At 41.1% G+C, this 288,358-nt stretch overlaps 1 protein-coding gene and 1 pseudogene across 3 annotated transcripts; both read left to right on the plus strand.

The window, feature by feature from the left end:
• The first annotated feature begins 40,716 nt into the window (after window positions 1–40,716).
• On the plus strand, window positions 40,717–170,824 carry wech (tripartite motif containing 71 protein wech). 3 transcript variants are annotated; one of them, XR_010859927.2, is made up of 3 exons: window positions 40,717–40,895; window positions 130,655–130,790; window positions 133,433–133,700. XR_010859927.2 is itself a non-coding variant. In XM_067146296.2 (3 exons), exon 3 carries the CDS (start codon window positions 167,912–167,914, stop codon window positions 170,204–170,206), a length of 2,295 nt encoding a protein of 764 aa, XP_067002397.1. In that variant the 5' UTR covers window positions 40,717–40,895; window positions 130,655–130,790; window position 167,911; the 3' UTR covers window positions 170,207–170,824. The 3 variants fall into 3 exon arrangements, 1 of the variants encoding a protein (XP_067002397.1); XR_011018079.1 differs by having other exon boundaries at window positions 133,436–133,700; XM_067146296.2 differs by lacking the exon at window positions 133,433–133,700 and adding an exon at window positions 167,911–170,824.
• A 43,828-nt stretch (window positions 170,825–214,652) lies between these two features.
• Window positions 214,653–217,359, plus strand: LOC137500465 (endoplasmic reticulum-Golgi intermediate compartment protein 2-like; annotated as a pseudogene).
• The last annotated feature ends 70,999 nt before the right edge of the window (window positions 217,360–288,358 follow it).

A 288,358-nucleotide genomic window follows, 5' to 3' on the forward strand; every position in this document is an offset into this window, starting at 1 on the left:
TTGTTTGTTTTGTTTTCGATTGGACCAATAACATGGGTAATTCGAAATTAAATTTTATGCGCCTCACCCTAAACTACCATTTCAACCAGGGGGAATAAAATAATTTATGGCGTATACTATAGTACCTTATTGCCTGACTTTACATAGCGATTTTCATTAAATTCTGTTTACCCATTTTCACGAGGTTTGGCGTTGATATTGACTTAGCAACAAAAATCGAAATTCATGAATATCTCTGTCACCATAGCCGGTACGGTAAAAATGTATAACACATAAATGATCGGAAGTTAAATTTTATATAATTCTAATTATGCAGTATTTATCGATAGGGCCACTAATAACATAAATATTTGAGAATTACATTTTAGGCCTTCCCCTAAACTACCATTTCATTCAGCGTGAAAAAAAAAATATTTATGGCCTAGATTGTAGTGACTTATTCCCCGACTTTACATACCGATTTTCATTAAATTCTCTTCAGCCGTTTTCTCGTGATGCGCGTACAGACAGACAGACATTACGGAAAATTAAAAAGTGCATTTCCTTGTTGCTGTGGACACGACCATTCTTTTTAAATTCTGAGCAATGTGCAGACAAAACTCTTATTTTGTATAGATTTAGGAGGCTCGACTGCGGTGGTATTGATCACATCATGTACAGCTGTATAAAAATCAGCCCTCTGACTAGATCTAGAAGGACGTCGGTTACAAGGGAGACCTCCGGAGCGATGGATGGAAATCCTGGAAGAGGTGCAGGATGTATTCCTCAACAATCAAGATGTCCAACACTGGACCAACTGGCGAATATTTAGGCAGACAGCGGACCTCGTTTTCGAGATAATAGCTAGAGAGAGAGAGAGAGAGAGAGAGAGAGAGAGAGAGAGTGTGTGTGGGGGGGGGGGAAGTTACTTTTTTTTTAAGATTGAGGGCCGAATTCATAGTCCGCACTTATACATAAGTGGAACCCGAAAGTAATAAGGGATCACATATAATAAATATTCACTTATGAGTTTACATTTCATAGACAGCACTTAAAGAGCACACTCATTGATACAGTAAGTATCACTGGAGATGTGGCAATGCTTTATATTATGCCCATGCTTCCTGGATCATGTAGTTCTGGCTTGGGATGATCTATTGTGTTTTGTTTATTGAAGGACATAGCGCAACCACACGCGATTTTTCGAGGTTAAAAGATCGTCTATATTGTATTTGGTTGTCAGAATGGATAACAAAACAGCGAGCTGAGACGGTACCTGCAAGAACTTGTGTCCAAGTTACATGCACATAGTATAGAACAAGTAGACCGACGCAGTTTCCCATCAGAGTATGAATGACGTGGGAAAAACTTTTTGTGGACAATGCAAACTACGAAAATGCGCAGAGTCTAATTTTCTTCTTAATATAATATGTTTATAGTTATCCAAGTACTCGAAACTATATAAATATTCATCCAAATGTAGAATATCTACCCTTACAACGCTTTTAATGTTTTGACAAATATATTCGTAGCCGTTACGTTGTAATAGGCCTAATTACTTCCCCAATAAAATGTAAATAGTATGTTTTGATGTGCAATTCCATAATTTCAGAAACTTCTGATATAATCCGGCAAACGATTGGTTGACTAACCAGATATAATTAGCACAAATCAACCTTAAAATAAATGGTAGTAGTGCAACACGTCCATTTTTCTTATAACTCAGTATAGTTTTTTACTTTTCCATAGGCCTACAGTCTTGATAACTTATCAACTTGTAACACGTTTCCAGTTAATTAAGCGAAATACCGGTAATGATGATGGTGATGATAATAATAACAATAATAACCTGAAATGAAGAGGTGGCATAAAATCTCAAAACAATATCTTCATAAATGGTGAGATAGCGAGTCCTCTAGAGATTATATGTTCACTCTCCCAGTCAAAGGAACAAGAATATTCATAACTCTCACTTTACTAAGAACGAAACCTTCTTTAAACTGTTGATCACATTACATTTCGACAGGATTTTCCATCTCTACTGTGTGCACGGAAAGTATTCCATGATTGAAATGCAACATATTCAGCAAAATCATCCTCCATCTTGCTGCAACATAAGTGAGTCACTTAAGTGCGTGTGGGAGGTCCACTTATAGCAATAAGTGGGACACTTAAGTAGGTAATATGAAACTAAACCTGGCTTATAAAGGGCATTTATGTGTAAGTGTTGTCTATGAATTCGGCCCTGAATGATGTTTGGGTCCTCCGTCCATAGACTGATTTGATGCAGCGCTGTATGCCCACCATCCCTTTGATTTCTACACAATGACTGCATCCTAAATCTACTCGGATGTATATTTTTTTCTGTAGTCTAACTCTACCATTCTTACGCCTGCATTTCTCTCAGAAACCAGCTGAACAAGACCCAGGTGCCTGAAGATGTGTCAAATCAGTCTTTCTGTTCTTCTGGACAAATTTCGCCCGATCGCACTCCTCTCACCAACGAACACGATTCAGTATTTCCCAGCTCATCTTCAGTATTCCTCTATCACACCAAACTTCTCCATTCTCTATCTGCACTAGTCATTGTCCATGTTTCACTTGTATACAATGCCATACTTCCGTCTTCAGAAACGTTTTTTCTAATATGCATGAAGTGAGAAAGCTTAAGTAAGGTCTTCCTCGCATATGCTAGTCGGAATTTGATGTCCTCCTTACTTCTGCTATCATTAATTGCTCTACTACGTCATCTTCCTGAGCTTCTCCTCAAGTACAGTAACAATATTCACTTACTTACCTTAAGACTTAATTTTCAAATTTAAATTTTCCTGCATCACCTACTTCATTCGAATTCTGACTGTTTCCAACTGAGAAATGCCACTTTAGATATTTGTATTAATCTTTTCCCCTTCCTTATTTGTACAAGACATATTACCCCTTCTTGCCAAAATCTTAAGATTTTCCTACCATCAAAAATGTAAAATATTTTAATTATTATTCCCAGCATCTGACTGTTGTTGCCTAACTCTTCCAAATCCATAAGTAATTCCTCTAAAGCACCTGATTTGCCCACCGCCTCCCCTTTCCTTTTTTCCATTGTCTCTAATACTTCAGCCGTAGTTATTGGATCGTCTAGTACGGGCAGTGTTCCCCATATGTCTCAGTATACCAGTCTCATTTTATTCACTTTCTATTTATCATTACCTTCTATTAGTCCCTTGAAATACTCTACCCTCTCATTCTCCTTACGTTTGGGCTTGGTTACTACTTTTGTTTTCTTCACAAATTTTTGTTCCATACTTTCTTTATGCAAAGTCGAGAAATGTCGCTACAATCTAAACCATAAATAATTTTATTCACACTGAGTGGAATGGTATTTTAGGGAAAGGCCTAAAATTTAATTCTCAAATGTTTGTGTTATTAGTGGTCCTATCGACAAATACTACATTACTAAAGTTATATAGTATTATAAATTTCCGATCATTTATGTCTTATATAATACATTTTTACCGTACCGGCTATGGTAACAAAGATATTCATGAATTTGGATTTTTGTTGCTAAGTCCCTATCAGCACCAAGTCACGAGAAAATGGGTAAACAGAATTTAATGAAAATCGTTATGTAAAGTCGGGGAATAAGGAACTACAGTCTAGGCTATAAATAATTTCGTAAGACGCCCTAATGTCACAGTAGAGTCGAAAGAAAACTACTGTGAATGTGAAGGCCTACAATACAGAAACCTTATTAACGTTGAACAACAATAACATTACATTGACCATTGTTTGTTGTGATGTGCTTTGTGTCTTCTGTTGCTAGTCTTGTCCGATAGATGGGATTACTGCTGTATACGCAGAAATCGAGTATTTTTTTTAAGTTTGCTTTACGTCGCACCGACACAGATAGGCATTATGGCGACGATGGGATTGGAAACGGGTAGGTGTGGAAAGGAAGCGGCCCTGGCGTTAATTACGGTACAGCTCCAGCATTTGCCTGGTGTGAAAACGGAAAACCATCTTCAGGACTGCCGACAGTGGTTTTCGAACCCACTACCTCCCGGATGCAAACTCACAGCTGCGCGCCCCTAACCGCACAGCCAACTCGCCCGGTCGTTCCGAGTATAACAGCCTGCCTGAATATTGGCGGGAATAGCTGGGGAGTTAGATACTTTCTTCTTAAGCATTCGATTCCTCTGGTTCATAAATTTTCTGATACTACTGGTACATAACAAACTGGTTCATCATAGCATTCGAGCTATTCAGTCCCTACCCTGAGGCACTGATGGTGGTGGTGGTGATTATTGTTTTAAGAGGAAGTACAACTAGGCAACCATCCTCTATATAACACTAATCAGAGGAAAAAATGGAAGGGATCCGACACTTCGAAAAATGAAGATATCGGCCAAAGGAAGACAAGGGCCACGAAGGGCGTGAAAATGAAAGACTCCCTAGCCCTCGCAAACCTAATAGCGTCGGGGTCGGAAAAGAACAAGAGTTGACCAAGAGAGGTCGGATAGGATAGGTGAAAGTGAGGAGCCTGGCACAAGTAAGTGGAAGCAATGCCAGGGCTCAGCTGAGGGCCCCGTGGTCGCCAACCCACGCTCCAAATTTCAGAGCCCCTGGGGCCCCTTTTAGTCGCCTCTTACGACAGGCAGGGGATACCGTGGGTGTTATTCTGCTGCCCCCACCCACAGGGGAACCTGAGGCACTGATTGGAATAAGCAGCGTGTATATTTAATAGGACAATGACAAAGGAATGGTCACGGCGCGGCTGTCTGTGGCCCGGTCATTCCAGCACTGGAACTTTGGGCTGTTAGATCGGCATCGTAGTGCCGGTACTGTTCGTTAAAAGTGAGAAAATGTGCGGTGTTTCATTTGAGCGAGTATTTTATAAGATAACATTGCTTTTAATCCCTACATTCCTACTGACGTTTTTGTAATGGCCTAAGTTAACTGTAGTGAGGAAAACCACGAAGACAGTCTTTCTGAGAATCCTGTAGCGAAGCACGGGCACATCAGCTAGTTTGGAATAAAATGAATGTAGAATATATTAAAAGTGAAGAGGAAGAAGATTTTCTTAAGAAACGGCTCTTTTCGGGGTTGAATTTTGAGTTATTTAGTGAATTGTGGTGCTATAATTTGGAATAGGCCTAAATTATAATTCTAGACCGGGTCATACTACTATTACTACTACTAAGTGGGCCTCTGCCTTAGGCCTAAGTATGCACACTGCTCACTCAAAACAGCGCGTCAGAGTAGGGATCGAATAGCTGGAATACTATGATGAACCAGTTGTGTTACGTACCAGCAGTATCAGAAAATGTATGAACCAGAGGAATGGCATGCTAAAGAAGAAAGTTTTCTAACTCCCCAGCTATTTTCCGCCAATATTCAGTCAGGCTGTTATACTCGGTACGCAGCGGTAGTCCCATCTATCGGAGGTGAGTGGCAGAATAAGAGACAAAGAACATCATAACAAACAATGGTCATAGTAATGTTATTGTTGATCAATTTTATGATTTTTCGATATTGTAGGCCTTCACATTTAGTTTTCTTCCGACTCTGAAATACCACTGTTATCCTAGTGCTAGTCGGTACGATAAAACTGAATAGAACATAACTGATCGGAAATTGTATTCTCTATAATTTTTGTTATGTAGTAATTTTCGCTAGGACCAATGCGATAGGTAATTAAAAAATACATTTTAAGCCATGTAGGAATAAGCCTAAGACTTGAATACTATCGATTATTTTCAACTCTGCGTGTGTAGAATATATTTAGATTGAATGTTTTTGTTGTTGTTGTTCGCAAGATAACTTCCATGTGTGTGTGTGTTAAAATAAATGTGTTCGATTATTGAGGAATTGTACCCGTGTTTTATCGTTTTTGAAGTGCATTCACAACATTTGACGACCGCGACAGGACATTAGACAGTTATACAACCATAGAAACAGTTTCATAAGTAGTATCTCAAGCATGGAAGTGAATATAGCTGTGACAAGGAAATCAAGAGCGTTATTACGGCGATCAGTAACCAAGATCTACAATGAGCTCGACGCGTTACTACAGATGCCGGAGAAAGATACGGAAAGTATTAGTCCACATATGGATGTAATAGAAAAGAAATATCATCAATTAACAGGTATGGATACTCTTATCTTCTCAAATATGATTGGGAACGTGGAGGTTAGGGATGACGAGTTAGACAAAGAAGTCGGTATGGCTGACGAGTATAAGTTCAAATGTTATAAGGTTAAGACTGTTGTTACGAAATTATTAAATGAAGATCGAAACTCAGAAGCTACTGCAGTATCAGTTAATTCTAACTCGTCACTCAAAGTTAAGCGTTCATAAAAACTGCCTTTGATGGAATTGAAGTAGTTCGGAGGTGAACTAAAAGATTGGCTTCCGTTCTGGTCACAATTCAAGAAAATTGACGAGGACCCTCTTCTACCTCCTAGTGATAAATTCCAGTACCTCACACAGGCCACCATTTCTGGATCCAGAGCAAGAGATTTAGTTGAGAGCTATCCTGCTACCGGAGAAAATTATTGTAAAGCAATATCAAGTCTCAGAGCACGGTATGGGAAGGACGATTTCCTTGTATAAGTGGACATTAGGGAGTTGTTAAGTTTAATCTTACAGAATACTGTGAGCCCTAATAAGGTGTGTTTATCATCCCTCTATGACAAGCTTCAGAGCCACATAGGAGCCCTGAGAACTTTAGGTGTCACAACGGACAAGTGTAATTCCATGCTTTTACCACTAGTAGAGTCATGTTTGCCCGAGGACATTCTAAGAACTTGGGAGAAAACTTCTTCAATCGCACTCATTGGCCAGGCTTCTTCATGTTGTTCAGCTGTTGAACCAGGGGGCGCTGGTGTCAGTGACCAGAGTGTGAATTCCAAGAATCGTTTAGATAGCTTTGTTGCAATTTCTTAGATGTAAAGTAGAACAGGAACAGAAGATTACTTTAGCTATGTCAGGGTTTGGTGTTTTGCCTTCGGTACCTGTCAAGGGAGGTCTAAAGAAGAAGGAAAAGAGCTTGAATTACACCACTAATCCGAATGAGAACATTCGTACAGCGGCAGATCTCCTTACTGCATCCAACAGAGAAGCAACAGGGTTTGTATTTTGTTCGTCTAATCACAAGTCTCAAGACTGTATTAAGGCCCAGAAGATGACTTTGCAAGAACGTCGTCTTGCACTTGAGACTAAAAGCTGCTGTTTTTCTTGTCTCAGCGAAGAAATGTAGATATAGGCCTAATCATTTATGGTCGAGGACATTTTGTGGTTATGTATGATAAGTTGCCATAAACCCAGGTAGACTCAGCCGTAGAGAGACCGAACTCAACAGGAGACAAAATGGCTTCTACTAGGCAAGTCCAGAAAGATGAGGCTTTAGCTAGTTTGTCGAACCATTGTGGGGTGTTGATGCAAACACTAGTTGTCAAGGTTTGGGGCCAAAGGAGTTGAGCGAACTGTAAGACCATGAATTTATTCAGCATCGCGACGTTCCTACATTTTGAAGAGTACAGCCACGGAAATGGGATATCAAACTGGCAGACAGGAAAATATCCAACACTCGCTATTTGGAGGTACAACCACTGGAGTATACCATCATTGTGTGTACACTATTTATCTCTCTGGTCTGGATGGTAGCTACAACTGTCACTTTGAAGCATTAGACCAAACAAGAATTTGTGGTGCCATACCTTTAGTACATCAAGGTCCTTGAATTGAGGAACTAAGTAGTCAGGACATTGTTTTGAGTGACAGCGAATCTTATAGACCAATAGAAATACTAATTGTAGCTTTTATTGCAGGCAAATTGTTTACAGGAGGCCACAAGATACTAAGTACTAGACTAGTGGCCATAGAAACTCATTTGGGATGGATTTTAATGGGCAAAGTACCTTCAGAACGCAGTAATGGAGAAAGTATGGCTATTGTGGTGACCGCTATGCTAACAAGAGAAGCCCGTGTATCAGATTTGTGGACTCTGGATGCCCTTGGCATAATTGACCCTGCTGAGAAGAAGAGTAAATTAGAACTTCAAGAGGATGCTCATCAACATTTATTGGATACAGTAAGGATCAATGAGGACGGTAGATTTGAGTGCTGCCTACCCTGGATAGAAAATCTTCCTCCACTACCTAACAACTACAATATGGCTGTAAAGAGAGTCCACTCCACAGTTAAAAGATTCAAATCTGAAAGCTACTATGATGGATATCAGTCTGTACTGGATGAGTGGATACAGAAAGGTGTAACAGAAGAGGTACCTGAAGAAACAATGGATTCTCCCTGTCATTATTTGCCGCATCGTCACGTCGTGAAGCAGAATAGTACCACGCCTGTTCGTCCAGTGTTTGATGCATCTGCATGTGAAAATAAGAATCCGAGTGTTAACAGTTGTGTTGAAAAGGGACCGAATCTCATAGAACTACTTCCTTCAGTATTGGCTCGTTTCCGGTTGAAAAGAATTGGAGTAATGGCCGACATCCGGCGTGCTTTCCTGCAGATCAGCATCTCTAAAGGGGACCGGCCATTTTTGAGATTCTTGTGGATCGACCGTCAGGGTACCTTGAAGATCTACCAGCACTGTCGTGTAGTGTTTGGAGTGACATGTAGCCCACATCTTCTTGGAGCAGTAACCAAGTACTACCTGCAGACTGTACTAGACCAGTGTAAAAAAGGTACATCATCTTATTCTTAAGATTTGGTAGAACTGTTAGCTCAGAGTTTTATGTTGACAATTGTTTGACCAGTGTAGATGATATAAACCAGTTGCAGCAGTTCATTGACGAAGCAACTTCCATCATGAGTGAAAGAAAGTTCGAGCTTCGAGGGTGGGAGTGCACAAACCCTTCTCTGCCATCAGCAAAGCCTACTAATATCTTAGGATTGCTCTGGGATAAATCGGAAGAAACCCTATACATAAATGTGGAAAAGGTAAATTCCCTTTGCCTGGAGAAAATCACCAAGAAAATTATTATTCTCTCAGCACATCGAATTTTTTACCCCATTGGAGTAGCTTGTAGCGTCACCTTACTTCCCGAATTTCTCTTGCAGCAGACATGGGAATCAGGTATAGGTTGGGACCAGGAAGTGAATGAGGATCTTAAATCACAATTCTTGACCTGTATGAGGGATTTGCCATACTTAGAAGAAATCAAAATTCCCAGAAGACTACCGGGATCAGATTCGCAAGAAAACTGGGCAAATCATATCTTCTGCGACGCAAATCAACCCTCGTATGCAGCTGTGGCTTACCTACGTGTTGAACATCAGGATCAGGTTGATGTCCAGCTCATCCTCGCTAAAGCAAGAGTCTCTCCAATTAGTAAGCCTAACAAGAAAATGACAATCCCGAGGTTGGAGTTGTTAGCGGCAACAATAGCTTCTAGGATGTACTCTGACATTGTTCATGATTTCAACATCCCTGGTGTTAAGACAATATTTTGGAGTGATGCAACTGCGGTCTTAGCGTGGATTCAAAGAGAAGATCAATGGGATGTGTTCATATACAACCGAGTTAATTAAATCGGGGAACTGACTGAAGGACAGGAAGGGAGGCACGTTCCAGGCACCATGAATCCTGCAGGCCTGCCGTCCCGTGACGCTACTGCTAAGAAGTTGTTAGGATCAAGATGGTGGGAGAAACCTAACTGGCTACGAGAACATCCGAGTACATGGCCCAAGGTAGACGTACAGTTTGACGAAGAAGAGATTACCCGCGGCAAGAAGAAAAGTCTTGTTTCCTCCACGCTCACAGCTACAGTTGGATCTGATTGGTTTTTCCCGCTTCTCTATTTTTAGGCAAAGCATACGTTTAATTGGATGGTTATATCGCTTTGTGAAGAATTGTCGAAGAAAAGAACATGACAGATTCCATGGTAACTTGACAACAGAATAATTAGTGGTGGCTGAGCTTAAAATTATAAATATGGTTCAGAAACAAGCTTTCTCTGAAGTGAATGACGCTAAGTTGTCTAATTTGATCCCATTCATTGACAATAATGGAATCTACGCCTAATGACAAAAGTATCGCAGAGGAAGGATCTAAACAATTTTTGCCAACCAGCTGTTCTGCCTAGTTCTAGGCATCCTGTTGTATTTCGCCTGATAATGGATTTACATAAAGAATCATGTCACGCAGGTACACAGATGATGATGAAGCTCCTTAGAGAAAATTTTTCGATCCTTCGTGGAAGACTAACTGATCGATCAGTTCTGGATAAATGTCTTAAATGTAAGAACAAACAGTCAAGCAATTAGAAGTTAATCCTGCACCTCTTCCTGAAGATAGAGTGCGAAATGTTAAGATATTTGAAGTTACTGGAGAAGGGCAGTAATAAAAAGGCATGGGGTGTTTGTGTACTTGTGGAGTGTGTCGAGCAGTACATTTGGAGCTTATATCTTCCCTCTCAACGAACAGCTTCATTCAGAGTTTTAGGAGATTCATTAGTAGAAGAGGTCGACCATCTCTTGTCTATAGTGACAATGGTACTAACTTTTCTGGCACTGATAATGCGTGTAAGAAATTGGACTTGAATGCTATTAGCCTTTACAGCACTGCCAGAAGAATAAAATGGAAGTTTAATCCTCCGACTGCATCCTGGTGGGGTGGTTGGTGGGAACGGCTTATCGGAATATTGAAGAGACTACTGCGTCGTATGCTAGGACGAACATCAGTTGACTACGAGGATATGCAGACAATTTTGTGCGACTGTGAGGCCGTCATCAATGTACGTCCCCTAACGCATGTGTCTCAAAATCCCAGTGATTTGACTCCTCTAACGCCCAGTATGTTTCTATAGGAACTTGAAGAGACAGGTGTTCCAGATTTTGATTTAGTTGAATCCACTGTTCTAAATAAAACACTTCTCTACCGGCAAAAGCTGCGAGAAGACCTCCGACGGAGATTTCGTTCTGAATACTTGGGACAGTTGATGTTGTTAGCCAATAAACAGCACCATCAACGAACTAGAATAACATAGAGAGGCGAAAGCGCTGCCTGGGTGAAGCTAATAGAACGAACGTCCGCCATGTTTCCTGTGCTCACACAAGCAAGGGAGCATGGCTCTTGAATGGAGAAAAGTGTAGAAAATACGCATTTTAGAATCACTTGGGCTGAATTAAAGAACTTTAGCCGAAAGTTTTAAAGCAATAAAAATCATAGACTGCGAATACCGCCAATTTATCACATTGCGGCACGAGGCCAACATCACGATCAGCTGATTGTAGGGTAGTTCGAAATCGTTGCACTTTGATATACGAATAGGCCTCGAAATCGGAACAAGAGCGTTACCCTGCTTGGTTGTTGTAGTTAAGCGTAAGTTACAATAAAAACCGTGGACATAAATACACTGACTGACAGAGCAAATGCAACACGAAGAAGGAGTGGTCAGAACTTTATGCCAATTGCAGGGTAGACTGACGTCACTGAGGTATGCTCATGATGTGAAATGCGCCGCTGTGCTGCGCACGTAGCGAACGATAAATGGGACACGGCGTTGGCGAATGGCCCACTTCAGACAGTGATTTCTCAGCCGACAGTCATTGTAGAACGTGTTGTCGTGTGCCACAGGACACGTGTATAGCTAAGAATGCCAGGCCGCCGTCAACGGAGGCATTTCCAGCAGACAGACGACTTTACGAGGGGTATGGTGATCGGGCTGAGAAGGGCAGGTTGGTCGCTTCGTCAAATCGCAGCCGATACCCATAGGGATGTGTCCACGGTGCAGCGCCTGTGGCGAAGATGGTTGGCGCAGGGACATGTGGCACGTGCGAGGGGTCCAGGCGCAGCCCGAGTGACGTCAGCACGCGAGGATCGGCGCATCCGCCGCCAAGCGGTGGCAACCCCGCACGCCACGTCAACCGCCATTCTTCAGCATGTGCAAGACACCCTGGCTGTTCCAATATCGACCAGAACAATTTCCCGTCGATTGGTTGAAGGAGGCCTGCACTCCTGGCGTCCGCTCAGAAGACTACCATTGACTCCACAGCATAGATGTGCACGCCTGGCATGGTGCCGGGCTAGAGCGACTTGGATGAGGGAATGGCGGAACGTCGTGTTCTCCGATGAGTCACGCTTCTGTTCTGTCAGTGATAGTCACCGCAGACGAGTGTGGCGTCGGCGTGGAGAAAGGTCAAATCCGGCAGTAACTGTGGAGCGCCCTACCGCTAGACAACGCGGCATCATGGTTTGGGGCGCTATTGCGTATGATTCCACGTCACCTCTAGTGCGTATTCAAGGCACGTTAAATGCCCACCGCTACGTGCAGCATGTGCTGCGGCCTGTGGCACTCCCGTACCTTCAGGGGCTGCCCAATGCTCTGTTTCAGCAGGATAATGCCCGCCCACACACTGCTCGCATCTCCCAACAGGCTCTACGAGGTGTACAGATGCTTCCGTGGCCAGCGTACTCTCCGGATCTCTCACCAATCGAACACGTGTGGGATCTCATTGGACGCCGTTTGCAAACTCTGCCCCAGCCTCGTACGGACGACCAACTGTGGCAAATGGTTGACAGAGAATGGAGAACCATCCCTCAGGACACCATCCGCACTCTTATTGACTCTGTACCTCGACGTGTTTCTGCGTGCATCGCCGCTCGCGGTGGTCCTACATCCTACTGAGTCGATGCCGTGCGCATTGTGTAACCTGCATATCGGTTTGAAATAAACATCAATTATTCGTCCGTGCCGTCTCTGTTTTTTTCCCCAACTTTCATCCCTTTCGAACCACTCCTTCTTGGTGTTGCATTTGCTCTGTCAGTCAGTGTATTTATGACAGAAATCCTTAAAATGAAAGGGACCTACAATAGTTTACAACCTCATTCTGATCACATTTTAAAAGGTATTGCTTCCCCATGAGTACTGTATTTATATATATAATTCGTTGGGGCCATCAAGGACCACGTTAAGTCTTGTTGCATTTGACACTGAACTTGGCCTTCTTTAGAGCCCAAATTTCCCTCATTCTTTGCGAGTGGGCCAGCTTACGCTCCTCTATCCAAGGGGCACCGTGTCTTCTCTTCGGCTGCTCGTCTCGGTTTAGCCCGTTCGTCAATATTTTCTTGCGGAAGAGATCTCTGTTAAGGGCGTCTTCAGCTGAGATATGTAGCATTTGCAGGTCTTCTTTGGTATTTCTAAACCAGGGAATTGTGGTTTTGGGGTTTGAATAAAAAAAGTGAAAGATTTCTTTAGTTAACTTTCTTCCGTCCATTCTTTTCAGATGACCGTAAAATCGTGCCCGTCTTTTTCTGATTGTGTCGGTAATTTTCTCCATTTTGCTGTAGACTTCCTTGTTGGATCTCTTTTGATGGATTCCACTTCTGTACTTTGATCCCAAGATTCCTCTCACAATTTTGCGTTCTCTTTTCTCCAGTTCTTCAAGGAGTCCTTTGTTGGCATTTAGAGACAGGGTTTCGGCTGCATATAGAACTACTGGCTTCAGAACTGTTTCATAGTGACGTATCTTGGTGTTTTGGGAAAGGCATTTTTTGTTGTAGATTGTGCGGGATGTTTGGTAGGCTATTTCCAGTTTGCGTACTCGCTCCTGAAGTGCTTCTTTGTCCAGTCCATTTTTCATGATGATCTCACCCAGGTATTTGAATTTGTCTACTCGGGTGATGTCCCCGTATTTTCTATGGAGTTTTGGTGGAGCCTCTTTGATGTTAGTCATTACTTCTGTTTTCTCAAACGATATCTGCAAACCAGTTTGTTCGGCAATTTCCTTTAAAATTTCAACTTGAGCTCTAGCGGTTTCTATGTCGTTTGAGAGAACAGCAATATCATCGGCAAATGCTAAGCAGTCTGTTGCGATCCCCTTGGATTTGGTTCCTATTCTCAATGGACTGTAGTTGGTTTCCTGTAATCTCACCCGCCAGGTTCTGATGATCTTTTCAAGAATACAGTTGAAGAGTATCGGGGATAGCCCATCACCTTGTCGGATTCCTGTTTTGATGTCAAAGGATTGCGAGAGACATCCGTGGAACTTCACCTTGGATTTTGTATCGGTCAGGGTGGCTCTAATTAATGCCAGCAGTTTCAAATCAACTCCAAATTCATTTAAGATGTTTAACAGGACTTCCCGGTCAATGGAGTCGTACGCTTTCTTAAAGTCCACAAAGACAGACACATACTGCTTGGACCTTAGTGTACAATATCTGATGATCGTTTTGAGATTTTGGATCTGTTCAGCTGTTGAGCGACCTTTTCTGAACCCTCCTTGGTATTCACCTATTTGATGTTCGACTTGTGCTTCCAAACGCTCCAGGATGGCAAGTGATAGAATTTTGTAAGTCACGGGTAGCAAAGATATTCCTCTGTAGTTGTTGATGTTCTTCATGCTGCCTTTTTTGTGTAATGGATGGATCAAAGCTATTTTCCAATCTTCGGGTAGGGTCTCCTTGTTCCAAATTTCTTCTATTTGCTTTTGCAAGATATCAAGTGATTCCCCATGGGCATATTTCCATAGTTCTGCTACTACTGAGTCTTCCCCCGGCGCTTCGTTACTTTTGAGACGGGCAATGTGACGCTTGATTTCATCTCTGTCGGGTGGTCTGGAATCTGGGTACCTGAGTAAGGGTTCCTCGGTCTCAATGGCGCTTTGAGGTTTAGAGCATTTAAGTAAATTCTTGAAGTAATCTGCCAGAATGTTGCAATTTTCTTCATTTGACGTCGCCAGTGTGTCATCCTTTCGCTCAAAGCATAGAGATGGTGGTTTATAGCCAGTGAGTTTGCATTTGAAGGCTCTATAGTACTCTCTGCTTACATTCCTCCCAAAGTTTTGTTCTATCTTTTCAATGAGAGATTTTTCGTATTTACGTTTCTCAGTTCTGAACACCCTAGCTGCTTGGGCACATTGGGTTTTGTAGGTTTCCCAATCATTTTCTGATTTCGTAGAGTAGTACTGTTTCCACGCATTGAGTCTTTCTTGGAGGACTGATTTGCAGGTACCATTCCACCAGGCATGCTTTTTGCTTCTCTTGATTTCTGCGACGTCTTTGGCAGCCTTAACCAGCAGAATTTTGGCGTTGTTAAAGTCACAGTCATTTGGTCTAGCCTTCTCCTGAACTCCTCGACCCTTTGCAGAAGTGTATCATTGTCGAAGCGTGTGATCTGTTTGGTTGTCTTCCTTGTGTTTGCGGGAATTGGTTTGAATTTGATAAGAGACGTATAATGATCTGGGGCCACATTGATGCCTTTCTTTACCTTGACATTCATAATCTCAGGGCTGTTTCTCCTGGAGATTGCAACATGATCAATTTGGAACTCTCCGAGAGCTTGGACGGGAGAACGCCAAGTCATTTGCTTTCTGAGTAGATGGCGAAAGTGGGTCGACATTACCAGCAGGTTGTGATTTTCGCAAATTGACACCAGTCTTTTGCCGTTGGGATTGGTTCTTTTGTGAGCAGGGTAATTTCCTATAACTCTCTTGTACTTCTGTTCACGACCAAGTTGGGCATTGAAGTTATCCAAAAGAAGCTTGTCATGGTGTTTGGGGATTTTGTTTAATTTTTCATCCAGTAGGTGGTGATTATTGTTTTAAGAGGAAGTACAACTAGGCAACCATCCTCTATATAACACTAATCAGAGGGGAAAATGGAAGGGGTCCGACACTTCGAAAAATGAAAATATCGGCCAAAGGAAGGCAAGGGCCACGAAGGGCGTGAAAATGAAAGACTCCCTAGCCCTCGCAAACCTAATAGCGTCGGGGTCGGAAAAGAACAAGAGTTGACCAAGGAAGGTCGGATAGGATAGATGAAAGTGAGGAGCCTGACACAAGTAAGTGGAAGCAATGCCAGGACTCAGCTTAGGGCCCCGTGGTCGCCAACCCACGCTCCAATGTTCAGAGCCCGTGAGGTTTTCATCCAGTAGGTCCCAGAAATTATCAACTTCGTCTGGATCAGACTTGTTCTTATCGTTTGTAGGAGCATGTGCGTTAACTAGGGCGTAGGTTTTGTTCGCGCATTTAATTGTGAGTATAGACAATCTGTCATTCACAGGTTCGAAATTTGCAACCGATTTAAGGATCTTGGTTCTAACAGCAAACGCGGTTCCAAGCATCACAGCTGTATTGTACTGTATTTATTTATTTATTTATTTACCCTCCAGAGTTGGTTTTTCCCTCGGACTCAGCGAGGGATTCCACTTCTACAGTGCCCTGGAGCGTGGGACTTTGGGTCGTGGGATACAACTTGGGAGGGGGGGGGGGGACCACTAACTCGGCCAGCCGGCCGCACCTGCTATGCTGAACAGGGGCCTTGTTGGGGGATGGGAAGTTTGGAAGGGACAGGCAAGGAAGAGGCAAGGAAGCAGCCTTGGCCTTAAGTTAGGTACCATCCCGGCATTTGCCTGGAGGAGCAGTGGTAAACCACGGAAAACCATTTTGAGGACGGCTGAGGTGGGAGTCGAACCCACCTCTACTCAGTTGACCTCTCGAAGCTGAATGGAGCCCGTTCCAGCCTTTGTACCACATTTCAAATTTCGTGGCAGAGCCGGGAATCGAACCTAGGCCTCCGGAGGTGGCAGCTATACTCACGCTAATCACTACACTACAGAGGCGGTCCATGAGTACTGTACCACTACAATTGTTTTATGTAATTGTTTATTACAATATAGGGGGCATATCTTTTTTTCCGGTTACCATATCATACTGGGATTACTAGCTGAAAGCTAACCTTGAAAGTTGTCCATTATGAAGTGTAGCCTAGATTTAAATACCAATGCAACTGACATCTACAATAAAGGCTGCATACATTTCACAAATAGCAGTAAAATGCTGTATTTACCATACTTGGTGTACGTTTGACCGAAATAGGTGACTTTTCGTGGTTACGTTTCCTTGGCGGTAGGCGCTCAATTTTCTTAGTTTGTAAATGTCAAGGAAAATTGAATAAGGTTGGAACGGCATTTGCCAGTAACCGCCGTCGATCATTTGTTTCATACATGTACTTATCTTCGAAATGTACCGAGCCTAAGCGACTGTATTTGTTGGAATACCATTTATATATTTTCGTCCTCACAACCCATTGTTCCGTCAATCCCTTGTTCTTTAAAGGAAATCTGAAATATAATTGGATAAATAATTACCGTGGCTATCAGTACTTCCGCTGTGTAAGCATTAAAATGGATTTAATTAGAAACAGAAATTACAAAAAGTGATCTCGGCTATCATTCAGTAATATTTAAAATACGATATATCCTTGGTTTTATTACTCCGATTAGTACAACCGTACACTGAGCATACGGTTGGCATTCTTGAAAGCGAGAATTTATCTTTTCACTTCTTCAAAACTTACGAAAACTTACGAAATTAAATTGCCATGCACAATTTCCCTGTCATCTCAACAAAGTCATGTTCTCGCGCCAACTCGCTTTGTTCTGTCAACCGTTAACATGGCTGCCCTTTATCAACTTGCTTCCGCAGGGAGCGCTGATGTCGGGCATACAGCCCCTCTATGTTATTCCACTGCCTTCGTGATGTACAGGCCGTACTGTACCTCCGATGACGTCACACAAAGAGGCGAACTATTTCCTCCGTCCGACCCGTGTAATGCAGGGAGATGAAGCGTCTGTACCTTTTGTAATTATGAAATATTTACAGATGTTGTATTAATATAACAGGTGAGATCACTAAAACCTGTAATCGCATCATAACTCGTAAGTCAGGTCTATGTAATTTTAGGAGAAGTAGTTTTGAAGTGCGATCTACGCGGTCAAAGGTTCGGTGTTTTCAGTGCTTTACTCGTCAGTGTACCCGACAAATAATTAGTATGCATTAATACAAATATGGAGACAACAAACGTGCAATAATAAACTTTACTTCCATACCTCTATATGGCCATAAAGGCAGTAGTTTTATTGGCTTTTTTTGTTGTTGTTGACACTTCTAGCACTATCCTTCGAAGACTTTCTTGAGACTCTTTCTTCTATGCAAATATTTGTATCATTTTTTGTTTAGGAATAGCCCATATTTTCCCAAATATTAATGCACTGATCAGCCAGATCTAGTAGTTACTTCCCACATTCACGGAAACTGCCGAGGAATCGTTTTTACTAGCATTAATTTTGGGGAGAAAATGCAGCGCGTGCTCAACATTACGAACCCAAGAAATAACCATATGCAGGTTCCATTGGCTACTGTCCACTTTTATACTTGTTCTGTATCAACAATAGAACGCTCTGCTGTAAATGTGTGTAACAAGAAAGTCAAAAGCAGAACTCATCATCAGCTCTGGAAAATGAGTGAAACATACCTTTAGTCTTCGTAACAGGTATTTTTTCGGTTGGGATTTTCGTTTTTCCTAAAGGTAACCTGCCCCCATACTAAGAAAATGAAAACTTTTAATGTATTTACTTGTACAGTTCTATTTTTGCCGTGGTACGCACAAGATCTTAGCATTGTGGCCAATGCGAACTTTCACACACTGTATTTCAATTTGTAGCACATTATATTTCCACAAAAACGTGTTATGCCATAACAGTTAAATGAATAAATTACACGAAAAGTATTACGTCCCTTGAATTTACATTACTCACCACGTGATGATTACCATGCCTAACCTAAACTATGAGGTCTCATTATCTTAATAACAGCTGTTTACGTAAATCCTGATGTGATAAATTTAACGAAAAAACATGCAATATACTTAAATATAAATTTTTGTCTCTCAACGTTCACAATTATCCTAAGAATTCTCCCAGTCCTTATGACTTACATTCACAAGTACAATTTGTAACATTCGCTTAGCTCGCCTCATTGATCAGCTGATGGGCTTGGCGCGCTTTCTACAGTACGGCCTGTATATTACGAAGGCAGTGGTTATTCTAGCTCGTTGAGCACCATAGACCAATTTCAGTTGGTGAAGTAGTGTTGGTAGGAAATGATAACACAAAACGTATAGAGTGGCCTTTGGCAAGAGTTTTTGAACTATTAAAAGGAACTGATGGTGGAACCAGACTGGTCAGAGTGAAGACCTCAAGTGGCTTGCTTCTGAGACCAGTGCAGAGAATCTACCCATTGGAACTGGAACTTGGCCAACAGAGGGAAAGCGCAGTCATCGGCAGAAGACTTCGAGAGGAAGTTGCTGAACTACCCCAAGAGGAAACCGTAACCATCACCGAAGAGACCCCCAGTGAACTGGTTGAAACAAGATCTGGAAGGGCGTTTCGTAAACCTCTAACACTGAACCTTTGATTGTGTGGTGTAAGTTATCGTTGGATTGACCACCGTTAACTTAGGTGGGAGAAAATGTAGGAATAAGCCTAAGACTTGAATAATAGCGATTATTTTCAACTGTGTGTGTGTAGAATATCTTTTGAGTGTTTTGTTGTTGTTGTTGTTGCTGTTGTTCGCAAGATGTCTTCCATGTGTGTGTGTGTTAAAATAAATGTGTTCGATTATTGAGGAAGTGTACTCGTGTTTTATCGTTTTTGAAGTGCATTCCCAACAAGCCCCTTCCCCTAAACTATAATTTCAACGAGGATGAATAAAACTGATTTATAGCGTAGTTCCTTATTCCCCGACTTTTCATACAGATTTTCATTAAATTGTGTTAATTAATTTTAATGACGTGTGGCCTCTGAAGAGACCTGGTGCAGGTCTTTCAATTTGACGCTGTATAGGCGACATGCGCGTCTGTGAGAATGGTGCCCTACCCATGATGAGCTTGAGCCATTGGAATTAACCAACTAAGGTTAAAATCCCCGAGCCGGCCGGGAATCGAACCCGGGACCGTCTGGAACAAAGGCCAGCACGCTAACCATTTAGCCACGGAGCCGGAAATTAAATTATGTTAACCCATTTTCTCGTGGTTCGGCGCTGATATGGACTTAGGAACAAAAATACAAATTCATCAATAACTGCCTTATCATAGCCGGTACGGTAAAAATGTATAGACCGAGCTCGATAGCTGCAGTCGCTTAAGTGTGGCCAGTATCCAGTATTCGGGAGATCGTGGGTTCGAACCCCACTGTCGGCAGCCCTGAAGATGGTTTTCCGTGGTTTCCCATTTTCACACCAGGCAAATGCTGGGGCTGTACCTTAATTATGGCCACGGCCGCTTCCTTCCCACTCCTAGCCCCTTCCTCCCTCATCGTCGCCAAAAGACCTATCCGTGTCGGTGCGACGTAAAGCAAATAACAAAAAAAAAAAAAAAAAAAAATGTATAGGACATAAATGATCGGAAATTTAATTCTATATAACTTTAGTTACGTAGTGTTTATCGATAGGATCACTAATAATATAAATATAAATATTTGAGAATTAAATTTTAGGCCTTCTCCTAAACTACCATATCACCGAGCTCGATAGCTGCAGTCGCTTAAGTGCGGCCAGTATCCAGTATTCGGGAGATAGTAGGTTCGAACCCCACTGTCGGCAGCCCTGAAGATGGTTTTCCGTGGTTTCCCATTTTCACACCAGGCAAATGCTGGGGCTGTACCTTAATTAAGGCCACGGCCGCTTCCTTCCCAGTCCTAGCCCTTTCCTGTCCCATTGTCGCCATAAGACCTATCTGTGTCAGTGCGACGTAAAACAACTAGAAAAAAAACTACCATTTTACTCAGCGGGGACAAAATTATTTATAGCCTAGATTGTAGTGGCCCGTCCTTCGACTTTACATACCAATTTTCATTAAATTCTCTTCATCCGTTTTCTCGTGATGCGTGTACAGACAGACAGACAGACAGACAGAAATTACGGAAAAGTAAAAATTGCATTTCCTTGTTACTGTGGACATGACCGATGCATAAATAACTTACCATTCTTTTCAAGTTCTGAGCAATGTACAGACAACGCTCTTATTTTATATGTATAGATTATACCGTTGAAGAACGGATTGTCACAAGCACTTGAGTTCACGAGAGGCCAAGAATAGGCAAACAGGTGCGTACGGACTTCCAGGTACCATTCGGACAAGAACCGCCACCAAAGAGAACACTTCTGTGTTTGGAACAGAAACTGTTTTCTACCGGCAGTGTTAAGGATAAACCACGAAGTGGCAGACCATCAACAAGGGAGAAACAATACAGCGACGTCGCGAAGTCAGTTGAAAGATCAACAATGAAGTCAACTCGCAAACGATCCGCGAAACTGCGCATACCCCAGTCAACTCTGCGCAAGCACATGAAAGATTTAAAATTACGTCCTTATCGACCGAAACATGTTCAAGAATTAAGTGACAATAATTTAAATCGAAGGAAGATGGCATGTGACGGACTTCTCAGGTGTTTGACACTATCCCGAAACGTGGCAAAGTGATTTTCAGTGATGAATGTGCGATATATATATATAAGCTCGCGATCAAGAAATGATGTTTTCTGGTCGAAGGACAACCCTTATTTTTATGATGAGATTAAGAATAACCTTCCCCACGGGCTGGTATGGACAGTAAACAATGAAAACCATAACGGTATAAGTGACATTAAAAAAAAAAAAGAGTTAAGTGCAGGATGTAACTCCGAGAGGATGTATCCTTTCACCAGCAAAGAGATACAAGTGATAACGGTAATATTCTGCGCTCTAGTGATGGGTGGTATAACTACAAATAGCATGCTTTATATGAGTGTTGAAGATGTTTAAATGCCTTTTTCTCTGAATGACCAAAATGCTACTTATACCGTTATGGTTTTCACCCATTCATTTACGTTCCGTATTTTTTTGAACGATCTGTTGACCGACATGAATATCTTGATATGCTAAGAACATAGTTCATACTCCTTTTAGAAACCCGAGGGTTCAAAGAGACATGTTAGTTTCAGAAAAAGGGAGTGCCTCCTATTTTTCCCGTTTCGGTTTCCAGAACGCTGGATTGGCTGATGATCGCCAAACGTTGAAACAGGTGCGTACGGACTTCCAGCTACGATTCGGATGAGAACCGCCACCAAAGAGAACACTTCTGCTTTGACTGGCCGCCTCGAACCCCTGACCTAACGACATGTGATAATGCATCTGGGGATTCATCAAGAACATTGTTGCAGCACAACGTTATGATACGATTGATGAATTGAAAATGGAAATGGCGTATGGCTTTTAGTGCCGGGAGTGTCCAAGGATATGTTCGGCTCGCCAGCTGCAGGTCTTTTGATTTGACTCCCGTAGGTGACTTGCGCGTCGTTATGAGGATGAAATTATGATGAAGACGAGAGTTTAAATTCCCGACCCTGCTGGGAATCGAACCTGGGACTCCTATGACCAAAGGCCAGCACGCTAACCATTTAGCCATGGAGCCGGACTGATGAATTGAAAGAAGCTGTGAGACTTGCTTTCAGACAGATTACTCCAGCAATGATGAAAATAATGTCCCACAGAACCTGACGATGAATTATTTTGTGTTCTGAGCATGATGATGCCTATACCGATGTTTTAGACATTTAGACATGAAAGATATAGTAAAACACTATGTACAGCGTGTGCATGTACATTTAATTGGCGGATGACGGGATTTTTGATGTAACAAGACAAATCTTTTGAAAAATATAGCACTATGCTCATTCGTCAAAGAAACTTTATAAAAGGACATTTTATAAAATATTCCTTCATTACACTGTCATGTAGTTTACAAAATATATTTTACAAAAGATCTTTGACAAATTTCTTTGATAGTGTAAACCAGCCTAAAGGAAGTCGGATAGGAAACCCGTCGCATATCTGCTTTTCCTTTACCTGTTACCAACGGCGATATTAACGGTGTTAAATTATACATTTTATTACAATGTATTTTTGACCAGAGTAGAGTGAATACTTAGCTGTCAGAAGAAAGTGAAGCAACATGTTCCATACCTAGCGCGAATCGAACAGGGCAGTCCCCAGCTGGCAAATGAAGCACGTTAGAACACATTACACTTACTCGAGAAGTACTAGTCCGATTTTCAAAATAATCACGGCGCTGAATTCGTAATATTTTTTAAAGTTATAGTCCAGGTATAGAAAACAGCAAAGTTCTATTAAAAAAAAAAAAAAAAGTTAGTACCGTTACCTCAGCAGTTTTTTTTTTTTTTTGTTTTTTTGTTTTTTTTTTTTTGCTAGGGGCTTTACGTCGCACCGACACAGATAGGTCTTATGGCGACGAAACTCAGCAGATTCTGACACCCTGGAAAAGTATTGCAAGTTCAATTATAAGCTCCTTGGTAACATTACTCAAAATGAAGACAGGATGTTGATATCTTGAACGTTTCACGAGTTATTTGAAGTGGACATCTTAAACCCGAACGAAGAAAGTAATGGCAGAATAACACATTATGCACAATTAAAAATTTAAGTACCGAGCTCGATAGCTGCAGTCGCTTAAGTGCGGCCAGTATCCAGTAATCGGGAGAAAGTGGGTTCGAGCCCCACTGTCGGCAGCCCTGAAGATGGTTTTCCGTGGTTTCCCATTTTCACACCAGGTAAATGCCGGGGCTGTACCTTAATTAAGGCCACGGCCGCTTCCTTCCACTTCCTAGCCCTTTCCTATCCCATCGTCGCCATAAGATCTATCTGTGTCGGTGCGACGTAAAGCAAATAGAAAAAAATCCAAGTAGATATGCATTTTATTTCATCTCTCTCTCTCTCTCTCTCTTAATCTGTTTACCCTCCAGGGTTGGTTTTTCCCTCGGACTCAGCGAGGTATCCTACCTCTACCGCCTCAAAGGCAATGTCCTGGAGCGTGTGACATTGGGTCGGGAATACAACTGGGGAGGATGACCAGTACCTCGCCCAGGTGGCCTCACCTTCTATGCTGAACAGGGGCCTTGGTGGGGGATGGGAAGATTGGAAGGGATAGACAAGGAAGAGGGAAGGAAGCGGCCGTGGCCTTAGGTACCATCCCGATATTTGCCTGGAGAAGTGAGAAACCACGGAAAACCACTTGGAGGATGGCTGAGGAGGGAATCGAATCCCCCTCTACTCAGTTGTCCTTCCGAGGCTGGGCGGACACCGTTCCAGCCCTCGTACCGGGAATCGAACCCGGGCCTCCGGGGGTGGCAGCTAATCAGACCAATCGCTACACCACAGAGGCGGACGAATACATATTTTATAATTTTATTGTTATACATTTACACATGTAGGCATATTATATTCATTTTGGGGTGAGAGAGTAGGCCTAGGTGCAGAAAATATTTGGTAGCCAGCCGCCCTCCCAGGCCCAACCTAGACGTTAAAACACTTACAATTTGTATCTGTAAAATAACAGTACCATATTTGTTTACACGAAGAATCTCTTTGTTTCACTTTACGCTCCCTGGTTACCTGGCAATAGGCAGTTCTAATTTTATCTGAATGCTGCAGGTATTACACTTCTTGGAAAAAAGGCTCACTATTGTAGGATTATCCTCATCAGTAGGTAGAAAGTACTGTCTGGCGACCAGTTAGTGTCCTCGACTCTGTGGAACAAAGACGCAGATAACGTCTGTAGTATGCTCCTTTCTCTCGAAGCAACCTTCAGGTTTTCTCAGAAAGCAATTTACTGTAGGCCTATGTGCTATTTCAAGAAGCCACCTTCGATGTCTTAACAGTTTAACCCGTGCCTTAACAGAAATAAAGATACAAAATTCGAGTCAATTCCCTGGCAGTGACTCCTGAATAACAGAGTACCTGAATTTATTTATTTATTTATTTATTTATTTATTTATTTATTTATTTATTTATTTGTTTATTTATTTATTTGTCCGACTAATTGGCTGAATGGTCAGCATTCAGGCCTTCGGTTCAGAGAGTCCCGGGTTCAATTTCCGGCCGGGTTGGAGATTTTAATCACGTCTGATTAATTCTTCTGGTTCGGGGACTGGGTATATGTGTTTACTCCAACACTCTCTTCTTCATATTTACACAACACACCTCGCTACCAACCACCACAGTAACACGCAATAGTGGATACATCCCTGCAGATGGGGTTGGCGTCAGGAAGGGCATCTGGTCGTAAAACAGGGTCATATCCATGTTTGCTATACATTACGTACCCGTGACCTCACAGCTGTCGGAAAAGTGGTAGAAGAATTATTTATTTATTTATTTATTTATTTATTTATTTATTTATTTATTTATTTATTTATTTATTTATTTATTTATTTATTTATTTATTTATTTATTTATTTATTTATTTATTTATTTATTTATTTATTGCCCCCGTGAGTGAGGGACGCAGACGAAGACTACAACCACGGTATCCCATGCCTGTTGTAAGAGACGACTAGAAGGGGCGACCAAGGAATGATGACATTAGAACCATGAGACTACTTGTGAATATTGTACCATTACGTGCGGAACACCATGGGTCTACTACGACATTACTTGCGAACAGGACCACCTTGCGAGGAAAACCATGGGTCTACGACGTTACTTGCGAATAGGACCACCTTGCGAGGAAAACCATGGGTCTACGTTATATAGCAGCAGTACCATTATGTGAGGAACACCACAGGTCTGGGCGTTGCTTGTGATAAGCGCCATCATATGTATTCCACTGGTCGATTCTACTGTGTTCAGGATGGGTCTGCGTTACCTATGAGTAGTACCACTTTATGAGAAACACCATGGGCTTACGTTGCCTGTGATTAGTACCACTATGTGAGGAAATACATTGGTCTGCGTTGCCTTAGAGTAGTACGAATATGTGAGGAACACCATGGGTTCGTGTTACCTGTGATATAGGAGGAACACCATGGTTCTGCTTTACCAGCGATTAGTACCATTGTGAAGGACCAGTGATCTGGATTTTGGATTCCTTTAGATAATACGTCTCATGTCAGTAATTGAGACATTGTGAATTGGATCTACTGATTGGTTTTTTTTTTTCACGATCATTTTCTCATCACCATTCGTTTTAGATTCTAGTCAGTGGATACATTTTGACGTTTTAATTTGCATATCGTTGCACCTCGTACCACTAGGGGCGGATGACCTGGCTGTTAGCCCCTTTAAACAACAAACATCATCATCATCATCATCATTTATTTATTTATTTATTTATTTATTTATTTATTTATTTACAAAACAGTGACAGGAAGAGGACCGAAAAAAAAGTAATGGCGATGAATTAAAGTTACCTGAGAAATATTTTACTCAATTACAATTGGAAATTACTTTTTCAACAAGGAATCAGAAAAATTACAATTACTTTAGGGAACGCTAGTGTTAAGGAAATCATTGACATTTTTCCGCATAATACGAACTATGAAAGAAAAATATATTACTTTATTTTATCCGTAGAGACATTAAGTAGCTATCATCACTAGGTGACATTAAGCATGTTACTTGGAACTCCCAAAATGATTGTTTTAGCGTTTTAAATAATAAGCCATTTACTTTGCAACTAAATTAATTGGTTCTTAAAATTTTCATAACCAGGTGAGTTGGCCGTGCGCTCAGCTGTGATCTTGCATCCGGGAGATAGTGGGTTTGAACTCCACTGTCTGCAGCCCTGACGATGGTTTCCCATGGTTTCCTATTTTCTCACCAGGCAAATGATAGGGCTGTACCTTAATTAAACCCACGGCCTCTTCCTTCCCATTCTTATTTCCTCACCAGGCAAATGCTAGGGCTGTACCTTAATTAAGCCCACGGCCTCTTCCTTCCCATTCCTACGCCTTTCCTAAAAAGAAAGAAAAAAGACTGCATCGTCACTTATTTTTCCTCGTGTCTGCTTCCGTACGATGTATATCTATTATTTGAAGGTAATGCTTACAATTTTATTTCATCAAGTAAATTCCAAATAAAAATTACGTTTTGTAAAATGTAGCGGATGCATGAAGTCAGTTATTTAATTGCTTCCATCGGGCAAGTGGCTGCGGGGTTTGGATCACGTACTTATCAGCTTGCATTCGGGAGATTGTGTGTTCGAGCACAACTGGCAGCAGCCCTGAAGGTGGTGTTCCGTGGTTTCTGATTTTCACACCAGGAAAATGCTGGGGCTGTACCTTAATTAAGGCGACGGCCACTTCCTTCCCATCGTCGCTGTCGGTGCGACGTAAAGTAAATTAATAATAATAATAATAATAATAATAATAATAATAATAATAATAATAATAATAATAATAATAATAATAATAATAATAATGTCCATCTCTGTGGTGTAGTGGTTAATGTGATTAGCTGCCACTCCCAGAGGCACGGGTTCGATTCCCAGCTCTGCCACGAAATTTAAAAAGTGGTACGAGGACAGAAACGGGATCCACTCAGCCTCGAGAGGTCTACTCGGTGGTAGAGGCGAGTTCGATTCCCTCCTGAGCCATTCTCGAAGTGGTTTTGCGTGGTTTCCCACTTCTCCTCCAGGCGAGTGCCGGGATGGTATCTAACTTATGCCACGGACACTTCCTCGCTCCTGCTTGTCTATCCCTTACAATTTTTCTATCCCCCCACAAGGCCCTGTTCAGCATAGCAGGTGAGGCCGCCTGGACGAGGTACTGGTTATCATACCCAGTAGTATCCCCCATCCAAAGTCACACGCTCCAGGACACTGCCGTTGAGGTGATAGAGGTGTGATCTCTTGCTGAGTCCGAGGGAAAACCCAACCCTGGACGGTAAACGAATAAATAATAAATAAATAAATAAATAAATAAATAAATAAATAAATAAATAAATAAATAAATAAAATAATAATAATAATAATAATAATAATAATAATAATAATAATAATAATAATAATAATAATAATCCACAAACCTACTACGATGACGTAGAAGGGGGAGAGGTGATACTCCCACGTGGCGCATCCCAGGTGGTAAATAGGGGGGTCGAATAAATAATCAATAAATAATAAATAAATAAATAAATAAATAAATAAATAAATAAATAAAGTAATAATAATAATAATAATAATAATAATAATAATAATAATAATAATAATAATCCACGAACCTACTACGATGACGTAGAAGGGGGAGAGGTGATACTCCCACGTGGCGCATCCCAGGTGGTAAATAGGGGGGTCGAATAAATAATCAATAAATAATAAATAAATAAATAAATAAATAAATAAATAAATAAATAAATAAATAAATAAATAAATAAATAAATAAAGTAATGATAATAATAATAATAATAATAATAATAATAATAATAATAATAATAATAATAATAATAATCCACGAACCTACTACGATGACGTAGAAGGGGGAGAGGTGATACTCCCACGTGGCGCATCCCAGGTGGTAAATAGGGGGGTCCTCACCGGCTTACCGGCGGACTTGAGCGAAATAAAATAGCTCTCGCGGACCAAACACACTTTAAACAGCTGCAGAACATCAAGAGGCACTTCTCGATCTAAAAAATCGAGTTATAATTATGTGATCATCTAAAGTGATCACTCCAGCTACTAACTTTCAACTTGTGAATCTGGCATGATGGATCGTAGTCGATCAAAGCAACTTTCCCAGGCCTCCGGACGTACACAGTTCGGGTTCTCCCGATTACCGGATTCTGCGGGATCGGGACCGTCATGCTGAGAAGAGTTGGATTTTCTCAAAATATCTTCGTCCCAAGAAAATGTATACTTCATAGGTACAGTCAACGTAAACGCCCTTCTGAAAACTGGGAAACTCAAACAACTAATTGACATCCTGAATAAATTTGATATTCATTCAAATTGCAGCAGTACTGGGAGCACACTTCCAAGACGAAAACCATTTTTATTCAGAAAACTAGGATATATAATGGTAAATTAGCCATAAAATTTGGATAGAATCTACCGCAATTTGGAACAGCCTTATTGATAAGAAAATCAATAGCAAATTCAGTGCTCAATTTTCAAATATATCTCTAAAAAGATCTCTGTGCTCACAGTCAAATCGAGTAACAAAACATATTCTTTGATTAATGCTCATGCACCCATAAACAGTGACAATAAGAAAAATCCTTAGAAAGTTGAAGGCTTCTGGGAACTCCTTGGAAACCATCAGCAGCATCCCTAAACATCATGTGAAGATCTTCCTAGGTGATTTAACGCATAGATTGGTGGAGAAAGATAGTATAGATGGATCGAAGGCCATCATCTAGCACATCAGAGGACGAATAAGAATGGTGAGCACCTAATCGATTGCTGTAAATCCTTTAATGTCTACATATTTCTCCAGGCCTCAACACAAAAAGAAAACATAGAAATCGCCAAATCCCTTATTAGGGGAATTCCAGCTCGACCATGTAACAGCCTCCAATCAGAACATGTGTGAAATCCAAAAAATGTCAGAGTACGTAAAGGAGTGATTGATTCTGATCACTACCTAACCCAAGTCAAAGTGAAATTACAACAGTGGATCCTGAATACCTTAAACAAAACTCAAATGCATTTCTTCAGGGCATAAAAGAACAAGATCCCAAGGATTGGCCTGACTTGCGATATACAATTTTAACATCAGCACAAAATTTAGAACAGCTCCCGAGGAAACGAAAACACAGTAGGTGGAATACAGCCTGTGATAAAGCAATTGAAGACAGAATCAAAGCCTGGAAAAAATGGAACGGACACCAGACGACTGAACGACGGGAGGCATTTATTAAGACTCAGAAATTGATAGCCAACATAATTCGCAGGGGAAAGCGCGCATACGAGAGGAACAAACTCATAGACATAGAACAGGATTTCATCAAAAACTACTGTAGGACTTTCTACAAGACATTCCGCGAGAGTCTATCCAGTTATCAGCCTCCAAACATACATGTATCCGTAGATCAGATGTCACACTAGAGACAAACACCAAAGAAATCTGCAAGATCCTAGCAAATTACTTCCAAGACCTACTCAATTGTGACTTACCAAAGGAGAAATTGCACTTTGAAAAGATCACGCCAAACCCAGATTCACATCCACCGACACTGGAAGAAACAGTAGAGATCATTCGATCTCTTAAAAATAACAAAGCACAGCGAGAAGATGGCATTACCTCAGAAATGTTAAAACTTGGAGGAGAAGAACTTACTAGAAGAATCCATGCAATCCTAACAGAAATCTGGAAAACAGAAGCGATCCCGCAGGACTGGAAGTGCGCGTTGAATCATCCTTTGCATAAAAGAGTTGGCAAAGCAGATCCGAATTATTACAGAAGTCGATTCCTACTACCCGTTTCTTATAAAGTTCTATCTAAAGCCCTCCTAAACTGACTAGAGAAACAAACAGATCATCTGATTGGGGAATGTCAAGCAGGTTTTAGGAAAGGACGTTCGTGTGCTGAACAGATTTGGAATCTGGAAATGATTCTGAAGATCCGTAGAAGCAACAACACGATAGTCACCTTCGTGGACCTGAAGAAGGCGTATGACTCTGTGGACAGACATACCTTTTTCGACACTCTAGAAGAACTTCCGAGTGGATAAGAAGACCAGAGAACTGATACGTGAGACCCGCACAAACATAACATCTAAGGTGAAAATTTTGGGGGAAATTTCTGACCCTTTTGAAGTACACACAGGTATTCGTCAAGGAGATGGACTCTCTCCTCTTCTGTTTAACTAAATTTTAGGTAAGTCATCAGAAAGTGGGAAAATGATATTACAGGCATAACCACCGGGACTGGTGGGAACAAAATTAAAGTGAAATGCTTGGCTTTCGCAGATGACCTAGCTGTCATCACTAACTACAAGGAGGAAATTAGGTATGCTATCGAGACATTACACAGAATAGCATGGAAGGCAGGCCTTCATATTCGAGAAAACCAGCTATATGCAGAATTTTCAGCAAAAGTGCAAGAAAGTTAAATTGAAACGGCATATGGAACAATTTCACAGGTATCTAATTTTAAATACCTTCTTTCGGGATTAGGCAGTTTGGCCAATACAGAAAGGGCTTCAAAACTTCAGAGGGCATTTCGACTGACATGGGATCACTACAATAAACGAGTAATGTCACATAATGTTAAATTGAAACATTACAAAACAGTTATTCTACCGGAAGCTCTATATGCTTCAGAAACCTTAACTTTAGGAGGTCATTCTAAAATTGCAGATATTGAAAAACAAGAACGTAAAATTCTTAGAAAAATTTTCGGCCCCATAAAGGAAAATGGAATTTGGATCAAAAGGCAAACTGCAGACCTTTATAATTACACGATAGTTTCATCAATATTGTACGGAGGAGGCGTTCGAAATTTTTGTACACATTTTTAGGATGGATAATAATAGACTCACAAAAAGGTTATTCAATGTAAATAATTCCCAGAAACAGGAGAATAATCTGCCTGGAGGAACCAAGAGGAGACCTAAATGAATTGAACATCGGGCAAGACATCATGAAAAATCGCCAAGTCTTCAGGGCCTCGGTAAATAAACACCCATTTGTGGTCAAAACTAGCAGCAGGACTGGTACAAAGTGGTCAGAAGAACAAAAGAGACAACACAGTGAGTTCATAAAGTGATTTTGGAAGAATAGGAAGGCGAAAGTCATAAAGTCAATGAACAAGTTCCAACGCGCTCTATGAATGGGCATAACGAAACAACAACAACAACAACAACAACAATAATAATAATAATAATAATAATAATAATAATAATAATAATAATAATAATAATAATAATAATAATAATTGCTTCCCAATGTATGGGTTGCCATTATGGCAAAGCACACCATAAAGGTCTTTGCGCCCATATGTTTATATATAAATTTGCATATTAAAATGAAAATAAATTGACATTCACATCAAGATTGATCCACAACTAATTTAGATTAATACGGATTGTATAAACGATTTCTTATATATTGGAATGAAATCCTGACTTAACTGTTTCTTCAGGCCGAAACGTGAGCCGAAGTCAGAGAACATCTTTGAAATGGTGCCTCCAGACCCTACCAACAGCTTTGTAACCGTGACATTGTTGAGGTCATACAGGGTCTTAAAATAGTTTGCTGCTGGCTCGTACATATCCTTCTTCTCTCCATCGACTGCCGTTGGCCGATCTTTGTCAGGTTCAAAGTGTGCGGTGGGATCAATAATAAACTCCTGATTTAGTTTTCCTGTCGACCGCTATAATATCAATGTGGTGAATACTTTGATTTATCTGTAACACAGCGGACTTCCTCATACTCTTCATAGTTATTCCATGACGGTTATACTCACCCAACTGTCCAATGGATCTCCATGATCAAGTTGTCGAGCCAGCCTGATGGACATGATTTTTAAGGCGTCAAGTCTATAACAGTCTGACACCGTGGTTAGCCGGTTCGAGACTCCTGGGTGGAAAATAATTCACTGTCAGATTGTTGGCCGGCAGGATAGAAGAGGTAAAGGTAAGGGTGTACTCTGCCCGAAGGCAGGTCCGAACCTCTGCAGAGGTGTGCCTGAGCCGCAGTTTACGTACGGTAGGGTGGCCAGTTCCTTTCCGCTCCTCCATTCCCTTACCCCCACCAACAGCGCGTGGCAACCCACCCAAATCTTGACCATGCCCAATGTTGCTTAACTTCAGAGATTTCACGACCGTTTGCATAGAAGAGGTGCTAGTACATAATTTATAAATGCTAGATTGCGTGCCAAAAGCCTAAACTAAAGAAGTAGAATCAGAGATAAGGCTTTATGCGGATGATGTTATTCTGTGCAGAGTAATAAGTTACAAGATTGTGAGCAACTGCAAACTGACCTCGATAATGTTATGAGATGAATAGCAGGCAATGGTATGGTGATGAACGGGGTTAAAATTCAGGTTGTGAGTTTCACAAATAGGAAAAGTCCTCTCGGTTTTAATTTCTGCGTTGATAGGGTGAAAGCCCCTTATGGGGATCACTGTAAGTAAATGAAAATCCACAGCCTGTTTCCCTGTACGTACCTAGGTGTTAATATGAGGAAAGATCTTCATTGGGGCAATCACATAAATGGGATTATAAATAAAGAATGCAGTTCTCTGCACATGGTTATGAGGGTGTTTAGGGATTGTCGTAAGGATGTAAATGAAAAATGAAATGGCGTATGGCTTTTAGTGCCGGGAGTGCCCGAGCACAAGTTCGGCTCACCAGATGCAGGTCTTTTGATTTGACGCCCGTAGGCGACCTACACGTCGTGATGAGGATGAAATGATGATGAATGAGGACGACACATACACCCAGCACCCGTGCCAGCGAAATTAACCAATTAAGGTTAAAATTCCCGATCCTGCCGGGAATCGAACCCGGGACCCCTGTGACAAAAGGCCAGCATGCTAACCATTTAGCCATGGAGCCGGACGTAAGGATGTAAAGGAGAGGGAATACAAGACCCCCAATAGAGTATGGTTCCAGTGTATGGGGCCCTCACCAATTACTTTATTTTAAAACCGGAAAAAATCAAAAGAAAGAAAAGCTGCTCGATTTCTTCTGGGTGATTTCCGACAAAAGAGTAGCGTTACAAAAATGTTGCAAAGTTTTGGCTGGGAAGAATTGGTAGAAAGAAGACGAGCTGCTCGTCTGAGTGGTATGTTCCAAGCTGTCAGTGGAGAGATGGTGTGGAATGACTTTTGTGTGGTGTCTTTAAAAGTAGGAAAGATCACAATATGAAGATGAAGTTAGAAATTCAGAGGACAAATTGGTGCAAATATTCGTTTATAGGAAGGGGAGTTAGGGCTTGGAATAACTTACCAAGGGAGATGTTCAATAAATTTCCAATGTCTGTGAAATCATTCAAGAAAAGGCTAGGAATCTGCCACTTCGGCGCCTGCCCTAAATGGAGATTGGTAGTGACTGATTGATCCAAACCTCTCTGCAATGTTCAAATGGTGTGAGGGCATGTGACGCTGTTGATGGTGATTCGTCCATCGGATGGAGATGTTAGGCCGTGAGAAGACCCCTTGATGTTGTTCGACAAGCGTAAGCTACTGTATGTGCCGACACCAGGTTTCACCTTCTTCCTGTCTTATTATCATCCCACACTCTGACGCGCATATCACCCTTTTTTCCCAAATTCTTAAAGTCGACAAGTGTGTATATAGCCCCGTTTTAGGGTCAAGTGCCCTTCCTGACGCCAACTCTATGTGAAGGAATATAATCACTACTGTTTGTTTCCGTGGTGCAGGTCGCCTTCAGACGTCAAATCAAAAGACCTGCAACTGGCGAGCCGAACATGTCCTCCGACACTCCCGGCACTAATAGCCGTACGTCATTTCATTTCATTTCATTTCTGCGGTGGTTAGTAATGTGGTGTGTGATGTTTAGATAAAGATGTATATTGAGACGAACACAGACACCCGTTCCTCAAGCGATAGAAATTCATCATACATAGTTAATAATCCGGTCGGAAATCGAACCCGGGGCCCTCTGAATCGAAGGTCACTACGCTGACAATTCAGGCAAGGAATCGGCCCAGCTCTTTCTATAAGTTACTGAGACCCCGAGGCACATATTCTACTCCGAGGTAGGCCTACAGGTACACACTATCACCAGCTGTATAGCGTAGTTGGTTAAGGCGCTCGCCTTCTGTGCGCAACAATGGGGAGTTGAATCTTGGCTACAGAAGGAAGGAGTTAACGAATACCATCACCTTTGTCCTTTCCGGTTCCATGGCGCACTGGCTTTTGGCCCAGGGGGTCCCGAGTTCGATTATAACTGCAATCTAAAACATTATGTAGTATGAAATTTTGGTTATCTACGTATATACAAAATATTTCACTTCTTTTTCTTCTTCTATCTTCTTCTTTATCTGTTTACCCTCCAGGGTCGGTTTTTCCAGTACTTCGCCCAGGCGGCCTCACCTGCTATGCTGAACAGGGGCCTTGTGGGGGGAATGTGAAGATCGGAAAGGATAGACAAGGAAGAGGGAAGGAAGCGGCCGTGGACTTACGTTAGGTACCATACCGGCATTTGCCTCGAGGAGAAGTGGGAAACCACGGAAAACCACTTCCAGGATGGCTGAGGTGGGAATCAAACCGACCTCTACTCAGTCGACCTCCCGGGGCTGAGTGGACCCCGTTCCAGCCCTCGTACCACTTTTCAAATTTCGTGGCAGAGCTGGGAATCGAACCCGGGCCTCCGCGGGTGGAAGCTAATCACACTAACCACTACTCCATAGAGGCGGACTCGAAATGAATCAAAATGTGAAAAATCTAGTTACGTAGGAATGTACCCATGTCAGGGACCATTGGGTCACGTAGCAGTGAGTTTGCATTAGGGAGATTGTGAGTTCGAACCCCACTGTCGGCAGACCTGAATATGGTATTCCGTGGTTTCCCATTTTCACACCGGGCAATCGCTGGGGCCGTACCGCTCCTTCACACTCCTAGCCCTTTCTTATCCCATCGTCGCCATAAGACCTTTCTAAGTCGGTGTGACACAAAGCAGATTAAGTATATAAATTTCATTATTCGTCCGTATTGAACCAAGATTACAATTTATTAAAATTCGTATCCACCTTATTCAATACCAAAAATGTTGTTAAGATGAAATTACAACATGTATATTTATTTTATCAGGACTAGTTTCGACGCTTTATATTGCGTCATCATCAGCTGATATACACTGGAAACATTGGCAAACATATATAAGTTTATCTACGTCACACACATTATAAAAACTACGATAAAGATTTAAAAACCATATTATAATTATACTATTTCCGAGTCCATATTGTCCAAGACTTGCAATTATTAAACTTTGGATTGCTAAAATCTGATGCAATTTGGTTTAAATAATCATTAAAATTAAACAAAACTAATAATAAAATCACGATCTTCTTAAAAACATTCACTTTGTTTGACGTTTGGCTAGGTCATTAGAATGGTTTTAATATGTTTCTACAAAAACATTTTTTAGAAAACGTCAAAGTGAATGTTTTTAAGAAGATCGTGATTTTATTATTAGTTTTGTTTAATTTTAATGATTATTTAAACCAAATTGCATCAGATTTTAGCAATCCAAAGTTTAATAATTGCAAGTCTTGGACAATATGGACTCGGAAATAGTATAATTATAATATGGTTTTTAAATCTTTATCATAGTTTTTATAATGTGTGTGACGTAGATAAACTTATATATGTTTGCCAATGTTTCCAGTGTATATCAGCTGATGATGACGCAATATAAAGCGTCGAAACTAGTCCTGATAAAATAAATATACATGTTGTAATTTCATCTTAACAACATTTTTGGTATTGAATAAGGTGGATACGAATTTTAATAAATTGTAACAAAGCAGATTGTAAAAAAGAAAACAAATACCGTATCATTTGCAACACAAAGTTATCTTTTCTTAAATGGGGCATGCACATGATGTTGTTTCTAGCGAACTGAAAACCAGAGATACAATAAAATTAGTGATAACAGACTTAGTTTTATTTTTTGTAAACCTCATACCCTGGATGTTATTCTACCACCCCTACCCACAAGGGGGAACCTTATTTGGAGGATAATCTTCATTATTGCGTATGCCTGTGGTGATGTGTTGTATTTATTTTGTAGATGTGTATTAAAATGAATACAGACTCGACTAAAATCTTTGGCTCGGCCGAGAATCGAAGGCCAATACGCTGATCATTTGGCCAAAGCGCCGGACTATACATAAAATACCCGGGCTGATTAGCACAGATGTTAAGGCTTTGGCTAGGTCATTATAATTAGTTTCCTTATTCCCCCTCGACGTTCCTTCCTGTAGTACCAGAATGAAGACTTCCATATTCCCTACTCCCGCTTTTCTCTTATCCAAAGGTCTATCCCTTTGTACGTACGTATTTCAACCATGTTTAATATATATCTCACAGGAGCCTAGATCTCCCTATCATTTCCTTCTTTCTGTCATTATATTTCTCACATGACATAATTTTCTTTGTGGTTCTTTCCTGTCTCTTCTCTTGTATTTACGTGAATTTTACTTTGTTTATGTCGTTGTTTATATAGTTAAGATAACTGCAGCCAAAGGGCAGGTAATAATAAACAAGAGTTGCGCAGGAAGTGCTATTCTCAGCAGAATTTTGATAGCAAGTCTGCTGTTTGTTTACAGACCATCGCTCTGTACTTATCACAATCTTTCTTGCACAGATTACAGATACAGTCGGGCACAGTTGGTAAAATCGCTTGTTTGAGCATATTTTGAAATTATATCCGTGGACTACGAAGTGTGCTACAAGGTGTCAAAAATTAGCTTATTTCCAGTCTATAGTCATAATGGCATCTGTACAGTAGAAATCGCACCATATCTTCCCTCTCTTTCGTCGCCTCTCGTTCAGCACCTTCGTCGATTTATCAGCAGATGGCAGAAAATACCTTTTCATGAGATCTTCAGTAAGAAATATCTCACTTGTCAATTCATACACCAATCTTCAGGGACTGAATTTAGACAAGCCAAGAGTAGCTTTGCGGAATCGAACCTTTACCTCTCTATGGTGTGGATGTTGTTCGGTTAGTTTAGGTCAGATGATTCCAATACCATATGTCAAGGTTGGCATATTTTGGCGGAGAACAAGGTCATAGCTGTTTCAATTAATAGTTGCTGTATAATCTTTATGTCATATATTGTCTTTATTGTTGCCGTGACTATTTTACGTGGGCTTTGAAGGAGGAAGGTGTTGACAATTTCCAGTGGCTGCTCCTTGCAGGTAATCAGATCCTGGGCAGTTATTCTTCTCCACTTCCTGAAGATCATCTGAACTGTTTTTCTCTCTTTTTTTTGGAAGTTGTTGTCATCTGCCCAGTTTGATACGGCGGCAAGTGTGTTCTGTAGGTCACCTCTATTTGTCGATACAAGAACCATGTCATCTGCATACACACGGAGCAATGTACGCCCCTTTTCTTTTACAAAACATGTCGTTTATGTAAATATGTAAAAATATAGAATTGTACAGTTTATCTTCTTCTTCTTTTTCTGTTTACTTTCCAGGGACGGTTTTTCCCTCGGACTCAGCGAGGATCCTACCTCTACCGCATCAAGGGCAGTGTCCTGGAGCTTCAGACTCTGGGTCGGGGGATACAACTAGGGAGGATGACCAGTACCTCGCCCAGAGGGGCTCACCTGCTATGCTGAACAGGGGCCTTGCGGAGGATGGGAAGATTGGAAAGGATAGACAAGGAAGAGGGAAGGAAGCGGCCGTGGCCTTAAGTTAGGTACCATCCCGGCATTTGCCTGGAGAAGAAGTGGCAAACCACGGAAAACCACTTCCAGGATGGCTGAGGTGGGAAACGAACCCACCTCTACTCAGTTGACCTCCCTATGCTGAGTGGACCTCGTTCCAGCCCTCGTATCACTTTTCAAATTTTGTGACAGAGCCAGGAATCGAACCCGGGCCTCCGGGGGTGGCAGCTAATCATACTAACCACTACACTACAGAGGCGGACTTGTACAGTTTATGTGCATATTTGTGTCCTTTGTAGATGTTTGTGCCGGCCCCATGGTGTAGGGGTAGTGTGTCTGCCTCTTACCCGGAGGCCCCGGGTTCGATTCCCGGCCAGGTCAGGGATTTTTACCTGGACGTAAGGGCTGGTTCGAGGTCTACTCAGCCGACGTGATTAGAATTCAGGAGCTATCTGACGGTGAGACAGCGGCCCCGGTCTAGAAAGCCAAGAATAACAGCCGAGATGATTTGTCGTGCTGACCACACGACACCTCGTAATCTGCAGCCTTTCAGGCTAAGCAGCGGTCGCTTGGTAGGCCAAGGTCCTTCAAGGGCTGTAGTGCCATGGGGTTGGGTTGGGTTGGGTTGGTTGTAGATGTTTGTATATTTTTCATTTTAGATTAAGAAGTATTGTGGTCTACCTATTACTGATCTTTGTAATTTGGGTTTTTGCTGCTGCTGATCCTAAATAAATAAATAAATAAATAAATAAATAAATAAATAAATAAATAAATGTCTTATTTCAATCTTCATATCAGTCATCTTCACAAATTGGGCAAGTGCGAGCTAAATGTTATTGTCAGTTCATCTTAATAAACTGTCGGCAGCCCTGAAGATGGTTTTCCGTGGTTTCCCATTTTCACATCAGGCGGCTGGGGCTGTACCTTAATTAATGCCAGAGCCGCTTCCTTTCCACTCCTAGCCCTTTCCAATCCCATCGTCGCCATAAGACCTATCTGTGTCAGTGCGACGTAAAACAACTAGCAAAAAAAAAAAAAAAAAAAAAAAGAAGGAAGATCCACGTGCAGTGCTGACCCCAAATGATGATGATGATAATAATAATAATAATAATAATAATAATAATAATAATAATAATAATAATAATAATAATACATAGAACGAATGAGAAACGTGCAAGAAGTGGAGATTACGTGTAAAGATATCCGGGAGAGTAACCCACTTAAGGTGAAAAACAAACAACAGCAGATTTTCCAAGAAAATAAAGCAGCAACATCGAGGAGGAATGAGACGTTACAGAGTAAATGTTGAAGCTCGAAGAAGAAAACAGTTGAATTAACGTTGTCTATAGCTGATCAAAATGATAAGGAGAAGAAGAACGCACCTTCAACTCCTGCTGGAGTTAATGGCTGTAGAAAAAACTATTCTTTATCGTATACCTCTAAATCCAATGCCATGAATTTGCACTCTTAAATATCCAACGAATACGCCAGAATTCTAGGAGCCGGGCTCAGTGGCTCAGACGGTTGAAGCGCTGGCCTTCTGACCCCAACTTGGCAGGTTCGATCCTGGCTCAGTCCTGTGGTATGTGAAGGTGCTCAAATACGTCAGCCTTGTGTCGGTAGATTTACTGGTACGTAAAGGAACTCCTGCGGGACTAAATTGTGGCACCTCGGCGTCTCCGAACACCGTCAAAAAGTAGTTAGTGGGACGTTAAAAACAATAACATTATTACTATAATTGTAGGAGCACAGGAAAAGCTATACAGCCGATCTGTAATTTCTTCTCTCCTGGCCTTCTCACCGTTACCTTGGATAGACATTTACGTGGGTTTAGTCTATTTGCCGGTAAATGTATCGAAACGAGGTTGTCGTATTTGAGCCCATTAAATTCCACCGGAGTGAGCCGGGGATCTATCAAATAAGGAGGATTTTTTTTAATGCTATTTGTTCAGGGCGTCGACCTAGAAAGATCTTTTGCCCCTACTTGCACCATATGTGAGGAACCTGCGCGTATTCTGTAAATGGCGGAAGTGTAAAGTGTGAATGTGAGGAAAGGAACGTTAAGGACGACACAAACACCCAGTCCCCAGGCCAGGGATATTAATCATTTACAATTTAAAAAACCTGACCCGGCCGGGAATCGAACCCGGGGCCGCCGAATGAGAGGCTGACGCGTTGCCCCCGACATCACGGGGTCGGACATAAATGAGGATTACACTTAACAGTGTTCGATTATACCTGTATCTTGGTCGGTGATGTTGAATTATAAGTATGATTAATGGATATGGTAGGCATATTGTTATTTATTCATATTTGTTTACATTGCCAATAGTCCACTTCGGAAGCATTGAGACAGCGAATGTTCTATATAGGTCAGTTAGTGGGAGTAAAGCAGGGGCTTGAACCAGGTTTAATGGGTCTCGCATGGCCGTTCCCCCACCCCAAGTGTCATCCCACTGACTTGTTGTTAACTTCAAATGCGCTTGTTATCCTCAAGATGAGTGGAAAAGTTTGTGAACTTCCTCATACAGTATGTCGCAACGTATTCCTGGCTGAACACATCTCAACTCCAAGCATGTATTGATCAATGTTTGGTCACACATGATTTGTTTTCTGTAATTATGTATACAAAATGCACGGTCCACGTGACATTTGATCTTAAATGCTGTATCTTGTTGCAAGTTGGCAACCATGAATGCGCACTTGGGTTTGGGAAGGGACAGAGAAATCTCTCTCCGCTAGGGTAGTGGAGGGGGCTGCGAGTTGGCGGGGAGGAAGGGTGCGGAGCTGTGAGGGGTAGTTGTTGTTCTGAGTCAGACTGGTCGAAACCTCTGCGCTGCTTTCCGTGGGAGTCAGCGCTGGGTTTTGTGTTAGTGAAGGAAGATGTTCGTTCTTAACATGAAACTGGCGTGTGTTAAAATTAGTGATAGCGCGACGACTGCTAGCAGCAACTTCTGGAACATGTGAGGCCACACAAGGTAGGTGTTTGTTCACTACAAAGATTCTCTACAGCCAACATTCTGTTTATGGATTGGGGTAGGTTGTGATATGTAATTCCCCTGCTCTTACGCTGTATTGATTATTATTCTCTGGGGGATGTATTTCTTAAATATTCAGAGTCAGAATTGGTGGAGGGCCGATGCTAGGACGGGTTAACAGTTCTAAAACAGGACTTTTTCGATGTAGCACTGCTTTCTAAGATTGAATGTGTGTCCGTGAATGTTTGTTGGTCAGGGAGGAAGGGCACGAAGAGTCTAGCGTTCGGCCATGACCTAGCCCAATCCCCCGCGCCCTGTGGAAGGGCAGGGCCAACCGAGGCAGCGTAGCGAGTGACGACAGAATCTCAACATGCCTGCCTGACGCTGTGCCGTGATGGAGAAGATCGATAAGCTCGCATCCCAAAAGGGGCGATACCACAGACCGAGATAACTGAAAGTGAAGACACTAGCTCCAGGGATCTTACTTCTCATATTCATATACGGTCTCCTACGCGAGATCTTGTTTCCGGCAACAGATGATAGTACTTAACTCTCTTATCGACTTTTGTGGTTAATCGGGCGGGGACATTCCAGTAGAATGAGGACAGACCTACACCAAATGAAATGCAGCAGTTGTGTATAATGTCTAGTTTATTTTATAAAAAGAATTACAGTTTACTTCCGATTATAAAAATCTAGTTTTCATGCCTCGAGGCTTCGGGATTCCATTTTTGAGAGGTTAGATTGCTTGCATGCCATTCATTGAGTAGTATATTAGTTTTAAAAATAGAAGAAAATTTGTGTGCAGTCATATTTCATCATATGATGCTTTAGTTGGTAGCGAGAGAGGTTTTTAGCTCAGTGCTGTTTCAAAATGCATCACTGGTTTCCGTAAAATGATTTCATTGAAGGGAAGCATTTGTATGTGAATTGATTCGGTTTTGACATTTGTTTGTAATTACTAAGTTGTCAAAACCCGCGATACTTGGGTATCTCGATTAGCACTGTAATATTCGTATAGACAGATTCAACTGTAGGCCTATTATTGATTGCAACACGTGGAATATATTGAAGTTGGAAATTGTTATGATCATGCATCTTTTCCGACACATTTCCACTTGTTTCTCTTTTTGTTTACACACATTAGTTCGAGTCTTTGCTTATTATCCCTCTACGAACAGACTCGCAGGTTTGGATGAGTGTCCTGTTCATCGAGGGCAAAACCATAGAAAATTATAAAGTGCGTTACAGAAATCAGAGTATCATGACATGATTGATCTTCACAAATCCAATTTTGAGTAATTGGTCCGACTATAGTTGTGATTAGATTCCAGATTTAATGCGTAGGATAAAAGCTATGATTCTCTACATACATTTTGGCACAGATGTTGTATAAATAGTATTTTTCGTTTGTTTCAATATCAGAATGATGCAAGTTATCTTACACGCATCCTTGTGCCTTAAATAATTGAATCATCTTAGGGACATTGATGCATAATCTTTTAAAGATTTGGTACAGCTTTGCAGGACTCTTATGGTTTTCATGTGTAACTGAACGTACTTGGTTATAGGATTAAGTTAGATGCTCGGAAAATAATAGAAATAGTTAGCAAGGAGAGAAACCGCGGGTAAGAATAGCTGATATTTCCCAAGAAACTCTGATAGACGTTATATATCCTTCAGTGAGCTATCAAGTTGCTTATCGCCTATAATAACTTTCGTAATTTAATGTCATAGAAGAGAGATTTGTATTTTTGTCTTTGTATTATTTTGCTTGGAAATGAAGGAAACTTAACATAATCTTGCTGAGATTGCCCTCTAGTTATCGTCCTAGCAGGTCCCATTATTGACGTAAATAAATGCCACCCTTCAGCAGTCCTTTTTGGCGTTTCCCGTATGTTGTTGCTTAGCCTATAAATGTGTATAAATCTTGGCTCCGTCTCTCTCTCAGATGCAACTTAAAACAGGTTTCTGACCTATGCCAGACATAAAACATAGACACATTTATAAATGACCACTACAGGCAAGAAGTTAAATACTGCCCGGGAAAATTGTTTTATTTCGAGGAAATCTGAATGATGTTCCTGCGGGAGGTGGGTAATGTGTTCATAATTACGAAGCTTCGATCCAAGTGTATTGCTGGTTTTCATTTTAAACTTGGCACCTTAACTGAACTAACTCCTTTCTTTGTCACCCTTATCTTTGTGAAGTACTGTACATTGTCTGCTGCGACCTGTTGTAAACAATACGTTTGCAGGTAGGCAGTAGTAGCAGTAAAATCGGCCTCTTGTAAAGCTGGACTTGCATGTCCTCCCCTCCACCTTCATCTGCCATCAATCAGTCGCTACTGATCTGCATTTAGGGCAGTCGTCCAGGTGGCAGATTCCCTATCTGCTGTTTTTCTAGCCCTTTCTTAAATGTTGGCAAAGAAATTGGAAATTTATTGAACATCTCCATTGGTAAGAAATTGCAATCCCTAACTCCGCTTCCTATAAACGAATATTTGCTCGAATTTGTCCTTTTGAATTCAAACTTTTTCGTCTATTAATGTCATTCCACGCAATCTCTCCACTGACAGCTCGGAACATACCACTTAGTGGAGTATTCCGGTTATTCACGTATTAAGAGTACCATTTGCGCATATTTTAAAGCAGGAATATTTATTTCTGTAGCTGCGGAACTCACGAGCTTGGGCTCAAATTTCTGCTGTCACGAACTTTTGGTGATGCTATCGGCTTCCGGGTCACAACTGGAAAGAAAAACGGGTTTTCCTAGGGCTTTTCCCACTTCACCTACTGACGTTTAGGTCACGGCCGAATAAATAACTATTCTTGGTTGTACGTCCCACTAAATGTTTGGGTTCAGAAGAAATGTAAGAACACGTGAAGCAATCCTGACTTTACGTCTTGTCTTAGAGGATCGAATCAAGAAGAACAAGCCCACGTACATGGCATTCGTAGATCTAGAAAAGGCATTCGATAATGCTGATTGGACCAAGCTATTTATGATTCTGAAGATGACAGGAATCAGATACCAAGAACGAAAAATTGTCTACAATCTGTATAAAAATCAGTCTGCAGTGATAAGAATCGAGGGCTTTAAAAAAGAAGCAGCAATCCAGAAAGGAGTGAGGCACGGCTGCAGTTTGTCCCCTCTCCTTTTCAATGTTTACATAGAACAGGCAGTAAAGGAAATCAAAGAGAAAATTGGAAAGGGAATTACAGTCCAAGGAGAGGAAATCAAAACCTTGAGATTTGCCGATGATATTGTTATTTTATCTGAGACTGCAGAAGATCTCGAGAAGTTGCTGAATGGTATGGATGAAGTCTTGGGTAAGGAGTACAAGATGAAAATAAATAAGTCCAAAACAAAAGTAATGGAGTGCAGTCGAACGAAGGCAGGTGATGCAGGAAATATTAGATTAGGAAGTGGTCTTAAAAGGAAGTAGATGAATATTGTTACTTGCGTAGTAAAATAACTAACGATGGCAGAAGTAAGGACATAAAATGCAGACTAGCACAAGCAAGGAAGAGCTTTCTTAAGAAAAGAAATTTGCTCACTTCAAACATTGATATCGGAATTAGAAAGATGTTTTTGAAGACTTTCGTGTGGAGCGTGGCATTGTATGGAAGTGAAACATGGACGATAACTAGCTCAGAAAGAAAGAAAATAGAAGCTTTTGAAATGGGGTGTTACAGAAGAATGCTGAAGGTGAGATGGATAGATCGAATCACGAATGAAGAGATACTGAATCGAATTGGTGAGAGGACATCGATTTGGCTAAATTTGACAAGAAGAAGAGATAGAATGATAGGACACATCTTAAGACACCCAGGACTTGTTCAGTTGGTTTTTGAAGGAAGTGTAGGTGGTAAGAACGGTAGGGGTAGACCAAGGTATGAATATGACAAGCAGATTAGAGCAGATGTAGGATGCAATAGTTACGTAGAAATGAAAAGGTTAGCACAGGATAGGGTGGCATGGAGAGCTGCATCAAACCAGTCTATGGACTGATGACTCAAACAACAACAAATGTTTGGGTAATCAGTCCAGAGACTGGTTTTATTAATCTCTTCTTGCCATCCAAACCTGTCCTAACCTTTTTCATTTCTACGCGCCGGGCTGAGTGGCTCAGACGGTTGAGGCGCTGGCCTTCTGATCCCAACTTGGCAGGTTCGATCCTGGCTCAATCCGGTGGTATTTGAAGGTGCTCAAATACGTCAGCCTCGTGTCGGTAGATTTACTGGGACGTAAGAGAGCTCCCGCGGGACAAAATGCCGGCACCTAGGTGTCCCAGAAAGCCGAAAAAGTAGTTAGTGGGACGTAAAGCCAATAACATGCTATTTCTACGTAACTACTACATCTATTCTAATATGTTTGTCATATTCATGCCTTGGTTTACCTTTATCATTTTCACTCCCGATACTTGTCTCAAAAACGCAAGTTCTGAGTGTCTTAAGATGTGTCCTATCATTCTATCTCTATTTCTGGGCAATTTAGCCAAATCGTTCTTACCAGTTCATTCCAGGATCTCTTCATTCATGACTCGATCTACCCATTTCACCCTCAGCATTCTTCTGTAACACCATATTTCAAAAGCATATATTCTTTCATTCTGAGCTAATTGTCCATTATTTCACTCCCGTACACAGGCATACTCCACACGAAAGTGGTCAAAACATCCCTATATCGATGCTCGAAGTGGGCACATTTCTTAAGAAAAAGGGCCTCCCTTGCTTGTGCTAGTCTCTTTTTCATGCCATCCTTACATTTGCCATCGCTATTCTAAAACACGTTTACGATTTGCGGAGACACCTAGGTGTCGGAAATGTTCCACAGTTCGTTCACGAGTCTGTGACCCACAAAGGCGAGGCTGGTGTGTTTAGCGGTTACCGGATATTTGCAGTCAAGAAGATTAACGCATCGTTGACACACGTTTAAAGGACGGGCACGTTTTTGCATTCCACCAGCGATAAAAATTATTAAAATATAAATTACACATTCCAAACCTACATGACCTAACGTGAAATGAAACTACGAAAATGGTATTGAATTTTCTGTAAGCCTATTGCTTATTTCTTAAACAACCTCCAAACTCGAGTACACACAAAATTTTGGTCGACTAGTGATGACTGCAGTTACTGTTGCCGGGCTGAGTGGCTCAGACGGTTAAGGCGTTGGCCTTCTAACCCCAACTTGGCAGGTTCGATCCTGGCTCAGTCCGGTGGTATTTGAAGGTGCTCAAATACGACAGCCTCGTGTCGGTAGATTTACTGGCACGTAAAAGTAGTTAGTGGGACGTAAAGCAAATAGCATTATTATTATTATTATTATTATTATTATTATTATGCAGTTAAGTTACTGTACCTCTCACATCTTGGCCGACATAACCTTGCCACAATCACATCTCAGTGAGCGCAAATCTCTCGCGCCTCGACAGATTTACAGGGGCACATGGCAAGGCAGGTCTAAATTTCTTGTCCATTCTACGAATGCAGGTGTTGTCTAGGAAATCGGACCGATTTTCCGAACTGATATCAGCATTTGACAGCCAGACTATCTTCTGTAGATCTGGCAAAATACAATACAGCATGCAACATCATAGCAGTCTATGACGAAGATGGCTGTCTTATTCTCAGTAGACATTCTGTGTTTGATAGTTAATTCAAGGTGAGTTACTTATTCCTTGATGGACTGATCACATCGATATTAAATGCCCTTTTAACTCAGCGTTGCCAACCTCTGAGATGGTCAGCATTGTACAATAACCCCAAGATTGTATTTTTTAAAGAGTATCGTACAACTTAAAATAACCATTAAAATGTTCGCTATGAAAGTAATTAACCTATTCCTGTTTTGGAGTTCAGTGAGATTAATTTTGCTGAAAATTCTTTTACAATCAGCATTCGAGTGAGGGGGTAACAAAACAGAGTGAAAATTCTGGAAGTGCGGGAAACTCAAAAAATATGTTTTTCACCTCCTGTAACTTAGCCCAAAATCAATTCACTTCAGAGCAGGCTTTAATATAATCGTTCATACCGACAAAGGATAATTTCCTCGCATCCAGGAGATAGTGGGTTCGAATCCCACTGTCGGCAGCCCTGAATGTGGTTTTCCGTGGTTTCCCATTTTCACACCATGCAAATGCTCGGGCTGTACCTTAATTAAGGCTACGGCTGCTTCCTTCCAAATCCTAGCCCTTTCCTATCCCATCGTCGCCATAAGACCTATCTGTGTCGGTGCGGCGTAAAGCCAATAGCAAAAAAAAAAAATTAAAAAAATAATTTCCTCCAGTCATTGTCAATCTGCTGAAGGGGAATACTATGATCTACAGGCGCAAGACCGAACAGTTAACTCAGAAAGGAATAAATTCCCTTTGGGAATCTCCTTATTCAAAAAGCCTCTCCCTTTCCAGCTTGTCATCTATGGCAGAACATAACTAGCATGAATAAAAGAAGGAACAGAAACTACACATTTTTAAAGAGAAAACAACACCAACATATACGACACGTCCTAGGATCGTACAGTAGAAATACGATCTGTGGGTTGGATCGTACGATAGTACACTGCATCGAGTTATCGTACATGTACGCTCCAGATCGTATGGTTGGCAACGCTGTTTTAACTCGGTCATTATTAAGGCTGGTTGCGACTGAATACTGCTCCTAGATACCTCTAGTACATCATCCGAATGAATCAGTGCCGTGTCGTAGTTGAGTCATATAAAGTGAATGTCGTTGATATTGTGTAAGAATGTTGCGGCCCCGAGGTCCAATAGTCACCCGTGGAGACGTAAAGCTTTGATCAGACCCTCTTAGTGTTATTCGACAGGAGTATGCTATGCGCCGGCGCCGGGTTTCATGCTCCAGGCGCGCAGGTCGCCCATCGGTGTAAAATAGAAAGACCTGCGCCAGGCGAGCCGAACGTCTCCTCGGGACACTTCCAGCATTGTCATACGATAAGTAAGCAAGCTCATTGGTCTTATACTTGACATAGAAGTAATACCAAACAATTGAGGATAATCTGAACACACTTCCAACTACCCTAAATTTCAAAATAAATATCAGTGAAAGTAAAATTAAAAGACAAAACAAGTACTAATATCAAGATTGGAAATAACATAATTCAACAGATTAAGTTTCTGTTACGTACGTACTGTCATTAGAGGATAACAGATGCAGCACAGTGATTTTTAAGAATAGCATACAGCGTATTTCATGAGAAAAGACAGCTGCTCATTAATAAATCACTCAACATCGAAATACGAAAGCACTTGGGCTAAGACTTTCATCTGGAATGTGCTTCTGTACACCTGCGAGAGCTGGATGTTGTTAAAGACCAAACGCATTTGGAGGCAGGAGATGTGAATTTGTAGAAAAATAACCAGAATTTCTTGGAAAGAAATGAAAAATAATGAAAATGTCCTAAACCTGGTCAGAACGCAGACATCTAATAGATACAGTCCAGAGGAAGAACACAACACTTTTTAGTTAATTGGTACCACCATGCTTTTATCACGGCAAGATGTATGTATGTTGGGTATTCAGCCCGAAGGCTGGTTTGATCCTCCACAGCTTTGCCAACAGTTGTCATAGATGGCCTGGGCATCACTGAAGAGGCGTACTGTGGAAATGAGGAGTGAGATAGTTTACCGTTGCTTTCCTCACGGAGCCAGAAGTTGCTCACATATCAGTCTGCCATGCCCACTGAAATGCACGCACCAACCGACCCTATGAGTGATATTTTCATACCATTCATAATAGGGACTGGCTGCATAAGAAATGATATTACTAGCATCGCTCATACCTGTCACTTTCATATTGTCAAAGCCAAGGATGAGACTGAAACAAGTCAATGAAAGTACCAAATTTATTCTAGCTCATACCAGAACACATAGTGCAATGTAAACACTACATCTCGCCAGCAAAGGCATCACGGCAAGATATTGGGGAAGAAATCTAGAGGAAGACCAAGAAAAATGGATGGAATAACACGCATAACAGGATGCGGTAGCTATCGAGAACTGACGTAAAAAGCAGAAAGAACAAAAACTTCGTTGCATCGCCTTTAGGAGATCATCATAGTCTTTTATTCTGAAACCTGTTAAAGGCGCCGAACGCGGGATGAATTCGCAAACTTTGTATTTTATGCAATAATTATTTTTCCGTTTCCAGCTAATCAGTTTCTTGTAATACAAATTTACTTTTTTTTTTTTCGAATGCATTTTTGTCTGTGGTTCGCTGTGAATCTAACAGTGTATTTAGTTAACTGTTCTACAAAAGTGAGAGTGCTTGGTTCTCTCAACCCTCTCCTGGAACTGTGATGACATTTCCACCCGTTATACTGCACTCTGAAACTTTTGCGTAATCCTAATGGCCAGCTAGTCTAACCCTTATTTCCAGTAGAAAGCGAGTGGTGGCCAGACCCGGCAAGGTCATTGCGATACAAATATATTTATTCGGAATCTGAAACACCAACATGCCGAATTAAATAAATTCGTAATACATCTCTTGCGTATAATGTTCGTGATCTTAAACTGGAAATACACCAGCTTTTAGATAAGGCACAAGTATAACTAAAATAAATTGAACAAGCGTAATGCATCTCTATTTTACATAAACATTGACTTAAAGAAAGGAAAAATCGCGTAAATACAACACAGTGGAAGTTCAGAGGAACCCGAAGGACTATGATACGAAGCTACGTTATGTAAGAAATATCGTATTGTCAATATGCTGATATTTAGATTTTTTATATTACATACACATTCGTTATAGACTGTTATGCCTTCCAGCGTTCAGTCTGAAAGTCTCGCTGAATTTACTAAACGCCGCCACAATTTTCAATTTGAAACTGTATGGATTCCTTTAGTTCTATACCACTTATCTTAAAATGTAAGAAACTGAGTCTAACCATCGTCGTCTTGGTCTCCCTCTACATTTCTTACCCTCCATGACAGTTAATATTAATTTCCTAGGTAACCTATCCTCCATTCGCCTCACATGATCCCACCACCGAAGCCGGTTTATGAGTATGGCTTCATCAGTAGAGTTCATTCATAACTTAGCCTTTATATCCTCATTCCGGGTACCCTCGTGCCATTGTTCCCACCTGTTTGTACCAGCGATCATTCTCGCTACTTCGTGCTTGTTATTTCTATATGCAGAGTCCACACACTTCTCACTCCCATAAAGCAAAGTTCGTCTCTAAACAGACCGGTGTAAAGATAGTTTCGTCGCAGAGCTGACTTCTTTTTACAGAATACTGTTGATCGCAACTGGATCCAGGGATCGATTCCTGGCCTAGTCGAGGATTTTAATCGCGTCTGATTAATTCTTCTGGCTCGGGGACTGGGTCTTAGCGTTTGTGTCAACACCTTCCTCTTCATATTCAGACAACATAGTACACTACCACAAAAACACGCTACAGTGAATACATCCCTCCATGTAGGGTTGGCATCAGGAAGGGAATCCGGCTGTGAAACAGGGTCAAATCCACATGTGCGAAACCATTTGCACCCGCGACCCCACGAGTGTAGGAAAAGCGGTAGAAAACTGTTGATCTCAACTGCAAGCTCACTGCATTAGCTTTGCTGACCTTGACTTAAGTCTCTCTTATTACCATTTTTATATTTGTTACATGCAATAAACTTCAAGGAATTCGGCATACTGTGCGAGGTGGCTACACGGTTCGGGTCGCGTTGGTTTGAGCTTGCATTCGGGAGATAAAAAAGGAAGGCGTATGGCTTTTAGTGCCGGGAGTGTTCGAGGACGTGTTCGGCTCGCCAGGTGCAGGTCTTTATATTTGATTCACGTGGGCGACCTGCGCGTCGTGATGAGGATGACATGATGATAAAGACGACACATACACCCAGTCCCTGCGCCAGCGAAATTAACCAATGATGGTTAAAATTCCCGACCCTGCCGGGAATCGAACCCGGGACCCCTGTGACCAAAGGCCAGCACGGTAACCATTTAGCCATGGAGCCGGACATTCGGGAGATGATGGGCTCGAATCCCACTGTCAGCGTGCTTTCCCATTTGCACACCAGGCAAAATACTGGGGCTGTACCTTAGTCACATCCGCTACTCTTCGCAATCCAACCCTTTTCCATCCTGTGAATGTTCACATAATTAAACATCTGAAGAACTGTTTAAGTTTGTAACTATGAGTAAATCTTCAATTAAATGCTTTGCAAAACATCATTAATATTTTAAAAACATTTGAAATGCATCCGTATAAATATAAAAAGTGCTGCTTTTCTAAATGTCAGTCTTTGTAAGTTGTGATGACCTGATAAGCCCATAGGTAATAATTTCGTGTGGCTATTTCTACCCGGGTGCAGTCTTTGTAAGGCAGACCCTCCGATGAGGGTGGGCGGCATCTGCAATGTGTAGGCAACTGCATGTTATTGTGGTGGAGGATAGTGTTATGTGTGGTGTGTGAGTTGCAGGGATGTTGGGGACAGCACAAATACCCAGTCCCCCGAGCCAAGGAAATTAACCTTTTCAGGTTAAAATCTCTGACCCGGCCGGGAATTAAACCCGGGGTCCTCTGATTCGAAGAGCACTGCGCAGACCATTCAGCAAAGGAGCCGGACACAATGCAAACTCGTGTCCTCATCCCGAGGTGGTGCAGCTTTTTTCAGACACACCCCCAATCCGGGAGCTGCATGTACCGTTTCAGCCACATACCAGCACTCCTGTAATTCTTAAATCTCTGGCAGTACTGGGAATCGAACCCGGGCCCCCGAGGACTAACCGTTACGCTGCGGAGGCGGACAGCCCATAGGTATCATTAGCATATCATTCATATTGATACATATATACATAATATGAAGGCTACAGTTATTTCATAGCAATCGCGTATATAATATAGTAATTAACTAGCTGCTTTGGCTGTCGTTAATGGGACAGTCATTTAATATGTGCATGATATTTTTGGCGACCATTCAAGTTGTTCCTGAGTTTCTGGGGGACAAAGATGGACATACGGCTGTCACCAGCCTGGTGCCCATGGTCGGTCAGGTTTTAAGGCGTCAAGTATAATTAATAATAATGTTACTGGTTTTTACGTCCCACTATCACTGTTTTCGGAGACGCCAAGGTGCCGGAATTTAGTCCCGCGGGAGCTGTCTTACGTGTCAGTTCTATCGACACGAAGCTGACGTATTTGAGCACCTTCAAATACCCCTGGACAGAGCCAGGATTGACCCTGCCATGTTGGGGTCAGAAAGCCATCGCCTCAATCGTCTGAGCCACTCAGCCCGGCCGTCAAGTGTCGATGGTCTGACACCGTGGTTCGAGTCCCGTTGGTATACAATTTGTATGGTAATCACTAGATTTTGAATCAAAAGCCTGGCTTCAATTCCGTGTGGTGTGGGAGAGCATATGACGCTGTTGATGGTGGTTCGTCCGTCGGATGGCAACATTAAGCCTTGAGCAGACCCCTTGGTGTTATTCGCCAGGAGCAGGCTGTGTCGACGCCGGCTTTCACCCTCTCCCTAACTTATTATAACCTCGTTCAGACGCGCAGTTCTCCCATCGGCGTTAGATTAGCCGAGCATGTGCCTGGACACTCCAGGTATTAAAAGCCATACGTTAAATCAACACTCACTCTTCAGTCCCCTTCTGCTTATTCTTCTTCTTCGTCTTCTTATTATTTGCAGGTATTATAGCTAAGAACCTGCTCCCCCTTATCCTAAACTAGGATACAGAGTTTCAGGGAAATCCACCGATCCATTTTCCCCATGATGTAACAGATAAGCTGACCCCAGTATAGGGATCTGTCATGTTCGGCATGATCAAGTATCAAGTTCATATTCAGAGTACTGACAAAAAGACTACGTTATATATACATTTGTAACATCCATGCAATAATGCCGTATAGTAATTTATAGTATACCGAAGTTCAGAAGCTTAGTATGTAGCAATGTCTAGGAAGTAGCCACGCCGTTAAGAGTATGTTAGTGATAGAATTTAATAGTGCAAGGTAGTTGGAATGTACAGATATTCAGACTTCTGAGGAATGGACTAACCTGTACCAGGATGGTATGTGTCTGTGTGTTTAGAACTTGTGCGGCGTCTCAAAATAGACGACATTTCAGTGGTCAGTTTGAAACATGTAGGGAGACCTTCCATACCTCTGTTCAGGATTGTGGGGAAATAAATGACATTGACCTATTAATCTTCACAATGAACCACGTTGAGTGGCTCAGATGGCAGAACTTAGTATGTAGATTTACTGGCATGTGAAAATCTCTTAAGGGTCTCATTTATGGCACCCTGGCTCCTCCGGAAAGCGTAAAACTAATAACATTAGTATAATTCTCTTCTGGAGTGTCCGCCTCTGTAGCGTAACGGTTAGCATCATTAGCTGCCGTCCTCGGGGGCCCGGGTTCGATTCCCGGCAGTGGCAGAAATTTAAGAATGGCAGGAGGGCTGGTATGTGGTTGAAATGGTACATGCAGCTCACCTCCAACGGGGGTGTGCCTGAAAAGAGCTGCATCACCTCGGGATGGGGACACGAGTTTACTTTTTCTTCTGGAGTAGTCTTTACTGGGCCGGGCTGAGTGGCTCAGACGGTTGAGGAGCTGGCCTTCTGACCCGAATTTGGCAGGTTCGATCCTGGCTCAGTCCGGTGGTATTTGAATACGTCAGACTCGTGTCGGTAGATTTACTGGCACATAAAAGAACTGCGGGACTAACTTCCGGCACCTCGGCGTGTCCGAATACCGAAAAAAGTAGTTAGTGGGACGTTAAGCAAATAACATTGTTGTTGTGTTTACCGACAGGTATAAAATGAAGAGGTTCTGGAAAGAGAAGAAAGAAACCTTAAGTTCTAATGATGGAATGGAATGGACGGGTGAATGTATCCAATCCAATGGACAGGATAGAGGCAAGCAATGCAAGAGCCAGAAAATTACGTCTGGCTTACAAGCTAACACAGAAAAGGTATAACAAGCAATATCCTACAAGGCCAAAATTCGATATTATAACTTAGTAGTAATAAAACTCAGTCCGCCTCTGTTGTGTAGTGGTTAGTGTGATTAGCTGCCACCCCCGGAGGCCCGGGTTCGATTCCCGGCTCTGCCACGAAATTTAGAAAGTGGTACGAGGGCTGGAACGGGGTCCACTGAGCCTCGGGAGGTCAACTGAGTAGAGGTGGGTGTGGTTTTCCGTGGTTTCCCACTTCTCTGGGCAAATGCCGAGATGGTACCTAATTTAAGGCCACGGCCGCTTCCTTCGCTCTTCCTTGTCTATCCCTTCCAATCTTCCCATCCCCCCACCAAGGCCCCTGTTCAGCATAGCAGGTGAGACCACCTGGGCGAGGTACTGGTCATCCTCCCCAGTTGTATCCCCGATCCAGAGTCTGAAGCTCCAAGACTCTGCTCTTGAGGCGGTAGAGGTGGGATCCCTCGCAGATTCCGAGGGGGAAAAAGCCAACCCTGGAGGGTACACATTAAGCAAGAAGGAAGAAATAAAACCGAAAGAACTGTACGCTTCAGAGTGACTATTTTAAATTTAGAAACCGGGAGTTGCAAGAACTCGAGAAGGAAAGGAAGGTACTGAGAAAAAATCAGGGGCCTAACATGACTTCTGATGGGACTTGGAAGAAAAAGAGAAGTGAGAAGCTCTGCAGGTGCACTGAAAGGATCACGGACACAATGCGGAAACGAAGGCTGAAATTCTATGCACATGTAGTAAGTATTGATGACAAACGACTGATCAAAAAGATCAGATACATCATTAAAGCCACCTCCATGTGGATAGAAGGCCAAGCACGATGCGGAAGAAGTTGGAATTACACTAGTGATAATCCACTATAGAAAATAGTTCAGAAGAAGATTGGACAGCCTGAAATCATTTGAAGAGAAACCACTAAAATGAAGACACGAATGGATCATTTCTGAAGAGAGAAAGATGAGAAGCGGAAGAATGAACAGGTTCTGAGAAGAGAAGAAAGGCCAAGAAGCCTAGAGTTCTATGCGGTCCATACTTAGCCAAATTCGGAAACAAAGTACAACCACACCGAGCTCGATCGCTGCCAGTCGCTTAAGTGCGGCCAGTATCCAGAATTCGGGAGGTAATGGGTTTGAACTGAGTATGGTTTTCCGTGGTTTCCCATTTTCACCGCACGAAAATACCGGGGCTGTACCTTAATTAAGGCCACGGCCGCTTCCTTCCCACTCCTAGCCCTTTCCTGTCCCATCTTCGTCGTAAAGATCTATCTGTGGCGGTGCGACGTAAAGCAACTTGTAAAAAAAAAAAAAAAAATCTTCAATAATGTTGAATGTCGAGCCGTTCATGACTTCATATTCTGGTATGTACTCAGCCGTACACAATTTGGCCGGCACAGAAATATATCTTTTACATTCTTGAAACGCGAGGACTTTCGTAAGCTGTGGACAGCCGGTGGTGGAAGAGATTATACGTGGAATCGTTCATACTACTGTATTTCAAACAAGAGAAATTTGAACTCTTCTGCGTCGACTAAATTTTGTACGGTTGTGTGGACGTCCTCAACTTCGGCAGTGGAACTTCGAGTTTGTGATAATGCTAAGGATTACCATCAGCACTCCTTTCCGATGCATAAGTCTATTCTTACCCTTACATTAATTTGCAAGCCCATCCACAGTACGTCCTTAATCTCTGCATCGTACTAGTTTCCCATAGTAGTGCAACGGAGAAAATCTGGCGCCAACACCAACCAAAATTAGCTTGTCGATGTAATGGTTACGAGCGATCACGAGACATCGAACGCTCATATCGATTAAAGTCAATGTTCAGGTGTAACATTTGCTTTTAACCGCTTCTAAACCATATAATCTCCGTATTTAGTTACGCTAGAGATACGGCCGTAACAGCGCCTTGGGAACGAATTTTACCTGTCGAGTTTAAATGCCACCAAATTAACATTTTATACGTCATTTCCAGAGTTGAAGTAAATTCCGAAAATAATCTTTTCCCTCAGACTGGAATTTACTAGTTACAATTTAAAAATTTGTAGGCGCCTACACATTTCTTCTCGTCACCTTGGTGATCGGGCGCCTGAGATTTGTCGAGCCATGACCTAGACTAAGGTGATACTTTTCAGTTTAAGGCGTAATTTTCATATCACTATACTCGATCTACTTAGAAACTGTACCTGAACAAGACAGTTGAGGTGTTACAAAGAGTAGCCAGATCTCTTCACCCTTCGATCAGCTTGTGTATGCATCTTGATGGTACGGAACAGCGAAAATCTGTAGCGCGATCATTATTATTGTCAACCCCTAGTACAAGTTATAGCACATAGTTTATTCTGTCATTAAGTATTTGGTTGTTAGGTAATCGGTTAAATTAACTGTTCTAACAATCTTACTGGAAAATATATGACGGCAGTTGCATTGTAAATGCACGAAGTCCTTTGTAGGCTGACACTTCACAAGGAGTCCGTTGTATGTTACGCAACATTTCTGGGGACCATGAGCTGTCAGCTTTATTTTGTCATCAAATAAACATCCTACTGACACACAGCTCTTATCATGAAGAGAGGTCGTTATGGCTATACACTCTCTACCCGCCGCACAATTCCCTGGTCCCTGCTGGAGTGGAACCAATCTCCAAACTTTTCGTCGAGGAAACTTCAGTTCTGTTCCAGGATTTTGTGTAATGTAGGTACGATATTTCTCCATGTTACTGTTAAGTCTTCACTTCAGATCCGAATTTGTGTGTGCTGTACAGAAATGTACAGTTTTATCAGAATGTTCTATAGAATGCTATAAAGTAATTGTTTTCTGAGAAAGTGACCTGGAAAATACAAAGTTTTTGGTACCATGTAACATTGTATATTTCAGTTGTACAGGAAAGATACCACAAAATGTTACTATCTGTAGCAGTAACGCCAAATTACATGGTTTTATATGTATTTATAGCTGACGTACCCGTGCTTCGCTACGGAATCCTTCACCGTTTACGTAACTCTGTGCGTACACGTTAAGATTTTATTACATTATATAGCTCTGTTTTACCGGAGAAATACAATGGGAAGGTCGCCATACATGTTTCTCATGCGAAGACAATTTTAGGGAGATTTCATTTTATTGGCAGGCCCTCCTGCCCGCTGCCAGTCAAATTTGAGTTGGACATTTTTCATTATAACGGCGTGAAGATAATACAAAGTCAAGAGGATCGAAGAAGAGAACAAAAGACAATATACCAAGGCTAATTCCAACTAAAGACTGACATCAGTATTCTTGTTAGCATACAGCATTAACCGACTGGAATCAATATTCTAAAGGCTAATGCTTTGTCGATGCAGCACACTCTTCTTTCATTGGCTGTTCGTTTCAGTTCCATGTAATTGACACAACCTAACCTCTTCTTGATGTCCAAATACTTCATCCTAGGTCTTCCTCTCCCTTTCTTTCCCATCACTTTCCCTTCAAGTATGTTAGCAATTGAAAGTATTGTCTGAAGACATGTCCAATAAATTTTATTTTCCTGTTTTCAGTTTTCTTTAAGAATCTTCTCTCTTCTTTAACTTCTCTTAAGACTTCCAGGTTGGTTTTTCTTTCCGTTCAGCTCGTTCTGGTCATTTCCGCCATTTCAGCAGCTTCAAGTCGATTCCTTTCTAATTTACCCAGAGTCCAACTTTCACTTCCATACTGAAGTGTACTCCATACATATGATTTTGCAAAGGATTTTCTGACATCTATATTCATGTGTGTGCTGGTTAAAATGTTTTTGTTAGTCATAAATGCCTGTTTTGCCAATGCTATTCTTCTCTTTACTTCCAGGGAGCATCTATTATACTCTTGTTATCATACTACCAAGATAACAATTGTTTCACCTGATCAATTCTGATTTTTATATTGGTTTTAATTTCCTCCATATTTTTCCGTGGTCGTGGTTAAAAGCAATGCTGTCATACGGAATGCTCGAAGACACTTTCTTAATATTCAGGAACAGCACTGTACTACGCTGCCGTTCAAACCGGGCAAACCATGCCAAGTTTGAGAACTGGAATGATTCAGCCACAAACAGCACCGAACCCTGCTCTACTGCTGTCCGTTATTATACCATAGCAGGGATAGAATAGTTGGAATACTGTGACGAACCAGCGTGTCGCATACCAGCAGTTATCAGACCCTATATGCAGCAGAGGAATGGCATGCTAAAAAAAAAGAAAGTTGCCTGATTCCCCAGTTACTTCCCGCCAATATTTAGGCAGGTCGTTCTACTCAGCTAGCTAACTCCCTTCGCTCACGCAGCCCGCAGCAATAATGTCATCTATCGGACATGAGCGACAGCAGAAGAGGCAAAGCCTAATACAACAAACAATAGCCAAATTATTAATATTGTTGATAGATTTCATGGGCTTTCGATATTGTAGACTTTCATATTTAGTTTTCTTCCGACTCTCTGATATCAGGACATTCAATATAAAGGGAGTCCTTCATCCCTTCATGAATTCCTCTTGTGTACTTCAAGCAATCATTCTTTCACGACCTTTTTTCCCATTTTGATAGTCATCTTCATAATTGCTCTTGTTGATACGGGCTGATGACCACGCGGCTTTTAACCTTAAGACAATTACGCCAAAAACCACCACCATCGCCAGTACACGATTGGACACATTTCCATGTTAACTGTGTTCGGGGTTGGTGTGGACTAAGCAACAAAGATCCAAGTTCACTTGAGAATTAAATGTTAGGCCTTCCCCTAAACTACCATTTCAGTCATTTATAGCCTAGACCAGGGATGGCGAACCTATGCCACGCGTGTCACTAGGTGACACGCGAACACGATTTCGGTGGCACACCACATGAACATAATAATATTTGATATATACGTCTTGCACTGCAGACAATACATATAAAGTTTCACGCGTAAGACATAAATATCGAAAATCTAAATACACTGACTGACAGAGCAAATGCAACACCAAGAAGGAGTGGTCAGAACTTTATGCCAATTACAGGGTAGACTGACGTCACTGAGGTATGCTCATGATGTGAAATGCGCCGCTGTGCTGCGCACGTAGCGAACGATAAATGGGACACGGCGTTGGCGAATGGCCCACTTCGTACCGTGATTTCTCAGCCGACAGTCATTGTAGAACGTGTTGTCATGTGCCACAGGACACGTGTATAGCTAAGAATGCCAGGCCGCCGTCAACGGAGGCATTTCCAGCAGACAGACGACTTTACGAGGGGTATGGTGATCGGGCTGAGAAGGGCAGGTTGGTCGCTTCGTCAAATCGCAGCCGATACCCATAGGGATGTGTCCACGGTGCAGCGCCTGTGGCGAAGATGGTTGGCGCAGGGACATGTGGCACGTGCGAGGGGTCCAGGCGCAGCCCGAGTGACGTCAGCACGCGAGGATCGGCGCATCCGCCGCCAAGCGGTGGCAGCCCCGCACGCCACGTCAATCGCCATTCTTCAGCATGTGCAAGACACCCTGGCTGTTCCAATATCGACCAGAACAATTTCCCGTCGATTGGTTGAAGGAGGCCTGCACTCCCGGTGTCCGCTCAGAAGACTACCATTGACTCCACAGCATAGACGTGCACGCCTGGCATGGTGCCGGGCTAGAGCGACTTGGATGAGGGAATGGCGGAACGTCGTGTTCTCCGATGAGTCACGCTTCTGTTCTGTCAGTGATAGTCACCGCAGACGAGTGTGGCGTCGGCGTGGAGAAAGGTCAAATCCGGCAGTAACTGTGGAGCGCCCTACCGCTAGACAACGCGGCATCATGGTTTGGGGCGCTATTGCGTATGATTCCACGTCACCTCTAGTGCGTATTCAAGGCACGTTAAATGCCCATCGCTACGTGGTGCTGCGGCCGGTGGCACTCCCGTACCTTCAGGGGCTGCCCAATGCTCTGTTTCAGCAGGATAATGCCCGCCCACACACTGCTCGCATCTCCCAACAGGCTCTACGAGGTGTACAGATGCTTCCGTGGCCAGCGTACTCTCCGGATCTCTCACCAATCGAACACGTGTGGGATCTCATTGGACGCCGTTTGCAAACTCTGCCCCAGCCTCGTACGGACGACCAACTGTGGCAAATGGTTGACAGAGAATGGAGAACCATCCCTCAGGACACCATCCGCACTCTTATTGACTCTGTACCTCGACGTGTTTCTGCGTGCATCGCCGCTCGCGGTGGTCCTACATCCTACTGAGTCGATGCCGTGCGCATTGTGTAACCTGCATATCGGTTTGAAATAAACATCAATTATTCTTCCGTGCCGACTCTGTTTTTTCCCCAACTTTCATCCCTTTCGAACCACTCCTCCTTGGTGTTGCATTTGCTCTGTCAGTCAGTGTACTAGTTCCATTCGGACGTGCAATATGGCAACACTGCTACACTGATAGGTCCGAAAGTCAAGTGAAATGGTGTCATTTTCTGATGGTTTTGTATACGGACATCGCAAACATGTTTTCGGTGCCGAAAATAACAGAAACTTAACAAAGGTAGTGACCGTATTTTTCAAGAACTCTGGCCAAGGGAATTCGGACTGATAAAAAGATGTGTTGCCTGTGTTCGAAAACAATTGTATCCCCCATATTTAATGTAAAGCGCAACTTCGAGACTGATCATTCGAACATTTGTTCCATTTCAAATGAAGAAAGAAGAGAGTTCGTTTAACTAAATATCGAACATTGCACAAAACAAACTAATTCTTTTGTATCATCTTTCCGGCCAAGGAATAATATCAGTGCGGCTGTTTCCATCTGTCTCACTGCATAGTACACCATGCATGGGAAACCGATTTCTGACGGTGAGTTGTTAAAACAAAGTTTCTTATTGACGTCCGACACATTATTTGAAAACTTCCCTAACAAACAACTAATAATTAACAGAATTAAAGGAATGCCAGCCAGCTGAACTGCTGTCAAGGATAGAATATTAAAAATGAGTGAAGAAGTTTCGGAGCAGTTGAAAGCTAATTTGGATAATTCCCACATGTATGCAGTATGTTTTGATGAAAGCAGAATGTGACCTTACATAAAAGGATACCTGTTTTTTTTTAAATTTTAGATTTCGTTATGGAAATGTGATGAGGGAGAAATTAGTTTAATTGTTGATCATACAAACTACAACATGGAATGATAATGAAGCTAATGGAGGAAGTTAAGTCCATTCGCAATATTAGTACTTTTGAATTTTGTATCTAATAACTATTTTTTTTTACAATTTGTTTTACGTCGCACCGACATAGATAGGTCTTGTGGCGAAAATGGGATTGGCGTACAAGTGGGAAGGAAACCGCCGTGGCCATAATTGAGGCACAGCCCCACGGAACATGCAATCAAATGTATTTACCAGATATATGTATAATAAATAAATAAATGAATCTGTAAATGAATAAATAAATGACATATTATGAAACATAATCGGGAATTTATAAAGGAAGTCCGGGGGGGGGGGGAGAGTTGTAGACATCCCCTAATGGAAAATAACAAGTGGCACAGTAAACAGATGATAGTAATAAACCAGACTTAAAATGGCACACTAGTTGGAAAAGGTTCGCCATCCCTGGCCTAGACTGTAGTGCCTTATTCCCGACTGTATTTTTATACCGATTTTCATTAAATTCTACCGAGCCATTTTCTCGTCGGCGGTGATATGAACTACGCAACAAAAGTGTAAATCATCATAAATATCTTGGTTATCATAGCCGGTATGGCAAAACTGGCCTAAATGATCGGAAATTTAATACTATATAACTTTAGATACGTAGTATTTATCGATAGGACCACTAATAACATAAATATATGATCATTAAGTTTTAAGACTTCCTCTAAACTACCATTTCACTCAACGTGAATATGGCCTAGTTTATAGCGACTGATTCCCAGACTTCACATACCGATTTTCATTAAATTTTCTTTAGCCGTTTTCTCGTGATGTGCGTGCATACAGACAGACAGAAATGACGGACAATTGAATAGTGCATTTCCTTGTTAATGTGAACACGACCGATACAGAAATACCATTCTTTTTAAATTCTGAGCAGTGTACAGACAAAACTATATATAACAACATTTGTACCTTATCTCGGAAAGCTCGAGATAACCAGCGGTGATTTCTTCTACGCGTTGTAGCTCTGGAAGGACACAGTCTAGATCAGGCAGGGTTCAGGGTTGTCAAACATAACGGCTCGCGATATTCTTCCAAATGGCCCACAGCAAAATATGAAGTTTCTATAGAGTTTGGCCCTAATTTATTCTGACCCAAGTTCGCACTTTACGAGTTGATTAATGACATGTATATGATAAGTATTTCAGAAGACTAACGGACAATATTTCTATTCCAAAAAAGAGGGGCATGACTATGTGAAGAACACACAATGTTAAGCCTCACATCTCAAAAATCCTAACAAGATTATCTACCATCCCATGGATAGGAAACGCGAAGAAAATCTTTCAGACGATCGGTTGGGATTTTGCAGAGGTAGAGGACCTCGAAAGGCCATTCTCAGTCTCAGGCTAATCTTCGAGAAAGCTCTGCAAGTAGATAAATCCTTAATGATAGCATTCGTGGAAACGGCGTTCGATCACGTCGACTGGGATGTTTCGTACAAAATAGACTACAGGGATCGCAGAATTATATTCCAGCTATACAAGAACCAGATGGTACGGATATAAATTGGAAGCAAAGTTATCTAAAGAGTGAGGCAGGGATGGATGTAGTCTTATCACCAATGCTGTTTAACATTTATATTGAAGCAGCAGTAAAAGAATACCGGGTAAGGAATACATATGGGGTTAACATCAGTGGAAGGCTGTACAGCACCGTACGCTTTGCAGACGATATTGCAGTGGTTACAGAAACCGAACGCAATATGGAGATCAGTTTAGAACTATTGAAGAACTTGTTCAACGAAAAATGTAAACTGGAAATAAATAATAGAACAAAAGTAATGAAATGTACCACAGACGGAGACGGAAAGGTAGTAATCATTTTAGGTTGGGAAAAGCTGCCAGTGGTGAAAAATTTCCCAGGCCTTTGAAATGTGGTGTTGGCGCTGCATGCTAAAAATACCCTGGACCAGTAGAAATGAAGAAGTGCTGAAAAGTTTGAATTAAAAATACCAGCTGGTAAAAAGATAAGAAAGTAGAAGGAATAGATTCATAGGTCACGTGTTCAGATTTTCATCCTGGTGCACCAGTCTGATCAAGGAAAGGATATAGGCCAAAAGGAGAAGAGAAGACCAAGAAAAGATTATTTGTTGGACATGAAGAATGGACGACCCATACAACTGTAAATAAGTTCGCACTTGAGATAATACTATCTGCGCACCTTTTCTGGATAGATTTACACCCTAGTGCTGAATTGGTCGACCTCGGCAATCTTCGAGATTCGTACTGGCAACATTAGAAACACAAACTATGAATCGCTTATGGATCGCTGTGCGACATCTGGCGTACACTTTACGTACTAGTACTGTTGTTATTTACACAGCAAAGCCAAACTATAGAATTCACTCTAGGAATAAGATTCGCATCGATAAATGTTACATAATATGAACTACGCAACAAAAGTGTAAATCATCATAAATATCTTGGTTATCATAACTGTGTGTGTGACACAGTTGTTGGCTTAAGATTAAAGATGGTTTAGCAAAATTAATATCGATCGATCATATTATCGATTCAATTCAGATTTCATTTCCATTCAGTTGGCAGTACTACTGGAACCGGAATTGCTCCCTTCTTACTCCTCAAACCCGTACACAAATCTATCGATAAACAAGTGCGCAGATAGTACCTCTATTGTGAGGATGACAGTGCTGTAACCATGTAAGGTTGAGGAGATGGCAATGTCTTAATAGGCGACGTCACGATGATAATTGAAGTTTGAGAAATCTTTGCGATAAATACGTAAATAGGTTGATCCGCTGAGCTGATGCAATCAAGGCCATTCATAGCCAGGCATGATATTTTTACTTTGCGATATTTCAACACTTCGTCAGTCATTATGATCTTTGGAATGGAAACACATTACTACACGATTTCTTTGAGCTTGATAGAAACTTCATCAGATAATTTACGATATTCTAAGAAACGCCTACAGGATACTTTCTAACTGAGGATTTTGACAAATATGTCTTGAGCTAGGGGTCATCCGAAAATGTGTCTAACGAATTAGTGCCAGTTCAATATAATTGGTCCGGTATTGGAAATAGTGTCATGTGACAAAATATATATACATTGGATTCTACGTTTCGATAATGAATGTGGTGTAGTTCACGAAACGACACTCCAGGAGCGGTTACTTCGAATCGGTCTGTCAATCCCATAACCATATCCTTTGCAGAAATAGGGATTTTTCCACATCTTGGGCGCACATAATTTACAACCGAATTTGAGGTACATACCGATGTTGAGGATGACCTTTTATATCCGGGTAAGATAGATCAATTGGGAATGCCTACACTGTTAACGTTTCTTTTTTTGTGAAAGGAACAGAAAAAAAAATCCCAACAGACTCGTTGAAAATTTGGATTCGTCCCATGGCCGTCTACCTTTAATCCTAAAACTTACCATAGGAATGCAACACTAGGTTCTCAGTGGTTACGTGCCCAATAAAGACCATAACAGCAACATTTCTTTACACTGTACCAATAAAACAAGTCAAGCGGCAACTTAATGGCTCCTTTGGACATATCGCATTTGAGAGCCTGGGGTGGATGAGTTAGCAATTATGATGCAATCATTGGAACAACACTTACATTATTGACATATTTTGTTTCTTATTTGTAAATACATTTGTAATTTTACATACTTTTGTAATAAACTTTTCTACAGTCATTTCTTTATTTTTACCTTCATATCTATACAGAACAGAAGTCATACGGTCTGGGATCACAAGAAGTTTCTTGTCGATATAAAGAGAGAGAGCTGGAGGGCCGTAGATCTGCATGCAATGGCCATCCATCAATAGGTCACATCACAGCATGCAAGGTTACTAGGTAACATAGTATCACATTTTATTGAAAGACATATTTATGATCATTTGATTTTCGCAGAAGGAAATGGCATAACATTTTTAAATTTTGTGAGACTTTTGCTAGCTAGGCAACTGTTATTGCTCACTGCTGTCTTGACTGACTGACTGATTCATCATCGCCGAACCAAAACTACTGGACATAACAAAATGAAATTTTGGGGATACATTTATATTATTGTGTAGGTGCTCACTAAGGGAAGATTTTTGGATATGCAGTCGCTAAGGGGGTGAAAATGGGGGTGAATTTTTAAAATGAGGATATCTATACCTCAAAAACTTAAAAGTTAACAGACATAGAAATTGGTATTTGGAATCTCCTTTAAAAATAAGGAAACACGTACGTATTCGTTTGTTTTAAGAAACAACCCTTAATGGAGGAGGGGGGGAAAGAATTGAAAATTTAGTTGAATTATTTGTATGATAATATATATACCAAAAATCTAAAGATGTTACAATTTACTTTAAAAATAAAGAAACACGCATTTTGGGGAGGGAATCAACTTGGTGGGGGGGGGGGGTGAAAACGGAGATGAATTCCTTTTACGAGGATACATACATCTCAAAAACTGAAGATGTTACAGGTGGTGGTGGTGGTGATTATTGTTTTAAGAGGAAGTACAACTGGGCAGCCATCCTCTATATAACACTAATCAGAGAGAAAAATGGAAGGGGTCCAACACTTCGAAAAATGAAGATATCGGCCAAAGGAAGACAAGGGCCACGAAGGGCGTGAAAATGAAAGACGCCCTAGCCCTCGCAAACCTAATAGCGTCGGGGTCGGAAAAGAACAAGAGTTGACCAAGAGAGGTCTGATAGGATAGACGAAGGTGAGGAGCCTGGCACAAGTAAGTGGAAGCAATGCCAGGACTCAGCTAAGGACCCCGTGGTTGCCAACCCACGCTCCAAAGTTCAGGGCCCCTGGGGCCCCTTTTAGTCGCCTCTTACGACAGGCAGGGGATACTGTGGGTGTTATTCTACCGCCCCCACCCACAGGGGGAGAAGATGTTATAGTCGTGATAATTCGTATTTGGAAGCTCTTAAAGAAACGGGTACTGTTTGTTTTTGGAAAGATCACTTATGTGGAGAGTGTAAAAGGAAGTGAAAATAATTGAATTAATTTTCTAGAGAAACTTATATCTCGAAACTGAAGATTACAGACGCGGAAATTGGTATTTGGATCTGCTTTAAAAATAAAGAAACACGCATTCTTTGGAAGGGGGAGGGGGATCAACTTAACGGGCTGGGGTGAGAAAGGAGGTGAATTCTTTTTGTGAGGATACTTATATCTCAAAACTTAAGATGTTAGAGGCATGAACATTAGTATTTGGAATCTTCTTTCAAAGTAAAGAAAAACGTGTTACTTTGTCTTCGGAAAATCCACTTAATTCTTTGTATGAGGATACTTACATCTCAAAAACCAAAGATGTTAAAGACGTGAAAATTTGTATTTGGAATCTCCTTTAAAAATAAAGACGCGTTTTTTTCGGAAAATCGACGAAAGGGGTGTGGGTTGAAAATAAGTAAATAAGGAGTTGAAATATGTTTGAGGATACTTTATCTTAAAAGCTGAAGATGTTACAGACATTAAAACTGGTATTTGGAATCTCCTTTCAAAATAATGAAACGTAATTTTTGTTGTCGGAAAATCCAATTAAGGGATTGAAGATAATTGGAAAAGCGGGTGAATTTTTAAAATGAGTACCGGTATATCTACATTACATATCAAAATATTAACATGTTAGAGACAAGAAACTTGGTATTTTGGAAAGTCCTTTAAAAATACAGGAACATGTAGGCCTACCGGGTCTTTTTTTTTTTTTTCGGAGAAGGCATTTAACGGGGGGTGAAAAGAAGTAGACGTGAAAATTGGTATTTGAAATCCTCTTTAAAAATAAAGGAACATGTATTTTTGTTTTCGGAAAATACACTTAGATGAGGATGGGGGAAGGACTGGTCAAGGTGTTGAATTATTTTTATGGGAATCGTTATGTATATCTTAAAAACTGAAGATGTTACAGATGTGTGAATAGGTATTTGGAATCTCCTTTAAAAATAAAGAAACATGTATTTATTTTTTCCACTTGAGAGAAGACCGTTTCTCACATGTACAGTTCTATGTCGCATGGTCGTCTTAGTCCCAAAAGGTAATACCACAAACATGTTTACAGAGAATTTCTGGGGTAAATCAATCTCAATTTTTGGTTGTTTTTATACTTTAGGAATTTTCAGATAATGTCTTAGTGCAATGCCGAGGAACGATTACTTTGATGAAATTACGAAATCCACGCGAGCGAAGCCGCGGGTAATTGCTGGTGTATATATATAAAACTAGCAAGATACCCGTGCTTCGCTACGGTATTATACTGAAATTTATAATTGAATTCTTATTGTTTTAGATATATAATCTGCCGAAATTCGCGATCTGACTCGTTTTTTGCGAGAATCCACCAAAATTCCCGATCTGACTCGTTTTCTATTAGATTACGGCACGTTTCCCCCCATTTTTCAATCTTCCTTTCCAGCAATCGATTTCGTACTTCCCGGGCTAGGCTCAGGTATTCCTCCTGGTCAGTTGGGTCCGTAAATCTTTGCCATCTCTTCCTATAATAATTTTTAATATGGAAAAATCCTTCAGAAGATACGGCGTGGTGTCATATTGGGTGCCTTGGCGGCACTGTACCCGCGGCTGGACTGCATTCTTAGTCATTACCCAACCAGGAGCCGTTTCTAGCGCGGTCCGCACATTTGACGACGGTTCGGAACATTATTATTATTATTATGTGTTGCTGGAATGAATGATTACAGGGAAAACGGGAGTATCCGAAGAAAAACCTGTCCCGCCTCCGTTTGTCCAGCACGAATGTCACATGGAGTGACCGGGATTTGAACCACGGAACCCAGCTGTGAGAGGCCGGCGCGCTGCCGCCTGAGCAACGGAGGATCCTTATAAGTACATTAAGGACAGTAAAATCAATTGGTTTCACCTCCTTTTATACCCCACCGCCGTTAAGTTTACTTACAGCCAATCCCCCCCCCCCCCAAAAAAAAATTAAAAGAAGGCGTGTTTCTTTAAGTTTAAAGGAGATTCCAAACACCAATGTTCACGTCTATTACCTCCAGTTTTGAGATATATGTATCCCCATAAAAATAATTCACTTTCTTCACTTCATTTCAGACTGCTCCCCCCTCCCCCTAAGTGAATTTTCCCGCAAAAAATACTTGTTTGTTTAATAGTAAAGGATCTTCTAAATACCAATTATCGCGACTCTAACTTCTTCAGTTTTTGATTTGTGTGTCCACGTGAAAGGAATTAAACTCCTTTACACTCCCGCCCCCAAAAATGGTTTCCCACCAAAACACGTTTTTCTTTGTTTTTAAAGGAGATCCAAATACGAATTTTCACGTCTGCAACAACTTTAGTTTTTATTAGATGTATGTATTCTCATACAATTAAGTCAATTAATTTTTCAATTCTTTCACCCCCCCCCCCCACTTCATTGGATTTTCCGAGAACACGTGTTTCTTTACTTTTAAAGCAGATTGCAAATATCAAATTTCACGTCTATAACATCTTCATTTTTGAGATATCAGTAGCCCAATTAAAAGGATTCAACACCATTTTCAGTCAATTTAACCCCCCCCCCCCCCTCCACCCAAGTGGTATTTCCGAAAATTAAAAATACACGTTTCTTTATGTTTAATAGAGATAAAAAAATACTATTTTTCACTTCTGTAACATGTTAAGTTTTTTAGATTTACCGTAAAAGTTCTCATTTAAAAATCTCACCCCTTTTGAGTTCCCCTTAAGTGGAGTTTCCAAAAACAAATCACCTATGTTTCTTTACATTTACAGGAGATTCCAAACACCCACTTTTTACGTCTGTAACATTTCAAGTTTCCAAGATATTCTGTAGATATAGTCTTTCAAAAAATTCACCCCAATTTGTCACTCCTACTTAACCGCCATTAATTAGATTTTCCAAAAACTAAAAAAATACGTGTTTCTTTATTTTTAAAGGAGATCCCTTATACAAATTTTCAGTTCTGTAATATCTTTCGTTTCTGAGATATATGTATCCTCATTAAAAGCTTTCAACCCATTTTTCACCCTCTTACATCCCTCCTATTGGGATTTACAGGAAACAAAAAAATACGCGTTTATTTATTTTTAGAGGAGATTCTAACTACCAATTGTTACATCTGTAAATTTTAAAGTTTTAAGATGTAGACACACTCATTTTAAAAATTCACCCCCCTTTTCACTCCCCAATATTTGGATTTTCCAAAAACGAAAAAATATGTGTTGCTTTACTTTTAAAGTAGATCCCAAATACCAATTTTCAGGTCTAATATCTTCAGGTTCTGAAATATAAGTAGCCTCATTAAAGGCATTCAACCAATTATTCACCCTTTTCCACCCTTCCTATTGGGATTTTCCGAAAAGAAAAATATACGTGTTTCTTTATTTTTAAAGGAGATTCTAAGTACTAATTTTTACATTTATAAACTTTGAAAGTTTCGTGATATATATAGATACACTAATTTTAGAAATTCACCCCCTTCTCACTCCCCATTAATTGGATTTTCCAAAAACAAAAAAATACGTGGTTCTTTATTATTAAAGGAGATACAAAACACCAATTTTCAGGTCTGTGACATCTTCAGTTTCTGAGATATAAGTATCCTCATTAAATGCATTCAACCCCTTTTTCACCCCTTTCCTCCTTTCCTATTAGGATTTTCTGAAAACAAAAAAATAAGTGTTTCTTTATTTTTAATGAAGATTCTAAATGCCAATTTTTACATCTGTAAACTTTCAACGTTTTGAGATATAGATACACTGATTTTAAAAATTCACCCCCCTTTTCACCCTCCCATTAACTGGATTTACCAAAAACAAAAAATACATGTTTCTTTATTTTTAAAAGAGATCAAAAGTACCAATTTTCAGGTCTGTAAAACCTTTAGTTTCTGAGACATAAGTACCGGTATCCTGATTAAAGGCATTCAACCCCTTTTCACCCTTTTTCGTCCCTCCTATTGGGATTTTCTGAAAACAAAAAAATACGTGTTTCCTTATTTTTAATGAAGAGTCTAAATACCAATTTTTACATTTGTAAACTTAAAAAGTTTTGAGATATAGATACACTCATTTTAAAATTTCATCCCATTAGCGACGGAATATCCAAAAATCCTCTCTTAGCGAGCACCTACATCTTAATATGAATGTATATCCAAAATTTCATTTCATTATGTCCAGTAGTTTTGGCTCGGCGATGATGAATCAGTCAGTCAGGACAAGCTATTTTATATATATAGCTAACCTGTCCTGGCTGACTGATTCATCATCGCTGAGCCAAAACTGCTGGACATACAGAAACGAAATTTTGGGGACACATTCATATTAGATTGTAGGTGTTCACTAAGGGAGGATTGTTTGAAATTCCGTCCATAAGGGGGTGAAAAGTGTGTGTGTGTGTGTGTGTGTGTGTGTGTGTGTGTGTGAATTGTTTAAATGAGTATATCTATATCTCAAAAACTTAAAAAGTTTACAGACGTGAAAATTGGTGTTAGGAATCTCCTTTAAAAATAAAGAAACACGTATTATATTGTTTTCGGAAAATCCACTTAAGTGTGTTGAAAGAATTGAAACATTAGTTGAATTATTTCTATGAGGATACTTGTATCTAAAAAACTAAGGATGTTACAGACGTGAAAATTGGCATTTCCTTTAAAAATTAAGAACACGCATTTGAGAGAAAATCAACTGGGTGGGTGTGGGGGAGTGAAATAGGAGTTCTTTCAATTCTTTTCATGAGGATACACCTCAAAAACTGCCGGCGTTACAGTCGTGATCATTTGGTATTTGAGGTCTCCTTTAAAAATAAAGAAACGTGTATGTTTTTGTTTTCAGAAAGTCCGCTGAAGGGGAAAGGGGGGTGGAAAGAAGTGAAGAAGTTGAATTCTTTTTATGAGTGTACTTGTATCTCAAACTGTAGATGTTACTGACGTGAAAACTGGTATTTGGAATCTTATTTAAAAATAAATAAACGCGTATTCTTTTGTTGTTGGAAAAACCACTTAAGGGGCTGAAACAGATTTGAAAAAGCGGCCGAATTTTTAAAATGAGTACCAGTATATCTACAGTATATGTAAAACATTGACCATGTCACAGACATGAAACTTGGTATTCGGAAAATCCTTTAAAAACTCTGGAAATGTTTTGTTTTTGTTTTCGAAAGCGTAATTTATCGAGGGGGTTAAAATAAGTGAAAAAATGAGTTATTTTTTATGAGGATACTTGTATCTGCAAAACTGAAGATGTTACAGACGTGGAAATAAATATTCGGAATCTCCTTTAAAAGTAAAGAAACATGGTTTTTTTTTTCTACTTGAGAGAAAACTGTTTCTCACGTGTACAGTTCTGTGTCGCATGTCATCTTAGCCCCAAACCACGAACGTGGTTTACAGAGTTTCTGGAATAAATGAAATACTTTTTCGGTGTGGTTGTATACTTTACGAATTTGGAGATAATGTCTTAGTACAGTACTGAGGAACGATTTCTTCGTATCAAATTACGAAATCCACGCGAGTGAATCCGCGGGTAACTGCTAGTATCTAATAAGAAATCATGCTGGAATTTAACTTATGGTGCTTATTGACAGCAGAAGAAAAGATACTATCCAAAATCTCTTACAGAAGAAATGTACCCATTTTAAGTTTAGTAAGATGATGACTTTCCTACGTTTAAACAATCCCGTAGTGCCTGGGATACCACTCCATTCCCTTGTTTCTCTTTTATACCCCTTATTCTCCTTGTAATGTTAAAATTATTTTGATATACAGGTGTCCTTGAAAAGGGTTCCAGTATTTACAGAAGAGGTAGCACGCAACAAACGAAGGGGAAAAAAGGTCATATACGGTTTGCGACCGATGTTTGTATCTTAAAATGTTCTATAAACATTGGTCGCAAACCATATATCTTCGGAGTTACAGTCCGCTACCACTCCTATCAAATATCAGATGTTCCAATAATTTAAGGAGGGTCCAATGCAACAAAAGACGTTCCTCTGTGCTGGAGAAAGTGCCACTATAGGAGCGGCAGCAAATGTTGTACATGCGTGATGTCGCACAGGCCCATCTTCATCGTAGGGTTAGGCGACACCTAACACACTTCTTCCAAGAGCGATGGATTGGTCGGAAAGGGCCTTACCAGTCACAGAAGACCATGGTGTATGCGGTCTCCATAAATAACGTGGATACAGTAGGAGAACGCGTGTTCATCCAGGGGTGTTCAACGAATGCGTGTTTCCATCGACGTCGGGTGGAAGGCTGCATTGCAATAGATGGCGGTCACATCGAGCACTTGTGAAGAGTAGATCGAAGACGTGGTCGTCATTGATGGTAGTGATAGCGAACCATAACTCGGAAGATATTGGGTTTGCGACCAATGTTTCCTTCTTTCGTTGTACGCTGCTTCCTGTCTAAATATTGGAACCTTTTTGAAGGACACCTTGTATTTACCTGGTTTAAACATTCTTGTTATAGTGTGATATTCTCGTTTACTGTACATACAATTCTGTGTTTATTCTCTTCATTGAAAAGTTACGTTCTGCTTGACTGTTTCATTGCAGTCATTTAATTCTTTGCGTTGCTTCCATGTATTCCCCTCATCCTTGCCAATGGCATTCTTTATATTAAGAGACTAGCGAGATACCCGTGCTTCGCTACGGTATTATACTGAAATTTATAATTGAATGCTTATTGTTTTAGATATATAATCCGCCGAAATTCGCGGTCTGACTCGTTTTCTGCGAGAACCCACCAAAATTCCCGATCTGACTCGTTTTCTATTAGATTACGGCATGTTTCCTCCCACTTTTCAATCTTCTTTTCCAGCAATCGATTTCGTACTTCCCGGGCTAGGCTCAGGTATTCCTCCCGGTCAGTTGGGTCCGTAAATCTTTGCCATCTTTTCCTATAATCATTTTTAATATGGATAAAATCCTTCAGGAGATCCGGCGTGGTGTCATATTGGGTGCCTAGAAGGCACTGAACCCGCGGCCGGACTGCATTCTTAGTCATTACCCGTCCAGGAGCCGTTTCCAGCGCGGTCCGCACATTTGACGACGGTCCGGAACATTATTATTATTATTATTAGTATTATTATTATTATTATTATTATTATTATTATTATTATTATTATGTGTTGCTGGAATGGATGATGACAGGAAAACCGGAGTATCCGGAGAAAAACCTGTCCCGCCTCCGTTTTGTCCAGCAAGAATGTCACATGGAGTGAACGGGATTTGAACCACGGAACCCAGCTGTGAGAGGCCGGCGCGCTGCCGAGGATCCTTATAAGTACATTAAGAACAGTAAAATCAATTGGTCTCACCTCCTTCTACACCCCACCGCCGTTAAGTTTATTTACCGGCACCCCCCCCCCCCAAAAAAAAATTAAAAGAAGGCTTGTTTCTTATGTTTAAAGAAGATTTCAAACACCAATGTTCACGTCTATTACCTTCAGTTTTGAGATATAAGTATCCCCATAAAAATAATTTACTTTTTTCACTTCATTTCACACTACTCCCCCCCCCCCCTAAGTGAATTTTCCCGCAAAAAATACTTGTTTCTTTAATAGTAAAGGATCTTCTAAATACCAATTTTCACGACTCTAACTTCTTCAGTTTTTGATTTATGTGTCCTCATGAAAGGAATTCAACTCCTTTACACTCCCGCCCTCCAAGATGGTTTCCCCCCAAAACGCGTTTTTCTTTGTTTTTAAAGGAGATCCAAATACGAATTTTCACGTCTGTAACTACTTTAGTTTTTATTAGATGTATGTATTCTCATTCAATTAATTCAATTAATTTTTTGAATTCTTTCACCCCCCCCCTTCATTGGATTTTCCGAGAATACGTGTTTCTTTATTTTTTAAGCAGATTGCAAATATCAAATTTCACGTCTATAACATCTTCATTTTTGAGATATCAGTAGCCTAATTAAAAGAATTCAACACCGTTTTCAGTCATTTACCCCCCCCCTCCACCCAAGTGGTATTTCCGAAAGCTAAAAATACACGTTTCTTTATGTTTAATAGAGATAAAAAACCATTTTTCACTTCTGTAACATGTTAAGTTTTTTGAGATAAACTGTAAAAATTCTCATTTTAAAATTTGACCTCTTTTGAGTTCCCCTTAAGTGGAGTTTCCAAACACAAATCACCTATGTTTCTTTAGATTTACAGGAGATTACAAACACCCACTTTTTACGTCTGTAACATTTAACGTTTCCAAGATATTCTGTAGATATAGTCTTTCAAAAATTCACCCAATTTGTCACTCCTGTTTAACCGCCATTAATTGGATTTTCCAAAACTAAAAAATACGTGTTTCTTTATTTTTAAAGGAGATCCCATATACAAATTTTCAGTTCTGTAATATCTTTCGTTTCTGAGATATATGTATCCTCATTAAAGGCATTCAACCCATTTTTCACCCTTTTACACCCCTCCTATTGGGATTTACAGGAAACAAAAAATACACTTTCCTTTATTTTTAGAGGACATTCTAACTACCAATTTTTACATCTGAAAATTTTGAAGTTTTAAGATGTATACACACTCATTTTAAAAAATTTACCCTCCCCCTTTTTACCCCCCAATATTTGGATTTTCCAAAAACGAAAAAATACGTGTGTTTATTTATTTTTAAAGGAGATTCTAAATACCAATTTTCACATATATAACCTTTAAACATTTTGAGATAGATACACTCATTTAAAAATATTACTCCCTTTTCACCCCCCCCCCTAAATTGGATTTTCCAGAAACAAAAAAATACGTGTTTCTTTATTTTTAACGGAGATCCCAAACACCAATTTTCAGGTCTGTAATATCTTCAGTTTCTGATATATAAGTAGCCTCATTAAAGGCATTCAACCACTTTTTAGCCCCTTTTCACTCCTCCTATTGCGATTTTCCAAAAACAAAAAAATACGTGTTCCTTTATTTTTAATGAAGGTTCTAAATACCAATTTTTACATCTGCAAACTTTAAAGGTTTGGAGATATAGATCACTCATTTTAAAAATTCACCCCCTTTTCACCCTCCCATTAATTGGATTTTCCAAAAACAAAAAAAATACGTGTTTCTTTATTTTTAAAAGAGATCTAAAGTACCAATTTTCAGGTCTGTAATATCTTCAGTTTCTGAGATATAGGTACCGGTATCCTGATTAAAGGCATTCAACCCGTTTTTCCCCATTTTCACCCTTTTTCACCCCTCCTATTGGGATTTTCTGAAAACAAAAAAATACGTGTTTCCTTATTTTTAAAGAAGATTCTAAATACCAATTTTTACATCTGTAAACTTTTAAAGTTTTGAGATATAGAGCAACTCATTTTAAAATTTCACCCCCGTTTTCACCCCCTTAGCGAAGGAATATCCAAAAATCCTCTCTTAGCGAGCACCTACGTCATAATATGAATATATCCCCAAAATTTCATCTCTTTATGTCCAGTAGTTTAAGCTCGACGATGATGAATCAGTCAGTCAGTCAGGACAAGCTACTTTATATATATATAGATAAAGATGTTATCCATATAATTTTGATGTATCCATGATAGGCCAGACTGAATACCTCAAGTTCCAAATACCAATTTTCATGTCTGTAACATCAGTTTCAGATATACGTATCCCCATAAAATGTATTCAACCACTTTTTCACCTTTCCCCCCCCCCCCCCCAATGGTATTTCCGAAAACAAAAAATTACGTGCTTATTTATTTTTAAAGGAGATCCCAAATACCAATTTTTACGTTTGTTAACTTTTAAGTTTTTGAGATATATCTATACTCAAACAATTCACCCCCCCCCCCTTTTACACCCTTTAGTGGTGGTGGTGGTGGTGATTATTGTTTTAAGAGGAAGTACAACTGGGCAACCATCCTCTATATAACACTAATCAGAAAGAAAAATGGAAGGGATCCGACACTTCGAAAAATGAAGATATCGGCCAAAGAAAGACAAGGGCCACGAAGGGCGTGAAAATGAAAGACTCCCTAGCCCTCGCAAACCTAATAGCGCCGGGGTCGGAAAAGAACAAGAGTTGACCAAGGAAGGCCGGATAGGATAGATGAAAGAGGAGCCTAGCACAAGTAAGTGGAAGCAATGCCAGGACTCAGCTGAGGGCCCCGTGGTCGCCAACCCACGCTCCAAAGTTCAGAGCCCCTGAGGCCCCTTTTAGTCGCCTCTTACGACAGGCAGGGGTACCGTGGGTGTTATTCTACCGCCCCCACCCACAGGGGGATTACACCCTTTAGCTACGGAATATCAAAAAATCCTCCCTTAGTGAGCACCTACATTCTAATATAAATGTATCCCCAAAATTTCGTTTCTTTATGTCCAGCAGGTTTGGCTTGGCGATGATGAATGTCAGCCAGGACATGTTATTATAGATATATAGAAAGACATCAGTGAGCAATAACAGTTGCCTAGCTAGCAAAAGTCACACGAAATTGAAAAATGTTATGTAATTTCCTTCTGGGGAAATCAAATGATCGTAAATATGTCTTTCAATAAAATGTGTGATACTATGTTACCTAGTAACCATGCAGGCTGTGATGTGACCTATTGATGAATGGTCATTGTATGCAGAACTCCTGTCTTCTGACTCCTACTTGGCAGGTTCGATTCTGGCTCAGTTCAATAATATTTGAATGTGCTCAAATACATTAGCACCGTGTCGGTAATTTATTGGCATGTTAAAGAATTCCTACGGGACAACATTCCGGTACCTCGGCGTCTCTGAAAACCGTAAAAAAAGTAGTTAGTGGGACGTACAATCAGTAACATCCATGATAGGCAGCGTATTCCAACGGCGTAATATGAAGATGCTTAAATCATTATCCGAATATTTAAAAATCTCAGTTCTGTGTAAAATGCTCGATAAGTAGTCGACGAAAATGTAATCGTGCACATGTCGGCAGGTACATCAGCTTGTAATTTAAGTCGCTGCCTCATCGCTGCTCTCCCACCCCCCTCTCTGCTAGCTTTTCCATTCTCTCAGTATGATTCTAATCACTTTGAATGCGTTTAATTTAATATTGTGAAAAGGTCTTTGCGTCAGAAACGTGGAATGGTCTTTTTGAATGCCTCTCTTATAGAATATAGTGTTTTATGACGCACGGCCCCCTGCGGAGAATCGGGCGTAGGAAACTGTAACAATGTGGGACTTTGAAATGAAAGTACTGTAGATTGCCCACTCCAGATTTGATTTATAATTGGATACTGTTGAATAATAGCATGGGAGAACAGTAGGCACACAAAAGACGGCGAGCTGTTGCAGGGTTGGGTGGGGGAATCAATCAAAGTTATCGGAATGTGCCAACCGTTGAACATTAATTAACTGCAGAATTTAGGCAGTATATCAGTATTTACCATCTCGGTAAGCTGGGAAATTTGAGGGTAGCTGACGAGAATCCCATCCCACTTCAGAGGTTGTAAAAGCGCATTTCTGTGGTTGGCTTTCGAAGCGCCACATCTTAACCACGTGCTACTGACTTCAAACATTTGCAAACTCTCGCTGCACAACACATTAGAGACGGGCGAAGTAGCACTGCTGACTATTTCGAAACATTCGGTACGGCACTGCGAATAGCTTCAAAGCAGTGTGTTGACACACGGCGCACTTCCGTCTCGGATTGCAAGAGAAGCAGTGTATCGAGATGGCGTGGTGAAACATGAACCACTCTTCATAGCTAATGCCTGTTGCTCACCGTAAAATTTTCTGTCAAATTTATTGTACAATAATTTAATTTTATAAAATTTCTGTTGCTCACGGTCAAATTAAAGTTTTATAAAACATTTGATAAAACTTTTCATAAAATAAAATAGGATATGTTCTATTCCGTAAAATTAATTTTACGAAACGAACCAATCAGCGAAACTGACATGACGATGATGTTGGCGCAACGTCGTGAGAAGATTGTGAAGCTCGATTGTAAACAAACACTTCTTTCTAAAATGGCAGGATCCGGGTGGACTAAGGAAGCTGTTAGTGTTTTACTGACGAATACCAGAAATATCCTTGCTTGTGCGAAGTTAAAACACCACTTTACCACAACAGAAATGCAAGAAGAGAGGCAGAAAAAACAATCGCCGAATCCCTATATGAATGTTGGTCTTCTAACCTCAAGTAAATTTCGACCAAGGACAGCAATCCTCTACCTTCTTCTCTTCTTTCGATCCAATCCCGAGTCCGGCATTTCCTGGCATTTCATTTCTTCCTTTTTACCACTGTACAAAATAAGTGCAGCTAAAGCAGCAAGTTTCGCTTTGTTTGTTGGAGCCATACCCTCAAAAGCAATGTAAGTTAACAGCTGATTCTTGATTTAAAAGTGTATCGATAGATGGCAGCACATACACGTCTTAGTTCAGAAGTGAGTTCATAGATGGCCATCCTGATGCTTCCACGGATTTTATAAAATAATTTTACTATGAGCAACACAACTTGTTTTCACCAAATTTTTATAAAATTAATTGTACAACAAATTTTACGAAACATTTTACCGTGAGCAATAGGCATAAGTTCAGTTCACTGAATGAACTGTTCGACGTTCTGATAACGAAAAATGAGGGAGGTTCATGAAAGTGGTGGTGGTGGTGATGATTATTTTTAGAGGAAGTACAACTAGGCAACCATCTTCTATATTACACTAATCAGGGAGAAAATTAATGAGCTAATGTAGAAAGTACAGTATGATAGATGCTGCCCAGCATATATAAAAAGCGCACTAAAATAGGAATAGGAACTAACTTGAATAATTATAAAATGAGTAAAGAAATCTAGAGTCCGAAATCGGAATTTACATACATTAATCAGCAACCTAGCCTCCGTGGCTCAGACGGCAGCGCGCCTCTCACCACTGGATACTATGGTTCAAATCCCGGTCACTCCATGTGAGATTTGTGCTGGACAAAGCGGGTACTCCGGTTTTCCCTATCATCTTTCATTCCAGCAACACTCTCCATTCTCATTTCATAACATCTATCAGTCATTAATAAATCACCTTCGGAGTGGCGACCCCATTGTACTAATAGCCTATAGGCCTATATGGTACATTCATTACATCCTTGACCCGATCAAAGAACGGAAAACAGGTTGAAGGTTTTCATTCTTACAATCAGCAACCTGAATTATTTAGGTAAGCATAGTATAATAGTTGAACTAAATGGACTAATTTGAAGGTTTATAAAATCTATATATTAAAAAATGTAAAAACTAAAGTCAGTCCGGTCATTCTATCCAATTTCCTTCATTTTTTAAAACTGAAAGGTATTCATGCACAGATTTGTCATCCTGTAATATAAACCAATTAACTTCCGCCTTCCTGAAATTATTTGATTTTTCAATTTTTGTCTCTTTGAAGCAATCATATCTTTGGTTCTAATTGAGGTACGCAGTTCATTTTGGTCTAAAAACACTGAGTGGATCAAGCCCTTTCTTTTGAGGCAATAACTACTTAAATTGTTAGATTCTGAGAAAAATTATGAGTACATTTGTTTCCATGTTTCCATGACGAAGATCTTTGAAGGACTTCTTAACAGTTCGGCGCGTAGTGTCGTTCCAAGAAACGTTTAATTCAATTTTTGTGTGTGATGTATTTTCAAGTGTTTTGATGACATAATATAACATTCTTTTACCACAGCTGATCATGTGCTTTATTTCATTAACTCGAAACTTTGCAAATACATCCGTGAGGATAATAACGAACAACACCATATGTTGTACATTGCGGGCGGAGCCAGCAGGAAACTGCTAGTGAGTAATTAAGAGTCCAAGATCGGTATTATACAGTAGCAGACTTGACCTTATTCAGTTTAAAAAGCTACTTCAAATTGAAGTTTAAAAGCATAATTTTCGTAACATTTCACTTGATAAACGGAAGCGTCTTCCTGTTATCGTATGACCCTGCTTTGAGAACAATGCCATTTTTTCGTGTAAAACAAAGACGTAACATTGCGGAGCACATTGTTCTTTTAGTAACGTGACTCGCGATTCGGTGTGTGAAGTCTATCTTCAGGGCAATGTCACGAGGGGATAAACAAAGCATCGTCACTGTTTCAAAGCTTTGCTGTTTCGAAGCATCGATGTAGCTTACATGAATGGAACGACTGGAGTTTCTTTTCACGCGACACAACACACGAAACAATCTCACTACTTCGAAACAGCGAAGCGTTGATATGTTGAGGCATCCAGACAGCGGATTCCTCCGCCTCGGTGTTTCGATGCATATCAGTGTTCTCCGCAGAAATTTTCGGCAGCCGGGCGGCAGGAATAAGTAACCAGGTAGGGAATACTATGCAAAAAATGAATATGATAAAATTTTAATTTACTCCCCCTCAGGGCATTGAAAATAATATCAGAACATCAACCGCAAAATTGAACTATTTTAGTGTTATGAACTGATCACGAATCAGGACCAAGACAGTATTTTGAACTTCCAGTGTTCTACTGAGACTGGGACTTACCACTCGGTTGCTGTGGAAAGTCGTACGGGTTCGTGATGTCATGCAGAATCGAGTACTCACATGCGATTCCACACGAATCGAGACACCGCTCACGCACGATATTGTATACATGATAGTCAAGCTAAACATTTGAAGTCCGATGTCATGGATGCACTTTTGCTGACAATAATGAAGGTTCATCATTTAAATAAAAAGTGTTACAGTATTTTCATTTAGAATACCCAATGACTCAAATATGTATTAATATTATGTGACTAGCACATATCTAGCTTATGTTAGCAGGGCGGCCTGTAAAAACAGCTGGGTGGTGCGCCCACTAAAAAGGTCCTGGGGAGAACACTGCATATACACACTAGCCAGCTCTACAACACATTAACGGTAACATAATGTTGACATATGGCATAGCAGCACTTCGGGCACTAAAGATATAACAGATAACCACAGCAGAATCGGAAGGTGTTAGTAGTGTAACACCCTGCGTTAGAAACCCAGCGAGTCTCTCCCAAGTCACTATTTCTTCTGTGTAGCAGTATACAGATTGCGCCATCTGTCACACTTTCAAGTTTTGTTATACTAGAAGAACCAGCCAAACATTTCCGCAGGCAAGCACAGATTATTGTAAAATACCTTGTAGTAATTGATGATGATTATGTACACTGACTGACAGAGCAAATGCAACACCAAGAAGGAGTGGTTCGAAAGGGATGAAAGTTGGGGAAAAAACAGACGGCACGGACGAATAATTGATGTTTATTTCAAACCGATATGCAGGTTACACAATGCGCACGGCATCGACTCAGTAGGATGTAGGACCACCGCGAGCGGTGATGCACGCAGAAACACGTCGAGGTACAGAGTCAATAAGAGTGCGGATGATGTCCTGAGGGATGGTTCTCCATTCTCTGTCAACCATTTGCCACAGTTGGTCGTCCGTACGAGGCTGGGGCAGAGTTTGCAAACGGCGTCCAATGAGATCCCACACGTGTTCGATTGGTGAGAGATCCGGAGAGTACGCTGGCCACGGAAGCATCTGTACACCTCGTAGAGCCTGTTGGGAGATGCGAGCAGTGTGTGGGCGGGCATTATCCTGCTGAAACAGAGCATTGAGCAGCCCCTGAAGGTACGGGAGTGCCACCGGCCGCAGCACATGCTGCACGTAGCGGTGGGCATTTAACGTGCCTTGAATACGCACTAGAGGTGACGTGGAATCATACGCAATAGCGCCCCAAACCATGATGCCGCGTTGTCTAGCGGTAGGGCGCTCCACAGTTACTGCCGGATTTGACCTTTCTCCACGCCGACGCCACACTCGTCTGCGGTGACTATCACTGACAGAACAGAAGCGTGACTCATCGGAGAACACGACGTTCCGCCATTCCCTCATCCAAGTCGCTCTAGCCCGGCACCATGCCAGGCGTGCACGTCTATGCTGTGGAGTCAATGGTAGTCTTCTGAGCGGACGCCGGGAGTGCAGGCCTCCTTCAACCAATCGACGGGAAATTGTTCTGGTCGATATTGGAACAGCCAGGGTGTCTTGCACATGCTGAAGAATGGCGGTTGACGTGGCGTGCGGGGTTGCCACCGCTTGGCGGCGGATGCGCCGATCCTCGCGTGCTGACGTCACTCGGGCTGCGCCTGGACCCCTCGCACGTGCCACATGTCCCTGCGCCAACCATCTTCGCCACAGGCGCTGCACCGTGGACACATCCCTATGGGTATCGGCTGCGATTTGACGAAGCGACCAACCTGCCCTTCTCAGCCCGATCACCATACCCCTCGTAAAGTCGTCTGTCTGCTGGAAATGCCTCCGTTGACGGCGGCCTGGCATTCTTAGCTATACACGTGTCCTGTGGCACACGACAACACGTTCTACAATGACTGTCGGCTGAGAAATCACGGTACGAAGTGGGCCATTCGCCAACGCCGTGTCCCATTTATCGTTCGCTACGTGCGCGGCACAGCGGCGCATTTCACATCATGAGCATACCTCAGTGACGTCAGTCTACCCTGCAATTGGCATAAAGTTCTGACCACTTCTTCTTGGTGTTGCATTTGCTGTGTCAGTCAGTGTACTTGAATAATAGAACAGGGATGGTGTATTAATGTGTTTAATTAACACTCCAACTATCGTGGAGACGAAAGAACAACATGAATGATAATCAGAGAGAATAAAGATAATATTAGAAGCACAGAACATCAATATATAAAAGTCTTCGAAACATAAACAAAGTTCAAGGAGTTTATAAACATATGAGTTTATACACATATTAATACTAGAAGCCGCCACAACCTAACCTCAGACTTGTTCTCAAAATGATACATGCACAGTACAGTTTTGTCAAAATAATCACGAAATATATTCCTAATCCATTTCACTCTTAATGTTTTATTCCGTAGAAAACTTAATATTTGTATGAGAGGCATCGGCAATAATCACCACCACCACGAATTGCCATAGACATAGATCTGGTTCACTACACGATCAAAACACACATTCTCACATTACTGCGTATAATTACAGAACCTAAGTGTCCACTGGCTCATATACATTCGCACACCTATATTCTACAAAGAAACTAATAGCTATCATAAAATGTAATGAAATTACACAGACTACGCACGATAACAACAAACCAACACAAACCCACATTTCCAACAATTCCAGCTACTCGAATCGCCATCTTTAAACGTTCGAGAGTAGCATCACGGCTGAATGGATCCCTGCTCCGCTCCTTGGAGCTAGCTAGAGCGACGCATCACGTCTTCCGTGGTAGCATTTTTAAGGTCTGAGGATTGGAGTCGGTCTTGCTTGAGGCACGTTACCGCAATCGTATTAGGTTCCTCAGATACCTTCCACTTACATTTCCAGTACTCTGGCATCTACTTACTAGAAGGCATACGCCTTCTAATTTCTTGCGTATACCTTCTACATTTTCTTTTTAATTTCGCCTGTCTGTCGGTGAGTTTTAACTCTCCAGCCACGCTCGTAATCCTGAACGTTCAGCTTGATGAACAACATTATCCTTTATCATCACTGTCCGTTGCTTACGTATAACCTTATGTTCACCAGTCGACCGATTTAAGCCTAAGAAATATATGAAGACGTGGCTATAAAAGCACCGTACACCGATTAGATTGTTCCGCTGAAAAAAAAAGTGATCGCAAATCAAAATAGGCACCTTGGATTGTGTTTTAATGAATAGCTGGAAGTAGGTTCAGTAGAAAACTGCTGTAAGGAGATTAAAGATTTTCAAGCTAGTGCATTAAAATATGGATTCTTCTTTGGCGTCATAAAATGTGTTCTATATGCCTGATTTATGCAAAATTGGGGGATGTTTGTTATAACTAGCTGTAACTCCTTAATTTTAAACGCCAGGGTGGTGTGGCATCCGGGATTTGTCACCTTGTCAAAATTTTGGGACCGAGCTCGGTAGCTGCAGTCGCTAAACTGCGGCCAGTACCCAGTATTCGGGAGATAGTGGTTTCGAGCCCCACTGTCGGCAGCCCTGAAAATGGTTTTCCGTGGTTTCACAGTTTCACACCAGGTAAATGCCGGGGCTGTACCTTAATGAAGGCCGCGGCTGCTTCCTTCCCACTCATAGCCATTCCCTATCCCATCATCGCCATAAGACCTATCTGTCAGTGCGACGTAAAGCGCCTTGTAAAAAAAGAAGTTTGGGACTACAGCACTGTCAACAGTAATCATAATGGTCAACAATGGGTGGTAGGGTTACAAACACAAATTTTCCCAGAGCCAATGATATTATTAAACTAAATTTTGCTGGGCTGAGAGGCTCAGACGGTTGAGGAGCTGGCGTTCTGGCCCCAACTTGGCAGGTTCGATCTTGGGTCAGTCCGGTGGTATTTGAAGGTGCTCAAATACGCCAGCCTCATGTCGGTAGATTTACTGGCATGTATAAGAACTCCAGCGGGACAAAATTCTGGCACCTCGACGTCTCTAAAACCCGCCAAAAGTAGTTAGTGGGACGTAAACAAATAAAATTATAACAATTTCAAATTTACACTAGCTTCCAAAGGGAAATGATAACTCATTGTAAAGGTTTATGCTAATCGCTCTTATGTAGTATGCAATCTTGGTCATATAAATATCAGTTTTAATGTTATTAATATAAGATTTTAATTGCAAAAACGAGAAGGGCGGTGGGTTCTTGTTGAGAATCGCTCATTTTCTCATGCTGGAGACAGACAGCCCATGCAGCAACGGCAGACGTGCAGCTATCTTTAGATTGAGAGTCGAAGTTGTTACTGAATAATAAGAACTTTGCCTGTGTTAAGGACGCAGTGGTTGTTTTCTGTTAGATGAACTCAGGAAGATGTTCTTGGTTTCAAACGTAGATACCCTTCGTCTGTTTACGGTTTTACCAAATTCAAGTCTGAAGCAGAATTTTCAGTGTTCTTCGTCGCTTAGAAACTCCCTGTGACTCTTAGGGTTTACAACAAAAATGACTACGATTTTTGTTTCAAACAATTCTAGAATGACACAGCTTGGTATAGGCTATTAAAACACGTGCATTGATAACATAGATTACTGCCGGCTGGTGTATAGAGATCCTCTTCTGGTGAAGGAATTTATTTTTTCAGTCACTTTTGTATAAAAGTAAAGTGAACTCGTATCCTGGTCCGGAGGCGGTGCCGGTTTTTTGACGCATACCCTCAATGGAGATGAGCTGTATGTACAATTTTAGCCACATTCCAACCCTCCCGCCATTCTTAAATCTCCTGCAGTACCGGGAATCGAACCGTGGCCACCGAGGATGAAAGCTAATAGTGCTAACCATTATGCTACGTAGTTTATATTATGTTGAATATATTGCATTTTTCTGTGGTATAGTGGTTAGCGTGATTAGCTGCCACCCCCGGAGGCCCAGGTTCGATTCCCGGCTCTGCCACGAAATTTGAAAAGTGATACGAGGGCTGGAACGGGTTCCACTCAGCCTCGGGAGATCAACTGAGTAGAGGTGGGTTCCATTGCCACCTCAGCCATCCTGGAAGTGGTTTTCCGTGGTTTCTCACTTCTCCAAGCAACTAGCCAGGCATTTCTAATTTATTTAATTTAATTGGTCATCAGTGTATTTAAGACTAAAATACATACACTAAAACATCCTGTTTCCGAGTTATAAGGCGGAAATAACTGTGGCATTGATCAAAGTCAGTGATGAGGGGATCGAAGTGAAACAAGATATTATGAAATTGTCCATATTCGGTGAGATACAATGTTTATAGGGTTAAACCCCATGGTATGGGCTAGATCGAGTTTTTTTATTCACACGTATCAGTTACAATTCCCCCCCCCCCCCCCCGTGGGTGGCGGAGGCAGACGAATACACCCATGGTATCTCCTGCCTGTCGTAAGAGGCGACTAAGAGGAGCGGCCACGGGATAATGGAATTGGAACTATGAGATTACTTGTAATTGGTATCATTAAGTGAGGAACACCATGGGTCTGGGCGTTGCCTGTGATTAGTACCATCATGTGCGTTTCACAGAGCCGGGGGAGCGGACGCGCGTCATCACGGACAAATGTCCGTGCGGGAGGGGCTGCCGTCCGCCGCGTTAAATTGCGTTGGTTCTGCTGTATTCAGATTCAGAACGGGCCTGCGTTATCTATGAGTTGTACCATTTTATGAGGAGCACTATGGGTATGCGTCGCCTGTGATTGGTACCATTATGCGAGAAACACCACGCTATTGTGCATTTACTTGTGATTAGCACCTCTATGTATGGACCACCCTGGATCTGCGTTGCCTGTGAGTGGTGCCGTTTTGTAACACCATGGGTGTGTGTTACCTGTGGGTGGTACCATAATGTGTGATACACCGTGGGTCTACATTAGCTATGATCAATACCACTGTGTGAACAACACCATGAGTATATGTGGCGTGTTCTTAGTTCCACTACGTCAGGAACACTACGGGAATATCGGCGCCCGTCATTAGTCTCGCTAAGTGAGGAACACCATGGGGTCTGCGTTACCTGCCAGTGGTGTGCCATTGTGTGTGACATACCATGAGTCGGCATTGCCTGTGATTAGTACAGCCATGCGAGGAACACCATGAGGACATTACCTGTGATTAGTACCACAATAGGAGGAACACCAGGGTTCTGCTTTACCCGTGATTAGTACAGTTATGAGGGGCCGGTGACCTGGGTTTTGGACACCTTTGGACAAGTATTATCTCAGAATATGAGGCATTGTGAATTGGATCCCCTGATTGTTTTGGATTCATGGTCATTTTTTCATTAGTTTTAGATTTACTGGGCGAGTTGTCCATGCGGTTAGGGGCGCGCAGCTGTGAGCTTGCATCCGGGAGATAATGGGGTTCGAATCCCACTGTCGGTAGCCCTGAAAATGGTTTTCCGTGGTTTCCCATTTTCACACAAGGCAAATGCTGGGGCTGCACGCTAAGGCCACGGCCGCTTCCTTCCGCCTCCTAGCCCTTTCCTATCCCATCGTCGCCATAAGACCTGTCTGTGTCGGTGCGACGTAACGCTACTAGCTTTGTCAGTGGATACATTTTGAAGTTTTAATTATAGTTTCATTTCGTTGCACCTCATACCATTAGGGACCGATGACCTAGCTGTTAGTCCCCCTTAAAAAAAACTCAGTTACGGCCTTGAAAGTTGTAGCCAGAGGTACGATTGAAGCTAGTAATGCCAAATCCTTCGTGAAACTATCACTTCGAGGTTCAGTTGGTATACATCACGAGTGGCCTTGGCAGAATGTTTAATAGCAGTTTCTGGCTTCGTTAGAAAACGAATTGGGGGGAAGTCACAGGGCTTATTACCCCAGTACGCCTTTGGTGGCATTTTCTGCAACAGCTGCGGGAGGAACTGTTGGGGATTAAACCAACCTTCTGACTGAAGATTCACCATGTTCATTCTTCCTTCGCAGAACGAAGCACTATGATACGATACCTGAAAAAATATTTTTCCTTTATCCCTCCAAGCAAAAAATGAGACCCGGCGATTAAGAGTAACTTATTTCATCTTTCGTAATAGTAAAGAAACTGGGAATTCGTTGCATCATATTGTGGATAATATTACTATTGATATTACTACGTCATTCCATCTTTTGATAATTCACGGGTAATTGAAATGCGTAGGTTGTGTATGAAGTATACCCAGTGGCATATGGCATTATAGTATTGTTGAAATGAGGCAGAATATTGATAGCTCTCGGATGATGTCACTAGCGCACAGTAATGCTTCCTGAATTCATAAATAGATTTCTCCTAGTATTATTTTAATACCTTGTAAAAGTAATGTTCTCCTTTTGTACCAATCATTTGAGTTTGCCGCTCAGCTGTAGTGGCAGAGGCGGCAGACGTCTTGCAGTATGATGTAAGAGTTTGATACATTATTCTCCTTGACAGCAAACACAGGCATGTATTTATCAGTACACCAGTGCCTTGTGCTTGTTGACTGCAGGAAGAAATCTGTCGAGGATAGCTTTGGTTGCGCAGTACTGAACAAATCGTCCTTCCGTGACCTTCGCACAGCGCTGCTACGAAGCAAGGTGCACTGAATTCGGGGTCTGTTGTGGAGAACACGAATTACAACATTAGGCAACGAATACAAACATTCAAGCAAGGAGCCTAAGATCATGGTGTAACTAACTGCAGTAGTTATATCGGCTAAACCTGTTGAGATTTCCTTAGAACAAGCACCACGGGCGGTTTCCTGGCCAGTTTATACACTGAGATTTATCTACCACTTTGCGAAGTAAAGAGTGCATTTTTAAGTTTTCACAACGAGTTTAAAATATAATGATTCGCAACAAATAGACCTAAACAGGGCTGTAATTGTCTATCGCTAATAATGCACCCGTATTTCCATTTCATTTTATTCTGTCTGTAGGGAGGGAAGGGTTCTTGAAGATGTGTCTAAAATTACCTTTTTTTCAAGTTGCTTTACGTCGCACCGACACAGATAGGTCTTATGGCGACGATGGGATAGGAAAGGCCTGGGAGTGGGAAGGAAGCGACCGTGGCCTTAATTAAGGTACAACCCCAGCATTTGCCTGCTGTGAAAATGGGAAACCACGGAAAACCATTTTCAGGGCTGCCGACAGTGGGGTTCGAACCTACTATCTCCCGTATACTGGATACTGGCCGCACTTAAGCGGCTGCAGCTATCGAGCTCGGTAATTACGCTGTTGATAAGGTTAGTATAGGTATAGCTACAAATAGGTTGTAATAGTAAACATTGCACCCTGTTTTCTAAGATATGTAATACGCCTTGCAGTTATAGAACATCTGAATCTGTAGCAGCTGTTCCCATACTGGACGGAAAAACCTTTGAAAGGGTGTCACAATTAAAAGTCCGTAAGACGAGGAATGGGATCCAGGTATACAGATTGATCTCGCTGATTATAGAAGGTAAGATAAAAGGGAAGCTGGGACGTGCGCGGCGCTAATCCTGGACACAATCTCCGGCATTGGTTCAACCGCTGCTCAAGGGAAACACAAAATCCACGGTAATCGCCAACCTTCTACGAGAGGTGGTGTGGTGGTGATTATTATTTTAAGATGAAGTACAACTAGGCAACCATTCCCTTAACAATCAGAGAGAAAAATGAAAGGGATCCGACGCTTCGAAAAATGAAGGTATCGGCCAAAGAATGACAAGGGCCACGAAGGGCGTGAAATTATGACTCCCTATGGACGTAATACTGTCGGGGTCGGAAAAAAGCAAAAGTTGACAAAGGGAGATCGGATAGGATAGATGAAAGTGAGGAGCTTGACATAAGCAATTGGAAGCAATGCCAGGATTCATCTGAAGCGCCCCGTGGTCGCCAACCCACGCTCCCAAGTTAAGAGGCCCTGGGGCCCCTTTTAATAGCTTCTTACGATGGCCAGGAGTTACAGCGGGTGTTAATTCTACCGCCCCCACCCACAGGGGGGGCCTTCTACGAGACGGCAGAAAATGAACTGAACTTTCGATGGCTGTGAACTTTCTGCATATCCTGCAAGGAATTATATGAAAGCGTAAGCAAGGACTAAAAACTAAGTTACAAATATCCAGCAAAATTCAGTTATTATCCTTTATGCATTAGAATGCTTTGTTTGCAACAATAGTTCTATTGAGTTATTTGTAACTGCTAATTCCTCTATATAAATATGTACAAGACTTTATCTGTTGTAAATCTGGCAACCCTGTTAAAGAACGAAGGACAGAAAGGCATCATGCGGTCGTCATGGTGGTAAACGCTCTATCTCGAGTCTTCACCCACAGTTCCATAAGAACATGGGAGTAAGAGAATCGTGTATCTGTTGTTGAGAACCTTAGTCATAACGTGAGTGTATTGTCATTGGTAATGTTCGGTGTGAATGGAAATTAATTGAAGTATGCATCTCCCTATTTCAATGAAGAGATCTCTACATTTTGTATTCGTTCTCTCGACAAAATTCAATTTTTTCATGCTATGATCCAAGCATGGAAATAAATGGTAAAACTGTTATTTTCCTTGTACATCTACAGTTACGTCTAAGATAAAACGCACAATGTTGTTTTTCTGCTTCTTAGTATTGTTTCTTGGTACAGGGTTTAGAATAAGGGGTGATGAATTTCTGTGGCATGTTTTATGGCCGGCCACCCTTCCTGACGACACCTTCAGTTGAACTAAGGATGAATGTAGGTAAATGAAATTGAGTTAGGAGGTGGAAGGAATCTGCTGTGGCCTATGAATTGGAACTGTCCCGGCATTTATTTGCCCGGAAGTGAAAAATGGGAAACTGCGGGGGGGGGGGGGGGCAGGGGGAAGCATTTGCAGGATAGCCGGCGATGGACTTCGAACCCAGTTGTCTCCCGATTGTAGAACTTGGCTCCATATCAGTGACGTGCGCGGCCCCTCCGCTCGGTAAACAAAGACACAATACCGCAGCGAATTTTACTTCGGTGTAGATAAATGCAGAAACCTGTTATAATCTCACAAGTTGACATTGCTAGGATCTTACAAGTTTCCGAAATGAAGATGAGAAGAATGTATTCCTTTAAGGGGAGTTACGACTGAAAAGTTACGATTTTTGACCAAGAAAGTAGAATTTTCAAGTTTAACCTTAAAAATCCCGAATCCTTCTTTCAAATTCTGTTATCAGTTTTGCCCTGGCCGATTTAAAGGGCAATGGCACGGCGTATAAACGGTAGAGCCCGTGCCGTTTTCGCACGCTGTCGAGTAGTATTGGGTTCAAAATTCTTTCGGACTACCATTTCAATAATCTCGCTGGAATATGTTTACCTTGTAGTTGGGCTACGTTGTGCAGAAGAGGAAAAAGAAGTCTGAGTGAGTAACTTACAGCCCAGAGCAGTTTTAAAGCAATTATGTTCCTTAAAACATTCAATTACAATTTTCTATATTAAACATTTTCAACTCTTGCGACAGAGCTCTTATCAGATTCACCTGAAATTTTCTGATAAGGTTTCAGTATGTACAGAAATTTAGTCGCTCTGACTGTTATTCTGTTTCTTTTAACCTAAAATAACACCAAACTAGATTTTCGCCTATTGTATGAATAATGCAAAACTTCCCCAGCTACCTATTCTGGATCGGTCAAAACTGGTTAAAAACTGCCAGGAGCTGAATTCGGACTTCTTAGACTAGAGAACCAAGAAAGTAGAATTTTCAAGTTTAACCTTAAAAATCCCCAATCCTTCTTTCAAATTCTGTTATCTGTTTTGCCCTGGCCGATTTAAAGGGCAATGGCACGGCGTATAAACGGTAGAGCCCGTGCCGTTTTCGGACGCTGTCCAGAGGTCAGTTTAAATGGATTTATTAACATAGACTAGAGAGAAAAGGTTTGAAGATAGGCATAAAACAAATAAATGGGGAATACAGGGGTCAAATACTCGCTTGGTTTGTGAAGATTCTCCAATCACAACCAGATCGCTTCACTTACCAATCTGTATCTTATAGAATCTTACACCGTCGCAACAGAGGTATCATGAACTGTGATACAATTGTTTGTCCAACCCTTGTCCCGTTTCTCTACGGGGTCGGCTATGAGGTGAGATGAATCTGTCGTGGCGGGTTTTTATGACCAGATGCCCTTCCTGACGTCAACCTCATCAGAGGAGTTAATGAGTTGAAAGAAATAACGTGATATGAGAGTAGGGACAGGGTGAAACCAAGTGCCAGGACATAGCCTACTCCTGTCGAATAGCACCAAGGGGTTGACTCACGGTTTAACGTCTCCATCCGACGGACGAATCACCATCAACGGCGTCACTCCATATGAGCACTGCGAAGAGGTTTGGAATTTAAATCAGGCTTTTGGCACGCAATCTAGTGATTAGTTATTGTATACCACCACCACCTCCTCTACCCTTCCGGCCAACATTCTGATCGTGAAAAGTTTTTGACCAACGGGACTCGAACCGGCTAACCTCGGTGTCAGACCGTTTAGACTTCAGCGCCTTAACGATCACGGCCACCAGGCGGGCTATGAACTGATACAATAATTTTTATTTATTACCAGAAAGTGGCAATTAAAACGTGATCAAAAGCATTTCTCTCTTAGGACCATTTGCAATCGTGAGGTGAAAGAAATAGCTCTCGCACAATAACATTATCACGGCTCCCCAGACAAAGTCAAGGCTTTTTGTAAAACAAAAAAAAAAGAAACCCAAAAAGGAGGTTCTCAACTATCTCCATAGAGACTGCATCCCCAGAAATCAGACGCCAGTGAACCAAGGTTGGCAGAAAAGTAAACAAATATGGAACACAATGAGAGCAAAATCCCGAAATGAACATATTAATTGGCTGAGGAACCCGTAAACAATAACGAGATAATATAAGAATGATGCCAAGAGCAAATATCCATAAGATACTGAAAAGAAACACATGTCCGATAACCACAACCACACATACATACACATACAGAGACCAAGCATGGGAAGCAGAGTGTATAAAAAACCCTATCAAGACACGTTACGAGAAGAATTGTAACATGACATCAGTCAACGCCTCATGAGTTTGATCTGGGAACACAGATCAGATACGTGGATCACCGCAAAGATGCCTAGCTCACCCAGTCAAAACACATAACGTAAATAACATAACACAACACGCCGCATGACACGTATTCATATCGCACACACCAAGGCGAATATGAATTGTACAGTATCAACGTTAAACCATAATGCAGAACATAAGCTCGAGCCAACGTAGCATAGCATATACGGGGAGTTCGTCAATTTGAATCGCGCGCCCGGAAGTCACTATGGGACCTTTCGAAAAGCAAAATTTTCTCCGCCAATTCGATTGCACCATCGTTCTTAACATAACACATCCCTTTTTTTTTTGTCGTTATAGTTCTGCTACACCCTGTATAGACAATAGGCATGCAATAAATGGGTCTAATTTAAAAGGTGAATTTTTTTTTGGTTCTAGTTCTGTACACTAATCCATATGGGAGAGTATTTATGAAATGCATGGCCAGTTACATCTAGCTAGTTGATTATGCGGTTCGTATTTTTTTAAAATAAAGGTATCCCTTGTATAGTAACTAACGCATTTCACATCCCCCCCCCTCTCTCTCTCTCAAATAAGCATGTAGGTGGTTGCAAGGTGGATACTAGTGACATTTTGAAAGACATGCTTTACAGATTACTTTATTGGACCAAACATCAGGTCACTGTTAATGCTGCTGCTATAGTTTGTAAAGTAGGAAGCTTACAATACACTCGGGTACAGCAAGTTCTTTGTATGAAGCGAGCTATTTGCATAAGTAGGGGAGTAAAACTGGCCCCTTTACTGCAGTAGTGTCTCATAAAACCGGTACATACAAATAGGGTTGGGAGGGATTAGACTGTCCAGTCCATAGAGGTTTCAAGCCTATGAAGATTTTCTTTCAAGTTAGGTTTTTTTTTTTTCTTTCAAGTTTACGTTTGTAACATAATGAGCAGGTGCATAGAACGTCTTTAACAGGTGGTGCATTGAATATTTTATGGCAGTGTTATATCTCACAGCTAAACCGTACTGGTATGGGTATTGCATTTGTATACAAGTGATTAAACCAAGTAAGCGTCGCCCACGTCTTTATCCTCCTTGTTTCCTCTGCAAATGAATAAATTTAGCCTATGGGATCATGATCTGCATTGAATTCACCTGTTTCTATGTTGTAACTTGAATCCTTTTCAGTCTGTCGTTCATTCTGATTGGCTCCGCCATGTTTTAACCAGATGTCCCGTCAGCTGATTTAAACGTATGTATTCCGCACAGGGTAAGATAACTCTTTATGCAATTTCAGCGAAGTACAGGCTATCTGTTTTAACCTTAATAGACCGAAAATATGTTTTTATTAAGCATAGAAGATAATTTAGTATTATCAATTTCGAAATGTGTGTGAATTTACGTAATTGTGAGGTTTGAGTTTTGAGGAAAATTATGTCAGGCTGTTTATGGATGCAGAAACAGAGCCGGAAAGTATTTTAAAATGAAATTGGACACTTGCTTGTTTTTAGCTCTGGAAATAGCACGTTGTGAGACGCTCCCAGCAACGAGTAGATGATAATGTTATTCGCTTTACGTCCCACTAACTACTTTTACGGTTTTCGGAGACGCCGACGTGCCGGAATTTAGTCCCGCAACGAATAGAATTATCTCATGCGTTATAATGGTAATAACAAAATGGGTTAGTAATTTTATGGAGGCCAAGGCAGTAAAGGTCAGATTTCTCCGTTAATATTCGCCGTATCGAAAACCTGTACATAACGATCTTTTATTACGTTTTGTGCGATTTTACCGTGTAAGGAAAAATACCAGAGATTTTCACGATTACTGTATATTATTTTTCACAAATTTCCAAATATCTCCGAAAATATGTTATCTAAAACTTTTCGTAATAAAAGTTCACATTCAGACAACATACCACACTACAAATTACCATATGGGATTTGCGTCAGGAAGGGCATCCGGCCGTTAAACAGGACCAAATCCACATGTGTAACGCAGTTCCCACCCACAACCTCACAGTTGTGGGAAGAGCGGTAGAACAAGGAGGTAATGATTAGGGCTCGGATGTTTAAGGCTTAAAAATAGCCCAAATAAGCAAGCAAATATGACCTCAAAAGTGACCTAATATGACCTCAAAAGTGACCTAATATGACCTTAAAAGTGATGAAATATGACGTAAAAATTACAAAATATTCTAAACGAGTAATTGCGCTCGATATAATTCCAAAGTTCGACTAATACACCGTATATATGCCAGACTTTCTAACAAGCTGTTAGAAAACAATTCCTGTCCAATCTTGATAGAAGAGGCGGAGTATTCTACTTGTATTAACTGCAGATGTGATACCGAGAAGCAGTTTCGTGAACACTAGTTCGCATTCGGTAAGTTGAAGATGATTTTGCACAGCTACAGCTGTCGTCAAGCCGCCAAAATATGACCGAAATATGACGCTTCTACGAAAATAGCTCAAACTATGACCTTATGACAATAAATAGCCAAAATATGCATTTATATGACAAATAAAAATCACTTAATTGTGACGATAACCATCTGATTTGCACCAACATCCAGTCAGGCAAGAAAATAGAGACAAAGGACTTTTCCTAAACATCCGAGCCCTAGCAATGATAATAGTAATAATAATGTATTAGCAAAACCGGTAGTAGCAAATAGAGAGAATGTTTAAAATAGAGCAGTGCTAACCGAACCGGGCCACAGAATTAGTCGCACATCACGGAGATCGAACCGCGGGTGGTCGATGATTGAGACCTGAATACAAGTACTCCGGGACCAGGATAACTACTTGTTTTCACCGAGCAACACGTAGTATTTTCTCAAACAATAGGCCTGTTGTGTAGTGATACCAATATTTAATTCCTCATTGCGGGGATCAAACCGTAGCCATCATTAGAGGAGCACTATACATAACCCGGGGACCATGGCAGTTGCTTGTTTTCACCACTAAAGAGTATCAGGTTTTCGTTACTAGTATCACGAGTATATTACGTTAACGTATCTATATATATATATATATATATATATATATATATATATATAAAATAAGAGTTTTGTCTGTACATTGCTCAGAATTTGAAAAGAATGGTATTTCTGTATCGGTCATGTCCATAGTAACAAGAAAATGCACTTTTTACTTTTCCGTAATGTCTGTCTGTCTGTCTGTCTGTATGTATGTATGTATGTATGTACACATCACGAGAAAACGGTTGAAGATAATTTAATGAAAATCGGTATGTGAAGTCAGGGGATGAGCCTCTACAATCTAGGCTATAAATCATTTTACTCACGCTGGTGGTGGTGGTGATGATTGTTGTTTTAAGAGGAAGTACAACTAGGCAACCATCCTCTATTAAACACTAACCAGAGGGAAAAGTAGAAGGGATCCGACACATCGAAAAATGAAGATATCGGTCAAAGAAAGACAAGGGCCACGAAGGGCGTGAAAATGAAAGACTCCCTAGCCTTCGTAAACCTAATAGCGTCGGGGTCGGAAAGAACAAGAGTTGACCAAGGGAGGTCGGATAGGATAGATGAAAGTGAGGAGCCTGGCACAAGTAAGTGGAAGCAATGACAGGACTCACCTAAGGGCCCCGTGGTCGCCAACCCACGCTCCAAAGTTCATAGCCCCTGAGGCCCCTTTTAGTCGCCTCTTACGACAGGCAGGGGATACCGTGGGTGTTATTCTACCGCCCCCACCCACAGGGGGTTTACTCACGCTGAGTGAAATGGTAGTTTAGGGGAAGGCCTAAAATTGAATTCTCAACTATTTATGTTATTAGTGGTCGTATATTAAAGAAAATGGGTGTGCAAAGTTGGGGAATAAGTTGCTACAATCTAAGCTATCAATAATTGTATTCACGCTGAGAAAAATGGTAGTTTAGGGGAAGGCCTAAAATATAATTCTCAAATATTGTTGTTATTAGTAGTCCTATCTTGATGAAAATCGGTATGCAAAGTCAGGAAATAAGTCGCTATAGTCTAGGCTGTAAATTATTTTATTCACGCTGAGTGAAATGGTAGTTTAGGGGAAGGCCTAAAGTGTAATTCTCAAATATTTCTTATTAAAGGTGTAATCGATGAATGCTACATAACTAGGGTTATATAGTATTAAATTTTCTATTATTCATGTCTTATACATTGTTACCGTACTGGCTATGATCACAAAGATATTCATGATTTTGGATTTTTGTTACTAAGTCCATATCAGCGCCGAGTAACGAGAAAATGGGTAAACAGTATTTAAGGAAAATCGGTATGTAAAATCGGAGAATAAGAAACTACAGTTTATGATATAAAATATTTCACAAATCACAAGGCGAAAGAAAACTAAATGTGAAGGCCTACAATATAGAAAGCTCATAACATTGATCAACAATAACATTACATTGACCATTGTTTGTCGTGATGTGCTTTGTGTCATCTGTTGCCCTTCATCTCCGGTAGATAGGATTACTGCTGCGTACAGAGTATGTTTTATTTGATTTACGTCGCACCGACATAGATAGGTTTTATGGCGACGATGGGATAGGAAAGGGCTAGGAGTGCCTTAGGCCTTAATTAAGGTACAGGCCCAGCATTTGACTGGTGTGAAAGTGGGAAACCACGGAATAGCATCATCAGTGCTGCCGACAATGGGGTTCGAATTCACTATCTCTCGGATGCAAGCTCACAGCTGCTCACCGCTAACCACACGGTCAACTCGCCCAGTCGTACAGAGTGTAACAGCCTGCCTTGAATATTGATGGGAAGTAGCTGGGGAGTTAGATAACTTTCTTCTTTAGCATGCCATTCCCCTGGTTTATAAATTTTCTGATACTACTGGTACGTAACACACTGGATCATCATAGCATTCGGGCTATTCAATCCCTACTCTGAGGCACTGATTGGAATGAAGAGTGTGCATATTTAGCGGAATGGCAGATGATTGTTCATGGCAATTTGCGGCCTGGTCATCCCAGCTCTGGAACTTTGGACTATTAGATTGGCACCGCAATCTAACCGCAGCACTGATCGTTAAAAGTGATAAAACGTGCGGCTTTCCATTTGATAGAGTATTTTATATGATAGCATGCTTTTAATCGCTACATTCATACTTACGTTTTTGTAATGACCTATGTTGATTTCAGGTTAAGAAAACCACAAAGTCAGTCTTTCTGAGAATCCCGTAGCGAAGCACGGGTACATCAGCTAGTATTAACATAAATATGGAACTAATACAAATCTGTCTACCTATCGGTTAGCTAATCATCATACTTTCTATTTTCTGCGTGTGTTAAGATTATATACATACCGGAAGTCAGTCATATATAAAAAGTACATTTCTGTGTATAGTTTGTGATACTGCGTTGTATATTCTGATATGTAAAACTACATAATCTGGAATATGGTAATGCTATTTTTAAAAATTTAAATGTAGGTTAACTTTACAGCCATCGCATACATTATTCAAGGCAATGACTACTATTTGATGCCACATGTATTATAATAAGAAGCCTTTCTCGTGGACAGTCAAGATTTTCTTCTGATGACGGAGAGCACAGTTCTCTGCGAAACGTTAAGAATTTCACCTTATTTTCTTGACACGGCATAAGTCCAAAAAGGCTATACAGTATCATGTCTATAAGTACTGGCCGTGAAAGCATCAATGGCAACATTATACATGTTATTATAAGCCTAGCTACCAACACAGAATTTCTAACCTTCAATAATTGTGACTTGTAGGCCTATAAAAACCAAACCAAACCCCATGGCACTGCAGCCCTTGAAGGGCCTTGGCCTACCAAGCGACCGCTGCTCAGCCCGAAGGCCTGCAGATTACGAGGTGTCGTGTAGTCAGCACAACGAATCCTCTCGGCCGTTATTCTTGGCTTTCTAGACCGGGGCCGCTATGTCTCCGTTAGATAGCTCCTCAATAGGGATGTAGGCAGAGAAAGTTCGCGCCAGATAGCGCTGGTGTAGTACTTGGTAAGCGCAAGGGGATCGTCTTATGTTTCTCCCAGTCAGCTGCGAGTAATGTATAGAATGTTACCGAGTTTTCTGAGCTAAAGACGATTGTATCTTCTCTAATTTTACTCCAAGACTATATTAATTAATTGTATAGGTATACCCCCTAGTATATTACGGACGATTTTCAGCGTTTAAGCGTTAAACAGTTGCAAAATAAGCTACGGACCAGAGACGCTAAAACTAGCGGGAGGAAGGAAGAATTACTACAGCAGTAATTAGAAAATTACAGTATAACACGCGTTATTATCCAAATAATGAATAGGAGTCAGCATGCTTTTTCCTAAAGATTACAATTACTTGAGTATTGTACATTGATAAATATATAAATAAACCTTCACAAGACTTAAATCATAATTAGAGATTTAAATACGAAATTGCTCCCCTAGCTTTGATTCATGTATTTCTTTAAGGTTGATGGCTTACGAAACTGCAGATACTGTCTTGTCCACCACCAAAGGCATGTGAATTTCTTGAGTTTCCCCAGTGCCTGTTCCTTTTGAAGATTTGACTATCAGCCATAAGGTGAACATCACTATCACATATTTGCATTTGATGGATTACTTCGTATTTAGAAAATTGGAAATAGATGGTGCACCTATTTCCAACTACAAATCATTGTGTTATGCTAGATACAGACTTTTCAGTGAAAAGTTTGTTTTGTTTATAAAAGATTAATTTCAATCAGGTGAAATTCTAAAAATGCAGTGCTGTGAAATCCGAGTACACAAAATATAAGACCTATAATGTGAAGGTTATTTTAGGAGTACCGGGTGATATTATAGGAGAGGAATGTGAATGATTTGCTGGAGCAGGCCCCAAGGCATGTTGTAAGCATATTGCAGCAGTAAGCTATGTATTAGAGCACTACCCCAAGACTGGTATGGTATTATTCACTGTTCAGAAATATGCATCCAAAATTTATAAAATTTTCAGCATCCCCCTACCAAACGCTTGAGGCCAGTTAGCCCTATGAAAGTGGAATGTTTGCCCTTGGAACAAGTTTTGCTATTATAATCTCAGTTGCACCTGTTAGTACTCTAGTCTAGGGGTATTTCTCTCTAAAAGCAAGGGGGCTGTTTTAAAGAACATTTTCTCTATCAGGCCAAATGTTCAACTCTTTAAATTGGCAGTACATGAAATTAATCCAAATATTAAATAATATCCCAACAGTAGTTTTGTGGATTCCGAATTTAAGGCCTAGTTCCTTGTCAGATTTGTTGCTGCTTAGCTTCATAACTGCCAAGGAGAAACACAGTCTGGGTTCAAGAGGGAATATCTGTAAACACCAAATTACGATGTTGGACATCTATAAGCCCTGTATAAAGCAATATGGCATCACGATTACGCATTGTTTGCTCAACAACCAAATTACCTGTAGTATTTGTTTGAGTGCTGATGTCTTTGAAAATGGGAGTCACAAATGTTGCATTCACTTCCTCGGGTATATTCACGATTTCTTCCCGTACTTCAATGGAGGTGATTTCTGCATATTCCGATATTGTAGGCTTATCGTGGTAATCCGGCAATTTTCTGGTGTATGGCCTCCTCCTCGTTTTTTGTTCGTGGTCTAGAGAATAAGCGATGGAACAGCGCCCGGTTTTAATCTTACTCTCTCACCTTTAAATACAAACGCATACATTCGGTGGTTGTTATCGAAATGCCTAATCAGTTTAAAGGTAGAAAATAGGAATTATTTTCCCTTCGTAAATCGCATTTACCCAACTAAGTTCTCGTGAAGTCACCGGCTTGGAAATAATGGGAACACACTTTAATATTTTCTGTCAGATTCTTCTCACCGAAATTTTTCCTTCTAATAGCATGTAACAATTTTTTCCTCATTTCTTTATTTTGTGGAAACTGATGAAACGAAAACGAGCTTCCCTGATTTTTTACAAAGAGGAACACTGCAATAGCTCGGCATAGTCACGAAAATAACAATTTAAACAACTTAAATTCTTAGATATTTAGTGGCGTGAGTACACAGGAGACAAATGAAGAGCGCATTGCGCTTACCCAGTACAACAGCAGTGCGCTCTGTCGGTGCTAGTTCTATACATCCCTATTCTAACCACGTAGGCTGAGTGGACCTCGAACCAGCCCTCAGGTCCAGGTAAAAATCCCTGACCTGGCCGGGAATCGAGCCCGGGGCCTCCGGATAAGAGGCAGGCACTCTGCCCCTACACCACGGGGCCGGCCTTGTAGGCCTATACCACGTATAAATCTAAATTCTGAAGTCGTACGTCAGGTAGCAAGACTCTGGGTATAAAAAATACTGATAGACCTATATACACACAAGCAAAATAAAATACTGACCACCGAGCTCGATAGCTGCAGTCGCTTAAGTGCGGCCAGTATCCAGTATTCGGGAGATAGTAGGTTCGAACCCCACTGTCGGCAGCCCTGAAAATGGTTTTCCGTGGTTTCCCATTTTCACACCAGGCAAATGCTGGGGCTGTACCTTAATTAAGGCCACGGCCGCTTCCTTCCCACTCCTAGGCCTTTCCTGTTCCATCGTCGCCATAAGACCTATCTGTGTCGGTGCGACGTGAAGCAAGTAGCAAAAAATAAATAAAAAAATACTGACCTAGTCTATTCATTGAGACAATAATAATATCACTCTCCTTCATCAATCAGCCGATTGAATACTTGGCTAAAACATGGCGGCTGGACTGGACTTGGCCACACTGTACACATAGAGCCACTGTAGGCTACCCTATTTTACAGCGCCGCAGCAACTAGTGGAGAGCCGCGGAGCAATGTGTAGCATGCCATGGGTGTCATGGGTATATTTTCGCCAAGGTCACCCGCTTCCCGAGCGCATTCGTCTCATTCAGTCAATATGATGTCTGTTCAGTTCTGTCTAGTGTCTGTTACTGTGTAGTCAAACACTAAATTATTTTTAAATTCTATAATCACGCCGTACTTATATTTAATTGTAATACATGTGGATGTATTGTTCCTTTGAAAGTTTTATTGTATAGTATTATTGTTATCGCACGTAAGTTGGTAGACTGTCATCCTTTACGCCTCTATCGAAATTCGCTCAGAGAGCATAAAAACTTACTATTTTATGGCTATTTTTTCAATTTTGATGTCTAACCCCCTCCCCACCGCCATATCCCCCAGACCCGGTTACGTTTTGTTGTCTATACATTTTTGCCCCCCCCCCCCAACTGCTTATTCCCAATAGCCGCTACTGCGTGCTACTAACTACTTTTACGGTTTTCGGAGACACCGAGGTGCCGGAATTGGGTCCCACAGGAGTTCTTTTACGTGCCAGTAAATCTAGCGATAGGAGGCTGACGTGTTTGAGCACCTTCAAATACCCCGGACTGAGTCAGGATCCAACCTGCCGAGTTCTAGTCAGAAGGCTAGCGCCTCAACTGTCTGAGCTACTCAGACCGGCAACACTAATGTATAACACATATAACAACACTATAACACACTCGCAAAAAATTACAACTATGTTCTTTTTTATTGAGCTGTGTAGGCTGATAACGTTCGATGTCTGATAGCAAAAGGGCTACTATTTTAAAAGAAAAGAAAAAAAGAGAGAGAGAGAGAGAGAGAGAGAGAGAGAGAGAGAGAGAGAGAGCGAGCGAGCTTGAGTTGGCGGGGGGGGGGGGGGGTGTTGGGGGAAGGGGAGTTCTAACAGTTGTGGTAGGTTCTAACATGAGTACCGTAAACTGGGTATACTTCGAATACACAGTATGCCTTTCTTCTAAACGCTGTAAGACGTTAAATTACAAATGTAGCCTATAAAAACTACAAATGTACAAATCAAAATGCTGAATTTGTGATTTTAAAAATCATTACCTCCAGAGTATCATTTTGAAGAACAGCTTCATCTGTGGCCTGTAAGATCATATCGCAGTCAACGGAAACTTCAGTGCAGTAGTAACTGGATCTGTCTCCCGCAAGTAGTTACTAGGACTTATTATTATTATTATTATTATTATTATTATTATTATTATTATTATTATTATTATTATTATTATTATTATTATTATTATCAGCAGTTTCCAGCTGGCTCCGCCCGCAATGTACAAAGTATGGTGGTGTTAGTTACTACCCTCACTGATGTATTTGCGAAATTTCGAGTTAATGAAATAAAGCACATGATCTGCTGTGGTAATAGAATGTAATATTATGTCAACAAAACACTTGAAAATACACCACACAAAGAAATTGAATTAAACGTTCCTTGGAACAACAGTAAGCGCCGAACTGTTAAAAAGTCCTTCAAAGATCTTCGTCATGGTGCAAATGTACTCATAACTTTTCTCAGAATCTAACAATTTAAGTAGTTATTACTTCAAAAGAAAACGAACTGCGTACCTCAATTAGAACAAAAGATATGATCGCTTCAATGAGAAAAAAATTATACGTCAAATTGAATGTGCACTCATAACTTTCCTCAGAATCAACCAATTTAAATAGTGAAGAGCTGAAATGAAGGAGCTTGATCCACTGAGTGTTCTTAAGCCAAAACGAACTCCGTACCTCAGTTAGAACCAAACATATGATTGCTTCAAAGATACAAAAATTGAAAAAGTGAAATAATTTGAGGAAGGGGAAGTTAAGTGATTTATAGTACCCGATGAAAAATCTGTGCATGAATACCTTTCAGTTAAAAAAAATGAAGGAAATCGACCGGATAGAATGGCCGAACTGACTGACTTTAGTTTTCATAAGAAATTTATAGATTATTATTATTATTATTATTATTATTATTATTATTATATCGTCAACAACGGACATTGTTCAGCGAAACGAGTAATGTGATCGTCAGAGTTTAAGCTTGCACGATGTAATGGAACTACAGTTACTTTAGACTGATTACCTCGGATCGAGTAAGGGTAAATTAGTTGCATAAAACGATACAGTCCAACGCAGTCCAAGGTAATATCGGTGATGTCATGTTCATTTCAGTCAGGTTTAACAGTTGTAAACACAATTACGAGAGATCTACAGAGTTTCTAAGAAAGTTTTCCTGGAAATTCCCCGGCACAATATTTGGGAGAATGCAAATAATCTTCCCTGGTATTTGAAGAACTAGTTTGGGAGCTTACACTCTAACCTGTGTTCTAATATTATAGCTCATTAGTAAGTATTTACTTTGTTAGATCAGTACAGCATATGGCAACTGGCTAAACAGGTCCTTAGGGTTCCTAGAAACGACCACCTGTAGTCCGCTCAGGAAGTCGGCTCTGTGTCGTGATCAGGGAAGTATTGGCTATTTTAGGTGTAATCTATATTCTAGAAGTTTGGTGTCGACAGCAGAGTCGGACGTGTTCCTAACGAGGATTTCTTTTCGGAGGGGGTCCGAAAATAGTTGTATTGTTTAGCGTATGTCTAGCATTTCAAGGTATGATAATTTTCATTCTCCTGTTATCGGCCTATTTAAGAAAGAAATTGGAAATTTATATTTATTGACAAGATATATTTTTTGTTCAAACATGCAAATATTGTAAAAAATATTACTTTGAATTCTAATATTCGTAAAATTATAAATAATCACAAATTGTAATATGTAATAACTGTAATATTTAAACGCATTTTGCTCGAACTGACTGCTTCAGAAAATGAGCAAGTTAACGTTTACACTTTCGAAAAAATTGTATATCCTGCACTTTCCTTTTGGCTGCATGCCTGGAATCACTGGAAACTTATTGTTACATGAAGGTACGTTTTAAACTTTTTACCAAAACCCTCGTTCTAACTACTAAAAATCAGTCTGTTAGACGTAGTTCATATGATACATGTAATATCACAATATGCACACATGTGACGATATGTGTTAAACCTTAATAGTTTGATATTTATTATTGGTATACAGATAATTACTAGAAAGTGCGGGCGATTTCCAAACGAGTCGCCTCATAAAGATTTTCGGCGACGGAAGGATGGTTAAGGACTGGGAAGATAGCGGCCGTCGGCTTAATTATATCACAACCCCGCATTTGCCTGGTGTGAAAATGGGAAACCACGGAAAACCACCTTCAGGGCCGACGACGGTGGGATTTGAACACACTGACTTCCGAATGAAACTTCAGTTAGGCGACTCTAACTGCGCGGCCAACTCGCTCGGTTTAGGCGAAACTGATCGCTGATCAAGCCATTATTATTATTATTATTATTATTATTATTGTTAATGTTTGGTTTTCGTGCTTACTGCATGTGTCACTCCTGACTTAATGTATCACATTTGGTCATAATTTTACCCACGAAATGGCTGTTCCCTCAGACATTCTAGCACAGTTTCGAAATCAGGAGCGTTTGAAGATCTTGTAACACAAATGAAATCTCATCTCATTTTTTTTACAATGTGGATTCCTAATAATAATAATAATAATAATAATAATAATTTAAACATGAATTGCATGAAATAATCATATGTTTGGCAGGTTAACAGATAAACTTTCACCACCAGTCATGTAGCAGTTCAAAAATTCCATTCAGCATTCAGGCCGAACAACGCCTGATGGGCTACGCTTACACTGGGTATCGACACATGCGATATTTTTCTCTTTCCGGTTCGTATTGCCCTGTCAAACCAAACCATATTCCATGGCACAACAGCCCCGAAGGGCCATGGCGTACCAAGAGACCGCTGCGCGGCCCGAATGCCTGTAGATTACGAGGTGTCATGTGGTCGGCAAGACGAATCATATCGACCGTTATTCTTGGCTTCCTACACCGGGGCCGCTATCTCAGATGGCTCCTCAGTTGTAATTAGCAGAGCCCGTATTTTCATGTACTATCAATCTCAAAATATGCACCAATTCATGCACTATCATATGGAAAAACATGCACAATAAACCGGGAAATGTGCACTATCAAAATTCAGTTTCTCCAGTTTCTAATTTCTCCAACGTTAAGTTCACCCGTTTGTCCGGACATTCTTAAGCACACAAAATGGTCTTTCTACGTCACAAGAAGTGACAGGTACATCCTTACAGTAAATGAGAACATTTTGGACAAAGGTAAAATTGTACGTCTTTGCATTTTCACCACACTGCGTCTTTTATAAGCTTGACGAATTCAAAATCAGGATTTGAAGGGATCATTCTGTTCAGTTTATCTCTAGCTGCTGCAGTTACTTCCCGTGCGATGATCGCACATGATGAATTAACTGCTAAAGATTGAAACTCCGATAACAAATACGTGTGATGATTGATTATTCCGGGTAGGAAATTCCAGGATAAAACGGAAGGTTCAGTACCAAACCAAGGTTTGTAAGCTGCTATCTCACAATCTTAGTAACGCGGCGTCACAGAAGTGATAGAACTTTTGTTTTGTTCGTCTAACATAGAAGGAAGAATGGGCCGTCACTTAGTAATGCACAATTTACGGTTCGATTTATAGCAATTTATAATTTGGACACCTTATTCCTAAGAATTATTGGGATCGACCTACGCGTCTGTCACACGAGGAATTTTTGTTCCCCGACATAGCCCTATACTGTACACTCCAGTGCAAAACATAAGTTCCCGAATTCATTCTCACTCAGTTTCTCGCTGGTCGTGAAAAGTTTAAGTGCTACTTTGAACGCTTCAAAATTAACATTGTAGGCGATTACTTGTGCTTTTGTGGATCTTCACAAACGGTGGACCATTTGCTGTTCGACTGTGCCTTGTTAGGAAGGACAAGATTCGAACTTGAGTGCCACCTAAACTTTCAAAGCCATTATACCATCTGTTGAGGAAATCCTGCTGCTATAAACAGTTCCGTAAGTTCATTCACCACATCTTCAATAATGTAGTTTCCTAATTTTGTGTCAAGGACCAATAATTAAAAAAAACTGATCAAAACTATAACCCTGCACTAATATACAATAGGGTTCAAACTGTCGGGATATTTACTAAATAAATAAAATAAATAAATGCAGAGGTTTGGGATTGAAACCAGGCGTTTAGCACGCAATCTAGCGATTATAAATTTTTTTACCACCATTTCTCCTACCCTGCCGCCTAACATTCAACTTTTTCGACCAACGGGACTCGAACCGGCTAACCTCGGTGTCAGACCGTATGGAGCTAATGCCGTAATGATTATGGCCACCAGGCAGGCTTGGTAAAGAGATAAATGTACTTGTCGCGGCTAAAATCCCTAACCTAGCCGAAAACCGAACTCGGGACCCTGTGAATTGAAGCCACTACTCTGACAATTCAGCAAAGGAGCTGGACTTTGCAGTTTCATTCAGTGTAAAATAATAATACACTATAACTCCATAGATGAAACTGCAGTTCTTGGGTGTGAGGCTATTTTTTTCAACCACAAGTTCCTACCTCCCAGGCAGAACGATTATCTCATACTAGGCTACCTGCGTTACAGATATGTAGCACGAGTTGCCTGCCATTAAGGAATTATAATCGTCCATAAAATAGCGACGTACAAAGACTACCCTCCGTATATTCTAACCTGCAACATAATTTCGTTAAACTTTTCGATACGACTGGCCAGGCGTCTTCCTTCACCGCCGAAGATTACGAGGTCGGCATTAACAGGTCTTCAAATGCAAAAATTTCGTATCTTAGAATTTCTGCCACGTAGCCTATTTATATAGCCTACTACGGTTCCAGTTAAACCTCCCATGTCAAAATCGCACCTCTGAATAACGGAAAGTTACTCCTGGTAATTTTAACAAGAATTAGGGATTTTGTCAGCCATTCTAAATACTTTCGCACAGATGTGCGCACACCGTCCGGAATTAGTGACTAATGCCTGAAACACAATGCACAGACTTTAAAAAAGTATGTATATTTCTTAGACATTTGATCAGAAAATTGATACCGAGCGAGCGAGTTGGCCATGCGGTTAGGGGCGCGCTACTGTGAGCTTGCATTCGATGTATAGTCGGTTCGAACCCCACTGTTGTCGGCCCTGAAGATATTTTTCCGTGGATTTCCATGTTCACACCAGGCAAATGCTGGAACTGTACCTTAATTAAGGCCACGGCCATTTCCTTTCCACTACTAGTCCTTTCCTATCTCATCGTTGCCATAAGAGGTGCGAGGTGAAGCCAAGTGTAAAATAAAAATTGATACCTTTAGAGACTGAAAATGCAAATCGTTTAGACACTGAAAATGGAAATGTGGATTAGCTTGAAAATAAGTCCCAAGTGAAAGTAGAACATGGATGTGTGTACGGTCGCTGAAAAAACAAAAGAATAAGCGTATGGCATTGTAGACGTTCCTCGCAGGTGGGTTTTTCTCAGAAACAATGAAAGCTTGTAGATATGGTCGTGGGTATCTGCAAGGGTTCTATCTATACGTTAGATGAATAAGATTTTGATGATAGTCAAATAGTAAGTGTAAGGAACATGACAATACTATACATCCAGTTATATTTTTGAGCGACAGTATGTTTGTGTAATATAAATATTGCTAGCGAACTTGGGCACTTTTGTGTTATTTATGTCAACTGCCAAGATAATTCAAAGTGCTTACCGTTCGGCTCTTCCTAACTTACCGATACGCTTTGTTAATTAAGGTAATGTGTTTATTATATGCAGTCACACCTCAGAGTGCACAGTGTGTTGTGTTCATCATTCCTCACGTTAGTAACCTCTTCTAGCCGATCACATGAAGGGAATGTTCCAGAGGTCTTCGAGGAATGTTGTGATTATCAAGGAGCTGCGAGGCCCACTCCAAGGGATCCTCATTTAATTAACTCGGGCTCAGGTAGTAGTGTGCGTGGTTCAGTTTCTGTAAGCTAGATATACTCCATGTGGACCTGTGTATTCATCTCCATGAACATGGAACTCCATGATGAATTAATAATTTTAATACGGCCTGTAAGAGTACAGAGGTTTAATGGAGGGGTGTGTGTTTTTTAAGAGAGGCAGGTACAACGTTATTTGTCGAAGATACGTCATTTATCAACGTTTTCCTCTTTATAGAATACACTTTCCCCTTAAATATCAGGAGAAAATAGTTGTATCACCTTCTACGTTACACTTTGTCATGTTTGTTCATTATCTACTGTAGAACTTACTTTTTTTACACATGGTTATAAGCGTTTAAAACTATTGATGATATCTGCACTAAATTGTGTATGGCAGTGTATTACAGTACATATAAACGTGCTGTAGTCTCATTTCTTCGACACAAGACATTTTACTTTAAAATTAATTAGTAATGAAAAACTGCAAGCGATGCATGGAAGGTAGTGACTAAGAAAAAATTCTGGATCTATAGATTTCAGCAAAAGAATAATGAAAGTATTCCACGAATTGTAGCATTTATTGTGCAAACTCCACTTAGTTGAAAACGATAAAACTAAGAAAAATAAATCAGCAACTGACAGTTACTTGAAATTAGAAAGGTGTACGTACCTCCTCCTTAAGCTAGATGATTCCCTTTCTCAAGATTTTACGAAATTCCGAATCAGTACGTTCACGAAGTATTTATTGCCGCTGTAATCAGCAAGATGATGAATGGTATGGACGTGTTTTACAACGCGTCGACAACAGTGTGCGACAGCAATGAGTGCCATCGAACCATGTGTGCCATGTATCCGAAGGTAGGACCAAAAACGGCCTAGCATGACCGACTGAAGTATGAAGTGCAGAGTGCATGACTTGTCTCTTGATCTTCCAGTCCAATTTCTTGTTACTGTAGGATATTTCGGTCAACACAGCGTCACGATAGTGATGTCAGGGAGTGAATTAGTACTTTATGTTGAACCGAAATATCATAATTACTGTAACAAGCTAATTTAACAACCATTAACAAAGTTTTGAAAGTCTCGCAAAATATTTTGCCTTACCATTTGTATGGCACCGTTTGCATCTGTTGTTTCCGTTTCTTCAGGACACTTGTGGTCATCCGGAATGCCGGACAGGCGTCCTTGTTTTTCAGAAATATTTATATAGAGTAATTAATATACTTTATGCCATCTTACTTAGTCATGCAGCGATTAATTAATTTTAATTTCGTGTGGCTATCTCTAGCCGAGTGCAGCCCTTTTAAGGCAGACCCTCCGATGAGGGTGGCCGGCATCTGCCATGTGTAGGTAACTGCGTGTTATTGTGGTGGAGGATAGTGTTGTGTGTGGTGTGAGAGTTGCAGGGATGTTGGGGACAGCACAAACACCCAGCCTCCGGGCCATTGGAATTAACCAATGAAGGTTAAAATCCCCGACCCGGCCGGGAATCGAACCCGGGACCCTCTGAACCGAAGGCCAGTGCGCTGACCATTCAGCCAACGAGTCGGACATGCAGCGATCAAAGCAATAAATACGAACGTGTGACCATGCCCATAGTTTGGGACTTTATGGCTGAAATCCTGTTTTTTGAGGAAAATCGCGTTTGAAGATCAGGCCAATTGCCCCATTCCTATCCTCAACGTCTGAAGAAGCCAGCATTACCTACAGTTCTTCGAGAGCCTGTGAAGGTGGTGGTGATTATTGTTTTATGAGGAAGTACAACTAGGCAACCATCCTCTATATAACACTAATCAGAGGGAAAAAATGGAAGGGGTCCGACACTTCGAAAAATGAAGATATCGACCAAAGTAAGACAAGGGCCAGGAAGGGCGTGAAAATGAAAGACTCCCTAGCCCTCGCAAACCTAATAGCGTCGGGGTCGGAAAAGAACAAGAGTTGACCAAGGGAGGTCGGAAAGGATAGATGAAAGTGAGGAGCCTGGCATAAGTAAGTGGAAGGAATGCCAGGACTCAGCTAAGGGCCCCGTGGTCGCCAACCCACGCTCCAAAGTTCAGAGCCCCTGGGGCCGAGAGCCTGTGAAGAAAAACAGGGTGACCATCTAAACGGCTGTGGACAGAATTCACGAATTAGCCGATGAAGAGAGTAAAATAATATGATTAATTATTATACCTACGAACAATGTTTTCTTTTATATACTTACATAATTACTTTATTTTTCTTCGTATTTGTCAGTTATTTGAGATGACAATGCGCGGTAAATTCAGTTTGAAAGAGGAAGTTCTCCACATTAAGAAACTGCAGGAACCCCAGAATGTGTTCTTTGGTTACGGTCGCATATGAAGTGAGAAGAAATTATTGTAATAATTCAAAAATATAGAAATGAATTTTTCTTTCTCGAAAGAAATTTAAAAGCCTTGCTTGTTGGAAGCTGAGGTACAGCATTAAGAATACGGAGAGGTTAAGAAAAGTTGGCATGATGGGAAATCTAAGCAAGTTTTCGTGATATAATTTTATCAATTCTTGGCTTAACTGCACTAATAGCTACAATTATTAGATTTCATATAGGGGGTTTAAGGGTTTCGGACCTTACACTTATTTATTTCAGTTAGATATGAACAGTTGGACTCCAACAAATATATCGACGCAAGGAGTTATTTTTTGTCAAAGCGGTGTCCGGAGCTGCCAGTATTGATTTTTAATGTTGTGCCCCAGGAGGTGGGCAAGTTTTTGAACACAGTATCGCCATGGCATTATTAACAATATCAGAGGGAAAGAAACTGCACCCGGTCAGTTCTCTCCAAGTACCCCCACTTGAGAAACTCTGCTTTACATTACGCCTGACTAACAAAATGTTCAATCAGTTTACCCTTGGAAGTGCCTATCTGAGCAGCTACATCGCCCATGTTTCTCACGTCATGGACTGGATGGCCAATAAAAACTCCCTTCAGTACACCGCCCTGTCCTACCCTAACTTGTTTCCTCGTGGTCCGGAGATCTGAAGTCTGGCCGGCAAGCGCTCCACACCCAACATTTCTGTGCTGGAGTTTGGAACTACTTCGTGGAGATGCTCCCTTCTGGAATGGTCGTGCGTACGCTGGGTGGGAGTGGCAAATGCGCACTATTCAGATTTCGATTTCCTTTCATCCGCTGTCTTCCCTCCCTCTCCTCCTCCTTCTCCTCCTCACCCCCCCCCCGCACCTCCCTCAGCCGGCGCAGTTGAGGCGCCGTGCCAGGAGAATGGCTATGGCTGGACCGATACTGCAGGAGTCGTGATAGTGAGCAATCCAAGACAAATCTTCACAAGACGAGTTATTCTAGTCTAGCACAGATTTATTTTCATAATACTGCCCTGAGACACGTGTTTGGCGTCAAGAAGGAACACCTTTCATTATTTTAGCCCACGGGAACAAAAGAATGTGGAGGCACGGTTCTGGCGAAGGCTATTGGGATGCTAATCCCTCCACTCGAGAAAGTCTGTATCTAACGTATACAGGGTGGTCGAAAACAACGTGAACCGGGGTATATGAACGTTTAGAGGATTGATCATACAGATAATTTGTGAAAAATTAATTCGGTATCTTGCACCGCTGAGTCATTTTATCAGCTACTGAAGTTAGCCAATCAGATAGCTTCGTGAGCGGTGTTGTTTAATTTGCACGCGGCTTAAGACCGGCTTGAGAGCGCCAGTAGAATAGACATTTCTAGGGGAGGGATTTGAATTTGTACCTTCGTGCTGATAGGGAGGCCCCGTAGCGAGTTCACTATGGTGACAGACTGAATCCGGCGGTGTGTTTGTTTGCTGATTTCTCGGCATGGCTTTCATAATAATAGAACAATTCCATAGCCTATACCTGATTGACATAAATACCAACTCTCTGTTCGCATGAATACATAACTCTCTGAAAGTTTAATTTCGGAAAATGTTGTCTGGAGAGGAAGGTTTAAGATGGTCCTTCATAAAAAGAACATATCTGAAACTCAATTTATAAGGACGTTACAGATAAAAATGTGGTGTAGGACTGACTGACTTAGTAATGTGACAAACATCTCTGAAATTGTATATTTCGTACCGAGTTAGTTTACCGATTATAATTCTGTACTCACATTATTTTACTGTCACTTTAAAATAAAAACGAAAATATGAATAAATAACATAGAATAATATTTTAAATATCAACACATCATGAAGCAGGCTAGTGGTAAGCTACATTGACAGCCAGACGAGCATAATGCTGTGTTTTATTTGTAGTTTGTAATTGAAGTTCTAACCTTCGCTATCTGCGCATGTTGAAACACATAACGCAACGCCCGAGCATAATTATGTCACTCGCACTGCTGCGACGAACGCTGCCAGCCCTGTCTTTCAACGCATCACTTTATTGTCCGATGGTTCTTGTTTTAATTGCGAAACTTATGAACCCTTTTCACTCATTCTTCACGCAAAACATGTTCGTCCAGTACTCCTACTTAATAAACGTTGTCTGGCCGGAATAACTGAAATATATTGAAATCATTTTTCAGGATATCTCTTTTACCTCTTCCATTTCGAACTGTGGTACCTTCTGAATAGCAATTTGCTTGGTGTTATTGCTCAAAAGGTTAACAAAATCTTAAGTACTCGGTACCTTCTTTTTAGATTTTACACCCACCCACGCCATTCGTTTTACTTTGCCTCCAGTTGAATCTACTACCCCTTTTCCATGGTATGATTCTAAAACGTTCAATGAATCTCAAATCCAAATATGGCAGAAAGTAACGTCAAATTGCTCGCTGCTCCATCAGAAGGCAATTTTACTATTTCAAATTTCAGGAAAATCTCAAACACTTCTGAAAAACATGTTCTTACTTAAACATCGACTGCATATTTGTCATGTACCGCATAATCTGTCACGAGAACAAATGACTTCTGAAGCTCGTTGTTACCCTTTCTTCTAAGCAAGTGACTGGTCTGTGAGGTGTGCATAGTATTGTGCGCGCAGTGTCAGTCACTGTGTGCCGCAACGGGAAATTGATTTCACCGTATAATTTTTTTTGCTACTGGCTTTACGTCGCACCGACCGACACAGATAGTTCTTATAGCGACGATGGGAGAGGAAAGGCCTAGGAGGTGGATGGAAGCGACCGTGGCCTTAAGGTACAGTTTGCGAGAATGTACAGTCGTTCAAAAAGAACACATTTAGGGCCGATTGTATAAACCGTTTGATCTTAGATCAGAGACGAAATTGATCTCGGTTCACGCAAAACTCGGACATTTGTTTTGTATAAACGTTTATCTGAGATCAATTCGCACTGAACTAGGATCAACTTTGGAGAAATTTCTCCGATCAAACTCTTTGATCTTAGTTCAAGGAGTTGTTTTCTACTTGAGATACAAAAACAGCTGATTGTTAATAAAATATTGCCCGGGCTTTTACGATAAATGGTAAAAAATACACTGAAGTCTAACCTCATACATTGCTATCTATAGTTGTCCGTATATAGGCAATATTACATTCTTTTATTTCTGCAGTGTAATGTAATAATAATGTAACATAACCTCGATAAATTGCTTACGTTATTATCTTATCTCGTTCGAATTTTACAGATGTCCGATTACTCTGATTTCTCGGATATACCTTCTGATGATGAAAATGATGAATTTCGTCTCGGGCATCCCGTGTGTTCTGTGGAAGAGGAAATTCGATGGGAGGTTTTATGCTACAGGAAGTCTTCAAATGGTTGTTGGAGATCTCTTTAAATTGACAAGTCAACGGCTTTCTCTTTCAACTTTGATGTTACCATATCGGTTCTTTTATTTTCTATTATATGCCTGTACCTTGATAGTACAATGTCCACCAGATCATCCTTTTATTTCGATGTGAAATTCGCAGAACGCTTCTTTGAAGTTCCTTCCGTGTTTACTTCGCGAGATTACAATATTATCTTCTCCTTCCACAGTCACGGCAATTTCGTATTTCATTTGTTGACAGTCACGGCCAGGTCAATCCCACCATTTAAGTATTATCCAACGGGCTGAGCTATTTCGTATTTCATTTGTTTTGCGGTATTGCCACGTCCTCTTTTTTGAACTCCGATTACATTTGAACTACACATGTGTAAACAGAGTTCAGTTTTATATAACGCGATGAAGTCGTAATCTCAGTTCATTTTCAGAACTACAGTCACTCCCATAAATATTCCGCCACCAATAAAATCCGCGAAAAAATGATGGCAGTAACGCCACCATGAGCAGAATGTGAAACCACATGTGTCTAAGTAATGGAATAATATGTGGTTGCTTATGCCGAAGAGGAATCACTGAGCATTGATGTACAGTATGCTGTAAAAGAAAGGACATTGCGCACATGGGTGAAATGACGCGCCTCAAATATATTCGGTCACCCGGAAAGGCCGGGATTGCCGTTGTGTTCATTGATGGAGACAGAGCAGATAGTATTGCAAAACGTTTAGTTCAGTAGTCACATCGTGCCGAAGTAATTTTCTGCAGTGTTGCAGACTGGTATCAAATGGGGAGCAAAATAACACAATACCACGTTTGAAGAACTCCAGCTCGTGATATTCCATCATGCTCGAGGTAAATCGCATAGAAAGATATCGCAGATGCTTAACATAAGCAGAATAATAGTTGGAGATATAATCAGACTATTCAGAAATGAAGACAGAATTCAGTTCACCAGACAGGCAAACCAAGAAGGCTGACAGAATGAAAGGAGCGGTTTATGCTTCGGAATGTGAAACGAAATCCAAAAATTAGTGCTCTGAAACTGGCTGCAGCTGTTTTAGAGGAGTGTGGAAAGAAAATGGGTACTGAAATCCTGCGAAGAGCACTGCGAAGGAATGAGTTCTTTGGAAGAAGAGCTAGGAGGAAACCATACATCCGTGCAGTAAATAAGTAGAAGCGGCTAGAGTTCGCAAAAACCTACGTAAGCAAACCCAGTGCTTGGTGGGAGGATGTGTTATTTGTTGATGAGTCCAAGTACAACGTCTTCGGGTCCGATGGAAAGCACTTGGTGTGGCGAAAATATCACAAGGAACTGAAAACAAACAATTTTCAAGCACCGGTAAAACATGGTGAAGGAAGTCCAATGGTGTGGGGATGTGTTGCATCGAACGTGATTGGTGCACCGAGTATCAGTGAACATATTTTGACAAAAGAGGGCTATTTGGCTATCCTCAAAAATAATATGCAACAATCTGCGGAACAACTTCGTATACAGCGTACTTTTAAGTTCTACCAAAATAAGACCCCAAGCACAAGTCGTAACTTGTCAGGAAGTGGCTGCTTTAAAACTGCCCGATAGTTTTGGAGACTCCACCACAGTCACCTGACCTGAACCCCATTGGGAATGTGTGGAGTCTTATGAAGGCATCTCTACAATTGCGGCTGCCAAGTTCCCTCATAGTCTTTAAGAGGAGACTTCTACAAGAATGGGCGGCATTAAGTCCCGATTATATCAAGAAAGTTACTGCCAGAATGCCGAATTGACTGGAAGATGTTATAAAACATCAAGGTGGACCTACAAAGTACCATATGTGTAACAGGGTTGTGAATTATGCGAGTTTATGTTGCTTTTTGTATAGTGACCGAATATTTTTGAGGTGGCACTGAAATTATTGCTTTTATTTAATGTACGACAGATGGTGTACTAATGACTGTCGGGAAGAGTTTGACTTGCATCACAATATTTGTAGAACGTGTTATGTTTTCCTACATGTTTTGTTGCATTATACATTATTATAGTGTAAGAATAACTACCCAATAAATGTGTGTCAAGTGACCGAATATTTATGGGAGTATCTGTAAGTTCTTAATTGATCTCCAGTCAGAGTGGTGGTGGTGATTATTGTTTTAAGAGGAAGTACAACTAGGCAACCATCCTCTATATAACACTAATCAGAGGGAAAACATGGAAGGGATCCGACACTTCGAAAAATGAAGATGTCGGCCAAAGGAAGACAAGGGCCACGAAGGGCGTGAAAATGAAAGACTCCCTAGCCCCCGCAAACCTAATAGCGTCGGGGTCGGAAAAGAACAAGAGTTGACCAAGGGAGGTCAGATAGGATAGATGAAAGTGAGGAGCCTGGCACAAGTAAGTGGAAGCAATGCCAGGACTCAGCTAAGGGCCCCGTGGTCGCCAACCCACGCTCCAAAGTTCAGAGCCCCTGGGGCCCCTTTTAGTCGCCTCTTACGACAGGTAGGGGTTACCGCGGGTGTTATTCTACCGCCCCCACCCACAGGGGGTCTCCAGTCAGATACAATCGAGCCTGAGTGCATGGTATTATCAGTTTCTTGCAGGTGAAACAGTACAACCTAAAGATATGCTTTTAGTGAGTATCCACAGGATTTGGATCTACGTGGAAGGTGAATGACTATATTTCGATAATTAACTTACGCGAGACCTGTGGTCATTACCCTTACGGCATCAAATCTATATACTGTAGTCTGATATCGTGATTATCTGGTTCGAGGCCCGTTGGTCGGAAAAAATGTTACCATCAGAATGTTGACTGGCAGGGTAGGAGAGGTGGTGTTATACAATTTATAATTACTAGATTGTGTACCAATAGCCTGGATTCAATTCCAAACCTCTCCTAATTGTTGGTGTGGAGTAAAGGCATACGACGCTGTTGATGTTGATTCATCTGTCGGATGGCGACGTTAAGCTTTGAGCAGACCCCTTGGTTCTATTCGACAGGAGTAGGCTATGTGCCGTCACCAGGTTTCACAATCTCCCTTCGTACTACCATGTAACATCATTCACTTCGTCTCATTAACTTCTGATGAGGTCAATCAATCAATCAATCAATCACTACTGATCTGCATTTCGGCCAGTTGTCCAGGATTCCGTATGTCTTGTTTTCCGAGCCTTTTCTTAAATGATTGCACAGAAATTGGAAATTTATTGAACATCTCCCTTGGTAAGTTATTCCAATCCCTGACTCCCTTTCCTATAAACGAATATTTGCCCCAATTTGTCCTCTTGAATTCCAACTTTATCTCCATATTGTCATCATTCCTACTTTTAGAGACACCACTCACATATTCGTCTACTGATGTCATTCCACCCCATCTCTCCACTCACAGCTCGGAACACACCACTTAGTCGAGCTGCTCGTCTCCTTTCCCCCAAGTCTTCCCGGCCCAAACTTTGCAACATTTTTGTAACGCTACTCTTTTGTCGGAAATCACCCAGAACAAATTGAGCTGCTCTTCTTTGGATTTTTTCTAGTTCTTGAATCAAGTAATTCTCGTGAGGGTCCCATATTCTGGAACCATACTCTAGTTGGGGTCTTACTAGAGACTTGAATGCCCTCTCCTTTACAGCCTTACTACAATCCCTATACACCGCCATAACCATGTGCAGAGATCAGTACCCTTTATTTATAATCCCATTTATGTGATAACCCCAATGAAGATCTTATATTAACACCTAGGTACTTACAGTGATCCCCATAAGGAACTTCCACCCTATCAACGCAGTAATTACAACTGAGAGGATTTTTCTATTTGTGAAACACACATAACCTAGTTTCTCATCGTACCATTGTCTACTGTTCATCTCACATTATCGAGGTCATTTTACAGTTGCTCACAATCATGTAACTTATTTATTACTCTGATGACGGGTAGGGCATTCGATCGTACAGTATGTTCTCGCTACGAAGGCTTATCTCCCTTTATACATGACCCAGTTGAGAAGCAGGGCAGTGTTAAGGCCACCACACACAGAACGCTAAGCTATTGTAATGTTGTGCTATGTCACGAATAAAACGTTCAGCTAAACTATGCTAGGCAACCGTTGAAAGATGGTGGATTAATTGAAGTAAAGGCTTTTTTTATTGGCTTCTGTCGTGGAAGATTCTGTATACGTGAAATTGTGCATGGTGAATTCCATCATTTGATTAATTAAAATTTTTCATATAGATCAGGAATAGTTTCATGAATTTACATTTATTACGGATCAGTCTTTCTTCATTTCGTCTGCTTACCGTAATAATTAACAAAGATAGAAACAATTAAGCAATATAATAGCTACTGCATTGAGGTAATTCACGAAAGCCACACGCATGAAACGGCTGTTTGCTTAATGCTGGGCAAAAATGTGATCGTGCGCTACGGCTATGAAAATCGCCTCTTTGGTGATCTGTAAAATTTAGCTAGGCATTGCTTAGGTTAGTGTAGCTTAGCGTAGCAGTCTGTGTGTGCCATTCCATGTAACCTCATTGGAGCGATTTTCTCTTTGGGTTGCCTAGCATAGCGTAGCTTAACTTACTGTGTCTGGTGGCCTTGATGGTGTGGAGAATGTTTTCGTTGTATTCTGTAGGTCCCATCATCCGTGTGGAAGACACTTTTGATCGATTTGTTTGCGAATTCATCCTCGGTGTGCACCGTTCCTCGGGAGCGTGGGATCTTCTGGCACGATAATATGCCTTGCCCTTCCCACACGGCTAGAATTGGACACACACTCTCTCTCTCTCTCTCTCCTCTCTCTCTCTCTCTCTCTCTCTCTCTCATTCTGGATACAGAACATACAGTACGGCTCCTTTCACACTACACGGTTTCGACCGTACGGTTAAAAAACCGTACGGCTCTTTGCCGAGGAGATGTTTCTTTCACACTACAACGGTTATTTTGCCGTACGGTTTTTTTTTTGCCGTGGAAAGCTCAGTGCATGTCTTGATGCTAGTCATACAAGAGAGTATTTTAATAATAGGATGATTTCTTAATATTAGTAGTTTGTGGCTGAACATTAAACTGTGAAATTGTATCATAAGTATATATTTGTGAATCTGTATTATGTAATAATATACACTATATATATAATATACTGAAAATACACTTAAATTTCCAAACAATTTTTTTTGTCTTAAATTAGATCAAATTGTTCCTTTGAAAGTTTTATTGTGTGGTATTGAATCAATATCTAAAAAAACTATTACCGCGCTTAAGTTGGTAGTCTGACAACCTTTACCTCTCTGTCGAAATTAGCCTACCACTTTGAGCTTTATTAAAAGTTTTGGTGTATATAACTCCTCCCCCCCACCCCCACCCTATAAACTACAAACCCGGGTACGTTTTGTTTGTAAATTTCGCCCCTCTCCCCCAACACACACGTCCAATACCCAATCGCCACTATTGTATAAATGTCTAGAGTTATGTCCCAGTATGGACCAGAGTAATAAGAATTTCAGAATCTACGTCAGCCATTTCACAAAACCAACGATAAATCCTACAAAGCAATGCACTGAACATTTTAACAACAAAGTAAAACAATAAAACGCAACGATACTAATGCGTATAAGTTGTCTAGATACCCTCGCGTTATCTTCTCTACAGCTGTTCGAGAGCTGCCGTACGATTATAAAAAACCGTACAGTGTGAAAGCACGCATTTAGTTGTGTGCGCCACTGAGTCAACCGCAGCCGTCCATTCCAGTGGCAAGACACGGCTGCTACACGGCACGGCATGCCGTGCCGTCTAAAGGGCCCCATAGACGGTCCGTCTTAGCGTCCATCTTACCTGCGCAGTTCTAAGACGACAGGTAAGACGGACCGTGTATGGTAGAATTTTCATCCCTGTACCGTCTTATGCTTGGCTGGAAGTGAATCTGGCAGCGCCTGATTTTTCTGTGCGTGTACAGGTAAGTCGGCGAGCACGTTGGAGCGTGTGTGGGGTCTTCAGACATAGCATCAGTTTTAACCAATTGCTCCTACAGTGCAGTTCGCTCGTAGGACATAATGTCGGATTTAAGAATCATGCCTCGAGCGTTTCTAATGGAATTCATACAGCTATACCGTTGTAATCCGTGCTTGTGGAAAATCAAAAGTAAAGAGTACACGGTACAGGGTTATTTTTACATGTTATCCATCAACCGCACCCAGACAATTTGGAAAATTCCATTTTCTTTCGAACTGCTGTCCAATACATATCCATTCATCTTTTGTTGGAAACTGAAACAAAATAAAATTATTATTATTGTTGTTATTATTATTAAATCATGCAACTAAACTATAATTTAACCCAATGTAATTAATTATATTTTTTGTTTTTAGGTTGGTTGGACGAAGACTTAATTTTCACACCCCGTTATATAATTCTTTCTTATTGTACTCTAAGCATACATTATACCTTGTTTTATATTAAATGAACATGAAATACATTTCCTTTTACCTTGTACAAGAAACGTATAAATAAATTTTACTTACTTTGAGAAACTGATTCTTGCGCACCTTATATATTGCAGCGCAAGTCTCAGGAATTATTACTCCCAAAGACTGGACTGAAATTCCAGCGGAAAATTTCAGATCTTCGTAACTTCTTCCGGTTGCTAGGAAACGAAGTGTGACGTTGAGTCGTTCATGCGGTGTTATTGCCCGTCTCATTGCACTGTCACTCTTTCTGATATGGGCCGCTACCAAGTGAAGAAGGTATAAATAATTTTCACTGTCCATCCTCAAATAATTGCACCAGTCACCTGGTTCAAGAGTTAAATCTTTCATTAAATTTATATGCGACAGTGTATCTCGTTTAAGTAACCAAGCTTTTGCCCATTTTGATCAAGCCCTTTTCTTTTTAGCTTTTGATCTCAAAGCTAATGCTAGAGCGGTGTAAATTAGAAGTTCCTCTAGCATGTTATCCGTCCACGACTAGCGAAAACTGATCGCAAGTCTGACAGCAAAACGGAGCGTCTGTGTCCTCTTCCGTGTTCCGTACGGTGGTTTTTTTTTTCCGTACGGTCGAAACCGTGTAGTGTGAAAGGAGCCTACCAGTCGTTCGTTTTTGTTTTGTTTTTTTTAGCGACTTTGAACTTTCAACTTCGCTGTAGCGAGCATTTTTAGTAACGATAGTGCGCGCCTCACTGCGCCTCTTCACCCATTCTGTCACTCCGCTGATCGCAATTCGAACACGACTTTGCAGGTGGCTTCCCAAGCATATAGGGAGTAGCGGAGTACCGAGGTATAGGAGCGCAGAGAAGCGGTGGCAGCGAGCGCAGTAGGGATGGGCGCGACTGAAGCCTGGAATCGAGAACGTCGACTCCATCGACTCCGAACACCGGTCTCGGTTCGCATGAAGCCTCTCGACTCCAAGTTAACCTGATACGCATTGCGGGGCCGCACGGTCGCTTCGCATGAAGCCTTGCGACTCCAGGCGAACTTGACTCTCATTGCGAGGCCGCTAGCGTGTCGAGGCGCGAAAAATAACATGAAATATTATACATATTGCTGCTCATTTGCCCATTGGGATGTTTAAGGGTATTGTAGAATGAAGTATGGTATCGTAAACGAAGACAACGAGCATAATGGTGTAGTTGAAATATAATTAAACGTGTCAAGTCAGAAAGTATCGGCATAGCAGACCACGGACATATAATTTCACGTCTTTATTTGTCGTGATCAGGAAATTGATAAACAGATATCGATGGTAAATTATTATGAATTGCACATGAACGATGAATAAAAATCAAATATGAGTAAATCCACTAACATAATTCGAACATAAAAAGTAAACTATCAAAAGCCTCCTTGGCTCAGGCGGCAGCGCGTTGGCCTCTCACCAGTGAGAGATTTGTTTTTCTCCGGGTACTCCAGTTTTCTCTGTCAGCTTTCATTCTAGCAACACTCTACAACATCATTTCATTTCATCTGTCAGTCATTCATCATTGCCCCAGAGGAGTGCGACAGGCCTCGGCAGCCGGTATAATTCCTATCCTCGCCGCAGGATGGGGGCTTCATTCATTCCATTCCTGACCCGGTCACTGACTGGAAAACATGTAGGTTTTCATTATAATTCAAGGACCACGTTTTCTTGTAGCATTATTATTATTATTATTATTATTATTATAAGCAATAACTGATAAGAAATTGTTGTCATACGTAATACGCTCGCCGGTGTTTTGTTATTAAGTAATTGAATTTCATATTGGCGATTACTTACGATTCTCCATAATACATTATTAATATTATAAAAAACAATTGGTGAAACATATGTTGTAATATTCCATTAGTACATGAAAGTTGTTTGTATTATGTACTTCAAGTTCACGTTGGCGATTATTGAAGATTATTCTGTCAGAATATATTATTATTATTATTATTATTATTATACACAAAAGCCCCTCTTCACGACAGCCCTGGTAGGCCTTGGCCTACCAAGTGACCTCTGCCCAGCTCGAAGGCCAGTAGATTACGAGGTGACGTGTGTTCAGCACGACGAATCCTCTCGACCGTTATTCTTGGCTTTCTAGATCCGGTCTGTACCTCACCGTCATCACGAAACCTGAGATATAGGTAAAAATTCCAGACCTGGCCGGAATCGATCCCGGGGCCTCCCTAGACTGCGGAGGCGGCTTTTATGACGTAAAATATTTGTTGTAAAATCATACTCTAAGCACTCGCTTCGTTTTTTCTGTTTTATGCCCCAGGCCCCGGTATTTATCATTTACAATTTAAAAAATCTAACCCGACCGAGAATCGAACCCGAGGCCGCCGGGTGACAGGTGGACGCGTTGCCCCCTATACCGCGGTGCTGAACGCATGGAACTTCATATTGGCGATTTTGTAAACGTATACTCTCAGATTATTATTACCACTACTATTATCGTCATGATCTTCATCTTCGCCAAAATAGACCTACAACATTTAACACTAACGATGATGAAATCCCGAAACAATATTTAATGTTTGCTGGCTAATAATCATCTTGTATTCATCGTATCACAAGTTACCAAGGGAGAAACGTGGAACTATAATTCCAAGCAGTTCCCACAATAGTTGCTAGATGGCGTTAGTGCATCAGTGGAGCCGACACTGGAGTCGAGAGTGTTGGTTCCAGAGGTAGCAGTCTCGACTCTTCGCGACTCCGTTCGCAGCCCATCCCTAGAGCGCAGTGCCCGCAATGGCGAGCGGACGTAGTCGTCTCAAAAGACTAAGAAGACCAAATGAAACTGAACTCGCCAGCTATGTACATGTTCAGGACAAGTAATTAAATAAATAAAGGAAACAAATAAACTAGTAAATGAAACTGAACTCACCACAGAACGAGTCCGGTAAGATCATAAATGTAAAAATTTTGTTGCATTACGTGATGAATGCGAAATAGCAGTTTCCTGAGCTACTCTACGAAGCGTGGACTGACTTGCAGTCTTGCCTGTATATCTTCTAACTTCTCCTATGTGAGAGTTGTTCTCTTGTTTCTTCTTATTAGTTGTGAGCAAGTTGTTGCATGTAATGTTTTGATGATACTGTAGAACAGGGAAACTGTCTACGGAATTTTCTAAGACATCTTTAATTGACCTTTTCTTCTTATTGTGCAAATAACACTCGACCAGAAATATTCTCTTCGTTCGTTGTGGTGTACTTAACCATCGCTACAGTTACCCCACAACACACCTTAAAAGTCCAATAGTTACTAATTTAGCTGTTGAGACTTTTCACGCCAAGCTTGCCTAAAGCCATATGGTGCTCGCTTGGAGATTACCGCGGCCTGTGAACAGAAGTGCGCAGTCTTAAATTATACTCCCTGTATATCTTTATTCACTAGTGTTTGACGGTGAAGAAACAAAGAAAGGCGATGGTGGCAGACGCAATTGTGCCACAATAGAGATGTATTGTATATAGTGGTTCGTGGGTTTTTTCCTGTTTATTTTACGTCCCGCTGACACGGGCAGGTCTTATGGCGACGATGGGACAGGAACGTCCTAGGATTGAGAAGGATTAGACATTGGTCTTAAGTACAGCCCCAGGATTTGCCTTTTGTGGAAATTGGAAACCAGAAAAGCATCTTCAGGGTTGCAATCAGTGGGGTTCGAACCTACCATCTCCAATTGGGAATAACCGTCGTGGAAAATGCGGATCGTCACGCCTCATTGATGTTGGACTACGACGGTCCGTGAAGGCCAACAGACTGACTACAGTGGAAAATCTCACCGTCCAATCAACAAAGGGGCATCCAGACAAGTTTCTACCGCAGCACCTCAATGGGGGTGACTTCACTCATGCTAATATAGGTGCAATGACGAGAATTACAGAGGTTTGCTCGACAGTATAGCGATTGGATCGCTGCTGATTAGCAACAGGTAGCCTTCTCCAACGAGTCACGTTTTCAGCTGCAGAGAACAGGTAGTCGTCATCGTGTCCGACGAGAAATGTCGGAGAACGAACGGCTTACAACCATTGCTGAACGAACAAAATGCGATGGGGGCAGTGTTATTGTCTGGGGAATGTTCTCGTTGTATTCTCTAGGTCCAGTCATCGGTGTGGAAGGCACTTTTATCGGTGTGGTTATAAATCCATCGTCGGCTATCACGTACACCTTTCCTCGGGAAAATGGGATCTTCCAGCACGATAATGTGCCTTGCCGCTTGGCTGCAAGAGCACGATGAAGACTTCAGCATTCTTCCCTGGTCCCCTAATAGTCCCTGTTTCAATCCATTTGAACATCCTGTGAGATAATCTCGATCATCGTGTTCGCCGTTCGCACCCTTCAACAGTTGTGGCCGGGCTAAGTGACTCAGGTGGTTGAGGCGCTTGTCGTTCTGGTCCCAACTTGGCAGGCTCGATCCTGGCTCAGTCCAGTGGTATTTGAAGGTGCTCAAATACGTCAGCCTCGTGTCGGTAGATTTACTGGCACGTAGAAAACTCTTCAGGGAAAATTTTTCCGGCACCTCGACATCCTCGAAAATAGTCGAAAGTAGTTAGCGGGACGTGAAACCGATAACAAGTATTCAACGGTTGTTGGACGCACTGCAGACAGCATGGCTCCTCCAGATGAACGTGGAGACCCATCAGCACCTGAATGACTCAATGTCAGCACTTCTTAGACCTTGCTTCTAGCTGATGTCCGTACTTGCCTTTAGGAAAGTGAGGGCAGTGTTTGGGGCTAGTTATAGTGAATGTTGCCATTTAAACTCGTTCTAAGAACGTGAGAAATGCACCCCTTTTATTTTATTTATGTATTTATCGCGTGACTTTTATTGCACAGGCTGTCTGAGGACATGTTCGGCTCGCCTAGTGCCTGTTTGACTCTCATAGGCGACCTACGCAGCTGGATGTGAGATGTTTGAGGCTGGGAGAGGGTGACAATCAGTGCCGGAACGTAGGCTACTCCTGTCGAATTACACCGAGGAGTTTCCTTAAACCTTTGCGTCCCCATCCGGCGGAGGACTCGCTATCGGCAGCGTCATATGCCTTCACTCCATATGAGTGGTGGTGGTGGTGATTATTGTTTTAAGAGGAAGTACAACTAGGCAACCATCCTCTATATAACGCTAATCAGAGGGAAAAATAGAAGGGATCCGACACTTCGAAAAATGAAGATATCGGCCAAAGGAAGACAAGGGCCACGAAGGGCGTGAAAATGAAAGACTCCCTAGCCCTCGCAAACCTAATAGCGTCGGGGTCGGAAAAGAACAAGAGTTGACCAAGGGAGGTCGGATAGGATAGATGAAAGTGAGGAGCATGGCACAAGTAAGTGGAAGCAATGTCAGGACTCAGCTGAGGGCCCCGTGGTTGCCAACCCACGCTCCAAAGTTCAGAGCCCCTGGAGCCCCCTCTAGTCGCCTCTTACGACAACACTCCATATGAAGTCCGACTCGTTGGCTGAACGGTCAGCGTACTGGCCTTCGGTTCAGAGGGTCCCGGGTTCGATTCCCGGCCGGGCCGGGGATTTTAACCTTAATTGGTTAATTCCAATGGCACGGGGGCTGGGTGTATGTGTTGTCTTCATCATCATTTCATCCCCATCATGACGCGCAGGTCGCCTACGGGAGTCAAATAGAAAGACCTGCACCTGGCGAGCCGAACCCGTCCTGGGATATCCCGGCACTAAAAGCCATACATTTCATTTTCACTCCATATGAACACCGCGTAGAGGTTTGGAGTTGAATTCAGGCTTTGCACGCCTACCCTGCCGACCAACATTCCGATGGTGTTAAGTTTTTCGAGCAACGGGGCTCGAACAGGCCAACCACGGTGTCAGACTTGGCCCACCAGGCGGGCTACCCCTTCTATTGACAGTGTAGATATACCTCCGTATTAGGCAAGAAACAATGCGCACCGAACGAGTTGGCCGTGCGGTTAGGGTCGCGTAGCTGTGATGTTGCATTTGGGGAATGGTATTCCACCCTCGGCAACCCTGAAGATGGTTTCTTCTTGGATTCCCATTTTCACACGAGGCAAATGCTGGGGCTGTACGTCAGGGCTACGGTCGCTACCTTCGATGTGTTAGTGCGACGTTAAACCATTACAAGACAAAAAATGTGCCACTTCCTTTATATCAGGGGTTTCCAAATGGCGACTCGCGGCCCACGGTAGCTTTTAAAAATACTTTAAGAAGTTTGAAGAAGAAAATGTACTCATTTTATAGCTCGTTCAAAAATGTATCAATTCGTATACCCTTTATAGGCAAGTCAGAACTAATTCATTCTTTAATATTATGTCCTGGTTTAAGTATTCACTTGGTCTGAACATATTTTTGATTTTAAAAATATTAAAATACAAACTTCAGCGGAAAATGAGCCTTAACAACTGCCAGTGCTGGGTCTTTACCGAGCTCGATAACTGCAGTCGCTTAAGTGCGGCCAGTATCCAATATTCGGGAGATAGTTGGTTCGAACCCCACTGTCGGCGGCCCTGAAGATGGTTTTCCTTGGTTTCCCCCATTTTCACACCAAGCAAATGCTGGGGTTGTATCTTAAGCCCACGGCCGTTGCATTCCCACTCCTAGCCCTTTCCTGTCCCATCGTCGCCATAAGACCTGTCTGTGTCGGTGCGACGTAAAGTATTATAACCATTATAAAAATGGCTATGGGATCCATACCAATTCTTGAACTTCATGCCAACCGCACTGTGGACATTTTATTCAATGAATACCAAGAAATACTTGAATTGCCATTGGTGTAAGAAGCCGATTCAATTTTTCTCTCATAGGCAGAATTGGCTGGTACACAGTGCTATACACTCCAAGAAATTTTCAGAGAAGTACTCCTAGGTGGTGGTGGTGGTGGTGATTATTGTTTTAAGAGGAAGTACAACTTGGCAACCATCCTCTATGTAACACTAATCGGAGAGAAAAAATGGAAGGGGTCCGACACTTCGAAAAATGAAGGTATCGGCTAAAGGAAGACAAGGGCCACGAAGGGCGTGAAAATGAAAGACTCCCTAGCCCTCGCAAACCTAATAGCGTCAGGGTCGGAAAAGAACAAGAGTTGACCAAAAGAGGTCAGACAGAATAGATGAAAGTGAGGAGCCTGGCACAAGTAAGTGGAAGCAATGCCAGGACTCAGCTGAGGGCCCCGTGGTCGCCAACCCGCGCTCCTAAGTTCAGAGCCCCTGAGGCCCCTTTTAGTCGCCTCTTACGACAGGCAGGGGAGTACTCCTAGGCTCTTACAACTCTATATCATTGTTCCCTTCACAATACTTCACTAAATTGTCCTTTTTAAGTTTTGTTTTGAATATACTGTTAATTTCACTTTGTCTTTAGATATATGTTTTACCTTTTTCATTTGTAAAATAATTCAAATGAACTGGCATTGTCGGGCGCCCTTCTTCCAATTTCAATCCACCTTCATTTCAATTGAACTGTGTATATTATTTCAATGTCAAATATATACGAGTAAAGTTAGATTTTCCCAGACACTTCCAACTTGTGCCTCACACTTAGTTTCTATCTGGGGGTGGGGTCTAGGTAGCATATACAAAATTTGAAGGTCATTTTGTTCCTTGATTTTTCATACATCACGGTAAAACGGCTCGGCAGAATTCAGCGAGAGCCGGGTTGTGCATTAGTCAGAACTATTATTCTACTGGGAAATCTGTTTACAACGAAACTTCTACATGGCAGAAGCCTGGTATTAACGGAAATACACTGACTGGCAAAAAGAAAAAGCATGTTAAATTTTGTTTAGATAACATTACTTCGATCGGTTTTTCATGAAAATAATCAATGTAAATAATAAACGGCAAATTTCTTGGAAATGTGTAAAGTGAGATTTTGAGGTAACTGATGGACCGTCACTCCCCAAAGACAAGGAGTGAAACATTTTAATGAACAGGAAGTTGAAAATTAACTGTATTGAGTAACCTACTGTGGAGTTTTAGACTAATAAATATAAAAATTGACTTCCGGGCGTAACTTGCACGATTGCCAATATCCTTGCTTTCCTTTTAGATTCAAAGAAATACAAAAACGTAGAAACAATTTCAGCTTTCGTCATGAATGGAAAAAAATACACATCAGAAGAAAATAGTGTAACTACTCACCAGGACTTATTCTAATCCTGCGGAAAGGAAACATGACTTATGTTTCTGTGATATGATTCCAAAATCTATTGCTATATTCGTCGAATGTGTCTGTCCGTAACTGCGCAGTTTATACCGCACCCTGTTTCTCTGACGAGGGTTGGTCGGCCGCGGTATGCCAAGATAGAGCGCCAGGCATCGTAAAATGGCGACTGAATGTCTGAAATAGCTGCACATTTGCAGTATAACGAATTTGAGCATTTTCTTTGTAAAACTGACACTATCTAAACAATAGACTTGTAATTCCATGTACCAGATTATATATATTTTTGATATTTATACGTAATTTCTTTTCTATAAGTTTCCTTTATAAAGTTGTCTATGTATTAAGGAATTGTTTTATAAATTAAGCTTTCAAAAGGAACTCTTTGACGATTGCGGACGTATATGCAAAAAATATCCTTTCTACCTAAACTGAAACAGTACGGGCAAAGGCCTACTGGTCAGCAGATTACTTGCCATTTCTTGTCTTGAGCAAGAATTGATCGAATCTTTGGTTTGGGGAGCCCATCGTTGCGTATCCGACATTTTTATTTAACATTTCTGATTTTTTAATATATGGACTTGCCAACTTGTGGAGGAACATCGTATCCATTGATATGCGGCTTTAACTAATTCTAAAAGGAAGATGAACTAGACGGGCAGGGCTCTGGAAGCTTGGGACCTCTGAGGATGGAGAAAAGATGCCAGGGATCGATCGTAATGGCGAACCTTTGTCGAGAGGACCAAGGCCTTTAAAGAGGTCATAGCGAGGATTGTGTACTGTGTGGCGAGGCAGCTTGGTAGGTGTGTTATATGAGACTAGCGGAAATTCAGAATTGAATAGTTCATGTTTTCAAGTACTTTACTTTCAAAGCTCGGAATCCTACCCATACACGTTTTTTGAAACATGTTTCTCACATAAATAGGTAAAAGACGGATGTTCTTTGGTATTCAAATGAGCGACAACGACCTGCTTGTCGAAAAATTTTACATGGCAGTGCTCGAGGGCGGTTGTTTGTTGTCCTCTAAACTGAGAAGACTGAATCCTACCACTGTCAGTGGGAACGTCTAAAGCAGGGCCTCTCAAACGCCCAATATATCACGCGTGGAAACTGGGGCGCCGAGTTCCTGTGCACAGTGCATCGGTCCCATTCGGCTCGGATGTGGAGCGCTACGGAGCAAGTGAGGAAGTGGGAGACAAGCGGAGCGAGCGAGACAGGCGTGGGGAAAAAGAGAGACAGCGCTATTACTCCAAATCGAGGAGTGGGGGTTTGCACTCTGGTCAACCAAGCGAAATCGTCTTTTGCACAGTGCCCTCGGAAATCTAATAGCATCGGGGTCGGAAAAGAACAAGAGTTGACCACGAGAGGTCGGATAGAGTAGCTTAAAGTGATGAGCCTGGCAAAAGTAAGTCGCCAACCCACGCTCCAAAGTTCAGAGCCTTTGGGGTTCCTTTTAGTCGCCTCTTACGACAGGCAGGGGATACCAAGGGTGTTACTCTATCATCCCCACTCACAGAGAGTCAAAAATTTGATTTAACAGCAGTGTTGCCAAGAAATAAGGCTGAAAGAGAAACTTTGGTATATTTTTGGGGCGAAATGTTTATGCAAATTCTGTCGCCAGGAGCTGATAATCAGGTAAGTCATGGTTATAAAATAACCTGCAAGTTCGCAGTTCTAGTCTAAATTACGTTGGGGGGGGGGGGGATTTAGGGCTTCGGACCCCTCAGTTGCCCAGGGGCCCGAATATCCTGTCACCGCGTCAGCGAGGAACATTAGCTGCCTGGGGGACTGTATTTTGTCCGCTCGGCTCCTTGGGCGAATGGTAGCGTATTGGCCTGTTATTCAGAGAGCCCCAGGGTAGATTCCCGGCCAGATCGAGAAGACTTTTTAACTGCGTACGGTTAATTCCTCTGGTTGGAAGTCAAGGTATTTGTGTTCGTCACAGTGCAATTTGAATCTGCAGTACATAGAGTACATCACAGTACCAGTCACCTCGCAGTCACTCAATAGTGTTGGTAGTAGGCTTGGCATCGGGCTGTAAAACTGAGTCAGTTCCATACCCGGTGCCGGCCCCCAATACATAGAAGGCAAAATACCAGGAAGATGTATTTTCTGTTCGTGTGTAAAGTGTATAATTTTTAGTAACATTTAATTATTGCTATTGCCACTGTTAGGAAGAAAAAGCACTAATATATAAAGTAATTTTTGTTAGTCTTTCAACTTCAATTTTACACTCATTGTATGTTTTTTTTTCTCCTTTCTTCCAGTCATTGGGACTGTAGTCGAACTGAGAATGCAGAGTTTAAGTCGGATGCAGCTTCCGTATGATTCAACGGAGCAATATGATGTCTACTTTTACCACTGATTTGGAGATGATCTCCAACTTCCACTTTCAAAGAAAAGGTAAATACTGTTGTTTTTGTTTTTCCTCTTTTTAGTCCCACTAAATATGTTGAATGTCCACGAGTGGCAGAGAAATGGACTGTCACAAGAATGTTGCGTTGTTAATCAGAATTTACAAATCTGGGAAATGACGATTGAAGTTATATTGAGATGTTCTGTATTTAACTGGTACCTTGCAGAGCAGGATTATAGTGATCCTTATTTGACAAATGGGCTCTGATTTATGTCTCTGCCCTTCACAAAAAATCTGTACTCCTTATTTTTCAGCAATAATAATAATAATAATAATAATAATAATAATAATAATAATAATAATAATAATAATAATAATGCAAATGAGGGTTGAGCCTGGACAAAATAAAATACATTAAGGCAACACAATTTAACTAGACAGAAATTTTGGAAGGAATCCTGGTCTTGGTGCTTCATTCAATCATTGAATTTCAATGTTCAAAATATTTGAAAAATAGTGACCAGGCAATCAAATCTAATAATATATTATTATTGTTTTAATAATAATGATTATTATTCTCATGTATAAATTATTCCCTTGCTTACACAAAATTTCGAGAGTACTATAGTACCGGTACCTTAATTAAAACAACTGCCACCGAGCTCGATAGCTGCAGTCGCTTAAGTGCGGCCAGTATCCAGTATTTGGGATATAGTAGGTTCGAACCCCACTGTCGGCAGCCCTGAAAATGGTTTTCCGTGGTTTCCCATTTTCACACCAGGCAAATGCTGGGGCTGTACCTAAAGGACACGGCCGCTTCCTTTGCACTCATAGCCCTTCCCTGTCCCATCGTCGCCATAAGAACTATCTGTGTCGGTGCGACGTAAAGCAAAAAAAAAAAAAAAAAAAAAAGTGACTCATCACCATATCTCTGACACTGCCTAATGTTGGAAGTTCATAATTCGCACAGTAGTTGTCCTGATAGCTTAAGTGCTTACAAAGAAAGGGTTAAAAACACATTTATAAGGATTGAAATGAGGGTTGAACCCCAAAAATTGGAACTATTCATTCAATTTGTCATATGAAGTTGAAATTTCACATAATGGTTCTTTTATTCCTAGATTTTAAATGGCAGATGACTTAAGACTTTTCACTGCTAAGAGGTTTAAATGCAAGTTCACTCCAGAAGCAAAAATATTAATTCCAACAATATTAAATTTCAAGTTAAAATGTCATGTAATGGTTGCTCTTTTATGTATTGGATATTAAATAAGGAAAGATTTTAGGGGGTTGAATAACAGAAAAATGCATGCTAATGCCAGTGAACGTACATTCTATAAATGGCTACTGGTTACCTACCTAGAGACAAATGATTTGTAAATGCAATAGGGAATGCCTCTGGTGTATGGTTTAGACCCTGAAATGTTGTTACATTTTTTGACTTTGATTTCCCACTGTTACTTTATTCTTGTCTAGACTTACAATCTTCAACTTCATTACTCTCTTTGAAAAGTTGTTGGAAGAGGAGGGGGGTGGGGACACGCGGGAATAGCTGTGGAAGATACACATCTGTGCCCTAATTTTGTTTTTATTCCATGAGACAAGCTACTGAATTGTAGTTTTTACATTTTGCCGAAAATATTTATTTAAAAAATATACTTTAACATTATGTATGTAACAATGATTATCTTGATTTAGTGAATATGCTAGGTTTCACATTTGTACAAGTTGTCAGATTAGTTCATTTGCATTTTATACTTGCAAAAGTATTTCTATACAGAACTTTTCACATGGTTATGAGGGTGTTTAAGGGTTGTGGTAAGAATGTAAAGCAGAGGACGTACACGTTTCTGGTAAGACCCCAATTAGAGTATGGTTCCAGTGTATGGGACCCACACCAGGATTACTTGATAAGAAAACTAAAAATGAAAACCAGCATAATTTGTTTGTGATTTCCGACATAAGAGTAGGGTTACGAAAATGTTGCTAGCTTTAGGCTGGGAAGATTTTGGAGTAAGGAGAGTGCTAACTCGACCAAGCAGTATACTCCGACCTGTCAGTGGAAGGATGACGTGAACTGACATTAGTAGACGAATAAACGTGAGTGGAGCTCTTAAAGATAAGGAAAGATCTTCATATGAAGATAAAGTTGGAATTCAGGAGGACAAAAATTAATATATAGGACGAGAAATAAGGGATTGGAATAATTTATCAAGGGAAATTTTCGATGAATTTCAAAGTTCTTTGAAAACATTCAAGAAAAGGCTAGGTAAACATTTGATGGGGAATCTCCTATCTGCACAACAGCCCTAAATGCAGATCATTGATTGATTGATCAAATGCGGAGACAAAGCTATTTTTTGTTCTGTGCTGGACGACACCACAACAACAAAAAAATGAATAAATTGGACTAGAACTCCTTAATTCACTTGCGGCATACACAACAAAAATATATATGTAACTTACGTAATCTAATAATACCGGAAATAGTGTATAATATCGTTTTGCTGAAAGGAAATAAGTTTTGATGACTAGAATAAAAATGTTGTAGGGACACGACTTACGAGTCGGCAACACTGACGTGCAAGGTGGTCACGTAACCAGTTTAAATTATATATATATAAAACCTGCTTATCTAAATATATTGTTCTGTATGTGCCACCACTATTATAGTTTTCTTCGTTTCCAGTAGAGCACCCTCAGTCCTTCCTCTCTACGAGGTCAGTCTACTCCCTCAAGTATCGATCAACACTGATTGATGAGGGTCTTAAAAGCCTGCAGCTCCCGGCAACACCATCCACGAAAACCCATATTGAAGAACTGGTGTACAAAAGACGTGCAAATGTCTCATCATGAACTAAGCTTTTGTTTCCTGTTATGTTATTTAATTTGTAGGTATTTATAAATATATTACTTTTTGGATGATAATTTGAGGCAGATGCACTTTTCATCTATCTTCTGTATACATAAAGCAGAATGTATGTGTCTGTTCTTTATACAAATTCACACCGTCCATCAGTCTAAACCAAATTTTGTACACACCCTACCTTTTAGGTCACCATGTCTACAAAAAACTTGAACACCTCTCTCAATTGGCTAGATTTACGCCCGTTGGCACATTAGAATACGCTAATATAGGCGAAATATATACAAGGGTGGGACAAAGCCTCATGCTAGTGGTGGTGGTGCTGATTTTTGTTTTAAGAGGAAGTACAACTGGGAAACCATAACACTAATTAGAGAGAAAAAATGGAAGGGGTCCGACACTTCGAAAAATGAAGGTATCGGCCAAAGGAAGACAAGGGCCGCGAAGGGCGTGAAAATGAAAGACTCCCTAGGCCTTCATACGTAATACCGTCGGGGTCGGAAAAGGGCAAGAGTTGACGAAGGGAGGTCGGATAGGATAGATGAAAGTGAGGAGTCTGGCACAAGTAAGTGGAAGCAATGCGAGGACTCAGCTAAGGGCCCCGTTGTCGCCAACCCACGCCCCAAAGTTAAGAGCCGTGAGGCCCCTTTTAGTCGCCTCTTACGACCACAGGCCGGGGGGGGGGGGGCAAAGCCTCACGTCGCGAAGAACAAAACTGCTTGTCCCAAGGGACACCGGAAACCATGTTTTAAGGTCCTAAAACTAACAGTTTTCGAGATATTGGCACCTCCCTACGCCCGTTGTAGGAACGGCCGTGACGATGGCAACGTCAACTCGAGGATTCTACAGTAGAATAGGCTCCTGGCCTGGTGTTCGAAATAGGTACGTGCGTGCGTGTAGGCAACGCCGAGGAAAGATACTATTTCATAGACATTTTAAACCCCTACTGGGATATTCGTCTGAACAGAAGTCCCAGTTTCCTGACCACCTTGTTTCACATATTCCTAAAATATCAAGTGCTGTTTCTTGCATTGCGATTTTGATTTCTTCTAGTTTTCCTAGAAGAAATTAAAAAATTGTACTAGTCTTCCTATGCCTTTGCTGGCGGACCTAGCGTTTTCAGTGCACTATGTCTTCTGGTATGGGCTAGAGCAATTTTGTTACTTTCATTAATCTGTCTCAGCTTTATCCTTGGCTTTGACAAAATGAAGGTGACTGAGGTATGAGTAATGTTAGTAATGCCATTCCTTCTGCAGCCAGTCCCTGCTATGAATGGCGTGAAAATATTGCTCATAGGGTTGGTTGGTGCTTGCATTTCAGTGGGCTTGGCAGACTGATATGTAATAGCAACTTCTGGCTCGGTGAGGAAAGCAACGGGAAACTACCTCACTCATTTCCCTAGTATGCCTCTTCAGTGATGCCTAAGCCATCTATGACAGCTGATAGCAGAGCTGTTGAGGATCCAACCAGCCTTCGGGCTGAGGACTAAACAAACAACTAGTTGTCCTATACTTAGCAACGTTTTCACATTCCAAGTCCCTACATTGAATTAATTACGCACTTTCCTGCAAGGATTTCGTTGGATGACGACCTGAGAGGTCTTGCAGCCGTTCTCTCTCCTGCCGGATCTTGGGTTCCGAAGCCCATGATCAGTATTTACAGTTTCGCTCAAGCTTCTATCCACGACTACTAATTTTGGGATTTTGCTTGTGCAGTGGTTTCCCGTTGCCTTCTGCACATCAGGTTAACAGCCGCCCCTAACCTGGAGATCAGATGCTGCCCACAAGCCGCCCACTAGGGATCAGACGCTTGCAGTTATGAATTCCAGTGACATTGCCTCCACTGAGGGGTCATCGCCCTACTAAGAGGGCTCCTCCGCCCGAAGCCGTTGGTCCCCTCATTTGGCTGGGTTATTTCCCGCCGCCCAACACTCGGCGTTGAGACGCTGGATGTATGGCCTACTCAATTACCATAGCAGGATATACCTGGCCAGACGAATTTAGAATAATTTACAGTGGAAGTGAAAAGTCGGAATGAATGGAGTGGCTATTATCTTGCGAAGAAAATGGTCCAGTCACGTGATCAACACATATCATGTGACAGATTGATGATGATCAAAGTGAAAGCCATTCCAGTTGATCTAGTGATCATTCAGGTATACTGCCCAACTTCAAACAGTTCCGATGAAGAGGTAGAGATAGTCTACGAGCAAATTGAAAGCTTGTTGAACTCATAGGAAATAAAGATAATGTGGTCATAATGGGCGATTTCAATGCCTCTGGTTCACATAGCAACTTGAAATATGCTGGTAAATTCGGACTAGGGAACATGAACAAACGAGGTCAGAAACTTCTAGAATTTTGTGAACAGCATGACATGGTCATAATAAACACATTCTTTGAAGTACCTGTCCAAAGAAAATACACATGGAAAGCACATGAATATAATGCACGATATCAGATTTATTATAATGTTAGTAAGACAGCGATATCGAAACCAGATTAAATACAGCCACAGTTATCCAGGACCTGATCTGGACAGCGACCACAATCTTGCAATAGCCAAGTGTGACATTAAGCTAAAGAATACGAAATTGACCCAGCACAAATGGAATAACCAAAGTTTAAAGAACAATGGCATACAAAAGGCATGCAAAATGAAAACTAATCAGTTAGCAGAGAATTTTCATGACAGTGCAAAATAGGAGGAAATAAGGAATGGTATAACTGAAGCTGCTGAGGAAGTGCTGGGAAGAAAACAGTTACAGCCGAGGAAGCCATGGATGACTGATGAAATCATAAACCTTATTCGCGAAAGGAATTAAGGAAAGGAGAGTAGGGAATAAAGAACGGTACAAAGAAATTAGAAATCAGATCACAACAAAGTGTCGCGAAGCAAAGGGGAACTGGATGGAGACAAGCGAGATTATAAAAAAGGACATGATCAGAGGACAGGTGGAAAAGGCATATTTCAGTATCAGAACCCTACAACACAAACCAAAAACCAGAAGCTCCTTAGTCAGAGATAAAATGGGAAACCTCTTGTTCAACACCGAATAAATCTGTGAACGTTGGAAAGAATACATTGAAGACCTGTACTAAGGAAATGATGTAAATAATACAACCATGTACATTGAAAAAGAACACGAGATAGACGAATGCAGAAAGGGTCCCTCAATCACATCTTCAGAGTTTAATGCAGCAATACACAGTCTCCAGGAAAAGCAAGCACCCGGTCCAGATAACATTCCAGCAGAACTTCTGAAACACTTGGCTGACGATATGAAACGTTACCTTTCTCAGCTGGTGTCAGATTGCTTTGAGAATGGCATAGTTCCACCTGACTTTAGTAAAACCAGAACTGGTGCAATACCAAAAAAGAGGAATGCCACGGACTCTTCAGATTATCGAACTGTCACTCTCCTGTCTCATGCTTCAAAAATATTGCTCATCATCATCAAGAATAGAATTAAAGGGAAGTTAGAATACTATATTGATAATGGCCAGTTTGGATTTCGATCAGGGAGGGGTACTAGGGAAGCAATTCTGGCAATACGTTTAATTCTGGAGAGAAGAATTGAGATGAATAGGAAAGTATACGTGACCTTTGTCGACTTAGAGAAAGCTTTTGATCGAGTAGACTGGAAACAACCTTTCCTTAGCATGAAAAATGCAGGAATTGATTGGAAGGATAGACGCCTCATACTAAATTTATACAGAATGCAGAACACTGATTTAGAAATCAGTGGGACAAAGAAAAATGCCAAAATAAGAAGAGGATTTAGGCAAGGATGTCCACTGTCTCCTTATCTCTTCAATATGTTCGTCGAAGAAGCCATCAGTCATGAAGGAGAAAACAACGGGCATCAAAATTAATGACAAACAAGTACACACTATAAGATTTGCTGATGATATTGCCATACTAGCAGAAACAGGTAAAAGTATGCAGAGAATGATCAACATATTAGCAGAAACTTTAGGCAAATGGAACCTCAAAATTAATACAAGGAAAACAAAAACCATGACAATATGTAAAGACAAGAAAACACCTATAACACACTTCAAAATTGGCCCTGATAAAATAGAACAAGTGAAACAATTTTGCTACCTAGGAACCCTGATCACGAGTGATAATCGGAAAAAATCAGAGGATAGCCATGACAAAGAGAGCATTCCAAGATAAAAAGCATCTGCTGCCCAACAAACATACAGATATTAAAACTCGGAAGGCCTTTGCAAAAACCTTTGTATGGAATGTGCTTCTGTATGGTTGCGAAAGCTGGACATCAGGAATGCCAGAAAAGAAAAAACTAGAGGCAATTGAAATGTGGATCTGGAGAACAATGCAGAAGATAAGTTGGACTGAAATGAAGAGCAATACCGAAGTCTTTAGAGAGATAGGAGAAGAACGGAATCTGATAACTGAACTTGAAAACGGAAAATAAAATTTATTGGTCACATTCTGCGCCATGAGAAGTTCCTTTGTAATGTCATTGAAGGAAGAATTGCTGGAAAAAGAGGAAGAGGACGACCCAGAGTGTCTTACTTCAAGAACCTGCTCCTGAGGATGAAGTGCAAGACCTACGCTGGCTCAAGATAGACAACTGTGGCTGCAGCGACAAGGCTTAGCCTTTAGAATATGATGATGACTGGGATATTGCGTATTGTTGATGTCAGTACGGAACAAACTGTGGAATTCATGTTGTAATAACATGAATAATCAATTTAGTGTTAGTTTTGATCCAAATATAAAATTCTTACAAACTGATAAACAGTACTGCATCAGGATATGTTAGTAAAACATGCAATGTGACGACAGTAACACACATGCTACAGCATGTGTTCAAAATGTGCACGCTCACGTCTCCGCATTGTTCATAACGGTCCTGTAGATTATCCAACATGTTGAACATAGTTCGCCGCGAAGACACAAAAATGACCATCTTCTCTCGTAATTCGGGGCCATTTAGCCGACACGAAAAGTGATTGTTTCAGCATGTCCCGTATGTAGGCATCTGGTGGCGTGAGATACAGGATAGTGGGGAGCCGAAGGGCACGGCAATTTTGTGCCCTGGGGAAGAAGATGTGGGCTGTTGTTCATCCATTGTCATATGATAGATTTTTTTAAGATATTCGCTGTTGTAATTTTAGTAGTTTGTCGTGATTTCCCATTGTCACATTAGGCAAATACTGGGTCTCTACCTTAAGGCCACGGTCGCTGCCTTTTCGCTCCTGTCCCTTTCCTATCCCACCGTCGCCTATGTATGTCGGTGCGACTTAAAGTAAAACAGAAAAAAAACTGTTTTGCTGCATACTAAATTTTTAATTTTACAGAAATAATTAGAAACTCACACTATTAGGCAACGTTTTTTTTAGCATAATTGGCAGGAGGGGCAGAGGTGTTAAGATAAGGTAGAATGGTGCATACTAGACTGAACATAACATTTGAAATTGTGTGGCCAGCCCAGTTGATAGGTCTTATGGCGCGATGGGAGAGGTAAGGGCTAGGAGTGGGAAGGAATCGGCCGTGGCCTTAATTAAGGTACCGCCCCAGCATTTGCCTGGTGTGAAAATGGGAAACCACGGAAAAACCATTTTCAGGGCTGCCGACAGTGGGGTTCGAACGCACTCTCTCTCGAATACTGGATATTGACCGCACTGCAGCTATCGAGCTCGGCCTGTTAAATTTTATTACACGTTATGACACTGCGGTGGTGGTGGTGATTATTGTTTTAAGAGGAAGTACAACTAGGCAACCATCCTCTATATAACACTACTCAGAGAGAAAAGAAATGGAAGGGGTCCGACACTTCGAAAAATGAAGGTATCGGCCAAAGAAAGGCAAGGGCCACGAAGGGCGTGAAAATGAGACTCCCTAGCCCTCGCAAACTAATAGCGTCGGGGTCGGAAAAGAACAAGAGTTGACCAAGAGAGGTCGGATAGGATAGATGAACGTGAGGAGCCTGGCACAAGTAAGTGGATGCAATGCCAGGACTCAGCTGAGGGTCCCGTGGTCGCCAACTCACGCTCCAAAGTTCAGAGCCCCTGGGGCCCCTTTTAGTCGCCTCTTACGACAGGCAGGTGATACCGTGGGTGTTATTCTACCGCCCCCACCCACTGGGGGATTATAGCACTGCCTTCGAAAGTCCAGCAGCTCAGCAGGCGTATGAGTCGTGCGGTGTTTGTTAACGCGAAACATTCATGTTTCTTAATTCTTGGATGCAACAACATGAAATTCGTTATCATTGTTATTATTGACTTTGACTATGGAGTAAACAGATCCAGTGGCCAAAGTGCAGAAAAACCTCAGCGTATACAGTTTAGATATAAGTTAATACATTTGAATGCCACGCCAGTCGAATGTGACACACACTATTGTATTCCTGCTATATTAATATATGAGCGTCAGTTGCGTCAGGCGGACAAGACATCGTATTATTAATGTTGCATGGCCAGACTTCATCAACGACTGAAAATAAAATCAGAGATTGCATCCGGGAGATAGTAGGTTCGAATCCCACTATCGGCAGCCCTGAAAATGGTTTTTCGTGGTTTTCCATTTTCACACCAGGCAAATGCTGGGGCTGTACCTTAATTAAGTCCACGGCCACTTCCTTCCAACTCCTAGGCCTTTCCTATCCCATCGTCGCCATAAGACCTATCTGTGTCGGTGCGACGTAAAAAACCCCTAGCAAAAAAAAAAAATCAGAAATATCACAAAACTAGTTTCATATGCTACGAGGTCTAAATCATCATCCGCGAAAAGTATAAGTACATCCAGTTGTGAGATGTCTTTCGAAATTCATTTTTGTAACCTCGATTTGCCTGTAAAGTAAGACTTGTGACGTCCCTCCATATTACATAGATTTCACATTTTCGTTAGAGGCATCAGGTGGTGGTGATTATTGTTTTAAGAGGAAGTACAACTAGGCAACCATCCTCTATTTAACACTAATCAGAGGGAAAAGTGGAAGGGATCCGACACTTCGAAAAATGAAGATATCAGTCAAAGAAAGACAAGGGCCACGAAGGGCGTGAAAATGAGACTCCCTACCCCTCGCAAACTTACAGCGTCGGGGTCGGAAAAGAACAAGAGTTGACCAAGAGAGGTCGGATAGGATAGATGAAAGTGAGGAGCCTGGCACAAGTAAGTGGAAGTAATGCTAGGACTCGGCTAAGGGCCCCGTGGTCGCCAACTCACGCTCCAAAATTCAGATCCCCTGGGGCCCCTTTTAGTCGCCTCTTACGACAGGCAGGGGATAACGGGAGTGTTATTCTACCACCCCCACCCACAGCGGGTTAGAGGCATCATCTTTAGTTTGTGCAACATCGAGGTCCGTCATATCTTGTGTCCTGTTTCCACTAGCTGACGTAAAACAGTAATGTTGTACACCTTGGAACTTCCTTTCTATTCAGACTGCATCCACATAATATCGCCAGAAGGCAAATCCTCAACTACTGTCTCCTTTACGTGCTACGCACGTTTTCCGCGTCAGATTTCACAAGCCATCTTACAGATAACTTGAAAACATCTGAAGTTGCAATCTGTAACCAATATGAATGAGGCTGAGAGAGCAGTCATATCATCAGCTATACTAGGTGACGAATTAGGTTCAGAATTTACTTCAATGCATTTTTCGATGTCATTATGTCTGACATGACTGCGATATAGCCTTTCCTGAAATGAGACCGTCAGTCGCATTTGTTTGAGAAAATAAACATGCGGAATACAGATAGGATCGTCTCATTCGATACTATCCACGATTTTCTGTGAAAAAGTTCCTTTGGACCGTAGGGCGGTTACAGTCAATGTGTTAATACTGAGTATCTTTTACGATATTATATATCAACGAATTTAACCCAAACTGTAGGCTCAAATGAAATGGAAAACAAATTGGAAAAGTTTCATTGTAAGATCTAAATCTGGAAAACCTTGTATTGATTTTTACTGGTAGTGTATCCTCAGCAAAGTCTCATCCTTTCTTTGTGAGTGTTTGAAATGAAGTTTTTCCATCCATCCTTCTCTTTGTTGTATGCATTGTATCAAATAAATGTTTTGAAGTACTGTAATATGTTTTGAGCAGTGTTGTGACTGCTTACCAGGTTAGCATGTTTGATCGACATGTCGATTCGCTTGAACAAGTTATCTATTATAACCTCGGAGGATTCTTGGTAAGTGTATGCTCGAAAGTTATGTATAACAGGCTTACTACATTATCTTACTGACAAAGATATTGGAACACCTTCGGCTGATGCCTCAGTTGATACACCTTGGCTTGTTAGAGTGTAAGTCAGTGACTACAGGATGCCATGCATTGATTTGTGGATTTAGTAACTTGGAAGTGTTAAAGTTTGATCTAAGATTCAAGCAGCTCCCAGCTGATCTTACAGCTAGTGATGTGAAGAATAAAACATCTTCAACTTATGTTCTACAACTGTCAGGATGTTTAATCTTTGGAATTCCTGAGTCAACAACGTTTAAGGGTGTGTTGACGTGGTATAGCTTTGTAGTTTCAGGGTGTGTCTTCAAGAGTATTGTACTTGTTGTTCTTGTAAAACCATATTGCCATCCCTGCAGCCCTAGGTGTTACTCTCGACAGGAGTAGGCTATGTACAGACACTGCCCCTACCTCATCATCCTACATGCAAACGCGCAGGTCGCCCATGGGTTTCAAATTGTAAGATATAAACCAGGCGTGCCGAACATGTCCTGACACAGTCCCGCCGACACTAAAAGCCGCAAGACACAGATGAATAGACTTGCTCTTTGAAGCTTTTGGCGTTGTCACCACTTCCAGGGTGACATTCAGCTCACTCGACAAATTTCGTTGAAGATCAGTTGCAGTTGCATTTTGTTGTTGAGTTTTGTGCAGTGGCACAGACTTCGAAGGGGGGGGGGTGTGTGTGCAAGGCCTTTTCTGCCCCCTCCCCCCCCATTCAAGTCCCCATAAACGCGGAGTTCGGTACTTCGGAGCCCCGAGTGAGAACTACAGCGTAAAAAGATTTCTCAGGTTTGCTGCGGGAAGGGTTGAACTGCGCTGATGGGGTTATACCCAGGGAGATGTGGTGGTGATTGTTTTAAGAGGAAGTACAACTGGGCAACCATCCACTATATAACACTAATCAGAGGAAAAAAATGAAGGTATCGGCCAAAGGAAGACAAGGGCCACTAAGGGCATGAAAATGAAAGACTCCCTAGGCCTCCATACGTAATACCGTCGGGGTCGGAAAAGAACAAGAATTGACCAAGGGAGGTCGGATAGGATAGATGAAAGTAAGGCGCCTGGCACAAGTAAGTGGAAGCAATGCCAGTACTCAGCCGAGGGCCCTGTGGTCGCCAACCCATGCTCCAGAGTTCAGAGCCCTTGGGGCCCATTTTAGTAGCCTCTTACGACAGGCAGGGGATACCGTGGGTGTTATTCTACCGCCCCCACCCACAGGGGGAATAATTATACATAGGGAGTCCGGTGAGCTCTCCCCAATGGATTCGGTAGATGATTTTATATCGAGGAATGAAATTAGTTAACCGGGTATCCCTTCAAAGAACTAATTTCCCATTGGAGACTTTTCACGTGCTACATCTGGTGGTAAAGCTATTATCATGAAATGAACAATATACAGTTATGTATTTATGAAGCAAGTTCTACCTTTTTTGACTTGATTATTTTCGATAGCTTCGTACATAAGACATTCCTTCAAAATATTCATGAATAAAGTTCTATTTTTCTCTTTACTTGTGAATATTATTGAAAACTGTGTGCATTAGACTTGTTCAAAAATGTATTTGAGAAACAAGCTTTATTGTTTTGGTTTTTCTGTTTGTGAATATTGTTTTTATGTTTGCATTAATAGTTATTCCTCATTTCAAATATATGTGTTCATGTTAATCACGCCCCCCCCCCCACTCCCCCACATTAACCCGAAGTCGGCGCGCCTGGTTTTGTACCAGGACAAGCAAAGGTTCCTGTTTCTCACATAGAGAAAGAAAGAGAAAACTGTATAGTGTACGTGCCCTACGGTCGATCGTTTCCGAGTTGCAGGCTTTTCGACTTTGTGCAGGAAGTATTGTTAATAGCCGTACCTGGCATTTGGAATACCTTTCGCCATGTTGGTGTACCAGCAGGGATACTACATTCTAATACAAGTGCTCACAATGTTCACCATGTGTCGAATACATGCCGGATTGTCTCGTACAGTCGAACGCTTCAGTCATCGCACGTATCCGATGGCAGCCTAGTTCCTCATGCTGGCTGCAGTAACTATATTCATAGTGAGGCAAATTCCGTGCGGCCGCCATATTCCTCCCAACAACTAGCGGTGATTGGGAATAATAAGAATGGGGGGAGGGGGGTACAATGTATAGGCAACAGAAAATTCCCGGGTCTGTGGATAAAGCGGGGGAGGGTGGTAAATGTGGTAGACATGATTAATTTAAATTTTTAAAAAGGCCATAAAATGGTAAGTTTTGATGCTTTCTAAAGCGAATTTTGATATAGACATAAAGGTTAAGTTTGCCAACTTAAATGCGATAGTAATAATAGTTATAAACAATAAAACTTTCACCAAAGGAACAATAATTACGCATCTATTGAAATTAAATGTAAGTACGGCGTGATTATACAATTTAAAAGTAATTTGGTGTTCGACTACACGGAAAGTAACACACACTAGATAGAACTGAACAGGCACATGGCTGAGTGAGACTGCCAGACTGACGAATGCGCGCGGCAATTGGGTAACCTGGGCAAAATGTACTCCTGCTACCCTTCGTCGCAGAACATGCTAACGATGGGACATTCGATTCATTTTGCTGAATCGATTCATTTGGTTCCGTTCACGTTACTGAATCGATAGTGATCCGATTCACAGCACATTAGTCACTGCTCCTACTGCAGCTGTGTATGTGCTGGTAAGACAGCAGCAACAGCATTCAGTGCTCGCAGCTGCCATCTGGTCTTCATACTATGAACTCCTTTCTTAGGAAAAAAAAAATGCTAGTCACTCTAATACATCGAAGGTTTCCGACGACGCACGGTGGGAAAGGTTAGGATTAGGAAGGTAGCAGCCATGGCCTGAATTAAGGTACAGTTCCAACATTTCCTGTTGTGAAAATGGGGAAACTACGGAAAACCATCTTAACGGTTGCCGACGATGGGATTCGAATCCACCATCCCCCGAATGCAAGCGCATAGCTACGCGATACTAACCGCACGACAACTCGCTCAGTCATTTTTGAAAATATGTATTTTTCTATCAGCTGAGGATTTTTTTAAATCGTCATATTTTGTACAGGCTACCCGAGATGCACAGTAGCCCGCTGGTTTTCTGATTCAACATACTGTTGGTTAAGTTATTGCGTCTGTCCACATATGATTGAAGTCTTGTGCGACGATGTGACATATGAACTGAGAATACTGAGCCGTTCTTCCCAATATAAAACAGGTACTTTTGAGTGGTCATGAGCATGACTGTCATAGGGCAAGCTAGAGTCGAGTTAGTCATATGTCAACTAAGTTATAATACTAAGATTCATTAAACTAATAAATACATCTATTATTTTAACCTCCCTGTGGGCCGATGACCTTCGATGTTAGGCCCCTTAAAACAACAAGCATCATCAAACCTCCCTGTAAGAAGAGGACATTGAATGCAAATGGGTATTATTTTCAAATGAGCTGAGCTCGAGGGTCCATTATAGCATGCGATTCTTTCACTGTATGTCTCGCTGCAGCGGAAGCTCGGCTCTCCGCCAATGTCCAGTGAGCCGATAAGGAGCCCTGCTCGTTCACGATTCTTTCGGTGTGCCATGGCTCACGGTATGTCTCGCTGCAGCGGAAGCTCGGCGGCTCCCCGTCAACGTCCATCGAGTGTGGCACTCAGCACTGTCCGCTGGGAGCTCGCCGTTCCTGTGAATCGATTCACTCGGACACTTGAATGAATCGATACACTGCTTCGAATCATGCATTCAGTAGCCAACACTAGAACATGCTACACATTGTTCCGTGGGTCTCCAGTACTTGCTCTGGCGTTGTACAATTCGGTTAGCCGTGACGAACGACTTTTTGTGCGTATTTCTGCTAAGTGTTTTTCTTAATAATTAATGAAACTAAGGGAAAGAATTAGCTGAAAAGACAACAGGGTTTGCACATTCTTTTTATAATTCCTAGTTTCGGGCGGCTAAAATAGAATAAAACATGATTTCTTTTCTCTGCAAAGTGGGTTGGCGAGACACCCCCTCTCCCCCCCCCCCCAATCGCCGCTACTGCTCCCAACCACTCCAACAGCTGATGTACCACGGCAAGTTTAGGATCAAGGAAAGCGAAGAAAATTAAAAAGAAACACACTGAATCTCAAATTAGAATTTCTGTTACATACTAGCAGACACACATTATAACATCCAAGTTCTCTATTAGTATACATTGCCAGCATGTTGTTTACACAGATTGCATGAGCTTGTAACTGATTCCACTGTAGGCTACGTACTGTATTTACATAAGTAATATCAGAAAATGTTCTATTTTTCTGTATAGATGACACAAGTTATTAGATGCCAGATAAATGCTGAATTGAAAGATGTCTCTCGGACATCTGCCTTTCCTAATCATGAGGCGATGACATGGAAGATTCAGGTGGTGGTGATTATTCTTTTAAGAGGAAGTAGAACTAGGCAACCATCCTCTATAACACTAATCATAAAGAAAAAATGGAAGGGATCCGACACTTCGAGAAATGAAGGTACCGGCCAAAGGAAGACGATGACAATGAAGGGCATGAAAATGAAGGACTCCATACGTAGTACCGTCGGGGTCTGAAAAGAACAAGAGTTGACCAAGGGAGGTCAGATAGAATAGATGAAAGTGAGGAGCCTGGCACAAGTAAGTGGAAGCAATGCAAGGACTCAGCTGAGGGCCCCGCTGTCGCCAACCCACGCTCCAATGTTCAGATCCCCTGGGGCCCCTCTTAGTCGCCTCGTACGACAGGCAGGGGATACCGTGGGTGTTATCCTACCGCCCCCACCCACAGGTGGGGCGGGTGGAAGATTCACACCGAATGAAATCGGTCATCTTTTTCTCTTATTGCACAAGCGTTTTTTGTGTAAAAATTTCGTCAGTATATGTCGCATAATTCCGTGAAACAGGCGATTTCAACATACGGTGACGAGATGGATTATCTTTAAGATAATTTTTTCTGTATATCTGTTCAAACCTTTTACACTATTTTACCTACTGTACAGCAGTAGTGGAATGTTTGTAATCGACAGTGAGGCCTGTGATTAAAGCTAAATTTAAGATAAAACTAATCTATGAAGTGATTTTCTACCTTATTTTGTGTCTTCCACATTGGTGGTGGTGGTGATAACTGTTTTAAGAGGAAGTACAACTAGGCAACCATCCTCTATATAACACTAATCAGAGAGAAAAAATGGAAGGGATCCGGCACTTCGAAAAATGAAGGTACCGGCCAAGAAAGACAAGGGCCACGAAGGGCGTGAAAATGACTCCCTAGGCCTCCATGCGTAATACCGTTGGGGTCGGAAAAGAACAAGAGTTGACCAAGGGAAGTCGGATAGGATAGATGAAAGTGAGAGTCTGGCACAAGTGGAAGCAATGTCAGGACTCAGCTAAGGGCCCCGTGGACTCTTCCACATTAATATAAATGTAGTTGGTCTAAATAATTCTGGTCGCCTTAGTGTATCAAACCCAATTTAAATTACAGATGTGTGCTGCTCCAGATTTGCTGCTAAAGAGTTCTACTTTTCTTTCGTCTCGAATAAAGTTCTAGCCTAAATACAATGTTGCCTCATTATAAATGTGTTCAATAAATCATAAGTCACGTACCGGAATTGCAGAAATTTCGTTCTTCACTTTATATACCAAAAACTTATTAATGTCAGTAGACTTGCGTTGTGACTTCAGTATATCTATAGGCCTATAGTTAGAAAACAGTTATGTTTCTAATACAAACTGAAACTTATATCTATATTTGAATGAGGCAGGCTCGTTCGGTGGGTGAAGAAACAGATCATTATCTTCCGTACGTGTCACTGTAATATCTGGTAGGTAAGAACATGGGTGTATTTTCCTCTTCCTGCACATTCCCTTTTTATTTTATCCCGGACTGCGTGGTTTCTGAGTGATGGGAGGCTTCCTTCTTTTCAGAGGCTCTCGGCGAGAAAATTGTGTACACGGCGTTTCACTTTAGAATTATTTTTCAGTCCTTTCGTGCTTTCTCCCATAATGCGGCTCGAAATGCCTAGTGAAATAAAACAACATGCCGGTACTTAGATTACAATTAGAAACATTAACCCTCAAACCGCGTCGTGACATTTCCGGTGCATAAACTGCATCGTAGGGTCATCAATGGCACCGGGCACGGATAGGCGTCGTTTGAAATTTGATTGCACCATATTAGGCTATTTTACTATGATGTATTACGGTACTTACAGAATTTGCACGTAAAGACGCGCCTTCTTTAACAATGGTATTGTTTATATACTGATTCTTTTACAACTATTACATCACGAAGTCAAATTCAAACATAAGAAATTTCTTAAGAGTTTTATGTAAAGATGACAGCATAAATTAAATGAAGTCGTATTTCACGGAAAAGGCAAAGCTTATAGCAACTAGACAAATAGAAATTTCGTTCATGTTTCCCACAGTCTTATTTCACAACATTTCAATTAGCACTACACATCTTTATCTCTGCATTCTTGGCAAATCACCATTTATAACTGTTTCTGCCCTATAGGCCTACAGCTGATGACTTCGCCACATATGGACCGCAAAGTTTCCTGTCAATTTGGTGTTCTCTCCTAATTTCAGTCGAACTCTTCTTCAGACACACGATCATGTGTAGAATTAAAATCAGGATAGTCATCATCGCGCGTTCACTTTGCTCACTATTACCAGCATCCTCATCGAGGACAAATTCATTTTCAATAATTTCCGAAAAATTAGGGTCCAGAACTGAAACACGAGCTTCTGTGACAGACGCCTTCACATAACCTACCCATAGACTCCTTCAGTCACATCACAAAAGTTATTACAATGAACGAACACGCATGACAACATTTACGATATAAACTGCGTCGTGGGGTTGAATGTTGCACCACCAACGATTATCAAACTGTTACAAAACGATCTAAACTGAGCAGAACTTTGCTAGCCTAGCAGCAGTTAATCGACACAGAGGCGAGAAGGCACAGCGACTACCAACAATAGCATGCGAAACTATTACCCGTTATAAGAGCAAGTTATTTCAGCGATATCAGAAATTACCCCCAAGGCGCAGTCAGAGGGTTAAGCATTATGGACTTGTGGGAGACCAGGGCTGTAGTCAAGGGTATACGCCATGGTTTAACTCCGCTTATTAGAGTATGCCTTTTGATTTTTTTTGCGTATACCTTCTACTTTGGCTTCTTTTTAATTTCGCCATTCTATCAGCGAGTTTTAACTCTCCAGCCACGGTGGTAATCGTGAACATCAAAGGTTCAGCTTGATGAAGAACGTCGTCTGCCACCGCTTATTTAAGGTCACCACTGTTCGTTGCTTGCGTCGCCAGCCTTATGTTTATGGGGAACATTACACTTACTGACTTGCTAGCTACAGTAAACACAATATTTGAATAGAACTGCATTTTGTATTCTGTACGGAACTTTACATTGTTGTTTCCTACAATAACGTCCATAGATAACATTATCTAGAAAGGCACTCGATGTATTTGTTTACTACATCCTAAGTGTCGGCCATGCTGCCGTGGATATAAAGAAGACGGGCAGTCTACACGCTTTCACCGGCATTGCCTAGTGTGGCGAGGTCCAGCTGCTGCCCTCTAGTTTCCTGTGGCGGAGGGATGACGTGGTTTCGCCACATGTTCATACATTAGAATGCCTCTCCAGTTGACCAATTTAAGCCTGAGAAATACTGTATTTGAAGACGTGGCTTAAAAACCACCGTACTGAAACACACACCAGTTCAAGAGTTTGTTCCAGTGAAAAGCGTGATTGCGAATGAAAAGAGGCACCTTGGATTGTTTTTTAATAAATAGCTGGAAGTAGGTGCAGTAGAAATCTACTGTGTGAACGGATGAAGACTTTCAAACTGGTGCATTCAAATAAGGATTTGTTCGTTGTCAAAAAATGTCTTCATGACAAAGTGAGGGAAGTTTGTAACTAGCTGTGACCCACTAATTTTAAACGTTAGGGTGGTCGGTCTTCCATCCGGGATTTGTCATGCACTGTCTTAGAGTTTGGGATCACAGCGTTGGAGAGACACTTCTCTTTTAACCATGACAGCCCATCGCTTCCTTCGAATTGGATCCCTTAATAATAAATCCTGTTGGTACAGCCGAATGCACAACAACACGGCATTTTCACCAACTCTGCGAGCTACGGCCATTAAAACAACGCGTTTACAATTCAGTGCTAGGGAGGAATATGGCGGATCGAGCGCCAACTCCAGGCGCGGCCAGTCGGAAATCGAACCGATTTGGCAGTGCAGAAATGTCCGTAACTGTATGCCTGACTCCAAACATCCTCCTAAATCCGAACTATCCTATCATTCCAGCTAATAACAAAAACAGGCGTGGCTCGTAAATGTGGTGGTGGTGGTGATAGTTTTTAAGACGAAGTATAACTAGGCAACCATCCTCTATATAACATTAATCAGAGAGAAAATATGGAAGGCATCCGACACTAAGAAAAATGAAGGTATTGGCCAAAGAAAGAAAAAGGCCACAAGGGCGTGAAAATGAAAAGCCCCCTAGCCCTCGGAAACCTGAGAGCATCGGGGTCGGAAAAGAACAAGAGTTGACCAAATAAGGATAGAACAAATGAAATTTAGGAGCCTGGCGCAAGTAAGCAATGCCAGAACTCAGCTAAGGGCCCCGTTGTCGCCAACCTACGCTCAAAGTTCACAGCCCCTTGGTCCCCTTCTAGTCGCCTCTTACGACACGCAGGGGATGCCGTGGGTGTTCTACCGCCCTACCCGCAGGGTGGGAACACACTGTATAATTTGAATGACATTCAATAGATACATTTCAAAGCTTTTAAAACGCACTTGGACCAATTTTTAGCGTTTCGCCAACCGATATCTTCATCGGCAACGTCGGGCTTTTTTTTTTTTTTCTTTTTTCTCCACTTGTTGACACTTGTTGACATAGATCGACAGGTTATGAAAGGAATTCTATACTACGTGAAATAAAGTCAAGAAGTTGGGTAAGATACATTTAACTTGAGAATTAAACTTGTGAAGATAAAGATGTGAAGCACCAACAAGAGAAATTTATAGCACATAGTAATATGAAATGTCAACTAAATCTAGGACTCTTTGAAAACACACTGTTTAATTTGAATGGCATTTAATAGAAAAATGTCAACGCTTTAAAAAACGTTTGGACCACTTTTCGGCGTTCCAGACCATCCCAGGTCCAAGCACGGATTCGCGATACTGTCGGATATCTGTTTACGATCCCTAATTAGGGAAGATAAAACTACTGTAATACGAAATGAAATTCAGTTGTCAGAGAACGAAAGTTTGTTGTGCATATGCACGCTTGCTTTTTAAGTCCATATTAGTAAAATTAGCTTAGTCTCGTGCATTAATGCCAGTTGTTAATGTGTAATTCCAAGTGTAGTCACTGGCGGTCGTAGCATTGTGTTGGTGTTACACGCTTACTAGTTTCAGGATATATAGCCACAGATTAATGCGATAGTTTCCGGGAAGTAGAAACGTTAAGTCAGTGGCTTTTCTGAGGCTCTGAGGGCCCTTGTTGGTCCTTACTGTTCAACTCGTAGCGTTCAAATTACAGCAGATGCATTGTCAGTACAATGGATATCCCTGTTGTCAACCTTGAATTGACATAAAATTCTACGTGTCTTATTGTGGCTGGGGTTGTGGATCGAACCCGGATGCTCAGTCAGGGTTGGCAGATTTGTAAAACCAAAAAACGGCACTTCATCTACACCACAAAATATATATTGTAATTTATTGTCCATTATTATGGTCTCATGGGGTTACGGGCTTTTTTTTTTTTTTTTTGGCCACTTGTTGACATAGATCGACAGGTTATGAAAGGAATTCTATTCTACGTGAAATAAAATCAAGAAGTTGGGTAAGATACATTTAACTTGAGAATGAAACTTGTGAAGATAAAGATGTGAAGAACCAACAAGAGAAATTTATAGCATATAGTAATATGAAATGTCAACTAAATCTAGGACTCTTTGGAAACACATTAGTTACAGCCTGCATGCTGGAAGTCTAGTGTTTTGTTGTTGTCTAGTATGTCAAATCTGGGCTGCTACCAGTAATATCCTGTCACTTAACTTATTAGACAGTATAGCACCGAGTCCTCGAACCAGAGGTTTTAAGTATACGCAATCAAAATCCTCGGCTCGGGCGGGAATCTAACCCGGCGCTCTCCGAACCGAAGTTCGTTTAGCAATGGAGTCGTATTGCAAAATTGAATAATAGCACTGAAATAAAAGCAGCACTGGGCTTGCTATTTTGTAAAGCAAAAGCAAGCACTTTTTCATAATTGTTGATATCGGAAGCCTCGGGCCCATTAGTTTTTACATGCAACCACAGGGGCGTGGTCATTCATTCCAAAAATCCCCATATTCATTAACGAGATTCAGCTCACTTGGTGGCCATGATTGCTAAGGCTTCGTTAGCCGGTTCGACTCCCGTTGGTCGAAAACATTTTATCAGAATTTTGGCCAGCAGGGTAATATCTTGTCACTTTTAATTTTTCGTATTAAATTCCAAACCTCTCTGTTGTGTCATATGAAGTAAGGGCATATGATGCTGCGGATGGAATTCGTCGGATAGCTATGTGCAAGCCTTTAGCAGACCCCTTGGCGCTCTTCGGCAAGAGTAGGCTATGTGCCGGAACTAGGTTTCATAATCTCCTACTGTCGTATAATCACGTCATTCATTTCATCATCTTAACTCCTCTCTAATGAGATTAACATTAGGAAAGGCATCCGGCCAGTTGTAAAAACTCTACGAAGATTAATCTTACCTCATATTCACTTTGTAGAGAAACTGGGCAGGGGTTGGAGATACACATGCACCAACAAGTAAGATTCGAAACAGGCGAGTCGACTTCAGGTATTTGAGGGTGGGAGGGGGGGGGGGGGGTGGCGACATGATTAACATGAACACAGGCATGTGAAATGAAGAACTATTAATGCAAACATTCGTTTATAGGCCTAATGACGATATTAACACACAGAAAAAAAGCAGAAAAATAATAGAGCCTTGTTTCTCAAATACATTTTTGAACGAGTTTTATGTACGGAGTTTTCAATAATATTCACAAGGAAACAAAAATAAAACTTGATTCGTAAATACAGCAAATATTTTATAGGAATATTTTATGTATCAAGCTATCAAAAATAATCACAAGTAAGAAACTTGCTACCGGGCGAGTTGGCCGTGCGGTTTAGGGGCGCACGGCTGTGAGCTTGCATCCGGGAGATAGTGGGATCGAACCCCACTGTCGGCAGCCCTGAAAATGGTTTTCCGTGGTTTCCCAATTTCACACCAGGCAAATGCTGGGACTGTACCTTATTTGAGGCCACGGCCGCTTCCTTGCCACTCCTAGACCTTTCCTATCTCATCGTCGCCATAAGACCTATCTGTGTCGGTGCGACGTAAAGCAACTAGCAAGGGGGGGGGGGGGAACTTGCTCTACCACGGGATGCACCGCCTAAACAATCTCCATTGGGAAATTTCGTTCCCTGAAGGAATGCCCGCTTTCTAATATAATTTCTTGATGTAAAACCAATAACCACCTCCAGATTTAATGCCTCAGCAGCCTTCAACTACCATACTCAACATTTTGAAGGGACTTCTAGCAGGAGAGTTTGGGGGGGGGGGGCATAATGGCACGCTGCCCCCCCTTAGATCATTTTGGGTAGGCAGTGTTGCCAACACTGTAAGAGTGAAATCCTCTAATTGACTGTGCCAATTCCGCTAGATTCTTCGGCATTTAATTTAATAATTAAATACATAAACCAAATATGCAATGTTTCCCTAGTTGGAACAAAGCTTAATAGAGCATAGAATTGGGAATGTTTGCAGTAGCACCATTTAGTTAAAAAAAGAGCATGATTTATTAAATGTAAGATAATTTAGTGCTTTACTGCTTACCGCTTGTTACATATTACGGCTTATTTACTAGTCCTACCCTCTTAATCAACGCAATATAAATATGGTATTACAATCACCAGGCATTAGGATGCTCTTACACTGTAACATATTCTTAAGTCCTCAACATTTGTCGATTCGTCAACGATGATACTATTAAAGCTGTCTGTCACCTATATATTTTAATTGATATATGAAATGAGGGCCAAGTGTTCTTAATTATTGCAGTACACTTCGTTCTATGCATCTGAAAATCTTTGGAAACAACCGAGCCTGTAAACAGCGTCTTGCGAATTTCGGCAAAGAGATTACAGTAGTGGTTAATAAACGAGTGTTCCGGAATAGATACACTTGGTATTTAAACATACGTGCACAGTAAGTACAATGAGTCATTAAGGCATATGTAATTAAATTAAGTAAATCGTTTAAACATTAAAAAAATCCATGCACAGCACGCTGATGAAAGTTACTAAAATATTTAATACTAAAAAAAAGGACCCCTGTGGTGCTGCAGTAGGATGACTCAGTCCCACACAGACACCAGTGAAGAACTGAACTAATGTATACACAAAGTAAAACAGATCTCGTCCAGTAAAAATAACGGCACTTCCCAATTACATGAACGTGATTTACTGTACAGGTTCGGCCCGACGCAACTGAGAAACAACTTTCGTGGTATTTCCACCACCGGGCGAGTTGGCCGTGCTTGCATCCGGGAGATAGTGGGTTCGAGCCCCACTGTCGGCAGCCCTGAAGATGGTTTTCCGTGGTTTCCCATTTTCACACCAGGAAATGCTGGGGCTGTACCTTAGTTAAGGCCACAGCTGCTTCTTTCCCACTCCTATCCCATCGTCGCCATAAGACCTATCTGTGTGCGGTGCGACGTAAAACAAATTGTAAAAAAAGTACTTCCACCAGGAACTAGGTACGTTCTAAATTTGCCCATTAATTTGAGTCAGTGATATTTGTGCTATAAATGTGTGACATTACGTTTGCATTTAACATAGCCACTAGAAAATCCTGATACATCGAAATTCCACCAAAAATTCCGCTAGCCGCTAAATGCATTTTTTCGCAGCTAGAAGGATTTAAAACCCGCCAGATTTAGCGGGAAATCCGCTAAGGTGGCAACACTGTGGGTAGGTTGTCAAAACGATTGAGCCCCGTAGTGGGTAAAGTATCCTCCGAACAGAACATATTCTTGATTTTTGATTTTAAAGTGGTGGGCATTCGACAGCCATGCCTGAAGAACTCTCATCGACGATGTTACGCGAAGATCATTAGGCTGTTACTTCTAGCAATCATCCCTCAGGATCGATGGTGTCAACTCCTCTTACGACCCCGAATATGGTAATATAAAGTCGAGTAGAATTTTAGACCCAGCCATCTGAATTAGGATGGTCGTCCGCTAGTTTCTCCGAGTAAGTAGTCGCCCAGCTACCTCCGAATATGGCCAACTGATCTCACGACAGATGGTGTTGAGTGTGTCGTCTCAGAACTCACGAGTATCAAAATTCACGAATTCCAAGAAGAGGATTCGTGAGAGTAGGTTTCTCTATCTGGGCCAATCTCAAAACTCAGGAGCAGGGCCAGTTATTATTTGCATGGATAAATGCCCACCTTATTAGTGATGGGATAATCGAATACTTTTAATAATCGAATAACTTCCATCCGGTTATTTGAATAATTGAATGCGTTTCAAATATCATTCAGTTATATCGTGTAGAATAATCTGATGCGTCATGAATACATTTTTCTGCTTAAGTGTGTCGGATGGATAATCGACTGAAATGAGTGAATACATGAAGTCTTACGAAAAATCCAATCCATAAAGTCTAATGCTGGAAACGGCACAAACACCCATTCCCCGAGCCATATTAATTACCAAATGAAAGTTAAATCCCTGCTGGGAATCGAACCCGGGACTCCCTGGACTCCTTGGACCAAAGGTCAGCATGCTAACCATGTATCCATGGAACCGCATGCCATAACATTATAGGCATATTGTCTGCTGCTAGTTAAGAGAAATTGTCAATAATGGGGCTTAGTTCTATTATGCAGCTAGAAGATGGCATTTACTTAAACAAGGAACTTTATTTTACAGATATTGAAGATTACTACTGTTAATTCACTTGTTTAGTTTCAATCGTTAGAGAATCATTTGATGGGATAATAAAGTATAAAATAATAGCTTATTCGATTATTTCATTTTTGGATTATTCTATTATTTTTTCGGTTATTCGATTATATTTTCCATTAGATTAATTTTCGATTATTCGGTATTCCATTAAAATGACAGGGAGCAATTGAATAGTGAATGCTTTCGAAATAATCCAAAGAAAAGTAATCCTATCGTTGTCGTCAACTCATCAATCTCCTCACAGGGAAGTTAAAAATTACCTATCTCCATTCCCTTTCAGGAAGTAGCGGGTACGGCGGACGGTCTCTGATGATAACCTTTCCGAAAATATGAACTCATGAATGAGTCAGATGCCGTTACTTAAACGTCATAGATTAATATACCGTATTCCATCACGCGCCCACACAAAGCGCAGTGTTATATCGTATTGGCTACTTCACTATTTTTGGATCAAATTGAGGCGTCGTTTTTAACAAGATACATATCATAATTGAATTTTAAAATAAAGTATTTCAGAATATTATAGTATGCCTAGATGTCTTTCTTTTTTTCCGAAATATATATACCAGCAGGTTTAGAAACGTGATTCCGAGAACGTTATGCTGTATATACGAACGTACGCCGACAGATACAAAAAAAAAACGCGCTAATACTAAATTTTTTGGTCCTTTCTTAGAACAGAGTGAGACTGCGCCTCGGGTCTATGCTACTGAATAACTGTAAAATTTTAACGTACCTTGTCAGTTTCCATGATTGAATGTTCCCTATATTATCGCTAATCACTTTTTGGCACGTTTAATGTTAGTAATACTCTTGATACTTGCTACCCATCCCTAAAATGCTTAAGTCAAATTTCATTTCGGTCATTTATCTAGTTTTTAGGGCTCATATGCTTGCATAATATACTTTAGGTCATAAACTTTCGAACCATAGTTACTAAATATACATTTGAAGAGTGAAAACGGAAAAGGATGAAAGCGCCACAAACTATCAGCCTGCACTATGGTACACCCTATGGTCCTTTCAGCCAATTCCGAGCAGAAAACAAACAAACATTGTGACACTTTCACCCTTTTTCCATTTTCACTCTTCATTTTACATTTACATTGCCAACAACAAAAATTGCACACAGTACACATTTTTTTTTTTCAAGACTAAAGATATACTCTCATGTATAGGACTTGATCTGGAGCTACAGAAGTTAAACAAAGATTTCAATTGCCAGCAGAATTAAGTGAAAACTGAGTGATGGGCTTCTAATTAAAAAATTCCTAATCTAGTCCCTTGATGACTTGATTTGATTATTCCAGACCAAGGAAAAAAGGAAAACGCGTAACTTTTACGATATTGTGTTAGAAAATTTTTGGCGTCTTAGATTTCTTTGTCGCTAAGATATGAAGGATAATAATAATAATAATAATAATAATAATACAAAGCCGGATTGAGTGGCTCAGGCGGTTCAGGCGCTGGCCTTCCGACCCCAACTTGGCAGATTCGATCCTGGCTCAGTCCGGTGGTATTTTAAGGTGCTCAAATATGTCAGCCTTGTGTCGCTAGATTTACTAGCACGTAAAAGAACTGCGGGACAAAATTCCGGCACCTCGGTGTCACCGAAAACTGTAAAAGTAGTTAATGGGACGTAAAGCTAATAGCATTATTATTATTATTATTATTATTATTATTATTATTATTAATACCATAATAATACAAAACAGTTCAGCATCGATAACTTTAAGATATTTATAACAGTATTCGAGATTGTTCGTCATTACTTGTAACAAACGTTCTTTAGGATATACAGTATAAGTTATAGGCCTAACATTGTAAGAAGTGTAGCGAATGGTGAACGCCATTTTCAACTTCTGCTGCTGTGCGAACGGGTCACTTAGGACCACTCGGAATCAACATGATTTGTTGAGATTTTCCTCCTTACCCAATAGTTCATTTTCATAGATTGTTGTAATTTCTGTTCCTGCGACCAGATACGTCGTGTTTGATTGTTCTCATCTTCCTCAAATCCCCTTGTGTAAGCAGTCATTTTTAACTGTTACTAATAATCGTTATTTTTTTTGGTAACTCAGACACAGGTAACTCTTTCATGAAAATAATCTTGTCGGCCATTACTACTTTAAATTACTATGGAACACAAACAGTTTCAGCATAACCTAACCCGGACTAAAGGAACTACGGTACTGTAACGGTGCATGAAAGTAAAGTACTGTAGTTACCAAGTGGGGTGGGGGACAGTTAGGTAAAATTCGAGGCATCATTACTTGCGTAATTGGGTTGCAGGTAGACAATGGCTGGTAGTAGGCCTACTGGTGTTGCTAATTTAGAACTTGCTTCTCCTGTTACACAACCTATCTGGCGATAACCAGCACTACTAAGTTTCTGGAACATGACATGGATCATGTACAGGTTGCAAACACCTGTCATTCCCACATTTTCCAATACTGCCCTTCATAAGCTGGTCTTTGAACTCAAAGGACATATTTTAAAAGTATTTTGCACCGACGGGAGTAAAACACGAAATATGCAGTTAAGAGGAAACTACTCCAAATATGAATTGGATTTGCAATGACGGAAGGATCCCATTGAAATTGGATTACTCGGACATAATCGGTTGATTTGTCACCTACTGCTATCCTAATAAGCAAATCTTGATTTTTTTCTGTATTATATATTCATTCTCATACACAGTATAAAATTTTCCCCGTTTGTCACAGTGTTCTTGTAGGTGATATCGTAGACTGCTTGTTATGTTTAATAAGGGACTGATCCTATAATCCCTTCGCTTTCGCTTTCTTCGACTCATTAGGTATGCGGCCGATGACCTATATGTTAAGCCTTTTTTAATCATCTTCCTCTCATTAGGTATAGATTTTCTAGGAAGTATAAATCGCTATTAATGTTGTAAAACAACCGAGCCACTTAGCGATAGAGGTCAGTGACATAACGGCACTAATTCGGCTGAAGTGGACGAGATTTACTTACGCCTTCACATGTCGTTTGATCAGTTGGCTATATTTGGCCGTAATTCGGGTGACCACAAACTCGACGAATACGGTTCCAGTGGACGACCACCCTAAGTCAGATGGCTGGCTTTTTTTTTCTAGTTCTACCTGACATTCGAGGTTTTCAGAGGCTTCGACAGTATCGGTCCTGAGGGATGATTGCTAGAAGTTACACCCAGAGTACGGCAGGCGACAACGTGGTCGTCCAGGTCTTCTTTGTGGAGCATTCTGGTTTTATGCCCCACTACGTCTCTTCAACTTTTGTTATGTTCATAATTTACCTTACTCTTCAAATGAACGAGAAAATTTATATTTTCTGCGGGTGTCATGCTCTGCATTGAGTGATCTTCAGACCGACAACGAACCTACAGGTTACCACGACAACGTCTCTGACTGCTTGCCAGCAGGGAACGAACGTATTGCCAATATTGCCATTTTCGTCATTCCTGTAAACTCGCGGTTGTTCCTTGCGTAGAAAGCAAGAGAGACGTCAATCGGCCATTTTGCGGGATATTGGCGGAATATCGTTGGAGGTTATACCCGTCCTCGAATAGCTTAAGCAGTAGTGTAGATAAGGGGGGGGGGGGGGAGAGGGAGGGGGTTCCCCCTCCCCACTTGGTGGAGGAAACATTACATTTTTATTCCATTTTAGCCGGCAGAAACTAAGAATTATAGGAATTATTTTAAAGATAGTACAAGTCCTGTTGTCTTATCAGCGAATTCTTTCCTTTATTTTTAAATTATTAACAAAATGATTAGCGGAAATATGCATAAAATGTCGTTCGTCGCGGCTAACCGATTTTTATAGCGTCACAGCAAATAGTGGAGACTCAGCATTGCTATGAGGAAGGGTAGCAGTTTTTTTAATGCCAAGATCATAGACACTGAGGTATGATTCACCTGCTTGCCGCGCGCATTCTTCAGTCGGGCAGTCTCTTTAGTGTCTGTTAGCTTCTTAGTGTGTAGTCAAAGATTAGATGATTTTTAATTTTATAATCACGCCATACTTCTATTTAATTGCAATACATGTATAATATTCTTCCTTTGGTGAAAGTTTCATTGTATAGTATTGAATCAAAATATATAAAAACTCTTATTACTGCTCTTAAGTTGGTAAACTGTTAACACTTACCTTTCTGTCGGAATGAGCTTTTTTAAAATGTATATACATTGCCCCCCCCCCCCTCGCTATTTCCCAAAAAACCTGGGTACCTTTTGTTGGCTAACCATTCTTTGCCCCCCTCCCCACTTTACATTCCCAAACGCCGCTACTGAGCTTAAGTAATAACACCGTAAGTCATCTTATCTGTTTACCTAAGAATCGCTGCGCCTGAATTTCTCCTTTGTTACCGTTTTCTTATATTCGTAACGCATACCTTAATAATTTATTGAGGTACATTTTATTTTCCAATACATCCACTTGGTATTTACATATTTGTCCTGTCCGGCTGTCCTTAGATTTAATCATATTTCCTATTTCAACTTCAATTACTTCGTATGTGTGGGAGTGCTAATCCCGAAACCTGGAAACTCTATTCTTTGAGGAAAAATTCCAAGCTATACAAATGTATAATTTTCGGCCCCGGAAAATATCGAAATACGGATGCAATTTTAATGACGGCGCAGACCTTCGTTTCAGGATAATTGATGCCTAAACGGTAAGTCGTATTACAAAACAGATAGCACAATCCCCGTTCTATTTGGAGAGATCAACGACTTTGGTCTTATGACTTATTGTTCTGTCTCTATTGTTGATACGTTAAATAGCACTTCATTTCTCGATTATAATCAAATCTTTCGAACTCGATCGTGATTGGCAGTAGGAAATGTGGCCTTCCATTATCCTCAAAACTTCCTCAATGCCTACCTTACATCAGAAACAACGTATTCTGACCTTCCTGTTTTGTTTCCAGGATAACGCTAAGAGGCATGCAATTGAATTTAATCTTACTGCCTTTACAGTACTTTACGGAGGAATCCGTATACAATGTAGAATGTCGTGGCAAAGCACGAGTACATTTGCTAGTATTCCATATGAGCAATCCAGGTTAGAATTATGCTTTATTGCAGTAGTCAAAGCGTATTCCGCAAACGTAGGAAGAAGAGTTTCATTTCACGTATCACGCATAGTACGTAGTGCAGTTTTATTGTAGGCTATTATTGCTTATTGGTACAAGAGCACTTCGAGTTTCGCTACAGTACAGAATGGATCTGGTCTTCTTTTCATCGTTATATTTATAACGACCTACGACCCGGTATCCAAATGAGTCCATATTCTTATATCTTGAAAATATTTTCCATATTGTTTCGCTGGGATGAGTGGCTCATATCTTAGAACGCCGGCTTTCTTTGCTCAAGTTTCATAGTTCGATTGCAGCCCAGTCCTGTGCTATTTGGAGGAGCTCATATATACAGCCTCGTGTCGGTAGATTTACCAGAACGTAAAATAACTCCTGGGACTAAATTCCGGCACCTCAGCGTCTCCGAAAACCATGGACGTAGTTAATGGAATAAAAACCACTTATCATCCGACCAGTCATTTCATAACATCAGTTGAAGTGACCTTGAAATGCGACTCAATGATGGCCAGCTATAGGTAGCCTATTTCTTTGATCTGTATTATCAGTACCTAGTATTGAAGCTAGTGGTGTGTGTGCGTGTGGCCAGTTTCTTCGATCGTGCATAACTGTCCACCAGGGAGTAAAGAGGATGCTAATTTTTACTCCTTGCTGTCCACTTAAAACAAGCTTAAAGAAGTTTGACACCACGTGAGAAATACAGCGATGTTTTTAAAATAACGCATCGCTTAGGCCTACCTGGAAAGGGGTACAATTTTTGAAGACAATACTCCAAAGCATTTGTCACTCCTCGTCCTGCCTGAACTTGTTTCATTTGAGTACTTTGAATGTCCTGGCTTAGAATTTGAAGGAGATTAGCTGTAGCCTATAATTTTCAAGTGTGAAAACAGCAGCTCAGTACATGACTGAAAAATGGCACATTCTTTTAAGAACTGCTATTCTGCAAATACATTTCTGCGTATAGTTCGGGCCGTGTTGTTAATAGCCAGGAGTTGTATTTCCTGAGAGGGTTTTCGGCACAAAGGAGAGACAAAGGTAAACAAGCAAAAACAAAGAATAACAGAATGAATCTTGAACTAGACGAAACTGAACTTTCGTAGCCAGTAATTCATTATTATTATTATTATTATTATTATTATTATTATTATTATTATTATTATTATTTTGGCTACCGGTACTTGTTTAACGTCGCACTAGCACATCGAAGGTTTTCGGCGACAGAAGGATGGGAAAGGGCTACGATTGGGAAGGTGGCGATCGTGGCCTTAATTGAGTTACAGCCCCAGCATTTTTCTGGTGTTCATATCGGAAACCACGGAAAACCATCTACAGGGCTGCTGATTGTGGGATTTGAACCCACTATCGCCCGAATGCGAGCTCACTGCTGTGATACCCTTATGGGAAGGCCAGATCACTAGGTCCGGGTCATACCAATATATGATTTATTTTGAATTCAGATCCCAGGTATTTTTAAATTTTGTAGTTGGCAATCCCACAGTACGGTCCACTTGTCGCTCACACTCTCAGTATGGGTAACATTCATCATATCCACATAATTATCAAGATCAAATAGCACTAACACTAACACTTAAAAAAAGATTGGAAGTCGTATTTGTGATAATGAACAGTCTACTACTGAAACCACTTTAACTGAAGATAAAAATGAGTGACATATTCTGTTCAGATAATGTGTTACGATCAATTGGCGCCAATTAGACATACCTCTTGCCTCTCAATTTTGTCACGAAGGAGGAAATAAATACTAACGTGCGAATTGAGTCCACAGATCCACGGGCGGTTATCTCTAGCTTACGTTTGTCGTAAGGGCATGTTTTAGAGTTAGAAAAATGGACACACACACACACACACACACACACAGAGAGAGAGAGAGAGAGAGAGAGAGAGAGAGAGAGAGAGAGAGAGAGAGAGAGAGAGAGTGTGTGTGTGTGTGTGTGTGTGTGTGTGTTAAGACAGCATCGGCAATGTGAATTTATTCCATGAATACACTTGGAATAATTATGGTGAGGAATTGACAGTTATGATGATCGATATTCTTAGATATTATGCTGCCTGCTTTGGTATTCTAGATTTATGGATTTTTTTCAGTGCTTTGCCATTATTTTGTTCAGTTACTGTAGCTCCAGCGGTTGGGATAAAAAACGAATTGTTGAACTGTGTACAGTTGTGGGATTTTTCCTCGATTGGTAGGCCTACTCATTTATGCACATTCCAGATTTGTTTCTCTGCATAAAGTTATTATAGAAGATAAAAATTCATTGTCCCTTTTCCGTAAGATGGCACTCCTGACATGTCTTGTAAATTAGCAGTTATAGAGATTTGAAATTCACCACTGCTGCAACCATTTTTCACGCAAATTTTGGAGGATATAGCAAATATTAAAGAACCAGTCTGTGCTTTGATCTTTTTTCTACACATTTCCATGCTTGACAGGGGAGGTTTCGGTAAATAATTGTACAAATGTAAGATTCAAAATTGTTTGCATTGTACTGTCATTATCATGCCCTATACAGAAGTAATTTGGAGGGGGAGATTTTGCTACAGTGGTTTTTTTTTGGAACTAATTCGCTATCAAAATTATAGTTTTGGCATCTCCTACAGAGTTTGCGAATGGTCTGCGTGGTTGCAAATTTTGTGGTTAAACGATTTTATAAACACGTCGCTTTTTGAGAAAAATAACCTCACCTTTGTTGGTCTTTTTGCAAAGTGGTGGAAGTGAACGTTTTTGTCTAATTGAACTCTATTTGTGGAATGAATGATTGTATATGCAGTTTATCAGTAATAATTGAAAGTTGGGCTATATCATAAGTAACAAGCCTTACTTATTATACTTCTTTACATACTTGTGGCATGTTAATGCCCCCAGATCTGTCTGAAATTAGTTCCATGCCATAAGGTTGAGATCTCTCCTTGACCCTCCCCCAAAAAGATTTAATGGTCTTCAAAAAAATTTTTTTAATGCTGTGCTTCAAAACACAAATGCCTGTGTTCACAGTGCACTGGCCCCAGGGGCTCTGAACTTTGGAGCGTGGGTTGGCGACCACGGGGCCCCCAGCTGAGTCCTGGCATTGCTTCCACTTACTTGTGCCAGGCTCCTCACTTTCATCTATCCTATCCGACCTCCCTTGGTCAACTCTTGTTCTTTTCCGACCCCGACGCTATTAGGTTTGCGAGGGCTAGGGAGTCTTTCATTTTCACGCCCTTCGCGGCCCTTGTCTTCCTTTGGCCGGTACCTTCATTTTCCGAAGTGTCGGACCCCTTCCATTTTTTCTCTCTGATTAGTGTTAATTAGAGGATGGTTGCCTAGTTGTACTTCCTCTTAAAACAATAATCACCATCACCACCACCATCACAGTGCACTTTCTTCTGGTATGGGCTAGATCAAATTTATTTTCACTGACCTGTCTCAGGCTCATCCTTCGCTTTAAGGATATGAAAGTGACTGAGGTATGAGATATGCTAGAAATGCCATTCCTTATGCTGCTAGTCCCTGTTATGAATGGTGTGAAAATGTCACTTACATGGTCAGTTTGGTGCATACATTTCATTGCCTTGGTAGACTGGTAAGTAATAGCAACTTTGGCTCGGCGAGGAAAGCAAAGGGAAACTACCTCATTTCCCCAGAATGTATCTTCATTGACACCTAGGCCATTTATGAAAGTTGATGACAGAGCTCTTGAGGATCAAAGAAGCCTTCGGGTTGAATACCAGACGATTACACTGGAAGAGTTTGATTACTAGGGCTTGTTCGTATTTCAGATAGCAAAACTACTAGACCCTTAATCAAAATCTCTATGCTAGCATAAAAAGTTTAAATTCACTTTAAGAAAACTCCAGTTCTTGTTATCCATTAGGCAGCAGATTAGTGATATTTCAAAGAATGTTTTGCCTTATGGTTGAGTTCATTCCACAACAACTTTGAGCGATCAATTGGGTGACTCAGGAGGCCAGGTTATTAATTATAGAACTCGTGATGATTCTTTGTTTTTAATATACATCTTGGATAGTTGTGACGTGTGTCTTGGGTTGTCTGCTGCAGAACAAACCCTCTTCCAATAAGTTGTTCCAGATGGTACTGCATATTTTGGTAGAATTTGATGGCACTCTCTCTTCAAGATACCTTCCACTGTCACAAAGTCTACCACCTTATTGGTACCAGAACAACTCCACCATCCCCATGCATCACAACTAAGGTGTTTTGGTGCATACATGACTATTTGACCTAAACTTTTCAAATTTTGATTGGTCATTCCATAACACTTTCACTGGTCCAATAGTCATGTGTTCTGGCCCACTGAAGCTTGACGTTTATATGTGCATGTTGAGAGGCTTTATGGCAGATACACGCCCTCACAATCTAATATAACATTAACAATATTTCACACTCAACACTGACACGGCTTGTTCTCTCATTCTGTTGATTATAGCGCAGATGTTCAAAGCTGTAAGCCTTGATGTTCAGCAGCAGATATTCTTCTAGGACATCCTCTACGTACTATTATCTTTTTGAGTGCCTGCATCTTGTCTTCACTATGAAGCAGGTGGAACACCAAATTCAGAAATCTCTAATTTTGCAGCCATCTGGCAGTTCGTCCAACCAACTGCCTTATAGGCCTCTTCCACAGCACACCTTTCTTTCACAAATTCCTGGAGGGTGCATCTATTGTGCAAAAATTGGAACAGAATTGAAGAGAATTCAATGTTGGGAAAGTCTGAATATCAGGGTATCAACAATGAGGGAATGTAGTGTGTTACAGCTAACAGTGGCTAACAGTATTCGAATTGAACAACAAAAACAGAGTATTTTAAGGTTCATAAATTCTTTGTTACAGTGATACAGTAGAATCCAGGCTGATGATTGGTGCACATAGGCACACAGGGTAAAGATTTTGTTATAGATATCACTCTGCAGACAACTACTTAACAACAAATATCATCACTTCTAGTGTGTAACAGATCAGAATGCAGCAGGAAATAGATAAGAAAATCCAATAAATCTCATTTGAGGTATTTGTTTCAAGAATACATCATTTCAGAGGTGAGTTCACACATTTTGACACTAGTGTATTGTGACAGTACATTATATGGTCACTGGGTCACAGTATATTGCTTCAAGAAATTTAGTTATGTACCAGTACCATGATTTTTACAGTACAGTTCTGGTTTTTAGTGGTTTGAAGGTACAGTAGAAGCAATGGAGGAGTGTCTGACATTACCATTCCCCCCTAGAACAGCATTCACTATTACTATTTGCAACATATGAGTATATTTCCAATATAAAACAAATTGAATTATATTGTGAAAATTGGAATACCAATACTTGTATTTACCTAAGTTAGTTGTATTTTTTCTTGTACATTCATGCAGATCATCTTAGCATTAGATTGGTGCATAAGTCTGTAGCAGTTTTGTTTTGTGAGTTGATATTCAGGTTGCTTAGGGTTTATTTATCAATATTCATTTTTCATTTGTAGTTAAACGTTTGTATTTGAGGTTACATATTGAAGTTTTGTCATTTGCAGATAGTGAGTGGAGCTATGACGCTAGAAAATGGACTGCTATGTGGAGAATAGGAACATTTCTGACAGTTTTCTTTGAGTTCAATAGACGGGTGAAAGCAGCGGAGGCGGCCAGGTACATTTGCGCCATGTATGGGGATAATGCCGTAGGAGAGAGCACAGCAAGAAAATGGTTTTCTCATTTTAAGAATCGTTTTGATATTAGTGACTCCCCACGTTTGACAAAGATAGTTTAAACGCATTAACCCAGAGTGATCCAGGCAATTGTACTCGAGAACTGGCGAATGTGATGAACTGTGATCATTCCACCATCGTGCGACATTTGCACTCTATGGGCAAGGTTCAAAAATTGGGTGTATGGGTACTTCACGCTCTAAGCCAAAACCACAAAGATCAGCGGGTGGCCCATGCTTGCTTTTTATCGATTGGCTCATGAACAATACCGATCATTCCTATCCCGTATCATTGCTAGTGACGAGAAATAGTGTGTTTATACTAACATAAGGAAAAGAAAGGAATGGTTGAGCCCAAACAAAACGACTTCCCATACAAAGACCGGCGTGCATCCACAAACTGTACTGTTACGCATCTGGTGGAACAGCGATGGTGTTCTGTACTATGAATTGCTTCGCCGAGGTGTAACCATCACTGCTGACATTTATTTCCAACAACTGAGACGTCTTGCAGGCGCAATCCAAGAAAAACTACCAGCAAGACTGGGTGAAGTAATGCTGCTCCATGATAGCATCCTACCACACTCCGCCAACCTGACAAAAACATTATATAGGAGTTGGGTTGGGAAGTCGTTCCACATCCACCTTATTCGCCTGATCTTGCACCCTCAGATTTTAACTTTTTTCGGTCTCTTATCAAACATCTTTCAAGGAACTTCCTTTCTGGATGTTAATGCGCTCCAAACATTGCTCGGCGAGTTCTTCGCATGCGATTTCTATAGGCACGGAATCGAAAAGATACCCCAGTGTTGCAGACTGTTGTAAATAGTGAAGGAGAATATATTACTGATTATTAACTTCCCTCTTACAGAAAAACGCTACAAATTTATGCACCAACCCAATATATCATTGTTTGTTAGTTTGGAGGGACATTCGTTTCTGCTGCCCCTTAACTTTAGCTGTGCTCTTTATACGGAACAGAATACATTTCAGTCCAGAGTGAATTGTATATAGGCCTACAGGTTTCTATATCCTTTCTTATATTTCACAATGGTTTCCTGCCAATTCTTGGAAAGTGGATGGTGTGTAATTGTAATAGTATATTTTAAGAGGTTTTGATAACTAAATTCAGGATGAGGTGGTTCAGCATAAAACAAGACTTTTTTAATGCACTTTCTTCAACAATACTTCTCTTTCTTTCCAGAATGGCAGCAGCATTTCCTGACCAGCAATTAGAAGCAAATTCATTGAAGATAAGTTCTGCAGAAATGGCATCGTGCATTAGTAATAGTCTGAATTCTCTGTGCAGTCGCGATAGCTCATTGCCGGTTGCAGTGCCTACAACTTCCAACAGTAGCAGAGATACAAGCTTAAGTGATGGTGGTAATGTGGACTCTTTCATTAGTGACCTATTGCAGGCAGTGACTAGCAGCGATGATGCAGACTCTTCAACAGACTGTGTTCGATCTGGACGGTACATGTGTGTAAACTGTGATGAGGGATCTACAGTTACGTCTAGATGTCGTGACTGCAGTGAAGTGTTGTGCGACTCGTGTGTTAGAGCACACCAAAGAGTGCGTTTGACCAAGGACCATTATATAGTGCGCTTTGCAGAAGATGTCATCAATGCTCCAAATATTATTTCTCCTTTTAATAACATTAGCACTAGTCCTAATTCTAATCACAATGGGCATAGCCCTAACAGATCAGTTAGCTATTGTGATTTTCATCGTACTGAAATACTGCGTTTATATTGTGACACATGTTTCCTTCCAATATGTGGTGAATGCACTTTACGGGAACACAGAGGTCATTCATTCATATATCTACAAGATGCTATTGAGAATGCAAAAGTGGCCAGTATTAAATTACTGACAGAGGCTAAAAGTGGTGCTGTTGCAGTTAAGGAGAGTTTGGAGCTAACTCAGAAAATGGCGGAGACTGTGGAATTGAGGGCCCACCAGGTTGCTGCAGAAGTGAGAGCTACAATCAGACGCTTTGTTCTGGCAATAGAAGAACGTGAACGAGAACTGTTAGCACAAGTAGAGCAAATTCGACAGTTGAAAGGGAAGGCTTTGATGTTGCAGATGGATGGATTGCGGTTATTTCTGAACCGCTTGGCTCGTACTACGGACTTGTTGAATGAAGCAATGGAAATGGGATCAGGTATAGACTTGCTGCATGCAAAAGAGAAGGCATGCATTGAAATGAAGCAGCTGCGTATAATACGGGCGTGCTTACAGCCCCATGAGGATGAGACTATACTGTTTATGACCCCAGACACTTTACTTTTCCGGGCAGTGACTACCATGGGAATGATCAGAAGTTCGGGTTATGCCCCAGCCAGTATCGCAGTAGGGGAGGGCATCAGCAGAGCTTTGCGAGGCCGTGTTGCAACGTTCACTGTGCACGTTAAAGACCATCTAGGAGAACCACAAGTTTGTGGAAGAGATCTTGTTACAGCACTAGTAGTAGAACCTGATGGATCACTGATAAGAGCAGAAATGGAAGATCGTGGTGATGGAACCTACCTTGTTAGCTATTGCCCTCAAATGGAAGGTCCTCATGCTGTACATGTTACTATTCGAGGAAGACCAATATTAGGAAGTCCATTTCCTGTAAATGTGCGCTCGGGAAGAAACTACTCCAATATTGGCCAAGTGATAACTGCATTTGGTGGTGAAGGTGAAGGCGATGGACAGTTGTGCAGACCTTGGGGAGTGTGTTGTGACAAGGATGGGAATATAATTGTTGCCGATCGTAGTAATAACAGAATTCAGGTGTTCAGCCAGGACGGGACTTTCCTTCATCGGTTCGGTTCTCAAGGTACTGCCCATGGCCAGTTTGATAGACCTGCTGGAGTGGCCTCCGATCCTCTTTGTCGCATTGTAGTTGCTGACAAAGACAATCATAGAGTGCAAATTTTTACATCAAAAGGTGCATTTGTCCTGGCATTCGGAGAGAAAGGAAACAAAAATGGACAATTTAATTATCCCTGGGATGTGGCGGTGAATTCTGAAGGACAGATAGTTGTTTCAGATACTCGCAATCACAGAATCCAGCTTTTTTCACCAGATGGTACATTCATTAATAAGTATGGTTTTGAGGGTTCGGCTAATATGTGGAAGCATTTTGATTCACCAAGAGGAGTTTGTTTCAACCCAGAAGGTTTTGTAATTGTTACAGATTTTAACAACCATAGACTGGTTGTGATTGATCCCACATTCTTAAATGCTAGATTTTTGGGTACTGAAGGTTCTGGAGTGAAACAGTTCTTGCGGCCACAAGGAGTAGCTGTAGATGATGAAGGTCACATTATTGTTGCAGATTCTCGAAACCATCGTGTTCAAGTGTTCGAACCTAATGGCAGTTTCCTTTGGCAGTTTGGAAATCCTGGAAAGAATCCAGGAGAATTGGATCGTCCTAGTGGAGTATGCCTTACACCAGATGGCAAAATAGTTGTTGTTGATTTTGGAAATAATCGCGTACAGATTTTCTAAAATATTAAAGAGATACTGTGTATCTTCGTACAGGACCGCATTTAAATACAGAATTAATGGGTTATATATTATTATTTTACATATCTCAGGAAAATGAGATGATCATCATCTCAGGTCATTGTTTTTAATAATTATATTACTTAAATGTCAGTACTAGGACACTAAGAAATAATAATTTTAAGGTATATTTGATACTACAATATTTAATAGGCCTAGAAACATTCAGGAAGATGGAACCATGTAGTGCAAGCATCTCATGGTTGCATCACTTCATTTCCAGCAATATTTTCCTCACAAACTGAACTCAGGGATTTTTACCACACTAGCAGTGTTCAGATGAGGACTTGCCTTGGAGGAACACATGTGAACTTGACTGATCAATCTTTGTAAGGCATTTATTTCTCTTGGCATTTAACATGTAAATAGGATGCATTATACCAAATAATAGTTTTGCCTGCAACCCAGAACCTCCCACTGTTACCTACTTCTGTGCTACTATAAGAGTAAATGTACTTATTTCTAGCAGTAATTGAGCATGTTATTCCATTACTTTGCAAGTGTTCTATAGTATATGTTGCATTTTTGTGCGTTTCCTGAAAATGGTAGACAATGGTACTGCAGCAAGTACTGGAATGACTTCATATTGTTGGTACTTTGCTTTCCATAACATTGATTGATTGATTGATTGATTGATTGATTGTTGTAGTCTTCAGCAGTTTGGCTAATTTCACATGCATCCATATGTGCAGCAGCAGCAGCAGAATCAGAGTGAATTGATTAAATATAGGCTTATAGACATATACATATTTAATCAGAGAAATAAAGCTTATTCTTGAATAACATCATAGAGGTATACATAAATAGTAGGTACAGTATAGGAAATTTTTGGAAACTGGGAATGTTGGAATGTTAATAGGCCCTGGGCATTGAGTGTGCTGAATAAATCCTCTGTCTTGCACAAGTTACATTGTAAGTGATCTACTAGAATTGTGCAAGGTACTGATAGGGACAGCTATTACTGTAACCATTTCATGATAAAAGAAAGACTACAACCAAGAGTCTTCCTCCCTTTCCCTCTCTTAATGATTTGTTATTGTCCATGTGCACAGTGCACGCAACTATGTCTACACCTAAAAGGTAATGAAATTGGACAGGATTAAATAAAAGGTAGGATTTTCTTGAAATTTCTGGATAGTTCTAAAAGGGAAGGATATGGGAGTGCATAAATTGCTGGTCACCTTAAGAAAGTGTTATTTGGAAAACTAACTTTTGAGTAACTGAATTAGTTTATAGCTGAAAGAACATGCGTTAATGAATGCGTTGACAGTGTCTCGTGTTGTTCGTACTTGTGTATTACAGCTCATTCCTTTTGAGCTCATACGTACCTTTTCGTACTTGTGTATTACAGCTCATTCCTTTTGAGCTCATACGTACCTTTAGCCAATTCTCAAAATATCTATTCATTGCTACAGGTATAATTTTTCCTGTTAAGTTGCTGAATTTGATAAATTGGAATGAAAATTTCCATCAAATTTTATCTCTTTGCAGGAGATTAACTGTGCAGTTTAGTTGAACAGCTGGCAATCTACTTCTTAGGGAGGGAGTCTCAAATCTAAATTATGAATGGAGTCCATTCTACCTTAAGTGACCCTCTGAGCATAGCTCAGTTGTGCAAAAGATTGGCCTCTTGGTTGCTCTGATAGGGCCCACTTCTTGTACAGTGCCATAGAGAATGATTAGGAGTTCCATTCAGAAGGTTGTACAGTTAGGGCAATGGATGCAATAACATGCTGAATTTATTTGTTAAAAGGTATTGCTTTAGTCCTTACTCTGCAAGCTTAATAATGTACATAGTAGTCCTGGTTTTATGTCATGTAAATAGAAAATCATCTACTCTGGTAATATAGAATAACTGTGCCTCATATTTTCAGGAGGGTTATTAATTTGTAAAAGATATGAATGGAATGGTGTAATTACCATTACTCAGGTAAACTTGAATGTTATATAACAAACTTTTGATGTCAAATTTCTTTAATAAAATAGTAATGTCAAGGATTTCCAGCCAAATCTGGTGATCAGATCTTGTTAGATCCCCACTGCACAAAATACTGTTCATGTTTATATTGAGTACCAGCACCATCATATTGATAGTGTAAAAGGTAGAGGCTTGAATGTTTTAGTTTTTATTAAAACCAACAGAAATGGTTGGAAATGTTTGTACTAGTTGATATTGAATTAACTGCCCTGTAAATACTATTTTGAGGGTGTTTTATCTGTTGAAAAAAACATTTATCTTCACATAAATTATCAACAAGCTAAAGAGGTAGAATGTCCATCCTCATCTCTTGTTGATTAATGATGGTTGATAGTGCACCATTCTGATAATGGGGCACAATTTTCCAAGCTGCATTATTTGAGAATAATATAATAATGTGAAATTGTTGCTAGCCTCATACGTGGGGAGGATGACTTTCTTGTAATTGGGATTGCTGGCAAAACTGTAATAGTAGGTTGTGTGTATCTTAATCTTCATATTTAAAACCACATAAAGCTCAAACATTGCTTGAGGATGTGGGAGAATGCAATCTTTCAGCATTGTTGTATTTCCAGAATTTTTTGTAACAGTTTCATCATGTTAACTTCAAAGAGATCACTTTTGAACCTACTGATAATCATAGTTTTCTTCTCTGCTATGGAACTTCTGTTTTATTCCAAGAAAATAATCTGATATTGCTTTGGAAATTCACCAGGGTCAGTAACATTTTCTGTATGGGTCAGTATTAGATTTCATTCATACCCCATAGGGGCAGGTTTTGTACTGTAAACATGGTTTTTTGTGGAATTACAGGGGTAGTATTAGGGCATAATTTGAAATTCTGAATCTTTCTGTGAAATTTATTTCTAAACGCCACTTGGAAATCAAAATGCAAATGTAGCACTAATTCATTGTAGGTCTGAACTTTTAAAATTCACTTGCACATTTGTTTTGAGAACATGTTGCATGTATTTCAGGTATAAGTGTTATAATGTTTTTGTACGTAAAATCTTTAATGTTACTTTCATGTTGGAAAGGCCCTGCACAGGGTTCATGTTTAAAGTTACTAGAAGAATGTCTGTGCTGCTGGTGGGTTATTGTGGCGACATTTGAGATAAAATGTTATCACATTTTAAACACTAAGGCATTGGCTTTAACTTTTCCTAGATTAATTAGTTTGGCACAGGCTAATATTGAAATGTGTTATTAAAGTATTTTTCTTTAAAATATGAAATGTAATTCCACATTCATATAATACAAATTGCATAATACTCTATTACAAAATTTGTATTATGTATCTTAATTACAAATTCTGCAAAGTTTGGAAAAAAATCTTAGCGGTTCCAATAATTCACTATTGTAAAGTAGTTCAGGAAGGTAATCTCTGTGCCAAAACCTCTAGTAGGAATTTGAGTTCCAGGGCACAGTCTGGTCTTGGAAAGAATGTGCCAGGATAGTGGCACAGACTAATACCCCTGGTGGGTAGAACAAACTAAAGATTGTGGTTGAAGGAAGAGAAGGCCTGTTGTAGTCGGTTTCATCAAACAGTGTTGGAACAAGATTGAAGCATATGGAAATTGAAGACAATTTCTTATCAGACTGTATCATAATTGTGTTAAAAGCATGAACTTGTTGACTGTTCTGGCTAATGGTCATATCTGTTCAGAAATTAACAAGATTTGGGATTGTGTCCTTCAAATATTGTCTGCTCAATTCTGTTTAGCAGATTTAAATTGTTGTCCTTGGGAGAAAATGGATTGATAGGGAGAATAGCATATGTTAAGGTTTATTGTGAGAGGACAAAAGTTGTAATGATTAGGAAAATAATGCTATTTGCAGTTATTGTAATGAAAATATGGAATGGTGTTAAACATCAAGTGGATTTGGGAAATGTTACTCCTATACGTAGTTATTTAGAACATTCTGAAACCAGCTGGATGTTTATGGATGTGTCCCAATGCAAGTGTTCGTTTTTACTTTTACTTCCATGCTGACCAAGCAAGCAAGTCTTAATGTTGAGTTCTTGCACAATTTTGGTCCAGATATGAAACTTGAGATTATTCAAACTTGTATAATCGAGACACTCCTTGTACATGTTCTATTAAACTTTAAATTATATAAATAAGGGCATTATGTAGTAATACATATATATATACTAATAACAATAATATTGTTGATCTTATGGGTGAATGAGGAGTCATGTGACTGATACAATCATGATTAAATACTGCTCTTCATTAATGAAGTAAAACTTAGTAGGATAAGAAAAAAATGTTTGTATTATTTTAAAGCTGCCAGGCTGATGGTTTTTCTCACTGCATTGTCCCTGAAGCCTCTTGTACATGTTCAAACTTTCCATCAAATTATGTTAAGAATTTGCAAAAGAAACTAACACTTGAATTCCATGCTACTGCAGTGTAGCCTATGCAACAAATCATTTTTGAATTACAAATTGAGGTCTATTATTAAACCAAATATTTCTTACCTTAAATGTGTTTCTTTGTTAATGAGAATGCATTGAAAGCATATTTTCTAAAGTATGTTGCTAGAGAATAGCATAGATGCATCCTTCCCTTTTTTCTCAAGAAAGATGTTAAATGATATGTATTTATGTATTTTGCTTCAGAAATGCCTTATACAGTCGAACCTCTCTATAACAGATATTTTTGCATCCAAACAGATCATGGTGTTATATCAGTGTTGTTATATTGAGGGGATTAGAAAACTGCCTGCAGAATACAGTTTGACCTACAGGTTAATTCAAGGTAATATGCAAAAGGTTAAAACAAAAAATAAAACAATTGTGTTTTCAGATTTGCATGTGTCTAGTTTAACCACGTAATAAAAAGTAATGCATTACACAAGTAGCATCATCTGAAGCTGCATTCTTCAATCTATTTTGTACAGGGTTGCATTCTATATTCAACATTTTTAGTGATTTCTTTTCCTCTTTTTAAGGAAAGTTTCTAATGCATATGGTAAAAACTCATATTTCTTCTTTGCAGCTGTTATCTGTTTCGTTCCTTCACCTAAACCTTGTAATGCAGCAATTTTTTTTCCAAACTTACGTAGACAGAGGCCATACCTATGTTACACCCATGTACTAGATAACAACAGGAAAGACTAGGTAATTTTAAAGGTGGTGTACTTCATGCTTTCCCCGATTCATAGAGATTCCCATTCTCGCACTTTGCATAACTGCTACCATCTGCAGGGACCAATGTATCGTTTTCCAAGATACAACTGTATTGTTAAAACAGGGTGATTCTGAAATTGTTTCAGGACTGCAATGAATAACCATAAGTTTGTAAATTTGCTGAGACTGTACAATAAACTCTTATCTATAGAGTTTCGACTGTATGATGAAGAGGACATTCACTGCTGCTAGGTATCCAAGGGAATGCCCCTATCTGCTTTCGTATAAATTATTTTAGATATATATGAGTTAAAAATCTGAATTTGTCTTTATTAATACAGTATTTGTGACTTGAAAAACCTGAAATTCTTAACCAGCTACGCAGTGTCTTCAGTGCGATGGAAAATTTGATCATGCACAAGCTTTTGAGAAGTACCATCTACCTAGGAAGTAGAACACTACAGATAGAAAGTAAGACCTTGACATAGTTTGGTTAATTGATGACTGGATGTCTACCATAGGTAGATATACTTAAGTTCCTTCAAACATAAGACTGCATTTTATACAGTACAAAGTAGAGATGAACATCTGAACATTGGCCTCTAAAGTAATGTACGTACCTAAGGCAAGTATTGTGCCTGACTGAGATTTTAAGACTGATGTTTGAAAAGGAGGCTGTGAATAAGTGCAGCCAAAATCTGCATTCTACTGAGCAACATAATTTTCATTATTTGATTTTGATTACATTTTATATCTCTCTTTCTATGTCATTAAGCTGTATATTTGCATTTGGTTTGGTCAAGAAGTTGATAATGTTTGCTACCTCACATATGAATTATCAGTAAAGAGTCTTTTTGATTCATAACAATGATTGAAATTAATATTATTTTTTATGAATATTGCAGGTTTGATGAATTCCTGGTTTTCAGTAAATTTAAAAATAGGCCATTTCTATGCAGAATACATATTTAGTTTTTAAATTGATATACGATTAGTGGCCTGATATTTCATATGCAAATATCTGATTTTGATGGAGATGGTATAACATGATTACTACAATTTCTTTCTAATTAATTTTCTATACTTCAGAAACAATAGTTTAATGAAACATTATTTTTGCTAAATATTCAGAGTTTATAAGAGGGAAACTGGATATTAATTTCTTCAATATCAAAAGTAGAGCTGGTGTAAAGGCAGTGTTAAAGGGATGTAAGGAAAGTGCAGTTTTTTGGGAGTAAATTGTGTGGTGTTTGGATGATTTAGAATTGCCATCTCATTGTTTTCACCAATTTTTTACAATTTGTAATTTGCTGATGCTCTGATGTTAGAACTCTTTGAGGTCAGGCATAAACTAGGCAGCTAGTTGTAGAAATTGATACTTTATGTGCAGTACATAGAGGAAGGGATCTCAAGGTTTTATTCCAGTAGGTTTGGTGTTCAGTACATGTAGCCTACCAAGTGGTGATTGATGAGTTACGGAACAATCTAGTAGAGTTTTTTTTTCTTTTCCAGTTTCTAAATACAGGAAAAGGTACCATTTATGTGAAGGTGACAAATATTGAATGTTAATGACTGGATTTAATTTAGAAGATAATGACCTGGGAACAGAAACTTCATTGAGAGAAAATAAATTGATATATTCCAGCCTGTGAGTTACTGTAACAAGAGAAAAGGTACTGCCAGTACCACAGCAAGGTACCACAAGTGTGGTGGTGAATGAAAAATGCTGTCGTTGGAAGATATGTTTTGAATGTAGATAATACAGGTAGAAGTAATTCTATTGTTTATAAACTCACAGCAGTTAGGTTTGAAACATGATCTGTTTTTACTGGGCATAAACCAATGAACTTTCCAAATTCCATTACACGTTGTAAGCACGGTGGCTTTTATAACCGGGCAGATGCCAAGGGGCGCACAAGGTGTGGGGTCCCAAAGCAGGGAGGTATTTTCAATTAAAGCCAACAGAGAGTTTAGTGTAATTGGTTTTATTTAATAATCTGTTGGTCAAATACATTAATACAGATTCTTTGTAACACAGTTAATACAGCCTAATGTAAGCCTACTTACGTAGCGATTTAATTTTCCATGGCAGTTGAAACATTAGAATGCACACGTTTATATAAATGTATTAAATATTATAAAAATACAGTTAACAGAATTAATAGACACAGATAACATGTATGAGTGGATATCATTATTATTATTATTATTATTTTAATTTTTTTTTCCAGCAACAGGCTGGATTAGCTCAGCAGTAGGGCCGTGGACTACTAATCCAAACTGGAGATGTGGTTTTAAATCCTACTGTTGGATGTTCTTAAGATGGTTTTCTGTGGTTTTCCATTTCACCTCCAGGCAAATACCAGGACAGTACAGTCTTCAAATATAATGGAAGTCCACGACTGCTTCCTTTCCTGATTCCTACTCGAAAACCCTTTCTTTCTTCAACTAGTCCTCAACTAGAGGTAGCTTCATATACTCGAAGTAGGAGGTCCACCACAGTAGTCAAAGGGTGGGCGTGCTGGCCTTCAGACAAAAGGGTTTTGGATTAGTGTTCTGACTGGGTCAAGCAATTTTTACCTTGAGTGGTAGATTCCCTTTGTTCAGGGACTGGCTTTTTGTGTCTAGTCTCACAGTTTATTTCACCCTTCTCAACTGCTCTGTATGGAGGTTAGCAGCAGGTAGGGCATCTGGCATCCATTGGAGGGTTAAGGGATAGATCCCTCCTGATCCAAATTTGGAATTGGCAGATTATGAATGGGATGGAGTGCACCATTTCAAAGTCTACCCAGAGCATCATAAACCTTAAATGTGGCCCTGGTTGTAAGGGAATTTTAGGACTGGTGTAAGAATTGAGACCTTGGTGGTGCTTATTGTTTACTTTTAATGGCTTATCTTACAGCATTGTAGTGTTCTAGCCATTCGTATGTGTTACAAGTTAATCATTAGCACAGTTGAGAAGAAACAGGTTGTTGTATCATCCCTGTAGTAAAACATTACACAGCTTTGTCAAAATAAATAATTGTCATCCACCAATTTAGTTTCCCAGGTATGGTTCATAACCAGTGATATCTATACATTTCACTTCAACTGTTTCTAAGCTAACTGCTTTACATTAATGTTCTGAACAATTAAACTAACTCTGTTCCTCACCACTTGATAGCTACCTCCCCATCTCATAGCACTTACTGTACCTAACACTGTGGTAGTTGCATCAGTTTTCTCCCTAGCAGTTCCTCTTAGTCTGCATTTTTAGACTAGCATTGTTTCTAGATACTGAACTAGGGGAATTCAAACCTGTTCTCTGAAAAGGTTGTATACGATTTGTTTTTCTGACTGCAATATTAGAAATGTGCTTGTTTTAAAATGTATTGTCATATTACTATCAAGTATTCAAATATAATTATTCAATGCGTGCTGTATGTGCCATTACGGTTGGTGTTTGAAAACTGCTAAATCATTTTCATCCTATTTTTAAGTTTCAATTGTTTATTTCATTATTTTATGGGATCTGAAGTTCCTATTTTAAATTTCTGAATTTTATATTATAATATCATGTTTCTCATATTTACTCATAAAATAGTTTGTTTGTTTCGACTTAATGTTTTAGTTTATCTATTTTGTATATTTTATTTGATAACTCAAATATATCCACCTCATTGTAAATATAAATATGAAGACGGGTTTCTGGATTAAGTTATCCAGTCTAGAGCAAAAGCTTGGTTAGGTTTAATTTGTAACATTTTCTGAACTTAAGACAATTATCTTGATAAAGTTTATATGCAAGAAATTATTTAATACGCTGATACTAACTCTTAAGGTCAGTGAAAACGCTGAGAGGTGTGAATGTTGTTTACACGAGATGGGAGTTCTTTCGCTGCTGATGATGAATGGCTCATACTGTTAAAATATAAAATATTGATAAATGGTTGTTCGTCATGATCATGTTCAACCATTTATTAATGGCGTAGTAGTCAAACTGCTGAACTACCAAAATAAAAGCAGTAGACTAGGTCTGAAACTTCAGATCATATCCTATTAGTAGAAATCATCAGTAGAACTGTTCTTAAAGTGGCTGAATAATTTAAATAGATTGAAATTTTAATTTGATTTGCAATATAAGTGAAAATGCTTCTCTGTGAAGAATTACCTTATGAAAGTGTAATTTCGTTGTAGAATTTATTCTTGTTTGTAAATGGTTGAATTGCTGTAAGAGGCTTATAAAGTCTCGCAATAATGTTTCATTTCATAAACTTTTACGAGATAGAGAAAGTTGTCTTAAGCTACTTATATGATAGTTCTCAAAGCAATGAATGAATGTTCCTTAAATAATAGTTCATTTTTTTCCATAGAAAGATTTATATTTCTTTATAATTAGTTTATTTTAATTTCTGGAAGTGTATTTTTTACAATTCGTATGAGCCCTAATACTGGGCATATGTTGCTTGACAGAACTGGCAAGAAGTTTAGTTACCTACCTCCTGGTTGAGAACTCGCCAAAAGAGCTATGAAAGGTAAAACCTAAGGAGCATGCTCGTGGTGATATGTTCAAAACAGGAATAAAATAAACTGTGTTTATATACATAAATGTATTAGCATAAATAGGCGTAATGTGATAGCTTGTACAAAGAAGCAAAAAATTCTTGCTTAAGTTGGTATTCAATAAATTTAATGAACAGGCCTAAATAAATCTTGTAAAAAAAATTGTTTTTTCTGATTTACTTGGAACTTATATGGTGTTGCAGCATATTTCTTGTAAGGTGCAGCCTGCAATATCATCAAGTTCCAGTTGATACATGGGGATTCTTTCTAGTGGTATTCTGAAGGGAATTTTCACTCATAAAATAAAGTAAAAAAAAAAAAAAAACCCACTCAAATAAGAAACTGTTCTAATTAAATGCCTAACATGTTACGTAGCAGTTTAAGATTGCCAAGTACAGAACATTCTGGTAGATACTTTGATTGTGGTGGCCTGATGGGAATAGCTGGCCTAAATTTCTTCTGAATTACCTGTTCATTTCTTTAATTTTATTTACTGTGAATATTAGTGAGATTTTTTGTTGTTGTAAGTTACAGACTATATCTATCTGTTAAATTTGGACAAGTCTTCTTTGCCTCTAATTGACAAAATCAGAACAGTTGTTCAGTGAATTATTTCTAATTGTTCCTAATCCAGGTCTTTCTGTTAGAGAAAATTAAGTCTGTTTTCATAAAATCTCAAATTATCTGTAAATTTACCTGTTTCAGATATAGCAACATTGAATGTTCAGTAAGTTGGAATATGTATGAAATTACCACACTGTGCACTGCTGCCCCGCACAGAAATAATGAAATATTATCGGTTCATCGGCTTGTTATTACACCAATTGTGACGGGGAAACAATTTTTCAGGATAATATGACTGAACGGGTTTCAGGATGATGATAAAATGACAGAATCGTGTTGTAAATTCTACAATTAAGGTGGAATATAGCAGGCATATTATAAAGAGGCTTGTATTATTTAACCTGATTGGGGTTACAAGATTCATTCTACAAAAAACATTGAAATCTAGTGTGTTCTGAGTTTATGGAGTTTCATTTCAGGAAGGATTATTATTTTTCTTCAAAGTATTTGATAACATTATTTTGTAAAGCATTTGTTGAGTCATCAGCCCAGAGGCTGGTTAAATTCTCATACACCTGAAGTTCATAAACCAATGGTGGTGACATAATGAGATGCATTTTCTTTTTTGGGCTTAATGAAGGATCAACTAGTTTGCCATTGCTTTCTTCATAGAACCAGGAAGTGCTATTTGAGTAAGACAAACCCTATGGTTAATGCCTTTCACAGCATTCAGGCATACTAGTTATGCAAGAAATGTCTTTACTCTGCACCACTAAGTCCTTGGTAACTTCCACATAGTCACAGCCGTGAGACTGAATTTATGACAAGATAGTTTCCTTTGGCCTGTACCGAAAGACAAACACAAAAAATACTGCAGCAATCTAAAGACAGCTACAGACATTTCCCCAGTATCTCAGTTATTTCTTAAGTAAATCTCTTTTCCCTTCAGAATCTGCTAGTGAAATTTATGGCCAATTTTAAGCATTTTTTAACAACTTCACAATTTAATAATTACAGCTCTTTGTATTTTCTTTGTAAGGTCTGCTAATGCAGACAAAAATACTGATTAATTATGTAAAACAAAAGGGTTACATACTTCTCTTAATACAAAACTGTGCGCCATGTCTTCTACAAAAGTTAACATTAGGCAATATTTTATGGCTATTACAACTTGCAGGCAATTTGTCATGTAAGGGTAAAATAATTCAGTAATTTGTGTTTTGGAGAATCCATGGCCAACACACTCGAGAAACTATTATATGAATATCATTCACCATACAAACATGTTGATAATAATTATAATAATAGCTTGTGATTGTCTTTTTCAGATCTAATCATTCCTGCATATTTTCAGACTTCTATCAAATTATTAAAAATGCTAGGAAATGAGATAGGATTATGTGCCAGGAGCATGATACATGCCAACAGCCATATTTTCTAAGAATCATGCCTGTCTCATTGTGTGCTCTTATATTATAAAATAATTAAATGTTTGAAATATTGTAAACATATTGTGCAATTTGGCTATGCATAATAAAGTGATTTAAGTTCAGTGATTGTAAATATTTTCCTTTACTTTCCAGAAAGGTTGTGTTTTAAGGACTTTTTCCCATTGCAAAGATCAAAGCTGATTTGCTCGTGGCCTAACTCAAATGGGACAGAATTTTGGAGTTGACAAATTGTGAGGATAGAAATGTGTATTTATCCATGTGAGTCAAGATTGTCACAATGTGAATGATCTTTGGTTCAAAATGAAACTGTTGGATCTGCAAAAAAAAATAAGTTTATTGAAAACTCTCTTCTTACAAATTCTGCTAATATATTTTTAACATCTAAGGCGGTTCCCAATGTGTTTCTCTGGTTGACCCTTTTTCCGAAAGGCTGTAATGATATTTTATATTTTCCATAAATCAAACTCAGAATGTCCTAATATTAATAACGAAAATCGTGTTTAACTGGATGGGCTTTTAATTAAACTCCATAAAATACACCTGTTTATATTTAACTATTTTGTTCTTTACTCATTAATAAGGTAGAAATCAGTAGGATTCTTATTTCATTGTGGCCATCTTTGGATTGACTCCAAACCTTATTAAGAATCCTAGAACAGTAAACTTGTGGATTGACAATGTTCCATCAAGAAGCCAGCTGTGTCCATCTTCAAGTTCTCTTTTACTTCAACAACCCAGTTTTCTTGAAGTCTTCTTTTGATATAATCATAAATAAAAACCTTTACCCTGAAATTTTTGGTGTATCTGCAAGGAATTCGGGTTTGGCTGATTGTATCTTGTACCCTTTCTCTAATGGCATAATTTTATAAATCTTCTCTTCCAGGTAGAACGCTTAAAAATACATTATGGTAGTACTACACTGAGCTCGATAGCTGCAGCCCCTTAAGTGCGGCCAGTATTCAGTATTTGGGAGATAGTGGGTTCGAACCCCACTGTTGGCAGCTCTGAAGATGTTTTTCCATGATTTCCTATTTTCACACCAGGCAAATGCTGGGGCTGTACCTTATTTAAGGCCACGGCCGCTTCCTTCCCCACACCTAGCCCTTTCCTATCCCATCTTCGCCATAAGACCTATCTTTGTCAGTGCGACGTAAAGTAGCACGTAAAAAAAACCTACTACTACTACTACTACTACTACCACCACCACACCATATGTCCTTAGCTATCGTATATAGACATTTTTATTTCATGCCATCTAGGCTGCCTACGTCTTGATTTTGACGTTCTATTTTATTCAATTCTATTTTATTCTAACACATGGCGATAAGCTTGCAGAAGACATCTGAGTACAGCTTGAGAAGATCTGCAAGAATTTTACAGTCTTTTTCAATTGCAACCAATGAAAGTACAGATATTGTGGATGGTGCACAGCTGCTTGGTCATGTAATAGACAGTTCACTTCAAGTAACTGAAGAGTTCTTAGACTTAATTCTTCTGAAGACAACTATAGCCATACTAGACACATTTAGTGCTGTTTTTTCAGTCTGCCAAAATGTGTCTGTGCTGGACTGAATGCATACCTGTAGCAACAGACTGTGCTCCTGTTATAACAGGTTTTTTGGTTGACTTAGTCAAAATTAGTCTGTCTAAACTCGTTCCTTTGCAGCAGATCACAGTTTGATTCACCAGGAGGTGGTTCGTGCAGAATTGCTCAAAATGAACCATTGTATTTTGACCATTCTCTTGATTCCAGTAGGGGTGTCATTAATTTAGTAGCTGCTGGCTTTCCACCTGGAAGGGTGAGGTTTGAAATCTGCATTGACATTTCACTTGAAAAGTCGTGGCATCAAGAAGGGCGTCCAGCCTTCAACCCCTGGCCAAAAGCAAAATAAACCAGGCTGGCTCCGGCAACCCCAGAAATAACTCGGATACGCCGAAGAAAGTTATTGTCTTTATTTCAGACTTTTGCGCTTTCAGTACATTTTACCCTGTATGCCAGAACATGCCCGTTTAGAGGGAGCTTCAACCTTAAAAATATTATTTTCCGGTCGATATACAATAGGGCACAATCGATGCACAAAAATAGGCTTTAGGGACCTTCATAAAAGATATTGGGGACAATGTAATGTACACTGACTTAGCAAATGGCATGGGATAGTCGCCTAACCCTGCGAACTGCAGTGAGACGCCGTGGAAGTGAGTCGACAAGTCCCTGGTAGTCCTCTGGACGCAGCTGACAACAAATGGTTTGCAGAGCGGCCGCCAATGCTGGTCTGTTCATGGGTGCAGGATCCATGTCACGGAGCCTGCGCTCAAGGACATCCCAGATATGCTCGATAGGGTTCATATCGGGGCTTCTGGGTGGCCATGGCAGTCGTTGGACCTCTGCTGCATGTTCCTGGAACCATTCCCAGGCGACGGAGCGATGTGGCGGCGCGTTATCACCTTGAAACACCGCAGAACCGCCTGGGCGCTGGAAGGCCAAAAATGGGTGGAGATTGTCTCCGAGCAGCTCAACATACTGTGTACCATTCAAAGTCTCTTCCAGAACAACTAGGGGACCCATTCCATACCAGGAAAATGCACCCCAGACCATAAGAGACACCAGTGGCCTGGACCACACCTTCGAGGCAGGTGGGATCCATCGCTTCATGTGGTCTTCGCCATACACGGTGCCTCCCATCGGCATGATGCAGTTGAAATCGTGAGTCGTCCGACCATATCACGTTACACCATTGTTCCAGTGTCCATCCCTGGTGACTGGCGACAAATGTATGTCGTGCCCGATGACGCCAGGTTAACAGTGGCAACCGTGTGCGGCGCTGGCTCCCATAACCCATAGAACCCATGTCCCTACGGATTGTCCACTGGGAGACATGTCTAGCACGGCCTGTGTTGAACTGAGCCGTGATTTGTTGCACGTTTGCCCGTCTGTCACTATTGACAATCCGTCTCGGATGTCGCCGGTCACGGTCATTGAGGGTGGCTGGATGGCCGGTCGTTCGTCTGTTGTGGACGGTGACACCCGCATTCAACCATTCACGATACACCCCGGACACGGTTGATCGTGTGAAGCTGAATTCCCGCGCCGCTTTCGAAATCGCACTTCCCATCTGTCGGGCACCGACCACCATACCCCGTTCGAACGGTGTCAGCTCACGACGTTCCATGTTACACCTGTCACATGCACAGCCACTGCTCACAAGGTCTCCTATACAACTGCCGCTGGCTCAGGGGGCGTGTGGAGTGCAGACAACACACCTGTGCATCAATGCTCCGCTATCCCATGACATTTGCTCAGTCAGTGTACATATGATGATATCATTTTCAGTCGAGAGAATCGGTCATGTTTCTAGAAAAAACAAAACGGAGGAAGAAAAGTCTTGTACTTGTGGTATATCGAACATTACAAAGAAGTAGAGGGAGGGTATGGCCTAATGTATGTGTATGTGTTGGCTATTCAGCCCGAAGGCTGGTTTGATCCTCTGCAGCTCCGCCAACAGCTGTCATAAATAGCCTAGGCGTCACTGAAGAGGCGTACTAGGGAAATGAGGAGTGAGGTAGTTTCCCGTTGCTTACCTTACCGAGCCAGCTGTTGCTATTACCTATCAGTCTGCGAAGCCCACTGAAATGCATGCACCAACCAACCCTATAAGCGATATTTTCACACCATTCATAACAGGGACTGGCTGCATAAGGAATGGTATTACTAGCATCACTCATACCCCAGTCATTTTCATATTTTCAAAGCCAAGGATGAGACTGAGACAGGTCAATGAAAGTAACAAATTTGATATAGCCCATACCAGAAGACAGTAAACACTACATCTCGCCAGCAAATGTAACATCCATTAAAGGAAGATGGGAAGGTGAATACGATTTAACATAACGAAAAATAAAAAAGATGGGTCAATGCGATTGGATTAAGTTTATACAGTGAGTATAATTTAAGTCTGTATAGCGGAGTAAAGAGGTATAGGAGTGCACAGAAGCGGTGACAGCGAGTGCATGTAGTAGTCTCAAAGAACTGATATGATTATGCCTATAGAAACCAAACAAAACAGAGCTCGCCAGTTAAATACTTGCTCAGGATAGATAAATAAATAAATTAGTAAGGGAAACTGAACTGCCAGTATTATAGACGATGTTGAAAGTTATCTCCTTGAGCTGTGATTCAAGCTTCAGAAGACTTCGAAACAGTTCATGAACACTTAAACCCCCACTGTTCCTAATTTCGATTTTTAATTCTTCTGCAGTTCCAGAATTATTCCTGTAAACTTTGCCTTTGGGAGTTCCCAATAGATAAAATTCACTTGTGCTTAAATCAGGTGAACACCCCTGTGGGTGGGAGACGCAGACGAAGAATACACCCACGTATCCCCTGCCTGTTGTAAGAGGCGATGATTTAATTAGAACCATGAAACAACTTGTTATTGGTATCATCATACAGGGAAAACCGTGGGTCACCTTTACTTGCAAGTAGTACCACTATGTTAGCTACACAACAGGTTTGTCATTAGCAGCAATTAGTGCTGGGCAAAATAGTTGTTTTTAGACATCTGTTGTCGCCACAGCCATTGTATAAAACGGTTGCAAAATAACGTACTTCTACCGATGTGTATACAAATGAGGTAGTGCTACAACCACGGCAACGTCTTGTCTTTCCTTGTATCGGCCAGCCAGTGATCCATTAAACATACAAACTGATATAAAGGAATTGAACTAATTTACGTATTTCAGTCATACAGCATAATCGTAGGATATATAAAGACTACAACGTGTCAAACACTATTTTCCAACTACCCTGAGCCGAGAAAGAGATGTCTTACAAAATGATAGCAGCTTTTTTCTTGGGAACATAAAATTCTGAAATTTATGAACAACACATAAAACATTCCATTGTGTATTGTGTTAAAATTTTGAATCGATCCGATGTGGTTTTTTTTAGGAATAGGCTACTTTCTTTAACTGGACGTGTGATTGAAACGCATTTAAAAACGGGCACTTCCTGCGTTCCGCCTACCATAAAAAATATTGGAATATACATTTAAAATTCCATACCTACATGACTAATGTGAAATAAAACCTAAGAAAATAATGGTGTTACTGGACTCTGTATAAGCCTGTTGGTTATTTCATAAACAATCTCCGAACTCGAACATAATAGTTTGGTCTACAGAACTGTAGATATATACTTTATTCACTGAGCAAGTGGCTATGTGGCTTGACTCACATAGGCAGTACCGGTAGCTTGCATTCAGGAGATAGTGGGTTTGAACCCCATTATCATCAGCCCTGAAGATGGTTTTCCGTGGTTTTCCATTTTCGAACCAGGCAAATGCTGGGGTTGTACATTAAGTCCACATTCACTTCCTTCCCATTCCTATCCCATCGTTGCCATAATACCTATTATACCAGATAGGAAAATAATAATAATAGGCTGCTTACAATGCGTACCGGTAACTTCACTGATAGTTTACCCAGAGAATGAGAGAACTGTCAATCTGTTTACATTTAAACGATGTAATATGAAGATGAGTTAATTTCATACCTACTCCCCAATGGAAAGTCTTAAAAACATTTACAGGTACTATGTAACATAGAAATTGCAAATATGTAGATATCAACATGATTTACAAATTCATAACGAAATAATCTTAAATGACTGTACATTCTGCGATCGACAAGTGGAATAATGCTTGTATTTCTCTTCAGTCTTTAAACTGTGACAGTATTCAGTAATGATCAATACCTATGTTCTTTGTTGTTGGTAAATGGTTGGTTCTCAACTTCACGATCGCCTTTGCGAGTGTGTCTGTCATTACAGTCAGATTTGAAGTCTTCATGTTTTCGTATTGGTTTTAAATGATGTTACAGCATCTAAAGATTCATCAGTTCTGTATTTGATAACAGTGGAGTTTAATTAGAATAATTAACAAGGTTAACTCAAAAATACTAGACTAACTGTACCTTACAACACTCAAGCCATTGAATCTGGGGTAGCACTTGAATATTATCACTCTCGCCTCTCGGTGAAGACAGGGGCTTTAGCTTCAGGTCAGCTCTCCGGAATGGCTACCTGACCTTTGAGTTACATCCAAAAACCCCAATGTCAAGAAATGAAACAATTGCGGACGGCAGTTTTGAATACGTACCGGTTGTGAAACTTGAAACGCCACTTGTTCGGTGCTGGTGAAGACCGCAACAGCAGAGCCCCACTGCAAGTAGCAATAGTGGGTGGGTCACTATGGGTTTACAGTACCCGTGATTAGTACCAGTATATACGGAGCACCACGGGCTTACATTGCCTGTGATTAGTACCATTGTGAGAAACACAACGTGTCTGGGCATTGCCTGTGATTAATATCACTATATGAGCGACACTGTTGGTCTGTGTTGCCTGCGCTTAGTACCCACTATGTGAGGAACACCACGGGATAGTACGAGTCGCTGTGATTAGTACACCCGTGTGAAGAACACCATGGGTTTGCGTTGCCTACGAGTGGGGCCATTATGTGAGAAACAGCATAGGTCTGCGTTACCTGTGTGACATGTTATACTCGTGAGTAGTACCATAACGTTTGAAACACCGTGAGTCTACGCTGCTCTTGTAGTACCGCAACTTGAGAAATAAGATGTACAATATTATAGGTTAGGATCCACCTTTCAATACTCCGTAATAAGATGGTAAAAAGTAGTTACAACCTGTTTAATGGGACCGGTTTCAACACATTTTAAGTGTCATCATCAGCCAATTTGCGAAGATCTTACAACAACTAGCACATTGAATACAGGCAAAAAATTAACATTGTATCATAACGTAGCAATTCAGTAAATGTTCAAAACACAATAATCACAGTCAAGAGAGTAAACAGAACATCACTATCTTGCGCCGAAAACAAATATAGCTGAAGTTCATAAGCAGGTCAAATATTCGCTTATGTAAAGTCGTTGCTAGGCAGAGTCCGTAATACTAATTTTTCAATATAGTTTCTGGGAAGGTGAGGCATTGGCAGGTCGGATCCACTGACTGTTTTATGTTCATAATCATTGCTCGTCATCTTTTTGAATTCTAGCCAGTGGATCGATTTTGGCCGATGACCTTCATTCCTTCCCACTCCTAGCCCTTTCCTGTCCCATTGTCGCCATAAGACCTATCTGTGTCGGTGCAATGTAAAAAAAAGACATACCCACTCAAATAAAATCATGCTTTGTCATTCATAATAAGAAAGTTCAGATCCACGATATCATCATGGACATTATTCATTAATCAGAAACCTCATGGCAGTACAGCCCTTATGCGCCTTGGCCTACCAGGCCTACCAGGCGACTGCTGCTCAGCCTGAAGGCCTGGGGATTACGAGGTGACGCATGGCCAGTGCAACAAATCCTCTTGGTCATTTTTCTTGGCTTTCTACACTTGGGTCACCATCTCACAGTCAGATAGCTCCTCAATTGTAATCACATAGGCTGAGTAGACCGCAAATCCACCCTGAGGACCAGGCAAAGTTCCCTGGCCTGGCCGGGAATCGAACCGGGTGAGAGGCAAGGCACACTACATCTAGACCGCAGTGCCAGACACTGTTCATTAGCCAATTGGAAAATATTCTTGCAATGAAATCTGTAGGCTGTACGTTATTGACTGAATGAATCCAGTAAGATCATATGTAATAATTTTGTTGCATTGCGTGCTGATGAATGTGAAATACCCTTTTCCTGAGCTACTCTCTAAAACGACTTATGTGGACTGACTTGCAGCCCTGCCTGTATTATCTTCTGACCTTTCCTGTGCGAGTGCTGTTCTCTTTCACTGAGTTTTCTTTTTAGTTACGGAAACCAGTACTACGCCACTTGTGAACGAGTTGATGTATGTAATGTTTTGATGGTACTGTAGAACCAGGAAACGTAATTTTCGAGGGCATCTTTTAACTGGTTTCTTCTTCTTGTGCAATAACACTTGATCAAAAATATTCTCTCCACTAGAGCCATTGCTTGGGATGGTTTCCAGATATTCAGCCTTCTTTTTGTTCAGTCTAAGACTGTATTGTGAGAGGTGGCTTTCCCAATCTTAAACTTGATGCTGCAATCCACTTCTGGTGGTATCAGCAAGTGTGACCTCATCTGCGTATAAGAGAGTCCACGGGACACTCCTCTGGAAGTCCTGTGTAATTGTGTCCATGACAAGAACAAAGAGCAATGGGGACAATGCAGTGCCTTGGTGTACACAGACTTTCACTGGGAAGCTCTCGGATATGCAGGCAGCACAATGTACACGAATTGTGGTGGTCGTGTAAAGCATCTTGATCAAATTGATAAAGCATTTCTGGTACACCATGGTCACGAAGTGCATACCAGATCACATGATGTGGAACACGATCGAAAGGCTTTTCAAGAGCAAGGAAGGCAATATGCAGTGGCTGTTGTTTCTCTCGGTGCTTTTCAATGAGCATTCTGGCAGCTAAGATGGCGTCAGTTGTTCCAGCACTCTTGACGAAGCCACATTGGTTGGTACTAATGCTGACGACGTCACGCAGCTGTCGATAGAGGATTCTCTAAAATAATCTCCATTGTGTGCGACAGGAGGTGAATTGGACGGTAATTTGCACATTCTGCTGGATCACCTTTTTGCTTGAAGACAGACACAGTGATGCTTCTAGCCTAGTCACTGGGAACAGAGCCAGAGTCAGCTATGGCATTAAAAAAGTTCGTCATCCAGTTGATCGCGGGTTCTTTTCATTCCTGCAACTTCCAGAAGTCTGCTGGAAGATCTGTCCACCATACATATATAAAAGTGTTTTGTCTGTACAGTGCTGAAAACTTAAAAAGAATGGCATTTCTGTATCGGTCATGTTCACAGTAACAGGGAAATGCACTTTTCTGTCATTTCTGTCTGTATGTACAGGCATCACGAGAAAATGGCTGAAGAGTAATGAAAATCAGTATATGAAGTCAGGGAATTATGAACTACATTCTAGGCTATAAATAATTTTGTTCATGCTGCTATCTGTGTCGGTGCGACGTAAAGCCCCTAGCAAAAAAAAATTCTTGTTATGTTGAGCAGGGAGCCCTTGGGGTTTGTGTTCAGGATTTGCATGTCGTTCTTGTTGTTTGTGAAACTGTGTTTATAGTCTTCGACATGTTGGCCTATTGAGTAAAAATGATTGTGTTTTACCACATTTATGTGTTCATTATATCGGGTTAGAAAGTTTCTACCGGTGCGTCCAACATAGCTTGTCTCACAGTTACTGCATTTGATACGGTATACCCCTGAGTGGTTGTAATTGTTGTTGCTGTTGATTGTCCTGATGTTGTGTATGATGTTGGTACTGTTGTGTGTAGTTTTAAATGCTATTCTTATGTTTTTTAAAAACGTTAGTTATGGGGTATATGTGTTAATTGTTGAAGGTGAATAGTGCATAATCTTTCTTGGATTTGTCTGCTTTTGTTAATTTGGTTTTGGGTTGGGATTTTATTTTGTGAATGATTTTGTTGATCATTTCTTTCTTGTATCCATTGTTTTTAGTTATGTCATGAATTAATTGTAATTCTTTGTTTAAATCTTCTTTTGTTAACGGTATATTAAATGTTCTGTGTATCATGCTGTAGTAAGCTGCTCTTTTGTGTGTGTTGGGGTGAACGGAATCTATTTTGATTGTACTTGAGGTATGCGTGGGTTTTCTAAATATTTTGTAAGAAAGGTGGTCTTCATGTCTGGTTATCGTTGTGTCCAAGTAGTTCAGAGTGCGATTGTTTTCGGTTTCTGTGGTAAATTTAATATGGGGGTCTATTGTGTTGAGTTTATCTAATATATTGGTTTCATTTGTGGACCTATGTTTCTCTGTCGCGTGTCATGTTCTGTTTAGTGATTATCTTAAGGTGACATTTTTTTAGGGCGGGGATAACTGTATTGAAGATGAGTTAGTTTTTTCTGTAATATCACTTATGTTGTAATTTGGATTGGTATACTAATCTAGAGTGATGTAAAATTCTTCTGTTATGTTGAGCAGGGGGCCCTTGGGGTTTATGTTCAGGTTTTGCATGTCGTCCATGTATACAGCAGTCTTTTGTGGTGTTTGAACCAAGTATTAGCCAGGATTAAATTGTGATCGGTGTAGAATTCAACCAGTCGGCTTCCTCTTTCATTCCTTTTTCCCAATCCGAATTCTCCTACTGTATTACCTTCTCTTCTTTGGCCTACCACTGCATTCCAGTCTCCTATCACAATTAGATTCTCATCACCTTTTACATATTGTATTAAATCTTCTATCTCTTCATATATTCTTTTGATTTCTTCGTCATCCGCTGAACTAGTAGGCGTATAGACCTGCACTATTGTGGTGGGCATTGGCTATCTTGACCACAATAATCCTTTCACTATGCTGGTCGTACAGTACATTACCCGCTGCCCTATTTTCTTATTCATTATTAAACCTACTCCTCATTTCCCCTGTTCGATTTTGTGTTGATAATTCCGTAGTTGTCTGAGCAGGATTTGCATTTAGCTATGCAAAAAAAAACTTACATTTCTTGGGAGACAATCCACCTTGCATGACAGTGCACATTGCTGTGATGGAAGTAATGACGACTGTATTGCAGAACATCCCCCATATTTCCCCGACATGAATCCTTAGACTTGGATTTACTTCTTCACTTGAAAGAAAGGCACCAGGTTTCCTGATATTTCATGAATGCTCCAAGAAATAGAGCATTCTATCGATTTGATCAACCGAGACTACCTTGCTGAACAGCATTCTAGGTACAGCTGCTGCACATTTGGCATAAAGGTCCAGAACTTCACTGCTTATTGTATTGAATTGTAATTTTATTGTAATGGAATTTTACTGATGACTAAAAGAAAATTTTGGTAATATCTATGTTGTCACCATTTTATTCAGTCTTCATATGTAATGGAAAGGAACAAATGAAAAATCAGGCCATTATACTGTACTTTGCAGGTGGTGAGGGTGGTGGTGGTTATTGTTTTAAGGTGATGAACAACTGAGCAGCTATCCTCTATTAACACTTCATATTATCCTGAAGCAGTTCCAGTTTCCCACATGTGGTGAATGAGCGTTCTCCACTTATTTCTATCCATGTATATGTTTTCTTCTATAACCTGCTGAAAATCCAGACCTTGCCCAGCTAGATCATTTCTAATCTGATCACTCCATATCTTCCTTAGCCGACTTCTTGACCTTTTGCCTTTGAGTTACTTGTCAAACCACACTCTAGCTGTTCTTTGTGGATCCATTCTTTTGAAATGACTAAACCATTTCAGCCCGGCTTCAACACAGATCTCACCTACGGGTTGTTTCACTTGGACACGATGATGTATCTTGTTGTTCGTTATTTTGTCCCTCCTTGTTTTCTGAATCATAGTTCTTATAGTTTGCTGATATTTCTGTTTGTTTGGATGCAGATTTCTAGACTGTGTGAGGTAACTGGTACAAAGAAGCTGTAGCATATTCATTTTGATCTTAATGGAACTTGCTTATCCCAAAGAAGTTTTCTCACAAGATGATGAAACTGCTCCATTCTGTACTCTACTAGTGATTTCTGAGATGATTGGTTGTGTTGTTACTACACTGCCAAGATAGCAGAACTGATGTTTTTGTTTGAACTTTGATCCATCTAGAACAGCCATTGCCGGGCTGAGTGGCTCAGACGGTTAAGGTGCTGGCCTTCTAACCCCAACTTGGCAGGTTCGATCCTGGCTCAGTCCGGTGGTATTTGAAAGTGCTCAAATACGACAGCCTCGTGTCGGCAGATTTACTGGCACGTAAAAGAACTCCTGCAGGACTAAATTCCGGCACCTCGGCGTCTCCGAAGACTGTAAAAGTAGTTAGTGGGACGTAAAACAAATAACATTATTATTATTATTATTCGAACAGCCATTCCCAAACTGTGAGCCGCAGACCTCTGGAGGGGGCCGCAAAGATAATCAAAAGGATCTGAAGAATAATGTAGGTATTTGGAGAGTGAAATTTTATTGTACACACAATTCATAGACCATCACACTAAATTTAATTATGTCTTCACTGTTGTATAACTTACAGCATATGTAACTCTTAACTTGGCTGATAATTGGTACAAGTTAGCAGCGGGAAAAGAAGAAATACTACAAGGCAGTGTAAGTGTGGGACACTTGAAATTGCTAGTATATTTTCCGCCTCTGGCTGAGAAAATCTCGTGGATCAGTAATCCCTTCTTTGAAACTGAACATGATCTGCCTGCCCTTGAAGAAGATCAACTATGATAGAGATGTTGATCCCAATAGGGAACCTGAAATATTTGTTCTGAATGAGTAAATTTGTAATTATAAATAAAATTTATAATGTCCAATAATGGACCAACTATATTGGCATTATTGAAGATTAACAAGGCAAAGTATCTTGGCAGAAATTTAAAAATAAATTTAAGTATGATATGGGTGGAGACTCAGATGGAGTGACATGTTTGGCTCCAGGAAGTTCTATGAATGTATCACAACTCATGTCTCTGATCGACTTTTGGGTCCATGACATCTCCTATATCCTACAATTTCTAGAAAGAAAATATTGCGTTTAATGCCCTTCGTGACAACATGCCTGTGTGAGTGTACCTTTCCTGCTCTCACACAAATGAAAATGAAGTACAGAAACGGAGCTAATATAGAGGCCGATCATCGGTTCGAGTGACTAAAGATTGTAAAACGGTTGGTCTTTGGAAAATTGCACTATCCGTTTCAGTGATCCAACAACCACAACAGGTGAAGTTTTGAAGTAAGTTTCTAAATCCAGACTGTTGTAATTATTAGCCAAGTGTCAAATTGTTTTATAATTTCTGTGTTTTTTTTTAAAAGTATCTTTTAACCGAGCTCGATAGCTGCAGTCGCTTAAGTGCGGCCAGTATCCAGTAATCGGGAGATAGTGGGTTCGAGCCCCACTGTCGGCAGCCCTGAAGATGGTTTTCCGTGGTTTCCCATTTTCACACCAGGCGAATGCCGGGGCTGTACCTTAATTAAGGCCACGGCCGCTTCCTTCCAATTCCTAGGCCTATCCTTTCCCATCGTCGCCATAAGACCTACCTGTGTCGGTGCGACGTAAAGCAAATAGCAAAAAAAAAAAAAAGTATCTTTATGTAAATGAAGTTAAATTAAACTCAAAGAAAGTAAATATTAGTCCTAAATTATATGAATAAAATCAATCAGGGTAACATTATAAAATTCTGCTCTTTGTTTACAGAATGCAGTATTATGTTCTGGGCGTAAGGGGTCTTTGGACATGCATGCGATATGTTCAGGGGTTCTCAGAGACAAAACGTTTGGGAAATTGTGATCTAGAGTGATGTTAGTACAGGTGTGTTGTCGACTAACAGGCGATGCTACCGTTTTGACTTCCTTATCTTGAGACCATTGTTAAGCTAAAATCATTGTCCACAAACTCTGCCACTTGAGAAAAATCTTCCTCTTTATTTCCTATGCCCATCAAGGTATGCCTATGCCTATAAAAGCAGTACATTGATTCAGTTTTATGCTCTTTTCCTAGCTTCATTTGTGATAGATTGCTACTTTTATTGTTGCTTCATTGCGATCAGTAGTAGTACGTTATTAATACAGTAGGTTCCCAAAAAATTGCAGCGAAAAGTTAAAAATTTAGAAAGGAACTGTAGTGTACATTTTATTTCCTGCTCTTGAACTATGCTTTCCCTAAGTTGAGTTGTTAAGAAATTTAACTTAATGGCTCCAGTAATGGAATACACTGTACACTGCGAAATTACTAACTGGTTTGATACAAGGCAGTTTGGATTTAGGAAAGGTTATTCTAGTGAAGCTCAACTTGTAGGATGCTAGCAAGATATAGCAGATATTTTAGATTCAGGAGGTCAAATGGACTGTATGGCTATTGACCTATCCAAGGCTTTTGATAGGGTAGATCATGGAAGATTACTGACAAAAATGAGGGTACTTGGACTAGACAAAAGAGTGGTTGAATGAGTGGCTACATCTCTAGAAAACAGAACTCGGAGAATTTAGAGTAGGTGAAGCGTTATCTGATCCTGTAATGATTAAGACGGGGGTCCCCCAGGACAGTATTATTGGACCTTTATATTTTCTTATATATACAAATGTTATGCGTAAAGATCTGGAATCGCAGATAAGGATATTTGCAGATGATGATGTACTCTATAGAGTACTGAATGAATTGCAGGTTTGTGAGCGACTGCAGGGGGACTTAAAACAATGTAGTGAGATGGACAGCAGACAATGGTATGAACGTAAATGGGATGCAAGGTCAAGTTGTAAGGTTCACCAAGACGAAAAGGCCTCTCAGTTTTAATTATTGTGTTGATGGGGTGATAGTATCTCATGGGGAACAATGTAAGTACCTAGGTGGTAATATAAGAAATGATCTTCATTGGGGTAATCATGTTAACGGGGTTGTTAAGAAAGGTTACAGATCTCTGACATGGTTATGAGAGTATTTAGGGGTTGTAGTAAGGATGTAAAGGAGAGGGCGTATAAGTCTCTGGTAAGACTGCAGATAGAGTATGGCTCCACTGTATGGGACATTCACCAGGAATACTTGATACGAGAACTGGAAGAAATTCAAAAGAAACAACATGATTTGTTCTGGGTGATTTGCAACAATGGAGTAGTGTTACTAAAATGTTGCAAACTTTGGACTGGGAAGACTTGGGAGTAAGGAGACGAAATGCTCGAGTATGTGGTATGTGTATCAAGAATATTACAAGAATATGTAGGTAGACCACCTATTCAATGGTTATTCCAGTGAAGCTCAACTGGTGACTCGACACTGAATGTCAGGCATTGAAAATAATCCTGAGACTCTGGGGAGACCAACAGTGTTCAGTGGATGGGTTTCTTCAGGAAGGATTGTGGATACTTGGTGAAGGAAATACCTCATAAATACACAGAATAGGTTGTCTTATTAAATATTATTGTAATATTCTTGATATATGGTCAACTTCAATATGGAACAAATATGGGAGTTGCAGCTCATAATATGTGGTATATTTCGAGCTGTCATTGGTGAGTTGGCGAGGAATATAAGTAGAAGAATAAGCTTAATATGAAGATAAAGTTGGAATTCAAGAGGACAGATTGGGGCTGATATTCATTCATGGGATGAGGAGTAAAGAATTGGAATAAATTATCAAGGGTAATGTTGAATCAGTTTCCAAGTTCGTTGAAAATGTTTAAGAAAAAGCTAGATAAGAAATTATAAATAAATGTAAATATGAGGTAAACAACTGATAGGGAATCTGCCACCTGGGTGACCGCCCTAAATGCAGATCATTGATGACTAACTAACAGCCGGTGACTCGACACTGAATGTCAGGCATTGAAAATAATCCTGAGACTCTGGGGAGACCAATGGTCTTCAGTGGATGGGTTTCTCCAGGAAGGATTGTGGATACTTAGTGTAGGAAATACCTCATAAATCCACAGAACCCATACCAAAGGATATGAGTGAAGTCTACACCAGCAGCGAAGGTGGAGAAGGGAACATCAGGATGATGGAGCTGGCATAAGTGGCAACTCTGTCTTTTATGGCTTATCTAAAAGCACTGCAGCGTCTGATTCACAGTGGACTGCTGCGAAACCACCCCATTTACGTGTGACCTATAATAATGTTATTGCTGGCCCCACGGTGTAGGGGTAGCATGTTTGCTTCTTACCCGGAGACCTCGGGTTCGATTCCCGGCCAGGTCACAGATTTTTAATTGGATCTGAGGGTTGGTTCAAGGTCCAATCAGCCTACGTGATTAGAATTGAGGAGCTATTTGATTGTCACATTAACCGACGCCCCCTCCCCTCTCCGCAACCTTGCCTCCCCGTAAGGAGGAGCATACAACGGAACGCACACACCATTACTACACAAGACGCAAAGCAGCAACAAACGTCCCTCCAGGGTCACAGTAGAATTGGAGTCTACCATAGCAAGGTAATGAACTTTTTTAATACTTTTAGTTATCATGCAAAGACATGTTTTTTTTAACAAATTTCCATTTCCTTATTTTATTTCATTTCAGAAATTGAAACGAAGCTCCCTTCACAAATATTGTTCAGCAATCAGCTTCAAAGTTCCACATTAGACTCAATCAAAGGCACCATAAGCAAACTCATAATATATAACAACTTACCTGGAAGGAACAGAAGATAAAAAATTAATAAATCTGAACGGTGTTACGAAGTCAAACATTTTTTAAAACTTTTAACCGCAAACAGACTTTTTAATGTAACAATTTTTTTTTTTGTAACAACTATTCAAATGAATAGACGTATTTTTTAAGCTGACCAACTATGTAATCATCTGCTCTCACATTATTAACACACTAACCCCTACATTGTTTTTAATATCATTTAATTTAATTGGTATTTCAGTAGTTTTTAAATGAATCAATGTACCGTACCTGCAAATTAATGTATTTTAAATCTTAGCAATTCACGTAAGCTACAATAACAGCTGAGGATGTTCCTAAATAAGGAACGAAACATGTACTGTTGACAAATAAAAAAAAATTTGCAAAAAGGCAAAAAACAAGTATCAAAACGGTGGAAGAATTTTAAATATTGTAAAACTTAGTGATTAAATTTTGATACGGAAAATGAAGTTGATTACTTGCAATTGTCTGGGTGTCGAAATTTGAAACTAAAGTGCCCGTATTGAAGATCTTATCACAGACACACCTCATTAATCTTCTCATTTAAGTTACTCCTCAATGAGCAAAGATCATGTCATCATCAGAAGCCTTAGCCAAATCTCTGTGAACATAACTCCCTTGCTGGAGTTTAGAGTTTTGTGTTTCTCGATGGAAACTTCAACTTTCCCCAACAATTTGCTTTAAGGGTTCAGCCTTTGATGTCTTGATTAGTATGTATGCATCATGAAGCTTACGCATCTTGTCAACTTCACCACTATTTCTTCTACAGAATTACTGATTAGAAAAGAACTTGCATTAAGAAAACTATGTCGACCCTGGAAACAACCAGGAAACGCAGGAGTCTTTTATTGCTTTCATAATCTATAGGGACTGGAGTATACACTCTTTGTTTCTTACTGAGCCTGTTTTGATACTGCCAGACTAGGGTTCCACTTTCTGCTCCCACGAGTAGCTAGGGAAATAAATGATCAAACTTCAGCAGAGCCCCGTATGCTGAGGTAGGGCTTAATACTCCAGAGGGCTCCCTGTGTTCTATTCAAACTAGAAAACCTACCTGGCAGACTGGTTCGTCAAAAATGCAGGCACTTTTTATTTACGGAAACAGTAACAACAAATTACTTTATTAAAGGTAAGGTTGTATTTGCGACACATCTATATACATAACATAACAACTGACTGTCTCGTCCCCATGCGTCAAAGCACGTCAAATGTAAAGTTATTTCACTCGGTTAGATCTCTACAAGCGGACAGAACGTGACATACTTCCCACCTTGATTTTTTGTTATACAATAAAATCAAAATGATCACCCTAAAAATTATCATCATTAGATTACTCTCTAAACCGAACTGGTACATTCACTGAACGCCCACTCCTAGTCTTCAAGACTGAAGGCTCCAGAGCTGGAACGTCGGTTCTCAGGTTGACATCATTATCTCCTTCCAGATGTGGTACATCCTCTGGTGAAGACACTTCCAAGGGAAAAATTTGTTGAATAGTTCTGATAATATCTCTTCCTGCAACTCTAACTTTCACTACTCTCATATGACCATCTTGTCCTGGGATTACCTCTACCACTCTAGCAACAGGCCATCCCAGTCTTTTTTTATCATCAGAACCAACAAGAACTATATAACCAACCTTCAAAGGTTCCTTGTGTACCTTCCCAGTCTGCTGCTGCACCAAAACACTCAGATACTCCTCCCAAAACTTTCTCCTCAGCTGCTCCCGCAGATGGTGAACGTACTTTGCTCTCTTCCTTATATCTATAGCATTCAGGTGGTCAAGGTCTGCCACCCCAACTGAAAGATTGTCCTGCAGGAACATTGCAGGAGTCAGTGGTGCCAAGTCGTCTGGGTCTTCGAGCAGGTAGGTCAGGACTCTGGCGTTAGCCCTTCCAAGTGTCCTCCTTAATAGTTTCTTTATCATTTGCACCACCCTCTCCCACCATGCGGCAGTGTGTGGAATGAATTTCCACTGGATTCTCTGAATGGTTGCAACCTCCTTTAGCTTGCTCCACTCTAGTGAGGTCATCAAGCTATTTGCTCCAGTGAAATTTTTGCCACTGTCGCTATAAGGTTCGTTCCAACACGAGTCCCTGACCGTCCGACGCATGTGCAGTTGAGAGAAAGCGTTCCAACACACAAAAACCAATCCCGGACTGATGTATGTACTCAAATGTGGCGTTCCAACATACCTCAAACTGCAGTTACTGACCGCCAGAACTCGTCCAATAGTACGGATATGCGCAATGGAATACATGCGCGAGAGAGGAAGCTCACTGGACAGACCACGTGCGTTTCCACTGCTGTTGTGTTCCTTGTTCCTCTCCCATGTGGTTTGATAACATTGCCATAACCTCTAAGCAGTAATAATTATTTCTAAATCTGTTAATGAATTCTGTTAAGGTACTTGTGAATTGAGGAGTAGAAATAATAAATTAGTAGTAATAATTAGTAAATAACGAATTAATAAATATGCAATAAAAATGGAAAGGTACGGGGATTTCGTTGAATCTTCATCCAGTGGAGATGAGTTGGATATGCAGTTATCCGCACCAAGGAAGTGAGAAAATTATTTGCGTAAGTTTTATTGTTGCTAGTGGAATTCTGATTTCACTGTCCAAACTCGGTAGCGATTATTATAGCTGTTGTTTTTTCTAATGGTAGAAAAGGGTAGGTCACGGCCACATAAAAGTTAATTAGTTATTTAAAACTTGTAGGTAATCCTGGTACATCAAAACAGAAACCTGCTTATTACTTGTTCCACTGCTTTCCTTTCACCCTAGTGGGGCCTGGGAGCGAACTGTGTTCTACATGTTGAGGAGGGATGTATTTGCTATCACGTGTTTCTCCATTGGTTGGTTGGTTGGTTGGTTGGTTGGTTGGTTGGTTGGTTGGTTGGTTGGCACTAAGTTGTGTGTCTATGAAGAGCATGTATTGAGACGAACACGAACACCCAGTTCCCGGGTTCGTGGAATTAACTGGACCTGGCCAGGAATTGGACCCGCGACTTTTATGAAACGAAGGTTGTGACAGTGACCTTTGATAATAGTGAATTATGATGATAAATAATAAAGATCGTGCAAATGTATTTATTTTATACCGAGCGAGTTGGGCACGCAGCTGTGAGCTTGTATTCAGGAGATAGTGGGTTTGAACCCCACTGTCGGCAGCCATGAAGATGGTTTTCCGTGGTTTCCTCATTTTTACACCAGGCAAATGTGTACCTTAATTAAGACAACGGTCGCTTCCTTCCTACTCCTAGCCCTTCCCTATCCCATTGTCGCCATGACCTATCTGTATCAGTGTGACGTAAAGCAGCTTGTAAATTTGTTTTTACGTTTGTAGTTTGAGATTTACGATGCCTAACAAAAATGTGACAATATCAGCAGTTCCCTTACACAGCATTTTCTGCCGAGTATTGGGAGCTGAAAAATGTTTATCTTCTTCCTTACATCCCCAACCATAATCTCCTTTAATATCATTCAGTATCTCGCTATATTTCCTTAATCGCAAATATTTAGATACGTATAAACATTTATGTTTCATCCAAGTTCTTTTATCAAGGACTATAACATTTCTTTGATCCTAGTTTCTTAAATCATAGTTCCTTAACAGTGAAATACAGGCCTAAGGCTTCGAGGCAGATAGGGCCTATCCCTCCCTAACCAATTAAAACGAATATAAACCATGTGTGTGTGTGTGTGTATTTCATTCTGTATTAATTTTTAAAATACTTGTTGTATTTACCTTTTCCTTTTTCTCACGAATCTACAAACAACTAAACAGGGCAAGGTAATACGTGCCAAACTCTTTGCTTACACGTCAGATTGCTGTCTAGGAAGGGTTCCAACACGATCAAGTTCGGGACCAGCCGCTGACCAATCCCAAACCGGCGCATACGCACAGGGCGATGCATGAACCCGCCGGTGACGGTCAGAAACTCTTGGGAGTTGGAACGAACCTATAAATTACACGAGGCCTTCCTCTTCTTGTGATAAACCTCCTCAAACCCTGGAGGAATGCATCTGTCGAGAGACTCAGAACCAACTCCAAATGTACAGCACGATCCATACCCTCTCACCATTCTTCAGGTAAAGCGGTCTGGCAAGGTCCACTTCAGTTACTTCAAAAACCAAAGCATCATTTACCCTGTCCTTTGGCAGCGGTGCAGGCTCAGCCATTGTCTTGTTCGACTCAAATCTTCCGCAGATAATACATTTGGATATTACTCCATGAACTGTCTTCCTGCCTCTCAACCCTCCCAATGACATCTGAACTCCAGCGTATGAAGGTTTCACATGGTACTCTTCTATCAGAAGGTTTTTCATTCTGTGTTTGGAAGGTAATAAAATAGGGTATCTGAAGTTTTCATCGTCTTCTCTTTGAGTAATTTTTGTTTTCAGCCTTAGGTCATCCCGATCAATGAAAGTGCAAAGTGATTTCATACTGTCATGTTCTCCCTTTCCTATTGCTTCTGTCTGGACAGGCTTCAGAAGCCCTCTTTCAGCCTCTTCTGTTTCATCAACTGTGAGGTCATCGCTTTCACACCTTATCTGCCTCAGCGTTCTGGCAAGAAAGCTCAGTCTAATGGTCTGAGTAAATATGGAAAACCATCGTAGATGCCATGCTGCGTCTTGGTGCAAAGTAGTAACCAAGCATGGAGACTACTTTTTCTTCTCTTGTCGAATTTCATCGTCTGCATTAACACATAATAGGGGCCAGTCCTTTTCTTCCAGCTTTAACCAATCTGGCTCCTTCCACCATTGGGAGTCAATCAGAGATTAGCTGGCCATGCACGGAAAGGAATTGTGACAGACGAGGCCTTTTGTGACGTGTTCCTACAGGTTAGGACTGCTCGTTAGTGAGGGAGGTCAGTTCGAGGCGCTATCTGCTACAGGCGAGACTTGTTGTCAGCGCCTCAACGGAAGGACCTTGCCTCACAGATCAAGCCTCTTGTAAGGAAAGCATGGAGTGGACAAAGGCACTGCTAGAGAAATTTATTGAAATGTACAAAGAGCGGCCGTGTCTCTGACAATTAAAACATGAGGTGTCGCAGTGTTGCAATCAAGCGTTCTTCAGTATCCTCCTTTCCTCCTCAGCTTAGAAGCTACAATATCTACAGCAAATACACTTTCAACTAGACTGTTCACCAGTAATAGCTACGCAAAACAAATCATTATGTATGTGTTGTGTATGTTTGGTACTCGGCCCGAAGGCTGATTTGATCCTCCACAGCTATGCTAACAGCTGTCATAGATGACCTAGGCATCACTGGAGAAGCGTACTAAGGAAATGAGTGAGGTAGTTTCCCGTTGCTTTCCTCACCGATCCAGAAGTTGCTCGCATATCACTTTGTCAAGCACACCGAAATGCACGTGCCAGCTGTTCCTGATATTTTCATACCATTCTTAACAGGGACTGGCTGCATAAGGAATGGTATTACTAGCATCGCTCATACCTCAGTCACTTTCGTATTGTCGAAGCCAAGGATGAGACTGAGACAGATCAAACATTTAACATAATAACGAGAAAAATCCATACATGCTTACCTAACAGCATATCATAATCGCTGTGGTCCATTCGCAAATAATTCTTGTAATCGTCCGGTTCATTTTCTCTCAGGTGCTGCATCAGACTCATGTGACTAAAGCTGTCTTGCTCTCCTATCCATGATTTCATCCACTTTGATCGATTTTTCTGTTTGCATGATTTAACATATAGCAAAATGCACTTTCCAACAGCCGCAACAGCATTTTCTTTCCTCTGGACACTGTTTGCTTCGATGTCCATCGCACAGTTCTAAGTACAGCCGGCAAGGATTTCAAACTAGTTTGAAAGGCCAGCGGATGAGGCTTGGCCTGCCGAGAACAAAGGGATCATTCCAATTAACGGGAGGGTCTGGAATGTTGACGGATTATGTTCCACAACACGACAGGCTTGGTGTAACAGTTGATGGCGAGCAGCAGGCCGGGTCTCTGAAGGTCACGCCTGGCAGGCGGTCTGTCGGATCTGGCCCCAAAGGCGAAGGCTGCGAAAAATCTTTCCGTGTATGGCCAGCTATTGTGCAGAAGATCCTCGAGATGGAAGGTTGTCAGGATTCAGATCACCGGCTATACGTCTCCAGTCTTGTTATGTCGTCAGTGTTCTAATCTCTTTCAGACGGTTACTGACAAATGGACCCCATGAACCATTTGTCTTGATCCAGTGCAATACTGTAAAGAGTCAGTCCAGAAATACTCTGGGATGTTTTTACCTAAAGTCTGCCAAACAGCTCCCTGTACAACAAGATAGAAGCTCCAACCTGTGCATTGATAAAGTCTTGAGAGACATAACTTTTGACTTCGCCATGACAAGCTGCACCAGAACAGATCCTTCCAGTCCACTTCTCAGGAAAATAACTACGGCATAGGCACTTTTGGCGACATCACAGAAGGTGTGGAGGATCCAAGTTTCTTCAGTTTCACAAGCACTTATTTGTCTTGGTACCCTAAACTCAGAAAGCTGCAGAATTTCTTGCTCCCACCTTTTGAATTTCTTTTGCATATCTTCAGGCAATGGATCATCCCGGCCCATCTTGAGGTTCCAACTACTCTGTATAAGAAGTTTCAGGATCAAAGTAAATGGACATGAAAATCCGACAGGGTCAAAAATCCTTTGGGCCATAGACAATTTTTCTTCTGGTGATGGTCCCAGTTTCAGTTATAATTTGAATGTCATAGAACAGTTCATCATTCTCTTTATCCCACAGCAGGCCAAGAACGGGATTAACACTTTGCAGTCCTATAGTCCTTTCCAAGCAGTTACTTTCCCAGCCTCGAAGTTTGAACTTTACTTCTGTAAGAAGTCTTGTGGATTCATCAATGAACTGGATCAATTCTTCTTCAGTGTCGACGGACGTAACATAATTGTCAAATAGAAAGACCTCCATAGCACTTCATATGTATTCCTTAATTTGGATGGACTCTTCTCCAGAAGAAGGTTAAGCACGGCACTCAACAAAAAAGGGCTATAGTTGAGTCCAAACACTACTCTTCTGTGCCTAAGAACCTTGAATTTTCCTAGGAAAAAATCCTCCCACCACAGAAATCTGACAAAGTCTCTATCAGGTGGTAGTGATTATTGTTTTAAGAGGAAGTACAACTAGGCAACCATCCTCTATATAACACTAATCAGAGAGAAAAAATGGAAGGGGTCTGACACTTCAAAAAATGAAGGTATCGGCCAAAAGGAAGACAAGGGCCACGAAGGGCATGAAAATGAAAGACTCCCTAGGCCTCCATACGTAATACTGTCAGTCGGGTTGGAAAACAACAAGAGTTGACCAAGAGAGGTCGAATAGGAAAGATGAAAGTGAGGAGCCTGGCACAAGTAAGTGGAAGCAATGACAGGACTCGGCTAAGGGCCCCATGGTCGGCAACCCATGCTCCAAAGTTCAGAGCCCCTGGGGCGAAAGTCTCTTATCAAGTGGAACAACAGAAATTTGAAGAAATGCCTTCCTGATGTCAGAAACTACACCTGTTCTCCTACGGCGAAATCTTATCAGAATTGGAATTTGTTCCAGTAAATTGGGACCCTTTTTTAGGCACTCATTCAAAGATGGAGATCCCTTACTCTTGCTGAAGGCATTGAATACTGGCCTGACGGATGTAGCGGAGTTGTCTTTAAACACTCCCCGGTGTGGTAAGTAGTGGCATTTCTTATTCATCTCTTTGAGTGGTAGCTCTTCTATCACTTCTTCTTGTTGCCATTCTTTACGTACCTCGACATAGTCACCATACTTTCCTTCACAGATCAGTTTCACTGAAGTAGACCTGCACCTCATCTCAGCAATTTCTAGGTTTTCTTGCGGATCCTCGAACCTCTTATTCCAAAGTAAGCTGACCCCATAGCGTCCCTCACTGGTAACAGAAACGGTATTCTTAAAATAGTCAAGTGTGGCAATTTCCATTTCTTCTCGGGACTTCTTTTCCACAGGATCCTTGATTCCAAGAGTGTCTAATAACCACAGTTCAGTCACACTAGAAGTCAATGTCAGCAAGGCTGTTACAAAAATTTTAGCGCTACAGGAGGAATGACGACCCACCAAACTTCCCATAACAACCCATCCCAAATGGGTTTCTTACAGCTACTGGCCCACAGTTCAAAGTTTTAATTCTCCCAGTCAGTAACAGCCCATACATGTCAGCTCCCAGAAGCAGTTCAATTTCAGGTCTATTGGGACCACAATCAGAAATAAAAATGTTGTTTTGTTTCAGTTCCTTCATTAAGGGACCCCTCTGAAGCCTAGGAATTTCACCACAAATCACAGGCTGACTGAGCGCAGGGATCTCGCACAACAATATTTTCCATCCATAATGCAGATCTTCAACTTCGCTGTTTATGTCGAACCCAAACATATATAAGATTGAGTGACTTAAAGAGAAAAATAAGCAATTCACAGAGAAAATTGGAACGTAAGATGTCAAAATTTACCAATGTAAGAAAATAATATATCTCACATATGGACTATTAACATTATGTAGAGGCACTGTGCATTTTTAATTACTCCAACATTATCAGTGCATACAATATATGGACAATATTATAGTAAATATGTTTTTATTAATGTCGTCAAGTTATATTATTATGACGAGCTGTCTTAAATGCTGTACGATGTGTCACAAGGCAAGCCAGAAGCTCTCAGTGTGACGACATGAGCATGGGAAAGAGGGGACGGTTCTTGCGCACCACCTCACCATTATACTTATACCATGCCTGCAGCTCACCTCCATTCGGGGTGTGTCTGAATAGGACACAAGTTTACTTTACCCCTATGGTTCTTCCAATGACATCATACATGTGTTGTACCTTAATTAAGGCTATGGCCACTTCCTTCTCACTCCTAGCCCTTTCCTATCCCATTGTCGCCATGAGACCTATCTATGTCGGTGTAACGTGAAACAAATTGTTGTTGTAGACAGCAAACTTATCCTACAATGTCCATCACTGCTGGGGATGTTCTTAGATATTCTCTCAAGTGCCCCAGTAGAACATCTTTCCAGCAAACGCAAAGATGTACTTGCCCCATGAGATCGAGGCTTAGCAATGAGAACTTTAAGAACCAATTATATTGTTAAGTAAATTATAAACTATTTTAAAATGCTTGAAGTCACCAACTAAAATAGAAATTATGGGAAAAAGTAATTTTGACAGTACCAAGGTATCATGTTTAGTCTCGCTTAATGTCTCTATGCTAAAAAAAAAAAAAAAAACAACAACAACTTTCTTTACTAACTTCAAAATCAATCCAGTCCCATGCACATAAACAAAATGTTAATGATTTCCTTAAGAATGGTGGTGGTTTGCTGATTATTGTTTTAGGAGGAAGTACAACTGGGCAACCATCCTCTGTTTAACACTAATCTGAGAGAAAAAATTTAAAGGAGTCCGACAGTTTTAAAAATGAAGGGATCGGCCAAAGAAAGATAAGGGCCACACAGGGCCTGAAAATGAAACACTCCCTAGGCCTCGTAACCTAATACTGCTGGGGTCGGAAAGGAAGAAGAGTTGAGGTGGTGGTGGTGGTGATTATTGTTTTAAGAGGAAGTGCAACTAGGCAACCGTCCTCTATATAACACTAATCAGAGAGAAAGAACAGAAGGGGTCCGACACTTCAAAAAATGAAGGTATCGGCCAAAGGAAGACAAGGGCCATGAAGGGCATAAAAATGAAAGACTCCCTAAGCCTCCATACGTAATACCGTTTGGGTCGGAAAGGAACAAGAGTTGACCAAGGGAGGTTTTATAGGATAGATGAAAGTAAGGAGCCAGGCACAAGTAAGTGGAAGCAATGCCCGGACTCAGCCAAGAGCCCTGTGGTCGCCAACCCACATTCCCAAGTTACGAGCCCCTGGGCCACTTTCAGTCACCTTTTACGACAAGCAGGGGATGCTATGGATGTTATTCTACCCCCCACCCCCACCCACTGGGGCGAGGTGGGGGGGGAGGGAGTTCCGTAAGACTGATATTTTGTGAAGAAAATGTAATTTTATAGATAACTTGTTAAAAAAGTAATTTACAATTGTAACTGAGTAAAATATTTCTTAGATAAATGTAATTCAGCCCAATTACTTCCTTTTTTTTCTTTCCTTTCTTATGATTGAATGCAGGTAACTTTTGCTTCTCTGGAATTCACAGAAATCCTTTCATCTTCAACAAACACTTTTCTGTCTTCAGAAATATTATATTTATTCATTACATTGTTGCTATCCTTGACTACATCATGAGCAGTTTCAACAAATATTCCTTTCAGGAAAATCCATTTTTTGTCAGGTGTCATGTTGTGTGTTTGGTGGGCTGGGAGTTGTGCTTGGACTCGGTTTTCCCTCGGTTTCTGCCCTTCCTTCTAGCCTGGTTGATTTTGGAGATGTTTTTTTAAAAATTTTGATAGTTTTGTTTACAGTTCAAGACATAGAAGGTGATGATCAAGAACCACAGTTGGCAGCTGGAAGAGTCTTGATGTTTTTAATTGTTGACCTGCATCTCAAGCCAATCACAAAAGAGTCAGTCTGGTTACGGTAAGCACCTACTGGTGAGGTCCAGTTACAGTCGAACTTTGGTATCTCAAAGTGCCTGTGGAGGGCTGAAAATACTTCAGGTTATAAAAAATTCTAGATATAGAAAAAAGTACATACTACTATGGCTCCACAAAAAATATCAGCTGTACTGTTATTTACGTCCTAATTTTTGGTACTTTTTTTTCAACATCTAAAAATTCAGTATTATTTGATATCATATTAAAAGCTTTATTTGATCATAAGAAATGACATTCTCATTTTACAATACTAACAAATTCATATTTTTGAAAGATCTACAATTTTCCTGCATTGTTTTCTCTATAACCGTGTGCTCTCTACAACACTCTAACAGATTAACAGCACCACGAGTCCTTGCCAACTGAGGACTGTCACCTTGTACTGTAAATTGGCCTAAAGGAGGGTTTTAAGGGGGGACCTTCACCTTTGAACGTAGAAAAATGGGGTGTATTAAACTTTATTTTTCTTTTCAGCAATGGAAGTGAATACTAACAGCAAACTTAATAATATGCCTGCACATTCAGAAATCATTTAAACCTATGCCATTATATACACTGACTGACAGAGCAAATGCAACACCAAGAAGGAGTGGTCAGAACTTTATGCCAATTGCAGGGTAGACTGACGTCACTGAGGTATGCTCATGATGTGAAATGCGCCGTTGTGCTGCGCACGTAGCGAACGATAAATGGGACACGGCGTTGGCGAATGGCCCACTTCGTACCGTGATTTCTCAGCCGACAGTCATTGTAGAACGTGTTGTCGTGTGCCACAGGACACGTGTATAGCTAAGAATGCCAGGCCGCCGTCAACGGAGGCATTTCCAGCAGACAGACGACTTTACGAGGGGTATGGTGATCGGGCTAAGCAGGGCAGGTTGGTCGCTTCGTCAAATCGCAGCCGATACCCATAGGGATGTGTCCACGGTGCAGCGCCTGTGGCGAAGATGGTTGGCGCAGGGACATGTGGCACGTGCGAGGGGTCCAGGCGCAGCCCGAGTGACGTCAGCACGCGAGGATCGGCGCATCCGCCGCCAAGCGGTGGCAGCCCCGCACGCCACGTCAACCGCCATTCTTCAGCATGTGCAAGACACCCTGGCTGTTCCAATATCGACCAGAACAATTTCCCGTCGATTGGTTGAAGGAGGCCTGCACTCCCGGCGTCCGCTCAGAAGACTACCATTGACTCCACAGCATAGACGTGCACGCCTGGCATGGTGCCGGGCTAGAGCGACTTGGATGAGGGAATGGCGGAACGTCGTGTTCTCCGATGAGTCACGCTTCTGTTCTGTCAGTGATAGTCACCGCAGACGAGTGTGGCGTCGGCGTGGAGAAAGGTCAAATCCGGCAGTAACTGTGGAGCGCCCTACCGCTAGACAACGCGGCATCATGGTTTGGGGCGCTATTGCGTATGATTCCACGTCACCTCTAGTGCGTATTCAAGGCACGTTAAATGCCCACCGCTACGTGCAGCATGTGCTGCGGCCGGTGGCACTCCCGTACCTTCAGGGGCTGCCCAATGCTCTGTTTCAGCAGGATAATGCCCGCCCACACACTGCTCGCATCTCCCAACAGGCTCTACGAGGTGTACAGATGCTTCCGTGGCCAGCGTACTCTCCGGATCTCTCACCAATCGAACACGCGTGGGATCTCATTGGACGCCGTTTGCAAACTCTGCCCCAGCCTCGTACGGACGACCAACTGTGGCAAATGGTTGACAGAGAATGGAGAACCATCCCTCAGGACACCATCCACACTCTTATTGACTCTGTACCTCGACGTGTTTCTGTGTGCATCTCCGCTCGCGGTGGTCCTACATCCTACTGAGTCGATGCCGTGTGCATTGTGTAACCTGCATATCGGTTTGAAATAAACATCAATTATTCGTCCGTGCCGTCTCTGTTTTTCCCCCAACTTTCATCCCTTTCGAACCACTCCCCCTTGGTGTTGCATTGTCACTGTCAGTCAGTGTATAATTAATTATTCAAAATGGTAGTGTATTGTGGCCACTATTTTGCCATTTCCCTAATCATTTCTGTTACCGTGTTTTTGTGGATCACAGAGGTGAAAGAAGGTGTGGGCATGAATGGGTCTATCTACTACAATCAAAAGATTATAATTAAAAGCTTTAAAATTAGAGTTATATTTATTTTGGCCTGTTTTTTTTTTCTTCAGAAGATAAATTTTAACAAAAAAAGTCGCTCAGCAACGGAACAAGATTTCAGGTACAAAACTAGCTCGTTAGCTTAAATACAAGATAGGAAAAATCAGAAACATCAACAAAAATTGCCAATTAACAATACGAGCTTAACGCTCCCAATCTTACAAACTTTACTTGAGCACTATGGCTCTATCCATTCGATAGTCGAGGAGACAGTGGTGGTGGTGGTGGTGATTACTGTTTTAAGAGGAAGTACAACTAGGCAACCATCCTCTATATGACATTAACCAGAGAGAAAAAATGGAAGGGTTCAGACACTTCGAAAAATGAAGGTATCGGCCAAAGGAAGACAAGGGCCGTGAAGGGCGTGAAAAAGACTCCCTAGGCCTCGCAAACCTAATATATTCGGGGTTAGAAAAGAACAAGAGTTGACCAAGGGAGGTCGGATAGGATAGATGAAAGTGAGGAGCCTGGCAAAAGTAAGTGGAAGCAATGTGAGGACTCAGCTGAGGGTCCCATGGTTACCAACCCACGCTCCAAAGTTCAGAGCCCCTGAGGCCCCTTTAGTTCGCCTCTTACAACAGGCAGGGGATACCGTGGGCGTTATTCTACCGCCCCTACCCGCAGGGTGAAGGAGACAGGTCTCCCAATTTCATTTACAGAGTATACTAACACCTCTACAAGAATAGAAAGAGCATCTATGTTCTATGAAATTATCTAGGAGACTGCGTTCCGAACCTTATGCCTTACTGCCTTCTCAAGGCAACCTTCAACTTTTACATTTACAACCAGAGCATCTTTGCTCACTAAAATATACACTTTCCAGGCCTCTTGAGGCACAACCTACATTTTACAATTCAAACATAATTCACTGTCTTAAACACTCAACAGTCTAACCACTTATCATAAATGATTGAATTTTACAGGAGTATCGAATACTCAATCTACCGGGCCTTTGTGGGAAGAAAGAAAACACAGGTTAAAGTTACTGTCCCAAAAATCAAAATGATGCAGAGGCGGACACTTGCACTCCTTGAGACTTACAATTAGTAGCTTAAAACCCTAGTTGGGCTCATTGCCTGACGTTACAGAGGCTAATCTTCCTATACTTCTGAGGTGACTAGATGGAGAAAATTTAAGTTACAGGCAGAGAACGGTTACAAAATCATAGTCACCTCGAAGTCAAGTTGATAGGGAACTCGAGAGGATGTCACATGATCTATTTAAGCTAAGTGCTTTTCGGCTTGTTTGACATTTACCGTAGACATTTACATTTTAGAAGATTAGAAATTTAAGGTTACATTATTAAAGACAGGAAACCTTCCCCTCGAGCTAGCTTTCAGAGTTTATCACCAAGTTATTAAATGGCTGCCATTACCTTAATCTGCAGTAAAGCTCGATTAAGGGAGAGACGCCCCCGCCTCCTCTATTAGCACACACTCAGTAAACTGCACGATAAATAAGACAAGTTGGTTCGAAAAGGTACCGGCTTTTATACCTGAGAGGAAGATTTGAGAGAGCTCTGGGCTAAAGCTCGACGCACCTCCAAATTTTATTGGATAATTAAATAACCACAAGACAGATTTGATTGGTTACAAAATAAATATACAAAATTTTCTATTGGCCGACATCACAAGTTGGCAGGAAGAGGTAGAGGTGTAGCAAACTGTGATACCCAAAAAAAAAAAAACAGACTAGTCAACACAGTTTAGGAAACCTCAAAATAAAAAATTACTTTAGGATTTTATTAGATCCTCTTCACACTAGAGGGCATAACATACGTTTTTATGGTAGAGACATCTGTAGAGAAAAGTCCAAGCTTTTTGTACTAGTTGTTGCAATCATTATATTGAAGATGGCATTCTTCAAGGCGCTTCATTTGTATGAACGGTGTACCTCGCGGTACAATTTCCAAACCCATGAATATTTTTCTATGATTCCTTTGTATTACAATTAATAATGTTATAGCTACAATCTATACTAGAATCAGTGAAGTCCATCAAGTGTAAAAATTTTTTTCATGAAGTTACTTTCAAGCAGTCAATTTTTCATTAATTTTCATTGGAAAATATTTTTTTAAAACTTAACCAATGAAGCTAGCTCAATAATTCTAGTATTTCTTCTTCTCTGTAAAATGTACATGCATGAAAAATTTCATCTTAATATCAAAAAAACTTTCATAGTTATCAGGGAAACGGTTCTGAAAAATAACAGTTACGGGAAACGAGCAAAAAACTTACCGATAAATGGCTTGCTTGGGTGACAGGGCTTCACCTTTTTGGTCATAACTATGAAAGTATTGGAGATATTACAAAAAAATTTGCACTCTTATAAAGAGAAAAGTTCAATTTTAAACGAAAAAAATTTAAAAAATGAAAAATCACATTTTTGGTCAGTCAAAGGTGTTGGTCCCTACTTAAGCAACTGTGGTACGTGGCTACTCAAGGCTGCGAAGTTCTTATGGCTAGTCAAAAATACACTATGACTAAAATATAGTGTGTATTTAATTTTGTATAAGGAGACTATTTAAATTTGTGTTGCTCCTATACGAACTAATTGTATCTGGGGTAATAGAGTATTGGTCAGGTTAGGATGATCCAGCTATGGTATGTGACAGTAGGCAGTACTATTTGTGACTGTCTGGCGGCCATCTCCAAACCAGGCAAACTAAGGGAGAACCAACGGCCGTGGGCGGAGGAGTTCTCCCGTAGCAGGTTTGATGAAACCTGTGTGTAGGAAATGACACACAAATTTATCACATCGCTGCTGCCTTGCAGATTGGGTAGAAGACTATCAAAGACTTAAGGGAATTTCTCCCTGACAGAAAAACCTCGCCAGCAAGCCATGAAGGGGAGAAAAACTGGCCACTCGCTTTCAACAGTAAAATGAGCCTCGGATGTAAACAGAAACCAAGACATAGACCTCCTTCTACGTATAATTCTGGTGATGATGATAGTGGTAAGCCCCAAGTTAAACGGAATTATTCAAAGAAGAAAATTCCTGAACAGAATAACAGATTCAAAATTAAATCATCAAATAATGTAACCCTGACTGCTAAATGTGAGGAGCTTGTAAGTCTCATGGAAAAGAGAAAGAGTGAGGTCCTTGGACGGATTGAAACAAAGTGGAAAGGGAAAGGAAATGAATTGCTGTGGAAAGGGTACAAACTCTACTGGCATGGTAATAAGAAGGAAAGAAGGAATGGTGTAGCATTCATAATCAGCAAGAACATCAATGCTGTAGCTGAGATAGAATATGTATTAAGCTACATCAGAAAATCAACAAAAACACCCTGACCATTGTTCAGGTTTATGCTCCACAGACTGGGTGTAGTGAGGAAGAGAATGATTATTTTCTTCAAGAATTAAAGAGTACCACGTCGAACAAGATAATTGTCTTGTTATGGGAGATCTAAATGCTCAGGTGGGAACTGTTAAGGACATTGTATGAAGTAGTGATCGATCCTCATGAATATGGAGATAGGAACCATGAGGGCGAATGTCTCCGTGGCTTCTGTATATGAAACAACCTAATAATAAAAAACACCAGGTTCAACAAGCAGCTGAGCCAGAAAATCACATGGTACAGCTGGAATGGAGAGCAGAAATCTCTTATTGACTATGTCATTGCAGACAAAGAGGTTGGAGCATTTATTAGAGATGTGAAAGTGCTGCCAGGGGAAAGTTTAGGTAGTGATCACAAGTTGCTAGTAACCACCTTAGGAAACATCATGGTAGAAAAGATAAATACCAGGTGTAAACTGAAGTCAAAAGTTTGGGAATTGGAAGAAACCAGATAAGAGGTCTGAATACCAGATGAGAATTAGAGACAAACTGGCCAAATGTGAAGTGGCAACAGCTGAAAAAGAATGGCTTGGGTTTAAGAAAACCTTGGTGGACACTGCAGTCAATATTGTTGGCAAAACAAGTAGCAGAGTAAGAGAGAAAGAAACCCTATGGTGAAAGGAAACTGTCCGAACAGCAATAAAAGAGAGTAATGAAATGAGGAAACTCAGAGATAGAGAATGTCAGAAAGGTGTGGAAAGGAATGAGGAGAAGTTAGAAGAACTCAGTCAGCTGTACAGAGACCTGAAGCTTAAAGTGTAAAGAATCATTTCTAATGAGAAAGAGAAAACCTGGGATGAATTCACACAGAAACTAGAAGAGGACAGCAAGAACTACAAGAAATTATTATATCAGGTGGTGAGAAGCAATAAGAGCAACTATGAAGGAGTAAAGGGCCTAGAGAAAGAAGATGGAAGCATCACTCGGAATGACAAAGAGATAAGAGATGAAATGAGACAATATTTGAAAACTTGTGTAATAGTGAAAATTTAAATAGCAACAGCAGAACATGGCATAAGAAAATATTCAAAATGTGGGGTCTCCTATAACATGGATGGAAGTGGAAAATGCCCTAAAAGATATGAGTAAAGCCAAGGAAACAGGCGTAGATGAGGTAAGCGCTGACATGATCAAGGCTGTTGGAGTGCAAGGATTGCAGTGGTTGTTCAGGAAAGAAGAAAATCTACACAAAGACGACTGAAGGAGTCATCATCCCTCTATTTAAAAAATGAGACAGACTGAAATCCAGCAACTACAGGGGCATCACTCTTCTATCTCATGGATTCAAAATAATGGAACAAATCATAGAACAGAGATTAAGAACCACCATTGAACTACAGCTTGAAGAGGAGCAGTATGGTTTTAGAAGGAGTAGTTCAACAACAGATCTAATATTTTCTATAAGAATAACCATTGCCAGAGTTGTGTCCACATAGGGGTTGGATATTTGGAGTGATTTGAGATTAAGCAGGGTATACAACAAGGCAGCGCATTATCCCCACTTTTATTCATCATTGTAATGGATGAAATAATGAAAAGAGTTAAGAAACTCAACAACAACTCTTCAATTTAAAGCTCTTGCCTTTGCAGGTGATGTTTTGATGTGGGGTGATAGTGAAGCTGAAGTACATCAGAAGCTGAATGACTCGAATGCTATATTCAAGCAATTTGGTCTCAAGATAAGCAAGTTCAAAATGACAGTGTTGCCTGTTAGTTGACAGAACATCCGTACTAACATCTCTCTAGATGGATTTAAGTTGGAACGAGTCCATCAGTTTCGTTATCTTGGCAGTGTAGTAACAACAGATAGCCGACCATCTGCAGAAATCACTAGTAGAGTACAGTATGGAGCATAGTTTTAAGATTTGGGAAGGACACTGGAGGACATCATTAACAACAGAACGTATCTCAATTAGACAGAATGGAAGAGGCTTGCCAACAGCACCCGGGAAACTGGAACTTATAATGATGATTATGTTGACTACATGGCAACACCATTCATGGAATGATCTGACACACCAGAACCTGGTATTCTGTTCACCAAGATGCAATGTTGGATTTTACCAAGGAACCCGGTGTTGTCCTAATGGAGAGGTTGTACAGAGGAGCCGACTGCGCATGAGATCATTTCCTCGTTGGTGAAGACTCGGGATGATGTTTACCCTCTTACAGAAGAAGGTGTGGCAGTAGAATCTACCCTGGACATTGGAAAACTGCAGCAAGGTGTAATTAAAGAACAATATGTGGTAGATACCATAATTCGACACAGAGGGAAACAAATTTCATTCAAGACTATTAAGTAATTGGATGCATTTTCGAAAGTTCCAGAATCGTACGCGGAGACTTCACTTTTTGGAGGCACATTGGGGTTGGTTACCTGCATTCTAATAGCATTCCTGGTGTGTATTGAAGTGAAATACTATTTCAGTAGTCGCTTCTTATTCAAATTTGTTCCAAATACTGATTTTGATAAAAATTGAAGGTAAATGTGAATCTCACTGTAGCAGTGCCATGTAGCAATGTTGGTGAAAACATCCTTGATTCAACTAGTCAAAATATTCTTGAATTTGGAAATTTGGAGCAAGAGGACATGGTTTGAGTTGAGCTCTGAACAACGGTACCATTTTGACAGCGTACGTTTTGCTAATTACTATCTTCTGGAAGAATTCCATGCTATTCAGTATCTACTGTGGAAATCTGGACAGTCAATTTTGTTTAGGGATGTGCCGAAAAGAACAGTAATCCCTCCATATCTATGTGATGCTTGCTGCATCTTTGGAAGTTTGATGCTGAGCAAGGTTGCTGGGAACTTCCAGATCACAGCTCGATGGTCTCTGGCCCTTCCTAGAGATCATGTTCCTATTTCAACTTTCATGTCTGATTCAGACTACAATTTTACCCATCGTATCAACTGTTTCTCATTTGGTGATCCAAGTCCTGGTATTGTTCATCCTTTGGAAGGTGATGAGAAAGTAACCAATGAAAACATGATGTATCGATACTTTGTGGATGTGGTTCCTACGGATGCTGAGACCTTTCTCACAAGACTCACTACTTACCAATATTCTGTGAAAGATCATGATGGCAGCCCATTGACCACAATAAAGGTTCTCATGGTATCCCTAGTATCTTCTTTAAGCATGATATGAGTGCTCTGCAGAAAGGCAGAGAGCTGTGACTAGGATACAGGCAAGTGAAATGAAATTTCTGAGAAGCAGGACAAGAGTGACAAGAATGGACAAGATGAGAAATGAGAAGGTTAGAGATATACTTAGAAAAAAAAAAAAAAAGCCTCTAAAGAACAGGATAGAGGCATCTAGACTTGGTATGGAAACATGAAGAGAATGACAGAGGAAAGGATGCCCAGGAGGATGCAAGAAATGGAGGTAAAAGGAAAATGTCCATGAGGAAGACCAAGAGACAGGTGGATAAAAGGAGTGGAAAGGTATATGCAGAGAGGAAGAGAGGACTGGGCAAGATTGAAGAGAGATAGAAGTGGTGGGAAGACAAGAGGAGATGGAGAGGCTTATATTCCAAGTGGACCTGGCCAACAGCTGGAAACTGCTTATGATGATGATGGTCATGATGGTAAGATTGCCCTGCAGGTACATTAGCAGCTAGGAACATTTCTTCAGAGGCCAATGGTGGTGGTAGTGATTATTGTTTTAAGAAGAAGTACAACTAGGCAGCCATTCTCTATATAATACTAACCAGAGGAAAAATGGAAGGGATCCAACACATCGAAAAATGAAGATATTGGCCAAAGAAAGACGAGGACCACGAAGTGCGTGGAAATGAAAGGCTCTCTACACCTCAAATACCGTTGTGGTCAGAAAAGAGGAGGAGTTGACCAAGGGAGGTCAGATAGGATAGATGAAAGTGAGGAGCCTGTTTTAAGAGGAAGTACAACTGGGTAACCATCCTCTATATAACACTAATCAGAGGGAAAAATGGAAGGGGTCCGGCACTTCGAAAAATGAAGGTATCGGCCAAAGGAAGACAAGGGCCACGAAGGGCGTGAAAATGAAAGACTCCCTAGCCCTCGCAAACCTAATAGCGTCGGGGTCGGAAAAGAACAAGAGTTGACCAAGAGAGGTCGGATAGGATAGATGAAAGTGAGGAGCCCGGCACAAGTAACTGGAAGCAATGCCAGGACTCAGCTAAGGGCCCCGTGGTCGCCAACCCACGCCCCATAGTTCAGAGCTCCTGGGGCCCCTTTTAGTCGCCTCTTACGACAGGCAGGGGATACCGTGGGTGTTATTCTACCGCCACCACCCACAGGGGGGTGAAGGTATCGACCAGAGGAAGATAAGGGTCATGAAGGGCGTGAAAATGAAAGACTCCCTAGGCCTCCATGCGTAATACCGTCGGGGTCGGAAAAGAACAAGAGTTGGCCAAGAGAGGTCGGATAGGATAGATGAGAGTGAGCCTGGCACAAGTAAGTGGAAGCAATGCCAGGACTCAGCTATGGGCCCCGTGGTTGCCAACCCACGCTCCAAAGTTCAGAACCCTTGGTGCCCCATTTAGTCGCCTCTTATGACAGGCAGGGGAAACTGTGGGTGTTATTCTACCGCCCCCACCCTCAGGGGGCGTAGATCAGCAGGAATTGTTCTCGTGTTCCATATTTTCACAATCAACATGTGTGTATGCTGAATTAGTAAAGGACCATCCTCCTTGAAGGGCTCGGATAGAATTCCATCTTGTCTGGGTGCCTTTTTATACTTCAGCTGTTGAATGGTCTTGTCGATTTCTTGAATATAAGAGACTTCACCTAAGTGATCTTGAATGGGCTGTTGTGGAATATCAGCAAACACATCTTCCTCGACATGTAAGATTCTGTTCAGGAGGTATTGAAAATATTCTTTCCAATGGGAAGCTATCGAGTCAGGGTCTTTAAGAACTTCAGTACTGTCTTTGGATTTTAGACAATTAAGATCTTTGGTGGAGGGACCATAAATAGCTTTGGTAGCACTGAAGAAGGCACTAGTGTTGTTGGAGGCGATTAAATTCTCCATTTCCAATGATTTGTTTATCCACCATTTATTTTTGATCGTCCTGCATCTCTTCTGGACTTCAGTTTTGAATTGTTAATATCTCTGTTTCTTGGGAAATGAATTTTGATCATTTTGCCAAGCGTTGTAAGTTTTCCGCTTTTCATCAATTAGGTCACATATTTCTTTGTCGTTCTCGTCAAACCAGTCCTGATGTTTCCTCTTATTAAAACCAGCTGCTATAATAGCTGATTTAAATAATGACCAGTGCTGCTCAATATCTTCTGGTGGTCAAAACCGGTACTGCTTTTAATCAAATAAGAACGTAATACCACATATCTTATTTTCCTTGTATTGAATAAGTTGAACCACTTTATTTCTTGTTTCAATTTAATTGTGATACAGTTCAATACGGAACATTATGAAATTTTTATCTTTAAAACACACTAATATTGTTGATTAAGTGCCAGTGTTTTGATCTGGGATGTTGCCATGTTGTTTTAAATCTATCCTTCTGGTGGAAGAGTGTATTTGTAATTACCAGATCATATTCAGAACACTTCATGAAGAGGAGGGTTCTATTTGCGTTGACTTTGCCTACAATTCTCTGCCAACCCGAACATTAAAGTCTCCCAGCAGAATAAGCTTATCTGACTTGAGCACATTCGACAGGAGTTCATCAAGTTGGTTATAGAATGCTTCCTTTTGATCGTCTTCTGACTTCAACGTTGGGGCGTATGCATTGATTACTGTAGCTCTTTGGTTGTTCTTGAGTTTCAGACGGAGTGTCATGAGTCTTTCATTAATTCCAGATGGGAACTCATCAAGATTGTGAATAAGCTCATTCTTTATTGCAAAACCTACTCCATGAATTCTTAATTCACCTTCATTTTTTCCTTTCCAGAAAAATGTATGGCCACCGCTATGCTCCTTGAGCGCGCTTGGTTTCACTAAGAGCAGCAATACCTATGTTGTATTTCTTCAACTCACAACTTATTATTGCTGTATGTCGCTCTGGTCGGTTATCTACATCAGTGTCCATTAGAGTACGAATATTCCAGGTAGCTATTTTCATGTTGCAAATCCTTCTTTTGTTTCTACTGCAAATTGATGTACCCACTGAACGCAGTAATCCAGTCAGGTGAGATGTTAGACTGCCTATGTTTAGGGCACCTTTTATAGCCCTCTCCCCATTCAGGGTGAGCGGAGGGGATCCTAAATAGGACTCTCAGTCACGGGTGTAGCACACGAGTTGCTCTCCAGTCTGTCCTCGAGCAAAATGGCAATCACACACTCGCCGCCTCATCACTAGGAGCTCCCAGATTACACTATGCTGCCCCTGTCGCAACTTGCCGATCGCCGCAGGACTTTGATATTGAGCAGATGGTATTGCTTTCCCTACGACGCCTGTGTATGAAATCTTTTTAGGTGGGAATGCTGGTGCACATCAACAGTCACACGGCCCTTTGTCAGTTTCAGGACGCTGGCCCAGTGGCGTAGAGTCTACGATGACGATATCCAAAAACTGCTGCGGTTGTTAGACCTCTAGGACATAATCTGGTGTAGTTGGAATTGTACTTTATTCGACATTTGGAATAAATGTATCCTCCAGGAGCGTCTTTCTAGTTGTCGACTATCTCTGATTGCGCTCCTATGGTTACAAGCAGTACAGTATACCACATATGCCATAGCGATCACCACACCTTAGTGAATGACAGGGTGGTGATCTTTCTACACTGATCTGCTCACTGACCCAGTTTCCCGCTGGGGTTGGATACCCAACCTTTCACTGGGTTGCTCAGTTCAAACGGGGGTGGTGGTGATTATTGTTTTAAGAGGAAGTACAACTAGGCAACCATCCTCTATATAACACTAATCAGAGAGAAAAAATGGAAGAGGTCCGACACTTCCAAAAATGAAGGTATCAGCCAAAAGGAAGACAAGGGTCACGAAGGGCATGAAAATGAAAGACTCCCTAGGCCTCCATACATAGTACCATCGGGGTCTGAAAAGAACAAGAGTTGACCAAGGGAGGTTGGATAGGATAGATGAAAGTGAGGAGCCTGGCACAAGTAAGTGGAAACAATGCCAGGACTCAGCTAAGGGCCCCGTGGTCGCCAACCCATGCTCCAAAGTTCAGATCCCCTCGGGCCCCTTTTAGTCGCCTCTTGCGACAAGCAGGGGATACCGTGGGTGTTATTCTACCACCCCCACCCACAGGGGGAGATTGTAGAGGGAAGACTGAGGTTGAAACTAGAAAAGGAAGTGAAGGAAGGACAATATGGATTTAGAAGAGATGGATCAACTATTGATCTAATTTTTACATTAAGGAACATGATGGAGAAAAGATGGGAGTTCAGGAAGGATTTAGTGATGACATTTGTAGATACTGAGAGGACATATGGCAGTATACTATGGCAACTGTTCTGGGATGCATTGATAATGAAGGTAGGCAGAGCAGAAGTACAAATGACCAAAGCCATGTATGAAAAGTGTGTAAGTAGTGTGAAGACTAAGATAGGAGAAACAAACTGGTTCATTGTAAAAAAAGACAAGGTAAAGAACTGATAGAGAATCTGCCACTTGGGTGACAGCCATAAATGTAGATCATTAATTGATTGATTGACAACTAGTTAGTTACTCCCTCTTAACTCTAATCAGGAGAAAGAGATATCAGTAGAAGACAGGGATAGGATGTGAAAGATGACTTCCTAAGCCTAAAAAAAAATAATTAAAAAAAAAAAAATCAAGTAGTTAGAAGAGAACAAGAGTTGTCCAAGAGAGATCTGACAGAAAGAAAGAAACTCATGAAAGATCAGGGCTCCATGTTCATCACACCATACTCCTAAGTTAAGAACAGAGGGAGCTAAAAGAAGAAGAGGTCTGAGTCTCAAAGAAAGAGTGTTTCGTAAAGAGGTAACTATGGAATCTCCTTGTTCTGATTCCAGCCAAGTGCTAGCATCAAATTCCAGGAATGTACAAGCTGGTGAGGTTGTCACAATCAAAGTGTTACTGGAATGATAACTGTGAAAGACGGAGATCTTGTTTCAACTTTTGTGCTGCTGGTGATTATTATGTGTGGCTAATATCACATCATCACAGAATACAAAATGTTAGTTTGACTAATAATTTTATGTTTGAAATTGATTACTCTTAAGAGTTTTCAAATCATGTTATCTTGTTCTATGTGTGTGTTGCACACTACACCAGGGTCAGTTAGTTGCTGTATCTCATCCGAGAAAGATGCTAGTTACTAGTAGTATATTCAGGGACTCGGAATACTCATTGTTCGCTATGCATTTTGGTTCATGTAGCCATTAGCTTGCATTCAGAAGATGGTAGGTTCAAACCCCGCAGTTGGCAGCCCTAACATGGTATTCTATAGTTTCCCATTTTCACACCAGGTAAATGCTGGGGTTTTAGCTCAATTAAAACTACGCTCACTTCCCTCCTATCCTATAGTCATAGTAAGAACTGTGCCGATGCAACGCAAAACAAATAGAAAAGAAAATTTATTGCAATATGTATTCACTTTGTTTTTCTTGTATGATGACCTATGCATCCTCCATTATTTTCAACACAAAAAGTAAATTCATCTTTGTTAACATCGACACATTCACGGCCCGTACTTGTAGACGTGATATGGGCTTATGCCGTGTCAAGGAAACAAGGTGAAACTCTTGGTTTCGCAGAGAACTTTGCTCTGCATCTTCAGAAGAAAATCTTGACTCCTCCTGAGGAAGACTTTTGCAATAATGAGGTGTTGGAGCTGTAGTGGTACGCTCATTCGTCACCAGGTGGCTTGCTGTATGCAGGCACAGCGCTCCAAGTGCTTGCAATAAATTAAAGTTGAAATTTAAATTAAAAGATAGAAAATAGAAGTCACCTGTCTTCTTTCTGAATGTTTTCCTCTTTGATGTGGATTTGGCCCAGTTTTACGGCTGGATGATGGTGGTGGTGATTTATTGTTTTAAGAGGAAGCACAACTAGGCAGCCATCCTCAATATAACACTAATCAGGGAGAAAATATGGAAGGGAACTGACACTTCGTTAAATGAACCTGTCAGCCAAAGAAAGACAACGGCCACGCAGGGCATGAAATTGAGACTCCCCAGCCCTAGAATCCTCTCAGCCTCGGGGTCAGAAAAGAACAAGAGTTGAACAAGTGAAATCACGTAGGATAGATGAAAGTGAGGAGCCTGGCACAAGTAAGAGGAAGCAATGCCAGGACTCAGCTGAGGGCCCCGTGGTCACCAACCCATGCTCCAAAGTTAAGAGTGGTGGTAAGTATTGTTTTAAGAGGAAGTACAACTGGGCAACCATCCTGTATATAACACTAATCAGAGATAAAAAAACTGAAAGGGGTCTGACACTTCAAAAAATGAAGGTATCGTCCAAAGAAAGATAAGGGTCACCACGAATGGCGTGAAAATGAAAGACTCCCTAGGCTTCGAGTGCTTTAATACCGTTGGGGTCGGAAAAGAACAAGAGTTGCCCAAGGGAGGTCGGATACGATAGATGAAATGTGAAAATTCCTGAACTCAGCTCAGGGTCCTGTGGTCGCCAATCCTCGCTTCCAAGTTGAGAGCCCTGGGGCCCCTTTTAGTAGCCTCTTACGATAGGCAGGGGTTACCGTTTGTGTTATTCTACCGCCTCCACCCACAGGGTAATCGACTGTTAAGAGGCACCGACAGAAATGGTTTTAAATCGGAGGAGGAATGTGGGAGAACCTCAACCGAGGTACTCAATTGGCATTTCCGATCATTCACTGTTATCATGATAGAAGAAAAAAAAAAATTTTACATGGAGAGTGTCGATCAGCTGGGCGCTAATCTTTCAACCAGTCTAATTTAAATCAGGGGCAAAATATAGAACATCCCCTAACATTTTATGGTTTCTCGATGCTGCAGTGAGTAGTGCTCGTCTTCAGTCATGATCATATGGCGTCAATTGCGACTTCCTTCAGTTCAGTCACAATGTTGGTTCTGGTTTGCTTAGAACTGTTCTGCTTAGACTTGGAACATCTGGAACTCAACTGTGAAATGGCCCATGTTTGGTGTCATCATTGTGCACAAAGCTGAACATATATTTGTCTTGGGAAAAGTAAGACACAGGTATAGGGTAAGTCAAAGAAAACCACGAAAGCCCTCAAGAAATGTGATGAAGTGCCTCTGCATATTATGTGTTTCTAAGATACCTGAATGATGTACTGAAACTCCAATGAGAATCTGTAATGATCTTAACCGTTGCTCAATGATAGTACTGGCTGTATTTGTAAACTCACAAGGTACTTATAAGCTAATTGCTGCTGGTGGTGATTATTATTTTGAGAGGAAGTATAACTGGGTAGCCATCCTCTATTAACACTAATCCGAGGGAAAAATTGGTGGTGGTCATTATTGTTTTAAAAGGAAGTACAATTAAGGAACCATCCTCTATATAACACTAATCAGAGAGAAAAAAGAAAAAATGGAAGGGATCCGACACTTCGAAAAATGAAGGTATCGGCCAAACAAAGACAAGGGCCACGAAGGGCGTGAAAATGAAAGACTCCCTAGGCTTCGATACCTAATACCGTCGGGGTCGGAAAAGAACAAGAGTTGACAAAGGGAGGTCGGATAGGATAGATGAAAGCGAGGAGCCTGGCACAAGTAAGTGGAAACAATGCCAGGACTCAGCTGAGGGCTCCGTGGTTGCTAACCCACGCTCCAAATTTCAGAGCTCCATTTCGTCGCCTCTTATGACAGGCAGGAGATAGCGTGCGTGTTATTCAACCGCCCACACCCACAGGGGAGGATCAGAGGGAAGAAGTGGAAGGTGTCAGACACTTCGAAAAAGAAAGTCAAGGGCGGCGAAGGGCGTGAAAATATAAAGATGGTGGTAGTGATTATTGTTTTTAAGACGAAGTACAATTAGGCAACAATCCTCTATTAACATTAAGGAGGGGGGGGGGGGGGAAATGCAAGGGCGTCCATAAGTAATGTCATCCTGGTCGGAAAAGAACAAGCAATGCCAGAACTCTCCTAAGTGGTGGTGGCGATTATTGATTTAAGAGGAAGTACATCTAGGCAACCATCCTCTATATAACACTAATCAGAGAGAAAAAATGGAAGGGATCCGACACTTCGAAAAATGAAGATATCGGCTAAAGAAAGGGCCACGAAGGGCGTGAAAATGAAGGACTCCCTAGGCCTCGAGTGCTCTAATGGCGTCGGGGTTTGAAAAGAATAAGAGTTGACCAAGGGAGGTCGGATAGGATAGATGAAATTGAGCATCCTGGCAACAGTAAGTGGACGCATTGCCAAGACTCAGCGGATGGTGCTGGTGGTGGTGATTACTTTTTTAAGAGCAAGTAAAACTATGAACTTACACATTTAAGACGAACACGAACACCCAGCCTCCGAGCCGGAGAAATTAACCAGACAAAGTTAAAATTCCCGACCCGGCCTGGAATCGAACCCGGGGCCCCTTGAACCAAATGCCATCACGCTAACTATTTAGGCATGGAACCGGACATACAGTATGTTACCACAGTTGAGAACAATGGCGATAACAGACTCAGAGTTTAATAATAATAAGAGAAAGAGATTATACGCCTGATGGTTGGCAGTTTTGAGTTTTAACTCTAGTCCCTCTTACATCCAAACATCGGGTAAAAGAAATATTGTTCATAAAAGGAACTGTTTAGGAGGCCGATCTTTCGATTCTCTGATAGGGGTGGCTATCAGGTAGATGGTGCCGCTCTGATTTCACCTTAAGAACGGATGTAGAAGTAAACCAATAATTTTATTCTGGATATCACGACGAAATGACATGATGAACGCTCTTCTATGTTCGTTATATGAGACTTCAGTAGAGAGTGATTCCTAGAAACAAGATTTATAATATTCAAGAAGTTTCCACTTCCTGGCTCGATTGTACGGTACCTTCTTGTTCCCTGTGTCCACGAAGCGGTCAAGAACAAACAGCTAGGGTTCGAATTACATCGATTAAGCGGACAAATTTATAATCTTTCCATTTCGACGTTCTTCTGAAAATTGATTCCCGATTATTGTATTTTTCTTCCACTCAGAATAAGAAACACAAGCTTGCAAGTGACAATGACTAACATCGTGAGGGTTTTTTTTTTTAACCTTTGCCAATCACGCCAGTTTCGCCCTTCACCGTTCTCGCCGAAAATTACGCACGGTTCACAGTATTCACCATCTCATTTTGTGAACTCCTATCTAACTTTCGACCAATTTTTGAGCTGCAATAATAATAATCTGCGCTAAATCTGCTATGTTATCGTGCCCTACGGAAACGGTCCACTTAATCTACTAGTAGGACGCCTACGTATTTTTGTTTCGTAGTTAATAGGCTTTTTGATAAACCCTCTGACTGTTGGAAGAATGTCTCAGTTTCATGTGTTTCAACGTTATTGAAATTTGAGTTTTGTAAATAATTTTCGTTTATTGCTTCCCTTACAACTTGGCTCGGCCCGGGTTGAGGTGAGTCTTGAGTCGTTTCTGATGGAACAATTCTTCTGAAAAGTGCGTCGATTTCTGTTAATTTATTAGCGAAGTTTTGTTCTCCTTGTTTACTTTTCTCTATTTTTTTTTTGCATCACTTTCATGTATTTTTGGCTTATCTCCCATAATTAACCACAACACATAACAGCATTAAAAATAAAGAAAAGACGGTTGAAAAGCACTGCGCAAGCAAACTGATCTTCGCTTTCTACTGCAGTGTAATTTAAAACACGCACTGTAAAGAACTAAAAATGAAACTCCAAACATACCACAAAAGCACTGAGAAGGAAAAGAGTCATACAGCGTTGAGGACCATCTTACGAAGTCTCATTCCGTCCATTGTCGGCAGTTTTGAGCAATACACTAACATTGCCTCATCAGGGCAGGCAAGAATACTGAGATGCCTCAACAATTAAAACATTTAAAGAAAGGTAGCCTTAACCCAGGAGTGGAAACGTGGATTTTTGTAACGTTAATTGTAACGTGGGGTATCCTCGGACCCCCATCAGTTTCCCGTCGTCTGTGTTACTGGAAATAACGCGAAGTTATGTTTTCATAAATAAACAGTAAGAGAGGTTTTAACAGAGTATAAGACTGCAATATAGTGTAAGGTATGTCATTGACACATCAACAAACAGATACAAATCACTGATGCAACATCAATTCAGTTTGCAATCGTATTCATTTCTATTGTAATTCCTTTCATTGTAAGTCTCATTCAGATTCACTAGTCGTGTTCACGTATTTATATTCTTGAGAGTGACTTTCTCTATCATTATGTTGGTACACTGAGCTATTAGATGAAGCATTTCATCATCAATAAAGAGCGTAAAGTATTGAGCTGGAGTCTTGCAGTTTTTAGCATAAGACCTCATACCTGGATATGTGTCACATTTTGCTTACGAGTCCTCACATTTTTATTTGCAGGTGTCTTGCGCCATTTCGTCACATTGTCCCTGCCTATATAATAATGAGCTGTACTTCCTAAGACCCTTCCTCTTCGCTTGAGGTGTCTAAGAAAGATGTTTCTGTGTCTGTGTTATGATCAGATGGTTCACAACAGTCTTCTTCCAGTTGAATCAATAATACATTCATCATTGTCGGATGTTTCCTTCAATCTATGGAACAATAAAGGACCATACAGTAAGAAGACAAAAATCTAAGCAATTTAAGGAGTGACAAAGCTACACATAGTAAGAATACAATTGGCCTAATATCAACAGTGACTCATAACAATACGCATACAGCCTCATTATTTAGTAGTGGGGATATTACTTATCCGCAAACAAATGCACAACTCACAGCAATGCAAAATTATGTACACAAAAATGTTCCACAAACGGTAACGTGCGGATCCACGAGCACCCCAGTCACTTTAACTAGCTGTTTACTTCTTCCAATACAAAGAACACTCGAGACACATGCAGTAATGTGTAAAGCAAACATGTGAATGAAGGTAGACAAAGCATTAGCAGTTCAGCCAACTAAACATATACGCAGTAGTTCGAGAACTGATCATGGGGGTCTAACAGCACCCCGCGAACCGTTTCTTCATCCCTGAGCTCACTAGTGCTGAATGGGAACAAGAAAAGGTTCGCGTACTATACAGGATTAAGGGTTTTTACTGCATACCAGGCTAATAAGCTGCTTTACTCGAACAGTTGAGGACACAGATCAGGAAAGGCAAACTCATTCCGTACTCTATCTCCTTAATGTCTTGAAAATCCTGCTGTGAAAGCTGGCTAATAAGCCAAACACTTCGAGAAGCCGGTCACTGTTATTTACTTAGCGATTGTTGTGTGAGATCAGTTAGTGTAACCTCTTTGATTCTTGTTACTCCTGAGATTTGTTTACGAGAGCTTTGAAAAAGAAACACACTTCAAGTTTTAGTTTGGTATCATTTTTGTAGTTCGCAAGATAGCTTCCATGTATATATGTGTATTAAAATAAATGAGTTCGATTATTGTGGAATTGTACCCGTGTTTTATCGTTTTCGAAGTGCATTCCCAACATTTGGCGACCGTGACAGGACATTAGACAGTTATATAACCATATAAACAGTTTCATACGTAGTATTTCAAGCATGGAAGTGAATATAGCTGTGACAAAGAAATCAAGAGCGGTATTACGGCGATCAATAACCAAGATCTACAATGAGCTCGACGCGTTACTACAGATGCCGGAGAAAGATACGGAAAGTATTAGTGCACATATGGATCTATTAGAAACAAAATTTCATGAATTAACAGGTATGGATACTCTTATCTTCACTAATATGATTGAGAACGTGGAGGTTAGGGATGACGAGTTAGACAAAGAAATCAGTATGGCTGACGAGTATAAGTTCAAATTTTATAAGGTTAAGACTGTTGTTACGAAATTATTAAATGAAGACCGGAACTCAGAAGCTACTGCAGTATCAGTTAATTCTAACTCGTCACTCCAAGTTAAGCGTTCATACAAACTGCCTTTGTTGGAATTGAAAAGTTCGGAGGTGAACTAAAAGATTGGCTTCCTTTCTGGTCACAATTTAAGAAAATTGATGAGGACCCTCTTTTAGACCCTAGTGATAAATTCCAATACCTCATACAGGCCACCACTTCTGGATCCAGAGCAAGAGATTTAGTTGAGAGCTTTCCTGCTACTGGAGAAAATTACTGTAAAGCAATATCAAGTCTCAAAGCACGCTATGGGAAGGATGATTTGCTGGTAGAAGTGTACATTAGGGAGTTGTTAAGTTTAATCTTACAGAATGCTGTGAGCCCTAATAAGGTGTGTTTATCATCCCTCTATGATAAGCTTCAGAGCCATATAGGAGCCCTAGGAACCTTAGGTGTCACAACGGACAAGTGTAATTCCATGCTTTTACCACGAGTAGAGTCATGTTTGTCTGAGGACATTCTAAGAACTTGGGAGAGAACTTCTTCAATCGCGCTCATTGGCCATTCTTCTTCAAATTCAGCTGTTGAACCAGGGGGGGCTAGTGTCGGTGACCAGAGTGTGAATTCCAAGAATCGTTTAGACAGTTTGATGCAATTTCTTAGATGTGAAGTAGAACAGGAACAGAAGATTACTTTGGCTACGTCAGGGTTTGGTGTTTTGTCTTCGGTAGCTGTCGAGGGAGGTCCAAAGAAGAGGGAAAAGAGCTTGAATTACACCACTAATCCGAATGAGAACATTCCCACAGCAGCAGGTCTCCTTACTGCATCTGGTAGAGAAACAGCAGGGTGTGTCTTTTGTTCGTCTAATCACAAGTCTCAAGACTGTATTAAGGCCCAGAAGATGACTTTGCAAGAACGTCGTCTTGCACTTGAGACTAAAAGATGCTGTTTTTCTTGTCTCAAGGTCGGACATCCAGCGAAGAAATGTAGAAATAGGCCTAGGTGCATCATTTGTAGTCGAGGACACTTTGTGGTTATGTGTGATAAGTTGCCACAAACCCAGGTAGACTCAGCCGTAGAGAGACCGAACTCAACAGGAGACAAGATGGCTTCTAGTGCGCAAGTCCAGAAAGATGAAGCTTTAGCTAGTTTGTCGAACCATTGTGGGGTGCTGATGCAAACACTAGTTGTCAAGGTTCGGGGCCAAGGAGTTGAGCGGACTGTAAGAGCATTAATTGATTCAGCATCACAACGTTCCTACATTTTGAAGAGTACAGCCACGGAAATGGGATATCAAACTGGCAGACAGGAAAATATCCAACACTCGCTATTTGGAGGTACAACCACTGGAGTATACCATCATTGTGTGTACACTATTTATCTCTCTAGTCTAGCTACAACTGTCACTTTGAAGCATTAGGCCAAACAAGAATTTGTGGTGCCATACCTTCAGTACAGCAAGGTCCTTGGATTGAAGAACTAAGTAGTCAGAACATTGTTTTGAGTGACATCGAATCTTATGGACCAATAGAAATATTAATTGGAGCTGATGTTGCAGGCAAATTGTTTACAGGAGGCCAAAAGATACTAAGTACTGGACTAGTGGCCATGGAAACTCGTTTGGGATGGATTTTAATGGGCAAAGTACCTTCAGAACATAGGAATGAGGAAAGTATGGCTATGGTGGTGACTGCTATGCTAACAAGAGAAGCCACCATCACAGATTTGTGGACTCTAGATACTTTAGGGATTAGCGATCCATCTGAGAAACGCAGCAGATCTGAGATTGAGTCTATTACACAGCAACATTTCCTTGATACAGTATCAGTCAATGAAGAAGAGCGGTTTGAAGTTCACCTCCCATGGGTTGAGAACCATCCTCCACTGCCTGATAATTACCAATTATCACTGAAGAGACTGATGTCTACTGTTAAGAGATTGAAGACTGAAGGTTACTATGATGCTTATCAGGAAGTACTAGATGATTGGCTGAGGGAAGGGGTGATAGAAGAAGTGCCTCCTCAAGAAATGGATGTTCATTGCCACTATTTGCCTCATCGTCACGTTGTGAAACCTGGATCAACAACACCAGTGCGCCCCGTGTTCGATGCCTCGTCTAAAGAAGATAAACAGCCCAGCCTCAATCAATGTCTTGAGAAAGGCCCTAATTTAATTGAGAAAATACCTTCCGTGTTGGCTCGTTTCCGACTGAAGAAGGTGGGAGTTGTTGGAGACATAAGAAGAGCTTTACTCCAGATCAGCATTCGTGAGAGAGAGAGAATTTCTTGAGATTCTTGTGGTTAGACAGAAATGGAAGTCTCACAAGGAGTTGAGCGGACTGTAAGAGCATTAATTGATTCAGCATCACAACGTTCCTACATTTTGAAGAGTACAGCCACGGAAATGGGATATCAAACTGGCAGACAGGAAAATATCCAACACTCGCTATTTGGAGGTACAACCACTGGAGTATACCATCATTGTGTGTACACTATTTATCTCTCTAGTCTAGCTACAACTGTCACTTTGAAGCATTAGGCCAAACAAGAATTTGTGGGGAAAAATTTCCAGCTCTTATCGCGACTGCGGTAACGCGGCTCAGACAGTCCACCAGGTTGTGATGGTGTGCCCACTTCGGAGCTTCTAGGGAGGATACCACGAACTTCATGCGACAAGTGAAGAGGCAGTGAACTGGCTAAATTCTCTGGACATTAAACGATAAGTTATATTACCATCCATTGATCTTTTGTCCGATTGTTGTTCTATCTGATTTAAGTGTATATAGTTTCTCTGTACCCTCTATATGCCATACGAAATAAATAAATCAAAAGAAGCGTGGGAGTTTGTAGTAGTAAATTAAGTTCTTTCTCGAGGCACTCATTCAATGAAGGCGTATCCTTTGACTTGCAGGAACTATCAAAAACTGGTCTCACCTTAGTATTAGTATTTAAATATACCTAGGTGTGGTAAATAATAACACCGATCTTTGTTTTCTTCCTTGAAACCTCTTCAATGATGTCCTCATTTATCCACTCCTGAAATACCTTTCCGTATTTCTCAGACTTTCCTTCCTTGGTCTACCTGTTCGAAACAGAGATTAATCTCCTTTCCGCTATCTCCTTGTTGTTCCGTAGATACTGACGGTTTTCCAGCCAAGGTAACGCAACTTCATATCGGCCATCACCATTAATTTTTACTGTATTTTGAAAGTAGTTACGTGCTGCTGCTTCTTCCATTTCTCCTCTTGATTTATTTTCCACTGGGTCAGATATGCCCATGATATCCAAGTTCCATAAGTCAGCTATCGAGGAAGATTGAATGAACAGCGAGGTTGTATATATAGCTAGAGTGTCATTCTCCCCTTCCTTCAGTCTGCCAGTCACAGTCCAGCCAAGCGCAGCCCTAACGGCTACCAATTCTTATTCAAGCTTAAGCATTTCATCCATCAAAATAGTTCTAGCAACATCAGTTCCTAGAAGAACTTCCACGTCATCCGCATCAGTTCCCACATCTGAGAGCCATATCTTCCCCCCCACCCCCTCATCTCTTTCATCCAGGGCCCGAACTTCAACTCTGGAATTTTTCCACAAATTACTTTCTGGTCAATTAACTGCAACGTTGTACAATCTGAAACCATTACAGCTGTTCACCTCTACATTGCACAAATGGTGGTCTTCACAGGCCTCAGCGCTTCCAAACAACTTATGAATCTTCGTCTCTGTTTTCAAAGGTTGTACCCCATTTCCTCAGCTGTCTTCTGTAAGATGTACTCTGAATGTTAATGGGGATATTGCTCTGGTTTTCCCCGCCTTCCCGAGTTCTAGGTTCAGGTTTCTCTTCAGCCCTTTGCACATTTAGTTTATGGCACATAATAACATGAGGGTCAGTGTACAAGGGGCATCGAATGTGTGCCTTGCAATTATTGGCTCTGTGCCCTAACTTCAGACATGCAAAACAACAGTTTTCTGTGGCTAACATGTTAACCTTTTCTTACAAGCTCATTTGTTGAGCATGGTGATATTCCTTACTCTCATGTGGTTTGCTGCAAACACACACTTTCACTTCTTGCCATCAAATTTCGCAGAGAACAGTGAACTTGCAGTTGGTAGCGATGTGTCTTCAGAAATTTTCCGTCTTCCCTTCTCTTGTTTTTTTCCTATCGGTTAAACCGAAACTTGCCTGCGCAAAGGTAATCCTTTCTTCTCCCTTCACTTCACGTTTGAGGAAATTAAGAAGAATCTCCATTTTATCTTTACATGGACTGATAACATTTTCATTCGCTGATGATTGATTTTTGAGCCATAGCCTTAAAACATCTTCAGGTAAGCACGATTCTACGAGGGGGAACAACATTGACCCATATTTATCCCTGGTTACACCTATGGATTCTAAAGCTCTTAACTTGCTCTCTAGTGTATCATACAAGGCGGCTATCCCTGATTTATCTTTCTTATGGGACACATTCTAGATGACTAACCCAAAAAGCTCCCTAATGTAATACTCAGTCAAAAGATCTCCACGTCGAAACCGTTCCTTTGGATAGTTTTCGGCAGTGGCAGGGAAACTATTTGCCAGTTCTCTGGCTCGACTGTCAGGTTTGGTGCACTGAATCAGATACTGAAATTTATCTTCAGATTCTATATCACAATCGTCATGGATTCTTTTAAACATGCTCCAGAATCCGAGCCAATCCTTTATACCCCCCCCCCCCCCGAACTTGGCTAGTACCAACTTACGTAGATTTAAATTCTTTTTAGCCGTAGATGAAATCTCTGATCTCCGATCTGAGGTCTGTTAACTATGCTTATATTTTCAGTAAATAAATTCGTCATTTTTAACTTCGTCCAAATTGTCTCTATATGTTTCAACAATATCAGTTCTAATATTTTTTCGTCTAGTGGGGAAAGCACTTAACATCTCCAATTTCATCAACATATTCTGTGCCGATTCCAGATCAACTACTTCACTAGTTAAACTTCGCATTAGTTCGTTATACACATTTGCAAACGACGCCCGAAAGGTTTACGTTGTTTCACTAACCTTTCCATGGTCGTGTGCCGATATTTTTCACTGACAAAGAAATCTTACATACCGTATCCTATTATCAACTTTTCTTAATTTACGCGTTATTATCACGTCGGAGTCATCATATGTTTTGTTAAGGGATTAATTCATCGAACTAGTATTAACCACAAAGATAGGAAATACTATTTATTGCACAACGACACAAAGATACATACACATGGCTACAGCCATTACACATCACTCTTTTGTCTTCACTGTCCCATCAGGCATCACACACATCACAGAGTCCAAGTAAAACATTGATCTCCTGTCATTGTTCACCATTTTTGAGGCCAGGAGCAAATAAACTTACCCAAATTTTTGTAACAGCGTGAAAACGAGAGACACCCTAGGACTCACAAATCTAATACCGTCGAGATCGGAAGAAAACAAGAGTTGAACTAGTGAGATCAGTTAGGAAAGAAAAAGTGAGAGGAGCAATGCCAAACTTGGGGGGGGGGCATTGTCGCCAACCCACGCTCCCGATTTCAGAGCTCCCATTTAGTTGAGCCCTCAGTGGCTGTGTTTGTTATTATTATTATTATTATTATTATTATTATTATTATTATTATTATTTTACAATTTGCTTTACGTCCCACAGACAGAGATAGGTTTTTTGGCGATGATGGGATAGGAAAGTCCTACGAGTGGGAAGGAAGCGGCCGTGGTCTGAATTAATTTGCCTGGTGTGAAAATGGGAAACCACGCCACAGGTGTAGAGAACAATCCATGCCTCAGAATCAATGGTCCTGTAATGTCAATGCCAATCACTTCAAAAACATTGGCATCCTTTACTCGATCCTTAGGTAGAGGGGCAGACTCTGTTTCAGCATTCTTTAGTTTATGACCCTTACACTGCAGACAACTTGCTATCACCTTCTTTACAGTCCTCCTAATTTGTATTATCTAATACGTTTTCCTCAAATAAGCCGTTAAAAATTGCAAACTGGCATGACAATGAAGTCGATGTTGCTCCATAATCATTGCTTCAACTATTTTATGTTCCTTAGGTAGCAACAATGGGCATCTGAAGTTCATTAGATCCTCTCTCATCACAATCTTGGTCTTCACTCGGATGAGATCTTCTTCGTCAGTGACATTTATCCCATTGACGTTATCGCCTTCATCAGGGAATGAATCTGATTGAATACCTTTGATGACAATCAGCTCTGCTGCCTTTATTTCTGAAAGATATAGGGGACCTGCATGGGAGTTAGTCTTACTTGCATTACTACAGAATCTAATAATCCATGCCACAACCCAAACGCGTTGAGAAAAGCTCAAATTTCTTGTCATTTCTAGAGTTAGCATTGTCATAGTGTAGTCCAACTTCTTCTTCCTTTGCACTAGGATTATCATTTCATCTTCATTGTCTTCCAGCTGATTAAATGGCCACTCTTCTTCTGGTCGTTTTAACCACTCCAGGCCTTTCCACCATGACGGATCCTTCAGCTGGGTCGGATTACATCCTCTTGATATGAGATCAGCCGAATTGTGTATTCCTGGAATATGTTTCCAGCCCTCTGGACATGTTAAACTCCCGATCTCTTTTACTCTGTTGCCAATAAATGTAGTTCATGGTTCGTCTCTTCTTATCCAAGCTAATGCGGCTGAAGAATTGCTCCAGAAATATTATCTCACAATTTACAGATGTAGAGCTGACTTAACTGTTGATGCGATTCTACTTCCAACGAGGCAGCCTAATAATTCTAGCCTGGGAATAGTGATGGTTTTGAGAGGGGCTACTCTGGCTTTAGCTAACGGCAGCTGTACTGAAACTCCCTGGTCACTTTCAGTTCGTAAAAAGACCACAGCAGCATACGCGTGTAGGCTAGCGTCTACGAAGCTATGAAGCGTCCATTGATTTCTTTCCTTCACACTACCCGTGATTCGTCGAGGAACTTCCACTTCCCTTAAGCAATTTAATTCCTGATAACGCTTCCGAAATCCATCAGCGATACTCACAGGTAATGGCGCGTCCCATTTCTGGTTGAACTTCTTGGTTTTATTTTCTGCGCACCATGCTTAAACAACAGCTTGAATGGGAGAAGAAGACCGAGCTCGACAGCTGCAGTCGCTTAAGTGCGGCCAGTATCCAGTATTCGGGAGATAGTAGGTTCGAACCCCACAATCGGCAGCCCTGAAGATGGTTTTCCGTGGTTTCCCATTTTCACAACAGGCAAATGCTGGGGCTGTACCTTAATGAAGGCCACGGCCGCTTCCTTCCCACTCCTAGCCCTTTCCTATCCCATCGTCGCCGTAAGACCTATTTGTGTCGGTGCGACGTAAAGCAACTAGCAAAAAAATGGGAGATGTGCTGGAGTGAGAAACCCAACGATATAAAAAACTGATGTATTTCGGAAAGTAGGATTCTTTTCGTCAATACATCTTGGAGAGCTAAAAATTCTGTATTGAATTCAATATTCAGTGTGTCCGATCTCTGTTCCATTGTAGTCCGAGAACCTTTGTGATGTATCTCTTCTCAATTTTACTGCCCTCCATCGGTGTGATTCCTTCTGTCGAATATTCCCAGTTTCTAAGTTCCATTTTTGCATCATTTAGCAGTTTAATGCTCTCAGTTTTAAATGTATCAGATTCTTCCTTCGAAGCTACCGATGTCACACAGTTGTCGACATACATCGACTCCATCAATTTATGTGCTGTTGACTTGTCTTTGTTACGGACGTTGGTAATATGGAGTTCTATTACAGCACCTAGGATAAACGGACTGCAGGTAGTTCCAAAAGCCACTTGTGAGTGTCTGTAAACTTTAATTTTCTTCATATCGCAATTCTCCCACTATAGGAAACGCAGGAAATCACGATATTCCGATACAACCTCAATCATTTGAAAGGATTTTCGGATGTCTTAAGTAACTCCAATTATGTTCCCTCGAAATCTGATGAGTACCTCCTGAATCAACTGAACATGATTGGGCCCCTTCTCTAGATTGTCATTCAGTGAAACACCTTCTTCTGTCTTGCAGGATGCGTCGAAGACTGGACGAACAGGAGTTGTCAAGCTTGTTAATTTAATTACTGGTCGATGAGGAAGATAATGGCAGTGTCTTTCTAATTTTTCATTCGGTACCTCTTCTATGAATACTCCTTTCTTCCAATCGGTGAAAATATGATCGTAACCGGTGAATAGGTTTGCCTTCATCAGCTTGTCAGTTGTAGACTCAAGTATCTTCTCTGCAATATGCTTATTGAAATTGATCTCGGGGTGACCTTTTCTCCACGGGAGGTTTATTATATAGCGACCATTGTAATCTCTTTTCAAAGTGCTAAGGAGATTCTGTTTGAACTCGAAAGTCGTTTTGTCTTCTACCTGATCACAGATACCAATAGTCTCCACGTTCCAAAGCTCAGATATGGTTCGCATATCGTCACAAGCCATTGAGATGGTGAGGTTACTTATTGTTAGACTAACATCAATGGATTGACCTTGTCTCTCACCAGCCAAAGTCCATCCAAGTTTCGTTTCCACAGCTAGGAGTCCATTCTTTAACTGAACTACCTTTCCTGTGAGAATCTTGGCATATACTGTACATCCATTCCTATGAGGAGCTCAATGTTGGGGAAAACATCATCAAGTCACTGATCCATATCCTCTACACTTTCAACTCTTGTAACAAGCCTGGAGATCTTGACACTCGTGGAATCGATTGACAAATTCTAAGATGATCCCATAACTCTCTCACAATTGAATTGTCCACCATTACTTCCTATGTTGATTTTATATCTCTTGTGTTTAATGCTAGAAATTTGATCTCCACCAAACAAAACATGGGTTACTATTTCTTCTGCACAAGGTTTTAGCCTTAACTCTTTAATTGTACTCTGAAGGAGGTAACTTCGTTGTGAGCCACAGTCTAAAAATGCTCGGACTGTTTTATGTTTACCCTTCCCTTGTAATTTGACCATCATTGTTTGTAGGTCAACTTGATTGATGCACGTACGATTAGCTAGGTCGGATGCAACTTGAGTTTGCTGCGTTTCCTTCTCAATCTTAGATTCACTCTTCTCAGCTCGTGATAGATCAGGACACATAACTGTAATGTGCTTATTTCCACAAAGCAAGCTATGAAGGGAAGACTTGAAAGTTCTTATCTAAGTAGTTAGGTTTTGTACACAAATAGCTACAACCTTTTTCTTTCATTTTGATCCCCGGTCTTCTATACTCATTTTCTAGTAAAATAACATTTATCACTTTTGGGAGATGTACTACAGAAAATGCAAGACACTGAAGGACTGTTGTAAAGTGCAGCAACAGTAGGAACGGGTCTATCTAAATGTTATTTATTGTGTTTCTTCTCCTTCTTGGTAGAACTTAACCTCTTCTCATTCTTACTTTTCAAAGTCAAATTACTAAATCCTGCTTGAGCCAAAAGATTCCGTTGCTTATTTTGGATTTTAGTACGTAGAAATTCCATGAGGCACTCAAGTCGAGACCCAATTTCTCCATTTGTACTTCCTTCTTTTTCCGAGAACCGACTTCTTTGCCAGGCTCGTAATGTCTCTTCTGGGAAGCTAGATTCGACTAATGTATAGAGCCATGTACTTGAGTCTGCAGATGCTAGATTCAAACTACTGAGGGATCGAAGGTGAGACTCTAGCTTAATTAACAAGGTGGGTAATGGAAGCTTTCACTCTTGTGTCGCATCTGAAATCACTTCTTCTTCTTCTTCTTCTTCTTCTTCTTCTTCTTCGTATTTTCCCGCTCATGCGGGGTCGACCTTTTTGACAAGTCCAGTTAACTGCTTTTCTGCGAAGTCTTCTCGCACACAGTCCATCCATCTTCTTCTAGGTCTGCCTCTCTCCCTCCCTCCTGCTCTTCACCTCGAAGTCAAGCACTCTTCTTGCTACATAGTTCTCATCCCTGCGCTTAATGTGGCCATACCAGAGCAACCGCCTTTCTTGAACTTTCTGTGATGCTTGAGTAACCTTAACACTGCCTCGTATGAAGCTGTTCTTGATGTGGTCTTTCCTAGTAACACCACACATCCATCGCAGCATTTTCATTTCGGCTACATCCAGCCGTTTATTTTGTGATTGTACTATTGGCCAAGTTTCTGCACCGTATATCATGGCAGGTCTCACCGCACTTTTGTAGACTCTCCCTTTCACTTGGACATTTAGTCTCCTGTCGCAGAGGACACCAGACAGCCTTTTCCAATTTAACCAAGCAGTCTGAATTCGGTGTGTAATTTCCAGATCTAGATTGCCATCATCAGATACAGTTGATCCAAGGTACTTGAAACAATTACTTGCGTGGAGTTGATTTCCATCCATTTTCATCCATTATAATTTCCCTTTCCACCGAGGCACAAGTATTCTGTCTTATTGCGGCTGATTTTAAGACCTCTGTCCTCCAGTGCTTTTCTCCAGTGTTCTAGTTTAAGTTCAAGTTGTTCTCTATTAGTGCTGCATAGTACGATGTCATCTGCAAATAACATGCACCACGGAGCTGGATCTCTAAGACTTTCAGAGAGAACATCCATTATCAGATTAAAGATATAAGGACTCAGCGCAGATCCTTGATGGAGACCAACTTCAACTGGAATGGTTTCCGTTAGCCCTACACTGCTTCTAACTGGTATCTTTGCCCCATGATACATGTCCTGAATGATGCGCATATACTTCTCTGGTATTCCCTTGGATCTAATGCATCTCCATACTTCTTGGCGGGGCACACGATCATAAGCCTTCTCTAAATCAATAAACACCATATGTAATTCTTTCCTCTTTTCTCTGCGTCTTTCCATGAGCTGTCTTAGAGAAAAAATGGAATCTATGGTTCCTTTCCCTGGCATAAATCCAAACTGTTCTTCTCCTATTATTGTCTCCTGCCTAAGTCTACTTTCAATGACTTTTTCCCAGATTTTCACATAGTGTGTGACTTGAGTTTTATTCCTCTGTAATTTGAACAATGCTGAATGTCCCCCTTTTCTTTAAAAATTGGGATTATGGTACTCCCCCGCCACTCACTGGGCATTATTTACTGTTGGAATGTTTGTTGGAATAGGTTTAACAACATATCTATTCCCTCTTCTCCCAGGCATTTCCAGACTTCTACAGGAATTTCATCAGGGCCCGTTACTTTTCCACTTTTCATTTTCTTCATAGCAGTTTCAACCTCTATCCTGCATATGTCAGTGGTTACATTATAATTTGGAATACCATCTTCAAACACAAGCCGTTCATTCTCCTCATTAAGCAGCTTTTTAAAATACTCCTCCCATCTCTTCTTAATTAGGTTCTCATCTTGAAGTACCATTCCTTGTTCATTCTTCATTTGCTTGATGTGTGTTAGATCTTTTTATACTCTATCCTGTGCCTTAGCAATTCTGAAGAGATTTGCCTCTCCCTGTTTGGTCTCTAAATTTTCGTAGACTTCATTCCATGCCATTGTCTTTGCTCTTCCAACAACTCTTTTCGCAGCTTTATTAGCTTGTCTGTAGTGTTCTCTATCTTCGGCCATTCCAGATTCTTCCCAGGCTTTCTTGGCTTGTTTCTTTATCTTGATCGCCTTCTGGACCTCATCGTTCCACCACCATGTTTCTTTACAAGTGGAGCGCCTTTCCCAGATGTCATACCCAGATCTTCCATACCAACTTTCCTGATAGCTTCAGCGTTTACTGTCCACCATTTCTAACACCTTCTATTAACTGTGATTCTTGGATCACCTTTACCTTGAAATCACTTCCCAAAATTGGATCATTTAACCTCCACCATTTGATTCTTGGAGTCATTTCCCTTACTGCTCTTTTCTTCATCCCTGTGCATACATAGTCAAGCACTAGCACTCTGTGTTGTGGAGCCATGTCTTCCCCTAGTATGACTTTGCAGTCCTTTACCTCCTTCAGATGCATTCTTCTACACAAGAGGAAATCTATTCGGCTTTCCCGTCCTCCACTTTTGTATGTCCATAGATGCCTCTCGCATTTCTGGAAGAAGGTGTTACAAATCGCCAGATCTGAAGCCAAGGCAAAATTTATCACTCTCTCACCCTCTTCATTTCTTGTATCAAATCCCCAACCTCCATGCACTCTTCTCAATGTTTCTCCTTCCATACTGGTTCCAACGTGACCATTCAGATCTCCACCAGAATACTTTTTCATTTGCTGGTTTGCTGGAAAGTTTTTCTTCCAGGTCTCTCCAGAAATCATCCTTTTCTTCCTCTTCACAACCAACTTGTGGAGCATAAGCAGTTATAATTGTGAACTCTTCCCCAAGGCACAGCTTCACACTCATTATTCTATCATTTCTTCTGTTTACACTGACCAGGCAGGTTACAAAGTCACTTGAAAGGATAATTCCAACACCATTTCTACCTGCACTGTTTGCTCCACTGTACAGCAACTTAAAACCACAGCCAAGCACTCTTGCCTTATTACCCTTGCACCTAGTTTCTTGAACACACAGAATTCCAATCCTTCTCCTCATTATTAGATCCACAAACTCTCTACCCTTCCCCGTCATAGATCCAACATTCAGGGTTCCATTTCTCACCTGAACTTGCTTCTTTAGCCAGGCCCACCCATGACCCGGTATCCTTCGCTCATTTCTCACAAGGGGCAGGCGGAATCCTTGCGCGTCGCTTCTGGGGCACGCCCTAGCAGTTTCCGAGTCTAATCTTGTAGAACTTGTCATATTTGTATGGTTTTGTCTATTTAGTTTTAAAGCCGGATACCCTTCCTGTCGCCAACCCATTTCTAACTTATCGGGGATAATTTATGTAACCTCTGTGTCCTAGGCAACGCCGTGAGGAACATACAATGTACCTGTCTTCTTCATGGTTTCCATGGCAGTCTCAACAAATCGATTAATATGGCTGACACTTTAGGGAAAGGTTGTAAACATGCTATCAAGTGCCTTTCTTCGGACAGTTATCTATGGTTCAATTTTCGGTTAAAACAATATGGCTGCCAGTTATGACACAAATGTGATATAATATTTGTGTCTAAAAACACTATTAAACAATGATATACTTACAAGATAACATTAACCCGCCTTGAGTACACATATTTTCATGAACACTGCCAGGAAACCATAAACAAGTATTGTTCTTTCTTACAGATGTAAATACGGCGCACCCAAGCTACACTTGTAATAGAAGATCCGCTCTTTCAAACCGTTCTTGTAGAGTTTGAATGACCTTCGGGTAATTTTCTGACGTCTGTGGATAACTAAGCACAATTTCGTGAGGTTCAGTTCCTGTTTCCATAGCTTGCAATAAATACTGAAATTTGTCACTACCATGCAAACTATCATCTTCGTGAATCTTCCGGAATTGCGACCAAAAACTTAACAACTCCCGTAAATCACCGATAAATTTCTTAATTACAATCTTAGAAAGTTTATTATTTCTCTTCCTATCCTGACTACGACATGAGGCCTCTTCATGTGCGTCACTTAAAGAACTGTCTGATCTACGGGGTGTTAAAACATTATTCACCTGTAGGCCTACCCGTGAGCCTCCGTGGCTCAGACGGCAGCGCGTCGGCCTCTCACCGCTGGTACCCCCTGTGGATGGGGACGCAGATGAATACACCCATGGTATCCCCTGCCTGTCGTAAGAGGCGACTAAAAGGGGCACAAGGGGCTCTCAACTTGGGAATGTGGATTGGCGACCACGGGGCCCTTAGCTGAGTCGTGGCATTGCTTCCACTTACTTGTGCCAGGCTTTTCACTTTCGTCTATCCTGTCCGACCTCCCTTGGTCAACTCTTGTTCTTTTCCGACCCCGACGGTATAGCATTCGAGGCCTAGGGAGTCTTTCATTTTCACGCCCTTCGCGGCCTTTGCCTTTCTTCGTCCGTTACTTCATTTTTCGAAGTGACGGATCCCTTCTTTCTTCTTCTTTTCTCTCTTTCTTTACCCACTGTGGGTGGGGGGCGCAGATGAATAATACGCCACGGTATCCCCTGCCTGTCGTGAGAGGCGACTAAAAGCGGCGACCAAGGGATGATTGTATGAGAACCATGAGACTACTTTTGATTGGTACCATCACGCGGGGAAAACCATGGGTCGCCTTTACTTGCGAGTAGTACCACTATGTTAGGTACACAATAGGTTTGTGCTTAGTACCAGCTGTGAGAGGGTCACTATGGGTTTCCAGTACCCGTGCGTCGTACCCATGTGAGCAACTTGCCTCAGGGGCTCTGAACTTTGGAGCGTGGGTTGGCGACCACGGGGCCCTCAACTGAGTTTTGGCATTGCTTCCACTTACTTGTGCCAGGCTCCTCACTTTCATCTATCCTATCCGACCTTTCTTGGTCAACTCTTGTTCTTTTCCGACCCCGACGCTATTAGGTTTGCGAGGGCTAGGGAGTCTTTCATTTTCACGCCCTTCGTGGCCCTTGTCTTACTTTGGCCGATATCTTCATTTTTCGAAGTGTCGGACCCCTTCCAATTTTCCCTCTGATTAGTGTTATATAGAGGAAGGGGCCGATATCCTCGATGTTAGGCCCCTTTAAACAAGCATTATCATCATCATCATCATCATCATCATCATCATCATCATCTCACCGCTGGATACCGTGGTTCAAATCCCGGTCACTCCATGTGAGATTTGTGCTGGACAAAGCGGAGGCGGGACAGGTTTTTCTCCGGGTACTCCGGTTTTCCCTGTCATCTTTCATTCCAGCAACACTCTCCATTCTCATTTCATAGCATTTATCAGTCATTGATATATCACTTTGGGAGTGGCGTCCCCCTGTGGATGGGGGCGGTAGAATAACACCCACGGTATCCCCTGCCTGTCGTAAGAGGCGACTAATAGGGGCCCAAGGGGCTCTGAACTTTGGAGCGTGGGTTGGCGACCGCGGGGCCCTCAGCTGAGTCCTGGCATTGCTTCCACTTACTTGTGCCAGGCTCCTCACTTTCATCTATCCTATCCGACCTCACTTGGTCAACTCTTGTTCTTTTCCGACCCCGACGCTATTAGGTTTGTGAGGGCTAGGGAGTCTTTCATTTTCACGCCCTTCGTGGCCCTTGTCCTTCTTTGGCCGATATCTTCATTTTTCGAAGTGTCGGATCCCTTCCATTTTTCCGTCTGATTAGTGTTATATAGAGGATGGTTGCCTAGTTGTACTTCCTCTTAGAACAATAATCACCACCACCACCACCACCTTTGGGAGTGGCGACCCCATCGTACTAATAGCCTATATCTGCTTCATTCATCACATCCCTGACCCGGTCAATGACTGGAAAACAGGTTGTAGGTTTTCATTTTTTTTTCTTCAGGCCTACCCGTATAACCTCAAATTCGTCGTTATACTTCTCGGAAGTTTATTTTTCTGATACAATTACAGTCATATCATCAGTGCTATCTAAAAGTGCATCAGTTATTTTGCTGTCTAATTCAGTAACACCCACGGTAACCTCTGCCTGTCGTAAGAGGTGACTAAAAGAGGCCCTAGGGATTCTTAACTAGGGAGAGTGGGTTGGCGACTATGGGGCCCATTTGTGTTCTGGCATTGCTACCACTTACTTGCGTCAGGCTCCTCACTTTCATTTCTCCTATCCGACCTTCCTTGGCCAGCACTTGTTATTTTCCGACCCCGATGGTATTAGGTTGCGAGGCCTAAGGTGTCTTTCATTTTCACGCCCTTCGTGGCCGTTGTCTTCCTGTAGCCGATACCTTCATATTTCGAAGTGTCTGACCCCTTCTATTTTTTCTCTCTCTGATTAGTGTTATGAAGAGGGTGGTTGCGTAGTTGTACTTCCTCTTAAAACAATACACCTTCGAGCTTTCGAGGCCTACGGAGTCTTTCATTTTCACTCCCTTCGTTGCCTTTGTCTTTCTTTTGCCGATATCTTTCGATATTTTTCGAAGTGTCGGATCCCTTCCATTTTCCCATCTGATTAGTGTTAATAGATGATGGTTGCGTAATTATACTTCTTAAAAACAACAATCACCACCACCACCGCCGATTGGTTGGTTGCTTGCTGTAAGGATACCTGTATCCGTAGGTATCTTACGTATGACCATGTATCTGCATTTACAGTTGTTACCCAGGTGGTAGATTCCTTATCAGTTGTTTAGTATTTTCTTAAATTATTTCATAGAGTTTGAAAATATACCGAACATTTCCATTGGTAAATTATTCTTAATATTATTGGTAAATTATTTCTGACAAAAGAGTAGCGTTACAAAAATGTTGCAAAGTTTGAACTGGGAGAAAGAAGACGAGCTGCTCGACTAAGTGGTATGTTCCGAGCTGTCGGTGGAGAGATGGCGTGGAATGACATTAGTAGACGAATAAGTTTGAGTGACGTCTTTAAAAGTAGGTAAGATAACAATATGAAGGTAAAGTTGGAATTCAAGAGGACAAATTGGGGAAAATATTCATTTATAGGAAGGGGGGTTAGGGATTGGAATAACTTACCAAGGGAGATGTTCAATAAATTTCCAATCTCATTAAGATCATTTAAGAAAAGGCTAGGAAAACAACAGATAGGGAATCTGCCACCTGGGCGCCTGCCCTAAATGCAGATCAGTATTGATTGATTGTTGATTTATTCTAATCCGTAATTCGTCTTCCTGTAAACGAGTAGTCTGTTTGTCCCCTTTGTCTGCCTGATATTGAGGTTAAGCGCATACTTACGACTCACGCAACACACTTGATCAACAGAACATGGTAGACCTTCCAAGCTTCCGGTTATTAGTATAGTGTGCCGTCAGCGTACCGAAGGTTATTGATGGTTTCTCAATTAACATTGGGCCGTGCTACACACCTTCAAGAGCTTCCCTGAACATTTATCGCAGTACAAGTTGGACAAAAGTGGAGTAGCCATGTGAATTAAAAGAGTAGAATACATCCACGGTACCCACTGCCTGTCGTAAGAGGCGATTAAAAGGGTCCTAACTTGGGAGCCTGGGTTGGAAACCACGGGACCCTTAACTGTATCCTGATATTGCTTCCACTAATTAGTGCCAGGCCCCTCACATTTGTCTATCCTATCCGACCTTCCTTGGTCAACTACTGTTCTTTTCCGACCCCGACGCTATTATGCTCAGAGGGCTAGGGGGTCTTTCTTTTTCACGCCCTTCGTGCCCTTTGTCTTTCTTTGGCCGATACTCTCATTTTACGAAGTGTCGGATCTCTTCCATTTTTCTCTCATTAGTGTTATAACGAGGATGATTGCTTAGTTGTACTTCCTCTTAAAACAATAATCACCACCACCAACTGGAAAGGAGAAAGTATGCAGCCTTGTCTCACTCGTCTTATTTCCCCTTGTGGATGGGGGTGGTAGCATTCAACCACGGTATCCCCTGCCTGTCGTAAGAGGCGACTAAAAGGGGCCTCGGGGCTCTTAACTTGAGTCCTGGCATTATTTCCACTTAGGGTACTCATTCCATGCTCCTCACTTTCATCTATACTGATTCCCACTGTCGGCAGCCCTGAAGATGGTTTTCCGTGGTTTCCCATTTTCACACCAGGCAAATGCTGGGACTGTATCTTCATTAAGGGCACGGCGGCTTCCTCCCCATTCCTAGGCCTTTTCTATCCCATCGTCGCCGTAAGACCTATCTGTGTCGATGCGAAGTAAAGCAAAATAGCAACAAAAAAAAAATCATCTATACTATCCGTCCTCCCTTGGTCAACTCTTGTTCTTTTCCAACCCTGACGGTAGTAGGTCACGAGGCCTAGGGAGTAGTTCATTTTCACGCCCTTCGTGGCCCTTGTCTTTCTTTGGCTGATACCTTCATTTTTCGAAATGTAGGATCACTTCCATTCTTTTTCTCTGATTAGTGTCATATAGAGGATGGTTGCCTAGTTGTACTTCCTCCTAAAACAATAATGGTTTCTTTCACGTAAAAACTACTGGGTGGACCGTGCTCAAACTTGGCCGGCATACAACTGGAACCTTTGGTTAACATAGAGGCTACGTACTATTACAGTGTGTCTTAAGGGGGTCGTACAGGGAGACAAAATGTGAAGCAAGTCATAGGAAAATGTACTCCTGGGACCCTTAAAAGTGAATACTCTGCCTCAACGGTTAGTTCTGTTAAATAATAAAGTTAGCATGTGTTCTTAAAATTCCATTTCGTAGAAAAAAGGTTCGTAACCATTTCCTTCGTAATTCTAACAATATATATACATTATATTAAAGAAAAACGTTTTTCTGTGTTTTGGCGTATACTTTTGAGGATTGGGGTGTGGTGACGTTAATTTGAAGGAATAAAATAAGCCCCAAATGGAGAAGCTGCACCATTTAATTCGAGAACAGTTACACACATTCATGCCACGGTGCCCACTTATCACGCTCTCCTCATTTCTTTACTTTTTGCAGTAACCATGTACAAACCATATACAACTGACTCCGTTTCAATTTGAGGACCGTACACTAGCACTGCGCGTGAGTCTGTCTTATTTTAGAGTCTTTGATTAGCGAGGAACATGAATAGATTAATTCACTGTGGTTGGGGACGGTAGAATAACACCTACGGTATCCCCTGCCTATCGTAAGAGATGCCTAAAGGAGGCACCTTGGGCTCTCAACTTGGGAACTTGGGTTGGTGACCATGGAGCCCTTAGTTGTGTCCTGGCGTTGCTTACTTGTGCCATGCTCCTAACTTTCATCTATCCTATCTGACATCCCTTGGTCTTCTCTTTCTTTTTTTTTACGACCCTGACGGTATTAGGTCACGAGGCGTAGGGAGTCTTTAATTTTCGCGCCCTTCGTGGTCCTTACCTTTCTTTGGCCTATATTGCACCCTTCTCGTCGGTGGCACGAGCACTCCACACTCAGGGTCTTGGACAAGTTCTTCTTACTAAGGAATGGCTTCCGGTAAATTGAACGCCTCACCTAGCTATGGTGCCCGAATGATGGCTAGATATGTCAATTTACACTCCCCAAATTGATTGACGATGAAATGTGACGATAATAACAGGCTGCGTTGGGAATGCTATTGGACGATCGAAATGTCAAATTGGAAGTATGGTGTATCAAACCAATTAAATCGAATGTGTACATTATCTTATTTCAAGTTTATCGATGTACCATTAATATCCCACACAATCGCAGACAATCTGATATTTGATTTAAGGTTGTTTATATTAATGATGTTGACATTGTGTTATAACTTATAAATCATAATGAACGCAATGTAAAAATGGATTATCAGAGGGTTGATAATATCTATGTTACATTAATAATGACTGCGATATTCTGGATAGGAATACGTTTATTAAAAGAAAACTCCCTAAATAAGTCAAGACGAAACCAAGGTTCGATGTGAACTCCAAATATGCTAATCACAACGTTGAAATTGCAATTACTCGTCGATTTGAACCTAATACAATGTAATGCAGTGATAACGTTACATCATTCATCAAAATCCAATTATTCAAGTTTTTTTATACGAACGCTAGTTCACAATAATCATTAATATTCTTCTTCTTTCAGTTGTTACGGAAATGATATATGACTCCGTCAAATATAAATGGGCCTAAACATGATAACCTGTGTTGTAATAATCCTTACTCAGCTTCTATATCATTCCGTTGCATATGTTGGAATTATCGTTTTGTATGTGACAAATTTTCTGATGGATTACATTTGCTCCCTGTGCGTGGTCCTACCCATAATGCTCTTTCACGATTAGAAATTCAAAATGAAACGAAATATGAATTAATCTATCCTAAAATAAACTGTCCTGAAGGTGCTCGCACAGACATAAGACTAAACACATAATAGCCTCCACACATACCTCCGAGGATCTATCCTAACAGTAAAATAATGGATGATATGAAGAATAAGATGACATGAAACAATAACAACTTAACAAAATCATATTTTAAATAATAAAATCAACAGATCACATGATATCAATTCTACAAATTAAATTACTACTCAATCCATGATGTTTATCCTCGTAGCTACGTGTGTAGTAAATAATAACGCTACTGCACGTATCCCGTCATAAAATCAATCATCGCATGTAAAATTAAGTGATACGGATCATTAATATGAAAATTGTAACCTTGCTGGATCATATCTTTATAATATAACCAAAGGTAATTCATGAATAGTAATCACAACCATTATTAAGTCTATGTTCTCATATACGTGCATAAAATACATAATGAACACACATGTCGTCCTAGGCACGCACAATGCAAACGGAAAGTATGCGTGTTATGATGGATTGCAGTCTTAAATCTCGTCAAATCTCATACGAATTCGAATGTTTTCATACGCACGACACATCTCATAATTAATATGAATCAGGTACAGTTGAACACATCAAACGCCTTCAATGCGTATCATAATATAATTCAATACTAACCAACCATTTACCATCATTTGTACTAACATCAAAGTCGGTTAATATTCACTTATCACTCACATATCACTTCACCTAAACCCATAATATAAATTCACGTGTCCATTATCATCTATAAATCAACACCACATACACGACTTACCTGCGTAATATCAATATTTGACATCATAATATGCAATACGTAACGTAAATATTATATTATAAGCCATGCCGCGAACAATACTTAACCATTAATTCAGTAAACCATTTCATAACGTTCACATATGAATGACAACACACATCATAAAACACATCATCATTTCCCCTATACTGCTAGCACTTCTTAAATAACTTCGACATAAATGATCTACAAATCAGTATATGTCACACGTATTTACGTTGCACTGTTCATTGGGGAATAATAATAATAATAATAATAATAATAATAATAATAATAATAATAATAATAATAATAATAATAATAATAATACTTGACATTGAGACCATCGAAGTCGGTATATTTCAACAAGTGATCCCGCACACGCCTGTTAACGTATAACTTTCGACATTCCATACTCAGATATATATACCGGTATATATATACGAATCGCAAATGTTGAATTACTATAAAATACACCATTACCTATTATGTGTGTACTCCATATAAAATCGAACTACTTCAGGACATCTAACACTACGGGAAATTACATACTACTACTATGAAAGGAAAGAAAAACTCATTATTTAACTTTAACATGTAAAGATTAACTGACTTGTTGACCACGGTTAAGGTCTAGTCTTGACATTTTTCAATCGCGACATATATAGATAGACACATGTCAAGACCACTCCGGCCCATGTTCGTGAGTCCTACCGGTCTTGGTTTCCTGTATCGGTACTCGTGTTGTTTTCTTCAACGTCATGTGAAAACGGCAAAACACCTTCATTTTTCGAAGTGTCGGACCCCTTCTACTTTTTTCTCTCTGATTAGTGTTACGTAGTTGTACTTCCTCTTAAAACAATAATCATCACCACCACCACCTCCTCACTTTCGTCTATCCTATCCGACCTCACTTGGTCAACTCTTGTTCATTTCCGACCCCGATGGTATTAGGTCACGAGGCCAGGGAGTCTTAATTTTCACGCCCTTCATGACCCTTGTCTTTCTTTGGCCAATACCTTCATTTTTCGAAGTGCCGGATCCCTTCCATTTTTCTCACTGATTAGTGATTAATAGAGGATGGTTGCCTATTTGTACTTTCTCATAAATCAATTAACACCACCATCACTTCACTCAGTTACGTGACATTTACTGAGGAACTGTATGATATAAGAGACAGCGAGGAAGTAAAATACAAGGGGATCACCCTGACCGCGTGATATTTCATTATCTGCAGGCAGGTAAAAGTCGTCTTGGCTAGTCAAGACTTCTTATGGGCCACAGGTTAAGGCAGACCGTAGTTTTACATGTTATGCAATTTTTCTGGCTTATTTTCTTAATGCCTTGTACTTCAAATTATTATTATTCTCTTCGGTGAACTGGTTGTTCGGAACACCTAGAAACATCTTATCGAGTTCATCTTGCCTTCAAGACAATTTCATTTTGATATTCTCTGGTACTACTGTTTACACGAACTGTCATGTTAGAAATTGATGTCTTCTGTCCGTGCATGGATAGCGTGACAGCTCACATCTACTAAAGGTCATCACATATGTTCAAAGTGCCGGCAATGAATAATATATCAAAAAGAGCTGATAGTTTTCAGAACTAGCAAATTACCTGCGTCTCTCTGCGTACCTTCAAAATTGAAAGTTCTGACTAGAGGAACATGAAGGAAATTTTGTTATAACCGGACGGTTATGTAATGTAAAAACGTAACACGGGGGAGATCTGGCATCATTTACGAATTCTGAATACTGATAGTACTATAGAGGATTTACGAAGATGTGATAAAACATACAGATTACTAAGGCATGTGGATTACAGGACTCTTCTTCTTATTATTCTTCTTCCTTTTCTTCTTCTTATTTCTAGCATGCACCCGCGGCTTCGCTCGCGTTTATGAATTCAACAGTTAGATGTTTTAAAACCATTTACTTAAGAGCAAAATTGAAAGAACACTATATTTATTAACACACATAGTTTTTACATAAATTGCATGAAATGCACAATTTTAATTATTGTTACTTTCAGTGCTTAAGAAACTGGGTTGATTGGTGGTAGCAATAATATTGACATAATATAAAATAACATATTGTATTTTTAAAAACTACCTATTTTTTTCTTATAGAACTTCCAGATAAACTATATTAAGTGTCCTTCTATTTGAAGCTAAGATGTACAAAGTGTAGGCTATACCTTTCTACCGCATAGCGAAACCCAAACGAACGGGGAAATGTAGACACCTAAATTGAAACGTTATATCCGAAGGGATGATTTGAATCCCAGGAATGAATACTACTTCGCCCGCGGCATGTCCAGTCATGATGGTGGCTTGACTAATATTCAACGTCAGTTTCTTGACTGAGAGTCGTGTTCCATAGTTGAAATGATAAAAATAATAAAATAATTCATAAAGGTAGGTCTTTACTTGTATAAAGACTCGTCTAAAAATAAGCCTCCATTTACAATCTCAGATCTGGCTGGGTGTCGCACATATGCACACGTAAAAGCTGCTTGTTGACGTTCACAGCTATGCGTGAAGATTTTAAGTGACTGAAATGAATATCGGATGAATATTGAGCCTTACCCTTACATGCAATTCGAAGTGTTTATTTTCAGTGTCGTTGCAACTAAGAGATAAGAATAAATGAGTGAAATAAATGTCGGGTAAATATGAAATAGATAATTGAAACGATAAAAATAAATAAATAATGAAAGCAAGTCTCTATCTGTATAAAGATTCATCTAAGAATACGCCTCTGTTAACAATTTCAGATCTCTGATTGCTGTAGATTTGACTGGGTATCGCACACATACACACAGAGAAACAGTTCCGTATATAACGTATTCCTCGTATCGGGGTGCGAAAAAGCTTCCTACGCCATGCACTTAGCTAGTGCTTTTTTTTACGTCGCGCCGACACAGATAGGTCTTATGGCGACGATGGGATAGGAAAGGCCTAGCAGTTGAAAGGAAGCCGCCGTGGCCTTAATTAAGGTACAGCCGCAGCATTTGCCTGGTGTGAAAATGGGAAACCACGGGAAACCATCTTCAAGGGTGCCGACAGTGGGATTCGAACCTACTATCTCCCGGATGCAAGCTCACAGCCGCATGCCTCTACGCGCACGGCCAACTCGCCCGGTAGTATAAGTTTAGACTCGTTTTTAGTCGCCCAAAGCTCATCGAACAGGACCACCGCATTACCGAATCCTGAGTCTGGTCGGCAACAAAGACAGGAAGTGGTACATATATATTTTTTTTGGCGCCCAACGTGGGGCGATCGTCATTTGGACTTAAAATGGCTCCTTGACTTATATTCTGTACGTATCTTATGTACGTTGCCTAGGGACAATGAATCTATGCATTTGATTCTGGTGGCAGCGCGATGGATTGTCATATCTCAACTCACGTTTTCTGCCGGGTTTCCGTTCATAACTCACCAACAAAAGCGTAGTTTTGGCTGGGCATCGCGGACACACGCACAAACACTTTCTTTTGTTATTATTATTATTTAGTTGTGCTAAAGGATATACATCTGAATATTTGTTAATCCGATAGTACTATTCATTATTTGCATATAACCATCTGTATAACAGACGAAAATTTGCGCCATCCAACGCCAGGCCACCTCACTGTGCGGACTGCTAACTGAAGTTCATAATACTTGCTAAGTTGCTGTATTAATTAAATGTTTTTATAGGATGTGTGATGTGTACAGAGTGAGTTAACTTACATTATCACCGGCACAACAAGACATTTTGAAAAAACAACTTTCACAGAGAGAACGTTAGGAGATGGGCTTACGAAATTAGTGGATAAAATTAATTTTTTAAAAAATGTGCGGAAGTACAGTTTTCAACACAAACTTCTGTATCTGTAAATGTAAACCCCCTATTACCTTTAGCATAATTGAAAGAAAACAAGAGATTAATAATGACCTTGGTTGGAATGTAATACGTTAATTCAGTCCCGAGTAATTGTAATGTGAATTTGACGCTTGAAAATACATCAGAAGTTAATTCGCATGTTTTAACAAGCATGATCCATGAACAGACAGCAGTGCGCACGGCTATGTGTAAGACGACAAAGGGTGTATTCAGGTGGAACATTCACCAGGATTACTTGTTTCAAGAACTGAAAAAAAATGTAAAGAAAAGCAGCTCGATTTGTTCTGGGCGATTTCCGACAAAAGAGTGGTGTTACAAAAATGTTGCAAAGTTTGGGTTTGTAAGACTTGTGAGAAAAGTGACGAGCTGTTCGACTACGTGGTATGTTCCGAGCTGTCAGCAGAGAGATGGCGTGGAATGACATTAGTAGAGAAATAGGTTTGAATGTTTTTTTAAAGTAGGAAAGATAACAATATGAAGTTGGAATTCAAAAGAGGACAAATTGGGGCACATATTCGTTTATAGGAAGAGGAGTTAGGGATTGGAATAATTTACCAAGGGAAATATTCAATAAATTTCGAAATGATTTGCAGTTATTTAGGAAAAGACTAGGTAAACAACAGATAGGGAATCTGCCACCTGGGCGACTGTCCTAAATGCGGATCAGCGGTGATTGATTGATACATTGCGAAGTTTTTCAGGAACGGCCTGTGATAAAATTGCCTTGGGTGCAAATCTGCGGAGTGAGACGCTGTCACTTCAAAATCGAATTGAACCTATTTGAGACTTTTGTATACCTAAACTATGAAAAGTAAACTTGTGTCCTCATACAGATGTGGTGCAACTCTTTTCGGGCACACCGCCAGTGGAGGTGAGCTGCATGTACCATTTTAGCCAAACACCAGACACCTCCTATCATTCTTAAAATTCCGACGGTACCGGGAATCGAAGTCGAGCCCACGAGGACGGCTGCTAACCTTTACGCTACGGAGGCGGACACCGAATCCATGCTGGGTACAAAAGGCAAACATCTGAAGTGATCTGATAAAATTGTAATTTTATAATTCTTCACACTCGAGCTTGATGCGATCCCAGTGTATTGGGATAGGCTAAGGACACACACGAGTCGATACATCTGCACTTCTCTCTTGATCCTGGAAGAAAGTAAACAACTCAGTTAACCCAATCGATGTCAATTTAATTTAGCAATGAATAATAGTACAACCTCGCACCAGAGCAGCTCTGTCGCAATACACAAGGGAATCATCTTGCTATTTTAAGAGAGAAAGGATTCAACACATTTTCAAAATATACAGTATAGGCCTATACATGCATCTTCATTGTAGATAGTTATGCCTTTCAACGTTCAGTCTGCAAGCCTCTGTGGATTAACAATACGCTTCCACAGTACTGTAAATAAAACTAGTTCTGTGGCCTCATTTAGTTTCAAATCTCTTTAATCATTAACAATCTAGTCTAACTTCATCTTCATTTTGATTTCCCTTTGCTTATCTTCTAAAGTCGAGTCCATTCTTCTGGTAGGTAGCCTTTCTTCCTCTATTCGTCTCGCTTGTATACGCACAATCTCATCCATGCGAGTTCATCCATATCTTAGCGTTTAGCTAACCTTATCGACTACTTTCCTGCCATTGTTCCCACCTGTTTGTATCAAATTATTGTTCTCTGGCCTTTTTCCATACATCTGGGGTAGGCACTAAATGTGCATTAAACCCTGTTTTACGGCCAAATGCCCTTTCATTATTGCGTGTTTCTGTAATGTGTTGTGTGTAAATATGTATTAAGCAAAGCAAAGCAAAGCAAAGTCAAGCAAAGTCAAGCAAAGCCCTTGGACGAGTGGAAGGTAAAGGCTTCCACCATTCGTAACCTCGGCACGAGATGGGGTAGAGTGGTTAGCTCTACGCCCGGCCGCCTTTGCTCCCCAGGAATTAACCTGGTACTCATTTTTGGTGTAGGCCGAGTGAACCTCAGGGCCATATGCACCTCCGGAAGTGGAAATATCTTTTCTTAAATTTTACGACTTCCTGGCGGGGATTCGAACACACGTCCTTCCGGGCGAGCCGAGCGCGCCTTTACCGCCTCGGCCAGGCAGCCGCTGTAAATATGTATTAAGACGATCAGAAACACACAGTCCCCAGACAAGAGAAATTAACTATACATAATTAAAATCCTCGACCCGACCGCGAATCAAATCGCGGGCCTGACAGGTTTCTTTTTGCTCTCTCGGAAACCTGTAGTGTGTACACAGCGGAACTTTATGCTATCTGTGGAGCTCTGCGGTACGCACTGTACAATGCACGCCGACACTTTCTCGTGTGTACTGACTCCTTGAGCTCGCTCCAGTCTATTGATACCTGTTTCCCTCGGCACCCTCTGGTACAGCGGATCCAGGACCTGCTGGCCGGGTGTTCGGATGCCGGCACCAGAATTACGTTTGTGTGGCTCCCCAGCCACATGGGCATAGAGGGAAACGAGTTAGCAGATCGGGCTGCCAAGGAGGCAGTTACACTGCCCCCGTTGCCTTTCAAGGTTCCAGCAAGTGATATTCGCTCTCAGCTGAGACATCTGGTTATGTCTCATTGGGAGATGGAGTGGCAGGCCATCCCACTTCCCAATAAGCTGAGACCGATAAAAGGAACAACGAAGGTATGGAGGACTTCCCTTCGGGCTTCGCGGAGGGAAGCCGTGGTATTATGTCGCCTTCGGATCGGCCACGGTATCTTGACGCACTCCCATCTACTGAAAGGAGAACCCCCTCCGGTGTGTACCTGCGGCGACCATCTTACCGTGGTACACATCCTTACGGAGTGTGTGGACCTGGTCGATCTGCGCCGTAGTCTTAACCTTCCGAGTACTATCTCCCTTATCTTGCGCGATGACGAGCAGTCAGCAGACCTCGTCATCCGCTTTATGAGGGATAGCGGTCTGTTTTATCGTGTGTTATGATGTCCTTTGTCATAGTGTTGTTTATGTCAGTTGCGCTTTTATCTCATTGACTTCATTTTAGTTTGTGTTGCGCATTTTAATGTGTTATTTTAACGTCTAACGTAAATTATGTGTTAATATCTGTACTACTGGGCAATGCCTAATTCCTTCGTTTTCCTTTATTTTCTCTTATTTTAATAGAACATAAGGCATTGCGTATTAGATCCACTGAATGTTTTAATCTCACCCTCATTTTTCTTCATCACCATTCTTTTTTAACTCTAGTCAGTGGATACTTTTTAAAATTTTAACTTCATGTCTCATGTCATTCATTTCGTTCCATTAGGGGCCGATGACCTTCGATGTTAGGCCCCTTAAAACAACAAGCATCATCATCACATCATAGAGGATTGTTGCCTAGTTGCACTTCCTCTTAAAACAATAACATCCACCACCACCAGCAGCGAGCCCCCGAGCCATCGGAATTAACCAATGAAGGTTAAAATCCCCGATTCGTTCGGGAACCGAACCCGGAATCTCTTGTACCAAAATCCAGTATGTGAACCATTTAGCCATGGGAAAAGCAAATCGCACATCTGTGTAGGCCGTGATGGCCCTTGGAGTTGTTGAAGATAAGGGTTTCCACTATCCATAACCTCGGCACTTGGTGGGGTAGACTGGTTAACTGTACGCCCGGCCTCCTTTCTCCCTGTACTCCGGAAGTGGAGGTCTCATTTCTTAGTTTCTTTACTTTATGGCGGGGAATCGAATCCACATCCTTTCGAGTGAGCCCAGCACGCCTTTTTACGTATCGTTCAGGCGTTTAGCCATGGGGCGCGACGACGACGATAATAATAATAATAATAATAATAATAATAATAATAATAATAATAATAATAATAATAAGTTTTGATTTTGAGAGACGACAGAGTGTTAGGAATTTGCACTGTAAAACGGGATTTCAACACATTGATATCTCACTTTTAAACATTCTTAAACGTCAGCCAACTGGCTTGGGATTGGATCTTGCAACTTTTGAGTTCGGAAGGCGATCACCTGAACTACTTTACGCAACTGGTCAAAATGTGTAGTCCTACTAACCTAGGCTTCCACAGTTGGCGGCTAATTAAGAATCGCTTTCCTCTGTGATTATATTGTGAGCAGTTTCGCCTAGGCCTAGGCCGGCTAGTGGACTTAGTCAATACAGCCTGGCGGTCAAGTGGAAATGACCTCTCCTTATACTGTATTGCGTTCACTCTGCAGTCCCTCTTTCCAGAGAAATGATGCCGCAGTCAAATTTCTGCTGTTTCTGAGTAAGTTACTGGAAGCTGGACACTTTTTAAGTGCAAGCCTTCTTTCTTGCGACTGGAAGTCGTAGGAATTCTTCGTCCTTTCGATGACCGTGATATATATTGCTATTTGTTTTACGTCGCACCGACACAGATAGGTCTTATGGCAACGATGGATAGGAAAGGCCTAGGAATGGGAAGGAAGCGTCTGTGGCCTTAATTAAGATTCAGCCCTACCATTTGCCTGGTGTGAAAATGGGAAACCATGGAAAACCATCATTAGCGCTTCCGACATTGGGGTTCGAACCCACTGTCTTCCGGATGCAAGTTCACAGCTGCGCGCCCCTAACCGCACGGCCAATTCGCCCGGTGATGACCGCGATAAAGAGGGCTCAAAAAATTGTTGCATAGTCTGCTTTAGTGCATTTATTATTTTGTTGTATGTGTGTACGCACATTATATTTTACTAGGGCCCGGATAGTTATGTACTAAAAAACATTAAAATATGAACATACATATGTGTTTAAACAATTTTGAAATATGAAATGAAAATATGAAAACATGTAAGAAGTATGTGACATTATACTAACAGCAATCCTGTCCTATTTTCTTGAAGATTACCTCAAGGCCAAACATTGAAGAGTTGCGCCATCTAGTTACACATTACCGACCACAATATTATTTTACATTAATGCATTGTCAGTTTTCTAAGTTGAGATTGTGGTGTGCACTATGCTCATCCTTATCAATTAACTTGTTAGCTACACTGTTGGACGGCACTTTGTGGTGTGCAAGACAACAATCTAACTTATTGACCATACTGTAGTTGGTGAATATAATCTACGACGCTGCCCTTATTCACATTAAACTGGTCATGACCATTATTCGGCATTTAATATACTCTTCTTGTCACTGCTATTAGATTGATTGATATAAAGTACGTTAAACGGACGATTAGTTATTCTGGTAATTAGTAAAAAAAAAAAAAAGAAATGAAATGACGCATGGCTTTTAGTGCCGGGATATCCCAGGAAGGGTTCGGCTCGCCAGGTGCAGGTCTTTCTATTTGACTCCCGTAGGCGACCTGCGCGTCGTGATGAGGATGAAATGATGATGAAGACAACACATACACCCAGCCCCCGTGCCATTGGCATTAACCAATTAAGGTTAAAATCCTCGACCCGGCCGGGAATCGAACCCGGGATCCTCTGAACCGAAGGCCAGTACACTGACCGTTCAGCCGGACTGGTAATTAGTGGGAGCCAGTTACTAATGAAAGTAACAGTTACATAGATAAAGCATAACTGGAGTTCGTGGTTTATGGCATTTAAAAATCAGAGATTTAGCGTTCTGATTTTCAAATGTAGCGTTTTGCAGCGTGTATAGTTCTCAAGTTTAGCGTTTTGTAGCAAATTGGTTAAAATAAGCATAATTTGCGAAATTGCGCACACAACAGTTGGGAGTAAAATCATACTGTTTAATCACACATTGCTTGTCATGCAGTTTTGAAAACAGTATGGGAAGTCAGACAAACATTAACATGAGACTGTAAGAAGTATTAAAACACACATGCGCGCGCGCGAATATGCATATTTACAAATTTACAAACACAATTTCAAAGTGAAAAATACTATTCTGAATGTATTCATTTATCACAGAACAGACCTACAAGGAAGAGGAATTTCAATGATGATTGAAGTACAACGTGCCAATTGTTTGAGTGGTGTCCTCATTCATACGAGGCTGCCTATCAGTTACAATCATGTTGTACTTGCTAAGAAACCTCTCTACCTCGACACTGTTCGTAGGGGCCCAAATGCACTGCAGTGCTGCCGAGGCAAAGGAAGAAACCTTTAACCTAACTCCATCAATATTTGAAGAGTGTCAGTGTTTTCTCCATTTTAATTTTCTGCAACATCTGTTGGTGATGCCTCGCAGCTCTCGATAAACTGATCAACAGTGACACTTCTAAAAATGCCAACTTATGCTTCAAAGATACAAGTGATTTGGGTTCCAGAACACTGTTTTGCCCTGCAACTGCAGGATTAAATAAATTGAATAAATTACATTTCGTTTAAAAACACGTTGGTATCACTGACGCTCATACTCTGCTTCAATTGTACCTTAATTTCCTCTTTCTTCGTATTGTTTCTGCAACTCTCCAGCAGGTCAATTGTTTGCAATGGAAACCATCCGTCAGCACACCTCTTCAATTCTGCACAAATAGTGGTAAGATCATCACACAGCTTGTGGGTAGGACGATCCCTCCAGTACTGTGAGTGCTGTATTAATTCTCACAGATATCTGTGAAACAAACTTTATCTGAACTTTCAGCAAGGGAAGCATATCCTGATCTTTAAACATATCCAACACTAATGGCCACTGCTATTTAGGGAATTCTCATCAAGAGAGCTAAAGAATTCTACCAGAGGTGTGAACGGAGCGAAACCAAGAGTTCCATCGGGTGATGACAGGAGCTGGGAACACCAGTGCATGCAAATCAGGGAATTATGTTAAAAAACTTTAGATAAGAGTTCTTCAACTTCCTCCAGTGGAGAAAAGCCATCTTAAGTTTTGAAATCAAATTCTTCAACTGTGACTGTTCCTTGAGAATAACACCCCCACAAGATGCAACTTATGTGCAAAGCACTGGAAGTGAAGAATATGGTGTCTCCAATCATTATCTTTAATGCCTGGAAACATGTATCCATGTATCCGGTAGAGTCTGACACTAATAGACCCAGCACGTTTTCATAATCAATATTATAGTCTTTGAGAGCATCATTGATGGCTCGGCTGCATGTTGCCCCTTTGGCAACATTCAAAAATGAACAGTTTGCCAAAGAAACTTGTTGTTCTTCAGTTGGCCGGACCGTCCTGAATAGAACAGCAAAGACACATCTGCCTCTGTTGTCCGACGTCTCGTCTGCAATTACTGCAATGGGCTTCCCGTCCAATGCAGAATTCTCCTCTGCCCTTGCTGAATCTCCGCAGATCTCCTGGTCCTGGGACGTACCTATGGGGTCAATAAAATTTCGTTAAACATGCCAACAACAACAACATCAACAACAACAACAACAACAACAACAACAACAACAACAACAACAACAACAACAACAACAATATTATTATTATTATTATTATTATTATTATTATTATTATTATTATTATTATTATTATTATTATTATTATTATTATTATTATTATTATTATTATTATTATTATTAAAGTTTAGAGGCAAGGACAAATAGTTAAACATTTGGTATAGGGCTGGCCTAACGAATCACGGAACGAGTTTTGAAGCTTTTCCCTATAAACTTCCATTTACATACAAGCGATTATTTTACATCCTAGATGGTATATTAAATTGTAACATTTTAAAATAACGTCCATCCACGTTTGTTTCTTTTTTTGGTCGAAAATTTGAATAACCTAACCTACGATTCCAAGTGAAATCGTCATCCTAGGAAACATGCATCCATGTGAATTTTGTTGGAAATTTCAATCAATCAATCAATCAATCAATCAATCAATCAATCAATCAATCAATCAATCAATCAATCAATCAATCAATCAATCAATCAATCAATCAATCAATCAATCAATCAATCAATCCTGATCTGCATTTAGGGCAGTCGCCCAGGTGGCAGATTCCCTATCTGTTGTTTTCCTAGCCTTTTCTTAAATGTTTTCAAAGAAATTGGGAATTTATTGAACATCTCCCTTGGTAAGTTATTCCAATCCCTAACTCCCCTTCCTATAAATGAATATTTGCTCCAATTTGTCCTCTTGAATTCCAACTTTATTTTCATATTGTGATCTTTCCTACTTTTAAAGACGCCACTCAAACTTATTCGTCTACTAAAGTCATTCCACGTCATCTCTCCGCTGACAGCTCGGAACATACCACTTAGTCGAGCAGCTCGTCTTCTTTCTCTCAGTTCTTCCCAGCCCAGGTCGTATAGCAATCGTAATACTTTTTTCATTTTTTTGGCGGGGGGGGGGATATAGACTTGTTTACGAAAATTTCACAGTAATTTAGACTATGCCACTCGAGTTGTTGTAAATTTATTTTTAACACAAATATAAATAACGCCTAAAAGTATAGAGCCTATATGAAATCGGCACTTACTTTTCAAGGTAGTCTCGGAAAGCAGGATGGTCCAGGATATTAAGGATATTAGTCTGCAGGCACATCCTCACAGTATCCTCAATGAACGTTTGTTTCTCGCTTTTTGCTCTTTTCCACGAACCTACTACGATGGCGTAGCAGGGGGAGAGGTGATACTCCCACGTGGCGCGTCCCAGGTGGCGGATAGGGGGGTCCTAACCGGCTTGCCGGCGGACTTGAGGGAAATAAAATACCTCTCGCGGACCAAACACACTACCCCCTGCGGGTGGGGGACACACATGCAGAATACACCCGCGGTATCCCCTGCCTGTCGTAAGAGGCGACAAAAAGGGGCGACCTTGGCGCGGACATGGATTGCGGTTTGGTATAATGTGATGGACCTCCTGTGGATGGGAGAGGCTGAATACATCCATAGGTAATCCCTGCCTGTCGTAGAAGGCGACTTAAAGGGTCATGTGGCCATGGTCCCCTCTTTATTTTTTTATTATTTTTCCGAGGGTCAGATGTAGACCATTCAAAATTTGATGTGCGTGCTGCCCGGCGATGGAGCTCCTATGTGTGCGACTACGCTCGAAAGCCCGTGCCAGCAACCACCCAGGACGCGGCGGGTGGGAGTATCATGTACCCGGGCAGTGGTATCCGCCTGACAACGCAGGTCCCCGCACAGCCGAATGCCAGAAGGACATATTATTATTAATTATTTTTATTTTTTTCTCTATATTTAGTGCTCTGTAAACGCTATGGGGTACATGCTATTGCGGGTGACTGGAGGAAGGGAGTCTTAGTGCTCATTGCCTCAGTCATGCCGTATTAGGCATCGTCCAACATCGGACCCCGGGCAGTACCTGCTATGACCAGGTGGGTATTGCCTTGGCTGCTTGGTTCGGCTACAGAGACCCCTGATCGGAGTGGGTGGCATTCGGGGAGGATGCTATCGGGCATGGCTTCCAAACGAAGTCTGCTCTCTCAAGGTGGTCGCCCACCTAAGTCTTTAACTTTTGCTTCCCTGAGAGGTTCAACTCCCTGGGAACATGCGCAGCGTGAAGGAATGGGATCCAGCTTCCCTAGGTTTCTGGTCGCTACCAGAACCGATGGGAACGATTTTAAGCTGGTGAAGTCGGTCCTTTTTAGTCGGCACATCGAAGGCGTCTATGGCGAACTGGAGGAACTTAAGAAAATGCGCAACGGTAGTTTGCTTCTCAAGACTCGTACAGCACTGCAAGCTGATCAGTTGCTTAAGTGCGAGCACTTTGGCGAAATCCCCGTCAAAGTGGAGGAGCATAAGTCCTTGAACCTGGTTCGCGGAGTCATCTTTCACCGCGACCTTATTTTGAACACTGACGACGAGTTGATGGAAGACATGAAGAACCGTGGCGTGACACACGTCCGGCGCATTACGCGCAAGGTCAACGGTGAAGACGTTGCCACTGGTGCCTTTATTGTCTCTTTCAAGTTGTCAGTGTTACCAGAGAAAGTCAAGGTAACCACTTATCGTTGCGATGTGAGGCCGTACATCCCGCCTCCTATGCGATGCTATCAATGCCAGCGATTCGGACATATGGTATCTCGCTGTTCGAATCAGGCTGTATGTGGTACATGTGGACGAGTAGCTCACGGCGCGGAGGAGTGCACAACTCCATACAAGTGCACTAACTGCTCCGGTTTTCATTCTCCTCGGGATCGGAATTGTCCGACATACCTGAGTGAGAAGAAGATCCAGGAGATAAAGACCCTGGATGGTCTTTCCTACCAGGAAGCGCGCCGTAAGTTTCATTCTATGAATACACCTGCCCGTACACTCGACTATAGCTTGATAGCTCAGAGTCTTCCAGGTTCGTCATTTACGACCAAGACACCTGTCCAGACCGCTGCGCCCAAGGCGACTGTTGCTGCTCCCAGCAACGTCGCAAATAGTCAAAGCTCGAAGGGGGGGACCACCCCACCTTCGACCAACCAGAAGTCTGTGCCGGCTGGGAACTCCCAGCCGGCACAGCAAGGGGGGAAGACTAAGTCTCCCCCCCCTAGGAGGTCGACGAAAGTCGTGCCCCAGCCGGCGGAGGCGGCTTCGTTGACCAGGGCTGGCAAACCATCTCCCAGCCCGTCTAAACCTGAAAAAAAGAAGGGGAAGAAGAGCGCCCGTTCTGAGCGCTCTCGGCCTTCCCCTGCGAAGGAGAAGTCATGCCCCCCATCTGGAGGGTATGAGTCTGCGCCAGGAGGCACTCCTGCTCCTAAACCTGCGCGCTCTCCTCGTAGGGGACCCCCTCGCGCCCGAAATTTGTCGAAGTTCTGGGCGGCACCCCTGCCATCTTTTGATGACGGGATGGATGTCGCGCTGTCCTCTACATCTACGGATGTAGAATTAGATAGTGTTTAGGCTAACGAGCATTTTTCGCTCATAACCTAACACTCCTTTTACAGTCCACACTATGACACTGTTACAGTGGAATTGTAATGGTTATGACAGGCATCTTGCTGAGTTACGTCAGCTTATTAGTGAGTACGCAGCGAGTATAGTCTGTATTCAGGAGACCAATTTCAGACCTGGTCATCATACGGTCTTGAGGAATTTCAAACTATACTCGACAGAACGATACTATGCTCACCGGGCTTCCGGAGGCGTTGGCATTTTTGTACGTTCTGATAGCTACAGCGAAGAGGTTCCATTACGAACCCCTCTAGAAGCTGTAGCTGTTCGCGTCTCGCTGCCTGTCATAGCAACAGTGTGTAATGTTTATCTTCCACCCGGCCAGCATCTGAACATCAATGATGTCGCTGATCTTATAGATCAGCTTCCACCACCCTTCCTCTTATTGGGCGATTTTAACTCCCATCACCCCATATGGGGCTCTGAGACGCCTTGTCCCCGAGGAAGAGAGTTGGAAACACTTATAACAGATCTGGATTTATGTATTTTGAACACAGGGGAACCAACTCACTTTAGTGTACGTTACGGCACATACTCTCGCATAGACGTAAGTCTATGCAGCCGAACGTTGGTTCCACTTTTTCGGTGGAATGCACACGATGATCTCTGTGACAGTGACCATTTTCCCATTATTCTTACTTTGTTGAAACATAAACCCGTCGAGGCTCCCCCTCGATGGATTCTTAAACATGCTGATTGGCCAAAGTACACATCACTAGCTGTCTTTCACGATGATGTCAGGCGGACCGTCGGCGAGGAAATAACTTACGTCACCCAAGTTATTCTTGCTGCTGCTGAGGAGTCCATTCCGTTTTTCTCGGGGGCTCCTCGCCGAAAACTCGTTCCTTGGTGGAACGATGAAATAGCAGCAGCCATCAAAGAACGCCGTCGCGCTCAGAAACGTTACCGTCGACAGCCTACTGTGGCCAACTTGGTAACATTTAAGAAACTCCGCGCTAAGGCGCGAGTTCTTATTCGACAAAGTAAGAAGGCTTCATGGGAGAGATATGTGTCGTCCATGACGTCGCATACTCCATCATCTCAGGTGTGGACGAAACTTCGACGACTTTCGGGTATTCAAGGATCATCAGCTGTACCGGGAATTTCCATTGCAGGCAGTGTCGCCACTGATCCCCTCGCGATTGCTAATCATCTCGCTAGTCATTTCGCGGATGTCTCTGGCTCCGGGAATTACAATCCTGATTTCCTCCCTCTGAAGCGGGAGGCTGAACGTCATCACCTTAGTTTTGCCACCCAAGCTTCAGAGGACTACAACGTGCCCTTTACGGAGTGGGAACTCCGCAGCGCATTAGCGCTTTGCAAGGACACGTCTCCTGGACCGGACAACATCCATAACCAGATGTTGAAACACCTTAGTGATGATAGTTTACTATATCTCCTTCGTGTGTTCAACCGAATCTGGACAGAGGGTGATTTTCCGTCTCAGTGGCGAGAGGGCATAGTCATCCCTGTCCTCAAGCCTGACAAAGATCCTAAGTATGCAGGAAGTTACAGACCGATTTGTCTTACAAATTGCCTGTGTAAGCTCTTTGAGAGGATGGTAAATCGCAGACTCGTGTGGTGTCTGGAGAAACAAGGACTCTTGTCCGAGTACCAATGTGGATTTCGAGCCGCTCGATCCACCACAGACCACTTGGTACGCCTGGAGAGCTCTATCCAGGATGCGTTTCTCCGCAAACAGCACTTGGTAGCTGTCTTCTTTGACTTGGAGAAGGCCTACGACACCACCTGGCGATATGGCATCCTTTCAGTCCTGCATCAATGGAGATTCCGAGGTAACTTGCCGGTATTTATTGCGAATTTTTTGTCCCTCCGTCTATTCCGTGTCCGAGTAGGGAGGACATATTCGCAATACCACGTTCAAGAAAATGGAGTACCACAGGGATCGGTTCTTAGTGTCACTCTGTTCGCGATTGCCATAAACGGTATTGTCGCGGCTGCTGGTCCAGCCGTCATACCGTCCCTATATGTGGATGATTTTGCTCTGCACTATAGCTCGTGCAGTATGGCAGTCGCAGAGCGACAGTTACAGCAAGCTATTAGGAGGGTGGAGAAGTGGACCTTAGAACATGGCTTTCGGTTTTCTGCCGCAAAGACCTCCGTTGGCCACTTTTGTCGTCAACGTACACTTCACCCTCATCCTGAGCTTTATCTAAGTAATGTCGTTCTTCCAGTTGTTGACACCTACCGATTTCTTGGGCTCCTTTTTGACAGTAAATTATCGTGGGAGCCACACGTGCGGCAGTTAAAAGTGCAATGCACTAGGAAGCTTAATATCCTTAAGTTTCTTAGCAGCACTTCTTGGGGGGCTGACCGCGCGGTGCTCCTGCGATTCTATCGGGCACACATTTTATCCCGGTTAGACTACGGCAGTGCAGCATATGGCTCCGCAAGACCAAGCGTTCTTGCGAAGCTGAACAGTATCCACCACAGCGGGGTTAGGTTGGCGACGGGAGCTTTTCGTACAAGCCCCATCGCTAGCCTGCTCGCTGAGTCTGGTGTGTCGCCTTTACACCTGAGGCGCCAGCAACTTCTACTTACATATGCTGCAAATTTGCGACAGATGCCACTTCATCCCAGCTATCCTTGCGTGTTCAACAATGGCAACCGTTTGCTGTACGCTGCTCGTCCTCGAGCGACGCGGCCGGTTGGGATACGCTTGGATAACATTTCCGAATTGTTTGACGTACCTTCGGTTCCTTGCCTTGTCAGACAACCAAGTGGGGTACCTCCGTGGGTCGTACGACGACCTGAAGTAATCCTGGATCTGCACACTGGTCCAAAGGAAAACACGGACCCTTCGATTTATCGGAGGCTCTTCCTGTCCGTTGTTGGCCGCTATCCAGGTTCAGTCGTCGTCTACACGGATGGTTCAAGGTCAGATACGAAGGTGGGCTGTGCGTTCGTTGTTAACAATGATAGGTTCCTTTTTGCTCTTCCGGCAACCTGTAGTGTGTACACAGCAGTGCTCTATGCTATCTATGAGGCTCTGCGGTACGCACTGTACAATGAGCGCCGACACTTTCTTCTGTGTACCGACTCCTTGAGTTCGCTCCAGTCTATAGATACCTGTTTCCCTCGGCACCCTCTGGTGCAGCTAATCCAGGACCTGCTGGCTGGGTGTTGGGATGCTGGCACCAGAATCACATTTCTGTGGCTCCCAAGCCACATGGGCATAGAGGGAAACGAGTTAGTAGATCAGGCTGCCAAGGAGGCAGTTACACTGCCCACGTTGCCTTTCCAGGTTCCAGTAAGTGATATTCGCTCCCAGCTGAGACATCTTGTTATGTCCCATTGGGAGATGGAGTGGCAGGCCATTCCACTTCCCAATAAGCTGAGAGCGATAAAAGGAACAACGAAGGTATGGAGGACTTCCCTTCGGGCTTCGCGGAGGGAAGCCGTGGTATTATGTCGTCTTCGGATCGGCCACGGTATCTTGACTCACTCGCATCTTTTGAAAGGAGAACCCCCTCCGGTGTGTACCTGCGGCGACCACCTTACCGTGGTGCACATCCTTACGGAGTGTGTGGACCTGGTCGATCTGCGCCGTAGTCTTAACCTTCCGAGTACTATCTCCCTTATCTTGCGTGATGACGAGCAGTCAGCAGACCTCGTCATCCGCTTTATGAGGGATAGTGGACTGTTTTCTCGTGTGTAATGCTGTCCTTTGTCCTAGTGTGTTTTGTGTCACTTTCGCTTTTATCCTATTGACTTAATTTTAGTTTGTTTTGCTTATTTTAATGTGTTATTTTAACGTCTCTCGTAAATTATGTACTACCAGGCAATGCCTTATTCTTTTGTTTTCCTGTAATTTCTCTTGTTTTATTAGAAAATAAGGCATTGCGTATTAGATCCACTGATTGTTTTAATCTCACCCTCATTTTTCTCCATCATTTTTAAACTCTAGTCAGTGGATATGTTTTTAAAATTTTAACATCATCTCTCATGTCGTTTATCACATTCCATTAGGGGCCGATGACCTTCGATGTTAGGCCCCTTTAAACAACAAGCATCATCATCATCATTTTTGCTCTTTTTGCCTTTCTATCCATTTCTGCTATTGTGACTTGCCGCTTCACGCCACGCTGTTCACATGCTGATTGGGAAAATAATCGCTCCTTAAGTAGCACCTTGTTTCTGCTCTTGAGGTGTTTATCCAAAACATATTTCTTCTTCCATTGAAGTCTTAGATTGCAAAGTCGGCACATCAGTATATCTGTATCACTTACATAAAAATGTTCCGTTTTGTAACTCTCGGCACGCTGTTTGATTGTCACTTCGCTTCTACCCATGACTACCAGACAATAAATCGCTACCGTACTTGAAAACAGAACTCAACACCTATATCAAAAACAACCGACTATGATCAAGGGTCAACACAAAGGGAATGAACGCGTGTGCTACTAGGCTGTTTGACTGCTTATTCTTTGCATTGCTCTTTGGCCATTGAAAGATATTCCACACATTGGGAGATTTAAGGCACCGTAATAATTCTTTACCCTGAAATAAATAACATATAGTCTACAGTAACTTATTTTTAAGAAAAAAGCATCGTTTAAAAAATATGTTTATTTCGCATAAAACCGAGCATTTCGCATCTATTTCGCACAAATTGTATAATTTCGCATTTTGAACCGATTTCACATATTATCGCTAATTCGAAATCGCTAAAACCCACTCGTAGGAGTCATATAAGATGAAGGCACATACACTGACAAAATTTCAACATATTTCGCATTTATAGGAAATGCTAAAAACTACAAACTCTAAGCATGACAGTTGTATTAGCCTACCTCAGAGGTGTACACTTGTATTATCTCAAAGGTGTGGGGTAATAGGCTTTCTTGACAACATACCACGATAGAGGTTTCTGAAAAGGATATGTTGATTGGATTTCCACCCTGAAATTGGGATTACTTAAGGTTTCACTTTCTTTCTTTCTTAATCTGTTTATCCTCCGGGGTCAGTTTTTCCCTCGGACTAACCGAGAGATCCCACCTCTACCGCCTCAAGGGCAGTGTCCTGGAGCTTCAGATTCTGGGGTGGGGATACAACTGAGGAGGATGACCAGTACCTCGCCCAGGCGACCTCACCTGCTATGCTGAACAGGGGCGTTGCGGGGGGATGGGAAGATTGGAAGGGATAGACTAGGAAGAGGGAAGGAAGCGGCCGTGGCCTTAAGTTAGGTACCATCCCGGCATTTGCCTGGAGAAGAAGTGGGAAACCACAGAAAACCACTTCCAGGATGGCTGACGTGGGAATCGAACCCACCTGTACTCAGTTGACCTCCCGAGGCTGAGTGGACCCCGTCCCAGCCCTCGTACCAGAGCCGGGAATCGAACGCGGGCCTCCGGGGGTGGCAGCTAATCACACTAACCACCACACCACAGAGGCGGACTAAAGTTTTACTACATAATATAATTAATTTACTCGATTTATCACAAAACAAAGTTATATTATGTGAATTTAAATTCGAAATTAACAGATTTGCCGTTACAGCACGCTTGAAATTTAAATCTGAAATAGCAAAAAAAAAAAAAAAAAAATGAAGCCGTTGGCATTTGTTTGAGATTACAGTCCATTGGACGATAACGCGTCTTCCTGAAATGTGGTCTAAACTCCGCTGACTCACGGTACCTTGGAACAACCTGGAACGCTGCTTGAACTTCCTTCTTGGTTGTGGACATTAATGACTTTTGCTCGCTCGCTCGTGCAGTATTTCTACTTATGTAAATGTAAGTTTTGGAACCAGCCCTGTCGCCCTACTTTCATGTTGGTGACCTAATGCCACCCCGCGAACTATCCTTCGTTTGTCAATGAAATAACTAGCCATATCCATTGCGTGAAATAATTAGGTGTACTGCTTACTATGTTAGCTTCAAATTTCCTACTTCTTACCAACTGCATGCTTAAGTTTTTGCCGGTTTTCATGGTAAAGAAAACACGTAATATTCAAGAGAGTTTTCTCTTTATTCAAAATATTGGCCATCAGCTTCTACACACTTCGCCCATATTTCAGGTAAGTTATGAATACCATGCTAGAAAAACTGCTTGTCTTTTGCGGCAAACGATTCGTCGAGCCATTTTCCAACTTCCTCGAAATTGCTGAAGTGCTGCTCTGCGAGCGCATTCCCCATTGATGTGAAGAGATGATAGTCGGATGGCGCCAGGTCGGGGTAGTACGGCGGTTGTGGAAGGATGTCCCATCCAAGCGATTTCAAGTTGTCTTTCAGTGGTTTTGCTGTGTGAGACGGAGCATTGTTGTGTAACAAAATCACTTTGCCATGTCTTCTGGCCCATTCCGGTCGTCTTTCGATCACTGCGTGATTTAAATTAATTATTTGTTGGCGATAGCGTAGCGCATTAACGGTTTCGCCGGGCTTCAAGAGTTTATAATACACAATACCGTTCTGGTCCCACCTGGCACAAAGCATGATTTTCTTGCCGAAGCGATTTGGTCTTGGTGTCAAAGGACCGGCTTCGCCAGGTGACGGCCACGATTTTCTCCGCTTCGGGTTTTTAAAATAAATAAAGTTTTCGTCACCCGTCACAATTCGGTACAGAACTAATTTTCTTTCCTGGCGTTGAAGCAGCATTTCACAAGTGACTTTGCGATTTTCCACTTGCCGTTCATTCATATCGTGTGGGACCCATTTACAGAGTTTACTGATCTTCCCCATTGTCGTAAATGTCTTCTGATTGTTTCTTGTGACGCATTTAATGCTTGTGCCAATTGCTGTTGAGTTTGAGTTGGGTCATCCTCCAGAGCGCGCACTGTCTTTCACATTGAAATCACCACGTTTAAATGATCGAAACCATATCTCACATGTTCTAATCGATGGAGCGTGTTCACCATATGTTTCTACCAGCAAACGATGACTTTCCACAGCCTTTTTCTTTTGATTAAATAGAAAAAGCAATGTGTGCCGCAAATGTTATCTTTCAGGCACAAACGTCGACATGATCACTGAACGATACAACACAGAAAATGCTAGTGTTTGGCGGACACAACTTGTGTGTGTTGGTAGGTTACGTAATGTCAGACGAACAAACTGACGTACGTATGTGTCAAATTCATACGCTGCGTAATGTTCGCTGGTGCCATCCATTAGTGAAACCGGAGAAGACTTATGCATACACCAGGTACATTTGCGACAGATTGGACTAGCGGCACTGTCCATAGTCTCAACTGTCGTTATAAACTTATTTGCCATTAAGGCAAAGGTATGTCAAACCATATGAGATCAAACTCGATCCAGAATGTCCTTCAAATGTAGACAAGTTAGAAGTCTAAGATACACTTTCTGAGATAGATGTTAGAAGTCAGAATATCAGAAGGTTATCAGGTTATGAGATGCCCCTCCAAGGGATAGGTTGGGGCGGTAGAATGACACCCGCGGTATCCCCTCCTTGTCGTAAGGAGTAACTATAGGGGGTCCCAGGGGCCCTGAACTTGGGAGCGTGAGTTGTGACCACGGGGACCTTAGCTGAGTCTTGGCATTGCTTCCACTTACTTGTGCCAGGCTCCTCAATTTCAACTATCCTATCCGACCTCCCTTGGTCAACCCTTGTTCTTTTCCGACCCCGACTGTATTAGGTTCCCTAGGCCTAGGTAGTCTTTCATTTTCAAACCTTTCGTGGCCGTTGTCTTTCTTTGGCCAATGTTTTCTTTTTTTCGAAATGTAGGGTCCCTTCAATTTTTTTTTTCTGATTAGTGTTATATAGAGGCCGTTTGCCTACTTGTACTTCCTCTTCAAACAATAATCACCACCACCACACACTGAATTTGTTACATGTTAACATTTACGACACTTCGACCAGCATTACTGTATATACAAATGTTTATCATTAATTCAAATACATAGGATCAATCCTAATAGAATACATGGTTAATGAAATGACATGGTGTGGGTGATAAATAATCAGTGCTTTTTGTGGCTGTACGCAACCTTTTTCTCGAAAGAAACAAAACAAATGAACTGGATATTATTCGGAATATTCCTATCACATTTCTTATGAGGTGTAGACCCCCATGTGGGAGGAGCTGATAGAATAACACCCACTGTATCCCCTACCTGTCGTAAGAGACGTCTAAAAGGGGCCCCAGGGGCTCTGAACTTTGCAGAGTGGTTTGGTGACCACGGGGCCCGTAGCTGAGTCCTGGCACTGCTACCACTTACTTGTGTCAGGCTCCTCACTTTCACCTATGCTATTCGACCTCCCTTGGTCAGCTCTTGTTCTTTTCCAACCCCGACAGTATTGGAGCACTCGAGGCCTAAGGAGTCTTTCATTTTCATGCCCTTCGCGGGCCTTGTCTTTCTTTGGCCGATACCTTCATTTTTCGAAGTGTCGGAACCCTTCCATTCCTTCTCTCTGATTAGTGTAATATGGAGCATGGTTGCCTAGTTGCACTTGCTCTTAAAACAATACATCACCACCACCTTATGGCTTAGAATCAAGCTTGTTTATCTGCTTTTGTTATGTTTCTATTCATATAATGCGTACGAGCACATGATTGCAGTTTCTGTAAACTGTCATTCAAAAATCATCATTCTTGTCCTATTAACCATTGCGTGTCGTCAGTTCGGAGTTAAAGAAAAAGAAAGAGATAATCTTTGTCTTGCTCTTTCTTGTCATTCCACAGTTTTGGCTACTAGAATACAATAGAGTAGGGGGTTGGTTTTCTCGCCCTTCAGCAAATGAACTGTTTTTGTCAAGGACAATCTAAAACGGTATCCTTATTACCTTTAATACCAATGTACTTGCAAACAACTATTAAATAGCTAACCGCCATAGTTAATCTGGGGTTAATGTATATTTAAATTTAACTGTTTTCGTTGTTTTTAAATAATTTGAAACGTATAAACACTTGTTTTATGGTGCCGAAGTAAGCGAGTTCCTAGTTAGTAATAGCAAGAAAATAACTAATTATTTTGTACCCGATCCGCAATAAAAAAAAGCATGATTCTTTCGAAGTATCCCTTGAACCTGCGAACAGTGAATCAAGTGAATGTGGAAAAATCCTCGCAAGTACCGGTAGATTTACTGCAGTTCAAGAAGGAAACAATTCTGACCATGATGGGCCAGATTGTTGGATATCAACTAAAAAACTAAAAAACTTCCAGAGAAACGGGTGGCTTTATGCGAAAAATAAAATGTTAGGTTGTAAGGTACGCCAAGATTTTACAAGTATAGGACCAGAAAAACAGATGGAAGTGAACATTTCTTCAGAGTGGGCCAGTAGTAAAATTAGCACCTTTGAAAGAGAAGAAGATGGTACATCTGGAGATATCAGTAAAGTGTGAGATTTATTTTATGAAGAAGTTTGATGAGTACCGCTACATTTTTTTTTAGATAAAAGGCACTGCAAATAATTAATGTTGAAAGTTGATGCCGGAATAGAAAACTCAAAATTACCATATGCAGATAATAATAATAATAATAATAATAATAATAATAATAATAATAATAATAATAATAATAATAATAATAATAATAATAATAATAATAATAATAATAATTGAATACGAGGAATGCTTTGTAACTGAGTTGAACACTTACAAGGTCTCCGTAAGTAACAAGGATGTGTTAGAAATTTTCAAACATGAATCTTCCACTGTTATAGCATAACAAGGCTTTGTATCGACTAAATGACCTTTTCACGCCAGAGTCTGAAGCTCCAGGACACTGCCCTTGAGGCCGTAGAGGTGGGATCCCTCGCTGAGTCCGAGGAAAAAAAAACGACTCTGGAGGGTAAGCAGATAAAGAAGAAGAAGAAGAAGAAGAAGAAGAAGAAGAAGAAGAAGAAGAAGAAGGCAGTTGTGCTTCCTTTTAGAACAATATCACCACTACCGCCACCAACTGAAAATTTGTACTGGATGTACTTGATATCAGTCTTAAGAATTAGGGTTGCCTATGAAAAGCATTTTCGCTTTCAGATTTTTTCCCCTTGTAATTTTATTGTCTTCAACAACTCTTTAATGGCGCTCCTCTTAAATAAGATTGTCCGCTTATTTGTGTTAATGAAAATCCACAGCCTGTTTCCAGTCATTCGAGCTGGTCAGGAATGGAATGAATGAAGCTCCCATCTAGCGGCGAGTATAGGAATTGTGCTGGCTGCTGAAGCTTGTCGCACTCCTCTGGGGCAATGATTAATGACTGACAAATGAAATTAAACAATATTGGAGAGTGTTGCTGGAATGAAAGAGGACAGGGAAAACCGGAGTACCCGGAGAGAAACCTTGCCCGCCTCCGCTTTGTCCAGCACAAATCTCACATGGAGTTACTGGGATTTGAACCACGGAACTCAGCGGTGAGAGGCCAGCGCGCTGCTGCCTGAGCCATGGAGGCTTGCCCACTTATTTGTTCTGTTTCATAAATAAAAATAGTAAACATTAAAGAGCTGCCCCCCTGGTGTAGGGGTAGCGTGCCTGCCTCTCACCCGGAGGGCCCGGGTTCGATTTCCGGCCAGGTCAAGGATTTTTACCTGGACGTGAGGGCTGGTTCAAGGTCCACTCGCCTACGTGATTAGAATTGAGGAGCTATCTGACGGCGAGGTAGCGGCCCCGGTCTAAAAAGTCAAGAATAACGCCGAGAGGATTCGTCGTGCTGACCACACGACACCTCGTAATCTGCAGGCCTTCGGGCTGAGCAGCGGTGGCTTGGTAGGCCAAAGCCCTTCAGGGCTGTAGTGCCGTGGGGTTAGGTTAGGTTAGGTTAGATTAGGTTAAATATTCATCAGGAAGTTGACTGCCGAAAATGTTGAAATGTTCAAAATGTTAACAAATATGCACCGAACTTATAAGTGAAATATGTGAGTATATGTACGTCTTCTTTATCTGTTTACCCTCCAGGGTCGGTTTTTCCCTCGGATTCAGCGAGGGATCCCACCTCTACCGCCTCAAGGGGAGTGTCCTGGAGCTTCAGACTCTGGGTCGGGAGATACAACTGGGGAGGATTACCAGTACCTCGCTCAGGCGGCCTCACCTGCTATGCTGAACTGGGGCATCGCCGGGGGATGGCCGATTGGAAGGGATAGACAAGGAAAAGGGAAGAAAGCGGCCGTGGCCTTAAGTTAGGTACCATTCCGTCATTTGCCTGGAGGAGAAGTGGGAAACCACGGAAAACCACTTCCAGGATGGCTGAAGTGGGAATCGAACCCACCTCTACTCAGTTGATCTCCCGAGGCTGAGTGGACCCCGTTCCAGCTCTCGTACTACTTTTCAAATTTCGTGGCAGAGTCGGGAATCGAACCCGGGCCTCCGGGGGTGGCAGGTAATCACACTAACCACTATACCACAGAGGCGGACGTATATGTACTTACGAGTGAAATATTTAAATATGTGGTCTACTTTAAAAGTTATGTTTTCTCACAGTATTAGCCATGAAGCACCAACATATCACAAACATCTATATACACTGACTGACAGAGCAGATGCAACACCAAGAAGGAGTGGTTCGAAAGGGATGAAAGTTGGGGAAAAAACAGAGACGGCACGGACGAATAATTGATGTTTATTTCAAACCGATATGCAGGTTACACAATGCGCACGGCGTCGACTCAGTAGGATGTAGGACCACCGCGAGCGGCGATGCACGCAGAAACACGTCGAGGTACAGAGTCAATAAGAGTGCGGATGGTGTCCTGAGGGATGGTTCTCCATTCTCTGTCAACCATTTGCCACAGTTGGTCGTCCGTACGAGGCTGGGGCAGAGTTTGCAAACGGCGTCCAATGAGATCCCACACGTGTTCGATTGGTGAGAGATCCGGAGAGTACGCTGGCCACGGAAGCATCTGTACACCTCGTAGAGCCTGTTGGGAGATGCGAGCAGTGTGTGGGCGGGTGGGCGGGCATTATCCTGCTGAAACAGAGCATTGGGCAGCCCCTGAAGGTACGGGAGTGCCAACGGCCGCAGCACATGCTGCACGTAGCGGTGGGCATTTAACGTGCCTTGAATACGCACTAGAGGTGACGTGGAATCATACGCAATAGCGCCCCAAACCATGATGCCGCGTTGTCTAGCGGTAGGGCGCTCCACAGTTACTGCCGGATTTGACCTTTCTCCACGCCGACGCCACACTCGTCTGCGGTGACTATCACTGACAGAACAGAAGCGTGACTCATCGGAGAACACGACGTTCCGCCATTCCCTCATCCAAGTCGCTCTAGCCCGGCACCATGCCAGGCGTGCACGTCTATGCTGTGGAGTCAATGGTAGTCTTCTGAGCGGACGCCGGGAGTGCAGGCCTCCTTCAACCAATCGACGGGAAATTGTTCTGGTCGATATTGGAACAGCCAGGGTGTCTTGCACATGCTGAAGAATGGCGGTTGACGTGGCGTGCGGGGCTGCCACCGCTTGGCGGCGGATGCGCCGATCCTCGCGTGCTGACGTCACTCGGGCTGCGCCTGGACCCCTCGCACGTGCCACATGTCCCTGCGCCAACCATCTTCGCCACAGGCGCTGCACCGTGGACACATCCCTATGGGTATCGGCTGCGATTTGACGAAGCGACTAACCTGCCCTTCTCAGCCCGATCACCATACCCCTCGTAAAGTCGTCTGTCTGCTGGAAATGCCTCCGTTGACGGCGGCCTGGCATTCTTAGCTATACACGTGTCCTGTGGCACACGACAACACGTTCTACAATGACTGTCGGCTGAGAAATCACGGTACGAAGTGGGCCATTCGCCAACGCCGTGTCCCATTTATCGTTCGCTACGTGCGCAGCACAGCGGCGCATTTTACATCATGAGCATACCTCAGTGACGTCAGTCTACCCTGCAATTGGCATAAAGTTCTGACCACTCCTTCTTGGTGTTGCATTTGCTCTGTCAGTCAGTGTATATAAAATAACTTGTCCTGACTGACTGACTGATTCATCATCGCCGAGCCAAAACTACTGGACATAAAGAAATGAAATTTTGGGGATATATTCATATTAAGATGTAGGTGCTCGCTAAGAGAGGATTTTTTGATATTCCGTCGCTAAGGGGGTGAAAAGGGGGGTGAAATTTTAAAAAGAGTGTATCTATATCTCAAAACTTTAAAAGTTTACAGATGTAAAAATTGGTATTTAGAATCTTCTTTTAAAATAAGGATACACGTATTTTTTTGTTTTTTGAAAACCCCAATAGGAGGGGTGAAAAAGGGTGAAAATGGGGAAAAATGGGTTGAATGGCTTCAATCAGGATACCGGTACTTATATCTCAGAAACTGAAGATATTACAGACCTGAAAATTGGTACTTTTGATCTCTTTTAAAAATAAAGAAACACGTATTTTTTTGTTTTTGGAAAATCCAATTAATGGGAGGGTGAAAAGGGGGTGAATTTTTAAAATGAGTGAATCTATATCTCCAAACTTTTAAAGTTTGCAGATGTAAAAATTGGTATTTAGAATCTTCATTAAAATTAAAGAAACACGTATTTTTTTGTTTTCGGAAAATCGCAATAGGAGGAGTGAAAAGGGGTGGAAAAAGGGTTGAATGCCTTTAATGAGGCTACTTATATCTCAGAAACTGAAGATATTACAGACCTGAAAATCGGTGTTTGGGATCTCCTTTAAAAATAAAGAAACACGTATTTTTTGTTTCTGGAAATTCCAATTAAGGGAGGGGGTGAAAACGGGGTAATATTTTAAAATTAGTGTATCTATATCTCAAAACTTTTAAAGGTTATAGATGTGAAAATTGGTATTTAGAATCTCCTTTAAAAATAAAGAAACACTTATATTTTGTTTTCGGAAAATCCTAATAAGAAGGGAAGAAAAGGTTGAAGAAGGGGTCGAATGCTTTTCATGAGTCTACTTATATTTCAGAACCTGAAGATATTACAGACTTGAAAATTGGTATTTGGGATCTACTTTAAAAGTAAGGAAACACGTATATTTTCGTTTTTGGAAAATCCGAATATTGGGGGTGAAAAGGGGGGGGTGAATTTTTTAAAATGAGTGTGTCTACATCTTAAAACTTTAAAATTTACAGATGTAAAAATTGGAAGCTAGAATCTCCTCTAAAAATAAAGGAACACATATTTTTTTTGTTCCCTGTAAATCCCAATAGGAGGGGTGTAAAAGGGGGAAAAATGGGTTGAATGCCTTTAATGAGGATACATATATCTCAGAAACGAAACATATTACAGAACTGAAAATTTGTATATGGGATCTCCTTTAAAAATAAAGAAACACGTATTTTTTAGTTTTTTGAAAATCCAATTAATGGCGGTTAAACAGGAGTGACAAATTGGGGTGAATTTTTTGAAAGACTATATCTACAGAATATCTTGGAATCGTAAAATGTTACAGACGTAAAAAGTGGGTGTTTGGAATCTCCTGTAAATGTAAAGAAACATAGGTGATTTGTTTTTGGAAACTCCACTTAAGGGGAACTCAAAAGGGGTGAAATTTTGAAATGAGAATTTTTACAGTATATCTAAAAAACTTAACATGTTACAGAAGTGAAAAATGGTATTTTTATCTCTATTAAACATAAAAAACGTGTATTTTTAGTTTTCGGAAATATCACCTGGGTGGAGGGGGGGGGGTAAAAGTGACTGAAAATTGTGTTGAATTCTGTTAATTAGGCTACTGATATATCAAAAATGCTGATTTTACAGACGTGAAATTTGATATTTTCAATCTGCTTTTAAAGTAAAAATACACGTATTCTCGAAAAATCCAATGAAGCGGGGGGGGGGGGGGGGTGTGTGTGTGTGAAAGAATTGAAAAATTAATTTTCTTAATTGTATGCGAATACATACATGTAATAAAAACTAAAGTTATTACAGATGTGAAAATTCGTATTTGGATCTCCTTTAAAAACAAAGAAAAACGCGTTTTGGGCGGGAAACCATCTTGGAGGGCGGGAGTGTAAATGAGTTGAATTCCTTTCATGAGGACACATAAATCAAAAACTGAAGAAGTTAGAGTCATGATAATGGGTTTTTAGAAGATCCTTTACTATTGAAGAAACAAGTATTTTTTGCGGGAAAGTTCACTTAGTGGGGGGGGGGGGGAGTAGTGTGAAATGAAGTGACAAAAGTAAATTACTTTTATGGGAATACTTATATCTCAAAACTGAAGGTAATAGACGTGAACATTGGTGTTTGGAATCCCCCTTACACATAAAGAAACAAGACTTCTTTTAATATTTTTTTGGGAGGCGGTGGCGGTAAATAAACTTAATGGCGGTGGGGTGTAGAAGGAGGTGAGATCAATTGATTTTACTCTTATTAATGTTCTTATAAGGATCCTCCGTTGCTCAGGCGACACCGTGCCGGCCTCTCACAGCTGGGTTCCGTGGTTCAAATCCCGGTCACTCCATGTGACATTCGTGCTGGACTAAAAAGGAGGCGGGACAGGTTTTCTCCGGATACTCCGGTTTTCCCTGTCATCAGCCATTCGAGCAACACATAATAATAATAATAATAATAATAATAATAATAATAATAATAATAATAATAATAATAATAATAATAATGATAATAATAATAATGTTCCGGACCGTCGTCAAATGTGCGGACCGCGCTGGTAACGGCTCCTGGACGGGTAATGACTAAGAATGCAGTCCGGCCGCGGGTTCAGTGCCGCCAAGGCACCCAATACGACACCACTCCGGATCTCCTGAAGGATTTTATCCATATTAAAAATGATTAAAGGAAAAGATGGCAAAGATTTACGGACCCAACTGACCAGGAGGAATACCTGAGCCTAGCCCGGGAAGTACGAAATCGATTGCTGGAAAGGAAGATTTTAAAATGGGAAGAAACGTGCTGTAAAATAATAGAAAACGAGTCAGATTGGGAATTTTGGTGGATTCTCGCAGAAAACGAGTCAGATTGCGAATTTCGGCGGATTATATATCTAAAACAATAAGCATTCAATTATAAATTTCAGTATAATACCGTAGCGAAGCACGGGTATCTTGCTAGTCTATATATATAAAATAACTTGTCCTGGCTGACTGACTGATTCATCATCGCCGAGCCAAAACTACTGGACATAAAGAAATGAAAATTTGGGGATATATTCATATTAAGATGTAGGTGCTCGCTAAGAGAGGATTTTTGGATATTCCTTCGCTAAGGGGCTGAAAAGAGGGGTGAAATTTTAAAATGAGTGTGTCTATATCTCGAAAGTTTAAAAGTTTACAGATGTAAAAATTGGTATTTAGAATCTTCTTTAAAAATAAGGAAACACGTATTTTTTTGTTTTCAGAAATTCCCAATAGGAGGGGTGAAAAGGGGTGAAAATGAGGAAACTGGGTTGAATGCCCTTAATCAGGATACCAGTACTTATATCTCAGAAACTGAAGATATTAAAGACCTGAAAATTGGTACTTTTGATCTCTTTTAAAAACAAAGAAACACGTATTTTTTTGTTTTTGGAAAATCCAATTAATGGGAGGGTGAAAAGGGGGTGAATTTTTAAAATGAGTGAATCTATATCTCCAAACTTTTAAAGTTTGCAGATGTAAAATTTGGTATTTAGTATCTTCATTAAACATAAAGAAACACGTATTCTTTGTTTTCGGAAAATCGCAATAGGAGGGGTGAAAAGGGGTGAAAAAGTGGTTGAATGCCTTTGATGAGGCTACTTATATTTCAGAAACTGAAGATATTACAGACCTGAAAATTGGTGTTTGGGATCTGCTTTAAAAATAAAAAACCATGTATTTTTTGTTTTTGGAAAATCCAATTAATGGGGGGTTAAAAGGGGGTGATTTTTTAAAATGTGTGTATCTATATCTCAAAACTGTTACAGTTTATAGATGTAAAAATTGGTATTTAGAATCTCCTTTAAAAATAAAGAAACACGTATTCCTTTGTTTTCGGAAAATCCCAATAGGAAGGGTGTAAAAGGGTGAATAATGGGTTGAATGCCTTTAATGAGACTACTTATATTTCAGAACCTGAAGATATTACAGACCTGAAAATTGGTATTTGGGATCTACTTTAAATGTAAAGAAACACGTATTTTTTCGTTTTTGGAAAATCGAAATATTGAGTTGTGAAAAGGGGGGTGAATTTTTAAAAATGAATGTGTCTACATCTTAAACCTTTAAAATTTACAGATGTAAAATTTGATAGTTAGAATCTCCTCTAAAAATAAAGGGACACGTATTTTTTTGTTTCCTGTAAATCCCAATAGGAGGGGTGTAAAAGGGTGAAAAATGGGTTGTATGCCTTTATCGAGGATACATATATCTCAGAAACGGAAGATATTACAGAACTGAAAATTTGTATATGGGATCCCCTTTAAAAATAAAGAAACACGTATTTTTTTCGTTTTTGGAAAATCCTATTAATGGCGGTTAAACAGAAGTGACAAATTGGGGTGAAATTTTTTAAAGATTATCTTGGAAACGTAAAATGTTACAGACGTAAAAAGTGGGTGTTTGGAATCTCCTATAAATGTAAAGAAACATAGGTGATTTGTTTTTGGAAACTCCACTTAAGGGGAAACCAAAAGGGGTGAAATTTTAAAATGAGAATTTTTACAGTATATCTAAAAAACTTAACATGTTACAGAAGTGAAAAATGGTATTTTTATCTCTATTAAACATAAAGAAACGTGTATTTTTAATTTTCTGAAATACCACTCGGGTGGAGTGGGGGGGGGGTGAAATTGACTGAAAATGGTGTTGAATTCTTTTATTTAGGCTACTGATATCTTAAAAATGAAGATGTTACAGACGTGAAATTTGATATTTGCAATCTGCTTTAAAAGTAAAGAGACACGTATTCTCGGAAAATCCAATGAAGCGGGTGGGGGGTGGGGGGGGAAGAATTGAAAAATTAATTGACTTTAATTCTATGAGAATATATACATCTAATAAAAACTAAAGTTGTTACAGACGTGAAAATTCGTATTTGGATCTCCCTTAAAAACAAAGAAAAACGCGTTTTGGGGAGGAAACCATCTTGGGGGGCGGGAGTGTAAAGGAGTTGAATTCCTTTCATGAGGACACATAAATCAAAAAGTGAAGAAGTTAGAGTCGTGATAATTGGTATTTAGAAGATCCTTCACTATTAAAGAAACAAGTATTTCTTGCGGGAAAATTCACTTGGGGGGGGGGGGGAAGTAGTTTGAAATGAAGTGACAAAAGTAAATTATATTTATGGGGATACTTATATCTCAAAACTGAAGGTAATAGACGTGAACATTGGTGTTTGGAATCTCCCTTAAACATAAAGAAACACGCCTTCTTTTAATTTTTTTGGGGTGTGGGGGGGGGGAGGGTTGGCAATAAAAACTAACGGCGGTGGGGTGTAAAAGGAGGTGAGACCAATTGATTTTACTGTTCTTAATGTACTTATAAGGATCCTCCGTTGCTCAGGCGGCAGCGCGCCGGCCTCTCACAGCTGGGTTCCGTGGTTCAAATCCCGGTCACTCCATGTGACATTCGTGCTGGACAAAACGGAGGCGGAACAGGTTTTTCTCCGGATACTCCGGTTTTCCCTGTCATCATTCATCCCAGCAACACATAATTAGTAATAATAATAATAAGAAGAATAACATTAATAATAATAATAATAATAATAATAATAATAATAATAATAATAATAATAATAATGTTCCGGACCGTCGTCAAATGTGCGGACCGCGCTGGAAACGGCTCCTGGACGGGTAATGACTAAGAATGCAGCCGGCCGCGGGTTCAGTGCCGCCAAGGCTCCCAATAAGACACCACGCCGGATCTCCTGAAGGATTTTATCCAGATTAAAAATGATTATAGGAATATACGGTATGGCAAAGATTTACGGACCCAACTGACCGGGAGGAATACCTGAGCCTAGCCCGGGAAGTACGAAATCGATTGCTGGAAAGGAAGATTGAAAAATGGGAGGAAACGTGCCGTAATCTAATAGAAAACGAGTGAGATCGGGAATTTTGGTGGATTCTCGCTGAAAACGTGTCAGATCGCGAATTTCGGCGGATTATATATCTAAAACAATAAGCATGCAGTTATAAATTTCAGTATAATACCGTAGCGAAGCACGGGTACCATGCTAGTCTATATATATAAAATAGCTTGTCCTGACTGACTGACTGATTCATCATCGCAGAGCCAAAACTACTGGACATAATGAAATGAAATTTTGGGGATACATTCATATTAAAATGTAGGTGCTCGCTAAGAGAGGATTTTTGGATATTCCGTCGCTAAGGGGGTGAAAAATGTGGGTGAAATTTTAAAATGAGTGCACCTATATCTCAAAACTTTAAAAGTTTACAAAAATTGGTATTTAGAATCTTCTTTGAAAATAAGGAAACACATTTTTTTGTTTTCAGAAAATCCCAATAGGATGGGTGAAAAAGGGTGAAAAATGGGTTGAATGCCTTTAATCAGGATACCGGTACTTATATCTCAGAAACTGAAGATATTACAAACCTGAAAATTGGAACTTTTGATCTCTTTTAAAAATAAAGACACACGTGTTTTTTTGTTTCTAGAAAATCTAATTAATGGGAGGGGAAAAGGGGGTGAATTTTTAAAATGAGTGTATCAATATCTCAAAACTTTGAAAGTTTACAGATGTAAAAATTGGCATTTCGAATCTTCATTAAAAATAAAGAAACACGTATTTTTTGTTTTCGGAAAATCCCAATAGGAGGGGGGAAAGGGGTGAAAAAGGGTTGAACGCATTTAATGAGGATACTTATATCTCAGAAAATGAAGATTTTATAGACCTGAAAATTGGTGTTTTGGATCTCCTTTTAAAGTAAAGAAACACGTATTTTTTTGTTTTTGGAAAATCCATTTAATGGGAGGGGGAAAAGGAGGGTGAATTTTTAAAATGAGTGTATCTACATCTTAAAACTTGAAACGTTTACAGATGTAAAAATTGGTATTTAAAACCTCCTTTAAAAATAAAGAAACATGCATTTTTTTGTTTTCGGAAAATTCCAATAGGAGGGGTGTAAAAGGGTGAATAATGGGTTGAATGCCATTAATGAGGATACATATATCTCATAAACTGAAGTTATTACGGATCTGAACATTTTTACATGGGATCTCATTTAAAAATAAAGTAACATGTATTTTTTTTGTTTTGGGAAAATTCAATTACTGGCGGTTAAACAGGAGTGACAAATTGGGGTGAAATTTTTGAAAGACTATATCCACAGAATACCTGAGAAACGTAAAATGTTACAGATGTAAAAAGTGGTATTTGGAATCTCCTGTTAATATAAAGAAACATAGGTGATTTTTTTTTGGAATCTCCATTTAAGGGAAACTAAAAACGGGGTGAAATTTTAAAATGAGGATTTCTACAGTATATCTCAAAAACTTAACATGTTACAGAAGTGAAAAGTGGTACCTTTTATCTCTATTAAAATTCAAGAAACGTGTATTTTTAGTTTTCCGAAATACCACTTGGCTGGATGGGGGGGTTGGATTATTTTAATTAAGCTACTGATATCTCAAAAATGAAGATGTTACAGACGTGAAATTTGATACTTGGATTCTGCTTTAAAAGTAAAGAAACACGTATTTTCGAAAAATCCAATGAGGGGGGGGGGAGGTGAAAGAATTGAAAAATTATTTGATTTAATTGTATGAGAATACTTACGTCTAATAAAAACTAAAGTTGTTACAGACGTGAAAATTGGTATTTGGATCTCCTTTAGAAACAAAGAAACACGTGGTTTTTTTTTGGGGGGGGGGGGGGGAACATCTTGGGGGGCGGGATTGAAAGGAGTTGAATTCCTTTCATGAGGTCACACAAATCAAAAACTGAGGAAGTTAGAGTCGTGATAATTGGTATTTAGAAGATCCTTTACTATTAAAGAAACAAGGTTTTTGCCGGAAAATAAAATTGGGGAGGGCGAGGAGTGTGAAAGGAAGTGAAAAAAGTGAATTATTTTTATGGGGATACTTATATCTCAAAACAGAAGGTAACAGACGTGAACATTGGTGTTTGGAATCTCCTTTAAACATAAAGAAACATGCCTTTCTGTTATTTTTTTGGGGGGTGGGTAAATAAACTTAACGGCGGTGGGGTGTAAAAGGAGGTGGGAATAGTTGATTTTACTGTTCACAGTGTACTTATAAGGAGCCTCCGTTGCTCAGGTGGCAGCGCGCATGCCTCTCACTGCTGGGTTATGTGGTTCAAATCCCGGTCACTCCATGAGACATTCGTGCTGGACAAATCGGAGTCGGGACAGGGTTTTCTATGGACACTCCGGTTTTCCCTGTCATCATTCATTCCAGAAACACTGTCCAATATCATTTCATTTCATTTGTCATTCATTATCCATTGCCCCAGAGGAGTGCGACAGGCTTCGGCAGCCGGCACAATTCCTATTGCCGCCGCCAGATGGGGGCTTTATTCATTCCATTCCTGACCCTGTGGAATGACTGGAAACAGGCTGTAGATTTCCGATGTACTTATTCTGATCATAAACCGATCATTTTTTATCTTTCCTGGGTTCGTTTTCAATAGCCATCTTTTTCTTCGGAGAACGTTCTTAGATTACAGTAGATTCTCCTGGCATATAAATAAAAATTTAAACACCTTTGGGAAATAAACGATAGGAATGAGATTGACCGTCCAATTGTTCACCTCTATAATAAGGTCAACAATGCACGGAGTATGTCATTCGTAATACCAGAAATCCCGCACACTTGGCTACGCGCGGCAATGGTGCTGGTCTCATTGTTAACAATGACAGTGGCAGCAGATGTAATTTACCGCCAAGTAGCGATCTTGCATCTTGCTATGGGGTCCAGAACATCTATAATAATAATAATAATAATAATAATAATAATAATAATAATAATGATAATAATAATAATAATAATAATAATAATGTTCTGGACCGTCGTCAAATGTTCAGACCGCGCTGGAAACGGGTCCTGGACGGGTAATGACTAAGAATGCAGTCCAGCTGCTGGTTCAGTACCGCCAAGGCACCCAAGAGGACACCACGCCGGATCTCCTCAAGGATTTGATCCATATTAAAAATTCTTATAGGAAAAGATGGCAAAGATTTAGGGACCCAACTGACCGGGTGGAATACCTGGACCTAGCCCGGGAAGTACGAAATCGATTGCTGGAAAGAAAGATTGAAAAATGGGAGGAAACTTGCCGTAATCTACACTGACTGACAGAGCAAATGCAACACCAAGAAGGAGTGGTCAGAACTTTATGCCAATTGCAGGGTAGACTGACGTCACTGAGGTATGCTCATGATGTGAAATGCGCCGCTGTGCTGCGCACGTAGCGAACGATAAATGGGACACGGCGTTGGCGAATGGCCCACTTCGTACCGTGATTTCTCAGCCGACAGTCATTTTAGAACGTGTTGTCGTGTGCCACAGGACACGTGTATAGCTAAGAATGCCAGGCCGCCGTCAACGGAGGCATTTCCAGCAGACAGACGACTTTACGAGGGGTATGGTGATCGGGCTGAGAAGGGCAGGTTGGTCGCTTCGTCAAATCGCAGCCGATACCCATAGGGATGTGTCCACGGTGCAGCGCCTGTGGCGAAGATGGTTGGCGCAGGGACATGTGGCACGTGCGAGGGGTCCAGGCGCAGCCCGAGTGACGTCAGCACGCGAGGATCGGCGCATCCGCCGCCAAGCGGTGGCAGCCCCGCACGCCACGTCAACCGCCATTCTTCAGCATGTGCAAGACACCCTGGCTGTTCCAATATCGACCAGAACAATTTCCCGTCGATTGGTTGAAGGAGGCCTGCACTCCCGGCGTCCGCTCAGAAGACTACCATTGACTCCACAGCATAGACGTGCACGCCTGGCATGGTGCCGGGCTGGAGCGACTTGGATGAGGGAATGGCGGAACGTCGTGTTCTCCGATGAGTCACGCTTCTGTTCTGTCAGTGATAGTCACCGCAGACGAGTGTGGCGTCGGCGTGGAGAAAGGTCAAATCCGGCAGTAACTGTGGAGCGCCCTACCGCTAGACAACGCGGCATCATGGTTTGGGGCGCTATTGCGTATGATTCCACGTCACCACTAGTGCGTATTCAAGGCACGTTAAATGCCCACCGCTACGTGCAGCATGTGCTGCGGCCGGTGGCACTCCCGTACCTTCAGGGGCTGCCCAATGCTCTGTTGCAGCAGGATAATGCCCGCCCACACACTGCTCGCATCTCCCAACAGGCTCTACGAGGTGTACAGATGCTTCCGTGGCCAGCGTACTCTCCGGATCTCTCACCAATCGAACACGTGTGGGATCTCATTGGACGCCGTTTGCAAACTCTGCCCCAGCCTCGTACGGACGACCAACTGTGGCAAATGGTTGACAGAGAATGGAGAACCATCCCTCAGGACACCATCCGCACTCTTATTGACTCTGTACCTCGACGTGTTTCTGCGTGCATCGCCGCTCGCGGTGGTCCTACATCCTACTGAGTCGATGCCGTGCGCATTGTGTAACCTGCATATCGGTTTGAAATAAACATCAATTATTCGTCCGTGCCGTCTCTGTTTTTTCCCCAACTTTCATCCCTTTCGAACCACTCCTCCTTGGTGTTGCATTTGCTCTGTCAGTCAGTGTATTAGAAAACGAGTCAGATCGCGAATTTTGGCGGATTCTGTCAGATAACCAGTCAGATCGCGAATTTCGGCGGATTATATATAAAACGTTAAGCATTCAATTATAAATTTCATTATAATACCGTAGCGAGCACGGGTATCTTGCTAGTAATGTATATAGAAAGAAACATTGCGGAGGACATATACAAAGAAAAACAATGAACGATCACTTGTGCAAAAGCAACAGAAATGCAACGAAAGCGCAAAGTTGGTAATGTGGAATTTTGAACACAAAATTAACATCGTGTGGAAAACAAATACCATAGCGACCTTGGGCCCTGAAGCATGTTTGAACACGAAGAAGCATACCCTGCACCAAAGAATCCAACCAGTTTTGTGGCAGATTAGCCTATCCCACTCTTGGATAGCAGCTTCAGTCAGTTACTCAAAGTTAGTAGGAGGGGGATTAGGACGGTGAGAAATTGCGCTCTCCAGTTCACGTCATGCATGTTCAACTGAGTTCATGTCCGCAGAATATGGTGGTCACGTCATCGATTTATGCCATGCGTCTCACTGAACTAGATCATCACTCT

The sequence above is a fragment of the Anabrus simplex genome, chromosome 4, assembly GCF_040414725.1.
Source record: "Anabrus simplex isolate iqAnaSimp1 chromosome 4, ASM4041472v1, whole genome shotgun sequence".
NCBI lineage: Eukaryota > Metazoa > Arthropoda > Insecta > Orthoptera > Tettigoniidae > Anabrus > Anabrus simplex.

Excerpts from the sequence above, each read along its gene's own strand:
- wech (XM_067146296.2), top strand. The coding sequence starts at position 167,912 with ATGGCAGCAGCATTTCCTGACCAGCAATTAGAAGCAAATTCATTGAAG.